The sequence below is a fragment of the Choloepus didactylus genome, chromosome 3, assembly GCF_015220235.1.
Source record: "Choloepus didactylus isolate mChoDid1 chromosome 3, mChoDid1.pri, whole genome shotgun sequence".
Lineage (NCBI taxonomy): Eukaryota > Metazoa > Chordata > Mammalia > Pilosa > Megalonychidae > Choloepus > Choloepus didactylus.
Window position 1 is genome coordinate 42,521,550 of NC_051309.1, and position 245,363 is coordinate 42,766,912.

At 38.0% G+C, this 245,363-nt stretch overlaps 2 protein-coding genes across 4 annotated transcripts; one reads left to right on the top strand and one right to left on the bottom strand.

The window, feature by feature from the left end:
- Positions 1-19,076: 19,076 nt before the first annotated feature.
- SMIM14 (small integral membrane protein 14) lies at positions 19,077-116,301 on the bottom strand. Of its 3 annotated transcripts, XM_037829621.1 has the most exons (6): positions 116,062-116,301; positions 110,003-110,090; positions 68,616-68,725; positions 46,060-46,108; positions 23,718-23,860; positions 19,077-22,196 (listed from the first exon to the last, which is right to left on the bottom strand). In XM_037829621.1, exons 3-6 carry the CDS (start codon positions 68,688-68,690, stop codon positions 22,164-22,166), a joined length of 300 nt encoding a protein of 99 aa, XP_037685549.1. In that variant the 5' UTR covers positions 68,691-68,725; positions 110,003-110,090; positions 116,062-116,301; the 3' UTR covers positions 19,077-22,163. The 3 variants fall into 3 exon arrangements, with proteins under 3 accessions (XP_037685549.1, XP_037685548.1, XP_037685550.1); XM_037829620.1 differs by lacking the exon at positions 110,003-110,090 and having other exon boundaries at positions 116,062-116,299; XM_037829622.1 differs by lacking the exons at positions 110,003-110,090; positions 116,062-116,301 and adding an exon at positions 115,783-116,049.
- A 14,332-nt stretch (positions 116,302-130,633) lies between these two features.
- Positions 130,634-137,583, top strand: LOC119528591 (kinesin-like protein KIF18A). Its single transcript, XM_037828919.1, has 2 exons — positions 130,634-131,196; positions 134,838-137,583. The coding sequence occupies exons 1-2, from the start codon at positions 130,711-130,713 to the stop codon at positions 137,046-137,048; spliced, it is 2,697 nt and encodes an 898-aa protein (XP_037684847.1). The 5' UTR covers positions 130,634-130,710; the 3' UTR covers positions 137,049-137,583.
- Positions 137,584-245,363: the final 107,780 nt, after the last annotated feature.

Below are 245,363 nucleotides of genomic sequence, written 5' to 3' on the forward strand. Positions count from 1 at the left end.
GGCAGTTCTATGTTAATAGGGGATTTCAATACACCACATTTAATAATGGCTAGAACAGCTAGGCAGAAGATAAGGAAATAACAACACTTGAATGATACTCTAAACCAACTAGACCAAATAAATAAATAAATAAATAAATAAATAAATAAATAAATAAATAATAAATAAAGAAATAAACCAACTAGACCTAACAGAAATACATACAACACTCAACAAAAACAGAATACACTTCTTCCTGAGTGATAAGAGTGCACTGGTCTCTAGGAGAGATCACACATTGTGTTGCAAAACAAATCTCAGTAAATTAAAAAATAATGACATCATGCAATGTATTTTCTCTGATCACAATGGAATGAAGGTAAAATCAATAACAGGGAGAAACGGAAAATTCACAATTATGTGGAAATTAAACAATGCACTCTTTTTTTTATTTTAAAAATTTTTATTTATTGAGATTGTTCACATACCATACAATTATCCAAAGATCCAAAGTGTACAATCAAACAATCAATTGCCCCCGGTACAATCATACAGCTGTGCATCCATCACCACAATTTTTTTTCAGCTTTTAGAACATTTTCATTGCTCCAGAAAAGAAATACAGACAACAACAACAAAAAAAGGAAACTCAAATCCTTCCACACCCCTAACTAGCCCCCACCCCCCTCCATTGTTGACTCATAGTATTGGTATAGTACATTTGTTACTGTTGATGAAAGAATGTTAAAATACTACTAACTGGGAAACTAAGATGGTGGCTAGGTGAGACAGGGCAAAGGGACACTTCCGTGAGAAACACTAGATAAGGACCAGAGAGTGACCCAGAATACCAGTTACAGTGATGTGCCAGCTGGACGAGATCTGCTAGTTCCCAGGGGTTGTATACTTGGTGAAACTGGGAGTCTGCATTCTGAAACGAGTGAGTAAGCTGGCTGGAAGTCCAGCAGCCACGTGGTGATCTAGGGAAGCCAGGGTTTGGCATCTGGAGACCGACGGGCTCTTTTAATAAAAAAAATAATAATAAAAGGGAAAAACCTAGGAGCAGCTGCAGCTGCGATTGTGGAAACCACGCAGTAAAACACAGCAAGAGGGGGCTGGGCCGGCCTCTTGGTGTCTGGCCTGGAAGATAGCACGCTGCAGATATCTCTGGGGCTGGGGGAACGGAGGGGAGAGCCAGAAGCCGAAAGAAACCCCGCAGCTAGCAGCTCACTCCTGGGAGGGCTGGATAACCAGCCCAGGGCTGTGCCCACATCCCAGAGCCCCGCCAGTTGTCCCGGAGCTGGGAAGGAGGAACTGTGCGAGGAGGGGGGTGTGGAGATGCCCCGTTCGGCCATTTTTGCATCAGGCTGAAGGTGAGCTGGCATGGCCTGGCGGCCCGGGGCTTCCCTTGAGGGACAGCATGCACTGGTGACGTAGCATGGCATTCCCTCGGCAGAGGTCCTGGAGGATCGCAGCTGGGCGAGGGGACCCACTTGGAGAACCCAGGGACACTATGCTAAGTCCGGTGGTTTGTGGGACAGCAACAGAGAGGGTCTGGGGCTGAAATGAAATGAAGGCTTGGACTCCCGTGGCGGCCTTGAATCTCTGGGAATCAGGGAGATTTGAATATTGAGGCTGTCCTTCCTCCCTGGCCACCCGTACAAGCACCCCGCATTCAGGGTTAGGGCTCCAGCAAAACACCCAGGCTGAGTTCTCTGGCTGGACCCCACAAGAATCATTTCCCCGCACACCGCAGGGACAAGGTGGAGAACTGACTTGAGAGGTATGGGTGACTCACAGATGCCATCTGCTGGTTAGTTAAACTGTACGTCACCACACTGTGTTTCTGAAAAATTAGATAGTTTTTTTTTTTTACAAATTGAAAGAACCCTGTTGAGCAGAGCAAATGCCAAGAAGCCAAAAACAACAGAAAATCTCAATGCATATGATAAAGCCAGACGATATGGAGAATCCAACTCCAAAAACACAAATCAAGTTATCAGAAGAAACAAAATTCCTTGCAGAATTAATCAAAGAAACACAATTGAGGAATGAAAACATGGCAAAGGATTTAAAGGACATCAAGAAGACCATGGCCCAAGATATAAGTGACAAAGAAGACCCTAGAAGAGCATAAAGCAGACATTGCAAGAGTAAATAAAAAAAAGAAGATCTTATGGAAATAAAAGAAACTGTTGGCCAAATTAAAAAGACTCTGGATATTCGCAATACAAGACTAGAGGAAGCTGAACAACATCTCAATATCCTAGAAGTCCACAGAACAGAAAATGAAAGAACAAAAGAAAGAATGGAGAAAAAAAATTGAAAAAATCAAAATGGATCTCAGGGAAACAGTAGATAAAATAAAATGTCCAAACTTAAGACTCGTTGGTGTCCCAGAAGGGGAAGAGAAGGGTAAAGGTCTAGAAAGAGTATTCAAAGAAATTGTTGGGGAAAACTTCCCCAACTGCGGTCGCAGTTGACTCGTCTGGGGGGGGGGAGGTGGCGGCCGGTTGCCAAATCCTAGGCTCTCAGGATTGCTTGGAGGGTACCGGCGGCGGGGGCTCTTTCCCGGAGGCGAGGGCGAGGCGGGGGACTGGGCCCGGTCCCCGGCGTAGGCGTGCAAAGTATGGAGGGCGGCGAGAAAGGAACAGGCGGGACACGGTTCTTTTAGGGTGAAGAAGCCAAGAGAGTTTATTAGGGGTGAGCACAGGTTATATAGGCTGGCATAGAGGGCGGGGGTTGTTACAAGTCAATGCTGAGGGGATAAAGGCTAGGATTGGTTCTGAGAGGGTGCGGAGGTTAGGATTGGTTCTCAGAGAGCACGGAGGTTGTTTGAAAAGGGGCGGGAGTTGCTCTGGCAACGGTGTCTGGCAACAATGTATGCGCACTGGTGGTGATGGGAGTTGCACTGGCAACGGGGAGTGTCCGGGCAAGATAAGGGGGTGGGGAAAAGGCGGTTCCCTCCGGCAAGCCTCCCCTAACGGTGGTATTTTGGGTGAGGAAATGGGGCCTGCCTCCGGCCTCACTTTCCCAGGCCTGGGGGGCTGTGGAGGGCGCTGTCGCCCGTGCCCACCACCCTCCCCAGGGGCGGATCCGGTCCCCCGGCCCAGGCCCGCCAAGTTGAAGCACGTAATCAGTGTCCCGCATTTCCCCCTTCTTTTCTAATTGAAGGAAGAAGCTTACCGGAGAGGTCCGCTAAGGGATGAGGGAAGGGGGAGGCCAGGGAGGGGAAAAGGGGTTGACGGTGGCTCAGCGAGGTTGGAGCTTGACGTTGGTGTAGCGCCCGGGCGCTCGACAGGGGTCTCGCTGCTTGTGGGATAGACGAGGGTGGTGACGCTGTGGAGGGTTGGTTGTCATCTTGGAGTAGGGAGCGTCAGAGGTGGCGAGTCGCTGGTACTGGACTTGCACGAACGAGGAGAAAATAGCATCCGTTTGTTTCCTTACAAGCTGGACAATTCTGCGGATAATGCAGGGTCCTAAGGTGAGAGCTAGAATAATCATTAGTAGGGGGCTGAGGAGAGGGAGGAGGTATGGGAGGAGGGGGGTAAAGATGTGGGACCAATAGCTGGTGGCTTCACGGTCTCTTTTGCGTTGTTCCAGTCCCTCTCGGACCTTTTTTAGGCTGTCCTCGGCGAGACCTGTGGAATTGGCATATACACAGCACTCTTCTCCTAGGGCGGCGCAAAGACCTCCTTCTTTGAGGAGGAGAAGGTCGAGACCTCGGCGGTTTTGGAGCACTACCTCAGAGAGGGAATTGACAGAATTTTTAAGATGGGAAATAGCGTCTTGTAGGTGACGAATGTCCTCGTCAACAGCCGCCCGGAGGTGAGTTAGGGCGGAGCCTTGACTGGCTAATGCAGCGATTCCGGTGCCAGCGCCTGCAAGACCTAGGAGGGAGGCAATCGTGAGGACGGTGATGGGCTCTCGCTTTTGCAGTGGGGCAGAAGCTGCAGTTGTTTCCAGGCGGAGGAAGAAGTCTTCCTCGCTATGGTATAGGACCCTAGGGATGAGGACAATTAGGAGGCAAGTTTCATTAGTTGTATTGAGGGTTTGCACGTTAAGGCAGGGGGTAAGCCCTGTAGAGGAGCAGAGCCATTGGGAGGAGTTATGAGGAATGAGAAATTTTGCAGAGCTGCTGGGAGATGAGTAGTTGGCACAAGCTGTGAGGTTGGGAGAGTTACTTGAGCGAGGGCGGATGCACTTTCCTGTAAAGGAGACTGAATGAAAGGTTAGAGGGACGGCAGAGGTATTCCAATTGCATTCCGAGGGGCTGTCCTCTGTGTTTTCTGAAAAGGAGAGGTTGGAGGCAACTGGCTCATACAGAGGGGAGGAGGTGGAGAGGCAAAGCCAACAAGAGGAGGTAAGATTGGGGTTGGAGGAATTTACTGAGGTGAAGGCCGCTTGGATAAGGCCGAGGAGGGGAGAAGAGTAGCGAGAGGAGTAGCGAGAGGGGGGTAGAGGAGGTTGGGGTGGTGGGGTTGGCGATGCGTTGTTTGTAGCTGAGGTGCGGTTTCCGGATGCGCTGCTTGTACTTGAAGTGCGGCTGGAGGGCTTTCGAGCGCAGGTTTCTTCGACTCTGGAGACAAAGGTGGCGAAAGGCTCACTCGGCTCCTGGAAGAGCTTGGTAAAGTTGTCAGGTCGACGGGCAGAGCAGTTGGCAAACGCGCGTAAGGCGATGCCTCTGAGGATAGTCCAGAAGGTGGCAGGGACATTAATATAAGCAGACGCATTTAGAAACGCTCCCGTGCCTAGATAGGCTTCGGGGTGATGATAGACTCCAGTGGCTGCGTCTTGCTCACTTTGCTTAGCTGCTTCCGCCTGGAAGTGAGCACGCCAATCAACAAACTGGCCGGGGTTAAGAATGGAACGGGCAAGCGAGGCCCAGTCTTGGGGGATGCAAAAGTCCATGCCGAGATCCTGCAGTATTTGGGAAGCGTATGGGCTACCTAACCCGTCCTCCTTGACGGCCCTGCGAAGCTGCTTAATAGTATCAGAGTCAATGGGATACCAGTCATACGGTTTCTGTGGTGTGGGGGTAAGGTTAAGAGGAAAGCAGTGAAAAGCACGAGAGAAAGGAGGACGCGCTTGCAGAGGGCTTGGCGCGGGAGTGGGGGTAGGGGGAGCGTTGCCCCAAGGGTTGCCTTGAGGTGTAGAAGGCAGCCAGGGGTTGTTAGTCGGCAGGGTGGGAGGAGCGGCGGCAGCTGCTGGTAGCGGCTCCGAGGGGGAGCTCGCCGGAGGGGGAGGTGGAAGTGGGAGGCCCCAAGCGTCGCAAGACGGCGGCGCGGTGGGAGTGGCTAAGGCATAAGATGGTGGACTAGCTCCGCCCTGTGAAAGGGCGGGGTAAAGCGCTTGCGGTTTCCGGCCCAGCTTAGGGCTGACGTCATCGCCGGAGCACTTCCTCCCCTCGATGGAAGAAGAAGGAGGAGGAGGAAGTTCGCCATCTTGGCGAGGCTCAGTGTTATTTTGTTTTTTGGGAGTCACTTCGAGCGCGTTGTTAATCTGCTCGACTAAGGACTCTGTGTCCGAATCGTGGTCTACATTAGTATCACTGTCTGAATCTGTTGACTGGGTTGATAGGGCCTCCTTGGATTTAATGGGGCCTCGATCAGGGGGGGAGGGAGCCTTGAAGGCAGGAGCGGACGGTTATTAAGGTGGGGAGCAAGCCAGGAGGGAAGCGCTTGCTCTCATGTTCCATGGCGTTGGTGACCCGATCAATAAGGCGATCATAAGTAACAGGGTCCCAAAGATGGCAAGTGGTGAGCCATGGGTTAAAGGGCAGCAGGAGGTCCCAGTATACTTGCAGCTGCCGGACAGACACCTTACAGCGATGTGTGTCTAGGAGACCAGCCAGAGCACGAACTTGGGGTGCTTGGCGTGCAGATAGACGATTACCTATAGCGGAGTGAGAAAAGAAAAAGGGGGGTTGATTATTGAGTAAAGAAAATGAGGTAAACCGTGGTCGCGAGGCTGAAGGAGACGGCGAGAATAGAAGGCAGGAGCCTCTAGTAGCGAGAGCAGTTTGGGGGGGGCAGTCGCAAAGAGGCACACCGCGCGAAACAAAGAAACAAAGACACAAAGGACCACAGCAAAGTAATGGAGGGGAAGAGGGAAAGCTACTGGAGGAAGAGTGTTAGGAGGAATGGGGGGACATAGGAAGAGAAGACGAAAGGTAGTCGGGGGTAAGAGTTAGGTTAACGCGGGAAAGGAAGAGCGGCCCGGGCGCGGAGCGGCGTGGGAGAGGCGGCTCTGGACGTGGAGCGGCAAGGGAGAGGCGGCTCCGCGGGGCGGCGAGGGAGAGGCGGCCCTTACTTTGCAGGCGAGGAGAAGGGGAGCTGGAGAGGCGTCCGGGCGAGCGGGTGGTTTTACTGCATCGCTGCGTGGAGAGGACTTTTAATTCCAGGGGCCCCACGTTGGGCGCCAGTTGCGGTCGCAGTTGACTCGTCTGGGGGGGGGGAGGTGGCGGCCGGTTGCCAAATCCTAGGCTCTCAGGATTGCTTGGAGGGTACCGGCGGCGGGGGCTCTTTCCCGGAGGCGAGGGCGAGGCGGGGGACTGGGCCCGGTCCCCGGCGTAGGCGTGCAAAGTATGGAGGGCGGCGAGAAAGGAACAGGCGGGACACGGTTCTTTTAGGGTGAAGAAGCCAAGAGAGTTTATTAGGGGTGAGCACAGGTTATATAGGCTGGCATAGAGGGCGGGGGTTGTTACAAGTCAGTGCTGAGGGGATAAAGGCTAGGATTGGTTCTGAGAGGGTGCGGAGGTTAGGATTGGTTCTAAGAGAGCACGGAGGTTGTTTGAAAAGGGGCGGGAGTTGCTCTGGCAACGGTGTCTGGCAACAATGTATGCGCACTGGTGGTGATGGGAGTTGCACTGGCAACGGGGAGTGTCCGGGCAAGATAAGGGGGTGGGGAAAAGGCGGTTCCCTCCGGCAAGCCTCCCCTAACGGTGGTATTTTGGGTGAGGAAATGGGGCCTGCCTCCGGCCTCACTTTCCCAGGCCTGGGGGGCTGTGGAGGGCGCTGTCGCCCGTGCCCACCACCCTCCCCAGGGGCGGATCCGGTCCCCTGGCCCAGGCCCGCCAAGTTGAAGCACGTAATCAGTGTCCCGCACCAACCTTCTACACAATATAAATACACAAAGCATAAATGCCCGGCAAACTCCAAATAGAATAAATCCAAATAAACCCACTCCAAGACATATTCTGATCACACTGTCAAACACAGAAGAGAAGGAGCAAGTTCTGAAAGCAGCAAGAGAAAAGCAATTCACCACATACAAAGGAAACAACATAAGACTAAGTTGTGACTACTCAGTGGCCACCATGGAGGCGAGAAGGCAGTGGCATGACATATTTAAAATTCTGAGAGAGAAAAATTTCCAACCAAGAATACTTTATCCAGCAAAACTCTCCTTCAAATTCGAGGGAGAGCTTAAATTTTTCACAGACAAACAAATGCTGAGAGACTTTGCCAATAAAAGACCTACCCTACTTCAGATTCTAAAAGGAACCCGACCAGCAGAGAAACAACAGAAAGGAGAAAGAGATATAGAGAACTTTAACAGAAATATATAGTACCTTACATCCCAAATCACCAGGACACTCACTTTTCTCTAGTGATTACAGATCTTTCTTGAGAAGGGACCATAAGCTGGGACATAAAACAAGCCTCAAGAAATTAAAAAAAAAAAAAACAAAAAAACATTGAATATACTCAAAGCACATTCTCCAACCACAATGGAATACAAATAGAAGTTAATAATTTTTGAACTGTAATTCCACTAGTTACTTCCTACATGATATAAAATACACAAACTCTAATGACAAATCAGTGGTTTTGAACTCAATGTAAAATATGTAATTTTAGACAACTATATAAAGGTGGGGGAATGGAGGAGTACAGGAACATAGTTTATGTGTCCTATTGAAGTGAAGGTCGTATCAAAGAAAAACAAGATTGATAGGGATTTAAGAGGTTAATTTTAAGCCCCACAGTAAACACAAAGAAATTATCAGAGAATATAACCATAGAGATGAAAAGTAGAGTTTGGGTTAAGAGAAATGGGGGAAGGGGAAATGGGGAGTTAAGAAATGAGTGTAGGGTTGCTGTTTGAGGTGAAGGGAAATTTCTAGTAATGGATGGTGGGAAAAAGCATCACAACATTCTAAACATGATTAATCCCACTAATGAAAGGTTAGGGAGGGAGTGGAATGGGAAGATTTAGGCTGTATATATGTTTCCACAACTGAAAAAAAAAAATGTCAGTCTAACTAGATGACAATTGAATACTAAGGATGAACTTGGATGGGACAAGAGGATAGAGGACAGGTGGCTCAAAGGGACACAGTTGAGACATAAGGAAAAGGAAATATAGAATGTAAGCTTTGTATCATTGTTGAATCTCTTGTACTTCTTAGCTGCACTTAATGGGATTGCATGAAAGAATGTTCTTGTTCATGGGAAGTGTATATCTGAATTATAGTGAATGCTCAAGGATGTGTGCAGCTAACTCTCATATGTTCAGACGACAGAGCAATAGATGATGGATGATAGGGAGGGAGGGAAAAAAATAGCAATGTGACAGCAAGTTAAAGTTGGTGGATTGAGCTACCGGGGGAGGGGGGTCAGGGTATGATGGAATTCTGTGTATGGGGCTAGTATTGTTTTTGCAACTGTCCATATAACTTTGAATTTATTTCAAAATAAAAAAATAAATAAATAAAGGTGATTAATCCCACTAATGGAAGGCTAGGGAGGGAGTGAAATGGGAAGATTTAGGCTGTATATATGTTTCCACAACTGAAAAAAAAAATAAAAAAAGACAGTCTAAATAGATGATGATTGAATGCCAAGGATGAACTTGGATGGGATTGGAGGATAGAGGACAGGTGGTTCAAAGGGACACAGTTGAGACATAAGGTAAAGGAAATATAGAATGTAAGCTTTATATCATTGTTGAATCTCTTGTACTTCGTAGCTGTGCTTAATGGGATTGCATAAAAGAATGTTCTTGTTCATGGGAAGTGTGTACGTGAATTACAGTGTATGTTCAAGGATGTGTGCAGCTAGCTCTCATATGTTCAGAAGACAGAGCAACAGATGATGGATGACAGGGAGGGAGGGAAAGAAATAGCAATGTGACAGCATGTTAAGGTTGGTGGATTGAGCTATCAGGGGAGGGGGTCAGGGTATGATGGAATTCTTTGTATGGGGTTAGTATTGTTTTTGCAACTGTTCCTATAACTTTGAATTTATTTCGAAATAAAAAAATACTACTAAGTGTAATTAGATTGCAATAGGTATATTTTTTCCCTATATCCCCCTCTATTTTGTTTAAAGTTTCAGAATAGTATTTAATTTTCAGATATTTATAGTCATCTTATTTGATATCACAAAATAGTGGCCATGTTATAAATTTTACAGATGAGGATATTGTTACACTATTCTCACCATACATAGGTTGCAGAATAAATCTGAACAAAGATCAATACTTCCCCTTCTTCCTCTTTTGTATATTTACAAACATGCCTACACATAACTCTTGCTATTCAAATTCTTTTTATCTGAACAAAGGAACTAAATGCATTGAGATAATTTTGTTTTGTTTATAGGAATTCTCACTGTAAACTACACAAGCTTAGGGACCAGAGAGTAAATAGACTTTTTTTTTTTTTTTTTTTTTTTTTTTTTTTTTGCCAAACCCTCTATCTGAACTCAGAAGCTAAAATGGTTCAGTATTTTCCATTAGCTATGCAATAAATAGCAAATCTTGGGTCCACAATTAATGTTCTTTTGTTTCAGTGTATGAAATAGAAGTTAATAATTGCCACTTAAATTTAGTGGTTCAATGACTACAATAACAGATGTCTCTCCATATATAAATAGAGTGCTCCCTATATGCCTTTGCTCTATACATCCCATGCCTATCTCCAGACAATGGCATCTAATCTACACCAACCAATAAAACATAATTGAGAATACACATTTTTCAATCATCTCAAAAAGTGTAAGAGTATTCCATTGGATTTTCAAAAGAAGTCTATATTTTCAGACTTAAATTTAATAGTTTTTAATTATTCTTAGTCTAATCCCTGTTTTATCAATTATGAAACTAAGAGTCATCTTACAAGTTAAGTGAGATGACCACATTTACAATCAGCAAGTCAGAAAAGTGAGGCAAGTATCTTCATCTTCTGACTTCTAGTGTTTCAGAAAGAATGCCATACCATAAACCTGAGTTATCCATTTGAAAGAGTGAAAGAAATGGTAGCATGGTATAGGATGTGATACCAAGTATGTTTTCTCCTTCATAATGTCACTATTCTGCAATGTCTGTTTATTCCTCTCTGAAATATGAAATTAAAAATAATATAGTGTTGTGTCTTATGATGACTATGATGATAATAAAGCCAAACTTATATTCAGTGGTCACTATATGGCTTAAAAAAATGCATCTTCATCTAATATTACAGAACCTTTCTCCATCTCTCTCTCTCCTTTCTTTGTTTCTCTGTTGGTAGGGCTCCCTTTAGTATCTCAAGTAGGGCAGGTCTTTTATTAGCAAAATCTCTCAACATTTGTTTGTCTGTGAAAAATTTAAACTCTCCATCAAATTTGAAGGAGAACTTTGCTGGATAAAGAATTCTTGGTTGGCAATTTTTCTCTCTCAGAATTTTAAATATGTCATGCCACTGCCTTCTTGCCTCCATGGTGGCTGCTGAGTAGTCACTACTTAGTCTTATGTTTTTTGCTTTGTATGTGGTGAATTGCTTTTCTGTTGCTGCTTTCAGAACTTGCTCCTTCTCTTCTGTATTTGACAGTGTGATCAGAGTATGTCTTGGAGTGGGTTTATTTGAATTTATTCTATTTGGAGTTTCTGGGCATTTATGATTTGTGTATTTATGTTATGTAGAAGGTTTGGGAAATTTTCCCCAACAATTTCTTTGAAAACCCTTTCTAGACCTTTACCCTTCTCTTCCTCTTCTGGGACACCAAACAGTCTTATATTTGGACATTTTATTTTATCTATCATATCCCTGAGGTCCATTTCAATTTTTTCAATTTTTTTCTCCATTCTTTCTTTTGTTCTTTCATTTTCCATTCTGTGGTCCTTGAGGTTGCTGATTCGTTGTTCAGCTTCCTCTAGTCTTGTACTATGAGTATCCAGAATCTTTTTAATTTGGTCAACAGTTTCTTTTATTTCCATAAGATCATCTATTTTTTTATTTACTCTTGCAATTTCTTCTTTATGCTCTTCTAGGCTCACAAGTGTGTGCTGTCCCTCAAAGGAAGTTCTGGGCTGTCAGGCTGTGTAGGCATGTTCCCAGCTTGCTGAAAGGATGGCTGAATGGGGCATGCCAATATCCCCCCTTTCAACCGCTCTGCCCCCCGCCCCAGCTCCGGGATAACCAGCTGTGAGTGCATGAAAGGCCACTGTCCACGCCAGACAATGTAGCATGTGCATGCGTTGCTGGAAACACTTCCCGTCACACTGGGTTTCCTGGCACAGCTCTGGGCTGTGGTGCCAGCGCTGGGCAGGAGTGTTCCCAGCCAGCCAGGAAGATGGCTGCAAGGGGCATGGCTTCTTTCCCCTTTTGGCTAACCCCTGCCTGCCTCGCTCTGAGACAATTAGCAGCGGGTGCGCAACAGCCTATCATCCACACCAGATACTGAAGCGTACCCACAGGTTGTGGAGATGTCGTTCCTGCCACGCTTCCTGTGTGGTCCCCGCCGCTGCATCCACAGCCACTTTTGGGCTTTTAAAAAGAACTAGTCCGACTCCAAACGCCAACCCACGGCTTCCCCACACTGCAGCATGGCTGTCGGACATTCAGCAGGCCCACTCACTCACCCCAGAACGCAGACTCCCGGCTTCACCAAATGCATGGTCCCTGCAGATCCAGCAGACCCTGTCCAGCTGGTTCATCGCTGGAACTGGTGTTCTGTGTGACCCTCTGGCCTTTATCTAGTATTTTTCAGAGGTGTTTTTTTGCCCTGTTTCTCCTAACCTCCATCTTCCAGAAGTCCGAATCCACAGTTTTTACTTACCGATTTTATGCTGTGATCTAGGGCATTCCTCCCAATTCAGGTTGGTGTATGATGAGTGGACAGTCATGTTTGTCCCCCCACAGTTATTCCAACTTATTTACTAGTTGTTTCTGTTTTTTTTTAGTTGCTCCAGGGGGACTACTTGGCTTCCACTCCTCTCTAGGCTGCCATCTTAGATCTCCAACAATGCACTCTTAAACAACTAATGAGTTAGAGAGGAAATCACAAGCAAAATTAGGAAATATTTTAAGGTGAATGAAAATGAAAATGCAACATACCAAAACTTATGGGATGTAGTGAAGGCAGTGCTAAGAGGGAAAGATATAGTTCTATATACTTACATTAAATAGAAGAAAGACTTCAAATCAGGGAAATAACTTCAAAACTGGAAGAACTAGAAAATAAAAAAAGAGCAAATTTGCCCAAGTGAGAAAAGGGGGAAAGAAACACTAAAATAGAGATAAATGGCATAGAACCTAAAAAACAATATAATCAACAAATCCAAAAGTTGGTTATTTGAAAAGATCAATAAAATTGACAAATCTTTAGCTAGACTGACAAAGGAAAAAAGAAAGAAGGTACAAATAACTAAAATCAGAAATGAAAATGGGAATATTAGTACTGACCCCACTGAAATAAAAAGGACTATGTGCCGGTTTGAAACTGTTATGTACCCCAGGAAAGACTTTGTTCTTTAATGCAATCTTGTGGGGGCAGACTTATTATGAGTGCGATCTTTTGACTAGGTTTTTTCCATGGAGAGGTGACCCATCCAACTTGGGTGAGACCTTTTTATTATTTCCATAGAGATGTGACCCCACCCATTCAGGGTGGATCTTGATTAGTTTACTGGAGTCCTTTAAGAGAGCTCATGGAGGGAAGGAGCTCAGAGAAGCTGAGAGCGACATTTCGGAGAGAAGCTAAGATGTTTAATCCAAATTTTGTCCTGGGTGAAGCTAGAGCTGACACAATCCCAGATGCTCGGAGATGCTGGGGGATGCGGTCAAAAGGACGTTTGGAGATGCTAAGAGATGAAGGCCTGAGTTTGCCCTGGAGAAGCTAAAAGAGGACTCCCAGATGCTTAGAAATGTCCTGGTAAAATAAGCAAGGATGCATAGAGGCAAAGAGAGAGAAGAAAAGAGAGACAGAAGCCCAGAGGCATTTTGGAGAAAGCCATTCTGAAACCAGAATCCAGGAGCAAACAACCAGCAGATGCCAGCCATGTGCCTTCCCAGCTGACAGCAGTGTTCCAGATGCCACTGGCCTTCAGTTAAGGTATCTTCTTGTTGATGCCTTAGTTTGGATACTTTTATGGCCTTAAAATTATAAATTTGTAACCTAATAAATCCCCTTTATAAAAGCCAATCCATTTCTGGTATTTTGCATAATGGCATCTCTAGCAAACTGGAATAAGACTATAAGAGGATATTATGAACAACTGTATGCCAGTAAATTAGATAACCTAGATGAAATGGAAAAATTCATAGAAATACACAAACTACCTACATTGACTCAAGAAGAAATAGAAAACCTCAACAAACCAAATACCAGTAAAGAAATTGAATCAGTAATCAGAAACATCCCAACAAAGAAAAGCCCAGGACCAGATGGCTTCACAGGGGAAATCTATGAGACATTCCAAACAAACTTAAACTCCAATTCTCTTCAAACTCTTCCAAAAAATTGAAGAGGCAGTGTTCTAGCCTACTAATGCTGCCAGAATGCAAAACACCAGAAAGGGATCAGCTCTTATAAAGGGGGTTTATTTGGTTACAAAGTTACAGTCTTAAGGCCATAAAGTGTCCAAGGTGTCATCAATGATTGGGTACCTTCACTGGAGGATGGCCAATGGTGTCTGGAAAACCTCTGTTAGCTGGGAAGGCATGTGGCTGGTGTCTGCTCCAAAGTTCTGGTTTCAAAATGGCTTTCTCCCACGATGTTCTTCTCTAGGCTGCAGTTCCTCGAAAATGTCACTCTTAGTTTCTCTTGGGGTGTTTGTCCTCTCCTAGCTTCTCTGGAGCAAGAGTCTGCTTTCAACGGCCATCTTCAAACTGTCTCTCATCTTCAGCTACTCTCTCAGCTTCTGTGCATTCTTCAAAGTGTCCCTCTTGGATGTAGCTCCTCTTCAAAATGTCACTCTCAGCTGCACTGAGTTCCTTCTGTTTGTCAGCTCATTTATATGGCTCCGGTGATTTAATTTAGACCCACCCTGAATGGGTGGGGTAACACCTCCATGGAAATCATCCAGAGTCATCACCCATAGTTGGGTGGGGCACATCTCCACAGAAACAAAGAATTGCAATCTAATTAACACTGATACCTCTGCCCACACAAGATTACATAAAAAATAATGGCATTTTGGGGGACACAATACACTCACACTGGCACAGGCAGGAACACTGTCTATTACATTCTACAAGGCCAACATTACCCTCATACCAAAGCCAGATGAAGATACCACAAGAAAACTACAAACCCATTTCTCTTGTATAAATGCAAAAATCTTCAACAAAATACTAGCAAACCAAATCCAACAGCATATTAAAAGAATTATACACCATGATCAAGTGGGATTTATCCCTGATATGTAAGATTAGTTCAACTCGAGAAAATCAATTAATGTAATACACCATATTAACAAAATGAAGGAAAAAAAACACAAAACACCTGATCATCTAAATTGATGCGGGAAAGGCATTCCATTCACAATGGCAACTAAAGAGTCAAATATCTAGGAATAAATATGACCTAGGATATAAAGGACTTGTACACAGAAAGTTACAAAACATTGCTAAATTAATCAAACAAGACCTAAATAAATGGAAGGAAATTCCATGTTCTTGGATTGGAAGATGAAATATCATTAAGATATCAGTCCTAACCAAAGCGCTTAAAGATTCAATGCAAATCAAAATTCCAACAACCTTCTTTGTATTAATGGAAAAGCCAATCATCAAATTTTTATGAAGGGTAAGGGGCTGCAAATAGCTGAAGCCATCTTGAAATAGAAGAATGAAGTTGGAGGACTCATACTTCCTGATCTTAAAACTTACTACAGAGTCACAGTAATCAGAACAGCATGGTACTGCACAAGGACAGCCATGTAGACCAGTGGAATTGTATTGAGATCCCAGAAATCAACCCTCACATTTATGGCCAACTGATATTTGACAAGGTGGCAAAAGACCACTCAATGGGAAAGAATAGTCTCTTCAACAAATGGTGCTGGGAAAACTGGATCAACATTGCAAAAAAAAAAAAAAAAAGAGGCCCATTATCTCACACCTTACACAAGAAATAATTCAAAATGGATTAAAGACCTAAATATGAGAGCCGGAACTATCAAACTCCTAGAAGAAATGTAGGAAAGCATCTTCAGGACCTTGTGTTAGGCAATGTCTTTTTAGACTTTACACCCAAAGTGCAAGCAGCAAAAGAAAAACTAGATAAATGAGGCCTCATCAAAATAAAAAACTTTTGAGCCTCAAAGGACTTTATCATGAAAGTAAAATGATAACCTACACAATGGGAGAGGCACATTTCCAATAAAGGTTTAATATCCAGGATCCATAAAGAAATCCTTTAACTTAACAACAAAAAGACAAACAGCCCAATTTAAAAAATAGATTGTATATATGGTAACAGACTAAAATTTTTTTTTAATCCATGGAATTACACTACACAGTGAAACCTAAGCTAAACCATGGACTAAGTTAAAAGTACAATTCTAAAAATGTGCTATTGTCAATTGTAACAAACGCTCCACACCAATGCAAGGTGTTAATAATAGAATGGTATATGGGAATCCTGTATTTTATGCATGATTGTTCTGTAACCCACGACTTCTCTAATAAAGGAAAAAAAAAACTAAATATTTTTAAATGTTATGTTTTAATTTTTCATATAAAAATAAGGTGTTTGGGTGGAATATGACTCCCGGGAAGGAATATAGACCCGGCATTGTGGGATGGAGAACATCTACTTGACCAAAAGGGGGATGTGAAAGGAAATGAAATAAGCATCAGTGGCAGAGAGATTCCAGAAGGAGCTGAGAGGTCACTGTGGTGGGCACTCTTACACACAATATAGACAACCCTTTTTAGGTTCTAATGAATTGGAATAGCTAGCAGTAAATACCTGAAACTATCAAACTGCAACCCAGAACCCATGCATCTTGAAGATGATTGTATAAAAATATAGCTTATGGGGGTGACAATATGATTGGGAAAGCCATATGGACCACACTCCCCTTTGTCCAGTGTATGGATGGATGAGGAGAAAAATGGGGGAAGAAAAAAAAAAGGTACCCAGTGTTCCTTTTTTACTTTAATTGTTCTTTTTCACTTTTTTATTCTTATTGTGTATAGTACTGAAAATGTCAAAAATTAATTTTGGTGAGGAATGCATAACTATATAACAGTACTGTAAACAATTGAATGTACACTTTGTTTTGTATGACTGCATGGTATGTGAATATATCTCAACAAAAATGAATTTTTAAAAAAAATAAGCTGTTTGAGGGCCTCAATAAGTTTTAAGAATATAAGTGGTCCTTAAACCAAAAAAATTGGGAACCACTGTCATATAGCCACTAGCATATTTTTCAGCTTTGTTCATACAAAGCTCGCTAACCCTAACCCTAACCCTAGAATTTTTAAATTTTTCACCCCCAAAGCTTAACACTCTTGACAATACTCAATATTTTTATTGCACGTGACAAGATTGCTCTAACGAAAACAGATGCTTGAGAATTGGATGAAGTTGTTGGCCAAGGAGATTATGACTTATTGGTGTCAGTTCATTCATGCTATGAAAATTACAGCCTAAGTGATAAAGAACATCAATCATCAGCCATCTTTCTTCAACAACAACAAAAAACCTCTTTGAATATCTTTAACGCTTTTCAAGATTAGCACCAGAAACTATTGATACAACAAGGAAAAAGGAATTCTATCTTAATGTTGCTGGGTGACACCTGTAGATACCTATCTATGTGAGTCTAAGTTTTTGAAATATTGTGACATAACAAAAACAATTCCTTGGATGTTGTGGAGGGAGAAAACTATAAGCCTTACCCAATCTTTAATTAAGCAACTAGAATGTTTTGTATTGTTTTGTTTAGCTCAAGATTTGCTTAAGTCCCATCCTTTCTGATTTAGCTCGGGCTAACAGAATCATGCTTGAAGCTTGAGACTGACATTTCAAGAGGCAGTTGCTAGTGAAGCATTTCTGAGAAGACAAAAGGATGTTGATACAGGTGCTATTTGAGATAAAACAGAGTAAAATATAGCCTTTAGGAAAAGCTTGTTAGATAAATATGAAGGCTAAGAACATTTGTAAGGATATAAATCTTTAATGATTTGTTAGGGGTGTAGACTCCTGTCAGATTTACACCTGTTCTATATCTTGTAAACATAAAACTGTACTTGCTGGATTTTAATTGTAAGGAATCCCCTTTTAAGACATCCAGACTTCCAAGTTTAATGTTTACATACTAATTAGCTGTCATGGAAAGCTGCATTCAGCTGAGGATCTGTGAAGCCTTTTGTAGAAAGCATTTCTTTCTTTGGCTGATTGAATTGAGTGACTTTAGAACAGATTCAATTCTTTAAAAACAATATGAGCATTTTTCAATAATGATGAACCTGCTCTGTGGTTTTAGTGCTGTTTAGTTCTGTTCAATTTTTCAAAATTAATAGGAACAATGAAATTAAAACCCATTCATAATCAAGGCATAGCCAGAGTGTGGGACACTATAAGTAGTATAGTATAGACCAGATATTTAGGAGGTAAAGCCTCTGAGATCACCAGGACTTGACTACAATTTTTTTTCTAATTCCTAAATTTCCTAGAAAGAAGCAGTTTTATTTAAGAAAATAATATCCCTCCCTTTTAAATGTATTGATATGAAATTATTCTTAAAATGACACAAACTGTTCTTCTCCCCTACATATTTCCTGCCTCCCATCATTGCCCTTTCCCCACCTGCCTTTTTATTTTGACCTCGTGATGGTTTAAAGTGGTTTCTGTAATCTAATCCTTAATGACATCCATTTTAAAGCATACGTAAGCAGTTAATAAGTAAATATAAACACTTGTTGAAATGTTTACTGAACAAACATAGTTCATTTGTTTGGAAAAACATAGACAAACTAAAATTCCCTCTAATAAAAAAATGGGAAAAGATTGCACTGATATATCTAGTTAAAAAGAATCCGAGCATGAGAGATAATCATGGTTAATGTTTTGGGAACCATCTTGAGGAAAAAATAAGCTACAAGTTGAGACCCTGAACTGAGAAAACCATCAGGTGAAATGGCAAGAAGCAAGGAAACTTCTTTTATTAGAATTCCTTTTTCTGGGAGGAAACTAGAACTGCAGATCTATTTAATGAAAATGTATGGTTTTACTGGGGATTGAACTATCCACACATGTATACAACATATGACAAATTTTAGTTTGAAATCATTAATTTAGTATCTTCAGGGAATTACATTTTTCACAAATCCTGCTATTTTAAATAACTCCTAAGTATCACACAGACTCTGATACCATGATCATGCCAGAGCAACTTTACCAGCTTTACACATATATGGGTATAATTAACTTCAGTGTCTGGATGGATATATTCCAGGCCATAGAGCAAAAGCACATCTTCACTTTCGTGTTTTCAGTACAGTTTGCATGTGTATCTCCTTTTGGGTAATATATGTCTGTTCAAATAAACTAAAGTTAATGAATATCATTCCCTTGAAACAAATGTCTATTTGCCCCCATATTCAGGGGGTGGGGAGGAGAACTAAAGAAGTATAATTGCAATCTAATTTCCTAAGGTCTTACAATCCCTATTTCTGAATACCTGGCCCCATAGTGTTATTACATAAATATAAACATTATATAAATATTTTTCTTACAACTTAAAGTTCTCTCTTAGCAATGTCTTTAGTAAAGGGTAAGGAAGTCTATAAGAAACATTTTAATAAAGGATTGTAACATTTTACTAAGCAAAAGATGCCCACTTCTCTTCCCACAAAAGCCAAACAGAAAACAGAGTGTTACTAATGTTTTCTATTTATTTCATTAATAAAAAGTGCATAGTACAAGCCCTTTATCCCAATCCAAGTACTCAGTAAAAGATCAACAATAAACCCTGGATGGCACAGACATGATTTGTTTGGCATGATTAACATTTAAAAAGAACAACTGACATTTGGTACATCACATGACCACTTCTGCTTTTAACAAAGTAATCATCAGACATGGTAACAAATACTTTATGATTTTTCATTTAGAAATATTATAATGTTAAGACTAAAACTACTGTTGCAACAAAAATTTAATCCATTAACTGTAAACTCTTCAATTTTCCTTCTTCAAGTTGCTGTGTTGTGTCTTAAGCTGAGCTAGTCAAATTTTAGCACAATATTCATTTAGAGTGACAGGCTTTCATTTAGAGTGATAGACTTCCACAATTCCTTTGAAAATATTAAGATATCTATAATTCCATAAACACTATCATATCACATACTACAAAGACACAAAAAGTAACATGGAATAGTGTACTCAAAATTATGACTTACTGACCATGGGATTGTGTTTGGATAGATACATGATAAAATCTCTTACTAAAAACATTTCCAATGTTAACTTCTTCCATATGAAAAGCAAAAGAAAAGAAATTACTTTGCATAAAGAACACCAAATGACTCAAAAGCAAAATAAAGTCTTAATGGCATTTGTGGAATGTTTAGGAGCCAAAGGTGATTTTAAAATGTGGAGCTTTATTTTTCTTTTTCCAGGTTATTTTTAAAGGATTTTAGCCACAGTTTAGGTGAATGTTTACAAAGCCAAGTAATGATTTAATAGTGTTCTCAATAAAAAAGCCACATGTAGAAACTTTAGGAATTAAATAGAGTAATATAAATTACTAGTTTTGCTAACAAGAATACTTTATGTGCAGCACACTGTCTTTTCAGGAATGCAGAGAAATTTTTTATAAGCAAAAAAACAAGACAGCTATGATAAGAAGTTTTATTACTAATTAAGTAGATGGTCCATATAAGAAAAGGCTAATATCCTAGAAGTAATATCAATTAAGTGTATGTGACAGAAATGAAGGACTAGAAATAAGAATCCAGATTTCCAGGTATCTAGCTAACACTAGACATTCTGTTTTCAAGTTACAGCTATTTCTTAAGCCAAAACAACTCTCAGTTATCTGTGAGCCATAAAGCCAGTGTATACATCAGTGTCTCTGCCAGGGATTGGCTCTCAGGCAGCTTACAGAACAGACTGTTAGGCTGTAAGGGCAAACCTTCAGAGTTCACTGGGCAAGGGCAGAAAAAGGAAATGCTATTGGATTTTTCTCCATCTTAAGTTGTTCCTGCCATTTCTGCCTTGAACACTTTACCAGTGTGGAGCTGGGAAGGCTTCCAGTAGGACACAGCAAGAGGAAAAACCTTCCATCTGTGGTGTTCTGTTCATTTACCTGGATCTGACTTACCTGTGTTACTCTTCTATTAGCACAATTAAGAGTTGGTGATATTATTTCAAGAAGTTGAACACAAAGCCAAGATGCACAAGGAGGAATGCAAGCAGTTAAAATTGGATTATATACTGAAATGATGCCCTTAATGTTTGTGGCCTAGAATGTAATCATAGTTTAGGAAAAAAACCTCCATGAGTGTTAACAACTGTGTCAAAGACTCTATTAAACACTACAATGATATAGAGAAGTTTATTCAATTCATACAAGTAATGTTTCAGACTTATACAATGAAAAGCTAGACTGAGCTAAGGGAAAAAAATCCTTATATTGATAGCAAAATATCTTCTAGCCCACATAAGTAACCTGCAATCACTTGCTAGGAAAAAATTCCATAGCCACACAGGTCATACAGGCATTTTTTTATGGTAATTATATTAACTTTTTTTCAAACTGAGCAAAACAATGCAACTTTCACTTTTCCTTATATTTCAAAACTACTTACATTAATTCTTCTTCCCATCCCAATCCATCTCATTACCAAGTCAGAAATGAGGTAAGAGGTGAGAAAAAGACCCTTGATTGTTTCTCATTTTCCTCCTTTTCTCTTGGAGAAACTAATAATTGATTTTTTTTAAATGTTAAAGTCAGAAGGATAAAAGAGACTCAAAAAATTTTCTTGAAAATAAAAAGAGTAAATAAGTAAATGGGCATTCAGATGTCAATAATTAAACAGGCCCCCAATACAGCTTTAAGGTAATTTCATTTTAACAGGGAAGTATTAGAATAGAAAAAAAAAACTTCCTGAGAGGCACTCATTTTAACAATAAATTATAGCTTAAATTATTATTGTATCAATTATACCTGGCAATGGCAGAGTTAATTTTTTTCATGAACGCTTTTAAGGCTAAAGTACAGTGGCTTATAAATGTCATATAATGGACTGGTAAACATCCACCATATCGATCAATCATGTTTATTTAAAGTTTTCTTAACATTAGACACTTTTTAGTGGGTGTAAAAAACTTAGTAAACAACCTTTTCATTTTTTCTCCTATCCTAGTCACATAAGCCAGTTATAATAAATGATACAGATTTCAGCTGTAATTTATAAAATATTCAAGGGCTGCCACAGTCCCAAGAACAAGAGAAAACTGCACTCACAAATAAGCCATCAAGATAAATGTAAATACAGTGTAGTTTTAATTTTCATTCACACAATCTCAGACAAGTCCAAGTAACTTTATAAATACCTTATGCAAAAAAGTAATTTTTAAATCTATCAAAATTATTTGAAATATTTAAATTCAGAGATCTCAAATTTCCTTCAATTGGGCCAGAAATCATCCCAAAAATTATGATCACAGTTACAAATAAAATGAATGGAATATTTACATTTAGGACAACCAAAAAAAGCCCTATGTAACTTTTTTTAATATCATTTACTCAAATATACTGTAAATAGGAATGGTGATAACACAGGAAGCAAAAATAAGCTTGCAAGTGAAATTTCTAGAAGCTCATGAAAACAATACCATCCCATACTGTAGATGCAAAAGGAAAAACAGTTATAATGGGGTTAAGAGAACTCTGGTCATCTTCGTTCATTTGGTCGTGCAAGGTGTTTAACTATTTTCACTTCCCATATAACAAAGTTAGTCCACAGGAGGGGCTGGTGGATCTTGTCCCTGGCATTAGAAAGAAAGAAATTAGTGGAGCTGAATTCTTAAATCCCAGTGCAACCAATCTAACATATACATGGGCAGCAATAGATATGAGCAGCAATGCTCCCATCTCATCCCAAAGCATATACTTATTTGGCCTTTTCATATGTCCTTACACAACGGAACACTGGATTAACTACGATTCTCTAACTTTTGTCCCATTCTTAATCTGTGGTATGGAAGAAACGGAAGCTGTGCAACAGCAATACGACCTGGGTGAGACTGCTCGCTCTGACAGTCTTAAACCAATAAAGGTAGCTCATTACTCTTGCTAAAGCATATCCTTGAGCACAGTCCAATCTAAGTAAAGCTAGGGACTTTTGTTTGTTTCTTACATAAAAAGTAAGAAAAAAGGCTAAGGAAGCAATACTTTTATAAAGACAAAGTGCAAACTGTTTTATGAATACGCCCTAAGATAAACAAAAATAAATTTAAGGCTTTTTACATAATGCTAATGATACCTTATTTCTTAAAGTCAGCATGCAACTTACCTAGATGTTCTACTCCCGAAAAAAGAACAAAGCACTAACCAATTAACACTGACCATTTGCCTTCTCCTATATAAGAAATTAGTCTAACTGAGCTTCTTTCTATACCAACAACACAAGATTGGGGAAAAGAAGTGATTATTTTAAAAATTCCACATGGTGAAGGCTGTCAAGAGAATTAGTATTTAACAAGTAAATCCAACATGGCAATATTTTTAAAGAGATAACATAAAATTCAAATGGAAAAGAAAAAATATATATTCTGGTTATGAAAGGATTAAAAGGAGTCATTTAATGGTGGCTCCTTTAAAAATGGAACCCAAAACCCTGTGTGGTTGCTTTATAATATTTTTTATTTAGGAGGTTCTAAAAATGGCTAAAATCAGCCTCACAACATTTACCAACAAGAATGATTCCTACCTCTCCTTTTGCCAGCTCAGTTGATCTATAGAGATGCAGAACTGGAAGAAAGGGTGTGAGAGAAACAGAATGGGAAAAAAACAAGAGGAAAACAGGATTTAGCCAGACAGGCTCTGTGGCTCTATTGTATTTAAAATGGATAGGACAAGAAGGGAAAGAAAAGAGGGGGAAAAGATTTGAGATAGGACTTAATTAAGAGAGTTCAGTGGACTGGAAGCATGAGAGGCAAAGGAACAACTATGAGGTGGATAGCACTGGGGAGCAGAGAACTGGGATTTGAGATATATTGCTGTTGGGTTATGAACTGGATCTTTTTTTTTATATATTTCTCGTGTGAGTAAAGATTGGAATTCATTTCAAAATTATTTTTGAACTACCAGTCTGTGCTTCTATGTGTAACTCCATGAAGACTAAGACATTTGAGGCTATTAGATTTCCTAGGGACTACATAGGAAAAATTCCTTCATGAGTTAAATCTTTTGCTAATTTCGAGATTTCAGTCAAAAAAACCTCCTTCCTCTGCCCAGGCCACACCCCTCCTCCCATCCAAAAAGGATGTATAATCCACAACACTTACACTATGAGGACTCGTCGGCTTTCCAGGTAGGTTGGATCCTCTTAGATTAGGAGGTCTCAGTAAGAACAAGATCACTGCAATAACCATCCAGGCCATCAAGATCATAGTAATACTGATGCCATTGTCACCAGAAGGTCCTGGTACTACAAACAAAAATATATTTATAATAAAAACTGTAGCATGACTCTAATATTTCTCAGTAAACATAAAAACAAATTGTAAAGTTGAAACGTCCACTTCAAAAACTGTCATAATAATTTGAAGTAGTACATTTGTGAAGTATTACATCTTCAATTTCCCTTTCCTCCAGTGAGAAAACCTAAATGGTAAATGAAGTAGTCATAAACTAGAATAAGCCAAAATCCATTAAAAGAAAATTTTAATAGTGCAATAGTTTTTAAAATTTTGGGGTAACAGAATCTTTTGAGAGTCTAATAAAAATTATGGACTCTTTCCATCATAAGAGGTTCATGGATCCATAAAGCCATTGAGTGATTCATGTATTTACCGAGATTTACAAAATCTAAGTTAAGACCCCTTGAAATACAGTAAGACACTTTCCTTTAGAATAAAAATTCTGCACCTTAATTACAGAAGCAGCAGGAAAAAAATATAAGGACTTAAGGAAAAAAGAACATCTGGGTTACACAATATATAAATTAAAAGATGTCTTTAGTGATATTCTCAAAGTGATATTAATTTGGTCTTGTTTTTCAACAAGAAGTTAGAGCCAGATCTAGGGATTTTAAAAGTCTATGCATTTATCAAGAGAAAAAAATCAAGTGTGTGTGTGTGTACACGGTCTGCACACATGTGCATGTCAGGAGTTATCAGTTTTTCCCAAGCTTCTTGAAGCAGCCATGTCTTATTTAATTCTGAATAAGTGCCTGGCCCGTGATATAAGCTTACAGATGTCTAATAAATAAAATGCACACTTGGTATTAATTTTATCAGAAAACTCAACTGTCAGAAATGAAAATCACAGAACATAAGATTTCTAGAAAAGATAGTATTTCAAGACTGCAACTGTTTGAAAATGGGAAGTCTTATGCCCTCTATATATTTCCACAATAAAAATTAAAAAAAAAAAATGTAGAGGTCAAAAGGATAAAATATTTTTATCATGTATAAACCTCCAAATACTTCACAAAGATTATATGCCTAGCAGAAATGACAGAAATAGTTAATGCCTTACAAATGACAAACTTACAAGTATATGATGAAACAATGAATATACATGACTAAATTTCAATTACGATGAATTTTTTAAAGTATTTATTGTTTCAAAATTTAAATAAACTAAACTTTCATTCTTTTTACAAATTATAAATTTTGTAATTATCAGTATCTTTACAACCATCAATGGAAGAAAGTTTACCTAAAATATTTTTAAGTCACTTTAGGTAGCTATTCTTAAAATATATTTCTACTAAATGCATATCATTTACGCTATCTACTCTGAGAACACTGATATAATTTTTCAATTGGCTTTCCTTTAAAGAAAATATTCTACATGATATTTTATATTAGTAGAAACTCTTAAGTGTGTGGCTTGTGTTAATTACTGCCATAATTATAAAATTGACGATTATTCATACAAAAAGCAAAAATGTGAAATGTAATCAGAAACTTGAGATTAATAGACAAAAAAGAATTCCTAATGTTAATGAATAAACATTTCACTTTTAAAGAAGAAACATAGCATAGTAAAACTAAGTTTTCATTAAATACTAATGTTCATATATTCTTGAAACTTCTGAATAGGAAACATTTGGACAATTATGGACAAAACAAAGAAAAAATACAGGGAAAATTTGCTGTATCTGCCTTAAAAATAATAGTGTGACTATAGTTCAACAGAAAAAAGCAAACAAAAGACTACAACTATTTTGTTTTTGGTCTCCAAGCTTCAGGAAAAAATAGCAGAAAATCCAGATAAGATGTTGAAAATAGGTTGATGACTTACACTGAGGTCTATGGACCTGTGGCTCCCTCCCAAAAAAGGGAAGGGATGGGTGGCATTGCTAGGGCCAAAGGGCTAGTGACCAAAAGGAGACAAAGTCAAGAGCTGAGCCGGCCCAAGGGTAGGCTAGATAGGAATGAAGTCTCTGTTTCAACCCCTGTCATTTCCCCATTAATTGCTAAAGTAGTATTCCGGATCACCGAAATCGTATTACTTGTATCATCAATCAACAACATTCTATTTTTTCATATCCAATATCTATCCTTTCCCTCCTGTAATACTAAATGCTCCCACTTTGTAATTAAGAACAGTTTCTCCACTTGAACTTTGGATCCCATCACTCCTGCAGTCATACTACTCTATTCATTATCCTCTCTCCTGTTGTTCAATTTCCCCTTCTCCATTGGTGTCAATCCGTAAGCATTTCAACATCATCAAATTTCTCCCCTATTTGAAAAAACAAAAATCCCTTCCTTAATCCCATTCCCTCTCCAGCTATCACCCTATCTCTATTCTCATCATCAAAGCTAACATCTTGAGAGTTGTCCACATTTTCTATCTACATTTCACTACCTCCACTCACTCCTCAAACTGGTTTCTACTTCCACGATAATTCAAACAGCTCTTGAAAACGTCACCCGTGAAACTGACACTCCTCGGTAAAATGGGTAATTTTTAGTTCTTGTTTTCCATGACCATTCTCTCTTTTCTGAACTACTTTCTTCCTTTGTCATCTGTGACATTACCATTGCCTTGCTTTCTTTGAAAATTTTGGCCACTCCTTGCATGCTCATTTTCCTATTCCTGGCCTTTAAATTCTGGAATTCTTCATGGTCAATTTTAGGTTCCCTTCCTGGTCTATGTACTCTCATCCTCACCTGAGGCTTCAATACCATTCTGTATGTAGACCTCACCTAAATTCACATCTAGCCCAGACTCCTCTGTTTGACTACATCAATAGTTCTTTTCCCCTTTACATTAATAGTTCTTAAAATACGGTGCATATCAGAGTCATCTGGCAGCTCCTGAAAAGTGCAGATGCCTAAACCCCACCTCAGACTTAAAGAAATAATTGTAGGCCCTGAGGAAGATAGTGGAGTGAGATGCTCCAAGGCTGTCCTCCCACAGAAGATTTGAACAACCAGCAAGAAGTAGCAGAAACAAATCTCTCAAAGCTCTGGAAAATGAAAAGATTTCAGTAACAGGGTGAGCACATAATCAAGGGCAACTTAAAAATAGTAGCATTGAGTTGACAACAGCCCCAGTCAAGATGGTGGAGTGAGAGGCTTCAGGCCTCTGTCCCTCCATAGCAGCTTTGAACACCTGAGGACTTGGCAGAAATATCTTTCTCAAAGCTCTAGAAAACAGTTAAAGGGCTGCAGTAACAGTGTACACCCCAAATCAAGAGAAAAACTACTTAAAAGTGGTAGGATTCTGTGGAATCCTGGATGACCCCTCACCAGCTATGCCAGGACAGGCCCACACTCCCAGTGCAGATTCCCCATCCCAGTTCCAAAGGGAGCAGAATAATCCTCGTGCACATACTCATACTGGAAGCACATATGCCAGGCCTGATCTGTGTGATGGTGGCCTGAGGGACTCACCATCCCAGAACTTGTTCTGTGTGTAGAAGGTGGCATACAGAGGTCACCTACATAATACTGTGGGACAGCAGTCAAGTTCATGCTTCCTGGGACAAGGGATTGCTGGCTGTTCTACACATAGTGCAATGCCCGGCATCCGAGGAAACTGTTTCCTAGGGAAGACGGGACATTCTTATCTGTGTGGTGAACCTGGGAACCTGGGGAGGTGGGGTATGTTGGAGTTTTCCGTACGGGGTTAGTATTATTTTTAAAACTGCCCTGGAAGTATCAAACTTTTTTTCAAAAGAGAAAGGGTAAAGGGGAGTATCAAACTTTTTTTCAAAAGAGAAAGGGTAAAGGGGAGGGAAAGGGAGATGGGAAGGGGATGGGGAAGGGGAGAGAAGATAAAATTAGAAAATACAGATTTAAATAGGATTTTGATAAACAAACTTCTAACTAGTTTACCCAAAGTTAGTCAAGGAAGGATAACTGTGCCTTCTATACGCTATCACTTCCTATAGTACCCTTCTCTCTCAGAAATAAAATGTTGTATTAGCTGTAGAGGCCAGAAGTGTAAACCCAACATCAAATCTTATGTTCCTCAATTTGGAGAGTGAGTCCCTTATTTATTTATTTATGTATTTATTGGAGGGAGGGGGCACAAAATGTTTTATATTTTAGTATTTATGTGTACTTTTTAGTTACCATTAATTTATGGCAAATCCCTTAATTTTTTAAAGATTCTGGAGCTTCAGAGAGTCAAACTTCATTTTCCAAATGCACCAACTTATATTTGTGGACAAAGCAACCCTGACAAAATGTCCATCCCTTTTTAAAAGTTTCATTGTATAGTATGACTGTTCCCTGTAGCTGTCTCCTAGCTTGGTTTGCAGCCATTCCTTCCCGCATTTTGCAGCCAGAAGAGTCTGCCTAAAACATAGTCTATAAACACATCTTTCTGTTGGTCAACTTAATGACTCACTTTCTACTGCCTACTGCTTCAACTTTGAACTCCTTAGCCCGGCTTTTCCGTGTATGAGTTAGCCCCACTAATCTAATCTTAGCTCTTACCACTTATCAGAAAATGTATCTTCTGTTCTAGTCACACCCAACACACTCCTCCTTCTTTATCCAATGGTTCCCTGACCTGGCTTAGCATCACAGTAGCCTGTGACAAGATCCACAACACAGATTCTAAGGCCCTGCTTCAGACCACCTAAAACAGAAACTTAAGAGTGAGGTCAAAACCCAACAATATTTGTTAAAAGCTTTCCAAATAAATCTGATGCAACAGTTCAGTGCTATTTGAGTTGGCAGCATTTGCCAACTACTCAAACTCAGTCCTTTTTCTGGGATGTTCATTCTATTCCCCTATCTGAAATGCTCTGATACCACCACTTATTCACTATATCCTACTTCTCTCTCTCTTACATAAAAATCTTCTCCATCCTCCAGCCAACTCTTCGCTTCTCTGGGCTAGCGTAGCATTTCTAGCTTAAAGGAATGGTTTCCTGTCTCTAAGTAGGTCATTAACTTGTTAAGAACAGGGACCATTTGCATAGCTGTTCTACTCTACCACCTCTTAGCTGTTTCATCTCTATGCCTTATAGAGTAGTTTTGAGGATTAAAATGGTCATTACATGAAAAGCAGTCCCACAGTGTGAGGTACACAGTAAAGTATTCATACTAATTACATTAGCCATTGCCAGTATTAGGATCAATCAGAGGGCAGACAGATTTCTATTGTGAATAACTAAGTTGGATAAGATAGCGAAGAGGGAATGGAAAAGGGAAAAATACAAATGTCAACAAGAGGGAAAAAGCACAACACTTGGTGACTAAATTGAATTGGTGGTGGGAGGAGGAAGAAAAAGAAGTTAACGATCCCTCTAATAATGAAAATGTTCTAAAACTGATCATGGTGAATGCACAGCTATGTGACAATATTGGAAGCCACTGATTGTATACTACAGATGGCTTTACAGTGTGCGAATATATCTCAATAGAATTGCATTTAAAAAAAAGATGCCTCTAAAATTTCTGAAGGGTAATAGTATGCTGTAGAATTTCTCTACTTAAAAGGCTAAATGGATATAGTTTTCCTGACCTCCAAGGTTTGATAAGATCATTTCTCTATTATTCTCCAATAATTCAAGGCCCATCTTAGAATAAAGGATAATGGAGGAACTGATTTAAAGTTGAACAACTTGGTAGAGCCCATGAAATTAAAATCAGCTCTTGAATGTACATCACATATGCAAATTTATTTAAACAAAGAAATACTGAAAACAAACTTAAATGTCTACCAACAATGCCTGATTAATAAATTATAGTATGTCAGTACAATGCAATACTAGGAAGCTATACAAAATTTTGAGCAAAACTATATGAGGTATGCTTTTTTTTTGATTGAAAAAAAAGCAAGGTGAAGAACAGTACATAAAAAGAAAGGGGGGCAGATAATATATATTTATATTTGCTTCTACATGCATATCTGGAAAGATACATAGAAAGCTACTAATACTTAGGGATGGGAATTGGATAGGCAGGGGCACCTAAGTAGAAAACTTTTCACTGCATACTGTGATGGTTAAGTTCATGTGTCAACTTGGCCAAGTTACGGTGTCCAGTTGTTTGGTCAAGCAAGCACTAGCTTTATGGTTACTGTGAGGTGTTCTGTGGACTTAAATCATCAGTAAGTTGATTGCATCTATGGCTGATTGCATCTACAATTAACAGAGGAGACTGCCTCCAACAATGAGTCTCATCCAATCAGTGGAAGACTTTAAAAGAAGTGATGATTTCAGCAGTCAGAAGAGAGTTTCCATCTCTACTTCAACCAGTCAACTTTTCCTGGGGAATTCACCGGAAATCTTCATCAGAGTTCCTGGCTTGTGTCCTGCCCTATGGTATCTGGACTTGCCCATCCCCACAGTCATGTGAGACAATTCTTATAAAAATCTAGTAATATTTACATATATCTCCTGTCAGTTCTGTTTCCTGAGAGTATCCTAATACATATACTAACTTTATTTTTTAACCATATGTAAAAAATTAAATAAATATATTGAATTAAACAAACAATCACAAAAGTAGCCCTAAGAAATCTTGGGCCTGAAGACACTGGGGTATCCAAATTGATGCAGAGAACTTGAAATCTCTAGGAACAGGGATAAGAGGGGTCACTGTAGGCTTTCTCTTTACTCACAGTCCCTATGACAAGACTCTCTCATACATGAAGACAAAGAAAAGCAGAGTTGGCCTGGCCTTGGAAAGTATGCTACTCAAATTCTCTGTCACTGAAAAAAACTAATAAATACAAATATTACAAACAGCCATTTTAGAGTCAGTTTAGATAAATGAATGGACCTTTTAAAAGACCTCACCACTGTAGTTTTTATTGTGATAACTTTTTGACGCTTACAAACATTAAAGAATACCATCACATGGGAATACAAAATATGTTCCCTCACTAGGAGCTATCTAGGAATTATTTGCTTTACGAAGTTAAGCACTTTTCACTCTATGGTCTGGAAAGATGTCAAATCATAAAAATGTAAAAAAGACTCTGTGTACCAAAATATAATGTCCCTGTTTTACTTAAATCTTTGGTCATAAGCAAATGTGAGTACAGACAATGGTCAGGACATTCCAAATAAAGATTCCAAATTGATTATTCACAATGAAGCTACATATACTGGAAGAGTAGGGGGCTCTAAGAGCTGGCAGATTCTGAGAGATTATGTCTATAAACTTTTATAGGTGTCCATGGGAAAAATAAATACAGAACAGTAGTGAAAGTGGACACTGGACCAGTAGGCTTTAAAACTGTAATTTTTATCATATACAGTAATTATATTATCCTCAGTAGAGCTATACATTTTCAAACCAATTTATTCCAAAATTCACTTAGCCATAGAGCTGGTATCTGTACAACTCATTATCTACCAGGTAGTCTTTTCAGAAGAATGAGCAGACCTGTTCTATACTGCTTCAGAGTAAATATACCTATTGTGCCAGTTTGAAGCTGTCATGGGCCTCAGAAGAGCCATGATCTTTTAATCCAACCTTGTTAGGTGGGACCTTTTGATTAGGCTGTTTCCATGGAGATGTGACCAACCCAACTGTGGGTGGGAACTCTGATTATATTATTTCCATGGAGGTGTGAATCCACCCATTCAGGGTGGGTCTTGCTTAGCTTACTGGAGTCCTTTTAGAGTGCTCAGAGAAGCTGAGAGAGACATTTTTGGAGAGAGGCTAAGATATGTAATTCAAAGTTTGCCCCTGGGAGAAACTAAGAGCTGACACGGACCCAGATGCTTGGAGATGCAGACAGAAAGACGTTTGGAGACGCTGTGCTGGTTTGTATATATTTTGTCCCCTAGATTCTTTAATGCAATCTTGTGGGGGCAGACATATTAGTGTTGATTAGATTGGAACCTCTTGATTGAGTGTTTCCATGGAGATGTGACTCAATCAACTGTGGGCAAGAACTCTGATTGGATAATTTCCATGGAGGTGTTACTCCCCCCATTCAGGGTGAGTCTGAATTAAATCACTGGAGCCATGTAAAGAGTTTGCAGACAGAAGGAGCAGAGAGCAACTGAGAGTGATGTTTTGGAATAGCTGCAGCTAAGAGAGGACAAAACACCCCAAGAGCACATTTGGAGAATGCCATTTTGAAACGCAACCTGGGAGCAAGCGCATGCCAGCCACGTGTCCTCCCAGCTAACAGAGGTTTTCCGGACGCCAGTGGCCTTTCTCCAGTGAAGGTACCTATTGTTGATGCCTCACCTTGGACACTACTTTATGGCCTTAAGACTGTAAGTTTGTAACCACATAAACCCCCTTTATAAAAGCCAATCCATTTCTGGTATTTTGCATAACGGCAGCATAAGCAAACTGGAACAGAAGCTAAGCTAAGAGATGAAGCCCAGAGTTTGCCTCAGAGAAGTGAAGAGAGGACCCCCAGATGTTTAGAGAGAAATACCCGGGGAGAACAAGCAAAAATGCACAAGAGCTGAGAGGGAAATGCTAAAAGAGACAAAAGGCCAGAGACAGTTTGGAAAAAGCCATTTTGAAACCAGAACCCAGGAACAAAGGATCAGCTGACGCCAGCCACATGCCTTTCCAGCAGACAGAGGTGTTCCAAACGCCACTGGCCTTTCTTCAGTGAAGATATCCTCTTGTTGATGCCTTAGTTTGGACACTTTTATGGTCTTAGGACAGTAAATTTGTAACCTAATAAATCCCCTTTATAAAAGTGAATCCATTTCTGGTATTTTACATAAAGGCAGCTTTAGCAAACCAGAAAACCTATTACAAGTGATGGAGAAAGAGGATGACACTAAACCTTTTAATTGGGGAAATGTCATCATTTGGTCTGAATTTTAGGGAGATAACCATGGTGCCACTGTTAGAGAAATGAATTTGGAAGCTGGGGGACCAAGTAAGAGTTTAAAGTCATAGAGAAAACAACTGATAATGAGGACATAACTAAAGTATCACTGGTAGAAGCAGAGATGGAGGGAACAGTACAAAAGAGATATTAAAAATATGAAATCAAAAGAATTTGACGAATGAGGAGTCACAGGTGATCCCATGCTATTTTACTACTTTCAAATTGTGTTTTTTGAGGTGTCCTAGAGTTCATGCCAGTTTAGTGGGGGTTTGTTTGTTGATTTGTTTTTTAGGAAAAGACAGCCTAAATAAACAGCATCCTTTCTTTTGTTTTCAGTTCTACTGCACACACATACACACAAAAAAGTCTAAGTACCAACAAAGTCTCTTCCAACTTTACGATTCTATGGAACCCTAAGGGTATGTTTCATATTTACAACACTACAGAGACTTGTGTGGTTAAAGTTTACATATTGCTTATCATAAAAGATACTCCAAATTAATACCAATTCCCCTATTTGTTTCAATATTTACATTTTTAAAAAGCGGAAATTACTGATAGAATTTCTAAGCTTGTAATTAAGAATTTTAATTATAGGCTTCTGGTCATTACAAACAATGCTGCAATAAACTTTAATGTGAGAGTCTATTAGATAGGAGAAAAATGAACTATGTCTTTAAAGGAGGTTCTATGAAAGGCACAGAAGTGCTCTTCAAATGGCTGATTCCTACAATAATATAACAACAGAACTTAGTGACTACTAGATATAGGGAATGAAACAAGGAGATGTCAAACAGTAAAAGACAAGGTTTGAACCGAGAAATAAGGATTTAGGGAAACTACTGGTTTGGTGCTAAAGATATAGAAGATAACTGAAAAGACAACTCCCACCCCCACCCCCCAAAAAGGAAATCGCTGACCTCAATGAGTTTACAATGGGGACTAACATAAACAAGATAAGTAAATATATAGTTGATAGAGTTAGGTGCTAAAGGGAAAAAATAAAGCAAGGAAGTAGAATGGGGTGTGGGAAACAACTGAAATTTTGGACAGGGGTTCCAGGGAGGCCTCACTGAGAAGGTAACTTCAGAGTAAAAACGTGAAGGGAGTGAGGGAGTGAGCTGGGAGGCTATATCTGAAAGAGCATTTGGGTGGAAGGGGCAGCAAATGCTCCTGATTCAGCAGTAGGGTGGGGTATAAGGAGGAGAGTAGGTCAGAAAAGTAACAGGAGCCAGATCATATAGTCAGAGGTCATAAGAAGAACCTTAGCTTTTATTTTGCATGAAACAGGAAAATTGGAAAGTTTGGAACAACAGCAACAAAAGACAAGATGTAACTCTCATTTTGACAAGACCACTCTGGTTGTTGTGTTTTCGAGAAAGGGGGCAAACAGGAGAAACAGGAGACTGTTAGGAAGCTATTGTAATAATCAATATGAGATGATGATGGCTTAGAACAGGGATGAGATAGTGGGGGTGGTGAAAAGTGGCAGAATTTTGGATATATATTGGAAGTAGTGTTTGCTAATAGATTGATGCAGAGTGTGAGAGAAAGAGAAGCCATGGATGATTTCCAGAAGAGTGGAACTGCCATTGACTGGTATGGGAAAGGACAAGCAAATCTAGCAGAGAGAATCAGAAACTCAATTCTGAAGATGTTGAGTTTGAGGTGCCTGTGAGATATCCCAGTAGAGATGCCCAGAAGACAGTGATGAGAATACACACAAAAAGCCATGAGACCAGATGAGATCACCACAGGAATATCAAAATGGAAAAGGGCTAAGGACTGAGTCCTGGGATACTCTAGGTTCAGAGGTCAGGGGATTGTGAGGCATTAAACTAGGTGAATGAACCTTGAGGACAATATGTTGAGTGAAATAAGCCAGAAATGAAAAGACAAATACTGCAACACCTCACTAATATAGACTAAACATAATGTGCAAAATGAGAACTGAATTCGAGAGCACAGGTTGTCAGGGGAAGACTTACTGTAAAAGTATCTAGATTATAACCTTTTACAGCGGTCACATCTATTCCTGAGTTGTTATGGTTATTTCTAAATTCTGAGATGCTGAGCTCCTTGTGTATAACCTGGTCATTCACTGGAAATTTGGGTATCTGTGTGACCCAAATTAAAGTTCAGCAGCTCTGTAAGTCAGTATTATTCTATACAGCAACTGTTAACAAAGCTGAAAAAGAGATGAGACTTCAATTACAGATGATACGAATGAAACAGACTTGGTTAGGACTAAGGTAAATTAAAAGACAGGGTAAAGGATGATTTTTATTGTATTTTGAAACTCCAACTTCTGTGTGAAATTTGTGTATTTGTGTGACACCTGTGACTCAGAGCTAGAGTTACGCAGATAAGAAAGTCAGCATTACCCCATATACCAAACTGTTAAAAAAGCTGAAAAAGAGAGCAGACTTCAATTAGAGATATGAATGAAGCTGATCTGGTTAAGACTAAGGCAAATCAGACTAAAGGGTAAAGGATGACATTGACTGTGTTTTAAAACTTCAACTTCTATGTGAGATCAAAGGAAGAGATATTTATTTGGTGCGAAATTTATGTCTTCTGTAGCACACTATCTATTTAACCTGTATGGTCAGTTTATTTGAACACCATAATTACATGGAACCTTGAATAGGGAATGAAATCCTGTTGGTTTGCACAGGTTAGTGTGATGCCCCAATACATCCCAGAATAATCTGGGCAGAGAATAAAAAAGTATTTGCAAACCTCCTTGAGGGAATGGGGAAAAATATGGAAATACTCAACTTCCCCAGCTGGGGAACTCCGGATACTCTCTTAAGCACTGGGGACTACTGAATTTAATAGGCCAAGCCCTCAATCTTGGGGCTTGCTCTTATGCAACTTACTTCTGCAACAGAGCAGCTAAGCCTACTTATAATTATGCCTAAGAGTCACCCCCAGAGACCCTCTTTTGTTGTTGAGATGTGGCCTCTCTCTCTAAGTCCCCTCTGCCCTCCCTCCTACGTGGACATGACTCCTGGGGATGAGCCTGGCTTGGCATCATGGGATTGAGAAAGCCTTCTTGGACCAAAATGGGGAAGAGAAATGAACAAAATAAAGCGTCAGTGGCTGAGAGATTTCAAATAGAGTCGAGAAGTCATTCTGGAGGCTATTCTTATGCATTATATAGATACCCCTTTTTAGTTTTTAATATATTAGAGTAGCTAGAAAGAAATACCTGGAAATGAGGAACTGTAATCCAGTAGCCTTGATTCTTGAAGATGACTGTATAACTATATAGCTTTTACGGTGTGAATGTAATTGTGAAAACCTTGTGACTGACACTCCATTTATCCAGTGTATGGACAGATGAGTAAGAAAATAAAGACAAAAATAAATAAACAATGGGAGGGGGAATAAGGGGCATGGGATGTTTGGGGTGTTGTTTTTTATTTTTATTCTAATTTTTTTTTTTTGGAGTAATAAAAATGGTGATGAATGCACAACTATATGATGATACCGTGAACCACTGATTGTACACTTTGGAATATTATCTGGTATGTGAACATATCTCAATAAAATTGTATTAAAAAAAAGAAGAAGTCAAGGAGACAGACAGGCAGCATCAGAAAGATCAAATGCAGTTGGAAAGCTGGGACTGGGGCAGAAAGAGGAAAAAGGGATAGACAGAGATTTGAAAAATACTGAATTAGGATTAAGTTATTAGTTAAAGGTTAAGAATAGAAAAATTCTCAAGATTGTGATTTATCAGGAAGAAACAGGTTGCAAGTTGCATGCTAAGCATTAGAAATGTCAAGGGAAGAGTTTCAGCTAGAGAAATAATCAACATAAAAATGTCAGAGAACTACCAAGAAGAATAAGAAAAATCACCTTAACAATCACCTAAACAAAACAACATTAACAATTTTAAATATATCTGGCAGCTTGTTTTATGACTAAAGGAATAAATGACATTTCACATCACTTCACATATAATAATTAAGTATGGTTCTAAAACAATGAAATGTACAAAATAGAGCTGTAATCATCATATAAGAAAGATAGAGTGGGGTGGGGCAAGATGGCGGATTGGTGAGGTGTATGTTTTAGTTACTCCTCCAGGAAAGTAGGCAGAAAGCCAGAATTGCGTGGACTGGACACCGCAGAGTAATTTGACTTTGGGCATACTTCATATAACACTCATGAACACATTGAACTAATGAGATCAGCGAAATCTGTAAGTTTTTGCGGCCAGGGGACCCGCGCCCCTCCCTGCCAGGCACAGTCCCATGGGAGGAGGGGCCGTCAGTGCTGGGAATGAGGAGGGAGAACTGCAGTGGCGGCTCTTATCGGACACTCATTCTACTGATCCAAACTCCAATCATACACAGACTGAGACCGGACACCAGAGAATCTGAGAGTAGCCAGCCCAGCAGAGAGGAGATAGGGATAGCAAGAAACAGCAAGAAAAGCCCAAAAAGAAAAGCGGAGGCTTTTGGAGTTCTGGTGAACATACAAAGGGGAAGGGCAGAGCTCAGGCCCTGAGGCTAATATGCAAATTCCGAAGAAAAAAAGATCTCTCTGCCCCCTGGACTTTTCCTTAATGGCCCTAATCACTTTGTCTCTTAGCATTTCAATAATCCATTAGATCTGCAAGGAGGGCCCCTTTTTTTTTTTAAATCTTTTTTGTTTTTATTCCTTTTTCTAAAACAATTACTCTAAGAAGCCCAATACAGAAAGCCTCAAAGACTTGCAATTTGGGCAGGTCAAGACAAAAGCAGAACTAAGAGAACTCTGAGACAAAAGGCAATAATCCAGTGGCTGAGAAAATTCACTAAACACCGCAACTTCCCAAGAAAAGGGGGGCATCCGCTCAGCAGACCGGGAGCCTCCTTACACAACCCTGCAGCCCAGAACCGCCCTGGGGGGACGGCACTCACCTGTGACATAGCACAGTCATCCCTCAACAGAGGACCAGGGGGTGCACGGCCTGGAAGAGGGACCCACTCTCAAGTCTCAGGGGCCATACCAAGGACTTGTGGGTCAGTGGCAGAGACGAATTGGCAGGACTGAACTGAAAGATTAGACTATTGCAGCAGCTTTAAAACCCCAGGAACACCAGGGAGATTTGATTGTTAGAGCTGCCCCCCCTCCCTGACTGCCCAGACACATGCCCCATGTACAGGGCAGGCAATACCAACTACACATGCAAGCTTGGTACATCAATTGGACCCCACAAGACTCACACCCCCACTCACCACAAATGCAAAGCAGGGCAGAACTGGCTTGAGGGGAACAGGTGGCTCATGGATGCCACCTGCTGGTTAGTTAGAGAAAGTGTACACCACGAAGCTGTAGATCAGACAAATTAGAGATAAGGATTTCAATTGGTCTACAAATCCTAAAAAAACCCTATCAAGTTAAGCAAATGCCAAGAGGCCGAAAACAACAGAAAATTTTAAAGCATATGAAAAAACCAGACGATATGGATAACCCAAGCCCAAGCACCCAAATCAAAAGATCAGAGGAGACACAGTACCTAGAGCAACTAATCAAAAAACTAAAGATGAACGACAAGACCATGGCACGGGATATAAAGGACATGAAGAAGAGCATGGCACAGGATATAAAGGACATGAAGAAGACCCTAGAAGAGCATAAAGAAGAAATTGCAAGACTAAATAAAAAAATAGATGATCTTATGGAAATTAAAGAAACTGTTGACTAAATTAAAAAGGTTCTGGACACTCATAGTACAAGACTAGAGGAAGCTGAACAACGAATCAGTGACCTGGAAGATGACAGAATGGAAAATGAAAGCACAAAAGAAAAAATGGGGAAAAAAATTTGAAAAAATCGAAATGGACCTCAGGGATATGATAGATTATATAAAACGCCCAAATATACGACTCATTGGTGTTCCAGAAGGGGAAGAATAGGGTAAAGGTCTAGGAAGAGTATTCAAAGAAATTGTTGGGGAAAACTTCCCAAATCTTCTAAACGCCATAAATACACAAATCATAAATGCCCAGCAAACTCCAAATAGAATAAATCCAAATAAACCCACTCCGAGACATATTCTGATCACACTGTCAAATATGGAAGAGAAGGAGCAAGTTCTGAAAGCAGCAAGAGAAAAGCAATTCACCACATACAAAGGAAACAGCATAAAACTAAGTAGTAAGTACTCAGCAGCCACCATGGAGGCGAGAAGGCAGTGGCATGATATATTTAAAATTCTGAGTGAGAAAAGTTTCCAACCAAGAATACTTTATTCAGCAAAGCTCTCCTTCAAATTTGAGGGAGAGCTTAAATTTTTCACAGACAAACAAATGCTGAGAGAATTTGCTAACGAGACCTGCCCTACTTCAGATACTAAAGGGAGCCCTACAGACAGAGAAACAAAGAAAGGAGAGAGACACATGGAGAAAGGTTCAGTACTAAAGAGATTCAGTATGGGTACATTAAAGGATATTAATAGAGAGAGGGAAAAATATATATGACAAACATAAACCAAAGGATAAGATGGCTGATTCAAGAAATGCCTTCACGGTTATAACGTTGACTGTAAATGTATTAAATTCACCAATTAAAAGATATAGATTCGCAGAATGGATCAAAAAAAATGAACCATCAATATGTTGCATACAAGAGACTCATCTTAGACACAGGGACGCAAAGAAATTGAAAGCGAAAGGATGGAAAAAAATATTTCATGCAAGCTACAGCCAAAAGAAAGCAGGTGTAGCAATATTAATCTCAGATAAAATAGACTTTAAATGTAGGGAGGTTTTGAGAGACAAAAAAGGACACTACATACTAATAAAAGGGGCAATTCAACAAGAAGAAATAACAATCATAAATGTCTATGCACCCAATCAAGGTGCCACAAAATACATGAGAGAAACACTGGCAAAACTAAAGGAAGCAATGGATGTTTCCACAATAATTGTGAGAGACTTCAACAAATCACTCTCTCCTATAGATAGATCAACCAGACAGAAGACCAATAAGGAAACTGAAAACCTAAACAATCTGATAAATGAGTTGGATTTAACAGACATATATAGAACATTACATCCCAAATCACCAGGATACACATTCTTCTCTAGTGTTCACGGAACTTTCTCCAGACTAGATCATATGCTGGGACATAAAACAAGGCTCAATAAATTCAAAAAGATTGAAATTATTCAAAGCACATTCTCTGACCACAATGGAATACAATTAGAAGTCAATAACCATCAGAGACTTAGAAAATTCACAAACACCTGGAGGTTAAACAACACACTCCTAAACAATCAGTGGGTTCAAGAAGAAATAGCAAGAGAAATTGCTAAATATATAGAGATGAACGAAAATGAGAACACAACACACCAAAACCCATGGGATGCAGCAAAAGTGGTGCTGAGGGGGGAATTTATAGCACTAAACACATATATTAAAAAGGAAGAAAAAGCCTAAATCAAAGAACTAATGGATCAACTGAAGAAGCTAGAAAATGAACAGCAAACCAATCCTAAACCAAGTAGAAGAAAAGAAATAACAAGGATTAAAGCAGAAATAAATGACATAGAGAACAAAAAAACAATAGAGGATAAATAACACCAAAAGTTGGTTCTTTGAGAAGATCAACAAGATTGACAAGCCCCTAGCTAGACTGACAAAATCAAAAAGAGAGAAAACCCATATAAACAAAATAATGAATGAGAAAGGTAACATTACTGCAGATCCTGAAGAAATTAAAGAAATTACAAGAGGATACTATGAACAACTGTATGGCAACAAACTGGATAATGCAGAGGAAATGGACAATTTCCTGGAAACATATGAACAACCTAGACTGACCAGAGAAGAAATAGAAGACCTCAACCAACCAATCACAAGCAAAGAGATCCAATCACTCATTAAAAAACTTCCCACAAATAAATGCTTCACAGGGGAATTCTACCAAACTTTCCAAAAAGAACTGACACCAATCTTACTTAAACTCTTTCAAAACATCGAAGAAAATGGAACACTACCTAACTCATTTTATGAACCTAACATCAATCTAATACCAATAGCAGGCAAAGATGCTACAAAAGAGGAAAACTATTGGCCAATCTCCCTAATGAATATAGATGCAAAAATCCTCAACAAAATACTTGCAAATAGAATCCAAAGACACATTTAAAAAATCATACACCATGACCAGGTGGGGTTCATTCAAGGCATGCAAGGATGGTTCAACATAAGAAAATCAATCAATGTATTACAACACATTAACAAAACAAAAGGGAAAAATCAAATGATCATCTCAATAGATGCTGAAAAAGCATTAGACAAAATCCAACATCCCTTTTTGATAGAAACACTTCAAAAGGTAGGAATTGAAGGAAACTTCCTCAATATGATAAAGAGCATATATGAAAAACCCACAGCCAGCATAGTACTCAATGGTGAGAGACTGAAAGCCTTCCCTCTAAGATCAGGAACAAGACAAGGATGCCCGTTATCAGCACTGTTATTCAACATTGTGCTGGAAGTGCTAGCCAGGGCAATCTGGCAAGACAAAGAAATAAAAGGCATCCAAATTGGAAAGGAAGAAGTAAAACTGTCATTGTTTGCAGATGATATGATCTTATATCTGGAAAACCCTGAGAAATAGATGATACAGCTACTAGAGCTAATAAACAAATTTAGCAAAGTAACGGGATACAAGATTAATGCACATAAGTCAGTAATGTTTCTATATGCTAGAAATGAACAAACTGAAGAGGCACTCAAGAAAAAGATACCATTTTCAATAGCAACTAAAAAAATCAACTACCTAGGAATAAACTTAACCAAAGATGTAAAAGACCTATACAAAGAAAACTACATAACTCTACTAAAAGAAATAGAAGGGGACCTTAAAAGATGGAAAAATATTCCATGTTCATGGATAGGAAGGCTAAATGTCATTAAGATGTCAATTCTACCCAAACTCATCTACAGATTCAATGCAATCCCAATCAAAACTCCAACAACCTACTTTGCAGACTTGGAAAAGCTAGTTATCAAATTTATTTGGAAAGGGAAGATGCCTCAAATTGCTAAAGACACTCTAAAAAAGAAAAACAAAGTGGGAGGACTTACACTCCTTGACTTTGAAGCTTATTATAAAGCCACAGTTGTCAAAACAGCATGGTACCGGCACAAAGACAGACATATAGATCAATGGAATCTGACTGAGAATTCGGAGACAGACCCCCAGATCTATAGCTGACTAATCTTTGATAAGCTCCCAAAGTCACTGAACTGGTTCATAATGGTCTTTTCAACAAATGGGGCTGGGAGAGTTGGATATCCATATCCAAAAGAATGAAAGAGGACCCCTACCTCACACCCTACACAAAAATTAACTCAAAATGGACCAAAGATCTCAGTATAAAAGAAAGTACCATAAAATTCCTAGCAGATAATGTAGGAAAACATCTTCAAAGACCTTGTATTAGGTGGCCATTTCCTAGACTTTCCACCCAAAGCACAAGCAACGAAAGAAAAAATAGATAAATGGGAACTCCTCAAGCTTAGAAGTTTCTGTACCTCAAAGGAATTTCTCAAAAAGGTAAAGAGGCAGCCAACTCAATGGGAAAAAAATTTTGGAAACCATGTATCTGACAAAAGACTGATATCTTGCATATATAAAGAAATCCTACAACTCAATGATGATAGTTCAGACAGCCCAATTATAAAATGGGCAAAAGATATGAAAAGATAGTTCTCTGAAGAGGAAATACAAATGGCCAAGAAACACATGAAAAAATGTTCAGCTCCACTAGCTATTAGAGAGATGCAAATTAAGACCACAATGAGATACCATCTCACACCAATCAGAATGGCTGCCATTAAACAAATAGGAAACTACAAATGCTGGAGGGGATGTGGAGAAACTGGAACTCTTATTCATTGTTGGTGGGACTGTATAATGGTTCAGCTACTCTGGAAGTCAGTCTGGCAGTTCCTTAGAAAACTAGATATAGAGTTACCATTCGATCCAGCGATTGCACTTCTTGGTATATACCCGGAAGATAGGAAAGCAGTGACACAAACAGATATCTGCAAGCCAATGTTCATAGCAGCATTATTCACAATTGCCAAGAGATGGAAACAACCCAAATGTCCTTCAACAGATGAGTGGATAAATAAAATGTGGTATATACACACGATGGAATACTACATGGCAGTAAGAAGGAATGATGTCGTGAAACATATGACAACATGATGAACCTTGAAGACATAATGCTGAGTGAAATAAGCCAGGCACCAAAAGACAAATATTATATGCTACCACTAATGTGAACTTTGAAAAATGTAAAACAAATGGTTTATAATGTAGAATGTAGGGGAACTAGCGATAGAGAGTAATTAAGGAAGGGGGAACAATACTCCAATAAGAACAGATAAGCTATCGTGGGTAAATTTAACGTTCTGGGAATGCCCAGGAATGACTATGGTCTGTTAATTTCTAATGGGTATAGTAGGAACAAGTTCACAGAAATGTTGCTGTATTAGGTAACTTTCTTGGGGTAGAGTAGGAACATGTTGGAAGTAAAGTAGTTAGCTTAGGTTAGTTGTCTTTTTCTTACTCCCTTTTTATGGTCTGTTTGAAATGTTCTTTTATTGCATGTTTTTTTAAATTTTTTTAATTTTTTTATTTTTCATACGGTTGATTTAAAAAAAAAAAGTTTAAAAAAAAAAAAAAAAAAAAAAAAAAAAAAACAAGGAAAAAAATAGGCAGAGCCCCCTTGAGGAGCTGGTGGAGAATGCAGGGGTACTGGCCTGCCCCACCACGATGGTTGCTAAAGTGCTCACAGACATAGGGGGCTGGTGGTTTGATGGGTTGAGCCCTCTACCAGAGGATTTGCCCTGGGAAGACTGCTGCTGCAAAGGAGAGGCTAGGCCTCCCTATAATTGTGCCTAAGAGCCTCCTCCCGAATGCCTCTTTGTTGCTCAGATGTGGCCCTCTCTCTCTAGCTAAGCCAACTTGAAAGGTGAAATCACTGCCCTCCCCGCTATTTGGAATCAGGTACCCAGGGGAGTGAATCTCCCTGGAAGCGTGGAGTGTGACTCCCGGGGAGGAATGTAGATCCGGCATCGTGGGATGGAGAACATCTTCTTGACCAAAAGGGGGATGTGAATGGAAATGATACTTCAGTGGCAGAGAGATTCCAAAAGGAGCTGAGAGGTCACTGTGGTGGGCACTCTTACGCACAATATAGACAACCCTTTTTAGGTTCTAATGAATGGGGGTAGCTGGTGGTGGATACCTGAAACTATCAAATACAACCCAGAACCCATGTATCTTAAAGACAATTGTATAAAAATGTAGCTTATGAGGGGTGACAATGGGATTGGGAAAGCCATAAGGACCACACTTCCCGTCGTCTAGTTTATGGATGGATGAGTAGAAAAATAGGGGAAGGAAACAAACAGGCAAAGGTACCCAGTGTTCTTTTTTACTTCAATTGCTCTTTTTCACTTTAATTATTATTCTTGTTATTTTTGTGTTTGTGCTAATGAAGGTGTCAGGGATTGATTTAGGTGATGAATGTACAACTATGTAATGGTACTGTGAACAATCGAATGTACGATTTGTTTTGTATGACTGCGTGGTATGTGAATATATCTCAATAAAATGAAGATTAAAAAAATAAAAAAAATAAAAGAGCGGGGCGGGGGGGGGGCACACTGCCAATATGCCTAATTTAATATTCAAGCCTTAGGCTTTACACTTAGATTAAGGAAGTGACATTTCATTCACAAAAATAAGAATATTTTCGGTTTACAGGGAGGGCTGGCTCAAGTGTCATAAATACTACAAATGTAATAACTATGTGTTTTCTCAAAAGACATTCAACAAGATTATATTCCAACTAGAAGAGCAAGTTTTTAGTTTACCTGCTGAGGCAAAAATCTGGGCTACATATTAGAGGGTCACACTATAAATTAATGAATGCTACTGGAAAAGCAACATAAAGAAATCTGGAGTGGAAGGCCTGCCACTAATCATCCCAGGACTCTAATACAATTTCTGCTCATTAATTCTGTCTTGAAGGCATATATATTATTACACAGTTCCACCAATGTACTATGTTCTGACAAAATTTCTACTTTGGGCTAGGCATTAAACTAGCTCCTATTTTTCTAAATTACATTTACAGAATTTGACTGGATACCCAGTTCACCCAGGAATTCATATAATAACAAGCCTCTTCACAATGGTACCTTAGTGTGTTCTGTTTTAGTTTCAAATACATAATACAGTGAAGCAAAGCTTCAGAGACATTAAGTATAGGCCACTAGCCTACTAATAAATATAATTTGCTAAATATGTCAAAAACCTTAAAATGTACATAGAAAGGATGCTTGTTCAAGCACTGTTTATAATAGTAAAAATATACTAGCAACCCAAGATTCCAACAAAGGGAATCATTTAAACAAGGTACATCTCCACAATGAATATTATTCAGTTAGTAAATATTCTAGAGATGAATATATGTTGTTACATTCATAATATAGTATTGAAAATTAATACATATGAAGTATCCCGTTTGTAAGTGAATATAAAATCTAATTGTGCCAGGCTCCACCATAGTGTGAATGTCATAACTTCCTTTTTACAATTCAATTACTATGGCACAAAACTGGACCAGCTTAAATGCTAGCTATTGGTTTCCCTCAAAGTCTCCCTTGAATTATTTCTGGGTGTCGTGAAAAAGGATTTCTCACTTAATGGCCACCAAGCCTGTCAGCTACGTTCACCATGTAGGTTCCCTCTTCTTGCTCTAGCTCTCACTTTACCATCACCACTAGTAACAAATCCATGTGGAGAAACCTCCCCATTGCCCTGCCCTCATGGGAATGCTAACGTCCAGAATCACAAGAATGAACACCAAATGCTTCTAAAGCTTCCAAACTTTGGGGAAAAAACGACCTCCTCTTCTTGAAATTCCCAAGCCTGCCAATGGATGCAAACAGATGCTAGGAAAAGAGTGAGAGGTTTGTGCTAGATGCCTTGGTGCTCCAGTGCAGCCAGTCAGAAATGCCCTAATACACACATATTCGCCAAGAAAAAGGTCTAAACATATACACTCAAGTTGTCAACACTGGTTATCTTTACAGAAAAGTATTCTTGATATTTTTCCTTTTCTTTTTTCCTATCTGTGATTTTATAATTTTCTTCAATAAACGGTTGTTTAAGAAGCAAGGGGGAAAAACAATTTTTTAAATTAAAAAACAAAATATTTAAAGGTGGCAAATACATTACATACATTACTAAGAAATATTTCCAAAAAGAGCAAGGTATAAGAATAATTTCTGACAAATGTTCAGTTATCTGGCCTATAATTCTGCCCCCGATGCCAAGCCTCCTCCTGTTCCATCATTACTTACATTCCTGAAGACATTCTGTGTCTGTGCAGTAGGACTGGGACTGCCTCAACTACAATGAATAAGAACAAAGGAAAGTCAGCCATTGGAATTATCTGAAGATAGACAATATTTATAAGAAAGATTCAAGTTCTGTTTTCTAATAAATGCTACACAGTATATACCATACCTTCAAAATCAGATACAAACACAGAATATATCAGGGGATTGTTCAGTTTGGGGGTACTTTTCTCTACTAAGAATAATTTTCAAATATACTGTAATGTGGTGTAATTCATCCTTCTCGATTAATTAGAACCAGAAAGTCCTGTTGTCAAACATAATTAGGCTTCCCAAAAGAAAAGCGTTGAAACTATACAGGAAAGCTCCCGGAAAAATAGTAAACTTTGTTAATAAGATTTTCCTTCTTGTTGAAAATTAGAAGCAGATAGAGAAGAACTGAAGCACCTTTGAAAGAGAGAAACTTGTCTTTTATTTCTTTTTTTTTTTTGGCTTATGTCCACATAAAGAAATACTGGTTAGATAAACAACTAACAAAAGTGATCACCATAGAAGGAGGTGGGGGCAGAATAGGGAAGTAAAGTGGACTTCAGCAGGGGTAAGAGCTAAATTTCTCAATGTATATCTTTTTATATAATGTGATTATCGATTTTTAAAATAAAAAGAGAAAACAAAGCTTCAATCAATGAAAATGTTATTGTTTATGAATGTGTACCTAAATTCCTTTTAGGAATTTTAGAAATGATAATCTCATAAATCTTAAAATAGAGGTGACTACATAGGAGAGAATGTCTGAGGATCAAGCAACCTGTCAAGTCAGTCTCATTTCTTCATAACACCCCCTCTCTATTAAAGCAATAACCCATAATTTGCAATTGTTTGGGGAAGCAACTACAGAACCCTAGTGCTTAGCTGGTTAAGCATGGGTTCTGCAGTAAGACAGAGCTAGATTTAAAATCTGGCTCTTCAACTTTCCAGAGTTTCAAGACCTTGGACAAGTTATTTAACAACTCTAAGCTTTAGTTTTCTCATCAAGTAAAATGGAGGTAATACTATTACCTATACCTCAGAGTACTGGTGAGGATTAAAATACATAGCATGTAAAACATAGTAACAACAATAATACCTGTGATTTAAATGACCAACAAATTATCAGTTCTTTACATAGTTCTTTATGTGATTCAAATACAAGCAATAGCTTTTGGCTATACTCTAAAAAAGGTTGACTTTTTTTATTACCATGCCACACAAATTATGACCTCATCTAAATTATTGGAATGAGCAACCAAACCAACCATTTTGTAAATTATATTTTAAGAAGATCTGGTTTGCTTTGGTGTATACCATTAAAAGTAGTCCTATTTGACCAGAAAGAAAAAGAGATCTTAATTAAGGTAAAAGTATACTATATAATGTACAATACCTAAATATGAAAGGAAATAATCCAAAAACTCTTACTAAAATTATACAGTTTAAAGGAATTGAAAAGCGAGCTATTTACCTTTGGGTCACAAAACAGACCCATATACCTCTTAATTTGCACATATTTTATTTTCAATTTTATTTTATTTTTCTATTAAATAGACATAGTATAAAATTCAAAATACAAAGGGATATTCTGTGCAAGGTAAATCCCCCATTTTCTCCTATTCTTCAGCCTCCTCGGCACTTTTTTGTGACTCTCTTCTAAAGATGTCCTTACATTTTCATAAACATATATCCCCCTCCCCCATTACCTTCTCACCTTCAAATAGCAATGTGTATAATACAAAATAAAAAGAGATCCATTAGGTAAAAAGGTCCTAGGATTAAATAAGAACTATCTAATCATTTAGATATCAAATAAGGAAAAAATAGAATTTCCCTACTCAATTGATTATCCTGGGTTTAATCATTAGCAATGATATAGCAAACCTCCAAATCTATAGCAGTGATCCAAATGACCAAAACATATGTCCTTTTGTACATTATGTGACTCAGATATGATTCTTGGTTTTTGGCTATAGTTCTATTTGAAATGTATCCCTTTTGTTGATCTCTAACTTGCTGAGAGTCAGTAGCTCAATGGTATCTGTAAATAACGAGATTTCCATGTGAAAAGGCCAAGAACCTTTTATACATCCATCTCATAAATGTACTTCCATGTGCAGTGGTATCACCAGCTGGCTACAGAGTCTTTCTTCAGGCCTCCTTTAGTAATATCATCCTTTCCTTGTCTGTAGGGCCCCCTGGGTCTACCAGATGCTCACTGTGCTCTTTTTTTTCTCCCTACTGCACCAAATCTGGGTTTGACCCCACACTCTTAGTTAGTGGGTTTATGGCCTGCAGCTAGGGGTCAGAAAAACACAGCCCAAAGGCTTGAGACTTATTTTAGTAAATAAAATTTTACTGAAACACAGCCATACCTATTTATTTACATACTGTTTATGGCCACTTTTACTATAATAGCAGAGTTGGGTAGTTGTGAGACAGACTGACTGAATGGTCCCAAGCCTAAAATACTTACTATCTAGCCCTTAAATCACCGAATGCTGAAAATAAGGAAACTGGCTAAAAATAATGAGGATCCTTATCCCTGTAGGATAAGGGAAAAACCATAAATATTTTTATGTAACTATACAAAATTGTTCATTTAGAAATGTGAGATGTTTGTTAATTATGCCTAATTGTAATGCAACAATCATTTATTCACTTATTCACTGAAAATATTTGAATGCCAAGTATAGTTCTAGGTGCTGGCAATATGGTGTGAACAAGACAAAGTTTCTGCTCTTATGAAGCATATAGTCATGTGGGAGAAATCAGACAATTAGCAAATACATTATACAAATTTAAGAACTGTGTGGAGTATGAAAACAGTATGGCATGAAAGAGGGCAGCCAATAGCCACTTCAAATTAAAGCAGACAGAGGCAGTGACATTTAAAAGGGGCAATCTACATGATAGTAAAGATGACGGGGATGAACAGGATTTAAAAAAAAAAAATCCCACAGCCCTTTAGATTCTGGTCTTTCTGCCTCAGATTCTGTAGCAGCAAGCTTGGTTCCCCCATCCCTGCTCCAACCTGGTGACTTTGGATGGTGCACAACCTCTCAAAAATGAAGACAGGATTGTGAGGCATGCAACTAGGTGAATGAACCTTGAGGACATTATGTTAAATGAAATATGCCAGAAACAAAAGGAAAAATATTGTAAGGCCTTACTAACATTAACTACAATGTGCAAATGCCAAGAATTAAATTTGAGAGCGTAGGTTATCAGTAGATAAAACGTGGGCAAAGATTGGGCAATCGACGATGCAGGAGTACAGAATGTTCAATAAAGCTTCCTGTAAAATTTCCTAGATTGTAAGCTCTTACAGCAGTCACATCTATTCTTGAGTTTTAACTGTTATTTAAGAGATGTTTATTTGGTACAAAATTTATATTCTCTGTAGCACACTATCTAATTTAACCTGTATGGTCAGTTTGCTTAAACAACATAATTACATGGAAGTTAGAATAAGGAATGAGATCTTGTTATTCTGTACAGGTTAATGTACTACCCCAATACATCCCACAGTATTTTGGGCAGTTAATAAAAAAGTATTTGAAAGTCTCCTTGAGGGACTGGGGGAAAATGTGGAAATATTAAACTTCCCACCTGGAGATGTTCTCTCAAGCATTAGGGACTCCCAACCATTAGGGACTTCCAATTACTTAAGTCAAGCCCTCGATCCAGGGGCTTGCCGTTATGAAACTTATTCCTGCAAAGGAGTAGCTAAGCCTATTTATAATTATGCCTTAGAGTCACCCCCAGAGAACCTCTTGTTGCTCATATGTGGCCTCTCTCTCAACCAACCTGCAAATAAACTCACTATCCTCTACTACCCTCTCCCCTACATGGCACATAACTCCCAGGGGTTTAAGTCTCTCTGGCAACATGAAACATGATTCCCAGGGATGAGCCTGGACCTGGCATCATGGGATTAAGAAAACCTTCTTGACCAGAAGGGGGAAAAGAAATGAAACAAAATAAAGTTTCAGTGGCTGAGAGATTTCAAATAGAATCGAGAGGTCATTCTGGAGGTTATTCTTATGCATTAAATAGATACTCTTTTTAGTTTCTAGAGTATTAGGACAGCTAGAAGGAAACACCTGAAACTGTTGAACTGTAATGCACAGTAGGCCTTGATTCTTGTTGGTGACTGTATACCTATAGAGCTTTTATCGTGTGACCGTGTGATAGTGAAAACCTAGTGACTGACAGTCCCTTTAACTAGTGTATGGGCAGAAGAGTAATAAAGACAAAAAATATATAAATACTGGGGGGGATTATGGGTCTGGGATGTTTTAGGTGTTCTTTTTTACTTTTTATTTTTTTTTTTATTTTAGAGTAGGGTAACTAATGCACAACTATATGATGATACTGTGAGCCACTAATTGTATACTTTGGATGGATTATATGGTGTGTGAGTATATCTCAATAAAATCGCATTTAAAAAAAATGAAGGGGGGAACTTCCAGGGAAGATGGTGGAGTAGGGAGCTCCAGGACTCAGTCCTTCCACAAAAAAAGCTACTAACAGGCAGGAACTGTCTGAAACAAATATTCTGGGGCTCCAGAGGTAGAAGAACACTGTACACCATCCAGGGAAGAGCAGGAGGAAGAGGCTGATAAAGCACAGTAAAGAATAGCACAATTGAGTTGTTCTCTCCGCGCAACAGCTGCTGGCACCCATCCCCCACTCTCACGGCGGGGCGCCTTGGGGTCCACTATCTGGCTAGCTCACTGGGGACAGAAACACACATGAAAATCCTCTTCCCCCAGAACAGGGGTGGGCATGGTGAATCACTGAAAACAGTTTTGATTACTGAATTTGGATCACTGGGCCCCAGCTCTGAGCCAGTGTTTCAACCTACCCAGAACAAAGATGGTAGCAATCATTGGTTTAACCTGGCTCCAGACATGTGAAAAATCTCCCAAGAAAGAAAGACTAGGACCATAAGGCATCACAGGTGAATTCTACCGATCATTCTAAAAAGAATTAATATCAGTCCTGTTCAAACTCTTCCAAAAAACTGAAGAGGAGGGAACACTACCTAGCTTGTTCTATGAAGCCAACATTACCCTAATACCAAGGTCAGATAAAGATACTACAAGAAAAGAAAATTACACACCAATTCCTCTAATGAATATAAAATGCAAAAATCCTCAACAAAATACTCGAAAAACAGATCCAACAACCCATCAAAAGAATTATATACCATAATCAAGTGGGGTTTTCCCAGGCATGCAAGGATGGTTTAACAGAAGAAAATCAATTAATGTAACATACCACATATTAATGAAATGAAGGGGAAAAATGACACGATCATCTCGATTGATGCAGAGAAGGCATTTGACAAAATTCAGCATCCTTTCTCAATAAAAATAGTTTGAAAAACAAGAATAGAAGGAAATTTCCTCAAAATGTTAACGGACACATATGAAAAACCCACAGCTAACATTGTACACAATGGTGAAAGACTGAAAGCTTTTCCTCCATGTTCTGGAACAGGACAAGGATACCCACTGTCACCACTGTTATTCAACATTGTCCTGGAAGTTCTGGCCAGAGCAGTTAGGCAAAGAAAAGAAATAAAAGGCATCCAAATTGGAAGGTCATTCTAGAGGTTATTCTTATGCATTCTATAGATATTCGTTTTTAGTTTCTAGTGTATTAGAATAGCTAGAATGAAATACCTGAATATGTTGAGTGGTAATACATTAGACTTGATTCCCGATGAAAATCGTACAACTATACAGCTTTTATTGGGTGACAGTGAAAACCTGGTGATTGACATTCCCTTTAAACAGTGTATGGGCAGATGAGTAATAAAATATATCAAAAAAATATATAAATAATAGGGGAAATAAGAGGTGTGGGGTGGTTTGGGTATTCTTTTTAATTAATTTATTTATTTTAATTTTTAAAAATATTTTCTTTATTTTGGAGTAATGAAAATGCTCAAAAATAGAATTGCATTAAAAAAAGGTGGTGTTGGGAGAACTGAGTATCCATATGAAAAAGAATGAAAGAGGATCCCTATTTCACACCATATACAAGAATTAACTCAAAATGGATCACTTACCTAAATGTAAGAACCAGGACTATAAAACTCCTAGAAGAAAATGTAGGAAATCATCTTCAGATCTTGTGGTAGGCAATGGTTTCTGAGACTTTATACTCAAAGCACCAAAGCACAAGCAACAAAAGAAAAAATAGATAAATGGGACCTCCTCAATATTAAAACCTTTGTGCATCAAAGGAATTTGTCATGAAATTAAAAAGACAACCTACTCAATGGGAGAAAATATTTGGTAACCACATATCTGTTAAGGGTTTAATATACAGAATATAACAGAATCCTAAAACTCAACAATAAAAAGACAAACAATCCAATTTACAAATGGGTAAAAGACATGAAGAGACATTGTCCAAAGAGGATATACAAATGGCAAAAAGCACATGAAAGGATGCTCAACATCATTAGTGATTAAGGAAAGTAAATCCAAACCACAATAAGGTATCATTTCACATCTACCAGAATGGCCACTATTAAAAAAACGGGAAACTAAAAGTGTTGGAGAGGATGTGGAGAAACAGAAACACTCAAATTCATTGCTGGTGGGAATATAAAATTGGTGCAGCCACTGTGAAAGTCAGTTTCATGGTTCCTTAGAAAGCTAAGTATAGAACTACCATATGACCTGGCAATCCTGCTGCTAGGTATATATACCCAATAGAATTGAAAGGAGGCACTCGAACAGATATTTGCACACTGATGTACATAGTGCATCATTCAGAATTGCCAAAAGTTGGAAGCAACCGAAGTGTCCATCAACTGCTGAATGGATAAATAAAATGTGGTATATACATACAATGGAATATTATTCAACTGTATAAAGGAATGAAGTCTTGATATATGTAACAACATGGACAAACCCTGAAGACATCATGTTGAGTAAAATAAGCCAGACACAAAAGGACAAATACTGCATGATCTCATTGTTATGAACTAATTATAATAAGCAAACTCAAAGAGTTAGAATCTAGAATATAGGTTACCAGGAGATAAACTGGGGTTGAAGAATGGGGAGTTGATGCTTAACTTGTACAGAATTTCTATTTAGGTCGATGGTAAACAGGTGAAATGTGGTTAAAAGGGTAAACTGTAGGCTGTATTATTTTACTAGAATAAAAATTTAAAGCATAGAGCTCTACAACACAGGAATCCTATTGTAGACAATAGACTATAGGTAATAGTACAAGTATAAGAATGTTCTTTCATTAATTATAACTAATGTATGATACTAATACAAGCTGTTAACAGTAAGGTAGTATATGGGAAAAAAATACTCAGCATAAATTATAGATGACAGATAACAGTACAATTTTAATAATCTTTCAAAGGTAACTACTGTTAAAAAATAAAAGTACAATTATAAAAAAATTACTATCATCAATTGTAACAAATGTTCCACACCAATACAAGGTATTGGGGTGGGGTGGTGTACGGGAATTTTATATTTTAAACCTATAGCTTCTCCATTAAAAATTAAAAAAAGATCAAGGGGATGAGCATTCCTAGCCAGCAGTCCAAGCACATAAAACAATCAGCAAAGGTCCCTGAGTGAGAAGATGCCTGTGAGTTTGGTGTCGAGGAAGCAAAAAAAAAGGCCAGTGTGGTGGGGGCATATGAGTCATGTTACTTAACTGTTGCATTTAGTTAAGCTCAAAACCAAATGCTCTCTATATATGTTCAAATTATCACAGTTTGCTGTCATTAGTTTGAGTGCCCCCAACTCGAAGACATACCAAAATATAACATGTTTTTAACTCAAAGACATACCAATGTATAACATGTTTTATCACTGTGTAATAGGACTCTTCAGTCATATGTAAAGTATAGTTACTCTATAGTCTCTCACTACCATCAAACACAGCCAGTGTGTTCTTTCAGCACTAAAAGACTTTAGATGTCACAAGTAGGAGGATTAGGCTTCCCTTTGGGACTATGCTGGGGGAAAAAAAAAGTATTGTATCATTTGTCCTGCTATACAAGTTTCTATAAAGAAATTCTGCAAAGTAAAGAAATTATGTCAGTATTATCTTAATACTTTACTTCCTGCTCCCCGCCACTCTTTTCCAGCTAAGAACCCAGACATCATGGAACAGACAAGCTATCCCCATTGTTCCTTGTACGAATTCCTGACATACAGAGTTCGCAAGCTTAATAAATCATTGTTTTAAGCCACTAAGTTTTGGGGTAATTTGTTATGTCATAATAATTGAAACAATATAAAAGAAACTGTTAATAGTGCATAATTCAGTCAAATGGCAAAAAGTGGCTGGGGAATATGGAGGGGGTACTTTTGCCCTCTATACCTGGTACTGCTTGAATTTTGTGCCAGGAAGACATGCAATATTTATTTCATCTTTTAAATGAAACATAACCTCACTTCATAAACACACATTTCAAAATTGGAAAAATCAATTTTATCACTAACGATGGAAGGGTTTATCTACTCTTTTGGTTTCTGAATAATATTGATAAAAAGTACTAAGATCTGAAAGAAAGCAGTCTACTAAAATTTATTTATTGACTAAATAAAGCCCAAAAGTTAAAAGTTATAATCACATGATTATAAAGGCTTTATAGAAACATCAGAAAATGTTAAGTATTATTATTAAATTGGGGAATATATACATATACCATAGTATTTAAAAATATTATGATGTTTAATTTATGCAGAATATGTAATAAAGTAGATTGTAAATGTTTGGAAATGGATGGAGGTGATGGGAGCATATTATGGTGACTGTAATTAACAGTGATGATATGTGGATGCAATTGTAGTTGAAAGGAAAAGTTTAGCGTTGTGTATGTCACTTGAAGAGAAGCCACAGGATGAATCATGGGACTGTATATAGTGAACCCTCTTTGGGGTGAAAATGTTCTAGAATTGATTGTGGGGATATATGCTTCTTTGTGAATATACTAGAAGACAGTGATTGTACACTTTAGATGGACTGTATGGTATGTGAATTTATCTCAAAAAAACTGCTTTAAATATAAATAAATTTGTTCGAAAAATCTGGGAAGATACAGAGCTAATTCATCTAGTAAAGTATGGAATAAGCCAGGTGTGGAGAAGTGAGTGGGGAATTTAATCTCTTTTTTTAATGAATTGATTTTTTAAAAGAAAATATTCATGTACTACTTATATAAATAATCAAATATTTTATGAAAATAAAAAAATACAGAGGAAGATATGTAGCAGAAGATATATTTGCTGGTTAGACACTTTTCAGGCATACAAGGTTTTTTTTCCAGGAAAGGGCCAACAGGTCTTAATGAAACTTATTTAAGTACAAGAGACAATAGTCACAACTTATGGGATCTCCAAGCCTATAAAGAGGAATCTGACAAGGGTTTCCCAGATCACAAGCTTATAGTACTTTAGTATGAAAACAAATTTAAGTAAATTAAAGATGTAAAAGTCTCAGTTATACTGCTCCAGATTAAGAAATGAAATATAAACCTTAACAAAACAATAAAAAAAGTAGTATTACCTTCATTCCAAATCTTAGGTTACAAAAGAAACAGGAAACAGATCATAATTCAAGCTCACATTTCTAAGTCCATCTGTTCTTTCTTTTGGAACTCTTATTATCATAGAAAAACTATATACTAAGAGACAGCTATTTGAAGAGGAACAGTAAGAGAAAGTAGGTGGGAAAGAGGGAAGGGGACACGGAGGTGAAGCCAGAAAAATTCCACAAATGACTTAAATGGAAATGGAAAAAAATCCTTCTCTAGACTATTTTTATGGCTGTAAAGAAATAAGTGATTAAAGAAAACAAAATAATAATAACAGTTATAAAGGAATATCTATGGATTGTTGCCTATTTGAAGAATATCAGATAACATAAAAGAATGATTTGTAATTAGACCAGTTTTGTGCTTGCATCTTTTTACACATATAGTAGTGCTCTGCTACTGTATCACTAAAAATTCACATTTATCACTGGGTATATTCCCATATTAAAGCAAATAATAAAACACAGAGCTACATGTAACATGATAAGAGATATCCAATTTTAACTGAAAGGGACTCATTGTATATCTAATCTTCTCTACTCTGAGTCTTGTTAGCCAATATTTAACAAGTGAAACATTAAAACTGAATATTAGACTGCCAGAGAAAAATGTCTGCAATGTCAGATAATACCTCCATTTTTTAATGTTTCTGAAAGCTCCTGAGACATATAGAAACATACATGCATCTGGCAAAACACAACTGAATTAAGAAGTCTAACACTGTGGTAGATTGAATTAATATCCCAACAAAGATATGTTCTTAATCTTAATCCAAGAATCTTAATCCATGTTCTTGTGAGTGTAAATCCATTCGTGAACAGGATCCTTTGAGGATGTATTACCAGTTCAGGTATAGACTCATTTGTGAATAGGAACTTCTAATATCCTATTTAGGTCTGGCCCAACTGAATCAGGGTAGACCTTATGGTATTACTGGGGACTTATTAAAAGAAAGTCACAAGGAAAAGCCAGAAGCAGGAAGTCACTGGAAACCAGAAGAGCAACCCCAGGAGGAAACCAAGGACATCGCCATGAGATGGAAGCCAAGCCAAGGAACCCCAAAGATTGTGGCAAGCCAGCACCAGAATGTCACAGACTTTGGGAAGACTTGGCATGGATTTGCCAACACCATTATTTTGGACTTCTAGGCTCTGAAACCATGAGTTAATGCTTGTTGTTTAAGCAACCTACTGTGTGGTATCTGTCATAGCAGCATGGCAAACTACGACACCCGTGTAACTTGATGTAACTAAATCATAGGAAGATGTGCCAATAGAGTAGGTAAAGCTTTGTCAAGAGCACCCCGAAATGGGCATTCCTTGTACTGCAGCCATATCAGCCTTGAAAGTAAACATTCTTAGTTTATAATACTATGGTCAGAGAGACAGCCATTTGCTTCACATTCCACATGGCAGAGAGACAATAAAATGAACAAAAATCAGATTTATATTCTTTGTACTAGCATGGCTGAGCAATTACAAAACCAGAGTTTACATAACCACTGATTACGCAGTAGTTTGAATTGCTGTTTGTGTCCATATGCCTTTGGAGATGTACAAGTTTTTCCCTTTCTCATATAATTTTAAAAATCCTGATGAGAACAAATACCATCAATTTAGAAATTAAAGAGATAAGAAAAGAAGAAAGTCTTGGTAGAATAAGTAAAAAGCTAAAAATTATAAAAAGTATTTCTTTTCAAATCATACAACTACAGTACATGGAAAAATTTTCTTCTTCAGTGGAAAAGGTAATTTTCTGTAATTACTAAATTTGTATTTAATTGTACTACTTATAATGCCTTTGAAAATGCTTACAAAGTTTTATTTTTAGTTAATTATTTAAATATATAATGCATTCACATGGTTTAAAATACAACAAAGTCTCCCACCCTTCCACTTGATCATGCGCTGTGGTGTGTGTGTGGTGCATTTTAAGTTTCTTGAAGGAGACTTCAGCAGGTAGAGCACAGGGCCTGGAGCTGGACTGCCAGGGCTGAATGTGCCTCTGCCACTCGCTAGTCAGCCCTAACACCTGGGAATAGTGACTTAACTTCTTTGTACCTGGTTCCCTCATCTGTAAAATGGAAATCCTAGTAAAATGGAAATCCATCATAGTCTTTCTATTCTCTTGAAATAATGCTTAGAACCCCTTCAATATCTCTACCATGTAACCACTATTTTAAGTCTGAGGTATATCCCTTCTAACCTCTTCTATATATTTACAAACATCACACTGACCTACCCACAAACACTACCTGCAAAGACATTTCTATGGTTTTCACTAGCACTTCTCTGACTACTGTTAAAATATCAATTTCTCCTGGTATTTCAAATAGGTTTTACATTCTGTTGTTCAAGGCATAAAAGTTCATATCTTCTTGATGGAGTCTATTTTTTGTCAATATTTTCCTATGTTCCATATAATTGTTTTGGCTTTGAATGATATTTTGTCTGCGATGACAGGTATCATGTTCTTTTGGACAGTTTTTTCCACCCTTTGTTTATCGCTTTCCTATGTTATTTTGATTTTAGTGTCTGTCTCCCTTGAAGACAGCATTTTAAAACTCCAAACTGTCTCTTTCACTAGGGGAGTATAATTCACTCACATATGCTATCTTACTTTATGTTTTCTTTTAACCATGTTTCTGTTTCTTCTTCCTTGCCTGCCTTCCTTGGCTTATTTTGGTTTCCTTTTTTTAACCCTAATTCTCCCTCCACAAAAGGTTCTCAGATGGGGTGGTAACACCCCCTAGGGCATTCTGGATATCTGAGAAGGACATTTTGGTTGTTGGGATTGGCTTGCATCCCACAAGACTTTCAAATGTCCTGCCATAAATTCCTGTAACTGAAAAACCTGAGCCTGTAATCTAACTTCGTTTCACAGACGAACTCAAAGTATTTTTAGATGGTTTTACTCTACATTGAATTTTCCAAAATTTAACTGAACTTCAGCAAGAGATAGCCCAAAATTATTAGAACTTTACCAAAAATTATTTCTTTTCAGAAAATCATGTCACTTATGGTATCTGAGACCTACACAAGATACTTTCATGAGTCTGCATTTGTAGCCTTATACTCATAAAGCTTTTTCATATTAACTATTTCATTTTGTCTTCTAGTGTAATTGTGCCTGACCACATCTTGGTCCTCTCCCTTATTTCCAACTGCCTTGCCTGCTTTTCTGTTTATATTTATTAACGAAGGACTAGATCGGTGGCTAGTTAGGGTATACACACAAACAGCTAGCTTCCCTTGTCAAGGATACACAGGCAGGAAGCAAGCAAGCAAGCTTGAGAACCTCTTAACTCTCAAAGTAAGGGAGGCTTCAACTTAGGGCTTTACAGTGTCTCTCATTCCTGAAGCATTCTTTCTTTTCCTTCGTACTTGACATTCACTGTAGAGGTTTAGGGTTACCTTGGCATCCCTTTTGATCCTTAACATCCAACTAGAAGCCTTCATTAGGCATATCTACCACTTTTCTTAGAAAACAGATCTCCTGCTTTTAGCACGGTAACAAAGGCAGACACTTTATGTGCCTTTGAGGGAAAGAGATGCACAACAGACTCACACATCTTCTTTGTACTCACTGAACTTGGAGGGTTTTTGCTTGGTTTGTTTTTTCAATTTCATTTTTCACTAGTTATTCATGTAGACAGTTAAGAGTCTGATAGTTCTACAAGATTTGTTCCAAAAAAATAGCAGTTCATCATCTTTCCTACCCACCTTCCCTGCCCAACCCTTCCTGGGGCAGCCATCTTCACCTCTTAGCTGATTATTTTAGTATTTATCTCTGTATGTTTATAAATGTACATTATTGTTACTTCTTGACTTTTTAATTTTAAGCAATAACCACTGACTCACCAGGATGGAATATGAGGATCTAGTATTTTTCCTTCACTGATTCCTCACGAGTACTCTTCCCATTTCCTAATTTTATATCATAAATTTGTTTAGCTCAGAACTAAGTTTTCACAGTATTATGACCATATACATGTTCTTCATAGTTAATCCATGTAAGTAAACTATAATTATTTTCTCTTTTTGATCATATTTTCTGTGTTTCCTTAAAGTTAGTGATATTCTATTATCTTGGTTTTCTATGACTTTTCACTTTTCAGTTGTCTAGATCACAAGATACCTAGATTTGCCAGGTAGTGTATCAATTCTTCCTGAAAAGGCCTTTCCCAGTACTGTGACACCCTCCCAATTAAACCAACTGCCCTGTAGTTCAGGTACACAACTACCAACCTGGGATCTTCCTTCACCATTATCCTGGGGGTTACTTTTGCTTCTCTCTTGCTTTCTACACTCCAAATCTTGAACATCTTTCTTGGTTTATGACTGTGTTTTGGTGAGGAATACTTCATTCTCTAATAACTTCCTAAGAAAGCTACATGAGGTAAAAGTTTTGAAGACCCTCCTACAAGATTGATAGTTTGGTTAGAGATACAATATGCTGGATTGGTAATAATTTTCCTTTAGAATTCTGAAGTCATTGTGCCAGTGCCTTCTAGTTTCCAGTTTTGCTGTTGAAGAGTAAAATCATTTGGACTCCTGATTGTTTGTATGAGACATGTATTTTCTAGCAACATCAAGGGCTAGAGTTGCTAGAATAAAGTAAGCAATGGGGAAGAGTGGAGTGGAAGAAGATAAGATCATGTAAGAGCCATGTAAGTTTTGTTTTTTCACTTTGCGTATCATGAGGAGTTACTGTAGGATTTTGAGCAAAGGAGTAATGTTATCTAAGTGGATCATGTCAGATGCTGTAGTGAAACCAGACTTGAAGAGGGTGAGGTATGGCACGAGGGTAGAAGTAGACCTATAAGAAGGCTAACTGTAGTAATCCAGGCAAGAGATGATAACAGATTAGAGCAGGATGTTATTGCACATGGAGGTATGAGAAATGGCTGGATTCTGGATATATTACTAAGGCTGAGTCAAAAGGATTTGTTTCTGCATTAGATGTGGGGTTGAAAGAACAGAGATAAAGATGACCCAAAAGATTTTGCCTGAGCAACCAGAATAATAGAATGAATAGAGAAGACTGAGAGAAGCCTAAGCTTGAGTTGGAAGAACAGAAATTTAATTACACATACGACAAGTTTGAGATGCTAAGTTATCCAAATGGAAATATTACATCAACAATTGGATATATAGAAGTCTGGAGCTCAGGAGAAGCAGCATCTTGGCTGGACTAGCTTTGGGGCATGACTTTAGTTCTTGTTTTGGCCACATAGCCTTCCTCTGATCCTACCCATTCTCCATGCCAAGTTCTCCAGTGTAAGCTACCTAAGTTCTTTTCTTATTAAATCAGCCAGAACTTCTATTTCTTATAATGAATAAACTTAACTGAGATCATTACTAACTCAAGAAAATAAGTTACTTTTTAAATGTAAATGAATACAGCTTTATTAAAGTGAAGAAGAACTAAGGGTCAAAATTTTAACTGCACCTAAGTTGTATCCATTAGCGAAACCTATCCATTTCTACAGAGTAGACGAAGCTAAACTGCAGCCCAGCATATAAGTATGAGCTAACCATAAATAATCATCAAAGCCCTCAATATTCTAACCTCCAAGAAAACCGAATTTTATTGCATGAAGTCAAAAATAACAAAAATTCCAAATTAATACATGAAATTAATGAAATGTTACTCTATTACAAGGATGAATCAAATGACTATTTTCAGAAAAATGAGAATAGATCTCTGTTCTGTCATCATACCCACTGTAACACATCATTTGTACATTTTTTAGTTTCCTTAGCACTTAGGTATCCAAATTCTGGTAGGTATAACTAATATAGAAAAATCATACCCTCAGATAAATTGCTTTGAAAATATAGGTTGGGCAGTTAGATTAAGAGTTACACAGAACAGTAACAGGTACTGAGAAAAAAGGTCCTCTGAAATGAAAGAGTAGAAGATAATGGATGCATAAGAGGTAGATAATCCAGTTTATTTGTAAAAGAATATTGTTAAAGTTAAATGAAAAAATTGACAGTCTTTGTTAAATAACATTTTTCTGATTATAAGATATATGATCAGAGAAAACAGGAAACTATAGAAGAGAACTCTCCCCCAAATTCTACCATCCAGAGATAAGCATTATTAATATTTTGGTATGTTTCCTTCTAGTCTTTCTTCCTACACACACATATATGATCTGGTATGTGTGTATGTGTGTGTGTACAAAAAGCAAAACCATACTAAAATACCATTTTTATATCTCGCTTTTGCATTTCACATAATAGATATTTTACCAAAATCATTAAATATTCCTCAAAGACATGATTTTTTAAAAACATTGGTATAAAATGCCATCATATGAATGTGTTGCCCTAGTGGTAGACATTTAGGATCTTTATATTTGGAGATCCTTTTGGAAACAGACTGTTTCTATTACAAAAGATATAATCTCAGAAAAAATGTTTAGAAAGCCTTGAAATATCAGCAGAGAGAGCCCAATCATTCTGTTTGATTCTGAATTTAAATAAAATAAGAAGAAATATGCATGAAATGAAAATTACAAAGCACAGTTCAAACAAATGTTTATCAAACCTAATCAGCAATTTTCCTTAATGAATCAAATGAGTTCCTCCTCCCTTCTGGAAATACTGCTATAAGTAGGTTATACAAGGAGGGAAACACTCATCAGTAATCTATATTGCATGTAGAGTGAAATGTGAAAATATCCAACACAGACTGAAAAGTGTGGATTTTTAAAGAATTTATAAAGACTATACCTATTTTCACATCATTACAAATTATTCCAAACCAGGATTGCCATAAACAATGCCCCATCAAACATGAAGTAATGTAAACTGTTGTGCCCTTTAAAAAAAAATGATAAAGCTAAACATGGCTTTCTACTAAAGAGAACAGAAATGTACATGAGATCATTAAAAAAAAAAAGCTTAGTTTCAACTATTTCTAAAAAAGCAGCAAAGCAAAGAGAAAAATGCCTGATCTCTACTAAACATTAAAAGAATACTAAGAAATAAAGAGTCAGTTATTAAAAAATTGATCCCCTGGGGAAGACTTTTTGTAAAGGTTCCTAGATTGTAAGCTCTTATAGCAGTCACATCCACTCATGAGCTGTAATGGTTATTTCTAAATTCTGAGATGCTGAGCTATTTGTGTATAACTTAGTCGGTCCCTGTAACTTTGGGTATCTGTGTGACACCTGACACTCAGAGCCAGAGTTTGGCAGCATTACCCCATACAGCAAATGTTTAAAAAGTTGAAAAAGACAGCAAACTTCAATTAGAGACACAAACAAAATGGACTTGGTTGGGACAAAGATAAATCAGACTAAAGGGTAAAGGATGATATTGACTGCTTTAAAACTTCAACTTCTAAGTGAGACCGAAGAAGAGATGTTTATTTGGTACAAATCTGTATTTTCTGTAGCACACTATATAATTTCACTTGCATGGTCAGTTTATTCAAACACCATAATTACATGGAACCTTGAATGAGGGGCAAGATCTGGTTGGTTTGTACAGGCTAGCAAGAAGCCCTGATATATCCCAGAGTAATTTGGGCAGAGAATAAAAAGTATTTGCAAACCCCATTGAGGGACTGGGGGGAAAATGTGGTAATGTTAAGCTTCCCCACCTAGGGAATTCCTGATATTCTTGCAAGTTTTGCGGACTACCAGTTTAGTAGGCTGAGCCCTTGATCTTGCCCTTATGAAGCTTACTACTGCAAAGGAAAGGCTAAGCCTAATTATAACCGTGCCTAAGAGTCACCCCCAGAGAACTACTTTTGTTGCTCAGATGTGGCATCTCTCTCTAAGCCAACTCTGCAGGTAAACTCATTGCCCTCCCCACTACATGGGACATGACTCCCAGGGGTGTAAATCTCCCTGGCAACATGGGATATGACTCCCAGGGATAAGCCTGGACCTGGCATCATAGGATTCAGAAAGCCTTCTGGACCAAAAGGGGGAAGAGAAATGAAACAAAATAAAGTTTCAGTGGCCGAGAGATTTCAAATGGAGTCAAGAGGTCATTCTGGAGGTTATTCTTATGCATTATATAGATTTCCCTTTTTAGTTTTTAGTGTACTTGAATAGCTAGAAGGAAATACCTAAAACTGTTGGACTGCAACCCAGAATCCTTGATTCCTGAAGATGATTGTATAACCACATAGCTTACAAGGTGTGACCACATGATTGTGAAAACCTTGTGGCTCACATTCCCTGTATCCAGTATATAGACAGATGAGTAGAAAATGGGGACAAAAAGTAAATGAATAATAGAGGGGAGGGGAGGGGTACGAGATGTTTTGGGTTTCTTTTTTACTTTTATTTTTATTCTTATTTTTATTTCTATTTTTTGGAGTAATGAAAATGTTCAAATACGGATTGTGGTGATGAATGCACAACTATATGAGATACTGTGAACAACTGATTGTATACTTTGGATGACTGTATGGTATATGAATATATCTCAATAAAATTGCATTTAAAAAAAATTGATCCCCTGGGAAAATTTATAACAGTTGTATTTTAAGTTTATTTTTGTTCCTTATCTCCAAAGTAATATGAAAAAAATTTTGCCTTATGCATCATTAAATTTAGACATAAAAACTACCAGTTCTTGAGGATCTAAGATGGTGGCATAGAGAGAAGTGGAAGCTAGTTAGTCCCCCTGGAACAACTAATAAACCACCAGGAACAACTAGTAAATAATTCAGAATAACTGCTGGGGGACAAACGTGACCATCTACTCATCATATCACCAACCTGAACTGGGAGGAATGCCTGAGATTGCAGCATAAAATCTGTAAGTAACAACTGCAGATACAAGCCAGGAACCCCCTCCCCCCACAGCCCGAGCTGCAAAGCCTTGTGGTGCTAAAGAGCAGCTCTCTCTCATCAAGCGAATATAGCTCAGCTGAGCTCCAACTGGGGTTTTAATTAACAAGCATGGACTGCTCGCTATAAGCTACGAATCCCCAACAAGCAGACAGAGGCTTTGGGTGACGACTGACCTTGGAGAGCCAGAGGGTGGCCGCGGACTGTCCCTGAAGGGGGCTTTCTGTCCCTGTTTTGGCTCAGCGGAGAAAACAAGCCATTTTCAGTTCCCAGCGCTCTGACCCAGACAAGAATGGAGACAGCACAGGCAGAGTCTATTCACATGCTTATGACCTCTCCCTAGGGGTTCTATCTTTCCTAAGAGGAAAGGGGTGGGGCCCAGCTGTACTACCTGCCTTCCATTCAGAACCAGACCCCAGAGCCTGGGGGAAAACAGTCATGGGCCACACCTCCTTACACCAGTCTGGAGTTACAGGCTGACAGGCACCACCTACTGGGCAGAAAAGCACAGTAACCTGAGGCATCACAGGGTATACCAATTTTCTAAGACACACCCTCAGGGAAACCGGATACTGGATATTTCTTCCTTCTGGGATCTGAGCCTGTTCTGGTCTGGGAAAACCTGATTGGGGCAACCAAGGAAACCATGCCTAGACAACAGAAAGCTACAACCTACACTAAGAAAAATGAAGTTAGGGCCCAGTCAAAGGAACAAACTTACACTTCAACTGAGACACAGGAATTGAAACAACTAATAATAAGGCAATTCAAAAAGTTTAGGGAAGATACGGCAAAAGAGATGAACCGTATAATGAAAACATTGGGCATACATAAGGTAGAAATTGAAAGTTCAAAAAACCAACTGGCAGAATCTATGGAAATGAAAGCCACAACATAAGAGATGAAAGACACAGTGGAAACATACAACAGAAGATCTCAAGAGGCAGAAGAAAACATTCAGGAACTGGAGAACAAGGCACCTGAAAGCCTACACACAAAAGAACAGATAGAGAAAAGAATGGAAAAATATGAGCAATGTCTCTGGGCACTTAAGGACAAAACGAAAAACAAGAATGTATGTGTCATTGGTGTCCCAGAAGGAGAAGAGAAGGGAAAAGGGGCAGAAGCAATCATAGAGGAAATAATCAATGAAAATTTCCCATCTCTTATGAAACACAAAATTACGGATCCAAGAAGCACAGTGTACCCCAGACAGAATAGATCTGAATAGGCCTACGCCAAGACACTTAATAATCAGATTATCAAACATCAAAGATGAAGAGAGAATCCTGAAAGCAGCAAGAGAAAAGCGATCCATCACATACAAAGGGAGCTAGATAAGACTATGTACGGATTTCTCAATAGAAACCATGGACGCAAGAAGGAAGTGGTGTGATATATTTAAGACACTGAACGAGAAAAACCACCAACCAAGAATCCTATATCCAGTAAAACTATCCTTCAAATATGAGGGAGAGCTTAAAATATTCTCTGACAAACAGACAATGACAAAGTTTGAGAACAAGATACCGGCTCTACAGGAACACTAAATGAAGCACTGCAGACAGAAAGTGAGAGGTTTGGAAAACAATTTTGGAAGATAGTAGCACAGCAATCTAAGTACACTGAACAAGATGACTGTGAGTATGGTTGAAAGAGGAAGGCTGGGACCATGTGGGACACCAGAACAAAAGATGAAGGATAAAGACTGGGACTGTGTAACTCAGGGAAACTTAGGATGCTCAAAGATTGTAATAAAAGGTACAAATATGTTTTTACATGAGGTAGAACAAATGAATGTCAACATTGAAAGGTGTTAAAAATAAGGTGGGAGTGGGGGGGGGAAATACAATCAATGCAAACTAGAGACTATAATTTATGGAAACATTGTATTATGCTTCCTTTAATATAACAAAGACAATATACCAAAGCTAAATGCATATGGGGGGGGGGGATAGGGGAAGGGTATAGGACTCCTAGCATTGGTGATGTTGTCTGACTCTTTATTCTACTTCAGGTTAATGCTATCTTTCCTTTTGTTGCTTTCTAGCTGTCAAGCTTTGTCTTTCGGTTTTTGTTTTTTTTTTTTTGGTTTTGGTTTTTTTCTCTCTCTCTCTTTTCTTTTTCTTTTGTCTCTCTGCCTTCTCTGACTCTTCCTCCTTCTTTGTGGAAGAAATGCAGGTGTCCTTATATAGATAGTGGTGATGATGCTGAATACATAAATTCGTGACTATACAGGGAACCAATGACTGTTTACTTAGGACGGAATGTATGGTGTGTGATCAAAACCATCTAAAAAAATGCGTTGATGAAGAAATCTTGAGGGCACTACATTGAGTGAAATAAGACAGACATATAAAGGCAAATATTGCAGGGTCTCACTGATATGAACTAATTATGATACGTAAACTCATAGACATGAAATGTAAGTTACCAGGATATAGAATGAGGCTAAAGAATGGGGAGCTGTTGCTTATTATGAGCAGAATGTTCAACCATGGTGAACTTAAATGTTTAGAAATGGACAGGGGTGATGGCAGCATGTTGTGAGAATAACTAACAGTGCTGAAAGGTGTGTGAAGGTGGTGGAAAGGGGAAGCTCAGAGTCACATATGTCACCAGAAGGAAAGTTGAAGGTTAAAAGATGGGAATGTATAAAACAGTGAATCTTGTGGTGGACAATGTCCATGATTAACTACATAAATATTAGAAATCTCTCTCACAAACTAGAACAAATGTATGATACTATAACTAGAAGTTAATCATAGAGAGGCATATAGGAAAAAATATATACCTATTGCAAACTATATACTACAGTTAGTAGTATGTTTACATTCTTTCATCAAGAGTAACAAATGTACTATATACCAAAACTATGAATCAACAATGGAGGGGGGGAGTGGTTAGGGGTATGGGAGGATATGAGTTTCCTTTTTTTGTCTTTATTTCTTTTCTGGAGTAATGAAAATGTTCTAAAAATTGAAAAAAAAATTGTGTTGATGGATGCACAGCTGTATGATGGTACCATGAGCAACTGATTGTATACTTTGGATCTTTGAATAATTGTATGGTATGTGAACAATCTCAATTAAAAAAAAAATTATACATATTATATATATATATATAAAATAACTACCAGTTCTTTACTTCATAAATAAACAGGAGAAAAACTAGCATTCTCTCCTTGGGCTCTAGCTTTACATCAAGTTATTAGAGATACAGCATTCCCATTATATTTCTATACCCATACGAACCTGATTTAATTAGTAAATTCTTATTTTGCTCCTTTTCCTCTAAGGTATCCTGAAGGATCATAAGTCCTAGCATATGCTGACCCTAACAGGTATGTCACTGACAAGAAATATACTTCTAATCACTATACAGAAACACCAAGTGAGCTTAAACCTGCTTATTAACTACTCTACCAATTCAAATATTTGAGCAAGTACTGTATCTGCCTTTATTAACTGACCCTTGGGAATATACCCCTGTACAAGATTTTTAAAAAGAACAAAATATTTATACTTTTATGATTGGATGGAGAAATTTGACCATTTTTGATGATAAAGTATAATATCAATATCGTAAGCTTACAGACTAGGAAAGTTTTTAAAACCCTCCAATTCAAAGCTCATAAAATCAATGCCATGAGACTACACAAATCTCATTACTTTGAAAACTGCCTCTATCAAATAACTGATTTAGATTTGGAAATGTATTATATAAAGATTTTTGTCATACTGAATGTTGAAAACAGGATCTGAACCATATCATAACAGGAACTGTGACTTCACAGCAGCTTAACAGGCAAAAAAGTTCCATGTAGCTAAAGAATTTATTTACAGTAATACAAAGCATGACCTACCCATGATAGTCAAGTTTCCCAGCATAAGTCTACCATAAGTGAAGAGAGTAATCTGTTTGTTTTTTTTCTCTTATAAAAGAATTGTGGCTAACATTTTAACCATTATGACTTAAGACACTGTGAATTTCAATTATGAAATACTTTTTAGTTACCATCAGGTGAAAATCCCCCAATAGCCAATATTCTCACAAAAACAGGAGAGAATGAGTACAATTCAGTACTGAATAGGACTGTCCTGTTCCTCTCACCAGATTGATCAGCCTTCTCATCGCATGTTCATGAGAGCAAACACATTCACAGGGATCGAATCCACCTTCTGCCATGATTACTCAGCTTGATTTAACTTGACTTTTTAAATCTAGAAGGAAGGAAAGAATATTTATAAGACTACTATCATACAAATTATAAATCTATACAAGTAATTGGTTGCTCTCCTGCTGTAAGACCAACTTCCTTCAAATGCGAAAGTATTTAGATGCTTCATGTTGGCACCACCTCTGGAGCTACTGATGCTAACTGCTTAATTAAGTTCATTAACTCTGATACTCAAACTTTTTAAGCAGCCTTTACTCCAGTGAGAAAGTCATCTGAAAAACAAATGAGTTATCTAAAATGATACTAAGGTTTATCTGAAAAATTCTGAAAAAACAGAGACCAATGTGAGAGTACAGTGACCAGATTTATCTTTCTGCCTGAAACAACCAAAAAAATTGCACAAAATATACGAGACAATTTTCCAGCCTTTGTACGTCAAGCAATGAAGAATGGCCATCTCTGACAGATGAAAAACAAATGAGGAACCCTATGATTGACCCACTTTATTGTCTAGAGGGAGTTTTCATGCCATACTGCAGAGAGGTGGAGGGAATACAGGCCAAGACTGTGAGGTATCCCTGAGCTGGAGAGAAGGAGCTGGAGGTTGATTTACTAAGTAGGGAAATGAAAGACATAAAAATACCCAAATTAAACTTCCAGAGATAAATGCTATAATGTCTGAGACAAAAAGTACATTAGGGTTTAACAGCAATTAGATATTTCAGAAGAAAAGATTACTGAATTTGAAGACATAATAGAAACTATTGTAAATTTTAAAAAGAAAAAACTTTTTAAATTTTAAAAAGAAAAAAGGCTGACTGTTAAAATGAATAGAGCATTAATGAGCTGTGGGACAACTTCAAGTGGTTTAATATACATGAATTGTGTACACATTTGTCAAAACATATCAGATTATACAATTTAAATATGTATAGTTTATTTTAAGAAAATTATACCTCAATAAAGTTGTTCTTTAAAACAAAAAAGAGTAAAGGGTGAAATTAATGCTTATTATATAAAACTATGGTAATGAAATACTCTTTGGTGTTTAAGATGGAACAGACAGATCAATGGAACAATTCATAAATTAACTGAAATGTTTTAAAGAACTTAGTTCATTCATTCAGTCAAAAAATATTTATTACCTGTCCTAGGCATTAGGGTTATAAAGGTGGCCAAAAACTGATATCCTTACCCTGACGGTATTCACATACTAATGGGGGAGACAAATACTAATATAAATATTTTAAAAATTATAATTACATAATTTATTATATAAATGATAAATAGTATTAAAGAAAAATGGTACCTGGAGAGGATATACAGGCTCTAAACTCATCTAGGGAGTCATGGAAGATTTTTTTTTTTTTTAAATATACAAATTTAACTTTATTTCATCATTGTCGTTTAAAGCTTGAACTTATAAAATTTTTGAGAAGTATTGTGTATCACAGGAAATTAAACAGTAGAAATACCCATGGCTTCACAGGTTCAAGTTCTATAAATTCAAATCAAATCACTGAAAATTTTTTCAACATGGGAACTATACAACTAAATAAATGGCAAAAGGACGTAACATAGCGATGTTTCATTACTTGTATTCTACTAATTACTTTCAGTATCTAAACAAAGATTCTGAATATTCAGACTTCTTTTGCTGTATTTTACATTTAAATACTCCTAAACTATATTCTAACTCAAGCTATCTGACAAAATATGATTTAGGAAGTCATTTAGCTTTAGAGCAAAAGTTTTCCCATCTATGGTTACCACCTTCAAAGGAATGCTAATGAAATCTGCTGGTTCCCTTTTGAGCAATGTGCAATATGCTTTTGCATATTTAGTCAAACATATTAACAAAGGAATAAATACCTCACTGTCCTCTTTGGAAAGTCAAATGGGTACTACAAAATGGAACAATTATGTACAGTTCAGAAAATACAATGTTGGTTTTCCCAATCTAAAAATTAACTAATAAAATAAAACCTATCATCTAGAGCTGATTTAGTTTCAGGAAAGCAGCATTTGAGAATTATGAACACATTATTTTTCTCATCTCGTCCCTCAGTCATTGACAGGAATTTTGTAGGCCACCATACTATTTACTTTGTGAATTGTAGTAGTAAATGAAGGTAGACAGACTTCCTCAGGAATTGGTAATGAACTATGGTCCTAACTCATCCCATTTTTCAGATACAACCAAATCTTTGTATAAATTATTGTAGCTCAAACAAACAAGAAACTGCAAACAGTAGCAGAAATGTTACTGTAGCTGTGATCTGATCACTGAACAAATTTCATCTTGGACAGCTTTCTGAGACCTTTCTCTGGGTGCACTCATCTTTTGCCCAGTCTCGACACACGCTCTATCAAAATGCCCTTTTTTCATGGACTTCACCACTTTCAATATCTGATATGACAACCGTAACTTTTTGAACTGAACACTTGTATAACCAATGTTTTAGTTGTTCTACCACATTATTTAGGTATTTTTATGAGCTCAGGATCAGTGGTTACAAGCAAGATGAGTCCATATTTCTGTACCCAAGGAAAGGTTTCATGCTGATATAAAATGTTATTGATGCCAAAAGAGAAGAACTCTGTCATGATTTTGGACCCATGTGCAGGTGATGCCCTGCTCCTGGGAGAGCTGCGGCGTCTTGGCCAGGCCCAAAGATGGACTCCCACCTGGTAAACAGCAACTGCAGCGGCTCCACAGCAGTTTCCCACCACTGGTTTCAAAAGTAACCACCAGGGAAGATTTTACTGAAGCAGTAACTCTGTTGTTGAGAATAAAGGATAAGCTGGAATACACTGGGATGTGGAGGATTGTGGGTTTGGTGGTTATAGGACATTTTAGAAACAAAGGGAAAAGCAGTGTAAAGGCCCTAGTAGTAAGAGCATGGCTTGATGGAGGAACTAAAAGAATGCAACAAGGACTCCAAACAGCAAGAAGACAGGCCTGAAGTAAGACCAGAGAGGTCAGAGGGAGCCAGGCCACACAGGGTCTTACAGACCATATTCAGAATTAGGTCTTTATCCAAAAAAACAATGTGAAGCTCATAAACGGTTTTATGCTGGTGTGTTTTGAAAAGATCACCTTGGCTGATCTGAAGAAAACCAATTAGAGGGAAGCCAGAGTAGATGTAGCAAGTCTAGTAAAAATGCTCTTTCAATAGGTCAGTGATAATGGTGTTAGTTATAGAAATAGATAGGTTTTGAATTAAACTTAAATTTAATTTACACTTAAATTTAAATTACTAGGGAATCTCTCTCTAGCTAAGCCACCTCAGCAGGTGAACTCACTGCCCTCCCCCTACGTGGGACCTGACTCCCAGGGGTGTAAATCTCCCTGGCAACACAGGATATGACTTCTGGGGATGAATCTGGACCCAGCATCGTGGGGTTGAGAAAACCTTCTTGACCAAAAGGGGGCTGTGAAACGAAACGAAATGAAGTTTCACTGGCTGACAGGTTTCAAATGGAGTCAAGAGGTCATTCTGGTGGACATTCTTACACATTATATACATAACTTTTTAGGTTTTAATGTATTGGAATAGCTAGAAGTAAATACCTAAAACTATCAAATTGCAACCCAGTAGCCTGGACTCTTGAAGATGACTGTATAACAGGTAGCTTACAAGGGGTCAAAGTGTGATTCTGAAAACCTTGTGCATTGCACTCCCTTTTATCCAGTGTATGGATGTATGACTAGAAAAATAGGGACAAAAACTAAATGAAAAATAGGGTGAGATGGGGGGGTGATTTGGGTGTTCTTTTTTACTTTTATTTTTAATTCTTATTCTTTCTGGTGTAAGGAAAATGTTCAAAAATAGACTGGGGTGATTAATGCATAACTATATGATGGTACTGTGAACTGCTGATTGTACACCATGGATGATTGTATGGTATGGGAATGTATCTCAATAAAACTGAATTTAATTTAAGAAGAGAGAGACAGAGAGAGAGAGAGAACAACTAAAGGGACAATGGCAATTAAATACAATACATGATCCTGGACCGGCTCTAACAAGGGAGGAGAAAAGGCTCAAAAGGACATTATTGGAGGGCAGGGCAAGATGGCGGAATGGTGAGGTGCAGAATTTCATCTCTCCCCTAGAGCAGCTGGCAATTACCCAAGAACTATATGAAACAGTGTTTTCGGGGTCTCCAGTAACCAGTCACACTTCAGACGCAAGTTTGGAATTGGAAGAAAAGCTGAGATGGCAGTGAACATTGTAAGTTCCCCGGACTAGGGGTCTGGCGCCCCTCCCCACCCAGACATCACAGACTGTCTTGCTGCCGGCTCCCTGAAAGGGGGAAAAAAAAAAACCAAAAAATAGCAATCTGCTGAGGGCAAGAAGGGGGGCTCAACCCAGCCTCAACTGCAGAATTAATTAACAAATTAATTAACTAATTTTGAGAGCTGGGTTGCTAAAGAAGGGCTGGGTTCCGAGAAGTGGGGGCATGTAAAAGCGGGCACCCATTCCCAGACTCCAAAAAAGCCATTTTTTTTTCCCTACATTTTGTCCCTTCTGGCTTCTCACTGATCCCTTATCCTTTTGCATTTCAATAGCCCCAGGCAGGGGTGGAACTGAAGCTGTTGGAGAGTAATTATCAGACACTAGCCCAAAGCATATCTTTAAATGCTCTATTCTGACACTGACAAAACTTCCAGGCTGGGGAAAGACTTTTATTTTTATTTATTTATTTATTTTTAATCATCATTTTATTGAGATATATTCACATACCACGCAGTCATACAAAACAAATCGTACTTTCGATTGTTTACAGTACCATTACATAGTTGTACATTCATCACCTAAATCAATCCCTGACACCTTCATTAGCACACACACAAAAATAACAAGAATAATAATTAGAGTGAAAAAGAGCAATTGAAGTAAAAAAGAACACTGGGTACCTTTGTCTGTTTGTTTCCTTCCCCTATTTTTCTACTCATCCATCCATAAACTAGACAAAGTGGAGTGTGGTCCTTATGGCTTTCCCAATCCCATTGTCACCCCTCATAAGCTACATTTTTATACAACTGTCTTCGAGATTCAAGGGTTCTGGGTTGTAGTTTGATAGTTTCAGGTATCCACCACCAGCTACCCCAATTCTTTAGAACCTAAAAAGGGGTGTCTAAAGTGTGCGTAAGAGTGCCCTCCAGAGTGACCTCTCGGCTCGTTTTGGAATCTCTCTGCCACTGAAGCTTATTTCATTTCCTGGGGAAAGACTTTTAAAAGAGACTCTTTTTTTTTTTTTTCTTGTTTTTCTTTTCTATTTTTTTTTAATCTAAAAGTAATATATGTGGTTATTTTCTACCAGAAAGCCCAGGTTGAGGGACTAGGCTGGGCTTGGGGGGAGACAGAGTACCCATAGCGTCTTCGAGTTCCGTATTCACTACTGAAGGTCTCCACCCCCGTCTTTAATTGGCAACTCAGGCTGAACAAGGAATCTACCTGGAGAGGCCCCAAAGAGGAGAGGGGAGAAGGGAATAGTGCCCCTGAGAGACAACTGGAGTTCTGAGTGGAGGGAGGTCCAGCTCAACTGGCAGTCCTTCTTTTGGGAACTCAGACCCCAGGGGCTGGAATTCAGATTCCGGCTGCAGTCAGCCACACCCCAGACAGGATCAGAGTCACCAGGAGAACTAAAGTCTACATACCTCTACACTGGTGGGGGAGCTGCAGGCTGGCAAGTGCCACCTGCTGGACAGGAGAGGAAAAGCACCAATTCTAAAGGCCTCATAGGAGGGTCTCATTCTCAGGAAAACTCCATACCCTTCCAATGAGACCTGGGCCTCACTAGACTGGGAAAATCTGACTAGGGTCAACCGTATCTGAGGAGACCCACTCACAGAAAGGTTACATAGAGGCAGAGCAAGAAACAGAAAAAACAAGAGGGGAAAAATTCTGATCAACTAAATAGAACCTAAGTTAGAGGTCTAGAATAAGTTGAACTGAATAACAGAGGCCAGAGAACAAAGCCAACCAACAAGAAAACCACTAGGTAAAAGATAGAAAACAAGCTCCAAAATAAACTAATCAAGAAAATCAGATGCCTAGACAACTTAAGATAACAAGTCATACCAGGAAACACGAAAACATGGACCAGCCAAAGGAACAAACTAATAGCTCAGCTGAGATACAGGAGTGGAGGCAACTAATGCTAAATAAATTCGATGAAATGAAGGAAGATATAGCAAAAGAGCTGAAGGATATAAAGACGACACTGGATGACCATAAAGAAGAATTCATAAACTTAAAAAAACAAACGGCAGAACTCATGGGAATGAAGGCCACAATGGAGGAGATGAAAAACACAATGGAGGGATACAACAGTAGATTTGAACAGGCAGAAGAAAGGATCAGTGAACTGGAAGACAGGTCATTCGAATTCATACACACAAAAGAACAGATGGTGAAAAAAATGGAAAAATATGAACAGGGTCTTAGGGAGCTGAGTGACAACATGAAATGCACAAATATACGTGTTATGGGTATCCCAGAAGGAGAAGAGAGGGGAAAAGGGGCAGAAAGAGTAATAGAAGACATATTCACTGAAAATTTCCCAATTCTTATAAAAGACAGAAAATTAGAGATTCAAGAAGTACAATGTACCCCAAATAGAATAGATCCCAATAGACCTACTCCAAGACACTTACTGGTCAGATTGTCCAATGTCAAAGACAAAGAGAGGATTCTGAAAGCAGCAAGAGAAAAGCGATTCATCACATACAAGGGAAGGTCAATAAGACTATGTACAGATTTCTCTGCAGAAACCACGGAGGCAAGAAGACAGTGGCATGATATATTTAAGATACTGAAAGAGAAAAACTGCCAACCAAGAATTCTACATCCAGCAAAACTTTCCTTCAAAAATGAGGGAGAGACTAAAACATTTTTAGACAAAAAGGACATTATTGGGATGCATGAAAAAAAAAGGAATATAGACTGTAAGCTTTATATCCATGACAAATTTCTTCAACTTGATAACTGCATTTAAGGTGAATAACCTTGTTCTTAGGAAATGTGCACGGCAGTATTAAGTGTTCAAGGTGCATGATTTATACAACCTGCATGCAAGTTTTCAGAAAATGGATTGATAGATGGATAGACAGATAAATAAAATACAGCAAATGTTAAAATGTTAAAATTAGTAGATCTGGGTATCTGGGGGGATAGAGGTTATGTTGGAATGCTCTGTGTGAGATTTGTATTATATTTGTAACTCTCCATTAAATTTGAAAAAAAAAATTACTGGGGAAGACAAATTATTCTGTAAATGGCATTAGGGACAGCTGGCTATCCCTATCCCTATCCTGATTCCTTATATCGAAATAAATTCCAGATACATGAATGATTTAACTTTTTAAAATGACACATAGGGAACAGTCAGATAGAGCAACAGATCAGAATACAGTATCCACAAACTGACCCATGATTTTACTGGAATTTAGAATATGATAAAGGTGTCCATTTAAAATCATGGACTATTTAATAAGTGGAAGGGAAGTTGTCTACTGCTTTTGAAAAAACTGAGGTATGATGCACACATCGAACTTAAGTGGTTAGTTAGCTCTGGGGAGGAGAATATAAATTTGGGAGATAGACTTTCATTTTGTGAATTTTAAACATTTCTTATAATGATATGTATTGATGTATCAATTTTTTAAATATAAGAAAAGAATTAATTAAAAAAGCACAAATGTACAACTACAAGAAGACCAATATACATGCAGAAGGACATAAATCATAGAAACCATAAGGCAAGGGTTGATAATTTTGACAACAAAAACAGTAAGTTTCTATGTACCATGTTATTTACAGAGAACTCTGAAAACTCAATATGAAAATGACAACCTAATAGAAAAATGAGCAAAGATTATGTGTAACAGTTCACAGGCAGAGAAATATAAAGAGACCAATAAACAAATACAAAATAGAAGAAGTACAAATCAAAACAGTATCACTTTAAACCTACTGGAAGATTAATAAAAATTAACTTATCCTAAAGAAATATCTAAACAACTATGCAAAAACATTTGAATAAGGGTATCTACCACAATGTTGCTTATAATAGCAAAAAAAACAGTAATAATAAAAGCTCATGTCTCAGAACGTGTCAGGTGCTTTCTTTAGTCCTTTGGCTACAAAAGCCCTCTTGGGCCGTGATAGCAAGTTTCTCAACTGTCTTCAAATTGTCCAAAAGGGAAAGACTGTTGGTGTGGACAAAGCAACTGCCCACTTATAAACTCTGGTCCTTCCTTCCTATCTGTAACTCCCCAGACCAAGGAAACAATAGTTAGAATTAAAAGATATTCTAAGATTTGTTTTTTAATAAACTCAAATACTAAAATGCCTCATACCTATCCAGATCTGTAGCCTCTGAATGTAGAAATCCTAGGAAAGCACTAGCACACTGGCTTTTATTTAAAAAAAAGGGGGGAGATTTGTTTTTATCACTGTTTTAACTGTCAAAATTATAAAATGGCTATTTTTTTCAGTCTCTTTTTAATTCATTTGATTAACAAAATTAGACTCCACTCCAACCCACTCCCCCAAAATGCAAAAATCAGCTTCTTGAGGGCAGAAACCATGTCTGTCATCATTCTGTCTCCAAAACCTTCCTCACTTAAGCCATAGCACTTCCTGAATAAAATCTACTGAATTCTTAATGTTTATTTTCTTCATATCTGTTAAGTGTAGAAGCATGTAAATCAATTACAGTTTAAAATTTTACTTCAGTCTTCATTAGCCACCAATAAAACAAGAAACTATATTTATTAATAGTACATTCCTAATAGTGCTATGCTTCTGTAGAACTCTGTTCATGTAAACTTGATCTTTTAAAGTACAATTCATTTAATTTCCACTTAAATTCTCTACTTTACCATCATTTGCAATTTTGAAAACAGAACAGATGCAGAATTCTTTCAGTTAGGATCTAAGAACAAGTGTTAATCAAAGCAGCAGCTAAGCACGAGCCCCGAAAACTTAACCAATTCCATCCGACACTCAAATACTTTTACCTGTAGAGACTTTAATGCTGTCTTAGACAAGACAAAGCAAAGTTACCAAATTGGAACTCTGGTATATCAGAACCCTGTACCAGTCAGGGTTTTCCAGGCAAACAGATCCAATAGGAGATATATATATATTTACGACTACCTTCTTCCACTACCCATTCCATATTCCCGTAAAGGTAAACTTCAGCAAGCATCTCAGCTGGTCATGCATTTCTTTGCCTGGTAAAGTGACCCAAACATTCGTTCCTGAAGGTTCTGTGCCATCAGTAGTTCTGCCCGGAATGGGTTGTTACAGCTTTCCACTGACTTTAACCACAGGACAAGTTATAACTAAGAGATGCCCTAGGGTATCTCCTGCATTCCAGGCATACTCTTCTTTATCTCCATTGTATAGTTGCAGTCCTATTTCCCGTTGATAGTCAGGATCATTCACCCAAGCCAGTAGAGTAATTCCCTTCTTTGCCTGTTGATTTAGAGGCAGGAGGAACATAAAGTGGCTGGGTGGTGGTCTTAAGTTCTAGTTCAATGGAATCATTGTTGTGTCTCCTGGCGGAAGTACTCCTCCTGTTGGAACTAAAACCACTACGCTAGCAGACCTTAAGGTTGTAAGGAAAGGAAGCAAAAATTTCTCTAGTGGATCACTAGGAATAATTGCCAGTAGTGCCACTCCCATTTCACTCCTTGATTCCTGGATCTGTGAATGCTGGCTATTTGGAGAAACAGCACCATAGAGAGGATACTGATTTAGAGCATATACAGATGGCTGGAAAACAATGCCCCAACCCTGCAAAGTATTGCCACCCAGTTGGTGCTGTAATAAAGTCTTCATATGGCCTTTCTACCATTCTATCAATCCAGCTGCTTCAAGACAATGGGGAACATGGTAAGACCAATGAATTCCATGAGCATGTGCCCATTCATGTATTTCACTTGAGAAGTGGGCTCCTTGATCAGAACCAATGATCTGTGGAATACCTTGACTTTGGATAAGGCACTCTGTAAGTCCACGGACTGTAGTGTTGGTAGAAACACTGTATGCAGGGAAGACAAATCAGGATCTGGAGTATGTATCGATTCCATCTAGAACAATACGCTGCCAAGTCCAGGATGTAAGTGGTCCAATGTGATCAACCTGCCACCAGGCAGCAAGCTGAACATCTCAGGGAATGATGCTGTATCTGGGATTGAGTGTTGGTCTCTGCTGCTGACAGGATGGACTGTCAGTAACAGCTGTGGCCAGGTAAGCCTTGGTGAGTGGAAGTCCATGTTACTGTGCCCATGAATAACCTCCATATCTATCACCATGGCCACTTTCTTCATAAGTCTATTGGACAATAAAGGAGTGGCTAGGGAAACAGGCTGAATGATAACCACAGAACAGGTCATCCTATCATGTGATTAAAATTCTCCTCTGCTGAAGTCAGGATCTGGTGGGCATTCAAATAGGACACAAATATCTTTATGCTTTTCACCCATTCAGAAAGTTCTACCCATATACCTCTCCTCCAGACCTCTTTGTCACCAATTGTCCAATCATATGCCTTTCAAGTCCCTGACCATCCAGCCAAACCACTGGCAACATCCAGACAAGCCACTCGTCTATACAAATAGACAGCTGGTCATTTCTCCTTCCAAGAATAAGGAACAATCAGGTACACTGCTTGAAGTTCTGTCCACTGGGAAGATTTCCCTTCACCATTGTCCTTCAGGGATGTCCCAGAAAGGGGCTATAATCCTGTAGCTGTCCACTTTCAGATGGTACCTGTAAATGAGTGCAGGACTATTTGAGGAATAGAACACTTGGGCCTAGTTTACAGTCACTTGACGGTAAGGAACTCCCCAACAGGCCATACATACAGGCTGAGAAAGAGAAGGTAATGGGGCATAAGGGGGAGCCATGGGCATTTGGCCCACTTCCTCATGGACCTTACTTTTGCCTTCAGGACCTGCATGACCCCAAATCCATATATACCACTTCCATTTGATGATGGAGTACTGCTGTGCAAGCCCAACTTTATGGTTTTGTGGGTGAGACATCAACCAATTCATGACAGGCAACTCAGGTCTCATGATATCTTGGTAGCCTATGGTTAAACATTTGGTCTCTGCTAAGGCTCAGTAGCAGTTCAAAAGCTGTCTCAAAAGGAGAGTAATTATCTGCAGAGGATGGCAGGGCTTCGCTCCAAAATTCTAAGGGTCTGCACTGTGTTTCTCCTATAGGGGCCTGCCAAAGTCTCCAAAAGCATTTCTATTTGCCACTGAAAATTTCAGCACCATTGGAACTGCTGCAAGTTTCAATGTGGCAGAACAGCTTGCAGAGCAGCCTGGACCTGTTAAGGAGCCTCCTCTTATTTTAGTGCCCACCAAAAACTAGAAGCTTTTTGGGTCATTAGGTAAATGGGCCAGAGTAGCACAGCCAAATGAGGAATATGTTATCTCCCAAGATCCAAAGAGGCCAATGAGGCACTGGGCCTCTCTTTTAGATACAGGAGAAGCCAAAGGCAAACAGCTTATCCTTCACCCTAGCAAGGATATCTTGACATATCCCACACCACTGGATGCCTAGACATTTCACTGAGGTGGAAGGCCCATGAATTTTTGCTGGATTTGTCTCCCACTCTCTGACCAATAAGTAGAGTAGCTGCTACTTCTTACTCAGTCCAATCAGCATGATGTGAGAGAGACAATCAAGGTCCCTACGGACTGTATTATGACATAAGGCTGGAAAGCTGATATACTCTAGAGGTAGGACAGTGAAGATGTTTACTGGTCTTGCCAGGTGAAAGCAAACTGCTTCTGACGGTCTTTAATAAGAGGAACTGAGGAAAAAAAACATTTGCCAGATCAATAACCACATACCAAATACTAAGGGATATGTTGATTTGCTTAAGCAATATCACATGTGGAACAGCAGCTGTAATTGGAGTCATCAACTGGTTAAGTTTATGACAATCCACTGTTATTCTCCAAGATCCATCTGTTTTCTATATAGGCCAAATAGTAGAGTTGAATGGGGATGTGGTGGGATTCCTTCAAATCCTTAATGGTGGCACTAATCTCTGCAATCCCTCCAAGAATGTGGCATTGCTTTTGATTTACTATTTTGCTAAGCAGAGGCAGTTATAATGACTTCCACTTCTAATATGGCCTTCCTACCATATTAGCCACACTCCTCAAGTGAGAGAACCTATGTCAGGATTCTGCCAATTGCCAAGCATGTCTATTCCAATTATACATTCCAGAATTGGAAAAATAACCACAGAATAGGTTGGGGACCCAGACTCACTGTGAGAAAGATCTAAGCTAAAACTCCATTGATCACATGACCGCCATAAGCCCTACTCTGGTGGACCACAGTGATATTTTGGGTTTCTTGGAACAAATGTCAGTTCCATACCAGTGTCTAATAATTCCTGGAATGTCTGATCATTTCCTTTTCCCTAACGCACAGTCACTCTGGTAGAAGGCTGTAGGTCCCTATGGGGAAGGCTGGGAGGAAGACTAACAGTATAAATTCTTGGCAGGGTAGCAGAGTCCTCCCACAAGGGGACCCAGCTGCCCTTTCATTCAAGGGATTTTGGGTCTATAAACTGTCTCCAGACTGGACACTGACTGAGGGTCTGATTCTGTCTTTGTGAATCAAGTTGGACTTTTGTTCACTTGACCTACATCTCTTCTGCTTATATACATCAAGAAAGAAATTAGTAGACTGCCCACCTATTTCACTTCCAGGTATCCCACAATCAACTAGCCAATGCCATAGGTTGCTGTGAGGCAGACTCTTTTGATGACCACTTTGACTTTGCTGTTCATTATGGTAGCCATGCCCACCTTGTCTTTGGTGATTGAGTCATTAATGCCACTCATTTACTGCCAACCTGGGACTCGATCATCTTCACTGTGTTTAAGGATTTCAGGTTAGTGTGCAGCAGTTCCCACAGTAATATCTGACCTACAGAGAAGAACAACTGCAGAGTCTTTCAGGGATGATGGAGCTGTTATTCCTAACAGTCCTGGTGAACAGTGTGTCATCTGGACATTCCTGGGGTGGGTGAGTAGATCTTACATGATAAAGTCACCCTAACTTTCCAAACTCTCTAAGCCTTTGGATCCCCTCATTTACATTATACCAAGGCAGTTCTGGTATAACTTCAGCCAATGTAGATCCCCTTTGGTCCATGCTTCTGTCTACCACCCAAAAAAGCTGTGAAAAGTCCTTTCTAATCCCTCAAACTACAACAGTGAGTCCCAAATCTCTACTTTGTGGGCAGGCACAATAAATTCAACCGTATATTCCTTCCACCATTATCCTTCTCCCTTAATATCCATTCCGACACATAGATTCCCCTGATTTCTGTCTACATAAATTGGAAAAATCATGCAGTTCTTTTGGAAGTACAGTGTACCTCCTCCTCAGATACACTTTGTACTTCACCTTTCAAGGTCTATTGGTAAGAAATTGGGGTGGTAGGAGTAGGTCATGAGAAAAATTAGCAGTATCTTACAAGCAACTACTTCAGGGTATTCCATTGGAGTTCCATCTGGTGGAACAGGATTAATCTCTTCAGACAGGTGTGAGGGAGGCAATTACAGCTTTATCACACACAGCAGGGTTAATCTCTTCAGGTGGAGGCTGGATGGCTGATTCCTCAAGTCAGACTGTTACAGGTTTATCTGACAAAGACTCAGCAGAATCTAAGGTTTCAATGTCCTCCCCATCATCATTATCATCCCATATGTTCCCATTCCAATTTTCAGGACTCCATTCCTTTCCAATCAATGCCCTCACTTTAACAGCAGACACCCTGCAAGGTTGGGAATTTAATTTATGTTGTAATTCAGTCACTCGCACAATGAGACTCCAGGTCTGGTTTTCAGAACCAGAGTTTCAGAGTTTCTTTCAAGGCACACATAGAAACTTTCATGTCTTTCATGCAGGGCTTCAGCTAGGAATTTGAAGTCTTGAACTCATCTCTTTAACAACTGTATCATTCAGCAACAACCAGCCAACACCATTACACTTTGTAACTCCTTAAAACTCTTTAAAAGTATCAAATACACTGTCACCCAGAGCCTCACTGCTTAAGCATTTGAGTAGCAGTATCCAACGATGATATTTTGTGTATCTCTATTGCCAATTCACACCATGGACTATCAGTGCCATCTTGGTCACTGGAAATAGAGTCATTAGTCCCTTGGAACCTAATCAGATTAGAGAAACAATTCTAAAAACCCCAGAACCAACTCAGAAATCTCATCCTTAAGATTCTGTTTCTCAAGAACCATTCTCAATACCAAATCTATATCAGTAAGGGTTCTCCAGGGAAACAGAACCAACAAGATAGACCTCTATGTATATGTAAATATTATGACATTTGTAATAGGAATTGGCTCACACAGTTGTGGAGACTGGCAAATCTGAAGTCCATTCGGTAGGCTGCAAGCTGGGAACTCCGATGAATACCAGGAGGAGCTGGCTGGCTGAAGCAGAGATAGAAATCATCACTTCTCCCTTTAAAACCTTCAACTGATTGGATAACACTTCTCTCACTGCTGAAGGTAATCTCCTTTGTTGATCGCAGATGTCATCAGACATACATCTAACAACTGACTGATGATTCAAATCCATGAAATATCCTCACAGTAATAATCAATCTAGTGCTTGTCTGACCAAACAACTACACACCATAACCCAGCCAGGTTGGACAGAAGAACTTAACCATCACAAGACCCTCAACAAGAAACTAATTTAAAACAATGCCTTGCCTTTTCATGTTTCACAGAGTTGTTCACCTCCTCAATATATCACTAATGTCTAAGATTTAGTTAAAATAATCCAGGGGAAGGAAGGGTGGTGGATATGGGCATAGATAAAGTAAAACTGGCCATGAAAGGAATATTTTTGAAATTGCCCATAATAAAATATTAAATTTATAAATAATTTTTCTATTATAATTAATATTTATGATGGCAATCTGACTCTAGATATGTATCAAGCAACAAACAGCTTACAAGTGACTTTTTATGTGGCATGAAAGGCAAAACAATTACACATACTGAAGACCTCACATCATCCACTCTGAAACAATTCTTAGCACAGAAAAGTAGTAAAATAATGCACTCTGTATGTTGAAAAGGCAAAAGCAATTCCCTCCATTTCACAGTTCCTCCCTCTACTACAACTAGCAAAGCCTTTCCTGGTAGAGTTTGGCAGTAAAGTCAGTTGAGTCATAGGGTTTCTATATGTGCTGAGGGAATTTTCCGATGCTTTTAACCATTTTATTATCTGCTGTTAGACCTTAAGCACTCCAGTAGGTTTAATTTACCTTACTTCACCTTTAGGGAGTCAAACTTAATTGCTCAATTACAAATATGGAAAAGGTAAAAAATAAAAAAGGTAAAAAAATAAAAAGTAGATATTGTAGTCACACTACAATATGTTTTCTATAATTATGCTCTGGAGCTACATGCTTAAAAATAGTATTGATTCCTTGGGAAACAGACTTCTTAACAGTGGTTCATAATTTGGCCAAACACTGTAAGTAGCAAATAGTAATAGCAAAGTTATCAGTGTTATCTATTTTTATCAAGTTACTTGTTATCAGTGGGTCCCCACCTGGCTCTGCATCAGGCCCTCTGTGGAACTTGTTGAAAAGTATAGTATTTACCATGGTTTCTGTTTTGTTTTTGTTTTTTTCAGCTGGGTTCTCAGCCTGGGACCAGAATTGGAAACCATGAACCATGGCATTAGGGAAAAATGCTAAATAATACCAAAGTCATGGGCTTGATCCTTGAAGACAACAAGCTTCACAACTGGTTTCTCAAATGTGCAATAGGTCACAAAAGTCCTAATTCATGAAAATGCAAATTGTGCACTGAAAAAATTCTATTATCACTACCTAAATATAAAACATCAGCACATGTTTTCTTGATGGTATTTCACATCACTGTGCTCATATTTCCTCCTATTATACATTCAGTAGTCCAACTACATCAGCTTTTACATTATTATTGTATTATTAAAAAACACTAAATGGGAAGACCTAAATTCTTGCAAAGCAAAAAAAAAAAAAATTCATGCTCAGACGTACATAGAATAAAATGTAAAATGTCAACCTACTCACTCATCTCTCCCCAATTCATCCCCCTTTCTCCAGAGGTACCATAGTTATTACTCTGCTGTGAATATTACCAGGTCTTTTTATATGCATTTATGTCTTTATGCATATACAGACATATATCATTTTATATAGACATACGTGGTTTTATGAAACCATATTATACATGTCCTGCAACTTGTTTTGTAAAATAAAATACAAAGCTTGGAGACCTTTTTATTTCAATTTTTAAAACTCTACTTCATTAGTTTTAATGACTACATAATATTCCCAAATACAAATGCACTATTTAAGCATTCCTTTACCAGAGAATACTTAGGTTCTGTCCAATTTTTTGCTAATATAATGGTGCAGTAAACATCTTTGTACTCATATTTCTGTAGGACAGAGACTTAAAAATGAAATCTCTAGGTCCGTGTGCATGCACAAAAAATCTTTACCAATTTTAAGTCTGTCAATAGGACATAGTACATATTAATTATAGAGAAACTATACAGAGTACCATTACTGTTACTCACAGCACAATAGTATATGGATATAATCAATTAAAATTTTTTTGCCATGATTTCAGGCCCCCAAAATATCTCTCGTCTTTATTTCCTAATTCTAATGAGGTGGAACTTTTCTTTTTTTAAATGTTTACTGGTATTGACATTTCTTCTTTTTCAAACTCTTTTTTCTTACTGATTTCAGGTGCTCTTTATTTCTGGCTATTAATCCCTCATACCATATTAAGTCTTTAGTAACCTAATGATAATAGTACTCAATGACTCTTCCTAGTTCTAATATTGAGAACTTTTTTTATGGGTTATTTGCTTTCCTTCCTTCTAGGTGATTTCAAAGCCAGATTAGTAAGGACCTATTTTTACATATTTCTATTTAAATATTTATCTTTTAAGACTGTCAGCTAATGAGTTAACAAAATTGCAAACCACAGAAAAATATAAGCAATCTAAAATCCCAAGATAGCACCTGAAAATAACATCCAGTGATAATATGAACTACTTGGGGATAATTGCTAGCTATTTTTATAAGACAACTTTGTAAAATATTTTGAAGTGATTTTAACATAAAATTCTTGAGAGAATCAGTCATGAATTTGTAAAGCAAATATCCAATTATATCTTAGACTAACACACAATAATTCTCACATTAATTTGGAATGTAACTATCATCACATGATTTTTACACAAAATGGCCAGAGCTGGTTTCCTTCTTGCATTAACAATAGCTAGCAATTTCTTCCAGTAGGTAAATGTGATAGAGACTAAGAAATGTGGTCATGAGATGTGAATAAAAGACAAAACCCTAAAGATCTGTAAAAATTAAGGACAAGTAAGTAAAATGGCAAATAAATCTCTTCAGTCTCTAAGAGACAGAAGAGTTAAAATAACCAACAGTCTCAAAAACCTTTTTGAAATAGGTAAAGCCCTAGGGAAAAGACAATTCTTAAAAGAGGCAACATAGCAAATTAACAAACATGAAAAAAAGGTCACTTTAAGTAATCAAATAAATGTAAATTAAAATGTGAACGTTCACCTAAAAACAAAAAGCAAAAAAGCACAATGAAAATTTGGTCATATATTGCTAGCCCTGCAAGTAAACTGTCACAACCCTTCTGGAATGCAATTTGGCAACAAGTATCAATAACTATAAAAAAGTTCATATCAATGATATGTTACCTGAGATTTGCTTTAAATTAATCCAACAGAGGAGGGAAAAGTGGAAGGAGTGGTAGAAAAAAGGGACAACTTTTCCTTACAGAAGAATTCCAAATACCGTAAGTAGATATTCCCTCCCTCCAGGAGGTGAAGCCTAATCTGCCCACTCCCTTGGGTATAAACTGGATTTAGTGGCTCACTTCCAAAGAAGGGGAAGGTAATGTTAGGGTGGAGAACTTAGCAAACACAACCTTAACCAAATGATTAAGGTAAATATTATTAGTCAATATAAATCATGTTCATTTCATGTAACCCCTGACATTATGTGATGAGAAGGGCACTTCACCTCTGCGGAAGTCTTCCCCCAAACCCATAACCCCAAGCTAATCATGAGAAAACCATGAGATAAACCAACTCCAAACTGAGGGGCTTTCTATAACGTATCTGACAGTATTCCACAAAACTGAAAGGAAACTGAAAATGTCACAGACCAGAGGAGACTCAGCAGATGTGATGACTAAATGCAGTATGTTATTTTGGATGAAATCCTGCAGCAGAAAAAGGACATGAATGGAAAATGGTGAAATAAAGTCTGGATTTGGAGTTTAGTCAGTAGTAATATACCAGTGCTGGCTTCTGAGTTTTGGCAAATGGAACATGGTAATGAATATAAGATATTAACATTAGGGGAAGCTGGAGTAAGGATATACAGGAACTCGATGTTACCTCTGCAACTTTTTTGTACATCTAAAATTATTCCAAAATAAAAATGTTTATTTAAAAAAAAAAAAAAAGTGGAGGGGGATATAAATGAAACAAGACTGGACAGGTGTTAAAAACTATTAAAATTTGATCATGGATATCTGGGGATTGATTATATATGAGCCTGTTACTTTTGTGTATTTAAAAATTCTATGATAAAAAAATGTTTTTAAAATGCTGTATCGATACCTTAAGAATTATATTTCTATTAATCTGTCCTAAGGAAATACCTGAATTGTGGATTACTGAAAATCCAGAAATTATGAAGAATCAAAATGTGCAATAATAGACAGCAAATAAGCAGTTACAGCACATTCAACCAATGTTAACATTATATCACATAGTACATGGTGTAGCTAACAAAACCACTCTCTTGCTAACAGTATCTCTGCAATAGTTTTGGCCTGTTCTGATATGCTATCCCATTGAAGACACAGAGAATGGACACCCCAAAAAGGGCTCGATGTTCCCAGTTCTAATCCCACAGGAATACTGACCTTGGAAGGTAAAGTGAGGGACGACCTTGAAAGATAAGAGGCATAGTCTTTGGGCTCAGAGTCTGTGTGATAAAACAGGAAGGATCTCTGCACACCCCTAGAGGGCTCCAACCATGTATCTTTGAATTAGTCATTTATGAGCCCAAAACAAACAGGCAAAGGAAATTAACAAATCACCAAAAAGCAGAAACTAGCAAAGAAGACCCAACATATCCTGTTTCTGCTAGATCTCAGACTGAAAAAATATATATAATTGAGGTATAAAATACTAATTTTCTCATAATCAATATCTTCCCTAAACTATGAATAAATATTTACAATTACAATTGAATTTGAAAATGAATTGTTTTTGTAACCATGAAAACTTAACCATTAGCTTTATAATACATTCTGTCTCTACTTACAAAACGGCATGTATATTAAATTCATTTTGAAAACACAGCATTAAAAACAAAATGCTAGAAAGAATCACATATTAACCAACGGTTTCTTTATGTTCATGAAAAATAGCATGATAGAAAACTCTGGGTTGAGGGATTAGAAAAATTATGGGAAAGTAGGGTTACAGGTGATTTTAGAGAAAAAGTCTTTAAAAAATTATAAAAATGTTTATTATTGACATTTAACTTATCCTAATTGAGTAATAATAGATGATATATCATTAATTCCACAATTATCTACTGTTCTCCAGAAACTTTTCGGTATCTCTCTTCCTATAATTCTACCAAAGGCTTATAAATTAATAAATATTAATATAAATTAGATATTTTTGTTCTTACAGCAAAGCATTTGATTCCTTTACATTTTATAACTTGGAGTCTACAATCCCTGCTGCCCAGGCTCCGTTGTGGTCCCAGACATAAACAAAAAGCATGACTTGCAAAGTCCTCTTTCTTTCCTTTTCTTTTTTAACAAATTTTCCTTGCTACCACATCAAAATATAACAGAATAGTCAGAATAGTGTAACCTGACTGTCGGCTAACCCCATACACATCTCAGTTCCATTCACACTAAAATAAAAAGGAAGGAAGGAAGGAAGGAAGGGAAAGGAAGGAAGGGAAGGAAGGAAAGCAAAGCAGTTAGTTCTAGGACCCAGAATTAGTGCACCTTGATTTTTCTGTTATTTTTCTCAAGGCCACATTATAAAAATATGTACCCTTATTTAACCTCCTAACTCTTCTGCCAATTCCTAGTTTCCTCTCTTTTTCAATAAAGGTTAGTTCCCTGCCCCTTCTCCCAAGAGTAACATTACTAAGAGATTCATTTCCCTCCTAAGAAATGAGTCAGAAACTCAATATGCTCAATATGAAATTCTTGTGGTTAAGGAAAAAAATAAAGTATGTAGAATTACTACTTACCCAGAATTTAAAACTGGGCAAGGATTATTCTACATTAAAATTACATTGCTGGAGGCGGGGCAAGATGGCAGACTGGTGAGCTGTATGTTTTAGTTACTCCTCCAGGAAAGTAGGTAAAAAGCCAGGAACTGCGTGGACTGGACACCACAGAGCAATCTGTCTTTGGGCATACTTCATACAACACTCATGAAAACGTGGAACTGCTGAGATCAGCGAAATCTGTAAGTTTTTGCGGCCAGGGGACCCGCGCCCCTCCCTGCCAGGCTCAGTCCCGGGGGAGGAGGGACTGTCAGCTCCGGGAAGGAGAAGGGAGAATTGCAGTGGCTGCTCTTATCGGAAACTCATTCTACTGATTCAAACTCCAACCATAGATAGACTGAGACCAGACACCAGAGACTCTGAGAGCAGCCAGCCCAGCAGAGAGGAGACAGGCATAGAAAAAAAACAACACGAAAAACTCCAAAATAAAAGCAGAGGACTTTTGGAGTTCTGGTGAACACAGAAAGGGGAAGGGCGGAGATCAGGCCTTGAGGCGCATATGCAAATCCCGAAGCAAAGCTGATCTCTCTGCCCTGTGCACCTTTCCTTAATGGCCCTGGTTGCTTTGTCTATTAGCATTTCAATAACCCATTAGATTTCTGAGGAGGGCCGTTTTTTTTTTTTTTTTTAAATCCTTTTTGCTTTTTCTAAAACAATTACTCTAAGAAGCTCAATACAGAAAGCTTCAAAGAATTGAAATTTGGGCACGTCAAGTCAAGAGCAGAACTAAGAGAGCTCTGAGACAAAAGGCAATAATCCAGTGGCTGAGAAAATTCACTAAACAACACAACTTCCCAAGAAAAGGGGGGTGTCCGCTCACAGCCACCATCCTGGTGGACAGGAAACACTCCTGCCCATCGCCAGCCCCATAGCCCAGAGCTGCCCCAGACAACCCAGTGTGACGGAAGTGCTTCAAATAACAGGCACACACCACAAAACTGGGCGTGGACATTAGCCTTCCCTGCAACCTCAGCTGAATGTCCCAGAGCTGGGAAGGGGGACCAGTGTGAATTAACAGAGCCCCATTCAGCCATCATTTGAGCAGACTGGGAGCCTCCTAACACAGCCCAGCAGCCCAGAACTGCCCTGGGGGGACGGCACTCACCTGTGACATACCACAGTCATCCCTCAACAGAGGACCCGGGGTGCACAGCCTGGAAGAGGGGCCCACTTGCAAGTCTCAGGAGCCATACACCAATACCAAAGACTTGTGGGTCAGTAAAAGAGACAAACTGTGGCAGGACTGAACTGAAGGATTAGACTATTGCAGCAGCTTTAAAACTCTAGGATCATCAGGGAGATTTGATTGTTAGGGCCACCCCCCCTCCCCGACTGCCCAGAAACACGCCCCACATACAGGGCAGGCAACACCAACTACACACGCAAGCTTGGTAAACCAATTGGGCCCCACAAGACTCACTCCCCCACTCACCAAAAAGGCTAAGCAGGGGAGATCTGGCTTGTGGAGAACAGGTGGCTCGTGGACGCCACCTGCTGGTTAGTTAGAGAAAGTGTACTCCACGAAGCTCTAGATCTGATAAATTAGAGATAAGGACTTCAACTGGTCTACAAACCCTAAAAGAACCCTATCAAGTTCAGCAAATGCCACGAGGCCAAAAACAACAGAAAATTATAAAGCATATGAAAAAACCAGACGATATGGATAACCCAAGCCCAAGCACCCAAATCAAAAGACCAGAAGAGACACAGCACCTAGAGCAGCTACTCAAAGAACTAAAGATGAACAATGAGACCATAGTACGGGATATGAAGGAAATCAAGAAGACCCTAGAAGAGCATAAAGAAGACATTGCAAGACTAAATAAAAAAATGGATGATCTTATGGAAATTAAAGAAACTGTTGACCAAATTAAAAAGATTCTGGACACTCATAGTACAAGACTAGAGGAAGTTGAACAACGAATCAGTGACCTGGAAGATGACAGAATGGAAAATGAAAGCATAAAAGAAAGAATGGGGAAAAAAATTGAAAAACTCGAAATGGACCTCAGGAATATGATAGATAATATGAAACGTCCGAATATAAGACTCATTGGTGTCCCAGAAGGGGAAGAAAAGGGTAAAGGTCTAGGAAGAGTATTCAAAGAAATTGTTGGGGAAAACTTCCCAAATCTTCTAAACAACATAAATACACAAATCATAAATGCTCAGCGAACTCCAAATAGAATAAATCCAAAAAAACCCACTCCGAGACATATACTGATCACACTGTCAAACATAGAAGAGAAGGAGCAAGTTCTGAAAGCAGCAAGAGAAAAGCAATTCACCACATACAAAGGAAACAGCATAAGACTAAGTAGTGACTACTCAGCAGCCACCATGGAGGCAAGAAGGCAGTGGCACGATATATTTAAAATTCTGAGTGAGAGGAATTTCCAGCCAAGAATACTTTATCCAGCAAAGCTCTCCTTCAAATCTGAGGGAGAGCTTAAATTTTTCACAGACAAACAAATGCTGAGAGAATTTGCTAACAAGAGACCTGCCCTACTGGAGATACTAAAGGGAGCCCTACAGACAGAGAAACAAAGACAGGACAGAGAGACTTGGAGAAAGGTTCAGTACTAAAGAGATTCGGTATGGGTACAATAAAGGATATTAATAGAGAGAGGGAAAAATATGGCAAACATAATCCAAAGGATAAGATGGCCGATTCAAGAAATGCCTTCACGGTTTTAACGTTGAATGTAAATGGATTAAACTCCCCAATTAAAAGATATAGATTCGCAGAATGGATCAAAAAAATGAACCATCAATATGTTGCATACAAGAGACTCATCTTAGACACAGGGACACAAAGAAACTGAAAGTGAAAGGATGGAAAAAAATATTTCATGCAAGCTACAGCCAAAAGAAAGCAGGTGTAGCAATATTAATCTCAGATAAAATAGACTTCAAATGCAGGGATGTTTTGAGAGACAAAGAAGGCCACTACATACTAATAAAAGGGGCAATTCAGCAAGAAGAAATAACAATCGTAAATGTCTATGCACCCAATCAAGGTGCCACAAAATACATGAGAGAAACATTGGCAAAACTAAAGGAAGCAATTGATGTTTCCACAATAATTGTGGGAGACTTCAACACATCACTCTCTCCTATAGATAGATCAACCAGACAGAAGACCAATAAGGAAATTGAAAACCTAAACAATCTGATAAATGAATTAGATTTAACAGACATCTACAGGACATTACATCCCAAATCACCAGGATACACATACTTTTCTAGTGCTCACGGAACTTTCTCCAGAATAGATCATATGCTGGGGCATAAAACAAGCCTCAATAAATTTAAAAAGATTGAAATTATTCAAAGCACATTCTCTGACCACAATGGAATACAATTACAAGTCAATAACCATCAGAGACTTAGAAAATTCACAAATACCTGGAGGTTAAACAACACACTCCTAAACAATCAGTGGGTTAAAGAAGAAATAGCAAGAGAAATTGTGAAATATATAGAGACGAATGAAAATGAGAACACAACATACCAAAACCTATGGGATGCAGCAAAAGCAGTGCTAAGGGGGAAATTTATAGCACTAAACGCATATATTAAAAATGAAGAAAGAGCCAAAATCAAAGAACTAATGGATCAACTGAAGAAGCTAGAAAATGAACAGCAAACCAATCCTAAACCAAGTAGAAGAAAAGAAATAACAAGGATTAAAGCAGAAATAAATGACATAGAGAACAAAAAAACAATAGAAAGGATAAATATCACCAAAAGTTGGTTCTTTGAGAAGATCAACAAGATTGACAAGCCCCTAGCTAGACTGACAAAATCAAAAAGAGAGAAAACCCATATAAACAAAATAATGAATGAAAAAGGTGACATAACTGCAGATCTTGAAGAAATTAAAAAAATTATAAGAGGATATTATGAACAACTGTATGGCAACAAACTGGATAATGTAGAAGAAATGGACAATTTCCTGGAAACATATGAACAACCTAGACTGACCAGAGAAGAAACAGAAGACCTCAACCAACCCATCACAAGCAAAGAGATCCAATCAGTCATCAAAAATCTTCCCACAAATAAATGCCCAGGGCCAGATGGCTTCACAGGGGAATTCTACCAAACTTTCCAGAAAGAACTGACACCAATCTTACTCAAACTCTTTCAAAACATTGAAAAAAATGGAACACTACCTAACTCATTTTATGAAGCTAACATCAATCTAATACCAAAACCAGGCAAAGATGCTACAAAAAAGGAAAACTACCGGCCAATCTCCCTAATGAATATAGATGCAAAAATCCTCAACAAAATACTTGCAAATCGAATCCAAAGACACATTAAAAAAATCATACACCATGACCAAGTGGGGTTCATTCCAGGCATGCAAGGATGGTTCAACATAAGAAAAACAATCAATGTATTACAACACATTAAAAACTCGAAAGGGAAAAATCAATTGATCATCTCAATAGATGCTGAAAAAGCATTTGACAAAATCCAACATCCCTTTTTGATAAAAACACTTCAAAAGGTAGGAATTGAAGGAAACTTCCTCAACATGATAAAGAGCATATATGAAAAACCCACAGCCAGCATAGTACTCAATGGTGAGAGACTGAAAGCCTTCCCTCTAAGATCAGGAACAAGACAAGGATGCCCGCTGTCACCACTGTTATTCAACATTGTGCTGGAAGTGCTAGCCAGGGCAATCCGGCAAGACAAAGAAATAAAAGGCATCCAAATTGGAAAAGAAGAAGTAAAACTGTCATTGTTTGCAGATGATATGATCTTATATCTAGAAAACCCTGAGAAATCAACGATACACCTACTAGAGCTAATAAACAAATTTAGCAAAGTAGCGGGATACAAGATTAATGCACATAAGTCAGTAATGTTTCTATATGCTAGAAATGAACAAACTGAAGAGACACTCAAGAAAAAGATACCATTTTCAATAGCAACTAAAAAAATCAAGTACCTAGGAATAAACTTAACCAAAGATGTAAAAGACCTATACAAAGAAAACTACATAACTCTACTAAAAGAAATAGAAGGGGACCTTAAAAGATGGAAAAATATTCCATGTTCATGGATAGGAAGGCTAAATGTCATTAAGATGTCAATTCTACCCAAACTCATCTACAGATTCAATGCAATCCCAATCAAAATTCCAACAACCTACTTTGCAGACTTGGAAAAGCTAGTTATCAAATTTATTTGGAAAGGGAAGATGCCTCGAATTGCTAAAGACACTCTAAAAAAGAAAAACGAAGTGGGAGGACTTACACTCCCTGACTTTGAAGCTTATTATAAAGCCACAGTTGCCAAAACAGCATGGTACTGGCACAAAGATAGACATATAGATCAATGGAATCGAATTGAGAATTCAGAGATAGACCCTCAGATCTATGGCCGACTGATCTTTGATAAGGCCCCCAAAGTCACCGAACTGAGCCATAATGGTCTTTTCAACAAATGGGGCTGGGAGAGTTGGATATCCATATCCAAAAGAATGAAAGAGGACCCCTACCTCACCCCCTACACAAAAATTAACTCAAAATGGACCAAAGATCTCAATATAAAAGAAAGTACCATAAAACTCCTAGAAGATAATGTAGGAAAACATCTTCAAGACTTGTATTAGGAGGCCACTTCCTAGACTTTACACCCAAAGCACAAGCAACAAAAGAGAAAATAGATAAATGGGAACTCCTCAAGCTTAGAAGTTTCTGCACCTCAAAGGAATTTCTCAAAAAGGTAAAGAGGCAGCCAACTCAATGGGAAAAAATTTTTGGAAACCATGTATCTGACAAAAGACTGATATCTTGCATATACAAAGAAATCCTACAACTCAATGACAATAGTACAGACAGCCCAATTATAAAATGGGCAAAAGATATGAAAAGACAGTTCTCTGAAGAGGAAATACAAATGGCCAAGAAACACATGAAAAAATGTTCAGCTTCACTAGCTATTAGAGAGATGCAAATTAAGACCACAATGAGATACCATCTAACACCGGTTAGAATGGCTGCCATTAAACAAACAGGAAACTACAAATGCTGGAGGGGATGTGGAGAAATTGGAACTCTTATTCACTGTTGGTGGGACTGTATAATGGTTCAGCCACTCTGGAAGTCAGTCTGGCAGTTCCTTAGAAAACTAGATATAGAGCTACCATTCGATCCAGCGATTGCACTTCTCGGTATATACCCGGAAGATAGGAAAGCAGTGACACGAACAGATATCTGCTCGCCAATGTTCATAGCAGCATTATTCACAATTGCCAAGAGATGGAAACAACCCAAATGTCCTTCAACAGATGAGTGGATAAATAAAATGTGGTATATACACACGATGGAATACTACGCGGCAGTAAGAAGGAACGATCTGGTGAAACATATGACAACATGGATGAACCTTGAAGACATAATGCTGAGCGAAATAAGCCAGGCACAAAAAGAGAAATATTATATGCTACCACTAATGTGAACTTTGAAAAATGTAAAACAAATGGTTTATAATGTAGAATGTAGGGGAACTAGCAGTAGAGAGCAATTAAGGAAGGGGGAACAATAATCCAAGAAGAACAGATAAGCTATTCAACGTTCTGGGGATGCCCAGAAATGACTATGGTCTGTTAATTTCTGATGGATGTAGTAGGAACAAGTTCACTGAAATGTTGCTATATTATGTAACTTTCTTGGGGTAAAGTAGGAACATGTTGGAAGTTAAGCAGTTATCTTAGGTTAGTTGTCTTTTTCTTACTCCCTTGTTATGGTCTCTTTGAAATGTTCTTTTATTGTATGTTTGTTTTCTTTTTAACTTTTTTTTTCATACAGTTGTTTTAAAAAAGAAGGGAAAGTTAAAAAAAAGAGAAAAAAGACAAACAAGGAAAAAAAAAAAAAAAAGATGTAGTGCCCCCTTGAGGAGCCTGTGGAGAATGCAGCGGTATTCGCCTACCCCACCTCCATGGTTGCTAACATGACCACAGACATAGGGGACTGGTGGTTTGATGGGTTGAGCCCTCTACCATAAGTTTTACCCTTGGGAAGACGGTTGCTGCAAAGGAGAGGCTAGGCCTCCCTGTATTTGTGCCTAAGAGTCTCCTCCTGAATGCCTCTTTGTTGCTCAGATGTGGCCCTCTCTCTCTGGCTAAGCCAACTTGAAAGGTGAAATCACTGCCCTCCCCCCTACGTGGGATCAGACACCCAGGGAAGTGAATCTCCCTGGCAACGTGGAATATGACTCCCGGGGAGGAATGTAGACCCGGCATCGTGGGACGGAGAACATCTTCTTGACCAAAAGGGGGATGTGAAAGGAAATGAAATAAGCTTCAGTGGCAGAGAGATTCCAAAACGAGCCGAGAGATCACTCTGGTGGGCACTCTTACGCACACTTTAGACAACCTTTTTTAGGTTCTAAAGAATTGGGGTAGCTGGTGGTGGATACCTGAAACTATTAAACTACAACCCAGAACCCATGAATCTCGAAGACAGTTGTATAAAAATGTAGCTTATGAGGGGTGACAGTGGGATTGGGAATGCCATAAGGACCAAACTCCACTTTGTCTAGTTTATGGATGGATGTGTAGAAAAGTAGGGGAAGCAAAGAAACAGACAAAGGTACCCAGTGTTCTTTTTTACTTCAATTGCTCTTTTTCACTCTAATTATTATTCTTGTTATTTTTGTGTGTGTGCTAATGAAGGTGTCAGGGATTGATTTAGGTGATGAATGTACAACTATGTAATGGTACTGTAAACAATCGAAAGTACAATTTGTTTTGTATGACTGCGTGGTATGTGAATATATCTCAATAAAATGATGATTAAAAAAAAAAAGAATGTAAAAAAAAAAATAGATTGGGGTGATGAATGCACAATTATGTGATAGTACTGTGAACAATTGAATGTACACTTTGGATGATTGTATGGTATGTGAATATATCTCAATAAAATTGAATAAAAAAAAAAAAAAAAAAAAAGATCCCTAATCGTATTACCCAGAAAAAAAAAAAAAATTACATTGCTTCTGTTAAGGTGATAAGACCATTTTTCCCAACTGTTTTCCTAATTCTTTATACCACAAACATTTTACTTTTTGAACCAAAATTATGTATTTACAAATACATAAGTAAATTTAGACATGTATGCAAACATTTCTATATACACATAAACAAAAGATAACTGCTCAAATAAAAATTAAAGGCTGATTCCAAAACTCCAAAACATTCATAACTTGAGAATAAGTCTATATCTTTGGAGAGATGTTTGCGAATCGTCCCAAACTTCAAGAATTTAGTATTTAAAAATAGTTAATATAATTGATTGCCTCTGGAAAAGGGTCCTAAGTGACTAGGGGACAGGAGTGGTAAGGAGGCTTTTCACTGTATATCACTTTATGTCTTCTGAATTTATACTATGAGAATTAACTATTCAAAAATATTAACTTGAAAAGAATAACATTACAGTAAGCTTCTTGTTCTCCCCCCGTACAAAAACTATTAGTCTAGGAAAAAATAATTAAATCCCAATTTTCCCTTCAACTGTATATGCCAAATTGTCTAAAGCCTTTTGTCTGAACCTCTATTATCACTTAATTTATAGTTTAAAATTAATGATATAAAACATAAAGGATTCTAAACTCCGTAAGTAAATATTTTACAAAATGAACCAAATCCTAACATCAATGAAGAAACAATAAAATATCTAAGTAGACCTACAAAGGATAATTCTGAAGTCAAATGTTGCAGCCTGTGACCCAAATTTGAGGCAATCATGCTTTGCAAAATCAGTTTTCAAAGTTTTACTCTCTGACAGAAGTTTTAGCAATAATTAAATGACTCAAAATACTGAAACCATAGAGTGTACTCTCTACAAACTGATGTTGGTATAAATGTTTTGTTGCATTTAAAATAAAGACAAATGAAAATTTATTAATCATAAAAATCATTAAGAAACACATAATTCAGAAGGAAAAAAAAAAAAAAAAGAAAACGACAAGGCTCCAGACTAGTCTTCAGATATTTCCCCAAGGCACATCCAGAAAAAAAGGCCTTTGGATGCTTACCATAGCTGGGACGGCAAAGAGAAAAAAGACAGTGGATGGAAGAGAGGTATGAGAGAGAGTATTACAACACCCTAAATAAGAAATCAATTTTTTTTTTCTAGAATTTCCTAAACATACCAACCAGGAAGTATATTTCTACTTATATATCAAAACCTAAATCACAAATAAATGGAAAACGGGTCAGTATTTCAACAGATGGTCCTAGAAAAACAAGCTAGCAATTGAGGGGGGGAGGACAACTTTTTTTTTTAAGCTCATCTCATACCTACTGTAGATAGGTTTAAAAAAGAAACAAAAAAATTAAGAACATAAGAAACCAATAATTCTAAGAGACAATCTAGGTAAATAATTATTTGACCTTTGGGGAAGAACTTCCTAAAAATACAATGAAAATATCAACAAATTTACTACATAAAATAAGACATATGCGTTAAAAAGTAAAATGAAAAAAGCAAAATAATAAGGGGGAAAACCACATTCCATAAATATGTCTGTAATAGAGCTTATACAAATAGATTCTTATTCTTAAATAAGAAAGAATCATCCATATATCGTATTTGAGATTATAAAGGGTAGTAATTTTTCTGGCAATATAACTCCTTAAGTTTAATTCCAGTTCTAAGACTTTCTCTAAGGAAAATAATCTGAAATATAAAGATTTATGTACAAAGATGGCTAGCATGGTCTTTATAAAAGTGAAAAATTGAAGCAATCTAAATGCCTGGGTAAAAGGAAATGCTTAAATTAAGATTCTGTGGAGCATATGCAGTCAAGTGTCCTATTTTCTTTCATAATGATGAGGGAAATGATCACAACATAATGTTAAAAGTTTTTGGAAAAGGATATGAAAATAAGCAAAGCAACATGCACATATTTTAAAAGTATTGGGTTCCTCAAAAAATTGAACACAGAATTATCATATGACCCAGCAATGCCACTTCTAGGTATATATCCAAAAGTAGAGACTCAGACACTTACATAACAATGTTCATAGCAGCATTACTCACAATAGCTAAATGGTGGAAACAACTCGTGTCCATCAAGAAACAAATGGATAAATGAAATGTGGTATATACCTATAATGGAATATTATTCAGCCATAAAAAGGAATGAAGTTCTGATACATGCTACAACAAGGATGAACCTTGAAAACATTATGGTAAGTGAAATAAGCCACATATAAAAGGACAATTACAGTTTGATTTCACTTATATGAAAAACCTAGAATAGGTAAAATCACAGAGACAGATAACAGATTAGTTGATAGCAGGAGTTGAGGGGACACGAAATGGGGAGTTAGTGATTTAAAGGGTACAGAGTTTCTAGATGGGTTTGATGAAAAAAATTTAATAATGGATGGTGATGATGGTAGCAAATTTTAACTGTAATAAATGCCAGTGAATTATACACTTAAAAATAGTTAAAACAGCAAATTTTATGTTAGATATGTCTCAATAAAAAATAAAATTAAAAATTAAAAAAAACTTTTAAGCATAGGAATACACATGTACACACATGTGCATGAAAAAGCTGAAAGTATACTAAAATTTTAACATTGGTTATCTCTGGGATTTTACCTGTTACTTTATACATTTCTTTATTTTCCAAATATCATACAACAATTATATATTAACTCTTATAAACAGGAAAAAAATTTGGATGCAGTAGCTAAATCCAGGAAAGCTGTCTCAGCTTCTTCAATAAATAAACACCAAATCAAATACAAAACTTTAAAAGATAGCAAGGGAATGTAAATTTTAAAAATAAAGAGGGACTTATGGGAAAGATGGCAGAGTAGGGAGCTCAAAGACTCAGTACTTCCACCAAAAAAGCTACTAAACAGACAGAAACTGTCTGAAACAACTAATTTGAAACTCCAGAGGCCAGAAAAACATTATCTAGTACACAGAGAAGAGTGAAAGGAAGAGGCTTATAAATGACAGTAAAGAAGAGTAAACTGCTCTCTCCATGCAGTAGCCACTGGTACCCATCCCCACTCTCACAGCAGGCTGCTGCGGGGTCTAGTCCTTGACTATATCATTGGTAACAGAAAGGGACATAAAAATCCTCTTCCCCAAGGCCAAGGGTGGGCACAGCCAATCACTGACCATGGTTTTTAATTAGTGACTTCGGATTGTTGGGGGCCCAGTTCTGATGGCAGCTATTATTCCAGCCTGCCCCAGATAGGGGCACAGACAGTGGAGATTTAAAGCAACAACACATCCTCAAGGCTGTGGGAAGCAGATAATTGAACAGTTGCATTTGCTGGGCAAGCCAGGAAAGCACAGCTCTAAGGAGCTATCAGAGAAACTCTTGTGCCCTTCCTGATCCCCTCCCCAGAACAATTTGGAGCCAGTCTGTGCCAACTTCATGGGCCCCTCACCCTGTTTTAGCTGGAAAGACTGAATTAGGAAAGTCCTCTCCAACATGTCACTCCTCCCAGAATTTGTCCTTCAGGCAAAAGCAGCTTCAGAAAATGAAAGGAATAAAAGAAACTATAGATGTGGACAAGGTAGGGCAAAGCTTCACTGGCTTCAAACACCCAAGAGAGGGGGACTCTGTCTCCTGGGAAACAGACAGGATAACCAAACTTCTTTGTAAACAGGGGGAACTCCAAAACAACTAAAAGCAAAAGTCCAGGACAAGACAGAGGCCCAGAAAGACAGGGAAAACTCAGTACACGGCATTCGCCTTGAGCAGACCAACCTGGTAGAAGGACTGAAACTCAAGAAAATCTCTGCCTTATCTCTGGTTACAAAATCAAGTTAACATTTTAAAATATTAAAATATACACTGTACAACAAGAGTAAAAAACAATAAAAAAACAGGTTCATCCAGAGAAAGAGGATTAAAATGTAAAAAATACCAATGAAGAAGATGAGAATGTGGACATACCAGACAAAGCCTTTTAAAAAAATTATCTTTAAAATGCTCAAGGAGATGAAGGAAAATACAAAGAAAGAACTAAAGGATATCAGGAAAACAATGAATGAGGAATATGAGAATCTTAGTAAAGAGACAGAAAAGAAACGTGTTACGTACAAGGGAGTCCCAATTAAACTGAGTGATGATTTCTCTCAAGAAGGAGGCTAGAAGGCAGTGGGTTGAAATACTTAAAAGTGCTGAAAGAAAACAACTGCCAAACAAAAATTTTATATCCGGCAAGATCCTCTTTCAAAAATGAGGGAGAGATTGAGACATTCTCAGATAAATAAAAACTGAGGGAGTTCATCATCACTAGACGTGCCCTATAAATAATGCTAAGGAGATTCTTCAACCTGAAATGAAAGGACAATAAACAGTGGTTCAAAGCAGCATAAAGAAATAAAGACCTGTAGTAAAGGTAACCATTTGGGTAATTATAAATGCCAGTACTATTGTACTATATTGTTTGATATGTAACTCCAGTTCATACATCCTACAGGTGCAAAAATGCAAATGCATCAAGAGTAAGGATAAATCTGTGCTGTTTGACATACAATACAAAAAGATATAAATGGTAATGAGTATCCAAAAAGTGGTGGGGGGAAGAGGGATACAGGAAAAGTACATGTGCATACTACTGAAGTTACGTTGGTATCAAACCAACCATGATTGTCATATATTTAGGATGTTAAATTTTAACCCCATGATAACCACAAGGAAAAGAGATGAAAAATATATCCAGATAGGAATGAGAAGGCATCCAATACTGTACAGCACAAAAAAGCAAATAAATACAAAAGTTGGCATTAATGGGAGAGACAATAAAGGTATAAGACTTAAAAGGCTAAATAGCAAAATAGCAGAAGAAAGTCCTATAGTATCAGTAGTGACATTAATGTAAATGGATTAAACTCTCCAGTCGAAGGGCAGAGATTGGCAGAAAAAGGTTAAAAAAAAAAAAAAAAAAAAAGACCCCACTATATGCTGTCTGCAAAAGACTCAACTTTAATTCAAAAATACAAATAAATAGGGGGTGAAAGGATAGAAAATATAGACCATGAAAGTAATAACCAAAGAAGAGCTGGGAAAGCTAAACTAATATCAGATAAAATGGACTTCAAGTCAAAAACAGTTACAAGGGACAAAGATAGCCATTATATATGATAAAGAAGACAATTCAATAGGAAGATGTAACAATTATAAATATATATGTACCTAACAGCAGAGCACTAAAATTTATGAAGCAAATAATGACAGATTTGAAGGGAAAAACTGACAGTTCTACATTAATAGGAGACTTTAACATACCACTCTTGATTATGGATTGAACATATAGTAAGAAGATCAGTAAGGATGTACAGGAATTGAATGACACATTAAACCAATTAAATCTAACAGACATATACAGAATACACATACTTCTCAGGTGCACATGGATTGTTCCTCAGGATAAACCATAAGTTGGTTCACAAAATAAATCTCAATAAATTCAAAAATACTGAAATCATACAATATATTTTCTCCAACCACAGTGGAATGCCGCTAGAAGTTAATAACAGAGGGAGAAAGGGAAAATTCACAAAAAAGTGGATATTAAACAATATACTCTCAAACAACCAACTCTTAAGAGGAATGCACAAGTGAAATTAGGTAATATCTTGAAGCAAATAAAAATGCAAATACAATATACCAAACCTTATGGGATGCAAGGAAGGCAGAGCTGAGAGGGAAATCTGTAGCTCTAAATGCTTACATTAAATAGAAGACTTCAAATCAGTAATCAAAAACCTCCCAACAAAGAAAAACCCAGGACCAGATGACTTCACAGGGGAACTCTACCAAACATTCCAAGAATACTCAACTCCAATTCTACTCTAACTCTTCCAAAAAATTGAAGAGGAGGAAACACTCCTTAATTCATTCTATGAGGCCAACATGACCAACATACCAAAGCCAGTGAAGATACCACAAGCAAAGAAAACTACAGACTAATCTCTTACGACTATAGATGCAAAAACCTTCATCAAAGTATTAGCAAACTGAATCCAAAAGCATATTTAAAGAATTATACACCAGGATTAAGTGGAATTTATCCCTGTTAAGGTTGGTTGATAAGAAATTCAATTAATTTAATACATCATATTAATACAATGAATGAAAACAAATCATCTCAACTCATGCAGAAAAGGCATTTGACAAAATACAATACTCCTTCTTGATAAAAATACTTACAACAGTAGGAATAGAAGGAAACTTCCCAACATGACAAAGTGCATATACAAAAAACCCATAGCTAACATCCTACTTAACGGTGAAAGACTGAAAGCTTTTCCCTAAGATCAGGAACAAGAAAAGGATGCCCCCTGTCACCACTGTTACTCAAAACTGTACTGGAAGTTCTTTCCAGAGCAATTAGGCAAGAAAAAGAAATAAAAGGCATCCAAATTGGAAAGGAAGAAGTAAAACTTTCCCAATTTGTAGATGACATGATCCTATATACAGAAAATCCTGAAAAATCCACAACAAAGCTCTAAGAGCTAATAAATAATTCAGAAAAGTGCCAAAGTACAAGATCAACACCCAAAAATCAGTAGTGTTTCTATACACAAGCAATGAACAATCAGAAAAAAAAAATCAAGAAAAAAAACTCCATTCACAATAGCTACTAAAATAATCAAATACCTAAGAATAAATCTAACCAAGGATATAAAGGATTTGTACCCAGAATACTACAAAACATTGCTAAAAGAAATCAAAGATGACCTAAATAAATGGAAGGACATTACACATTCATGGATTAGAAGACTAAATATCATTAAGATGTCAATACTACCTAAAACAATTTATAGATTCAATGCAATCTTAATCAAAATTCCAACCTTCTTTGCAGTAATGGAAAATCCAATCATCAAATTTATTTGGAAGGGTAAGGAGCCCCTAATAGCTAAAGTCATCTTGAAAAAGAATAATGAAATTGGAGGATACATACTTCCCAATCTTAAAACTTATTACAAAGCTACAGTAATCAAAACAGTATGGTGCTGGCACAAGAACAGACATACAGGCCAATGGAATCAAACTGAGAACTCAGAAATCAACCATCACATTTATGGCCAACTGATTTTTGACCAGGGGGAAAGAACACTCAATTGAGAAAGAAGAGTCTCTTCAACAAATGGCGCTGGGAAAACTGGTTCTCCATTCGCGAAAAAAAAGGAGGACCCCTACACCTCACACCATATACAAAAATCAACTCAAAATGGATCAAAAAACCTTAATATAAGAGGTAGAACTATCAAACTCCTATAAAAAAACATAGGGAATCATCTTGAGGACCTTGTATTAAGCAATGGATTCTTAGATTTTACACCCAAAGCACAAGCAATTAAAGAAAAAAAAAATAAATGGAACCTCATCAAAATTAAAAATTTTTGTACATCAAAGGAAAGTAAAATGACAACCAACACAATGGGAGAAAATATTTGGAAACCACATAACCAATACAGGTTTAATATCCAGAATACATAAAGAAATCTTCAATTTAACAAGACAAACAAACCAATTTTTAAAATGTGCCAAAGACTCGGACATCTCTCCAAAGAAGATACATGAACAGCCACAAAGCACATGAAAAGATGCGCAACATCATTAGCAAATCAAAACACCAAGATACCATTTCACACTCATTAGGATGGCTGCTATTAAAAAAAAAAAAAGGACAATAACAAGTGTTGGAGAAGATACAGAGAAACAGGAACACTCATTCATTGCTGATGGCGATGTAAAATGGTGCAGCCGCTGTTCAAAATAGTTTGGTGGTTCCTCAGAAAGCTAAGGATACAACCATCATATGACCTCACAATCCCACTACTATCCAATAGAATTGAAAACAGGCACTTGAATAGCTATTTGCACACCAATGTTCATAGCAGCATTCTTCACAATTGCCAAAAGATGGAAGAAACCCAAGTGTCCATAAACTGATGAATGGATAAATAAAATGTGGTGTATACATTCACTGGAATATTTTTCAGCCAAAAAAATGAAGTCTTGATGTATGTGACAACATGGGTGAACCTTGAAGACATCATGTTGAGTGATATAAGCCAGACACAAAAGAACAAATATTTTACGATCTCAATGATTTGAAACAATTAGAATACACACACTCAGAGAGTCAGAATCTAGAATATGGGTCAACACGGAACAGGGTGGGGATAGAGAATGGGAAGTTAAGGCTTAAAATATACAGGGTTCCTATTTGCAATGATGGAAATGTTTTGGTAATGGATAGTGGTGATTATAGCATAACCTTTCAAATGCAGTAACAGCACTGAAATATATATATCTGAATGTGATTAAAAGGGGAAATGTTAGATTTTATCTATGGTTCAGAATAATTTTTTTCTTAATCTATAGATACACTACACAATGAACCCTAAGTTAAATCAAGGACTTTACTTAATAGTACAATTATAAAAATGGGCTGTCATCAGTTGTAACAAATGTTCCACACCAATGCAAGTTGTTGTTGGTGGGGTGGTATATGGGAATCCTGTATTTTATAATGATTGTTCTGTAAGCCCACATCTTCTCTAATAAAGAAAAAAAAGATTTAAGAGATATCAATCGAATGCCATGTATGGCCTGTGTTTGATTCCTGATTCAAACAAACCTAGTAAAAGACATTTATGGGACAATTAGGGAGCTTTGAACACTGATTAAATGACATTTAGGAATTACTAATTTTTAAAACATAACAATGCTAACTATCACACCTGAAAAGAGTCCTTATCTCTTAGAAATCCTAAGTATTTTCAGTTAAAGTGATATAATGCCTGAGATCTAGTTGAAAATAATCTTGCAAACAGAGAGGTGTATCTGAAATAAGACAGCCATGAGTAGAATAATTGTTAGAGCTGGGTGATGGGTACATATGGATTAATTATACTATTCTATCTTTTAGTACTAAACATTTCAAACATACTTAAATCATTTTTTAAAAATACGTTTTTATAGGAAAAAAAACAAAAATCTGAATCCCCTTCCCCCGATACCACCAAACTTAAGGCTCTTCCTGAGAAAGCAAGGTTGCATTAAATCTGGAGATTCTAAACTTTAGCTTCCTAAACTATGCCCAAGGATTAAAAAGCAAAACACACACACACACAACTAATTCAAAGTCAGAGAGTGAAAACTCTGTCTTTCCCTTGTGATTTTAGGAAGGTAATTTAAAACAAAAATCACCTTTTCAAATAGCCAGCTGAAACTTCATAGTAATCAAGGATACAAAAATTGTTTCAATTTTAAGAATAAAAATTAAAACCCACAGGAAAAAGTAAAATACAAAGTAACCATTTAGAAGGCATGAAATTTGTTTGTATAAGACAGAAAATATAGATACTGGTCAATAAATTGGGGAACTCAAAAGAAGCATTCTATGCATTTTTATCTCTAAGAAGCATCAAGTCTCTTCAATAAAGTTCCTTAAACTAAGAAAGTATAACATATCAAAAATTGCTGGACTGTCCCTGAGCCTAACTTGAGATTGTTCCTCTCTATTCTTAAACTTATTCCCAATTATTTCACAAAGGAAATCACTCGCCTCAAAGTATTTTTTTACCTAGAAATATCTTTCTGACCCCAAACCTCATGCCCCAGAGGTTTTAACCCCGTAGCCAAATGGAAAACTGATCAACCAAAACAGCAGAGACATCCCAAAACTCTAGCTACCTCTTTCATATTAACAGGGAGAACAAAATATCTATCAATTGCAATAAGACTATTATTATTATACTACATACTAAGATACTATTATAATAAGTAGTTGGATGAATTACCCAACATCTCAACATAATGAGATGTTCAAACCACTCGTATACAATACTTTCTGCAGTATATTCAAAATCAATTGCTTGATTCTTTTATTAGAAATGGGTTTCATACATAGTCATACCTAATAATAGTTTACATTTGCCTATAGCTTTACTAACTGCTTTCCCATACTAACAACAGCTCTTCTAACATAGTCAAAGCAGGAAAATTACTGCTGTTTTTAAAGCAAAGGAAATAAGTTCAGAGAAGCTAGCACATCTAACTACGTGACAGACTTTGGACAGGAAGTTCACATTGCAAATTCTTGATGGGATTCATTCAACATCTGCCAGACATGACCAGTCAAGCTAAGGACATTTTTTTCAACTGTATGAAGACAACTTTAGAACAGTACAGAATTAAAAAACCATCAACTAACTTCTTCTTACTAATAATATACTTTTCATTTTCTTAAACTATATTTGCATCTCTGATGAAAAGTGGGCAAGAAAAGGATGCAAACAAATTCAAACCTGTCAAATATTTGTTAAAAATTGTGCTTATAACACCTATGTCAGGGAGAAAAGTTGAAAGAACCCCAAATAATGCCATTTTCTGTGCTTAGAAGTTAAAACTCCCTGAATTCTATCATGACCAATTTTTAAAATTCAAATGAATGACCAAGCAATTATAGTTAAAAATTCCTTATAATTCTCCCTAAGCTAATCTTTTATAGGGTGATGACCTTATACTTTTCTCCATCTAGAAGTAGCTATTTACAAAAGTAAAGTACAATAAAACTATCTCTAAAATCCTTATAAAACACGTTTTACAAGATAACAAAAAGCCTAAAGCCACATTTTCAAAATGCATACTACACAAAAGGAAGAGCAAAGAGCAGGCTGGGAAGAAAGGGTGATGACAAAAGTTGTTTCCATAGAGTGGAATGGGATAGTACAGAAATGAAAAAGTCAGTGTGACCAGGGTGCCTGTGTAAGATATCACTATAAATCAGGTACAGATTAGAAGATGCCAAGTCTTCATTTATTCATATTTGCAACTTCATAAGTGGTACTATTACAACTTTGGAAATGCAACAGTCCTTGCCCACTCATTTAAAATAGGAAGGAACTGAGGTCCAGAGAACTTCCCTGACTTGGTCACACACCAGTTCACAGGAAAAGGTCAAACCCATGTCTTCTGACTCTTACTTCTTGTTTCCTTAAAATGATACTACCTAAAAAGTCCTCAGACGACTAAATAACAGACAGAAGAGTTCAGAGGGGGATATAGAAGGAAAAAAAGGCAGCCCCTACCTCCAAGAGCTTGCAATCAAGTTACTAATTATAATATAATATTAATACAGTTACCTACATGACCTCTCTGATCACCCTCTCTACAGTAAGTTCGAAAATCAAAGTAAAGCAGAACCCCTTTTCTCCATAACCTTCTATCCCATTGCTACTAAAAGCTTAACTCTGAAATGTAATCAAGAATTTCCTCATCTCCTTTATTCCTCCATTTCTCTGAAGCACAACTGTGTTGAAACCCATCCCCATTCCCAAGCTGCCACCACTTTTCTGGAAATTCTCCATTACTATTACCCTAATTACCTATCTCTTCTTAGACATTACCTGCTCTTTCCTCGGTGACCTTTTTTTTTCCTTGCTTATATTGATCACACTATAGGAATCGCCTCAGGCAACATTTTAAAAAATTATATGTTGAGACACCATGTGCTAATAGAAAGAATATATCTTGGATAAATGATTCAAGTTATGGCATGACTTAGAAGCAGATAAATTACCTAGCCGCTCTGTGACTTCAGTTTCTATATCTATAAAATAGGAGTGATAACTGAAAATATTCATTTTAAAGGGCTGTTGGGAAGATCAAGTGAGAGTACTTTATAAAATGTAAAATGCAGTGGGCCAATTCAAGTGTCAACCCAAAGTTCATCTTTGTGTACTGCCTTGGAACATAGTTTGTTTTATGCCCCTGGGGCCACAGCTATCACTCAAAAGAGAAAGAGAAGAAAATCTTCTATTCTGAATAATCTTGGTTCCTCCCCTACTAATTTCCTGTCCTTCCCTGGCAGTACCTTACTATCCTTCAATTCAAAACACTGCACCTAGTCAAGGTCCAGGGTTAAAACTTGTAACAAAGGAAAATTTTTCAATTAAATCATTGTTTATATTTAGGATCATAAAGAAAGGTTCCATACTCTGGAAATGTTTTCTAAAATTTCTACTCAAGAATACTTTTAAGTCATACTCTGAACTAAAAATAAAAATTTTTAAACTCAGAAAAAAAGGTCACATTTTTCATGTTAGAAACAGAAAAATTCAACAGATATAAAAATTCCATATGAAGCAATCACAAATCAAAGTGGATATGTTACTTATAAATGATAAGGAAGCAGTTTTTAATAGCCATTTTACAAAATATTGGTGTGTTCTGAAATCATGAGGTATATCACAAGAAATGTCACTAGTTTGTGAATTATATACAGCATTAAAAATTTAGAGTGGAATCAAGGCTTTTTCTTGATGTCATCACTCTCAGTTACTTGCTTGCCTATATGAATATGATTTTTTAGGAGCAAAGAAGCAGTTATACTGCTTTCTGAACCACTCATGTAGCTCACATCCTCTCTCATCTATGCTATAGCCTAGACAATATAGCTGTACACAAAAGCACATAACTGCCATTCATCATGACAGGGAAAATGCTTAAACCACTGTGACAAAGAAAGCAATATTATTAATAAATGAAACTTGAGTAAACACCACAGTTTTTTTTTTAAACTCTGTTCAAAATTTCAAGCAAATCAGTTTCTTCTACAGTACCTTGCTAATAGTAGCAAAGCAACAAAATACACACTACGTAAAAAATAAACTTGTTTATATTCCATATCATAAAAAGAGTATGTTGTAAGTTAAAACATGATGGCAGCCAGAACACTGACCACTAAGTCTGGTGTATATACCATGAAGATGCTTCCCTCAACCTTATTTGAAGCTTCTTTATTAGCTGTTAAATGTTGATAGCTCTGCACCTGTAATACTTGTCAATGAGTGCAGTCATGCATAAACCAACTTCATTCTGTATTTTACACAGCTGAGACTCATATCTGTGTTTTGGACCTAAAGACAAAAAAAAAAAAAAATAGGAAATGAAAACTTAATATGCAAATAAGCAAAGAGAAGGTAACTTTCTCCAAAACAACAGAACCAAAGCTTAAAATGCAACAAACAAAATAGAAGCCCTACTGTAAACCTAAAAGAAATGGTTGTAGTTTAGAAAACCAGAGTTGAATTTCCAAAGAGTTAAATTCTTTTATTTTAAAAGCAATATACATTTATGAATAAAAATTCAAATTTAAAGTTAAAAGGTACTCTCTTCTCATAAGAGGTAATCTGTTAACTTTCTAGGCATATGCAAGTATATATGTTGTAATACTTGTTGAATTACTAAAATTGCTCCACTTATCATTAAAATATCTTTAATATTACTTCTTTTAAAAATTAGATCCTCACATTATTCAGTGCCTGAGTTAACTATTTAAAGTCATCATTCATCACAATATTATTTATAATGGTGAATAATTGGAAACCACATTCATGCCCCAAATTAAATGAATGCTTCAAGTATATCACAATTTATTTAAAATATCTCATAATATGCAGCCAGTTAAAATCATGTTTAGAAAGTGTCTAAGGCCACGTTAAAAATACTTGTCATATTAAATCAAAATAATCAGGTTACAAGCTTATGTACATATTATATCTCATTTACACCAAAGATGAATTTAAAAATATGCACATAAGACTAGAAGGAAATATGCTTACAGCGATGGCTTTTGAGTGAGAGGATTAGAGATCTGTTGTTGTTGGCTTTATATCACTATCCTTTGCAACTTTTCAATAATAAGCATATCTTACTTCAAAAAAAGACAGGAATAACTGATTAAGGTTTATAGACCAAAACAATTCATGAATGTGTTTCTACTACATATTCTGATAGATAAAATATGATTCTATAGGGCAAAACTATTAGCGAAGCTGTCGTAACATAAACATGAACTTTGGGGTCAAGGGCAAACTGGATTTGAATCCCAATAATACCATTTATTACTTGGGCATATTAACTAACTTGAGCCTGTGTAAATTAGAGACAACCAACAATACCCAACTTGCAGGCTTGATATGTCAGAATAACATACATAAGGAAGATAAAAAGTAACTGTTAATATTGCTATCTAGGCAGGTTATTATTTTTAATCTCAGACTTGAATTCTTTTCACCAGTCTTTCAAAATGACTTTGAATAGATCCAAACTGTTCTTTCCCCTGAGGCAGCATCTACTGATATGTGCCCAACTAATGTAAGAAACAACCTTTCATATGGTTAGTAGTTGTGATGTGGGCCAAAACATGAATATGCACATGAAAACACACAAAAAATGTGCATTAAAATAAGACAGTGCCAGACCACGCTAGTAACTGCAGAAGTTTTACATTTTACAATTTTAAAAAATCCTAATGTTAGTCACAATGTTAACAAAAAACAGTTGGAATTACTTAACATTTCTCCAAGTTCTTTACAACACACACACTAATTATCACTGTCATCAATTTTAGACAATTTAATTTTATTTCCTGTATTGCTTTTTGTTCTAAGTCTTATTTATATGGAAAAATAATTATAAATAGTTCATTTTAGCAATGTACTGTTCTTTATAGCTACAGATTAAAGTAGAGACTTTCCTTCATTTTTTTATTCTATCAACAAACCTACTGATTGCCTAAGTGGTCCTCCCTGTCCTCAGAAGCCTCCCAATCTAATGGGCCAAACAGTCACAGATAATTAAATATGGAAGGGGATGTGACAGGAGACACTATTTACAAAAGCCCTGGGGTGGATAAGGAAAGAGCTCTGGAAAATGTCATGTGTCATGTGTGAACTCAGCCTCCACAGATAAACAGGGAGTCAGCCAGGCTTAAAGACTGGGAAAAAAGAAAGATAACCGCTTTCTGAAGTCCCCCCAAAATCAATGGAAGTCAAAATTAACATTTTTTAAATTCATCCAGAAAGGGGTCCTGAAGTGAGAAATATCTGCAGTTTATGATGATCCAAAAGTAGTCCAACAGTAAAACATTCAAGTCAATGAAAAAACGCAGGAAGAACTCTAAGAGCAATAAGAAAGCGATAGATGGGTTTGGGGTATAGGAAACGAAGGTAATGCACAAGGAGAAAATATTTCCAATTTATTTTAAGCCCAGTATGCTCTGAGCAAGTAATACAACAAAGCAAGACCCAGGAATCCTTGTAGAATGTTTCTTAAGGTCATTGCACTGTCATGCACCTCCGGGCAAAAAGGCCAACACCGGACTTCATTATTTCAGGGTTGGAAATGGGACAAACACAACACTACCTTAGCCTTAATAAGAACATGGCCTACCATAACTAAAGCACTGTGTACAGTTATGAACAGTGTAGTCCAGAGGCAGAAGGGTATAGTAATTAAGAAAACAGTCAGTCTAGGATGCAAATCCAAGTTCTGCCATTTACTATGTGTAAGTTCCAACATCTGTAAAATTAGAGTAGGAATACATACACCTCAGAGTTGCTCTGTTATTAAATGAGAATGAGTAAGAGTTCTTAGCACAGTATCTGATACATAGTGTTTAAAAAAATGTCAGCTTTCATTATTATTAAAAGCAAGAAACAATATCCCAGAGAAACCATTAAAATATTAATAGACATTCTCAATCTTTAATGTGCATTAAAATCACATGAGGGGCTTGTTGAAAACGCAGATTCCTGGGAACCATTCCAGGGATTAATTCTACAGGTGAGGTAGAATGTAGGTGATATGGGACAAACATCAAAAATCATTAAAATAAGAGAATCAAGGCACTGCCCTATTAAAAAAAAAAGACTGAAAATGAGAGTTCTTCCTTAGGAAGAACAGGTCTAAAATAGACAATATATGTTTAAAAGGAATACAGACATGTTCACCAAGTTGATGCATTCAACCAACATTCATTGAGCACATACTATGTAGTGAAAAATATAGACTATGTCCTCATATTCACAGAACTTGCTTCCTAGTGTAGGAAACAGAAATTAAAAATAAGGGAATTTCAATAGTGATCAATGTTGTGAAAAAAATAAAGTAGGATGGAGACATAATTGGGGGCAATCTCCTTGATGAGGCAATACCTAAAGTGGCCTGAACGACATGATGCAATCTGCCACAGAAAGGTCTGGGAGATGAGTATTGAAGCCAGAGGGTATAGCAGGTGCAAAGGCCCTCAGGCAGGAGACAGTTTGGAAAGTTTCAGGAACAACATGCCAGTGGGGCTGGAACACAGGAAGAAACTCGATGTGGCCAGGCTTCAGGGTAGTGGACTAGGCATAGACACAAGGTGAAATAGGAGGAAAGCAGTGCCCTGTACATAGTAAGCCTGGCAAACCTTGGAAAGCAGTTTGTGTTTTATTCTGAGTGCGATGGGAGGTTTTCAACAAGGGAGTGTCCGTCTGATTTACATTTCAAAGGATCTCTTAGGCTGTGGTAACAGAAATGCACTGTATTATTCCAAGTGGAAGCAGGGAGACCAGGAGGTCGTTACTGCAATAGACGAGGTGGGAGATGGTGTAGTCTGGCAAGGTAGTTGCCAGTATGGATGGTAAAAAGCGGACAAAATCTAGAATATACACTGAAACACTGCAGCTTACAGCAAATCAGAGAAAAAAAACTAAGCCACACAGTAATAGTATCTAGGACTCATTTCCAAAGATACAGAATGAAAATAGAGATTTAAAGGTTTTAGGTAAGTTTATGAGTAATGGACTCAAAATGGATTATTAGCAGATTTACGATACTTTGATATGTACCTGTCTTTTGAAGTTGAAGTTTAAGAAGACATTTTCTACCATAGTAAGTTTTTTGGGTGCCGCTGGTAAAGCACTGGACTAAATAGGCACACACTCAAAACCCAATGTTAATAAGCATATTAAGTGTTCTATAACTCTTTCAGGACCTTCGTGGGGGGGTGGGGGGGAGCTGAATGCAGCCATGGACAACTGGTCTGCATTCAGAAGCAGGATACCTAAGAAACAGAACTAAATTAATTAGCCTGTATCTGAATCAAACTACTAAATTCACAAAAAACTCTTTCCTTATTGGCAACTCAGGCTATTCTGTGCCTGCTTTCCAAAGAGTTAAGCAAGCAAAGCCCTACTTTACCACACAATACATAGTAATTTCTTAACTCTTACAATATCATCGTAGAGATTTGGAAAGAAATCTTTTGAAACAAGTTTAACAATCATAATTTACCATAAATACTATGAATATTTTCTTAAAGTTAAGGTCAAAAAGTACCTATCTGCAAAACTTTAAATTTTGTTATTCAAGAAAGTACTACTATGTGAAAAAGCAGGTTACAGAAAAGCATATGCGGTATAACATGTTTGTATAAAATAAATAACTGCCAAAAAAAAAAAAAGTCTGTAAGTATATAAACTAATGAAAACATTGTGGTGGTCTCTGGGAGGCAGGATTATTGACTTATTTTCTTCTTTTTTGCTTATCTGTTTTCATCTACATTTTCTCCATTTATCACAAATTACTTCATGTAAGCAAAAATATTCAAAGTTATAGGTCAGCATAAAAGGTGACAGCCTAAAAAGACAAACCTCAAGAAAACAAATACTTTCCTTTGACTACATCAGCAGTATTCCAACTATGGTTTTATGAGGGAAAAAAAATAGCAATAGCATGCACAAGAAGAAATTTGTTAACAAAGAGGTCCACGTTATACCAGAAGGGCATATTCTTCAAGAACTAGTCTCAATCATAATAAACACTTGTTTTTCTTCCGTGCTGTTTACCACAGAAACCCTTCAATTAATGAGTTCTCTGGGAAAAGTGTTCTTTAAACCAAGTTAGGACAAAAAGGAGGTTTGGCCTTCCGGTGTCTTTTTAGTGCTACCGAGAGGCGAGGACAGTGGCAGGGCACCGGGGCAGTTTACACTACAATAATCTGCACGGCCAGTCACCTTAAGTGGAAAGGAACCTAAGCTTTCTGCAACCTCCACAGCACCGGGCAGCGAGAACCTAAGTGTCCTTTAAGACCAGAATGCCTGGTAGGCCGTTCGCCTTTGAAATTGTTTTTATAGCTGCCAAAGGCTTCTGACAATACAACACAAAAACTGGAAAGTCACTTCTACAAATAGATATTACGTGCGTAAAGCTCTTCCGACCCTCTTAGAGCAAAGCCAAGACGTTCCATTTGAAGGGTCACATTCTCACATTTGCAAACTGAGGCAACTGAAAACATCCTACTAACTCTTCAACTAACACACACCATCTTGGTTTAACATTGTGATACACGTATAAACAGTTACTTTGGAAAACTTCGGCTTTAAAGAGCAATATGGGACTTCAGGCACAGCGAGTTAACCATTTTATCGCACATTTATCTGCTCCAGGAAGAAAAGCCTGCTACCTCTTTACTGTCAGCCCTGGTTCCACTTACTGAACAAACAGAAAAAGGGAATCCTTTATATTCGCAGCACAACAGGGGCTAAAAAGCTCCAGCGTTCAGAATGACAGGTTTCCTGTTATCATCAATCACAACAAAAGACGCATCCTAGTGACTTCATCATATCCAGAAACAGCTCAGTATCAAGAAGTAAATGTTACAGTGTGGATTTCAGGGTTTATGGATTTTTTTCCAGCTTTGAGTCTCCCTCTTCTTTTTACTCCATTATAAGCCTCCCCTAAACTGACGATCTTGCCCTGAAAATAAAAACCATCCGTAGCTACCATCGACTTTTCTGCCAAGCCCCGACTCTGGATTCCTTGCAGAGAAAGCCAAAATTGCAGGCTCTCTGCCCCATTCTTCGCCGGAAGACGCAGACTCGGCAACCGTGGGCTTCTCCGGGTGCAAAATCGCCCGACAGAGGAACCACCGAGCCAGACAAGCAGTCCCCCTCTGCCGCAGCCGCCGCAGTCCCCGGAAGCCTAAGGAGCCAGACCCAAGAAAAAACCGGGGTGAGGGGAGGTGGGCCGGCAAACGGCAGTGGGAGAGGGGGAGACACTCACCCGCCCAGACAACAACCGATGGGGCGGGGAGATTAGGGACCGGGGCCAAGGCTCGGCAGAAAGACCGCTTGGAGCCTCCAGAACGCTGCGGCCGTTCCGGATGCCGCTGCCGCTGCCGCTGCTTCTTGGCGCCGCCGGCTTCCTCCCCCTCCTCTGTTTTGATTCGATTGACCACGTCACTCTCAGCCACGAGACCCGGATCTGCCAGCTCCCGCGAGCGGCGGCGCAACAGACAGCAGCCGCTCCAAACCCAGGTGGCCCTTCTGTCGAGCATGCGCGCTCCCCACGCCTGCCCACTGCGTCCGGGAGGCGGGGCCGTTGGGAGCTGCTACGGCACTCGCTGCACGCTGTGCGTGAGGGCGCGGAGCACCCGGACTTCAGTTCCGGGTGTGAGGGGTGGGGCCGAGGAGCATTATTAGGGGTAGAGGGTGCGGCGCGCGTCAGTTGAAACGGTCTGCGTAAGGAACCTGTGTTTCGTCTGAGGTGGACAGTGTCCTCTAACGTGCGTCTCGCTTTGCCTTAGTTGATGGCTTTCCTTGACTACAGCCTTTAAAATGCCGAGGTGGATGTGAGGATGGGCACAAACTGATGTCTGCTGAGAAAAGGTGGCCCTGTAGAGATTGTGCATTTCATCAGTCAGGCACAGTTGAAACTTGGCGATCGGGCATTTGCTTATGTCCAATACTGTAGCTATTCATCCCACTTACCCTCTCTAATATTTTTGCACTAGGAAAGCTGGCCAAAATTAAACTCAAGTGTTAAAGTGACGATGTACTAAAGATGACTCGCTGGCAGGGATATTGGTGAAGGGGGAGGGGAACGCTGTTGTCAGGCAGCCAGCCCAAGTCTTCGTTGCTGTGGTCTTAGAGAGGAGTAAAGATGCTGTTGGTGGGATAAGAATCTCACTTACTTTTAGATCAAGATGATGCTTCCCACTCCCCCATTCTGGCCTCTGTCTCCCCGCTAAAACTTTGGGGCCCAGGAAAATGTCCCAATTTGGCAAGGCTTAGGACTACTCTAGTTTTTTTAGTTCCATGAATTGACAAACTGGAATTAAAATGGTAACAGTGGTTAACTGAAACTGTAAGTCCCGACGATTTCACAAAGGTGCCTCTTTGGCTATCCTGCAGGAGAGGTGAAAGTTAACTGTAAGAAACTTGTCTTCCTTCCTCTGACTTGATGAGCTTTTCACTACCCAGACTTCTGCCTCAGCTATTTGGTTAATCACCCCTCAACAATCTGAGTCACCTTCAGCAAATTTGAATAATCTGCAAGGGCTTTTTAATTAAAGTGAATATTGAACACAGGGAAAGGTTGCTAGAATCTTAAAGGTTTCCGGTAAAACTTGAAGTGCTTCCTAGTTAGTTAACAGAGATTACAAGTAGGGAGAAGAAAGTCCATCTTCCTTGCCCTTAATCTGCAATCCTGGACTCTATACTTATTCAAAGTCAGCTAGGTTGAGATGTAATCTAGTGCCCTAATGAAGTTCATGGGCAACAGCCCTGTAGCAGGTGGTAGGCTTTAATCTGTGGAACTTTAAACAGAAAATATTGTATGCTTGAGTGCACCAGTGTGAACATAAGTATTACATTGGCTGTTTGAGAGCACAGCTGCTGTTTAAGAGAACAGTATGATACGAAACTAGAACTGTATGGGTTCTTGAAGAATTATCAGTACTTCATGAGTTCAGGAAAATCAAGATATTAAGATACTTGCTAAAGACACATTAAAAAAATCATACACCATGACCAAGTGGGGTTCTTTCCAGGCATGCAAGGATGGTTCAACATAAGAAAAACAATCAATGTATTACAACACATTCACAAGTCAAAAGGGAAAAATCAATTGATCATCTCAATAGATGCTGAAAAAGCATTTGACAAAATCCAACATCCCTTTTTGATAAAAACACTTCAAAAGGTAGGAATTGAAGGAAACTTCCTCAACATGATAAAGAGCATATATGAAAAACCCACAGCCAGCATAGTACTCAATGGTGAGAGACTGAAAGCCTTCCCTCTAAGATCAGGAACAAGACAAGGATGCCCGCTGTCACCACTGTTATTCAACATTGTGCTGGAAGTGCTAGCCAGGGCAATCTGGCAAGACAAAGAAATAAAAGGCATCCAAATTGGAAAAGAAGAAGTAAAACTGTCATTGTTTGCAGATGATATGATCTTATATCTAGAAAACCCTGAGAAATCGACGATACAGCTACTAGAGCTAATAAACAAATTTAGCAAAGTAGCGGGATACAAGATTAATGCACATAAGTCAGTAATGTTTCTATATGCTAGAAATGAACAAACTGAAGAGAAACTCAAGAAAAAGATACCATTTTCAATAGCAACTAAAAAAATCAAGTACCTAGGAATAAACTTAACCAAAGATGTAAAAGACCTATACAAAGAAAACTACATAACTCTACTAAAAGAAATAGAAGGGGACCTTAAAAGATGGAAAAATATTCCATGTTCATGGATAGGAAGACTAAATGTCATTAAGATGTCAATTCTACCCAAACTCATCTACAGATTCAATGCAATCCCAATCAAAATTCCAACAACCTACTTTGCAGACTTGGAAAAGCTAGTTATCAAATTTATTTGGAAAGGGAAGATGCCTCGAATTGCTAAAGACACTCTAAAAAAGAAAAACGAAGTGGGAGGACTTACACTCCCTGACTTTGAAGCTTATTATAAAGCCACAGTTGCCAAAACAGCATGGTACTGGCACAAAGATAGACATATAGATCAATGGAATCGAATTGAGAATTCGGAGATAGACCCTCAGATCTATGGCCGACTGATCTTTGATAAGGCCCCCAAAGTCACTGAACTGAGTCATAATGGTCTTTTCAACAAATGGGGCTGGGAGAGTTGGATATCCATATCCAAAAGAATGAAAGAGGACCCCTACCTCACCCCCTACACAAAAATTAACTCAAAATGGACCAAAGATCTCAATATAAAAGAAAGTACCATAAAACTCCTAGAAGATAATGTAGGAAAACATCTTCAAGACCTTGTATTAGGCGGCCACTTCCTAGACTTTACACCCAAAGCACAAGCAACAAAAGAGAAAATAGATAAATGGGAACTCCTCAAGCTTAGAAGTTTCTGCACCTCAAAGGAATTTCTCAAAAAGGTAAAGAGGCAGCCAACTCAATGGGAAAAAATTTTTGGAAACCATGTATCTGACAAAAGACTGATATCTTGCATATACAAAGAAATCCTACAACTCAATGACAATAGTACAGACAGCCCAATTATAAAATGGGCAAAAGATATGAAAAGACAGTTCTCTGAAGAGGAAATACAAATGGCCAAGAAACACATGAAAAAATGTTCAGCTTCACTAGCTATTAGAGAGATGCAAATTAAGACCACAATGAGATACCATCTAACACCGGTTAGAATGGCTGCCATTAAACAAACAGGAAACTACAAATGCTGGAGGGGATGTGGAGAAATTGGAACTGTTGGTGGGACTGTATAATGGTTCAGCCACTCTGGAAGTCAGTCTGGCAGTTCCTTAGAAAACTAGATATAGAGTTACCATTCGATCCAGCGATTGCACTTCTCGGTATATACCCGGAAGATCGGAAAGCAGTGACACGAACAGATATCTGCACGCCAATGTTCATAGCAGCATTATTCACAATTGCCAAAAGATGGAAACAACCCAAATGTCCTTCAACAGATGAGTGGATAAATAAAATGTGGTATATACACACGATGGAATACTACGCGGCAGTAAGAAGGAACGATCTGGTGAAACATATGACAACATGGATGAACCTTGAAGACATAATGCTGAGCGAAATAAGCCAGGCACAAAAAGAGAAATATTATATGCTACCACTAATGTGAACTTTGAAAAATGTAAAACAAATGGCTTATAATGTAGAATGTAGGGGAACTAGCAATAGAGAGCAATTAAGGAAGGGGGAACAATAATCCAAGAAGAACAGATAAGCTATTTAACGTTCTGGGGATGCCCAGAAATGACTATGGTCTGTTAATTTCTGATGGATATAGTAGGAGCAAGTTCACAGAAATGTTGCTATATTAGGTAACTTTCTTGGGGTAAAGTAGGAACAGGTTGGAAGTTAAGCAGTTATCTTAGGTTAGTTGTCTTTTTCTTACTCCCTTGTTATGGTCTCTTTGAAATGTTCTTTTATTGTATGTTTGTTTTCTTTTTAACTTTTTTTTCATACAGTTGATTTAAAAAAGAAGGGAAAGTTAAAAAAAAAAAGAAAACAAACAAAAAACAAGGAAAAAAAAAAAAGATGCAGTGCCCCCTTGAGGAGCCTGTGGAGAATGCAGGGGTATTCGCCTACCCCACCTCCATGGTTGCTAACATGACCACAGACATAGGGGACTGGTGGTTTGATGGGTTGAGCCCTCTACCACAGGTTTTACCCTTGGGAAGACGGTTGCTGCAAAGGAGAGGCTAGGCCTCCCTATGGTTGTGCCTAAGAGCCTCCTCCCGAATGCCTCTTTGTTGCTCAGATGTGGCCCTGTCTTTCTAGCTAAGCCAACTTGAAAGGTGAAATCACTGCCCTCCCCCCTATGTGGGATCAGACACCCAGGGGAGTGAATCTCCCTGGCAACGTGGAATATGACTCCCGGGGAGGAATGTAGACCTGACGTCGTGGGACGGAGAACATCTTCTTGACCAAAAGGGGGATGTGAAAGGAAATGAAATAAGCTTCAGTGGCAGAGAGAATCCAAAAGGAGCCAAGAGGTCACTCTGGTGGGCACTCTTACGCACACTTTAGACAACCCTTTTTAGGTTCTAAAGAATTGGGGTAGCTGGTGGTGGATACCTGAAACTATCAAACTACAACCCAGAACCCTTGAATCTCGAAGACAGTTGTATAAAAATGTAGCTTATGAGGGGTGACAAGGGGATTGGGAAAGCCATAAGGACCACACCCCACTTTGTCTAGTTTATGGATGGATGAGTAGAAAAATAGGGGAAGGAAACAAACAGACAAAGGTCCCCAGTGTTCTTTTTTACCTCAATTGCTCTTTTTCACTCTAATTATTATTCTTGTTATTCTTGTGTGTGTGCTAATGATGGTGTCAGGGATTGATTTGGGTGATGAATGTACAACTATGTAATGGTACTGTGAACAATCGAAAGTACGGTTTGTTTTGTATGACTGCGTGGTATATGAATATATCTCAATAAAATGAAGATAAAAAAAAAAAAAAGACATAATGCTGAGCAAAATAAGCCAGGCACAAAAAGAGAGAGATTGTATGTTACCACTAATGTGAATTCTGTGAAAAATGTACAATGTTTTATACTGTAGAATGTAGGGGACCTAGAGATACCAATTAGTGGAGGGGGAATGATAATCTAATAAGAACAGATAAACTATGGAGGGTAATCTCAATGTTATGGGAATGCTCAGGAATGATTATGGTTTGTAAACTTTCTTGGATACAGTAAGATCATGTTGGAAGCAATAGAGTTATTTTAGGTTTTTTTTTTCTCTTATGCCTTTGTTTTCTTAGGGGTTGTTAATTTTCTTGGGGTATGGTAGGAACATGTTGGAAGCAATGTAGTTATTTTAGATTATTTGTTTTTCTTACTCCTCTGTTTGGACATGGTTTATTAATTTTCTTGGGGTATGGTAGGAACATATTGGAAACAAAGTAGTTATTTTAGGTTATTTGTTTTCCTTAATCCATTGCTTTGTTTGAAATGTTGTGGGGTTTTTTTGGTTGCTGTTTGCCTATTTGTTTTTAATTTTTTGATAAACAAAGTTAAAAAATTGAAAAAAAAAATCAGTAGAAAAATGGGAGTAAAAACTAAATGACAAATAGGGTGGGATGGGGGGATGGTTTGGGTATTCTCTTTTCACTTTTATTTTTTATTCTTATTCTGATTCTTTCTGATGTAAGGAAAATGTTCAGAAATAGATTGTGGTGATGAACGCATAACTATATGATCATACTGTGAACAGTTGATTGTATACCATGGATGACTATATGGTTTGTGAATATATTTCAATAAAACTGAATTTAAAAAAAAAAAAAAAAAAAAGATACTTGCTAGCTAACCTCTGTGATGACCCAAAATTATCCTAGCCTCTTGGTCTTTGTGTAGTCTCCTCCCACTTTAAATCAGAGCTAGTCTGGGTGACCATTAGAATATGGAATACAGTGGAATTGAAGGCATGTGGTTTCCGAAGCTAGGCCATAAAGGCACTGGCAGCAGAATTCCACCTCAGTCTCTTGGATAGCTTGCTCTGAGGAAAGGAGTCTCCAATTTACTCCACTAAAATACCCCTATGAAGAGGCCCAAGTGGAGAGGCAGGAAGGCCTTCACCAACAGTCAGCCAACTTGCCAGCCATGTGAGTGAACTACCTTGATCAGGACCGATCCTGCAGCCCTAATCAACTATTCAGATGGCTGCACCCCAGCCCAACATCTGAGTGCAATCCAATGAGAGCTAGATATACTTAGCCAAGCCATTTCTGATTCCTAACCCTCAGACATTGTGATACAGGATCTGATATATATGTGTGTGTGTGTGTGTGTGTGTGTGTATAAATATATGTATATTTGTGCCAGTCGTTACATTCAACATTTCTAAACAGTGGAAAAAGTAAAAAAAAGTAAAACCAAAACAAAAAAACACAACTGTGTGTGTGTGTGATTCTGTACGTAAAGTAGTCAAAAAAACAAAAACAAAAACAAAAACAGTTCCTACCACATTACCTGGACCATAGTAGACAATGAATAAATATTTGTTGAATAGAAAAATTTGTCTTGGTTTCCAGGCTGCTATGACAAATACCACACAATGGGTTGGCTTAACAACAGGAATTTATTGTCTCACAGTTTGAGAGGTAGAAAAGCTTTCTAACTGGCCTGCAGACAGTCTTTGGGTTCCTTGGCTTTCCCATCACATGGTGATGTCCTCTCATTTTTCTCCCAGGTTCAGTTGACTTATGGCTTCCTGTTCCTCCCTGTGACTTTTTCCTTATGGCCTCCATAAGGCTTCTAGTAATATGATTAAGATCCATCCTGGTTCAGTTGGCCACATCTTAACTAAAAAGAACATCAAAGGAGCCTATTTACAATGTGTTCACACCACAGGAAAGGATTAAGATTAAGAACATGTTTTTTTTCTGGGGTTCATAATTCGATCTTCCAAAAAGATGAAGACCAATTGGAAAATATTTGGAAAAAATATTATTAAAGACATAACACTATAATATATGAAGGGCTCATACAAATCAAAAAGGAAGTTTTTAATGCCTTCAATAGATATAGAGTATGAACAGATGGTTCACACTGTAAAAGGAGATACAAATGACCAAAAGATAATTGAAAATCTTCAATCTCATTAATAATCTAAGAAATACAGATTAAAACAAGATATCCTTTTTTGTCTACTACATTAGGAACATATTTTTAAATAGAAGTATCTAATGTTGGTACTCAGCACTGATGGTAGAAATGTACATTGGCATGTAACTTTTGGGAAAGCAATTTGGCAACATATATCAAGTTCCATAAAAATATTCACATCTATTGAACCAATTTCGCTATTAGGAACTTGTCTTAATGAAATAATTTAAAATAGAGTATAAGATTGTAAAGCTATTAATCACATTTTACAGGATAGGGGAAAACATGGGAATAATCTAACTGTACAACAGTAATGGAAAGGATAAATATGTTACATTAGGTTCATATTCTGATGACACTCTACTTTGATTCTTGCTTTATGTAAAGAAGAGTGTTTGTTTGTAAATACAAACATATATGCTTCATATATTCATAAAAGTGTTCTGGAAGATATTCCCCAAACTTTTGACATTGGTTACTCCTGAGGGTTGAGAGACTTCCTTATGACTTTACCCTTTTGAATGGTTTGAATTTTTTCATATCCATACAGCATATGGAAAAATGTGGACATATTGTTAGGAGGAAAAATGATATGCATACTATGATAACATCTGAGTAAAAAATAATACAGATAGGGATTAAAATTAGAAACAGGGAAGATGGTGGAATGGTGAGGTCTAGGTTGTAGTTACTCCTCTGGGGCAGTTGGTAGAAAGCCAGGAACTGCATGGACCATACACCGCAGAGGAATCTGAGATTGGACAAACTACATAAAACACTCACAAACCTGTGGAACAGCTGAGATCAGCAAAATCTGTAAGTTTTTGCAGCCAGGGAGCCCACGCCCCTCCCTGCCAGGCACAATCCCAAGGGAGGAAGGGCTGTCTGTGCTGGGAACCAGGAGGGAGAACGAAAGCTGCAACCATAGATAAACTGAGAGCAGACACTGGAAAATCTGGGAGCTGTCAGTACAGCGGAGAGGACATAGGGTTAGCAAAACAGCAAAAAAAAAAATAGAAAACAAAATAAAAACAGAGACTTTTTGGAGTCAGGTGAACATAATATAGAGAAGGGCAGGGCTCAAACAGAATAAGACACATATGCAAAGGGCAGGGCTCAAACAGAATCAGACACACAGAACCCTTGTCTGAAAAGCCAGCTTCTCTGCTTTCTTGATTGCTCCTTAATCACCCTCAACTCCCAGGCTTTTAGCATTTCAATAGCCCATTAGATCTGCAAAGACTGTAAATAGTCTATACTGGGCCCTTCCTTTTTTTTCTTTTTTTAATTTTTTTCTCTTTTTCTAAAACAATTACTCTAAGAAGCCCACTACAGAAAGCCTCAAAGACTTGCAATTTGGGCCCAGGCAAGAGCAGAGCTAAAATAGCTCTGAGAGACAAAGCAATAAGTCTGGTGGTGGAGAAAGTTTGCTAAACACCATAACTTCCCAGCCCTTTTGGGAGCTCAGATCCCAGGCTTTGGAATTTGTTAGCTAGCTTCAATCAGCCACATCCCTGACTGGGTTAGGGTCACCTGGAGAACTAAAGGCTCCCTGCCTCCTTACACTGGCAGGGTAATTGCAGGTTGGCAAGAACCACCTGCTAGACAGCATAGGAGAAGCACAGAGTCTAAAGGCCTCACAGGAGGGTCTCATTTTCAAGGAAACTCCACATGCTCCTCCTGAGAACTGGGCCTCTCTGGACTAGGAAAACCTGACTGATGCTGACAATATCTGAGGAGATCACCACACCACATAGAGGCAGGGCAAGAAACAGAAAAACAAGAGGTGAAAAACTCTGATCAACTAAACATAATATAAGTTAAAGTTCTAGAATAAGCTGAACTAAACACCAAAGGTTAGAGAACAAAGCCAACCAACAAGAAAATCCTAGGTAAAAGAGTGAAAACAAGCTCCAGAATAAACTAATCAAGAAAGTCAGATGCCTAGACAGCTTAAGATAATGAGCCATACTAGGAAACATGAAAATATGGATCAGCCAAAGGAACAAACTAATAGTTCAACTGAGATACAGGCATTGAAGCAATTATTGCTAAATCAATTTAATGAGCTGAAGGAAGAACTAATTGGAGATGTTCAAACAAATCTAAATCAATTAAAAAATCAAGTCAATTAAATGAGGGAAGACATAGCAAAAGAGATGAAGGATATAAGGAGGACACTGGATGAACATAGGGAAGAATTCATAAACTTGAAAAAGCAAATGGTAGAACTTATGGGATGAACATAGGGAAGAATTCATAAACTTGAAAAAGCAAATGGTAGAACTTATGGGAAGGAAGGACATAATGGAGGAGATGAAAAAGACAATGGAGGGATACAACAGTAGATTTGAATAGGCAGAAGAAAGGATTGTGAATTGGAAGACCAGACAACTGAATTCACACGCACGAAAGAATAGATAGTGAAAAGAGTGGAAAAATATGAGCAGGGTCTTAAGGAGATCAGGGACAACATGAAATGCACAAATATGTGTGTTATGTGTGTCCCAGAGGGAGAAGAGAGGGGAAAAGGGGCAGAAAGAATAATAGAAGATATAATCACTGAAAATTTCCCAACTCTTATGAAAGACTGAAAATTAGAGATTCAAGAAGTACAGCACACCCCAAACAGAATAGCTCCCAATAGACCTACTCTAAGACACTTACTGATCAGATTGTCCAATGTCAAAGACAAAGAGAATTCTGAAAGCAGCAAGAGGAAAACAATCCATCACATACAAGGGAAGCTCAATAAGACTATGCACAGATTTCTCCGCAGAAACCATGGAGGCGAGAAGACAGTGGTATGATATATTTAAGATACTGAAAGAGAAGGAATGCCAACCAAGAATTCTATATCCAGCAAAACTGTCCTTCAAAAATGAGGGAGAAATTAAAATATTTTCGGACAAACAGATACTGAGAGAGTTCATGAATACGAGACCAGCACTACAGGAAATAATAAAGGGAGTGCTACAGGCTGATAGGAAAAGACAGGACAAAGAGGTTTGGAGAAGAGTGTAGAAATGAAGATTATCATGAAGGGTAAAAAGAGAGAGAGGAAAAAATAAGACGTGACATATAAAATCCAAAAGACAAAATGATAGAAGAAAGTACTGCCCTTACAGTAATAACACTAAATGTTAATGGATTAAACTCCCCAATAAAAAGACACAGACTGGCAGAATGGATTAAAAAACAGGATCCATCTATATGCTGTCTACAAGAAACTCACCTTAGGCACAAGGACAAAAATAGGCTGAAAATGAAAGGCTGGAAAAAGATATTTCACGCAAACGGCAACCAGAAAAAAGTGGACTTTAATTAATATTAATATCAGACAAAGTAGACTTCAAAAGTAAAACAATTAAAAGAGAAAAAGGGCACTATATATTAATAAAAGGGTCAATTCATCAAAAAAACATAACAATCATAAACATTTATGCACCAAGCCAGAGTGCCCCAAAATTCATGAGGCAGACACTGAGAACACTGAGAGAAGTAGATAACTCCACAGTAATAGCTGGAGACTTCAATACACCGCTCTCATCAATGGGTAGAACATCTAGACAGAGGATCAACAAGGAAATGGAGATGTTGAATTGTATGATAGATGAACTAGACTTGACAGACATTCATAGAACACTATACCCCACAACAGAAGGATACACATTCTTCTCAAGTGCTCATGGAACATTTTCTAAGATAGACCACATGCTGGGTCACAAAGCAAGCCTCAACAAATTTAAAAATATTGATATTATAAAAAACACTATCTTAGATCATAGTGGAATAAAGTTGGAAATAAATAACAGGCAGAAGGTTGAAAAATTCACAAATATATGGAGACTAAACAACACACTCTTAGAAAATCAGTGGGTAAGGGAAGAAATTACAAGAGAAATCAGTAAATACCTCAAGGCAAATGACAATGAAAAGACAACATATTAAAACTTATGGGATACAGCAAAGGCAGTGCTGAGAGGGAAATTCATTGCCTTAAATGCCTATATTAAAAGAGAAGAGAGAGCAAAAATTGAGGAATTAACTGTCCAGCTGGAAGAACTAGGGAAAGAACAGCAAATAAACCCCAAAGCAAACAGAAGGAAAGAAATAACAAAGATAAGAGCAGAAATAAATGAAACTGAGAACAGGAAAACAATAGAAAGAATCAACAAAACCATAAGCTGGTTCTTCAAGAAAATCAACAAAATTGATGATGGACCACTAGGTAGGCTAACAAAAAAAAAAAAAAAAAAAAAAAAAAAGAGAGAGAGAACAGATACAAATAAATGCAATCAGAAATGGGAAAGGAAACATAACTTCTGACCCTGCAGAAATAAAGGAGACAATGAAAAGATACTATGAGCAACTAGACACTAATAAACTGGACAACGAAATGGACAACTTCCTAGAAAAGCATAAACAACCAACATTGACCTGAAAAGAAATAGAGGACCTCAACAAACCAATCACAAGCAAAGAGATTGAGTCAGTCATCAAAAAGCTCCCAGAAAAAGAAAAGCCCAGAGCCAGATGGCTTCATATGTGAATTCTACCAAGCAGTCAAGAAAGAATTAATACCAATCCTACTCAACCTCTTCAAAAAAATTGAAGAGGAGGGAAAACTACCCAACTCATTCTAAGAAGCCAACATCACCTTAATACCAAAATCAGACAAAGATACTGCAAAAAAAGAAAATTATAGACCAATCTCTTTAATGGTTATAGATTCAAAAATCCTCAAAAAAAAACAAAACAAACAAACAAAAAACCTTGTAAATAGAATCCAGCTGCACATTAAAAGAATTATACACCACGACCAAGTGGGGTTTATTCCAGATATGAAAGGCTGGTTCAACATAAGAAAATCAATTAATGTAATACACCACATCAATTAGTCAAAGCAAAAGAACCAGGTGATCATCTTGATCGATGCAGAAAAGGCATCTGACAAAATTCAACATCCTTTCTTGATGAAAACACTTCAAAGGATAGGAAGAGAAGGGAATTTTCTCAACATGATAAAGGCAATATATGAAAAAACCCACAGCTAACATTGTACTCAATGGGGAGAGACTGAAAGCTTTCCCTCTAAGATCTGGAACAAGACAGAGATGCCCACTGTCACCATTGTTATTCAACATTTTGCTAGAAGTTCTAGCTAGAGAAAACAGGAAAGAAAAAGGAATAAAAGGCATCCAAATTGGAGAGGAAGAGGTAAAACTTTCACTGTTTGCAGATGACATGATTCTATATGTAGAAAATCCAGAAAAATCTACAGCAAATCTATTAGAGCTAATCAATGAATACAGCAAAATGGTAGGCTACAAGATCAACACGCAAAAATCTGTAGTGTTCTTATATACAACTAATGTGCAACAAGAGGAAGAAATTTTTTTAAAAATTCCATTTACAATAGCAACCAAAAGAATCAAGTATTTAAGAATAAACTTAATGAAGGCCACAAAAGACCTATACAAAGCAAATTACAAGAAACTGCTAAAAGAAATCAAACAGGACCTAAAAAAATTGATGAACATACTGTGTTCATGGATTGGAACACTAAAGAGTTAAGATGTCAACTCTACCTAAACTGATTTATAGACTCAATGCAATACCAATTAAAATCCCAACAACTTACTTTGCAGAAATAGAAAAACCAATAACCAAATTTCTTTGGAAGGGCAAGGTGCCCTGAATGGCCACTACCTGACTTTGAAGCATATTGCAAAGCTACAGTGCTCAAAACAGCATGGTACTGGCATAAGGACAGAGATACTGACTAATGGAATCAAATTGAGTGTTCAGAAATAGTCTCTCACATCTATGGACAATTGATATTTGATAAGGCAGTCAAGCCAAATCAACTGGGACAGAGCAGCAGCCTCTTCAATAAATGGTGTTTGGAGAACTGGATATCCATTTCCAAAAGAATGAAAGAGGACTCCTACCTCACACTTTATACAAAAATTAACTCTAATTGGGTCAAAGACCTAAACATAAGCACTAAGACCATAAGACTCTTAGAAGAAAATGTAGGGCACAATCTTAAATATCTTCTGATAGGAGGTGGGGTCCTAGACCTTACACCCAAAGCACGAGCAGCCAAAGAAGAAATAGACACATGGTATCTCCTTAAAATCAAACACTTTTGTACATCAAAGGACTTTGTTAGAAAAGTAAAAAGGCAGCCTACACAATGGGGGACAATATTTGGAAACCACATATAAGATAAGGGTTTAATATCCCAAATATATAAAGCAATCCTACAACTCAACAACAGAAAGACAAATGACCCAATTTAAAAATGGGCAAAAGACATGGACAGACACTTTTCTGAAGAGGAAATACAAATGGCTCAAAAACACATGAAAAAAATGCTCAACTTCACTAGCTATTAGGGAAATGCAAATCAAAACCACAATGAGATACCATCTCACACCTACCAGATTAGCCATTGTCCAAAAAACAGAAAATGACAAGTGCTGGAGAGTATGTGGAGAAAGAGGCACACTTATTCATTGCTGTTGGGAATGTAGAATGGTGCAACCACTCTGGAAGACAGTGTGGAGGTTTCTCAGGAAGCTAAGTATAGATCTGCCATACGACCCAGCTATTCCATTGCTAGGTATATACCCAAAGGAACTGAAAGCTAAGACACAAATGGACATTTATAAACTGATGTTTATTGCAGCATTATTCCTGATTGCCAAGAGATGGAAGCAGCCCAAATGTCCATCAATGGACAAGTGGATAAACAAACTGTGGTATATACAAATGATGGAATATTATGCAGCTGTAAGACAGAACAAAGACATGGAACATATAATGATGTGGATGAACCTGGAAGACATTATGTTGAGTGAAGTTAGCCAGAAACAAAAGGACAAATACTGTATGGTCTCACTAATATGAAACAACACTAATGAGCAAACTTTGAAAGTTAAAAGCTGATGATACAGACTACCAGGAGATAGAAAGAGGGTAGAGATCAGGCATTTGATGCTGAAGGACTACGGAAATGATCAGCAGGATTGATTGTATAGATCCAGAAATAGATAGCATAATACTGTATAATGGTAGCACAATATTGTAAGTACATGGAACAAAGATGTCTGTGAGTAAAGCTGAAAGAGGTGGGATAGGGGAATGTATGACACCAGAGGTAAAGATAGATGATGAAGGTGCGGCAGACATCCGAGTGGTCGCGGGGTCCTCTCTTAGTCTTGAGAGAAATATTTCATGTAAACAAAAGAATCAAGATAATCAACAATGTCTGTCACTGAGGAAGACGACTTTTGTTACCATATGAAAGTAGTTGTTCGAGTTCGTCCTGAAAACACAAAAGAAAAGGCAACTGGGTTCCATAAAGTGGTCCATATTGTGGATAAACATATCCTAGTTTTTGATCCCAAACAAGAAGAAGTCAGTTTTTTCCATGGCAAGAAAACTACAAATAAAGATTTTACAAAGAGACAAAATAAGGATCTTAAGTTTGTATTTGATGCTGTTTTTGATGAAAATTCAACTCAGTTGGAAGTTTTTGAACACACTACTAAGCCAATTCTTCATAGTTTTTTGAATGGATACAATTGTACAGTACTTGCATATGGTGCCACTGGAGCTGGGAAGACCCACACAATGCTAGGATCAGCTGCTGAACCTGGAGTAATGTATCTAACAATGTTAGACCTTTACAAATCCATGGATGAGATTAAAGAAGAAAAAGTATGTAGTATTGCCGTTTCTTATTTGGAGGTAAGTGGGCAGTATTCATTACTTAATCAATAGTATTGCTATATCTTTAAGAAGCACGTAAGCCATTCCAGTGAGTTTATTATACAGGAATTTTCTCATGAGTACATAAAATCATTAAAAGTCCTGGTTTAGATTATGCATCTTACTCTTCTGTAAAGGTTTTTATTTTGGCATAATTTCAGACTTACAGAAAACTTGTAAGAATAGTACAAAGAACTTCCAGATACACTTCACATAGATTCCCCATATGTTAACATTTTACTACATTTGCTCTCTTTCTCCCTGTATGTGTGTGTATTGTATATGTGTGTGTGTGTGTGTATATATATATATATATTTGTTTTTTTTTTTCCTCTTTTTCCCTCTGGACTGTTTAAGAATTAGTTGGGAACTTGTAAAAACAAGAAATTCTCTTAACTGCTGTATAATTATTAAAATCCAGAAATTAACAATACGATACTATACTATCTATAGACCTTAATGAGATTTTGCTAATTATTCTAATACCACCCTTAATTGAAAAAGAATATCCAAGAACATGAATTGCATTCCCTTGTCATGTCTCTTTAGTCTCCTTTAATCTGAAATGTTTTTGTGTCTCTATATTCTATGACACTGTCATTTTGTAGAATGCTCCTCAGTTTGAGTTTGTCATGATTCAGTTCAGATTATGCATTGGAGGAATACAGCAAAAGTGTTGCTGAATTTTTTTTTTTTTTCAATTTTATTGAGATATATTCATATAACATACAATCCTTCAAAGTGTACAATCAGTTGTTCATAGTTATGCATTGATCACCACAATCAATCTTTGAACATTTTCATTACTCCAAAAAATAAAATAAAAATTAGAATAAAAAAGAATATCCAAAATATTCCATTCCCCTCCTCCCCATTGTTCATTTACTTCTTTTCCACACTCAGTTTTTTTTTTAATTTATCAAAAAATTAAAAAAACAAACAATAAAAAAAACATTTCAAACAAAGCCAAAACAAAAGAACAAGAAAAAACAAATAACCTAAAATAACTACATTGCTTCCAACATTTTCCTACCCTACCCCAAGAAAATAGACTATAACCCAACAAAGGAATAAAAAAAACAAATAACCTAAAATAACTACATTTCTGTGAACTTGTTCCTACCATTTCCCCCAGAGATTGGCAAACCATGGTCATTCCTGAGCATTCCCAGAACGTTAAGTTTACCCTCCATAACTTATCTGTTCTTATTAGATTATCATTCCCCCTTCACGGTTTGCTCTCTATCGCTAGGTCCCCTACATTCTACAATATAAACCATTTATTTTACATTTTTCATAGTGTTCACATTAGTGGTAACATACAGTATTTCTCTTTTTGTGCCTGGCTTATTTCACTCAGCATTATGTCTTCAAGGTTCATCCATGTTGAATTATTCTTATTGCATGATTTTAGGAGGCCCATGCTATTGATTAGTCCCATTACTGGTGATGTTAACTCTGTTCAATTTGATTGCACTGGTGTCTGAAAAGTTTCTCCACTGTAAAGATACTTTTTTAATCCATTGTAATAAAGTGCCTTGTGAGGAGAAAATGCAAGTATCCTGTTACTCCTCAAACTTTCATCTGCTAGATTTAGTATCCATTGATGATTCTTACCTGAATCAATTATTATTATGATGTTAGGTGATAGTGATTTTTAAATTCCATAATTTCTTCTACATTTACTCGTTGGCTTTGTACTGTACAAAAGAGCTTTTCTCTTTCCTTTATAATATCAGTGTGGACTCATGGATTCTTGTTTTATTCAAAATGTTAAAATCCCTTGCTGTAATTATTTATTTGTATGCTCAACTTGTGCCACATATGGCCAGTTGATTCTCTTACAGGCTGCCTTCAGTGTGCTTTTGACATACTGCCGTCATTCTTTGAGACTTTCTACCTTGCTAAAATAACTGATATTTCACAAATCATAACTAAGTGGCAGGCCCTCTAACTTTGTGTTTAGGTAATCACAGTTTCAGAAACCATTGCGGAGATGTAAAACAATAATTTCACTGCCTTTTCCTTTCTAGTAATAGAAAATAAATATCTAGTAGTCACAGCTATCTTAATTACATCTTGTAGTTTGTCCTTTCTGAAAGGGTTTCTTCATATTCCAAAGATGGATTAAGAGCCTATACATTGCTAGGAATTTTTTTTCGGTCTGTAGAATTTGAAGATAAAAGAGAATTTAAGTAGTTAAAAAGAATTGTTCTTAACTCAGGTGGGAAAAGAGTATAGCAACATCCATCATTTCCTCCTTATGCCATTTTATAATGGGAGGAATTTTGAATATATCTGCTTTCATTTCATTAGTGGTAAGACAATTTCTAATCTGATAGTTTTTGCACTAAGGCAGTGCACCCGAATTGCCTATAAAGGTTTTTTTAAAATAGACATGCCTATATATCACCCCCTAGATATTTAAATTTAATAAGTCTGGAGTGTGGCCTAGGCGTCTGTGTTTTTTAAAGGCTCCCAGGTGATTCTGATGTAAAGACTGGCTTGAGAATAACTGTTCTAATTGTATGTTTGGCATGGTTGAAGCAGTGAGAGGAAGCAATAGAAAAGTGTGGCTGCTTATCAGAAAAATAACTAAGAAGTTTTCTCTCCTTGTTACCGTTTTACTGCTTTCAAGAATTTATTACATTTAAAAATGTTTATTAATTGTAGAGAATTGTAGCTGCAATCAGTTATCACTGTGGGCTCATTATTAGGACATGGAGTTAATTTACACAAAATAGTTTTTTAAAGATAATTTTTATGTTTTTTAAATTTTGTTGGTATAAATGTCATTTGATTGTCAAGTAATAAACATTGTACCTTTAATAGCTTCATAAAATCAAGTTGATAGTACTGTTCCTGTGAATTATTTACAGAAGTTACAAAAAAAATGCCCAAGTTATAAAATGCAGATGTGCATTGTATGTCATGCAATAGAGTTAGGGGGCCAAGAAGATCCTGGCTCCAATTCCTATTGTACTATTACCTTTGTGACAAGGGATGAGTCACTTAACTTCTTAGGGCCTTGTTCCCTTCTTGTTCAAATGAGAGATCCCTATATGGAATTTATCACTAAAAGTTCTATGTTAATGTAATAAATAAAATAAATGCTATCCATTCTTGAGTATGGGTTTTATTTAGCTTTTAAGCTCTAAAATTTAAAAAGTTTGGACTGCTTGGGCATCATAAAATAATAAATGTCTTCTCCAGTAAGAACCATTCCACCTCCTTAAAACCTGCATTTCAGTCTACTAGAATTTCCCAAGACCATGTGTCCTCTGTATTTCCAGGAAATAAGAAAAGCAATTCCAGCTATCTTATTTATTTGTTTTATCATAATCAGTGTCAGGAACTAGGGGATAGGGGTATAATGATTCCAGCTTTAAGTTTCAGTTTCAAACCTAGGTAATCAGATGCTTCTTTTTCCTGGGATGGTAGAAAATTAATGACAACATAATTTGTCATTGTGAGATGTATAAAAATGAGCTGCTGCTTGTCTTTAACATACAAATTCTAATGTAACTTTAAATCAGCAGTGTGCATGCATGTGTGGGTGTGTGTGTGTATTTTCACAATTGTTTTGACATCAGTGCTAAAGCAGTTCTTTTTATTTTGAGGTATATAATGAACAGATCCGTGACCTCTTGGTAAATTCAAGGCCACTTGCTGTCCGGGAAGATGCCCAAAGAGGAGTTATCGTTCAGGGGTTGACTTTACACCAGCCCAAATCCTCAGAGGAAATTTTACAATTATTGGATAATGGAAATAAAAATAGGACTCAGCATCCCACTGATGTGAATGCTACATCTTCTCGTTCTCATGCTGTTTTCCAGATTTATTTACGACAACAAGACAAAACAGCAAGCATCAATCAAAATGTCCGTATTGCCAAGATGTCACTCATTGACCTTGCAGGGTCTGAGCGTGCCAGTGCTACCAGTGCTAAAGGGGCCCGGTTTTTAGAAGGCACAAATATTAATCGATCACTTTTAGCACTTGGGAATGTCATCAATGCTTTAGCAGATACAAAGAGGAAGAATCTACATATTCCTTACAGAAATAGTAAGCTTACTCGCTTGTTAAAGGATTCTCTTGGAGGAAACTGTCAAACCATAATGATAGCTGCTGTTAGTCCTTCCTCTGTTTTCTATGATGACACATACAACACTCTTAAGTATGCTAATCGTGCAAAGGACATTAAATCTTCTTTGAAGAGCAATGTTCTTAGCCTGGACAACCATATAACTCAATATGTGAAAATCTGTAATGAGCAGAAGAAAGAGATTTTAATGTTAAAAGAAAAACTAAAAGCCTATGAAGAAAAGAAAGCCCTTAATGATGATGAAAATAACAAAGCAAAGTTGATGATTTCAAATCCTCAGGAAAAGGAAATTGAAAGATATCAAGAAATTCTGAACTGCTTGTTCCAGAATCGAGAAGAAATCAGGCAAGAACACCTGAAGTTGGAAATGTTACTTAAAGAAAATGAACTTAAAACATTCTATCAACAGCAGTGCCTTAAGCAAATAGAAATGATGTGTTCTGAAGACAAAGTAGAAAAGGCCACTTGCAAACGAGATCATAGACTTGCAATTTTGAAAACACGTCGCTGCTACCTGGAGAAGAAAAAGGAGGAAGAATTGAAGCAGTTTGATAAGAATACTAACTGGCTCCATCGTGTCGAAAATGAAATTGGACTCCTAGGACAAAGTGGTCGTATTCCAAAGGAACTCAATAAAGATCTACAGTGTCACCATTTATGCCTTCAGAACAAAGATTTGAAAACACAAATAAAGCATATGTTGGATCTAGCTTGTCTTCAAGAACAGCAACACAGGCAGACTGAGGCAGTGTTGAATGCTTTACTTCCAGTCCTAAGAAAACAGTATTGTGCATTAAAAGAAGCTGACCTATCAAATGCTGCTTTTGAGTCTGACTTCAGAGAGATCGAACATTTAGTTGAAAGGAAAAAAGTGGTTGTTTGGGCTGACCAAACTAGTGAACATCCAAAGCAAAATGATCTACCAGGGGTTTCTGTTCTTATGACCTTTCCACAACTTGGACCAGTTCAGTCTACTTATTGCACATCTTCAAGTGAATCTAATCTGCTTAAAATTCCTACACCAAAAAGGACTCGGAGAAAACTAATGCCTTCTCCCTTGATAGCAAAACATACCCTAAAGTCTACACTTTCTGAAAGTATGCAGCTCAATGATTCTCTCAGCAAAGAACTTCAACCTAGTGTATATTCTCCAGAAGACTATAGAAAAACTTTTCAAAATCCATCTACTGTGACCTTAATGAGACCATCATCACATGCTACAAGTTTTCAGGCCATCAGCTCCAAAACAAACAGTGATAATGCTCTAAAAATGTTATATGAAGTAGATAATCCTCTTAGCAAGAGAACAGAATGTGGAGAAGAAGATTTGGACTCTACATTTACTATATGTGAAGACACCGGAAGCTTGAAGAGTGAATTGCCTGAACAAGAATCACTGCCAAACAATAATAATATTTTACAAAGGGTTGACCCTTCTTCATTCTCAACTAAACATTCTATGCCCGTACCAAGCATAGTGCCATCCTACATGGCAATGACTACGGCTGCCAAAAGGAAACGGAAATTAACGAGTTCTACATCAAATGCTTCGTTAACTGCTGCAGCAAATTCTGGATTTGCCAAACGTGTTCGACAAGATAGTTCAAGTGATAAACATTTGCAAGAAAACAGACCAACAATGGAATATAAAAGAAACATCCATAATATAAATGCAAGCATGGTTAGAAAATTTGGAAGAAGCACTTCAAAAGAAAATCTAAGATAAGTCACTTCAAAATCAAAGAAAATGAACTTGATCAAGTCTGTTTTTAAAAGTGTTTATTGTCAGTCCCCTTTTAGAAACTTATTTTAAAAATCTGACAGAAGACTGCCTTAATGCTAGGTTTACACAAGTACCTTAAACAACAGAAAGAAAATTCCTTTTTTCTCCTTTTTTGTATTTTAAGCAAATATTAACTTTCAACAGAAAAGAGTATTTTAAGTTCCTAAAATATTTGCTATCCTTTGAAATCTTTTAATCAACATTGTGAAAGTTTGGTTTACTGTGTTGCAACAAATTGGTTAGAACGTATTAGAAAACAATAGTGAGTTATAGTATCCTTACTATTTATAGAAAATGAGGAGAATTTAGAAGTAATATAATTATGGCCCAGGATGTATTTGGTCTTCTATTATGTTCTGTACGTATTTTTGGCTTCCCTTTCCAAAAATATTTTAATGTACAAATGTAGATAAATATGCCCATAAAGTTATTGTAAATATTATTTAAATAGTCATGATGAATAAAATACTAATACTGTTCCTTGATACTTGATATATTAAAGATATGGATTTTAAAAAAAAAAAAAAAAAAAAAAAAAAAAAAAAAAAAAAAAGATAGATGATGAAGACTGGGACTGTATAACGTGGCAAAAACTGGAGTGGCCACTGACTGTTGCTAAATGTACAAATATAAAAATGTTCTTACATGTGGGAGAACAAATGAATGTCAACCATGCAGAGTATTGAAAAAGGGATGGTATTTGGAAAAAAACATAAAGCAAACTGGAGTCTATGGTCAACAGTAACATTCCAGTATGCTTCCATTAAATGTAACAAAGGCAATATACCAAAGTTAAATGTGTATGAGCAGGGGATATAAGGGAGGGATATGGGATTCTTGGTAGTGGTATTGTTTTTTGTCCTTACTATTTTATTGTATGACATTTTCATTTTTCTTTTTATTATCTTTTTTATTATTCATTAAAAAAACACACACAACACTTTCATAATCAACATGTTCAAGTGCTGACTGTGGTGATATATGTACAACTGTGTGATGATGCCATGAACAACTGATTGTACACTGTAGATGGCTGTATGTTATGTGAATATATCACCATAAGATTGTAGGAAAAAATATAAATAGAGGTAAAAGTGCTGGAGAAAACATGGAGAGAGAGATGTATCTATTTACTGTTGAAGAGGCAGAACGGTGTAACCTTTCTGGAGGTCACTGTGGTGGCTCCACAAGAAGCTAAGTATGTGGGGCCATAAGGTCCTACAACCTTATTATGGGGTATTGTGCCAGTTTGAATGTATTCTCTCCCCTAGAAGAAGCCATATTCCTTGATGCAATCCCGTGGGGCAGACATTTTAGTGCTGATTAGATTGGAATTCTTTGAGTGTTTCCATGGAGATGTGCCCCACCCAACTGTAGGTGATAATTCTGATGAAATAATTTCCATGGAGGTGTGGCCCCACCCATTAGAATGGGCCTTGATTACTGGAGCAGTATATAAGCTCAGACAGAAGGAGCCAGCTTGCTAGAACCAAGAGGGACACTATGAAGAACTCCCAGAAGCTGAAAGAGGAACTACAGTTTGAAGACAGCATTGAAAGCAGACTCTTGCTCTGGAGAAGCTGAGAGAGGACAAATACCCCAAGTGCAACTAAGAGTGACATTTTTGAGGAACTGCAGCCTAGAGAGGAAGATCCTGGGAGAAAGCCATTTTGAAACCAGAACTTTGGAGCAGACGCCATCCACGTGCCTTCTCAGCTAACAGAGGTTTTCCAGACACCATTGGCCATCCTCCAGTGAAGGTACCCGATTGCTCATGTGTTACCTTGGACACTTTATGGCCTTAAGACTGTAACTGTATAGCCAAATAAATCCCCTTTTACCAAAGCCAATCCATTTCTGGTGTTTGGCATTCTGGCAGCATTAGCAAACTAGAACATACACACATATTCAGGGCCCCCCTGAAGAGCTGGGGGAGGATGCAGAAGTGTTGGACTTCCTCACCTGGATTGTTGCTGATGTTCTCAGAAACATTGGGGACTAATGGCTTGATGTGCTGAGCCCTCTGTCTTGGGTCTGGCCCCTATGAAGCTTGTTGCTGCAAGGAGAGGTTAAACCTGCTTATAATTGTGCCTAAGAATCTCCCCCTAAGTGCCTCTTTGTTGCTCAGATGTGGCCCTCTCTCTCTCTAACTAAGCCACCTTGGCAGGTGATCTCACTGCCCTACCTCCTACGTGGGACCTGAGTCGCAGGGGTGTAAATCTCCCTGGCAACGCAGTCTACGACTCCCAGGGATGAATCTGGACCTGGCATCGTGGGATTGAGAAAATCTTCTTGACCAAAAGGGGGATGCGAAAGGAAATGAAATAAAGCTTCAGTAGCTGAGAGATTTCAAATGGAGTCGCGAGGTCACTCTGCTGGATATTCTTACATACTATATAGATAGCACTTTTTAGGTTTTAATATATTGGAATAGCTAGAAGTAAATACCTGAAAGTACTAAACTCCAACCCAGTAGCCTTGACTCTTGAAGATGATGGTATAACAATGTAGCTTACAAGGGGTGACAGTGTGATTGTGAAAACCCTGTGGATCACACTCCCTTTATCCAGTGTATGGATGGATGAGTAGAAAAATGGGGACAAAAACTAATGGGGTGATTTGGGTGTTCTTTTTTTCTTTTTCTTTTTTATTCTTATTCTGATTCTTCCTGGTGTAAGGAAAATGTTCAAAAATAGATTGGGGTGATGAATGCACAAGTATAAGATGGTACTGTGAACAGTTGACTGTACACCATAGATGACTGTATGGTATGTGAATATATCTCAATAAAACTGAATTTAAAAAAAAAATAAATAAATAAAAAATAAAAAATAATGCCGATAAATAAACACCAAAAAAGGGGGATAATAAGTGAATATAGTTGTCTCTTGTCTTGAAATTTAAAAAATATATAAGCAGCTAACCTGTAGTCTGAACTTAGTATATTAAGGATTAGTGTGTTTTTTAAGTATCGTAAGTATTCTAAGGGCATTGACTTTTATTCTTTAAATTAATCCCATCAGCTCCAAACAGTATCTGAGACCGATATTTTATCTCAGACCTAAACATTTTACATCAATTAAAATATCTTTTCAAACCATTAAAATGCCTCAGGTCTTGAAGTTCAAAGATGTTCATGTTTTCATGTTTCAACAATTTGTATAAAATATTTATCTAATAAACCTCTCCACCCTTCATCTCTCACATTTGCTTTAGACACTTTTCTAGTCCATTGCCTTCCCTTTCATTTTATTAAAAATAATATTTAAGTACCAAAATTAATTATTTTAGTCAAGTGTTTCCGGTTTTCCTTTGGGATTCTATTTTTTACTCCTAAATTTAAAGATTATCTTCAGTTCAGCAGTTATTTAAGAATACTTACTGTGTGCTGAGCACTAGGAGCACACTTATGAATATGAAAATCATCTGCCCTGCAAAGAACATACACATCCAAAGATTTAATAAATATTTAGTTCTAATTTCTGATAACTTCTCAATTGTTTACTTTTCATACTTAAGCTCTTAATTTGCCTGGTATTAATTTTGATCAACAACACTTCTGTGGGTTTTTAAAAGTTGAAGCATTTAAAATTTGCATTAGAACTGTTTTATTATTTGGTGTCGGTTGGGATATATTATGTCCCCCAAATAGAGCCACTATCTTTTAACCTAACTTGTCAGGTGGAAACTTTTGATTGAGTGTTTCCATGGAGATGTGATTCACCCAACTGTAGATAATACCTTTGATTAGATTATTTCCATGGAGTTGTTACCCTGCCCATTCAATGTGGGTCTTAATTAAATCACTGGAGTCCTATAAGAGCTCACAGACAGAAGGAGCTCAGTGCTACAGCTGAGACAGATTTTTGGAGAGGCTCTTGGGAGCTGACTGCTTTAGAGATGCCAGCCCAGAGTTTGCTCTGGAGAAGCTAAGAGAGACGAGCCCAGAGACATTTTGGAAAAAGCCATTTTGAAACCAGAACCCTGGAACAGATGCCAGCCACATGCCTTCTCAGCTAACAGAGGTTTTTCAGATGCCATTGGCCATTCTTCAGTGAAGGTATCTTCTGGTTGATGTCTTAGTTGGACACTTTTATGGCCTAAGGCCTTTACTGTTAGCCATTGAGGGTAGCTATACAACTTAAATTCAGGGGAAATAGATATCAAGAAGATGTATTCACTTTTTTTATTAGAGAAGTTGTAGGTTATCAGAAAAATCATGAAAAAGCACAGTGTTCCTGAAGAGTGGCCATTTTCTCTTCTTACTTTGTTAGGGGACATAGGGTGTTTTCCCCTTCTCCTAGACCAAGGGAGAGAGTCACCAAGAGAATAACTCATAAACTAGGGGTTCTTGAACCCTCCAAACCATTACCCACTGGGATAGATTGAGAATTGATGATTGACTTGATACCTCTAGGGTGTAGAAAAAGGGCATGAGAAGGGGAAGTGTCAGCTGGGTAGTGGGTAGCTTGCCTTTCTATTGTTTGGAATGGTAAGAAGTTTCCCAAGAGTCAAGTGGTACCATGTGATATAGCAGGACCCTAGCCAGTTGCCCCCTGCTATGATATACACATGCATACACACAAACATACATGCCTGTGCACATACAATACATGCCCACACCAGTTATATATCATCTCCATTTCAAGCAGTCAAAAGAGAAGGAAGAAAAGGAGGGAGAGAGGGAAGGAGGAAGGGAGGGATGGAGGGAGGGAGGGAGGAAGGAAGGAAGCAAGGAAGGAAAGAAATATAACCTTAATGCACTGTACTCAAAAAACAATTCCAGATTAATTACAGACCTGTATGGGAAAGGCAAAACAATAAAACTTTTGGATGATAAAACAGAATACCTTAATGGCATTGGGAAAGGATATGTTTCTTAAATAGGACACAAAAAATAACTAACCAAAAAGGAAAAAGCTGACAAATTTTACTATGTTAAAATTAATTCTTTCTGTTCATCTGAAGATACCATAGAGAATCAAAGCCATAGGCCTCAAAGTGGGAGAATATAAATCAAGCCAAAAGCCAATATCACATTTAATTGCAAACATTAGACATAGCCTATTAAACAGGAGATAAGGTTGTCTTTTATCACCACTATTGTTCTAGAGCAGGGTTTCTCAGCCTTGGTATTTTGACTTTAGGGCCAGATAATTCTTTGCTGTGGAGCACTGCCTGTTTGTTTTAGCAGCCTGGAAACAAAGACACACCAATACATATTGGGGATGGGGTGGGGAATGGACTAAGATTTATTCTAAAGTTCATGTGGAAAGATAAGCAAGAATATCCAGGGAAATTCTGAAAAGGGGAAAGATTAGCTATTCCAGTTATTATAATATCATGTCATAAAGTTACAAGTGTGTGATTTTGGTACATGAATAAATAGATCATTGGAATAAAATAAAAATTCATAAACAGACCCAAATGTTTATAGGAATTTAGTAAATAATAAAGGTAGCATTTCAAAGCAGGGGGGAAAAATTGTTCAATAAATGGAACTGGGACAATTTGAAAGTCAACTGCAAAAATATTAAATAAATTCCAGATGTATCAATTATTTAAATGTGAAAACCGAAATATAAAACTACCAGAAGAAAACATGAGAAAATTGTTTATACCTCTTCAAGTGGGGAAGACCTTTGAAAATATTATGCAAAAACTCAAGATTCATAAAAGAAAAGATTGATAAATATAGCTACATGAAAACTGAATACATTAATGGGGAAAACACTAAAAAAAGAAAATGGATAAATTCAGGAAAGATATTTGCAACCTATTTACAAAAGAAGACATAATATGCTTAGTTATAACAAACTCCTAAAATAAGAAAAGGACAAACAATTTTATAGAAAAAAATGGACAAAGAATATAAACAGATAATTCACTAAAAAGAAAACACAGATGGTCCCTAAATATGAAAATATGCTATTACTCACTTATAATAGAAATATACAAATTAAAACAAAAATAAATTTTTCTCCTATCAATTGACAAAGATATAATATTTAATATGCTGAAATACTTAAAGTTGAAATATATGAAATACCTGGGATTTGCTTCAAAATAATCTAGGGGGAAGGAGAAAGTGGTAGGGATATGGATAGAACAAATTGGCCAAGAAGAGATCATTGTTTATGCTGGGGAAGTGATGATTTACTATACTTTTCTCTATACTTTTGAATATGTATGAAATAATGCATTAAAAATTAGATATCACCTTGCCCTGATCAAGTTGGCAGAGTAAGAGGCATCAGGGCTCCATCCTTGCACATAAGCTTTTAACAACAAACAAATACAGGCAGAAACATTTTTCTGAAAACTTGAAAAACAAAACAAAAGGAAAAAATACAGTTAAAGAATTGCAATAACAGAGCAGACACCAAATCAAGAAAAGGGGTACTTGAAAGTAGTAGGATCTCATGACACCCTGGCTGGACTCTCCACCATCCATGATCTGCTCAGGCAACAGCCAGCCCATACTCCTAGCGTTGGTCCCTGGCCCAGGTTCCAGAGAGATCAGAGTAACGTTTCTGTACATACTGTGAACATGTAGGTCTGGCCCAGTCTTCCAGTGGTGGCCTAAGGAACTGGACCAGGACATTCACTGCAGGTTTCCCATCCCAAAACTTGTCCTGTGAGTGGAAGGCAGTTTATAGAGCTCTCCTACAAAATGCTGTATGAGAAGAGTCAAGTCATGCTGCCTAGGGCAAGAGATTCCCCCAACCATCCCCAGCACAGTGTGGAGCCAGCCTGTGCTACCATTGTGGATCCTGGCCCTGTTCAGGAGGGTGCACAGTAAACCCTTGCACATATTGGGGTGCCTATACCTTAGTGGAAGTCTATCAGGTGGCAGCCTAAAAGACTAAACCAGGAAAATAATCTCAGGCTTGCCCTCCCAGAACTTGCCCTGCAGGCAGAAGCAGCTTATGGACCAATAAAGCAGTGTAAGGTACAATTAAGTCAAAGTGGCCTGGGGCAAAGAATTGCCTGTTTTAAGTCATACATTACAGCACCTGGCAGGGGGAGAAAATCTATTTTATAGGGAGTAAAAGGGGCACTCAAATTCCTGAAATTGGGGGAATTTGTAAGGTCAATAGCAAGCATAAATAAAGGACAAGATGCAGGCATATAAAAGACAGAGAGGCCTGGCACTTCATATTTGCCTTGCTCTGATTTTCCTGATAGGAGGGCTAAACTCTGAAAGAGAGCCCCAGTCAGTTCAGAGCCAATTTGCAAAGACTACAAAAGGTGTCTTTGTGCATTGGTTTGTTTATTTTTGTTAACTCTTAGCACTCAAGGAAATGTCTGTCGTATCACTAGCTCAGACAAAAACTTAAGGAAAACATAGCCCAGAGTCTAAATCCCAGAATTAAAACATAAAAATATTGAGGAAAGAAGATGGTGGCATAGAGAGGACTGGAAGTTAGTCCCCCTGAAACAACTAATAATGAGGAACAGATTAGTGAATAATCTGGAATAACTGCTGGGGGACGAATGGGACTGTCCACACATCATACACCAACCTGGATTGGATTTTACGCCTGAGATTGCAGCATAAAATCTGCAAGTAAAGACTGCAGGTCCACACAGGGAGCCCCTCTCCCACAGCAGCCTAATTGCAAAACCTCACTGTGATAGAGAGCAGCTGTCTCTGAACAAGTGAATAAACCTCAGTCCAGTTCCAACTGGGGTTTTGATTAATAAACGTGGACTGCTCAATACAAGCTACAAATCCCCAACAAGCAGACAGAAGCTTTTAGTGATGAATAAATTAAAGAGCCAGCGGACCTCTCTGTGCCAGGAGGGGGAGCACAGGGGATTGGGTGCTATCTCTGACTGCTGGGTGAAGCTGGGGGAACCATAGTCTGGCCCTGAAGGAGGGCTTTCTGTCCCTTTTTCTCTCTCTCAACCTGGGCAGCTCAGCTCTGTGAAAGCCACAGCCATTTTCAGTTTGCAGCTCTCTGACCCAGACAAGGGTGGAGATAACACAGTCAGAGAGACAAAGAGCCTATTTAAATGCAGATGAAAACTCCCTGGGGGTGTATCATCCCTCAGAGGAAGGAGGTGGTGCCCAGCCCTACTACCGATCTCCCATTCAGAACCAGACCCCAGAGCCTGGGGGAAAACAGCCAAAACAGAAACTAAGGACTAAGGGGGCCACACCTCCTTACACCAGTCAGGAGCTACAGGCTGACAGGCATCACCTGCTGGGTAGATTAGGGAAAGCACAGCAGCTTGAAGTCACAGGGTTTGTCAATCTTCTAATACAAACCATCAGGGAGACCTAATACTGAATATTGCCCCCTTCTGAGACCTGAGCCCATTCTAGTCTGGGAAAACCTGATTGGGGTAACCAAGGAAAACCGATGTCTAAACAACAGAAAACTACAACCTACACTAAAAAAAAACAAAGTTCTGGCCCAGTCAAAGGAACAAACTTACACTTCAACTGAGATACAGGAATTGAAACATCTAATGCCAAATCAATTCAAAAAGTTTAGGGAAGATATGGCAAAAGAGATGAAGTGTATTATGAAAACATGGGGTGAATGTAAGGTAGAAATTGAAAGTTTGAAAAAACAACTGGCAGAATCTGTGGAAATGAAAGGCACAACACAAGAGATGAAAGACACAATGGAGACATACAACAGCAGATCTCAAGAGACAGAAGAAAACACTCAGGAACTGGAGAGCAACACACCTGAAATCCTACACACAAAAGAACAGATAGGGAAAATAATGGAAAAAATATGAGCAAGGTCTTAGGGAATTGAACAACAACAAGAAATTCATGAAAGTACATGTCATGGGTGTTCCAGTTTGCTAATGCTGCCAGAAGGCAAAACACCAGAAATGGATTGGCTTTTATAAAAGGGGGATTATTTGGTTACACAATTACAGGCTTAAGGCCATAAAGTGTCCATCAACAGTTGGGTACCTTCACTGGAGGATGGCCAATGGCGTCCAGAAAACCTCTGCTAGCTGGGAAGGCACGTGGCTGGCGTCTGCTCTGGAGCTCTTTTCAAAATGGCTTTCTCCTGGGATGTTCCTCTCTAGGCTTTAGCTTCTCTCCAAAATGTCACTCTTAGTTGCTCTTGGGTCATTTGTCCTCTCTTAGCTTCTCCAGAGCAAAAGCCAGGTTTCAAAGGCGATCTCCAAAATGTCTCTGTAAGCTTCAGCTCCTCTCTCAGCTTCTTTGCATTCTTCAAAGTGTCCCTCTTGGCTGTAGCAAGCTCACTCCTGTCTGAGCTTATATAGTGCTCCAGTAAACTAATCAAAACCCATACTGAGTGGGCGGGGCCACACCTCCATGGAAATTATCCAATGAAAGATCTTGCCCACAGTTGAGTGATCACATCTCCATGGAAACATCCAATCAAAAGTCTCCAACCCAATCAACACCAATATGTTTCTTGCTCACACAAGATTTTATCAAAGATAAGGGCATTTTGGCGGACATAATACATCCAAAGCAGCACAGGTATCCTAGAAGCAGAAGAGAAAGGAAAAGGGGCAGAAACAATAATAGAGGAAATAATCAATGAAAATTTCCCATCTCTTATTAAAGACATAAAATTACAGATCCAAGAAGCACAGTGTACCCCAAACAGAATAGATCTGAATAGGCCTACACCAAGACACTTAATAATCAGATTATCAAATGTCAAAGACAAAGAGAGAATCCTGAAAGTAGCAAGAGTAAAGCGATCCATCACATACAAAGGAAGCTTGATAAGACTATGTGCAGATTTCTCAGTAGAAACCATGGAGGCAAGAAGGAAGTGGTGTGATATATTTAGATACTGAAAGAGAAAAACCGCCAACCAAGAATCCTATATCTGGCAAAACTGTCCTTCAAATATGAGGGAGAGTTTAGAGTATTCTCTGACAAACAGACAATGACAGAGTTTGTGAACAAGATACCTGCTCTACAGGAAACACTAAAGGGAGCACCACAGACAGAAAGGAAAAGACAGGAGTGAGAGGTTTGGAACACAATCTTGGGTGATGGTGGCACAGCAATGTAAGTACACTGAACAGAGGTGACTGTGAGTGTGGTTGAAAGAGAAAGGTTAGGAGCACATGGGACACCAGAAGGAAAGAGGACAGATAAAGAGTGGGACTGTATAACTCAGTGGAACCTAGTGTTCTAGTTTGCTAATGCTGCTGGAATGCAAAACACCAGAAATGGATTGGCTTTTATAAAGGGGGTTTATTTGGTTACAAAGTTACAGTCTTAAGACCATAAAGCATCCAAGGTAAGTCATCAACTATCAGGTACCTTCACTGGATGATGGCCAATGGTGTCTGGAAAACCTCTGTTAGCTGGGAAGACACGTGGCCAGCAACTGCTCCAGAGTTCTGGTTTCAAAATGGCTTTCTCCTAGGACATACTTCTCTAGGCTGCAGCTTTTCTCCAAAATATCACTCTCAGTTGCTCTTGGGGTGTTTGTCCTCCTTAGCTTCTCCAGAGCAAAAGTCTGCTTTCAAAGGCTGTCTCCAAAATGTCTCTACAAACTGCAGTTCCTCTCTCAGCTCCTGTGCATTCTTCAAAGTGTCCCTCTTGGCTGTAGAAAGCTTGTTCCTTCTGTCTGAGCTTATATAAGGCTCTAGTAAACTAATCAAGGCCCATGCAGAATGGGTGGGGCCACACCTCCATGAAAATTATCTAATCAGAGTTATCACTTACAGTTGGGTGGGTCACATCTTCATGGAAAGACTCAATCAAAGAATTGCAATCTAATCAACACTAATACATCTGCCCACACAAGATTGCGTCAAAGATAATGGCTTTTTCTGAGAGACACAATATATACAAACCGGCACACCTAAAGTGCTCAACAATTGTGATAAAATGTACAAATATATTTGTACATAAGGGAGAACAAATGAATGTCAGCTTTGCAAGGTGTTAAAAACAGAGTGGTATTGGGGGAAAATACAATCAATGCAAACTAGCAACTATGATTAACAGAACATTGTATTCTGCTTCCTTTAATGTAACAAAGGCAATACATCAAAGCTAAATGCATATAAGAGGGGGACATAAGGGAGGGGTATGGGACTCTTGGCATTGGTGATGTTGTCTGACTCTTTATTCTACTTTAGTTTAATGCCATCTTTCCTTTTGTTGCTTCCTAGCTGTCATGTTTTGTTTTCTCTTTCTTTTTTCTTTTTCTTTTGTCTCTCTACCTTCTTTGACTCTTCCTCCTTCTTTGTGGAAGAAATGGAGATGTCCTTGTATAAATAGAGGTGAGGGTGGTAAATACATAAATATGTGAATATACAGGGAATCATCAATTGTTTACTTAGGATGGAATGTATGGGGTGTGAACAAAACTGTCTTTAAAAAAAATAGGTTGATGAAGAAACCTTGAGGACACTATATGAGTGAAATAAGTCAGACACATAAGGACAAATATTTCAGGGTCTCACTGATAGGAACTAATTATAATAGAAATATAAGTTACCAAGGTATAGAATGAGGCTAAAGAATGGGGAGCAGTTGCTTATTATGAGCAGCAGGTTCAACTAGGTTGAACTTAAGTGTTTGAAAATGGACAGTGGTGATGGTAGTACTTTGTGAGAATAACTAACAGTACTGAATAGTGTGTGAATGTGGTGGAAAAGGGAAGCTCAGAGTCATGGATGTCACCAGAAGGAAAGTTAAGGTTAAAAGATGAAAATGTGTAAAAGAGTGAATCCTGTGGTGGGCAATGTCTGTGATTAACTGTACAAATATTAGAAATCTCTTTCATGAACTAGAACAAATGTATGACACTATAACTAGAAGTTAATAATAGAGGGGCATATAGGGAGAAAAGTATACCTATTACAAGCTATATACTACAGTTAGTAGCACTTTAGCATTCTTTCAGCAACAGTAACAAATGTACTATACCAATACTATGAGTCAATAATGGATGGGGGTGGTTAGGGGTATGGGAGGATTTAAGTTTCCTTTTTTTTTTTTTTTTTTGTCTTTATTTCTTTTCTGGAGTAATGAAAATGTTCTAAAAATTCAAAAAAAATATTAAATTGTGGTGATGGATACACAGCTGTATGATGGTACCATGGAGGGTCTTTGGATAATTGTATGGAATGTGAACAATCTCGATTAAAAAAAAAAACAACATAAAATATTAAAATGTACAGTGTGCAAAAAAGATTACAAGACAAAAAAAGAAACAAGAAATGATTCATCCGAAACAACAAGATAAAAACTCAAAAGCCATCAGCAAAGAACACCAGACTTTGGACATAATGGACAAAGACTTTTAAAAAATGCTCCTTAATATGCTCAAGGACATAAAGAAAAACACAGAGAAAAAAGTAAAGTATATCAGAAAAATGATGTATGAACAAATGAGAATCTCAATGAAGAGAAATTTTTAAAAGGAACTAAAACAAAAAAATACTGGAGTTGAAGACCACCACAATAACTGAAACAAAAAGTTCCCTTAAGGGTTTCAGCACCAGATTGGAGCTGACAGAAGAAAAAGTCAGTGAATTCAAAGGGAAGACAATTAAAATGATTCAAGGTGAGGGGCAGAAAAAAATTTTTTGAAAAGTGAACAGAGCCTAAGAGGTCTGTAGGAAACCATAATGTATACCAATATACACATTATAGGAGTCCCAGAAGAAGCAGAGAGAATGGGACAGAAGAAATATTCAAAGAAATAATGACAGAAAACTTCCCAAATTTAATGAAAGACATAAACATGCATATTCAAGAAGCCCAATGAAACCCAAACAAGATAAACACTAAGGGAAACATGCCAAAAGCATAATAGTCAAACTGTTGAATTCCAAGGGCATGGAGAGTGTTCTGAAAGCTGCAAGAGAGAAGCAATGTGTTATGTACAAGGGAGTCCTAAAAAGATAAAGTACTGATTTCTCTTCAGAAACCACAGAGGCAAGAAAGCAGTGGAGATGAAATATTTAAAGTGCTGAGAGAAAACAAATACCAAAACAGAATTTTATATCTTGTGAGTCTTTCAAAGTGAAGGAGAGATTAAGATATTCCCAGATAAACAAAAATCTGAGGGAGTGCCTGACCACTAGACCTGCCCTATAAGCAATACTAAAGGGACTTCTTCAAACTGAAAGGAAAGGACACTAGACAACGGATCAAAGTAGTATAAAGAAAGGAAGATCTCCAGTAAATGTAACCCTATGTGTAATTAGAAATGCCAGTATTATTGTATTGTAATTTTTTGGTATGTAACTCTACTTTTTACTTCTTACAGTTTCTAAAATGCAAATATAAAAAATATAACATATATTATTTTGAATATTAAATATTTATATATTTATATATATAAAACATAGATTTATGTTTTTTGACATTCAATGTATAAAGATATAATTTGCAGAACATACAACAAGGTAGGGGAACAGATGGTAGTAGGCATAGTGTATGTTTATGCTTAAAGTTAAGTTGGTATAAAATCAATCACGATTATTATAGATTTAGGGTGTTAAATTTTGGCCTCATGGTAACTGTGTTGGTTAGTATATGTTGTGTCCCCCAGAAAAAGCCATATTCTTTAATGCAATCTTGTAGGGACTATTGTATTAGTGTTGATTAAGTTGGAACCTTTGGATTAGGTTGTTTCCATGGAGATGTGACCCACCCAACCGTATGTGATAACTCTGATTAGATAATTTCCATGGAGGTATGGCCCCACCCATTCAGCATGGGCCTCGATTAGTTCACTGGAGCCCTATAAAAGCTCAGACAGAAGGAGCTCACTGCTAGAGCAACTGAGAGTGACATTTTGAAGAGGAGCTGTAGCTAAGAGAGGACAAAATGCCCCAAGAACAACATTTCAGAGAACGCCAACTTGAAATGCAACCTGGGAGCAGGCAGACGCCAGCCACATGCCTTCTCAGCTAACAGAGGTTTTCCAGACACCAGTGGCCTTTCTCCAGTGAAGGTACCTGTTGTTGATGCCTTACCTTGGACACTTCATGGCCTTAAGACTGTAACTTTGTAACCAAATAAACCCCCTTTATAAAAGCCAATCCATTTCTGGTGTTTTGCAAAAAGGGCAGCATTAGCAAACTGGAACAGCAATCATGAGGAAAATACTTGATAAATATATTCTGAAAGAAAGCAGAAGTGACTAAAAATGGCAAAATACAAAAAGCCTAATAAATATGGAAGCAGGCACTAATGAAAGAATTGAGGGTCAAAAAAAGTATAAGAATTACAAACCAAAATAGCAAAATGGCAAAAGAGAATCCTGTAAATTAATGTAAATATAAATGTATTGAACAACCCAGTCAAAGGACAGAGGTTGGCAGAATGGATAAAAAAGCATGACCCAGGAGGCGGGGCAACATGGCAGACTGGTGAGCTGTAAGTTTTAGTTACTCCTCCAGGAAAGTAGGTAAAAAGCCAGGAACTGCATGGACTGGACACCACAGAGCAATCTGTCTTTGGGCATACTTCATACAACACTCATGAAAATGTCGAACTGCTGAGATCAGCGAAATCTGTAAGTTTTTGCGGCGAGGGGACCCGCGCTCCTCCCTGCCAGGCTCAGTCCCGTGGGAGGAGGGGCTGCCAGCTCCGGGAAGCAGAAGGGAGAACTGCAGTGGTAGCCCTTCTCGGAAACTCATTCTACTGATTCAAACTCCAACCACAGATAGACTGAGACCAGACACCAGAGAATCTGAGAGCTGCCAGCCCAGCAGAGAGGAGACAGGCATAGAAAAAAAAAAATAACACGAAAAACTCCAAAATAAAAGCAGAGGATTTTTGGAGTTCTGGTGAACACAGAAAGGGGAAGGGCGGAGCTCAGGCCTTGAGGCGCATATGCAAATCCTGAAGAAAAGCTAATCTCTCTGCCCTGTGGACCTTTCCTTAATGGCCCTGGTTGCTTTGTCTATTAGCATTTCAATAACCCATTAGATCTCTGAGGAGGGCCCTTTTTTTTTTTTTTTTAATCCTTTTTTCTTTTTCTAAAACAATTACTCTAAGAAGCCCAATACAGAAAGCTTCAAAGAATTGCAATTTGGGCACGTCAAGTCAAGAGCAGAACTAAGAGAGCTCTGAGACAAAAGGCAATAATCCAGTGGCTGAGAAAATTCACTAAACACCACAACTTCCCAAGAAAAGGGGGGTGTCCGCTCACAGCCACCATCCTGGTGGACAGGAAACACTCCTGCCCATCACCAGCCCCATAGCCCAGAGCTGCCCCAGACAACCCAGTGTGATGGAAGTGCTTCAAATAACAGGCACACACCACAAAACTGGGCGTGGACATTAGCCTTCCCTGCAACCTCAGCTGATTGTCCCAGAGCTGGGAAGGTGGAGCAGTGTGAATTAACAAAGCCCCATTCAGCCATCATTTGAGCAGACTGGGAGCCTCCCTACACAGCCCAGCAGCCCAGAACTGCCCTGGGGCGACGGCACTCACCTGTGACATAGCACAGTCATCCCTCAACAGAGGACCCGGGGTGCACGGCCTGGAAGAGGGGCCCACTTGCAAGTCTCAGGAGCCATACGCCAATACCAAAGACTTGTGGGTCAGTGGCAGAGACAAACTGTGGCAGGACTGAACTGAAGGATTAGACTATTGCAGCAGCTTTAAAACTCTAGGATCATCAGGGAGATTTGATTGTTAGGGCCACCCCCCCCTCCCTGACTGCCCAGAAACACACCCCACATACAGGGCAGGCAACACCAACTACACACGCAAGCTTGGTACACCAATTGGGCCCCACAAGACTCACTCCCACACTCACCAAAAAAAAGGCTAAGCAGGGGAGAACTGGCTTGTGGAGAACAGGTGGCTCGTGGACGCCACCTGCTGGTTAGTTAGAGAAAGTGTACTCCACGAAGCTGTAGATCTGATAAATTAGAAATAAGGACTTCAATAGGTCTACAAACCCTAAAAGAACCCTATCAAGTTCAGCAAATGCCACGAGGCCAAAGACAACAGAAAATTATAAAGCATATGAAAAAACCAGACGATATGGATAACCCAAGCCCAAGCACCCAAATCAAAAGACCAGAAGAGACACAGCACCTAGAGCAGCTACTCAAAGAACTAAAGATGAACAATGAGACCATAGTACAGGATATGAAGGAAATCAAGAAGACTCTAGAAGAGCATAAAGAAGACATTGCAAGACTAAATAAAAAAATGGATGATCTTATGGAAATTAAAGAAACTGTTGACCAAATTAAAAAGATTCTGGACACTCATAGTACAAGACTAGAGGAAGTTGAACAACGAATCAGTGACCTGGAAGATGACAGAATGGAAAATGAAAGCATAAAAGAAAGAATGGGGAAAAAAATTGAAAAAATCGAAATGCACCTCAGGGATATGATAGATAATATGAAACGTCCAAATATAAGACTCTTTGGTGTCCCAGAAGGGGAAGAAAAGGGTAAAGGTCTAGGAAGAGTATTCAAAGAAATTGTTGGGGAAAACTTCCCAAATCTTCAAAACAACATAAATACACAAATCATAAATGCTCAGCGAACTCCAAATAGAATAAATCCAAATAAACCCACTCCGAGACATATACTGATCACACTGTCAAACACAGAAGAGAAGGAGCAAGTTCTGAAAGCAGCAAGAGAAAAGCAATTCACCACATACAAAGGAAACAGCATAAGACTAACTAGTGACTACTCAGCAGCCACCATGGAGGCGAGAAGGCAGTGGCACGATATATTTAAAATTCTGAGTGAGAAAAATTTCCAGCCAAGAATACTTTATCCAGCAAAGCTCTCCTTCAAATTTGAGGGAGAGCTTAAATTTTTCACAGACAAACAAATGCTGAGAGAATTTGCTAACAAGAGACCTGCCCTACTGGAGATACTAAAGGGAGCCCTACAGACAGAGAAACAAAGACAGGACAGAGAGACTTGGAGAAAGGTTCAGTACTAAAGAGATTCGGTATGGGTACAATAAAGGATATTAATAGAGAGAGGGAAAAATATGGCAAACATAAACCAAAGGATAAGATGGCCGATTCAAGAAATGCCTTCACGGTTTTAACGTTGAATGTAAATGGACTAAACTCCCCAATTAAAAGATATAGATTCGCAGAATGGATCAGAAAAAATGAACCATCAATATGTTGCATACAAGAGACTCATCTTAGACACAGGGACACAAAGAAACTGAAAGTGAAAGGATGGAAAAAAATATTTCATGCAAGCTACAGCCAAAAGAAAGCAGGTGTAGCAATATTAATCTCAGATAAAATAGACTTCAAATGCAGGGATGTTTTGAGAGACAAAGAAGGCCACTACATACTAATAAAAGGGGCAATTCAGCAAGAAGAAATAACAATCGTAAATGTCTATGCACCCAATCAAGGTGCCACAAAATACATGAGAGAAACACTGGAAAAACTAAAGGAAGCAATTGATGTTTCCACAATAATTGTGGGAGACTTCAACACATCACTCTCTCCTATAGATAGATCAACCAGACAGAAGACCAATAAGGAAATTGAAAACCTAAACAATCTGATAAATGAATTAGATTTAACAGACATCTACAGGACATTACATCCCAAATCACCAGGATACACATACTTTTCTAGTGCTCACGGAACTTTCTCCAGAATAGATCATATGCTGGGACATAAAACAAGCCTCAATAAATTTAAACAGATTGAAATTATTCAAAGCACATTCTCTGACCACAATGGAATACAATTAGAAGTCAATAACCATCAGAGACTTAGAAAATTCACAAATACCTGGAGGTTAAACAACACACTCCTAAACAATCAGTGGGTTAAAGAAGAGATAGCAAGAGAAATTGCTAAATATATAGAGACGAATGAAAATGAGAACACAACATACCAAAACCTATGGGATGCAGCAAAAGCAGTGCTAAGGGGGAAATTTATAGCACTAAACGCATATATTAAAAAGGAAGAAAGAGCCAAAATCAAAGAACTAATGGATCAACTGAAGAAGCTAGAAAATGAACAGCAAACCAATCCTAAACCAAGTAGAAGAAAAGAAATAACAAGGATTAAAGCAGAAATAAATGACATAGAGAACAAAAAAACAATGGAGAGGATAAATAACACCAAAAGTTGGTTCTTTGAGAAGATCAACAAGATTGACAAGCCCCTAGCTAGACTGACAAAATCAAAAAGAGAGAAGACCCATATGAACAAAATAATGAATGAAAAAGGTGACGTAACTGCAGATCCTGAAGAAATTAAAAAAATTATAAGAGGATATTATGAACAACTGTATGGCAACAAACTGGATAATGTAGAAGAAATGGACAATTTCCTGGAAACATATGAACAACCTAGACTGACCAGAGAAGAAATAGAAGACCTCAACCAACCCATCACAAGCAAAGAGATCCAATCAGTCATCAAAAATCTTCCCACAAATAAATGCCCAGGGCCAGATGGCTTCACAGGGGAATTCTAGAAAACTTTCCAGAAAGAACTGACACCAATCTTACTCAAACTCTTTCAAAACATTGAAAAAAATGGAACACTACCTAACTCATTTTATGAAGCTAACATCAATCTAATACCAAAACCAGGCAAAGATGCTACAAAAAAGGAAAACTACCTGCCAATCTCCCTAATGAATATAGATGCAAAAATCCTCAACAAAATGCTTGCAAATCGAATCCAAAGACACATTAAAAAAATCATACACCATGACCAAGTGGGGTTCTTTCCAGGCATGCAAGGATGGTTCAACATAAGAAAAACAATCAATGTATTACAACACATTCACAAGTCAAAAGGGAAAAATCAATTGATCATCTCAATAGATGCTGAAAAAGCATTTGACAAAATCCAACATCCCTTTTTGATAAAAACACTTCAAAAGGTAGGAATTGAAGGAAACTTCCTCAACATGATAAAGAGCATATATGAAAAACCCACAGCCAGCATAGTACTCAATGGTGAGAGACTGAAAGCCTTCCCTCTAAGATCAGGAACAAGACAAGGATGCCCGCTGTCACCACTGTTATTCAACATTGTGCTGGAAGTAGTAGCCAGGGCAATCCGGCAAGATAAAGAAATAAAAGGCATCCAAATTGGAAAGGAAGAAGTAAAACTGTCATTGTTTGCAGATGATATGATCTTATATCTAGAAAACCCTGAGAAATCAACGATACACCTACTAGAGCTAATAAACAAATTTAGCAAAGTAGCGGGATACAAGATTAATGCACATAAGTCAGTAATGTTTCTATATGCTAGAAATGAACAAACTGAAGAGACACTCAAGAAAAAGATACCATTTTCAATAGCAACTAAAAAAATCAAGTACCTAGGAATAAACTTAACCAAAGATGTAAAAGACCTATACAGAGAAAACTACATAACTCTACTAAAAGAAATAGAAGGGGACCTTAAAAGATGGAAAAATATTCTATGTTCATGGATAGGAAGGCTAAATGTCATTAAGATGTCAATTCTACCCAAACTCATCTACAGATTCAATGCAATCCCAATCAAAACTCCAACAACCTACTTTGCAGACTTGGAAAAGCTAGTTATCAAATTTATTTGGAAAGGGAAGATGCCTCAAATTGCTAAAGACACTCTAAAAAAGAAAAATAAAGTGGGAGGACTTACACTCCCTGACTTTGAAGCTTATTATAAAGCCACAGTTGCCAAAACAGCATGGTACTGGCACAAAGATAGACATATAGATCAATGGAATCGAATTGAGAATTCGGAGATAGACCCTCAGATCTATGGCCGACTGATTTTTGATAAGGCCCCCAAAGTCACTGAACTGAGCCATAATGGTCTTTTCAACAAATGGGGCTGGGAGAGTTGGATATCCATATCCAAAAGAATGAAAGAGGACCCCTACCTCACCCCCTACACAAAAATTAACTCAAAATGGACCAAAGATCTCAATATAAAAGAAAGTACCATAAAACTCCTAGAAGATAATGTAGGAAAACATCTTCAAGACCTTGTATTAGGCGGCCACTTCCTAGACTTTACACCCAAAGCACAAGCAACAAAAGAGAAAATAGATAAATGGGAACTCCTCAAGCTTAGAAGTTTCTGCACCTCAAAGGAATTTCTCAAAAAGGTAAAGAGGCAGCCAACTCAATGGGAAAAAATTTTTGGAAACCATGTATCTGATAAAAGACTGATATCTTGCATATATAAAGAAATCCTACAACTCAATGACAATAGTACAGACAGCCCAATTATAAAATGGGCAAAAGATATGAAAAGACAGTTCTCTGAAGAGGAAATACAAATGGCCAAGAAACACATGAAAAAATGTTCAGCTTCACTAGCTATTAGAGAGATGCAAATTAAGACCACAATGAGATACCATCTAACACCGGTTAGAATGGCTGCCATTAAACAAACAGGAAACTACAAATGCTGGAGGGGATGTGGAGAAATTGGAACTCTTATTTATTGTTGGTGGGACTGTATAATGGTTCAGCCACTCTGGAAGTCAGTCTGGCAGTTCCTTAGAAAACTAGATATAGAGCTACCATTCGATCCAGCGATTGCACTTCTCGGTACATACCCGGAAGATCGGAAAGCAGTGACACGAACAGATATCTGCACGCCAATGTTCATAGCAGCATTATTCACAATTGCCAAGAGATGGAAACAACCCAAATGTCCTTCAACAGATGAGTGGATAAATAAAATGTGGTATATACACACGATGGAATACTACGCGGCAGTAAGAAGGAACGATCTGGTGAAACATATGACAACATGGATGAACCTTGAAGACATAATGCTGAGCAAAATAAGCCAGGCACAAAAAGAGAAATATTATATGCTACCACTAATGTGAACTTTGAAAAATGTAAAACAAATGGTTTATAATGTAGAATGTAGGGGAACTAGCAGTAGAGAACAATTAAGGAAGGGGGAACAATAATCCAAGAAGAACAGATAAGCTAACGTTCTGGGGATGCCCAGAAATGACTATGGTCTGTTAATTTCTGATGGATATAGTAGGAACAAGTTCACAGAAATGTTGCTATATTATGTAACTTTCTTGGGGTAAAGTAGGAACATGTTGGAAGTTAAGCAGTTATCTTAGGTTAGTTGTCTTTTTCTTATCCCTTTGTTATGGTCTCTTTGAAATGTTGTTTTATTGTATGTTTGTTTTCTTTTTAACTTTTTTTTTCATACAGTTGATTTAAAAAAGAAGGGAAAGTTAAAAAAAAAAAAAAGAAAAGAAAAACAAGGAAAAAAAAAAAAGATGTAGTGCCCCCTTGAGGAGCCTGTGGAGAATGCAGGGGTATTCGCCTACCCCACCTCCATGGTTGCTAACATGACCACAGACATAGGGGACTGGTGGTTTGATGGGTTGAGGCCTCTACCATAAGTTTTACCCTTGGGAAGACGGTTGCTGCAAAGGAGAGGCTAGGCCTCCCTATATTTGTGCCTAAGAGTCTCCTCCTGAATGCCTCTTTGTTGCTCAGATGTGGCCCTCTCTCTCTGGCTAAGCCAACTTGAAAGGTGAAATCACTGCCCTCCCCCCTACGTGGGATCAGACACCCAGGGGAGTGAATCTCCCTGGCAACGTGGAATATGACTCCCGGGGAGGAATGTAGACCCGGCATCATGGGACGGAGAACATCTTCTTGACCAAAAGGGGGATGTGAAAGGAAATGAAATAAGCTTCAGTGGCAGAGAGATTCCTAAACGAGCCGAGAGATCACTCTGGTGGGCACTCTTACGCACACTTTAGACAACCCTTTTTAGGTTCTAAAGAATTGGGGTAGCTGGTGGTGGATACCTGAAACTATCAAACTACAACCCAGAACCCATGAATCTCGAAGACAGTTGTATAAAAATGTAGCTTATGAGGGGTGACAATGGGATTGGGAAAGCCATAAGGACCAAACTCCACTTTGTCTAGTTTATGGATGGATGTGTAGAAAAGTAGGGGAAGGAAACAAACAGACAAAGGTACCCAGTGTTCTTTTTTACTTCAATTGTTCTTTTTCACTCTAATTATTATTCTTGTTATTTTTGTGTGTGTGCTAATGAAGGTGTCAGGGATTGATTTAGGTGATGAATGTACAACTATGTAATGGTACTGTAAACAATCGAAAGTACAATTTGTTTTGTATGACTGCGTGGTATGTGAATATATCTCAATAAAATGATGATTAAAAAACAAAAACAAAAACAAAAACAAAAAAAGCATGACCCAACTATATGCTGTTTACAAGAGACTCACCTTAAATTCAAAGACATGAGTAGTTTGCAACTGAAAGGATGGTGTTCTGGTTTGCTAATGCTGCTTTTTCGCAAAACACCAGAAATGGATTGGCTTTTATAAAGAGGGCTTATTTTGGAACAGCCAAGAGGGAAACTTTGAAGAATGCACAGGAGCTGAGAGAGGAGCTGCAGCTTACAGAGACATTTTGGAGACAGCCTTTGAAAGCAGACTTTTGCTCTGGAGAAGCTGAGAGAGCACAATACCCCAAGAGCAACTAAGAGCAACATTTTTGAGGAGCTGCAGCTCCTCCCAGATGACTCCAAGGTAAGTCATCAACAATCGGGTACCTTCGCTGGAGGATGGCTAATAGCATCCGGAAAACCTCTGTTAGCTGGGAAGGCACGTGGCTGGCATCTGCTCTGGAGTTCTGTTTTCAAAATGGCTTTCTCCAAGGATGTTCCTCTGGGAGGAGCTGCAGCTCCTCAAAAATGTTGCTCTTAGTTGCTCTTGGGGTATTGTGCTCTCTCAGCTTCTCCGGAGCAAAAGTCTGCTTTCAAAGGCTGTCTCCAAAATGTCTCTGTAAGCTGCAGCTCCTCTCTCAGCTCCTGTGCATTCTTCAAAGTTTCCCTCTTGGCTGTAGCAAGCTTGCTCCTTCTGTCTGAGCTTATACAGTGCTCTAGTAAACTAATCAAGGCCCATGCTGAATGGGCGGGGCTACATCTCCATAGAAATTATCTAATCAGAGTTATCACCTACAGTTGGGTGGGTCGCATCTCCATGGAAACACTCAAAGAATTACAATCTAATCAACACTAATACATCTGCCCACACAAGACTGCATAAAAAATAAAGGCATTTTGGGAGATATAACACATTCAAACTGCCACAGATGGGAAAAAATATGTAATGCAACGGTAACCAAAATAGAGCATAGCTATACTAATATCAGATAAAATAGATTGTAAGTCAAAAACTGTTATGAGGGACAAAAAAGGGTAATTATACTGATAAATGGGTCAATTCACCAAGATATAACAATTATAAATATATATGAACCTAACAGCAGAGCCTCAAAATATATGAAGCAATATTGACAGATTTAAAGGGAGAAATAGACGGTTCTATAATAATAGTAGAAGATTTCTATACACCTCTTTCAATAATGGATGGAACATATAGATAGAAGATCATAAGGAAAAAGAAGACTTGAATAACACTCTAAAATAGCTAGACCTAACAGACATATATAGAACACTTCGCCCAAAAGCAGCAGAATACACATTCCTCTCTAGTGCATATGAATTATTCTCCAGAATAGAACATGTGTTAGGACACAAAAATTCAAAAATATTTAAATCATGCAATTTGTATTCACTAGCCACAATATAATGAAGCTAGAAAGCAGTAACAGAGGGAAAACTGAAAAATTCACAAATATATGGAAATTAGCACACTTTTAAACAACTAATGGGTCAAAGGAGAAATCATAAGAGAAATTAGGAAATATCTTGAGATGAATGAAAATGAAAACACATGATACCAAAAAGTTATGGGATATAGCAAAGGCAGTGCTGAGAGGGAAATTTATAACTCTAAATGCTTACATTAAAAAAGAAGAAAGATTTCAAATCAGACCTTACCTCACAACTGAAGATCTACTTAACAAGAACAGCAAACAAAACCCAAAGCAAACAGTAGGAAGGATATATCAAAGATTGGAGTAGGGATAAATACAATAGAGAACAACAACAACAACAACAACAATAGAATCAACAAAACCAAAAGTTGGTTTTTTGAAAAGATCAATAAAATCAACAAACCATTAATAGACTGGCAAAGAAAAAAAGAGAAAGGACACAAGCAACTAGTGTGAGAGGTGAAAGGGGGACATTGCAATTGACCCCACAGAAATAAAAAGGATTATAAGAGGATACTATGAACAACTATATGCCAAAAAATGAGATAAGCTAGATGAAATGGAAAAATTCCTAGAAATCGTAAACTGCAAACACTGACTCAGGAAGAAATAGAAGGTCTCAACAGACCAATAACAGGAGATTGAATCAGTAATCAAAAACCACATAATAACCATAGTTAACAGTACAATTATAAAACTGTTCTTTCATGAATTGTAACAAATGTACCACACTAGTGCAAGGTGTTAATAATAGGGTGGTCTATGGAACCTTTGTATTTTATGCGTGATTTTTCTGTAAACCTACAGCTTCTCTAATTAAACACACACACACACACACACACACACACACACACACACACACACAGCTAATAAAGAAAAGCCAGAGCCAGAAGGCTTCACTAGTGAATTTTACCAAAAATTCCAAGAATTAACACCAGTTCTGCTCATTCTCTTCCGAAAAATTAATGAGGGGGAACACCCCCTAACTAATTCTGAGGCCAATATCACCCTAATATTAAAGTTAGATAAAGATACAATGAGAAAAGAAAATTACAGACCAATATACTTTATGAATATAGATGCAAATTTGCTCAAAAAAATAGTAGGAAACTGAATCTAACAGCACATTAAAAGAATTCTGCACCATGATGAATTGGGATTTATCCCAGGTATGCAAGGATGGTTCCACATAAGAAAATCAATTAATGTAATATACCACATTAACACAGTGAAGTAAAAAAACCACATTGTCATCTCAGTTGATACAGAAAAGGCATTTGACAAAATCCAGCACCCCTTCTTGATAAGAACACATAGAAAACTAGGAATAGAAGGAAACTTCCCAACATGAATAAGGGCATATGAGAAAAACCCATAGCTAACATTATACTCAACAGTGAAAGACAGAAAGCTTTCTCTCTAAAATGAGGAACAAGACAAGGATGCCCACTGTCACTATTGGTATCAATATTGTATTGGAAATTCAATCCAGAGAAATTAGGCAAGAAAAAGAAATAAAAGTCATCTGAATTGGAAAGGAAGAAGTAAAACTTCTGTGTACAGAAAATCCTGAAAAAATCCACAACAAAGCCCCTAGAATTATTAAAATGAATTCAACAAAGTGGTGGGGTACAAGATCAACATGCAAAAATCAGTAGTGTTTCTATACACTAGTAATAAAAAATTTGAAGAGGAAATTAAGAAAATTCCATTTACAATAGCAACTAGAAGAATCAAATATCTAGGAATAGATTTAACCAAGAATGTAAAGGACTTATATATGGAAAACTACAAAACATTGCTAAAAGAAATTTTTTTAAAAAGCCCTAAGTAAATGGAAGGACATTCATTGTTCATGGATTGGAAAACTAAATATTGTGAAGATGTAATTCTACCCAGAGCTATTCATAGATTCAGTGCAATCCCATTCAAAATTCCAACAGTCTTCTTTGCAGAAATGGAAAGCCAATTGATATTAAATTTATATCAAAAGTTAAGGGGCCCCAAATAGCCAAAACCATCTTGAAAAAGAAGGACCAAATTGCAGGGCTCACACCTCCCGATTTTAAAACTTATTACAAAACTACAGTAATCAAAACGGCATGATGCTGGCACAAGGGCAGATATCTTGACCAATGGAATTAAATTGATACTTTAGAAATAAACCCTTACATCCATGGCCAACTGACTTTTGACAGGGGTGTCAATTCCATTATATGGGGAAAGAATAGTCTCTTCAATAAATGGTGGTAGGAAAACTCGATCTCCACATGCAAAAGAATGAAAGTGGACCCCTACCTCACATTCACTCACATACCCAAATTTGCTCAAAATATATCAAAGACCTAAATATAAGAATGAAAGCTTTAAAACTCCCAGAAGCAATCATAGGGAGACATCATCAGAACCTTGTGTCAGGCAATGATTTCTTAAAATTTACACCAAAAGCACAAGCAACAAAAGAAAAAATTGGTAAATGGGACTTCGTTAAAATTTAAAACTTTTGTGCTTCAAAGGACTTCATCATGAAAATAAAAGGTCAACCCACAGAATGAGAAAAAATAGTTGGAAACCACATATCTGATAAAGGTTTAATAGCCTGAATTTATATTTTTAAAAACCCTACATTAGGGAAATGCTAATTGAAATCACAATGAGCTACTGTATTAGGGTTCTCTAGGGAAACAGAAAATCAACAAGAGATATCTATCAATATAAGATTCTATAAAAGTGTCTTCATGCAACTGTGTCTATGCACAAGTCCATATTCCATAGGGGAGGCAGCAAACTGGCAACTCCAATGAAGGTGTTCGATGAACTCCTTGGGCTGCGAACTGGCAAGTTCGATGAACTCCTCAGGAAATGCTTCACTGGCTAGCAGAAGAAAAAGTGAAGGTCCTTTACTTGTCTTGCTTAAAAGTCTTCAATTGATTGGATTAAATCCAGCTGATTAAATTCTCTCATTGTGGAAGACACGCCCTTTGTTGATGTAATTAGTCCAGCTGCAGCCAATTGACTGATGATTTAATAAACCAGCCGTTTATTAACCAGTCACAAATGTCCTTGCAGTAACAGTTGGGCCAGTGCTTGCTTGACCAAACACCTGGGCACCATCATCTGGCCAAGTTGACACAGGAACCTAACCATCACAGTTATCATTTCATTCCCTTAGAATGGCTACTATTTTAAAAAAATGGAAAATAACAAGTGTTGGAAAGGGTGTGGAGATATAAGAACACTCGTTCATTGTTGGTGGGAATGTAAAATGGCGTAGCCACTGTGGACAAGTTTGATAGTTCCTCAGAAAGTTAAGTATAGGATTATCATATGACCTGGCAATCCCACACCTCAGTATATACCAAAAAAATAAAAAATAAAAAAATAAAAAAATTGAAAACAGGGACTCGAACAGACATCTGAGCAGTAATGTTCATAGCAGCATTACTCACAATTGTCAAAAGATGGAAGCAACCCAAGTGTCTACATACAGATGAATGGATAAACAAAATGGGGTATATACATGCAATGGAAAATTATTCAGCCATAAAAAGGAATGAAGTTCTGGTACATGCAACAACATGGAAGAACCTTGAAGACATCATGTTGAGTGAAATAAGGCAGACACAAAAGGACAAATATTTTATGATCTCACTGATTTGAAACAATTAGAATAAGCTCACTAAGAGAGAATCTAGAATATGGGTTACTAGGGGACGGAGTGGGGATAGGAAATGGGAAGTTAAGGTTTAAAATGTACAGGGTTCCTATTTGGAATTTTTGATAGTGGATGGTGGTAATGGTAGCACATCATTGTGTGTGGTTAACATCACTGAATTATATATTTGAAAGTGGTTACAAGGGGAAATTTTAGGTTGTATATATGTTAATATAAAAATTTTAGACAAAAAACCATAAGACTATACAATACAAACAATGAACCCTAATGTAAACTATGGACTATAGTTAATAGTATAATTATAATAATATTCTTTCATGAATTGTAACATAGGAACCACATTAATGTGAAGTGTTAATAATAGGGGGTATTTGGGAACTCTGTATTTTCTGCATGATTTTTTGTAAATGTACTACCTCTCTAAATAAATTAATTTTTTAAAAAGGAATCTAAAACAGACCATCAGGATTTCAAAAGTAGTTTTTGTTACTCTCTAAGCAAATAATTCTCAATGACAATAGACTCTTAATTTTTGAGGGATACTTTTTACTGGCAACCTTCAAGAAGTCCAAATTTTGAGAGTACCCCTAACAGGAATGTGGATTCTGGTCTACCAGCACTTCACTCAGTTCTTGCAGGCTGGAAGACTAAGAGTCATGCCAAGGTAGGTATTTGTTTCTTAATTACAAATTACTGTATTGGGCCTCTGATGTTCTGTTATCAAAGCCAAATTGCTAAATCTGTGACTCTGGAAGTCTGCTTTTTGATAAGGGGGCAAATTTTTAAAGATAGAAAAATTTTTTGAACCTTTCTAATATCTCTGTATTTGCTATTTTGCATACCACCTGTCTGTCTTTTCATAGTGACTGTTTTGGTTTGCTACACTGCCAGAATGCAATATACTGGAAATGGATTGGCTTTTTCAATGGGGATTTATTAGGGTGCAAATTTGCAGTTCTAAGTCCGTGAAATGTCCAAATTAGGGCATCAAGAGGCAGATACCTTTTCCTGGGTTCTGGTTTCAAAATGGCTTTCTCCAAAATGTCTCTGGGCTTCTGTCTCTCAGCTTCTCTGAGCTCTCTCCAAAATATCTCTGCCTTGTATCCTCTCATAGGGGACTCCAGCAAGGGGATTAAAACCCACCTTGAATTGGGTGGGTCACATCCCATGGAAACAATTAATCAAAAGGTCCCACACACAATAGGTCTGCCCCCACAAGACTGGATTAAAAGAATGTAGGCTATTCTGGGGTACATAACAGATTCAGACCGGCACAGTGACTAATAGTAAATCCCATTAGAATATGGCAACAAGTTTAGGAGCCTTTTCTATTCCATAGCAGATCTACATTAAATTGTACCTCCCTTGGGAAGACGGTTGCTGCAAAGGAGAGGCTAGGCCTCCCTATGGTTGTGCCTAAGAGCCTCTTTGTTGCTCAGATGTGGCCCTGTCTCTCTAGCTAAGCCAACTTGAAAGGTGAAATCATTGCCCTCCCCCCTACGTGGGATCAGACACCCAGGGGAGTGAATCTCCCTGGCAACGTGGAATATGACTCCCGGGGAGGAATGTAGACCCGGCATCCTGGGACGGAGAACATCTTCTTGACCAAAAGGGGGATGTGAAAGGAAATGAAATAAGCTTCAGTGGCAGAGAAATTCCAAAAGGAGCCGAGAGGTCACTCTGGTGGGCACTCTTATGCACACTTTAGACAACCCTTTTTAGGTTCTAAAGAATTGGGGTAGCTGGTGGTGGATACCTGAAACTATCAAACTACAACCCAGAACCCATGAATCTCGAAGACAGTTGTATAAAAATGTAGCTTATCAGGGGTGACAATGGGATTGGGAAACCCATAAGGACCACACTCCACTTTGTCTAGTTTATGGATGGATGAGTAGAAAAATAGGGGAAGGAAACAAACAGACAAAGGTACCCAGTGTTCTTTTTTACTTCAATTGCTCTTTTTCACTCTAATTATTATTCTTGTTATTTTTGTGTGTGTGCTAATGAAGGTGTCAGGGATTGATTTAGGTGATGAATGTACCACTATGTAATGGTACTGTAAACAATCGAAAGTACGATTTGTTTTGTATGACTGCGTGGTATGTGAATATATTTCAATAAAATGAAGATTAAAAAAAAAAAATTGTACCTCAAGGGTTAGTGAGGTGGTAGGTATCTTTTATTTTAGGTTTTACTTTATATTGAAGTAAAACAGACAAAATGCACTCTTCTTAAGTATACAACTCAGTTGTACATATTTGTACACCATGTAAACACCACCCAGATCAAATATAAAACATCTCTCAAAACTCCCTCATGCCCCTTCCCATTCAATACCTTGGGGAATGTTTTTAAGGAGGAAATTAAAGCCAAATAAATCTCTGGAGAACATAAAAAGAAAGAAAAGGAGAATTAGGGTGAGACTAAGAAGTGGGTTGGGGCTTAACAATAGAAATACTTGTTTCCATAATAACTTAAAAATGATTAAATAGAGAAATTTCTAGGGATGAAGTTTATTGTGAGTGGCTTAAAATATTAAAATGGTCAGCTAAGTAATTTCATAGTTTCTAATTCATTTTAAAAATCTAGATAAATCTGAGGAATTAAGTGTGATTTTCTTTAGATCTCATGCATCCTTTAAAGGAACAGAATGCTCATACACAGTTGAAAGACAACAATTTTTTATTTTTGCCACTTGTAGCCAAGTCTTTAATTTCTACCCCTTCTATTCAGACTAAATCTCATTGCTCAGATTTTCCCTCCAAAGCACATTTAAAATCTGTGGATGATTTTTAAAAGGCTTAGAAACAATAACCAACTCAGTGACATGAGCACCGCAAAGAGATTTTTAAAAGGCTTAGAAACAATAACCAACTCAGTGACATGAGCATCGCAAAGACTCAGATTATAGCTTCTGAATACCATTTCCCTCGAAAAGGAACCCAGGCTCCTTGCAAGTCTGGAGTGGGAAATGTGCAAGTCGAGCCTGACACATCATATTATGCCATGGAATTATCAAAACCATCAAAATCATCTCAAAAGAACTTAGGATCCAACTCAGGCTCTCATGAAACAAAGCTCTGTCAATTTGAGTGTCAAATTCAAAACAGGAACAGAGAGTGAAGGCTTAAAATGTACAGAATATCTATTTAAGATGACGGAAAGGTTTTGGTTATGGATGGTGGTGATGGTAGCACAACACCGTGAATGTAATTAACAGCACTGAATTACATATTTGAATGTGGTTAAAAGGGAAAATTTTAGGTGGTATATATGTTACTAGAGTAAAAAATTTTTTAAAATCCATGGAACTGTGCAACACAGTGAACCCTAAATTAAACCATGGACTATAGTTAATAGCATGATTATAAAAATGTGCTTTCATCAATTATAGCAAATATACCACACCGATGCAAGGTGTTAATACGGTGGCATATGGGAATCCTGAAAACTACAACTTTTTTAAACAAAGGAGGTGGGGGCATGGTCTGACTTTAAGTAGACAATTTGGTGTGGTTCCCATTGTGTTGGTTTAACCAACTTGTTACAATGCCGGGTAGAATTACCAGGATGATGTGGATGGAGCCTTAATGCATGTTACCTGATGCTGATGCAGCTATAACTTGAGTTCAGCTGTGCTCCCAAGTGCTTTCTCACTTACAGAAACTGAATTGAGTTCCTTTCTGAACTCCACTGTTGTCCTAAGCTAAATTCACTTTTTAACATGGTCTTCTCATATTTAACATGAGCCATAAAGTTTTTTGAACAATGGCCACCACAAGCAAAAAGGAAGATTATTTTTTAAGTTGTAGAAATTTTTTAAAAAAGCAAAATAACTTTTGGATTGCATGTGTTCCTTGTAACACTAAAAATAAATTTTAAAAACCTTTTGGTTACCTGTGGAAGATGCTAGGGAAGAAACTCACTATTCTGAATATATGAAATAAATGAAAAGAATAAAGCATTTATCCTGCCTTTCCTGTATTTACTATACCTCAGCATAAAGAGTTGGTGAAGGGAAGGTGGGTTTTTTTGTTTGTTTTTTTTGGTTTTTTTGTTTGTTTTTTGTTTGTTTGTTTGTTTAATATAGAGGAGAATACCAGGTAAATAATAAGAAGAAATGATAAATGTAGAAAATCACCATTTTGCAACTTCTGATGAAATAATGGCCCCAGGCAATGATTATCAATGGCTGCTAACATTCTTCGGTGAAAAGCTGATGGGGAACTTTATAATATGTGGATCAAGCTTGATAGTATCTTAACCCATTAACTGATCTTAATATCACAAAAAGAGAGACAACCAGACATTAAGGTCTCCCTGTTGAGACCTTAGGAAGACACATTCCCATTTATGAAGTATTTTTGCCAAAGACACTAACCCAATCAGATTGAATAAACAAACAATAGCACAGGGATACAAACAGCAAGATTTAATATGTGGAAAAGCACAGGACAAACTACCGTGTTTCTTCAACAAATAAATTGCAGAAGACAAAAGAAGAACGGAATGACCTAGAGTCTGAAAGAGATTTAAGAGACAACAACCTAATAAAATATGTAGATCTTGTTAGGATCTTAATTTGAATAAACCAACTGCTAAAAAATATGAACACTGACTGGATATTTAATGATATTAAAGAGCTATTGATAATTTTTTAAAATGTGATAATGGTTTTGTAGTTTTGTTAAATTTAAGTGTTGCTAGATTTGGGTTCCTAGGTTCTTGGCCATGCCATGAGAAAGAATTCAAGAGCATAGCACAGCATAGAGTAAGAAGGTAGGAAGTTTATTAAGAACACATGTGCCTCCCCCCTACGTGGGATCAGACACCCAGGGTAGTGAATCTCCCTGGCAACGTGGAATATGACTCCCGGGGAGGAATGTAGACCCGGCATCGTGGGATGGAGAACATCTTCTTGACCAAAAGGGGGATGTGAAAGGAAATGAAATAAGCTTCAGTGGCAGAGAGATTCCAAAACAAGCCGAGAGATCACTCTGGTGGGCACTCTTACGCACACTTTAGACAACGCTTTTTAGGTTCTAATGAATTGGGGTAGCTGGTGGTAGATACCTGAAACTATCAAACTACAAGCCAGAACCAATGAATCTTGAAGACGATTGTATAAAAATGTGGCTTATGAGGGGGGACAGTGGGAAAGGGGGGGCCTGGGGATCACACTTCCCTTTGTCTAGTTTGTGGATGGATGAATGGAAAGGTGGGGGAAGGAAACAAACAAACAAACAAGGTGCCCAGTGTTCTTTTTTACTTTAGTTGCTCTTTTTCACTTTAATTATTATCTCTGGTTATTTTGTGTATGTGGTAATGAGGGTGTCGGGGATTGATTTTGGTGATGAATGTACAACTATGTAATGGTACTGTGAACAATTGAATGTACGGTTTGTTTTGTATGACTGTGTGATGTGTGAATATATCTCAATAAAATGAATATTAAAAAAAAAAAAAGAACACATGTGAGAGGACATGGGGACACGCTCACAAGGAAAGAGGTGGGAGGCAAGAGGCCCTGATACTGTGGGGCCATCTGCTTTGATAGATTTTTGTTTCTTTTGTAATTTTTATTAACTATTTTACTACTGTCTCTTTTCCCTTCTTTGTGGATGCTTGACTATGGAAGAATTCTCAGGTGGGGTTGGCTGGCTCCACCCTTCTCCCTCCTTTTTAATGCTTGATCTTAGATGACTCACTCAGGTGGGCTCCATTAGCCCCCAGGTAATGTTATTGCTGTTCTTCTCAGAGATCTCTTTCTCCCTGAGGCCTGACTGCTCTCTGGAATTTGCCCTTTGCTCAACAGCCAGCTACCACCCTAATTCTGTCTCAATTGTCCTTATCTTTTAGAGCTACATCCTGATGTTTGCACAGATGAAATGATATGATGCTTAGGATTTGCTTCAAAATCTTCTAGTTGTGTGATGTACACTGTGGATAATTGTATGTTATGTGAATGTATCTCTATAAAATTGTAGGAAAAAATATAAATGGGGGTAAAAGTGCTGGAGAAAACATGGAGAGAGGGATGTTCCTACTTAGTGTTGATGAGGAGGCAGAATGGTGTAGCCTTTCTGGAGGTCAGTGTGGTGGTTCCACAAGAAGCTAAGTATGTGGGGCCATAAAGTCCTACAACTTCACTATGGGGTATGTACTTGGAAGATCTGAGAACAGAGAAATGAATGGACATTTGCACACTGGTGTTTATGGAGGCAGTATTCATGATTTGCAATGGGTAAAGGTGGCCTAAGGGTACACTGACTGAGCAACAGAATGGTGAAGGGTGGTGCATGCATACAATGGAATACTGAGCAACTACGAGAAGGAGCAAAGTTGTGAGACATACAGTGAGGTGAATGGATCCTGTAAACAGCATGTTGAGTGAAGTACACCAGAAACCAAGGCAAACACTGTAACGCCTCACCAATATGGACTAACTACAATGTGTAAACTCAGAATTGAATCTTAGTGCACAGCTTAACAGGGAAACAATTATTGTAATGGTCCCTAGACTGTAAGCTCTTATAGCAGTCAAATCTATTCCTGAATTGTAATAGCTATCTCCAGACTCTGAGATGTTGATCCTTTTGTGTATAACTTGATTGGTCTCTGCAACATTGGGTATCTGTGTGACACCTGAAACTCAGAGCTAGAGCTCAGCAGATATGAATGTCAGTATTAGCACATATAGCAACTGTTAAAAAACAAAAACAAAAACAAAAAGCTGAAAAAGATCCCAGACTTCAGTTAGAGATATGAATGAAGCAAATCTGGTTAAGACTAGGGCAATTGAGCCAAAGGGTAAAGGTTGAAACTGACTGTGTGTTAAAACTTCAACTTCCATGTGAGACCAAGGGAAGGGATGTTTATTTGGTGTAGGATCTATATTTTCCAAACAACATAACTTCTACAGTTTGCTCAAACACCACAATTACATGGAACTTTGAATAGGAAGTGAGATATTGTAGGTCTGTATAGGTTAGAGTGAAATAGCAACACATCCCAAAGTAATTTGGGTGAAGAATAAAATATATACTCGGGGCCCACCTGAGGAGCTGGGGGAGGAACTGGAGGTGTTGGACTTCCTCACCTGGATTGGTGCTGATGTTCTCACAAACATTGGGGACTGACAGCTTCATATACCAAGCCCTCTGTCTTGGGTCTGGCCCCTATGAAGTTTGTTACTGCAAAGGAGAGGCTACACCTGTTTATAATTGTGCCTGAGAGTCTTCCCCTGAGTGCCTCTTTGTTGCTCAGATGTGGCCCTCTCTCTCTAACTAAGCCACCTTGGCAGGTGATCTTGCTGCCCTCCCCACTACATGGGACTTGACTCCCAGGGGTGTAAGTCTCCCTGGCAACGCAGGATATGACTCCCAGGGATGAATCTGGACCCGGCATTGTGGGATTGAGAACATCTTCTTGACCAAAAGGGGGATGCGAAATGAAACGAAATAAAGCTTCAATGGCTGAGAGATTTCAAATGGAGTCAAGAGGTCACTCTGGTGGACATTCTTACGCACTATATAGATAACAGTTTTTAGGTTTTAATGTATTGGAATAGCTAGAAGTAAATACCTGAAACTATCAAACTCCAACCCAGTAGCCTTGACTCTTGAAGATGATTGTATGGCAATGTAGCTTACAAGGGGTGACAGTGTGACTGTGAAAACCTTGTGGATCGCACTCCCTTTATCCAGTGTATGGATGGATGAGTAGAAAAATGGGGACAAACCTAAATGAAAAATAGGGTGGGATGGTGGGATGATTTGGGTGTTCTTGTTTACTTTTTTTTTTAATTCTTATTCTGATTCTTTCTGTTATAAGGAAAATGTTCAAAAATAGATTGGGGTGATAAAGGCATAACTATATGATGGTACTGTGAACAGTTGATTGTACATCATGGATGATTGTATGGTATGTGACTATATCTCAATAAAACAGAATTAAAAAAAAAAATCTTCTAGTTGTAGAAGTAGCAGATGTGGCCATGTGTTACATTGTCCAAGATAGGTTATATGTAGTACATAGGGGTTCATTACATTATTCTCTCTACTTTTGTGTATTATTTGAAATTTTTCATGCTAAGAGAAGTAGTTTTTTTTTTTTTAATCTATGGACACAAAAAACTTAAAACAAACAAGCAATTGAACCAATGACAATTTATGGACTTTCTTTGGATCCCTAATTAAAAAAAAAAAACTGTCAAAAATTGTGACAATCAGGAAAATGTAAATACTAAATCGATATTTGATGATATTGAAGTATTTCTCTTAATTTTTTCTGTATGATAATATTATTTTGGATGGTAAAAAGAGTTCTTTTAGAGAAATATTATCAAAAAAATTAAAGGATGTCTGGCGTTTGCTTGAAAATAATCAGGGGGAGGAGAATAATTGGGAATATTGACAATTTTTAAAACCAGGTCATTGTTATTATTTTTTATTCTTTTCTCTCTGCTTTTAAATATGTTCATACATATGATTCTTCCATAATAAAAATAGATGCATAACCTGCATTTCCTAAAAAGTATGTTTATCGTTAGATGTTGTTCATAGCAATGCATGGCATTTTAAAATTTATTTTAAATCTTGCTTTTCTCTCCTCTGTGAAGAGTTAATTTTTGATTACCTGAGAGTTAAGAATTAACAAATAATTATGATTACTGAATCATTATATGGATTTTTTTTCCTTCTAGACTATTGTAGAATAGCCGAAAGTTAAAACCTGAAGTTACTGGAACTTTCTGAAATAGTCTCAGCCTTGTTAATACTTACTATTGTGATGGTTATTGTAGCCTAGTCTCAGCCCTTGTTTATACTTGCTGTTGCAATGGTAATCATTTCACTTTCCCTTGTTTGAATCCATAAAGAACTCAAAACTCCTTAGACTGGGGAGACATATTTTTAGCCAGGAGGCCATTTGATCTCCTGCTTTACCCTTAGCAATAAACTCTTTCTGTCTTTGAATGCTAGGTGTCATAGACTGGCTGTTATACACATTGGGCAGAGAACCTTACGTTTTGTTAGGTATCAATTATCCTAATAAGCAATGTTCAATTGTATCTCACTGTGACTAAGAATAGTAACTAAAATCACATGTTCAAGAAGTTCCCAACAGTCTTTCAGAAGGTACATGTTGCAACACATTATTTCTGATTCTAATCCATTGTTCTTCCCATGTACCTATTAAAATTACGTTAGAAATAATCAGTGCTGTGCTAGGACCGGATCATACTAGCTTATGAGAGCCAATCACACGCATCTCTTCCCAAGTTCAGCAATGTGACATTGGTAGTCTGAAATTGGCCTTTGTGGGAGCATATACACCCCAGAAATTGACAAATGCTGTAATCAGCACCACCACCACAACCACCCTCCCCCCACCCAAGCAATTGTTAAACATTCACCTTCAGAACACTGGCAATTATGTCCTTGACATATGAAGTAGATATTTATTAGGCATTCATTATGCCATTCACACAAAGGTGCCCACTTGAATAAAGATTGATATGCTAAAGACTAAACTTTTACAAAGGAAAGCATGATTTTTATACCTTATAAAGAGTTGAATTTGCAAAAGAATTCTCTGCATAAGCATTGGTATGCACAATCACCCCAAACTGCATACAATGCAAATGTCCTTTAATTGGTGATTGAATAAACGAACTGTGGTTCATCCATGCAGTGGAATTCTACTCAGCAACAAAGAGGATTGAACTACTGATACACAAACCAACATGGATGGATCTCAAATGTATTATTCTAAGTGAAAGAACCCAATCTCAAAAGGTTACATTATTTATGATTCCATTTATATAATATTCTGGAAAAGGCAAAATATAGGAACAGAGAACAGATCAGTGATTGATTAGGTGTAGGGAAAGTATTATCTAAAAGAAAAATATTTCTCTGCATAAAGAGCTTCTTTGATGCTTTAAAGATGTTATTTTGATTACACATTTATCATACTACCAGTTTTCAGAAAATAAACCTGTTGTATGAAGTGGGGCTCACTAAAACTACTAATTTTTCACCAAGAAGTTTCCATAACTCTTGCAAAAGACCAAAGATTAAAAGAAATAGTTTTAGTGAGGTAAAACTGATTTATAATAAGCTACACATGCTTAAAGAACACAACTTGGTGTTTCAACATATGTATTTATGCATGAAACCATTATCACAACCAAAATAGCAAGCATATCCAGCACATATCCAAGTATTTCCTTTTTCCTCTTTCTTCCCAGCCATACCTCCCAGGCAACCACTGATCTGCTTTCTGTAACTATGGATTGTTTTATACTTTCTAGACTTTAATATAAATGGATTCATACAATATATACTCTTTTTAGTCTGGCTTCTTTCACTAAGCATAATTATTTTGAAATTCATTCAAGTTGTTTCATGTATCAATAGTTTGATTCCTTTTTATTGTTGCGTAGTATTCCATTGTGTGGATATGACACAATTTGTTTATTGATTATTGATGGATATTTTGGTAGTTTCCAGTTTGGCTAGTACAAATAAAGCTGCTAAGAACATTTGTGTATAAGTCTTTGTATATGCTTTGGATATATGCTTTCATGTCTCTCGGGTAAATGCCTAAGAGTGAAAAGCCTGGGTCATGCGGAAGTTGTATGTTTCAATTTTTTAGAAATCGACAAACTGTTTTCTTAAGTGATTGTGCCGTTTTACTTTCCCACTAACGGTGTATGAGAGATAATTCCTCCACATGCTTGCAAACAGTTGGTATGGTGAATCTTTTAAATTTTAGGCATTTTAATAGGTATCTTGTGCTATTAATTTGCATTTCCCTAATAGCGAATTATTCATGTGTTTACTTGCCATCTATATATCTTCTTTGGTAGTGTAAATGTAAGGATTTTAGTGAAGCAGCCTCAAGAGATCTAAACATGAAATGTAACCTTTCAAGTAAGTATTTGCTGAAACCTCAGAACTCCTTTTAAAATATTTCTTTTCAAACTGCTTAATTGAAATATAATTCACATACCACAAAATTCAACCAGTGGGTTTCAGTATCTTTACAGATTCGTGTAACTATAACCACTATTTTCAGAGCATTTTCATCACCCAAAAAGAAATGATATAACACTTAAGAGTCACTCCCCATTCTTCTCTCTTCCCCCAGCCCCTGATAACCACTAAAATAATTTGTTTCTCTATATTTGCCTATTGTGAATATTTCACATAAATGGAGTCATACAATAGGTGGCCTTCTGCAAATGGCTTCTTCCACTTAGCATAATGTTTATAAGGTTCATCCATGTTGTAGAATGCATCAGTGCTTCTTTCCTTTTTACGGCTAAATAATATTCCATTTCCTTTATATGGCTAAATAGTATCCACTGTAAAATGGATATTTTATTTATCCATTCATCACTTGGTGGGCATTTGAGTTTTTGAATTATTTCTACCTTTTAGAAATTATGATTAATGCTGCTATGAACATTTGTATTCAAGTTTTTATGGGAATATCCATTTTCAGTTGTCTTGGATATATGCATAGAAGTGAAATTGCTGGGTCATATGGTAACTTTAAGGTTTTGAGTAAATGCCAAACTGTTTTCCAAAGTGGCTGCATCATTTTACAATCCAACCACCAATGTATGAGGGTTCTAATTGCTCCACATTCTCATCAACATTTGTTATTGTTTGCTTTCTTGAAAAAATTTTTTAGTCATCTTAGTGGGTATGAAGTGCTATCTCAATATGGTTTTGATTTGCGTTTCCCTAATGACTAATGATGTTGATGTTGAACATCTTTTCGTGTGCTTATTGACCATTTGTACATCTTTGGAGAAATGTCTTTTCATATCTTTTGGCCATTTTTAAATTAGCTTGTCTTTTTATTATTGAGTTGTAAGAGTTCTTTACACATTCTGGATACAAGTCCCATATCAGATATATGATTTGCAAATATTTTCTCCCATTCAGTGTTTTTTTTTGTTTTTTGTTTTCATGTTTTTTGTTTTTTGTTTTTTTTTTTTTTACTTTCTTGGTGGTATTCTTTGAAGCACAAAAGTTTTTAATTTTGTTGAAATCCAATTTATATATTTTTTTTCTTTTATCACTTGTGATTTTGATGTTGTGTCTAAGAAACTATTGCCTAATCCAAGGTCATGGAGCTTTACCACTATGTTATCTTGTAAGTATTTTATGGTTTTAGTTTTTATATTTAGGTCTATGATCCATTTTGAGTTAATTTTTATATATGGTATGAGGCAGGAATCCAAGCTCATTATTTTGCATGTGAACATCCAGTTATTCCAGTGTCATTTTTTGAAAATACTATTCTTTTCCCATATTTTTAATAAAATTTAACCTCTAATTTAGAAATATATGTCTATGAAAAACTTAAGTTTTAAACTCGTAATCACCATTCTTACCACTAATATCTACCAGATTATTTGCCATCTTATAGCCTGAATTTGAATAGTCATAGTTTTTGTTTGCTTTGACTTCTGAAACATTTCCAGGAAGTAACCTATCTTTGCTTTTAAAAAAAATCATAATTCCTGTTAGAGTAATAGACAGTTTGTATTATTCATGATGGCAAAAAAGTGTAATCATTTACAAATTATACTGTTTACACTCGTAAACTATGGTATTATTTAGTCCTACAGGTTCTTCTATGAACATACAATTTTTTTAAGCACAGGAATATTGGTAGAACCTTTGATTTATATTAATGATGCCTTCATTAGAGCTAAATCATGGATTCTCCACCTAGCTTTAAAGTTTACATTTTAAAACAAAATTTGCATAAATTGACAAAAAATACTTGTGGCAGATTTGTACTGTGTTAACTTAGTTAAGCAGTGTCTTAGTTTGCTGGGGCTGCCATAACAGAGTACCACAAACTGGGTGTGACTTAAACCAAGTGAAATTTATTGTCTCAGTTCTGGAAGCTAAAAGTCTAAAATCAAGGTTTCAGCAGGGCCATACTTCCGAAATCTGCAGGGTTCTGGTGGTGGCTCTTGGGCAATCCATGGGGTCCTTTGGCTTATGGCATAATGCAATCTCTGCCACATCACTACACTGTCCTCTCTCTCTCTCTCTCCAATGTCCTCTTCTTATAAGGACACTAATCATATTGGATTAGCGCCTACTCTAATTCATTTTGGCCTCATCCTTAACTAATAACATCTTCAAAGATCTTATTTCCAAAAAGGACCCCTTCAAGGTACTAGGGGTTAGCACTTGATCATATCTTTTGGGGGTGACACAATTCAATCCCTAACAAGCAGGAACTATGATTCCCAGAAATTCTCTTCCCTACATAACTGCAGTTAGCCTGAGCTACAGGAGACATTTTGTGTGAGATTTGGAAGGCGGCAATGAAGCAGAAACCTCGTTATTTTCTTTAACAGCTTTATTGAGACATAATTCACATACCGTAAAACTCACCAATTTCCATCTTTTTATGCACCAAGCGTCTTGCAGCTCACACACATCATCAGTGATTTGCTGGCTCACTGTGTAAATATGAGGCAGCAAGCAGGTCCATAACAACTCTGGCTCCTTCTGGATCTCCTCCTTCAGCTTCTCCAACTCTGACTCCTAGTCCAGATATATGTTTAGTTCTGTAATGAAGGATGCTAGCTTCCTGCACGTCACTTACATCACTGAAGTTAGAGACTTAGAATCCAGCTTGTCCTTGGTCTCCCCCACTTCATGTCCGTCTTTCCTTCCTGACTGTCTGCCACGCTGACATCAGGCCCAGCACCAAGCACAGAAGCAAAAGTCACACATAAACTATCTAACCAACTACCACAAGTGTGTAAAGTTGAATCCCTGTAATACATCCTATACCATTCCCAGCAGTTCTGTTTCTCTGATCAAATCTTGACTGTTACGCCATTTGGTTATCTCTTCCACATCGTGGGGGTTAGGGGCACAGCACCCCCGTGATCTTGAAAATCCACATAAAGTTTTTTGGCCCTCCCTTCATACCAGAGAAGAAGTCTTCAATCAGTATCTTCAGGGTTTAAGGAAACTCCCTAGCTGCCTCTCAATTGGCAGTCACTGCCTCTCTCCTCACTTTTATATTGCTCAAGTTAACCTTTTTTTTTTTTTTTAATTTTCAAACCAGCTGGCCTGAAAATCCATAGCTGTAGACCCTTTGTCTTCATTTTCCTTTAGGAAATCATATAAAAACTTAGCCTTTTCTCATATGTTGCCAGAGTCTCCCAGGCTACCTTTTTAAATAACAATCCTGTACCCAATAAAAGAATGCTGCACTTTCTACAGGAGAGAGAAGCAGAATTCATGGTTTATGCAAACACATTGCAGTCGTAGCTGCAGCAACAGCTTTGTGAATTTCCTTTTCTTTTTACCTGACATGCAGACCAGCAATATATGAAAGTTGCAATGGGGAAAGTTGCAATGTGGAAGGGATAACTGTACATAGTTTGCCAGTTTAAAACACTTCCTTTCAAGAAGACATCCAAGGCCACTGTTAATGGAGAGGCAACTGACCTATGTCAACTTCATTCCCTCATTCAAAAATGTTTGTCTAGAGGATATTTCATCCAATTGTCTCTTTGTGAACTCTTGTTTCTTGCAGCATTCAGCTCAAGAATATTACTTGCCTCTTTCCCCATGCTTAGCTTTGAAAGATCAGATGAGCACCATGACTGGGTGAAATGGCCTGGGGGTAAAGAAGAAACTTCTCAAGCTATTGAATACAGGAACACAATGTACAATACTGGCTAAGCTTTCTAATGAGCCTCTAGAGTGACAGGATTAATTTAAGGAATATAGAATGATACTGTAAAAGGAATAAAAATTAAAATATGGTTAAAATTTGGAATGTATGATTTAAAAATGTATTCTGTGTTGGAGTCTTCCTTACCTGAGGTATAATTGGTATTGAATAATATCTGAATGGAAATTTCTCTCCCTACCTGGGAAATCTGAAAACAGGAATATGTACATCTACACTTTGACCAGTATTAACTGGAAATGTTAAATGGGAACCTTCTGAGTTACCTAAGCCAGGCTTTGCCTGCTGCTTTTACTGAATTTGGTACCTCATTTAACCAGTTGTTCAAGGATCTCAAACAATCAGCCTGGTTCACAGGTAGCAGTTCCAGAACTGAGGGTCATGGTTCAATATGAAAAGCAGCTGTTTTTGTCCAGCAAATGGTAAAATTCTTATAGGAGAAGGTAAGAACAAGTTGACCCAGTGACCTGAACTATAGGTTGTGTTCCTCGCAATGATAGAAGAATTGGATATAAATAAGAGCCCTATTCTTTTGGACTTTGGACTGCTACCAATGAATTTGCAATTTGGTCTGGTGAGTGGGTCATAGATAATTGGGTTAAAAGGGACCCCTATATGGGGTACTGCCCTTTGGAAATCTTTTTGGGAATTCCAAGGACACACGAAGGTGGGGCAAAGTTGATGCTCACCAAAGAGAGCCTATGTCAGCATCTGGAGGTGACTGGAATCAAGTTGATACCTCAGTTTGATATCTTGGAGTGAGATCCATGAGTCCATGAAAGGAGTGGACATAGGGATTCTCAACCATGCAGTGATGGGCCAAACAATAACATATACTGGTGGCCCTAACTGAAGCTCAAACTGTTAATAGTAATAAAACACTGGTTGCCAACAGCAAAGGCAGTGTTTGCAGTTAGCCCTGGGAAGATTCTCAGGGGAGATAGTACAGTGAGTCACAGGGGAACTCAAAGAAGATAGTGACAGAACTTGATACATTTTCTGGGTTTGGCTTTGCATACCCACTGACTGAAGCCAATGCTGCTAATCCTATTTAAAAACAAAACAAAACAAAACAAAAAAACTTGAACAAAGATATTGTACCACTTTGGCCCTCCTAGTTACATTTCTTCATATCAAAGCATTTACTTTTCTGCCTATATGCTGCAACAATGGACAAAGAAACATCATACTCTATGGATTTAGCACATTCCTATCACTCTCAAAGTAGTAGATTAATAGACATTTGGAATAAACAAACACAATAGCTGTTTTAAAAGATGAAGGAGTGACAAAGGATGGAAGGACTGGTCTATCAACCTCCAGCTTGTGTTTTGCAACCAAACATGAGAAGGGACTACAGGTGAGGGTCTCCATCACATAAATTGTTATGCTTCTGTAGTGTAAGTAGGGAAGAGAGAGTGGGGGTTGATACAGAAACTTAATTACAAGGCTTCCCTGACTCAGTAGTCCCTAGAACAACTGGGTCTATAATTAAGGATCCCAGAGGCTAGTAATATTCTGAAACCAGATGTTATATCTATTAATTTGAAACTGACTGCAAGAATTCCAAAGAGATTGATGGGATAGATTATCCTTTCACCCACCTCGTCAAGTTGGGGCTAGTTATGTAAATGTTTTGTTGCCTGGTGGACAGGAGAGCCCCATTTTTTCTCTACTTACCCAGTCCAACCACCTGTAATTGGGAATGGACTGAAGGTGAAGTCCAGGCATGTCTCATTTTGCTACCAGCCACATGGACCAGCCCAGTGGTTGAACTAGAATGACTTACTTTGGGGGGAAAGATTTGGATTAAATTTAATGATAAATGAGAGAAAGGTGCAACTGATGCTGAAGGGAAAAGAGCCAATAAATAGGTGTTATAAAAGGGAAAAATCTAACATAATTTTAGTGAGGTTTAGAAAAGCTTAGAACAAGAGAATCATATTCTGTTTCAGCTTGAGCTCAGATGCCCACTGGGGAGAAGAACCCTGACAAAATCTCCTCTTTTGAAAAGCCAGGACTTTGAGCTGGGAGAAAATGCTTTCGGGAGTGGACCATGCCCTCAAAATGGATGGAAAAGGGAGTTCTAACTATGACTATATAGAAAAACACTAATATGCTGTGTCTTTTGGTTCTTGTTTCACAGATACCCCTATGGAGGAGAATTGGCTTCAAGATTTAGGTTTGATTAATGATTAATTACAGTTCTTAAACATTCAGCAAATATATACCTTAAAGTTCAGATAGCTGTATATCAGGGGGCAAAAGAATTATAAAGTCTATAGAAAAATATGAGAAAATTTGAGATGGTATTATTGAATGGTACAATTGTCTATTAAAATCCATATAACCCCTCACTGGTTATTGCAAATGTTTAGAGATTGTATGTGCATTATCATTTTAAGGCAAGTAATCTCTGTCAAAATAAGGATAATCATTGTGTCCTAAAAAGGTTGTGATCACTGATCAGAGTGGTGGCCTGTGCTGTGAGACTTAATTCCAGCAGGTCTGGAATTAGCCTGAGCTATTTTGCTAAAGTTCCTGAATCACTGTGATCCCTGGTGAAGGCATAAAACATACTGATTAATAGTATAGTTTTACAACACTGTGTCTGTGGAGCTTTGGGTGGTTGCCATTTGTATCATCTTGTCAGCATTGATTATTAATATTAGTGAAATTGATGTTTTGACCTGGTCTCAGCTCTGCTGGTGAAGCTGGTCACCTAGTAGGACTATGCCTACGTGACTAGCAAAATATTAAAACCCCCAGCCAAAGCTCCATTTTGGGCTCCCTGGTTTCAAAGTGTTCAATCAATGAGAAAGAAACTGCGTATGACCTCAGCCCTTACAAAAATGGACAAAGGAGCCGCCTGCCCCTGGCGTCTCTGAACCCCTTGCTGCCAGGCAGCCTTTGGCTCTGTTGCAACATTGTATCCTTTTCCTATAATAAGCAGCAGATTTGTAAACATTGTCATTTTGAGTCCTGTGAGTCTTCTTTATCACTCAAACCACGTTAACTGGTACAGTTACTGCATGCACAGATCTTACACATTTAAAATATTCCAAGTAATCAGGGCATGTAGGTTAGATTATCATCAGAGCCTCTATTTAATACATAGGGAAGGAAATAAAGGGTGACAAAAGGATTTAATATTACCTAGTTTAGGAGAATAATGAACAAAAATAATAAGCAGAATATTTTGAATCTAGAACAGTTACTTTAATAGAGAGTCAAAAATGGCTACTCTGATTCCAGTTGGAACTATCCTCAATACAAAACAGTTTATTTAAATCAAAATACTTGTCTAAACTTTTAAGTGCTATGATTCCAGGGTGTAGCTGGCCAAGAGTATGGTCAGATCTTGTTACTTAAACATATGATCCTAGCATTTCCCCTCACCCTTAGTTCATGTCTAATGTGAGACTGTGGGGAGATTTAAGGAGCAGTGCAAATTAATAAATTAATACATTTTTGTATGTATGTATTAATTTATGTATTAATTTGTATACATATAAATTAATAAATTGGTGTACTTTTTGAAATATTTGGTAGCATCCAACATGAATTGAAATGGGAAGAAGTTGGAAACAGAAATCACTCACTGTTTCAGTTTGCTAAAGCTGCCAGAATTCAATATACCAGAAATGGGATTGCTGTTAAAATGGGGATTTATTAACTTGCAAATTTACCATTCTAAGGCCATGAAAATGTCCAAATTAAGTAAGTCATCAATGGGATCAATACGTTTTCTGAAGAAAGGCTGCTGGATCCCCTCGTCCTCTTGTCAGATAGCAAGGCACTTGGCTACGACTGCTGGTCCATGGCTCCCGGGTTTCGTTGCTCTCAGCTTCTGGTTTCAGTGGCCTCCTCTCTGATCTTCTGTGGCTGTTTCTCTCTCAATTCTCTCAGCTTTATTCTATCTTTTATCCTCATAAAGGACTCCAGTAAAGGATTAAGACCCATTTTGTATTGGGTGGGCCACATCCCAATTGAAACAACCTAATCAAAAGGTCCCACCTACAATAGGTCTATACCTCAGGGCTGGATTAAAAGAACACAGCCTTTTCTGGGTACATAACAGCTTCTAACCAGCACACCCATGGAAGAATTTTCAGTTTTCAAGTATAAGTTAACTAAGGCCAGGGCAAAAGTTTTGAGAGAGCATAAGAAGATCAGCTGGATTTAACAGATAAGACTATTAATATTTAAATACATCAATCAATTAGTTGATATGTTAATTAAGAAGCTAATATAAAATTAATATACTATATTATATTAATACAGTGAAAAGCAAAAAAGTTTAAACCCTAAATTATAGAAACTAAGGTATTTGTATTTGAACTGTGGGCAAAATCCTGGACAAAGTCATAAACCTAGAGGAGGTTTCTGGATGGAATGATGCCTTTGGGTGGAGGCCTGCTTTTCCTACTAAAAGTCAGACCCTACTTACAAATATAATTTAGGACAGATATCATTTTAAGCAATTACATCATAGTACTGAGTAATGCAAGGCCAAAGACAGACACTGTGGTTATCTAATGATTAAATAAACATGACACAGTAACAGAACATACAGTTGTTGGCTTTGACAAATAGTTCTCCACCCAAATACTGGAAATCACATAAGCAGCAATTGCCATGAAATTATGAATGGCTCTACCCACCAATTACTTGCAAACACAGTAGATCGATCACTGGGGACAGGCTAAAGTGAAACTTCATAGTCAATAGCCTGCATTGGTTGAGCAATTTTTCATGTGCCAGGCCTTGTGTTGTATTTCAGATATAGCATGTAGTTATCACATGCAGCATTATTCCTTCTTACAGATGAGGAACTGAGGAAATAGAGGATAAGTGACCCATTAAGATCACCCCAGCATTCTCCCTTCAAAGCCAGAGCTTTTAACGACTGTCCTCTAGAACTAGTCTCCATTGGCCAATTTCTGAAAGTGAAAAAGCAGCTCATCAGACTTTAATCATCAAACGTGGTTACTTGAAATGAAAAATTCATAACAAATAAAGACTTATGTCTTTTTTCCTTTAAGTTACGCATAATGCATATGAATCACAGCACCAATTTATTTAACACTTCTATAAAGTATTTTCTTCATCATCATCAAATGTTTATTTTTTTACTTAATCACCAACGTGATGCTACAATCCTAATCAAAGAATCAACCGATCAAGAAGTCTTTATACTTCCTAGTGTGCTAGGGATTTTAATAGATGCCCATCCTATCTTTCAATAAAGCAAAACAATTCCTGCCTACATAAATTTTGAGAAGATGTTTCACGACATAATGAAAATAATGCAAATTAAAAGTGTTTAAAATAGAGGCTAAACTGTTAAAGAGGTGATTCTTTTTCTTCATCTTCCTTATATCCTAAATGTACACACTTAAAACTCTTTCTGAGAGGAGAAAAATAAAAACAGACCCACAAAATTGACTTTAGGTAATGTAAACCTTTTGACAAATGCAACACAGTCATTGTCTAACACTTCTAATAGAAAGTTTACATTTTAACCATTTTTATTGTACTATTGGCAAATAGGCTTCAAACAACATTTCCAAAGTCATCAGTATATTCACAACACTTCCAGTGGTTTTACTAGCACACAAATAGCTTTTAGTTTTAAAAAATTATTAAATATGCCATCAGTTTGTGAATTTAATTAAGATCCAGAGCTCTTCAAGTGTTCTTCTTTTTGGTTATACTTTCTCCTGTATATTGATATAATGTGCTTTCTTAGGTCAAATTTTCCACCGTAATAAGAAAAATCAATTGACAGATATTTAACAAGCATTTGCCATATACAAGAGATTTTGATAGACATTTGTGAGAGAGAAAAGGAAATAAAAGACAGGGCATTTGCATTTGAAGAACTACACTGAGTTAGGGAGGTAAGATAAAAACAAATGAGAAACTCCTCTGAAACGCACTCATCCCATAACTTCAGGGAAGTTGTTACTACCTTATTCTACAGCTCTCTGACTCTGGTTGCCCCTCTGTATCTTTTGCTGGCTCTCATCACTTTGGATTGACCCTTTAATGTAGTTCCTCGATGTTCTCTTGTTCTTCTCACCGTACACTGTAACCCTAAATGATCTCAAACTCTTCCAAGTTTTCAGATTAACTCGGTGCAAATGATTCCCAAATCTGCATCTTTTTGTGCTCTCTCTAAGCACTTTTCCAACTCATTCTAGTGGACTGTGTGGTTACCTCCTTTACAGCCATTACACCCAAGTTCCAGTGGTAGGCTTCATTCCTGAGTCCCGTTCATCCACCTTGCTGGTGTTTGGTTTAAATGAGCACAAAGCATTTCTTTGGCCTCAGGAATTGATTTAGAAATCCAAGTCACTTTGGATGCCTCTCTCTTTCACAATCACATTTTCTGTTGTTCCTGCCTTGTTCAACATATCTCACTTTAGTTCCTTCTTTTTGTCCCCATTGCCATGCCCAGTTGCCATTACCTCTCACCTACAACATTCCAAAAGTTCCTAAGTGGAATTGCTCCAACTGTAATTGCTTCCTCTTCTTTCAATTCATTCAATATGTTTTTTCCAACTATCTTTGGAAAGTTAAGTTTGAGACCCAATCCAAGCCACTGACAAGAGAAGGGGAGAGAGCCACAGTTAGAGATGGCCTTTTCCCCCAACCTCTACCCACCCACCTACCCAATATAATCAAATGAAGTATGAGGCTAGAATAGCTGCAGCATGCTTAAGACCAGCCTAAGGATGAAGTTGGCATGGGGAAGAAACCAGAGCTAAGAGAATCACTGAGAAATGGATACCAGATTCGGTGAACTGAAGCCCACCCTACCTCTGGATTTCCAGTTTGTGAACCAAATATTATCCTTATTATTTCAGCCAATTTGAGTAGTTTTTGTTACTTGTAGGTGAAAGCCTACCAATTGATACTCTCATCTAGAGTCCTTGTTGGCATCCAAAATTCAAGATATTTAAAACTGATTTCATCAAATTTTTCCTCATACCTGCTCATTTTCTTTCCAATGCTTCATGGACCCTATCACTTAAGCTAGAAATCCAAGTCACTTTGGATGCCTCTCTCTTTCACAATCACATTTTCTGTTGTTCCTGCCTTGTACAACGTATCTCACTTTAGTTCCTTCCTTTTGTCCCCATTGCCATGCCCAGTTGCCATTACCTCTCACCTACAACATTGTGAAAGTTCCTAAGTGGAATTGCTCCAACTGTAATTGCTTCCTCTTCTTTCAATTCATTCAATATGTTTTTTCCAACTATCTTCCAAAACACAAATGGATTTATGCCATAACCTTCCAGAAAAGTCCAGAGAATTTCCATGACCTATAACAGTATTTCCTAAAATGTGTTCAATAGAAAAACATTTCTGGGAAGTGATATTTACAATAGCAGGGTCTGTTTGCGTGACCAATAGAACATGGCAGAAGTAATGGTATGTCACAAGACTAGTTCATAAAAGATACCGTAGGTTCTGTGTTTCTCTGTCTTGGATCACTAATTCTAGGAAAGCCAGCTGCCATGTTGTGAGAAATGGTCCATGTGGCAAGGAACTAAGGCCTCCATCCAATAGCCATTGTCCACCTGATGGGCTTATACCCTTTCTCTACTGCAAGTACCTAGAAGATACATGACCGATGAGCCCTTTCCTGCTTACTATCCTGTCTGTTCAGTTCCCACAAGATTAACACAACAGATTCTGTTGGAATAGAAAATATTTACAAAAGGGAATTATAATGTACAGGAGGCAAGGGTTAACATACCAGCTAACTTAAAATTTCCAAAGACATAAGTAGGATAAGTAGAAGGGAATCATCTCTGTACCCTGTTGTCCATTCCTAACCAGAAACTCCAGGTGGCTGCACCTGACCCTGTCCCACACACCTCTTCAAGACACTCAGTGCTACATCGCACCATCCATGGAAGAAAAGCTCCTCCTTTTTATGAAGAGATTCTTTCCCTGGGCCGATCTCCCTCTGTCTGTTCCAGTGTATGTCCTGTGGTCTCAAGCAGTGACTACAAGAGGAGAAGGAAGCCAGCACAAATTACTATAAAAAAGCCAACTATGTTGCTTATCAATATTAATCCCCTCTTGTTGGAGGGTCGCTCTCGAATTTCTTACCACTCTCAAAGGCTCGGGTCTCAAGTAACTTTCTGAACTTCAGCCAGGTGGGCAGTGACAGTGCCAGTTCCTTAGTCTTATTTAAGGTAAGTGTATCTCCCAAGGACTTAAATCAATTTTCTTGAAGACATCAACATTTAAACTCATACTGAAGAAAGAATGTATCCTCTGTCACCAATAAGTTCCCAATGGTTTTGTTCCTACTCTTCCAAGGGGCTTGAGTTTCCCTTCTCTCTAACTCAGGGATGGGCACAGCCTCAGTTGCACTGTCCTAGACACCCTTCCTGCTCAGAGGTGAGGAAGTGATTGCCAATAATTTCCATTATAAGAGTATGGTTCAATGAAAGCAAGGAGGGGGGAAAAGTTGATAGCCTGAATGCGTAATTCCAGGAGAATGTTTTCATGTTCATATGTTCATTCATTCAACTACCAGTTATTGCCTATCTGCTATGTGCCAGGCATTGAGGATACAAAGAAGAGTGAGATGAAAACATAGTTCTTTGAGAGTTCATAGTTTGAAGAATACAAGACTGGTTATCAAGAAATTGTTTTGGGCAGGTGTTTTGACCTGCAATCTCATGCTCAGCTTGCTAGATAAGCCATTTTGACTTCCTCCTCTCAAAGCACAATTTGTAAAATTTCCTCCAGGATTTTGAACCGTGATGCCTGGGCTCCTAGAGTTTTCAGTATTCTGAGGTACAGCTATATTGGGGAGCATATGTGATGTTTAATTCCTGCTTCCTTTCCTAAATTGACAACGAAGCTGGACTAAAATAGTCAACCTCAAGATGCCTCCTTAAATGTCGATCAAATATTAAGTAGCCAGCTCCGGGCTGCCTCCCCCTGGTTTCCTTTAAATTGAAAGGTGCAGAGTCACTCTTTCAGACAGAGAGAAACACAAAGTTAACTTCAAGCTACTGAGTTAAGGTTAAAAAATAGAAAGACTTTAACCAAATAGCCTGGGCCAGTCTTTTTCTCATTATTAAGAATCTTTTCAACCCCTTTATTAAGTCTCACCTAAGTTTTGAGACACAATCAATTGGGGAAGGAAAAGTAGAGCATTTATCTACTTCTTTCCTTCTTACCAGACAGTACTATCAAAGGAGCTTTGTGTTTTCATAGTGATTACAAATTCTTCATCCGGATTAATTATAAATTAGCATTTTTCAATATGACATGCCAAACAGCTATGACATGGAAAACAGTTCCCACTTTATTATATTTTACAAAAGAAACTTGCTTTAACCTCATTTTGTTCTCATTGTTACTTCTTTCCTTTATCGCTTTTTTGTGGCTTTGCTTCTGTCTTCTTTTTTTGCATTTACATTTTTTCAAAATGTAATATATGTCGCTGGCTCACTTTTTTCTTCTTTTTTGCTCTGCTTAGTTCATTATAGAAATGTATATTTTAAACTTTGTCATACTGCACTTTTTGTTCTGTCTTGAACAGGAATTGAGGAAAAGAAGTTTAAGATTCAAGCAATTTGTTTTATTCCTTTCTGCCTTAGTAGAGAAATAGTGCCTTCTAGTGTTTGCAATAACATTTTGTATTTGCATCATTTTCATTCATCTGAAAAATAAAATAATCTTTTAAAGAACATGTGTTTTACACTTTTTGTATCCTCTACCATATTTGTTAAATATATGCATAGCTTCATTACCCCTGTTTTAGAGTTTAAAAACTGGAATCATAAAACATATATTTAACGGTGAGTTGATACCACTGCACCAAGCATATGAAAGGGTTAGAAAAACATATTCCACCTAACACATTCCCCCCTCAGCTGTCGTCAGTCACCAACCAGTGAGAAGACAGATCTCAAGAATATGACTTACGATAATGCCAAGCTCACTAATGTGCTGTAGATAGAGAACTGCAAAAGCTGGTTGCTGGAGGGCAACATGAACAGAAAATGATACTGAAGAATTGCTCAAACTTTCTGCCTCTCAAAGTAACCCTTTTACGAATGATTTGGAGACATGTCTTCTTTGGTTCTGCTGGTTCTGGTTAACTCTATTTCTCCTGGAACTTGCTACATTCCTCTGGAGAAGAGCAGTGCTATCAGAGAGGCAAATTCTTTCCTTGAGAGATTTACCAGATGTGAGCAGCTAGCTGTTCCCTGGTATTTCCCAACTTCCTTCCAGTTTGGATAAAGTATTCCCTGAAATGTATTCTCCCTTGTTGACTACTATGAAAATGTGAGAAATAGGTATATATGTGTATACCTATGGTATTATCAATAAAAATAAATTGAAACATCTTTTCCTTGTTCTGTATATTCCTTAATTTTTTTAATTTTCCAATTTTTATTATGGTAACATACATACAACATAAAATTTCCCATTTTACCCACTTTCAAGTACACAATTCAGTGGTATTAATTACTTTCACAGTGTTGAGTTACCATGATCACCATTCATTACGAGAACTTTCCATCACTCCAAACAAAAATCCTGCACACGTTATGAACTAACTCCCCATTCCCCCTTCTCCTCTGTGCTTAGTAAACTGTGATCTACTTTTTTCTCTATGAATTTGCATATTCTACTATTGCAAATAAATGAAATTATACAATATCTGTCCTTTTGTGTCTGACTTACTTCACTCAACATGAGGTCTTCAATCCACGTTGTATCATATATCAGAATGTCATTCCTTTTTATGGCTGAGTAATATTCCATTGTACGTATATACCACATTTCATATCTCCATTCATCTGTTGATGTATATTTGGGTTGCTTCCATCTTTACCTATTGTGAACAATACTGCTATGAACATTAGTGTACAAAAATCTGTCTGAGACCTTGCTTTCAATTCTTTTGGGTATATAACTAAAAGTGTTATTGCTGGGTCATATGGCAAAATTCTATACTTAACTTTCTAAGAAACTGCCAAACTTTTCCATAGCAAGTATACCATTTTACATTCCCACAAACAACATTCACGTGTTCCTATTTCTCCGCATCTTCACCAACACTTTTTATATTCCATTTTGAAATAATAGTCATTCTAGTGGGTGTGAAGCAGTATCTCATTGATTTGATTTGCATTTCCCAGTGACTAATAATGTTAAGCATCCTTTCATTTTTCATGTGATTATTGGCCATTTGTATATCTTCTTTGGAGAAATGTTTATTCAAGTCCATTGTCCATTTTTAAATTGGGTTATTTGTCTTGTCATTGAGTTGGAGGAGTTCTTTATACATTCCAGAGAGTAAATCCTTATCAGATATATGGATCCCAAATATCTTCTGCCATTCTGTAGATTGTCTTTCCACTTCCTTGATAATATATCTTGATGCACAAAAGTTTTAAATTTTGATGAAATCTTATTTATCTATTTTTTTCTTTTGGTCCTCATGCTTCAGGTGTAAAGTCTAAGAATCCATTGCCTAATACAAGTTTCTGAAGATATTTCTCTACGTTTTCTTGTAAGAGTATTATAGTTTAGCTCTTATGTTTAGGTTGTTAATCCATTCTTAGTTAATTTTGTATATGGTGTGAGATATACATCCACTTTCATTCTTTTGCATGTGGATATCCAGTTACCCCAGCACCATTTGCTGAAGAGACTATTCTTTCCCCATCAAGTGGACTTGGCACCCTTGTCAAAAATCAAATGGCCATAGGTATATGAGTTAATTTATAAACTCTCAATTCTATCTATTGGTCTATATTTCTGTCCCTGTGCCAGCACCATGCTCTTTTTTTTAATGCAATTTGATTGAGATTTATTGAGATATATTCACACATGATATAATCCATCCAAAGTATACAATCAATGGCTCACAGTATCATCATATAATTGTGCATTCATTGCCACAATCAATTTTAGAACATATTCATTACTGCAAAATAAAGAAAAACAAAACAAAATAAAAAAGAACACCAAAAAGATCCCATCCCCTTATCCCCCCTATTATTTATATATAATTTATGTCTTTATTTTATTATTCATGGATAAAGGGAGTGTCAGTCAAAAGGTTTTCACAATCACATGGTCACATGATAAAAGCTATATAGTTATACAATCATCATCAAGAATCAAGTCTACTGGATTACAGTTCAACAGATTCAGGTGTTTCCTTCTAGATATTCTAATATGTTAGAAACTAAAAAGGAATATCTACATAATGCATAAGAATAACTTTCAGAATGACCTCTCAACTCTATTTGAAATCTCTCAGCCACTGAAACTTTATTTTGTTTCATTTATTTTCCCCCTTTTGGTCAAGAAGGTATTCCCATTCCCACAATGCCAGGGCCAGGCTTATCCCGCAAGTCATGTCCCACGTAGGGAGGAGGGTAGTGAGTTTATGGCTGAGAGAGAGAGGCCATATCTGAGCAACAAAAGAGGTTCTCTGGGGATGACTCTTAGGCATAATTAAAGGTAGGCTTAGTTTCTCCTTTGCGGGAATAAATTTCATAAAGGCAAGCCCCAAGTTCGAGGGCTTGACTTATTAAATTGGGAGTCCCTAATGCTGTGAGTATATCAGGAATTCCCCAGGTGAAAGGTTTAGTATTTCCACATTTTCCCCAAGTCCTGCAAGTGGACTTTGCATATATTTTTAAATTTTCTGCCCCAAATACTCTGGGATATGTCAGGGTATTGCAGCAACCTGTACAGAATAATATCTCATTCCCTATTCTAGGTTCCATGTAATTATGCTGTTTAAATAAACTGAACTTACAGGATAAATTTAGATAGTGTGTTACAGAGAATATAAATTTTGTACCAAATAAGCATCTCTTAAATAACAGTTAGAACTCAGGAATAGATGTGACTGCTGTACAATCTAGGAACCTTTACAATAAGCCTTGCTGAACATTCTGTACTCCTGCATCATTGATTGCTCAATATCTGCCCACATTCTATCCCCTGATAACCTATGCCCTCAAATTCAACTCTCAGCATTTCACCCTGCTCTTTTGATTATTGTTGCTTTGTAGTAAGTTTTTAAATCAGGAAGTGTGAGTACATCAACTTTGCTCTTTTTCAAGATGGTTTTGGCTATATGGGACCCCTTGTCTTTCCATATAAATTTTTAATGCAATTTTTTTGAGATATAATCACATAACATACAATCATTCAAAGTGTACAATCAGTTGTTTACAGTATTGTCATATAGTTGTGCATTCATCACCACAATCGTTGAACATTTTCATTACTCCAAAAATAAGACAAAAATTAAAATAAAAAAGGACATCCAAAACATCCCATTCCCCTTCTCCCCCATTGTTTATTTACTTCTTCTTAAAAAAAATACATTTTTATTGAAATATCATTCACAGTGTACAATCAATTGTTCACAGCATTGTTACACTTCGTGTGTTCATCACCAGAATCAATTTTTGAAACTTTTCCTGTCTCCAAAATAATAATAAAAGAAAAAGGACACCTAAATCTTTCCATCCCCTCTATCCCCTCCATCCCACCCTATTCTTCATCTAATTTTTCCCCACTTTTTCACTCATCTGTCCATACACTGGATAAAGGGAGTGCAAGCCACAAGGTTTTCACAATCACATAGTCACACTGTGTAAGCTACATAGTTACACAATCATCTTCAAGAATCAAGGTCACTGGGTTGCAGTTTGACAGCTTCAGGTATTTCCCTCTAGCCATTCCAGCACACTAAAAACTAAAAAGTGTTATCTATATAGCGCATAACAATACCCTCCAGAGTGACCTCTTGACTCCATTTGAAATCTCGCAGCCACTGGAATCTTACTTTGTTTCATCTCTTTTCCCCCTTTTGGTCAAGAAGATCCTCTCAAAGCTGGGTCCAGGCTCATCCCCAAGAGTCATTTCTCACATTAACAGAGGGATTTACACCCCTGAGTGTCATGTCCCACATAGTGGAGAGGGTAGTGACTTCACCTGCTGAGTGGGCTTAGAGAGAGAGGGGGTCACATCTGAGCAACAAAGAGGCTCTCTGGGGGGGACTCCTAGGCACAATTATAAGCAGGCTTAGCCTCTCCCTTGTAGCAACAAGCCTCACGAGGGAAAACCCTCGTGAGTTAGTGCTCAGCCCACTAAATTGGCACTCCTCAATGTTGGCAGGAAAATCAGCATCACCCAGGTGGGGAAGTCCAACATTTCTGCATTTCTCCCCAGTTCCTCGGAAGGCCCACAAATACACTTTTACTCTCTGCCCATATCACTCTGGGATGTATAGGGATTTCACCCCAGCCTGTACAAACTCACCAAATCCCACTTCCCGTTCACAATTCCATGCACCTATGGTGACCAAACAAACTGATCGTACAAGTTAAATTATCTAGTGTGCTAAAGAAAATATAGATCCTGCACCAAATAAACATCTCCTCCCTTGGTCTCACACACAAGTTGTAGTTTTAAAACCCAGTCCGTCGGTTTGGTATGCCAAGTTGTCCATCTTGGGACTTGCCCTCATGAGGCTCATTGTTGCAAAGGAGAGGCTAAACTTGCTTGTAATTGCACCTAAGAGTCTCCCCTGAGAGCCTCTTTGTTGCTCAGATGTGGCCCTCTCTCTAGCTAAGCCAACTCGGCAGATGAACTCACTGCCCTCCCCTCTACATGGGACCTGACTCCCAGGGGTGTAAATCTCCCTGGCAATGCAGGATATGACTCCCAGGAATGAATCTGGACCTGGCATCATAGGATTGAGAACATCTTCTTGACCTAAAGAGGGAAGTGGAATGAAACAAAATAAAGTTTCAGTGGCTGACAGATTTCAAATGGAGTCGAGAGGTCATTTTGGTGGGCGTTCTTAGGCACTATATAGATATCCCTTTTTAGGTTTTAGTGAATTTGAATAGCTAGAAGTAAATACCTGAAACTATCAAACTCCAACCCAGTTGCCTTGACTCTTGAAGATGACTGCATAACTATGTAGCTTATAAGGGATGACAGTGTGATGGTGGAAATCTTGTGGATCACACTCCCTTTACCCAGTGCATGGATGGATGAGTAGAAAAATGGGGACAAGGACTAAATTAAGATTGGGGTGGAATGGGGGGATGCTAAGCTGACCCTTTCCTGAGCCTTAAGCTGGAGAGAGAACAGGCTTTTGTTTGGGCTTTTTTGATCTGCAACTTTGGGCATTTCCATGTTGCTAGCTTCCTCAGCTCCAAGTCTCAGCTATATGAGGCAAAAATAAAACAAAACAAACAAACAGAAAATGATAAGAAACTGTCACCATGTTGTTCCTTGGGTTGCGAAGTTCCTGGCCAGTCTGCATTTTTCTATGTTTCAGTTTTATGTTTGTTTTATACATAAGGGCCAGAGTTTTAGTTGTATTTAGTGGGAAGAGTAGGGAAAAGTACATTTATTTCCTCATCCCAAAAGCAGAAGTCCATTATACATTTTTTTTTGTATTCATTTTATTGAGATATATTCACATACCACGCAGTCATACAAAACAAATCGTACATTCGATTGTTCACAGTTCCATTACATAGTTGTACATTCATCACCAAAAGCAATCCCTGACACCTTCATTACCACACACACAAAAATAACAAGAATAATAATTAAAGGGAAAAAGAGCAATTAAAGTAAAAAAGAACACTGTGTGCCTTTGTCTGTTTGTTTGTTTGTTTCCTTCCCCCATTTTTCTACTCATCCATCCATAAACTAGACAAAGGGGAATGTGGTCCTTATGGCTTTCCCAATCCCATTGTCACCCCTCATAAGCTACATTTGTATACAATCGTCTTCAAGACGATTCTGGGTTGTAGTTTGATAGTTTCAGTTATCTACTGCCAGCTACCCCAATTCATTAGACCTAAAAAGGGTTGTCTAAATTGTGTATAAGAGTGCCCACCAGAGTGAACTCTTGGCTCATTTTGGAATCTCTCTGCCACTGAAGCTTATTTCATTTCCTTTCATTTCCCCCTTTTGGTCAAGAAGATGTTCTCCATCCCACGATGCTGGGTCTACATTCCTCCGTGGGAGTCATATTCCACATTGCCAGGGAAATTCACTCCCCTGGGTGTCTGATCCCACGTAGGGGGGAGGGCAGTGATTTCACCTGGCCTAGCTAGAGAGAGAGGGCCACATCTGAACAACAAAGAGGCATTCAGGAGGAGGCTCTTAGGCACAAATATAGGGAGGTCTAGCCTCTCCTTTGCAGCAAGAGTCTTTGCAAGGGCAAGTCCTGTGGTAGAGGGCTCAACCCATCAAACCACCAGTCCCCTATGTCTGTGAGCACTTTAGCAACCATCGAGGTGGGGCAGGCCAATACCCCTGCATTCTCCACCAGCTCCTCAAGGGGGCTTTGCATATTTTTTTGCTTGTGTTTTTTTTTTTTAACTTTTTTTTTTAAATCAACTGCATAAAAAAATTTAAAAAATTTTAAAAATACAATAAAAGAACATTTCAAAGACACCAAAACAAGGGAGTAAGAAAAAGACTGCTAACTTAAGATAACTACTTCCAATATGTTCCTACTCCACCCCAAGAAAGTAAACTAATATAGCAACATTTCTGTGAACTTGTTCATACTATACCCATCAGAAATTAACAGACCATAGTCATTCCTGGGCATTCCCAGAACATTAAATTTACCCACGATAGCTTATCTGTTCTTATTGGATTATTGTTCCCCCTTCCTTAATTGTTCTCTATCACTAGTTCCCCTACATTCTACATTATAAACCATTTGTTTTACATTTTTCAAAGTTCACATTAGTGGTAGCATATAATATTTCTCTTTTTGTGCCTGGCTTATTTCACTCAGCATTATGTCTTCAAGGTTCATCCATGTTGTCATATGTTTCACGACTTCATTCCTTCTTACTGCCGTGTAGTGTTCCATCACGTGTGTATACCACATTTTATTTATCCACTCATCTGTTGAAGGACATTTGGGTTGTATCCATCTCTTGGCAGTTGTGAATAATGCTGCTATGAACATTGGACATTGGAGTGCAGATATCTGTTCATGACACTGCTTTCCGACCTTCCGGGTATATACCGAGAAGTGCAATTGCTGGATCGAATGGTAACTCTATATCTAGTTTTCTAAAGAACTGCCAGACTGACTTCCAGAGTGGCTGAACCATTATACAGTCCCACCAACAATGAATAAGAGTTCCAATTTCTCCACATCCCCTCCAGCATTTGTAGTTTCCTGTTTGTTTAATGGCAGCCATTCTAATTCGTGTGAGATGGTATCTCACTGTGGTCTTAATTTGCAACTCTCTAATAGCTAGTGAAGCTGAACATTTTTTCATGTGTTTCTTGGCCATTTGTATTTCCTCTTCAGAGAGCTGTCTTTTCATATCTTTTGCCCATTTTATAATTGGGCTGTCTGTACTATCGTCATTGAGTTCTAGGATTTCTTTATATATGCAAGATATCAGTCTTTTGTCAGATACATGGTTTCCAAAAATTTTTTCCCATTGAGTTGGCTGCCTCTTTACCTTTTTGAGAAATTCCTTTGACGTACAGAAATTTCTAAGCTTGAGGAGTTCCCATTTATCTATTTTTCTTTTGTTGTTTGTGCTTTGGGTGGAAAGTCTAGGAAGTGGCTGCCTAATACAAGGTATTATCTTCTAGGAGTTTTATGGTACTTTCTCTTATATTGAGATCTTTGATCCATTTTGAGTTAATTTTTGTGTAGGGTGTGAGGTAGGGGTCCTCTTTCATTCTTTTGGATATGGATATCCAACTCTCCCAGCTCCATTTGTTGAAAAGACCATTATGACCCAGTTCAGTGACTTTGGGACCTTATCTAAGATCAGTCAGCCATAGATCTGGGGGTCTATCTCTGAATTATCAATTCGATTCCATTGATCAATATGTCTATCTTTGTGCCAGTACCATGCTGTTTTGACAACTGTGGCTTTATAATAAGCTTCAAAGTCAGGGAGTGTAAGTCCTCCCACTTTGTTTTTCTTTTTTTTAGAGTGTCTTTAGCAATTTGAGGCATCTTCCCTTTCTAAATAAATTTGATTACTAGCTTTTCCAAGTCTGCAAAGTAGGTTGTTGGAATTTTGATTGGGATTGCATTGAATCTGTAGATGAGTTTGGGTAGAATTGACATCTTAATGAAATTTAGCCTTCCTATCCATGAACATGGAATATTTTTCCATCTTTTAAGGTCCCCTTCTATTTCTTTTAGTAGAGTTATGTAGTTTTCCTTGTATAGGTCTTTTACATCTTTGGTTAAGTTTATTCCTAGGTACTTGATTTTTTTAGTTGCTATTGAAAATGGTATCTTTTTCTTGAATGTCTCTTCAGTTTGTTCATTTCTAGCATATAGAAACATTACTGTTTTATGTGCATTAATCTTGTATCCTGCTACTTTGCTAAATTTCTTTATTAGCTCTAGTAACTGTATCGTCGATTTCTCAGGGTTTTCCAGATATAAGATCATATCATCTGCAAACAATGACAGTTTTACCTCTTCGTTTCCAATTTGGATGCCTTTTATTTCTTTGTCTTGCCAGGTTGCCCTGGCTAGCACTTCCAGCACAATGTTGAATAACAGTGGTGACAGCGGGCATCGTTGTCTTGTTCCTGATCTTAGAGGGAAGGCTTTCAGTCTCTCACCAGTGAATGCTATGCTGGCTGTGGGCTTTTCATATATGCTCTTTATCATATTGAGGAAGTTTCCTTCAATTCCTACCTTTTGAAGTGTTTCTATCAAAAGGGAAGTTGGATTTTGTCGAATGCTTTTTCAGCATCTATTGAGATGATCATTTGATTTTTCCCTTTTGATTTGTTAATGTGTTGTAGTACAGTGATTGATTTTCTTATGTTGAACCATCCTTGCATGCCTTGAATGAACCCCACTTGGTCATGGTGTATGATTTTTTTAATGAGTCTGTGGATTCGATTTGAAAGTATTTTGTTAAGGATTTTTGCATCTATATTCATTAGGGAGATTGGCAGGTAGTTTTCCTTTTTTGTCGCATCTTTGCCTGGTTTTGGTATTAGCTTGATGTTAGCTTCATAAAATGAGTTAGGCAGTGTTCCATTTTCTTTGATGTTTTGAAAGTTTAAGTAAGATCGGTGTCAGTTCTTTTTGGAAAGTTTGGTAGAATTCCCCTGTGAAGCCATCTGGCCCTGAGCATTTATTTGTGGGAAGCTTTCTGATGACTGATTGGATCTCTTTGCTTGTGATTGGTTGGTTGAGGTCTTCTGTTTCTTCTCTGGTCAGTCTAGGTTGTTAATATGTTTCTAGGAAATTGTCCATTTCCTCTACATTATCCAGTTTGTTGGCATAAAGTTGTTCAGAGTATCCTCTTATAATTTTTTAAATTTCTTTGGGATCCACAGTAATGTCACCTTTCTCATTTATTATTTTGTTTATATGGGTCTTCTCTCTTTTTGATTTTGTCAGTCTAGCTAGGGGCTTGTCAATCTTGTTGATCTTCTCAAAGAACCAACTTTTGGTGTTATTTATCCTCTCTATTGTTTTTTTGTTCTCTATGTCATTTATTTCTGCTTTAATCCTTGTTATTTCTTTTCTTCTACTTGGTTTAGGATTGGTTTGCTGTTCATTTTCTAGCTTCTTCAGTTGATCCATTAGTTCTTTGATTTTGGCTCTTTCTTCCTTTTTAATATATGCATTTAGTGCTATAAATTTCCCCCTCAGCACTGCTTTTGCTGCATCCCATAGGTTTTGGTATGTTGTGTTCTCATTTTCATTCGTCTCTATATATTTATCAGTTTCTCTTGGTATTTCTTATTTAACCCACTGATTGTTTAGGAGTGTGTTGTTTAACCTCCAGGTATTTGTGAATTTTCTAAGTCTCTGATGGTTATTGGCTTCTAATTGTATTCCATTGTGGTCAGAGAATGTGCTTTGAATAATTTCAATCTTTTTAAATTTATTGAGGCTTGTTTTATGTCCCAGGATATGATCTATTCCGGAGAAAGTTCCATGAGCACTAGAGAAGAATGTGTATCCTGGTGATTTGGGATGTAATGTTCTATGTATGTCTGTTAAATCTAATTCATTTATCAGATTGTTTAGGTTCTCAGTTTCCTTATTGGTCTTCTGTCTGGTTGATCTATCTATAGAAGAGAGTGATGTATTGAAATCTCCCACAATTATTGTGAAAACATCAATTGCTTCCTTTAGTTTTGCCAGTGTTTCTCTCATGTATTTTGTGGCACCTTGATTGGGTGCATAGACATTTACGATTGTTATTTCTTCTTGTTGAATTGTCCCTTTTATTAGTTTGTAGTGGCCTTCTTTGTCTCTCATAACATCCTTGCATTTAAAGTCTATTTTATCTGAGATTAATATTGCTACTCCTGCTTTCTTTTGGCTGTAGCTGGCATGAAATATTTTTTTTCCATCCTTTCACTTTCAATTTCTTTGTGTCCCTGTGTCTAAGATGAGTCTTGTGTATGCAACATATTGATGGTTCATTTTTTTTGATCCATTCTGTGAATCTATATCTTTTAATTGAGATGTTTAATCCATTTATGTTCAACATTATAACCGTGAAGGCATTTCTTGAATCAGCCATCTTATCCTTTGGTTTATGTTTGTCATATATATTTTTTCCCTGTCTCTATTAATGTACCCATAGTGAATCTCTTTAGTACTGAAACTTTCTCCATGTCTCTCTCTCCTTTCTTTGTTTCTCTGTCTGTAGGGCTCCCTTTAGTATCTGAAGTAGGGCAGGTCTCTTGTTAGCAAATTCTCTCAGCATTTGTTTTTCTGTGAAAAATTTAAGCTCTCTCTCAAATTTGAAGGAGAGCTTTGCTGGATATAGTATTCTTGGTTGGAAATTGTTCTCACTCAGAATTTTAAATATGTCATGCCACTGCCTTCTCACCTCCGTGGTGGCTGCAGAGTAGTCACTACTTAGTCTTATGCTGTTACCTTTGTATGTGGTGAATTGCTTTTCTCTTGCTGCTTTCAGAACTTGCTCCTTCTCTTCTGTATTTGAAAGTGTGATCAGAATATGTCTCAGAGTGGGTTTATTTGGATTTATTCTATTTGGAGTTCACAGGGCATTTATGATTTGTGTGTTTATGGTGTTTAGAAGATTTAGGAAGTTTTCCCCAACACTTTCTTTGAAGACTCTTCCTCGACCTTTACCCTTTTCTTCCCCTTCTGGAACACCAATGAGTCTTATATTTGGGCGTTTTATATTATCTATCATAACCCTGAGGTCCATTTTGATTTTTTTGATTTTTTTCCCCATTCTTTCTTTTGTGCTTTCATTTTCCATTCTGTCATCTTCCAGGTCACTGATTCATTGTTCAACTTCCTCTAGTCTTGTACTATGAGTATCCAGAATCTCTTTAATTTGGTCAACAGTTTCTTTAATTTCCATAAGATCATCTATTTTTTAATTTACTCTTACAATGTCTTCTTTATGCTCTTCTAGGATCTTCTTGATGTCCTTTATATCCTGTGCCATGCTCTTCTTCATGTCCTTTATATCCTGTGCCATGGTCTCATCATTCATCTTTAGTTCTTTGATTAATTGCTCCAGGTACTGTCTCCTCTGATCTTTTGATTTGGGTGCTTGGGCTTGGGTTACCGTATCATCTGGTTTTTTCATATGCTTAAAAATTTTCTGTTGTTTTTGGCCTCTTGGCATTTGCTTAACTTAATAGAGTTCTTTTAGGATTTGTACACCAGTTGAAATCCTTATCTCTAATTTGTCAGATCTACAGCTTTGTGGAGTACACTTTCTCTAACTAACCAGTAGGTGGTGTCCACCTGTTCCCCTCAAGCCATTTCTCCCCCACTTTGTCTTTGTGGTGAGTGGGGAAGTGAGTCTTGTGGGGTCCAATTGGTGTACCAAGCGTGCATGTGTAGTTGGTGTTGCCCACCCTGTATATGGGGCGTGCGTCTGGGCGGTCAGGGAGGGGGGTGGCTCTAACAATCAAATCTCGCTGGTGTTCCTGGAGTTTTAAAGCTGTTGCAATAGTCTAATCCTTCAGCTCAGTCCTGCCACAGTTTGTCTCTGCCACTGACCCACAAGTCCTTGATATTGGCGTATGGCCCCTGAGAGTTGCTAGTGGGTCCCTCTCCCAGGTCATGCAGCCCCAGGTCCTCTGTTGAGGGATGACTGCACTATGTCACAGGTGAGTGCCGTCCCTCCAGGGTGGTTCTGGGCTGCACAGCTGTGTAGGGAGGCTCCCAGTCTGCTGAAAGGATGGCTGAATGGGACATGTTAATTCACACTACTCTGCCTTCCCATCTCTGGGACAACCAGCTGAGGGTGCAGGGAAGGCTAATGTCCACAACTGATTTTGTGGTGTGTGCATGTTATTGGAAGCACTTCTGTCACACTGGGTTGTCTGGGGCAGCTCTGGGCTATGGGGCTGGCAACGGACAGAAGTGTTCCCTGTCCACCAGGATGATGGCTGTGAGAGGACGCCCCCCTTTTCTTGGGAAGTTGTGGTGTTTAGTGAATTTTCTCAGCCACTGGATTATTGCCTTTTGTCTCAGAGCTCTCTTAGTTCTGCTCTTGTCTTGACCTGCCCAATTGCAAGTCTTTGAGGCTTTCTGTATTGGGCTTCTTAGAGTAATTGTTTTAGAAAAAGAAAAAAAGATCAAAAAAAAAAAAAAGGCCCATCCTTGAAGATCTAATGGGTTATTGAAATGCTATGAGACAAAGCAATTAGAGCCATTAAGGAAAGGTCCAGGAGGCAGAGAGATAGTTTTTCTTCTGGATTTGCATATGAGCCTCAGGGCCTAAGCTCTGCCCTTCCCCTTTGTAAGTTCACCAGAACTTCAAGAAGCTTCCGCTTTTATTTTTGTTTTTTTCTTGCTGTTTTTGCTATCCCTATGTCTTCTGCACTGGGCTGGCTGCTCCCGGATTCTCTGGTGTCTGGTCTCAGTCTATCTATGATTGGAGTTTGGATCAGCAGAATGAGTTTCTGATAAGAGCCGTCACTGCAGTTCTCCCTCCTCATTCCCAGCACTGACGGCCCCTCCTCCCATGGGACTGAGACTGGCAGGGAGGGGTGTGGGTCCCCTGGCCGCAAAACTTACAGATTTTGCTGATCTCAGCAATTCCATGTGTTCTTGAGTGTTGTATGAAGTATGCCTGTTCTAGTTTGCTAATGCTGCTGGAATGCAAAACACCAGAGATGGATTGGCTTTTATAAAAAGGGGGTTTATTTGGTTACACAGTTACAGTCTTAAGGCCATAAAGTATCCAAGGTAACACATCAGCAATGGAGTACCTTCACTGGAGGATGGCCAGTGGTGTCCTGGAAAACCTCTGTTAGCTGGGAATGCACGTGGCTGGTGTCTGCTCCAAAGTTCTGGTTTCAAAATGGCTTCCTCCCAGGACATTCCTCTCTAGGCTGCAGTTCCTCAAAAATGTCACTCTTAGTTGCACTTGGGATATTTGTCCTCTCTCAGCTTCTCCGGAGCAAGAGTCTGCTTTCAACGGCTGTCTTCAAACTGTCCCATCATCTGCAGCTTCTCTCTCAGTTCCTGTGCATTCTTCAAAGTGTCCTTCTTGGCTGTAGCTCCTCTTCAAAATGTCACTCACAGCTGCACTGAGTTCCCTTTGCCCACCAGCTCATCCATATGGCTTCACTGATCAACCCAGACCCACCCCAAATGGGCAGAGCAACACCTCCATGGAAATTATCCAATCAGAGTCATCACCCACAGGTGGGTGGGGTGCATTCCAAAGAAACACTCAAAGAATTACAATCTAATCAGCACTGACAACATCAGCCCACACAAGATTACACCGAAGATAATGGCATTTGGGGGACCTAATACATTGAAACCAGCACAATGCCCAAAGGCAAATTGCTCTGCTGTGTCCAGTCCACACAGTCCCTGGCTTTCTACCTACTTCCCTGGAGGAGTAACTAAAACATATACCTCACCACTCTGCCATCTTGCCTGTTGGATTTTGTTTGCTTGTATTTTGCTCAGGATTTTTGCATCTATATTCTTAAGAGATTTTCTTTTGGAATTTTCTTTTCTTGTGATATCTTTCACTGGCTTTAATATTGGAATGGATAATGCTGGTCTCATTGAATTAGGAAGTCTTTCCCCCATTCAATTTTTTGGAGGAGTTTGAGAAACTTTGGTGTTAATTCTTCTTTGAATGTTTTGTAAAATTCACCAGTGGAGCCTCTGGAACTGGACTTCTCTCTGTTGGGAGACTTTGATTGCTGATTCAATCTCTTTATTTGTTATTGGTCTGTTGTGGTCTTCTATATCTTCTTGATTCAGTTTAGGTAATTTGTGTGTCTCTAGGAATTTGTCCATTTCATCTAGGTTATTTTATTTGTTGGTGTATAACTGCTCATGATACTGTCTTCTACTACTTTTTATTTCTGTGGGATTGGTAATAATATTCCCCCTTTCACTTCTGATTTAGTTATTTTATCCTCCCTCTTTTTATCCTTGTCAGTCTAGATAAAGGTTTGTCAATATTACTGATCTTTTCAAAGGACCACGTTTTGGTTTTGATGATTCTCTCTATTTTTTTAAAATACTCTATTTAATTTATATTCACTCTAATCTTGTATTTAATCTATGTGCATCTTAAAAGCAGGATTAACTAATAGTCATAATGTAATGCAAATGACAGGGACTGACATGTGGCAGGCATTCTGGAACAGCATATTGAAAGGAACTGAAAATTCTGCCACATTAAGAAAGGAAAAGAAGAGATGAAATGCTGAAAATGTCATTCATAAACTTTGCAGTGACTGAATTCTAAGAGGCCCACCCAAAGAGTCAATTTTGAGTCACCTCTTTTGAGGTTCAAAATCATATAAATGAAAGAACTGAATACAGAATTTAACCACATTTCATTTCTTGCTAGCATTCAGGGAAATATAAAGTGATGCCAACTTTTTAAAAATAGAAAATATTTGGAATTTCAAATCAAATATTGAAATGCAAGCTAGTTTACCTCCCCAAGCAGAGAGATTAGATAACTTTGAAAGGGGAAAATGTTGTATGTAAAATTTATGTTATTTATATACTATTTCCTGCTTTTACTGCATTATCAATTTGTAATTTCTGAGATGTGGAACCAAGTTTCTTTTCCTACCTTTTAAAAATGTCTCCATTCTAACAATGAAGTTGTTGAATTGCTGTCTGAACCTACACATTTTAGATGAAATACTGTAAATAAGATATTTTGTGAATTATAGTTAAATTTGTTATATAAGAGAATAGCTACAGAAATACTTTGGAATAGGTAAGGTATTTTTAAAAGCAAGGTTTTGGATTAAACTGTCTATGATGTATATTAATAAATTAATTCAAACATCCTAGCTGGTAATAATAGTGTTTTATTACAGTAATATATAAAGGCAATATCAGGAAGATTGATGTTCCAAGCAGGTAGAACAGGAACAGAAGGTTAAATGATAATAGATGACAGAAGAAAAAGCAGAATCTATCAACTCCTACTTTGCTTTCCTTTTCCATTAGAAAGAATTATTTTCAAAGAAGAAAGGGTGGAACCTGCACAGTAAAAAAGGAATGTAAGTCCAAGGAATGTGAAGAAGTTAGAAAGCTTTCAGTCCCGGAACACAACTTTAGCTCTCTTGTCTACCAAAAGAACTTCAAACGTGCTGGTAACCTTGTTAAAAACAAGAGGCGCCAGGAGACCAGAGATGGACAAATATAATTTTCTAAAAAAAAAAGAACAACAAACTATAAGCCTATGAGCACATTTTTCCTTGGCAAATTCTTGAATGGGTAACTAGACAAATGGTTTGTGAATGTTTAGAAAAGAAAGTGGTGGAACAAGGCACAGTATGAATTCACTAAAAAATAAGGGTATAAATGAAGTGTTCCACTTTTCAGATAGGGTTCCTACTCTCTCTGGTCCAACCACTACAGTATAGTAGAGGGGAAGGAATTCAGCCTGGGAGCTGGATGAGGCTGGATTCCAATTTCCACTCCACCACTTACCAAAAGTTTGTCTTGGACAATCAACTTCTCTGAGCTGCTCCTGTAATTCATTTGGAACAGAGCTTCTTAGACCTAGTTGTGCCCTCACACAGGGCATTCCTTGAGGCCAATCTCACACATTGTTTCATTACAAAACAATGGTAACCAAAATTCCAACTTTGAAGGCATTGATACATAGTGGTGATTATATTATACATAACACAAAAAAACTTCACAAAATCTCCTTCTATAATCTAACTCCCTAAAATTCTTTCTATAGGAAGGACAAGCAGAATCTCACCTCTAATTCCCTCAAAAAGTTTCCTTGCTCCACAGTTTCTCCAGGTAGACTTCTCCTTCTGCTTTACCACCAGTCAGTAAAACAAAAGGCAGCCAATAACATTTAGGAAAAAAAAGGATGTAGTTTCCAAAAAGGCATCACCCTATGTATGCACTAGGGGAACCTGAATTCTTCCACTGGGAAGAATTAGATTAATAATACCTACCTCAAAGAGTCTCTGAGAGGACTAAATTAAAAGTAATATATGAGATCAAGATGGTGGAATGACATGCTTCAGGGCTCCAATTCTCCCACAGATGTTTTGAACAACCAGCAAACACTGGCAGAAACATCTTTCCCAAAGCTCCAGAAAACAGTTAAAGGACTGTGGTAACAGGGAAAGTGCTGAACCAAGAATAGGGCTACTTAAAACCAGTAGGATCTCAAGTTTCCCTGGTTGGTCTCTTCCCCATGACTTACTGACCAGTGCAGAGCTGGCCCACACTCCCAGTGTGGAACCCTGGTTCCAGTTCTAGGGGGAGCAGAGTAACCCTCACGCACATACTAGGAATATCTATGTCTGGCCCAATCTGTCTGGTGGAGGCCTAAGAAATGAACCAGGATACTCTTTGCAGGCTCACAATCCCCAAACTTGTCCTGCATGTAGAAGGCAGCTCACAGTGCTCTCTTATATAATGCTGGGAGAAAGCAGTCAAGTCATGGTTGCCTGAGGCAAAGGATTGTTGGCAATAGGACACGCAGTACAGTGCCGGGGACCATGAGGAAACTGTTTTCAAGGGAAGAAGAGACATTTGTATCTGTATAAATGGGAGAATTCCTAGAGCTACATGCACATGCCCAATATAAAACACATACACAGAAAGTATCCAGGTAGACACTAATGCTTTGGCCTCGAGTTAGTCTCTAAACTCATTTTATGAATAAGCTCTGAGGGAAAGCATTCACAAAGACTTGGAAAGATATTTTCTTTTTTATTTTCTTTCTTTCTTTCTTTCTTTCTTTCTTTCTTTCTTTCTTTCTTTCTTTCCTTCTTTCTTTTTTTTTTTTAGCTCCTTGCATTCAAGGCAAGCTCTGTCATAACACAAGCTGGATACAAGCTTAAAGAATAGACACCTCAGAGTCTAAATTCCAGTGTTAGCACATTAAAATATAAAATGTTCAAGTTTCAAACAGGATTACAAAACATACAAAGAAACAGGAAGTGATGGTTCAGGCAAAGGAGAAAACTAAAGCATTAGAAACTGTCAATGAACAGGACCAGAACTGGGCTATAGCAGAAAAATACCTTTTAAAAATGATGCTAAATATGCTCAAAGAGCTAAAGGAATACATGAACAAAGAACTAAAGGAAATCAGGGAAACAATAGATGAGCACAAAAAGAATATCAATAGAGAGATGGAAATTATTAAAAGGAAACAAAAAGAGCTGAAGACCACAGTAACAGAAATTAAAAATTCCCTAGAGAGATTCAGAGCAGACTGAAGCTAGCAGAAGAAATAATCAATGAACTTGAAGAGAAGACAATTGAAATCATCCATCTGAATTGCAGAAGGAAGAAAGAATGAAGAAAAATGAACAGAACCTCAGGAATCTGTAGGACATGCATGCCAATATATGCATTGTGGGAGTCCCAAAAGGAAAAGAAAGAGCGAAAGGGGCAGAGAGAATTTTCAAAGAAATAATGGCTAAAAACTTCCCAAACTTAATGAAAGATGAATATACACATTCAAGATGCTCAACAAACTCCAAACAGGATAAACCCAAATAGACCCACACTGTAACACATTATAATCAAACTGTCAAATACCAAAGATAGAGAATTCTATAAGCAGTAAGAGAAAACTACATGTCACCTACAAGGGAGCCTCATTAAGATTAAAACTTGATATCTCATTGAATACCATGGAAACAAGACAGCAAGAGATGACATATTTAAGTGCTAAAAGCAGAAACTGGCAACCAAGAATTCTATGTTTGACAAAACTGTTTTTCAAATATGAGGGAGGGATTAAGACATTCCCAGACAAACTAAAGCTGAAGGAATTCATCATCACTAGACCAGACTTGTAAGAGATGCTAAAGAGAGTTTTCCAGGTTGAAAGGAAAAGGCAACAGATGATAGATTGAAGACACATGAAGAAATAGTAAGGTAATGACTGGGGTACATATAAATGCCAATAATATTTTATTTTGGTCTGTAACCCCGCCTTTTACTTCCTATATAATCTAAAAGGCAAATGCATAAAATGTAATGATAAATCACTGGTTTTGGACTCATAATATATACACATGTACTTTGTGACATGACCTACATGAAGGTGGGTTGGAGAGGTATAGGAATGTAGATTTGTGTATACTATTGAAGTTAATTTGATATCTGAGAAAATGAGTGTTGTAGATACAGGATGTTAAATTTAAGCCCCATGGTAACTATAAATAAAATATCAGAGAATATGCAAAGTCATAGAGACAAAAATTAAGTCCAGGTTGCCAGGGGCAAGGGCAGTGGGAATGGGGAGTTAATGCATAATGGGTGTAGAGTTTCTATTTGGGAAGAAGGGGAAGTTTTAGTATGGAAGGTGGTAAGGGTAATGCAGCATTGTAAATATGAGTAATCCCATTCAATGGTATGCTTGGGAGTGTTTGAGAAGGGAAATGTTATGTCATATATATGTTACCACCATTAAAAAAAAAAAAAGAGAATGAACAACAATTAAAGGAGCAAGGACAATTAAATGCCATATGTGAACTTGAATGGGATAGCAAGGGAGGAGAAAAACCTCAAAAGGCATTATTGAGATATAAGAGAAAACTGGAATATAGACTGTAAGCTTTATATCAATGTTAAATTTCTTGAACTTTGATAACAGCATTTAAGGTGAGTTGATAAATAGATGGACAGGCAGATAGACAGATGGATAGATATATTTATGAATTGATAGATTGATATATAGGTAGACTATACATTAAATGTGGCAAAATGTTAAAATTGGTGGATCTGGTCTGGATATCTGGGGGCACAGGGTATGTTGGAGTTCTCCGTATGGGGTTTGTGTTATTTTTGTAACAGTCCTATAATTTTAAAAGTATTTGAAAATTAAACTTTTAATATATATACTTTTATTTATTATATATATATATGAAAATGGCTGGGTCTGGCAATTTCATAAATGGTGGTCATTATTGCCATCAATAGTCATTATTATTCATACTACTATGGTAGGTCAAGAAAATGGCATGGAGCTGGTACATCCTTAGTTTTTCAAGATGTTTGACAAACTTTTGTGGACTAGGAGGGCAATTCCTTGGGAGCTGTGCCCATTTGGATGTATTGTGTCCCCCCAAATGCCATGTTTTTTGATGCAATCTTGTGGGTGCAGACAATGTTGATTAGGTTGGAATCCTTTGATTGAGTGTTTCCATGGAGATGTGACTCAATTGACTGTGGGCGAGACCTTTGATTGGATAATTTCCATGGAGGTGTTACCCCACCCATTCAGGGTGGGTCTGAATTAAATCACTGGGGCCATATAAAAACGCTGACACGTGGAAGGAACAAAGAGAGCTTGCTAAGAGTGACATTTGGAGCTACAGCCAAGAGGGACACTTTGAAGAATGCACAGGAGCTGAGAGTGGACCTGAAACACAACCTGGGATTAGCAGACGCCAGCCACGTGCCTTCCCAGCTAACAGAGGTTTTCTGGATGCCACCGGCCTTCCTTCACTGACGTACACTATTGTTGATGCCTTCATTTGGACATTTTCATGGCCTTCAGACTGTAACTTTGTAACCAAATAAACCTCCTTTATAAAAGCCAATCCATTTCTGGTATTTTGCATAATGGCAGCATTAGCAAACTGGAACAGGAGCTAAAACCATTTATGCAAAGGTTGAGAAATAGAAGTTTCTAGTAGTCAAAGGCCTCTATGGCCCTATCCTGTCGAATGTTTTCATAAATGACTTAGCATGAAAGAGCATGAGGAAGCATGCTTATCAAATTTGCAGATAATACAAGATTAGGAGTGATTAGTAGGTAACAAGCTGAATGACAGAATGAAGATTCCAAAAGGTCTAAAAAGGTTAATCCAAGAAGTAGCTTCATGTGGATTAATATAAAGCCAAGTATATGTGCTTGAAAAAAATAACTGCCACATAAGAACAGAATGTTGAGACTTGGCTTTACTTGTATTTGAAGTGAAAAGAAAATTGGAACATCTTGTTGACTACAAGCTCAAAATGAGCGTTCAGTGTTAATGTGAAAGCTAAACAGCATTTGCAGCAATAATGCTCCCTACACATACAGAGCAGAGACAATGGCATGGATTTGATTTTATATTCCCATTTCCCTGCAACCTAGAGAGCTCAGGTTTTAATTTTGTCTCTAGCACTAACTGCCTGCCTGACCTTAGACAAGTTGGTGAAACTTTCTGGGAATTTTCTAACCTTGACATTCAAGAGGTAGTGAGGGAAGTTCAGACTAAATTATCTCTAAAAGAACTTCTGGCCATGAAATTCTATTTCAATTATTTAATTCAAGTCCACCACATACTTTTTTTAATTCATTTTATTGAGATATATTCACATACCATGCAGTCATACAAAACAAATTGTACATTCAATTGTTCACAGTACCATTACGTAGTTGTTCATTCATCACCAAAATCAATCCCTAACACCTTCATTACCACACACATAAAAATAACAAGAATAATAATTAAAGGGAAAAAGAGCAATTGAAGTAAAAAAGAACACTGGGTGCCTTTGTTTGTTTGTTTTTTTCCTTCCCCCATTTTTCTACTCATCCATCCATAAACCAGACAAAGGGGAGTGTAGTCCATATGGCTTTCCAAATCATATTGTCACCCCTCATAAGCTACATTTTTATACAATTGTCTTCAAGATTCATGGGTTCTGGGTTGTACTTTGATAGTTTCAGGTATCTACCACCAGCTACCCCAATTCATTAGAACCTAAAAAGGGTTGTCTGTATTGTGCGTAAGACTGCCCACCAGAGTAACCTCTCGGCTCATTTTGGAATCTCTCTGCCACTGAAGCTTATTTCATTTCCTTTCACTTCCCCCTTTTGGTAAAGAAGATGTTCTCCACCCCATGATGCCGGGTCTACATTCCTCCCTGGGAGTCATATTCCACATTGCCAGGGAGATTCACTCCCCTGGGTGGCTGATCCCATGTAGTGGGGAGGGCAGTGATTTCACCTGCCAAGTTGGCTTAGCTAGAGAGAGAGGGCTACATCTGAGCAACAAAGAGGCATTCAGGAGGAGGCTCTTAGGCACAGTTAGCTACCACATATTTTAAGTAACTTAGTTTAGAGGATTAACTAACTGCCATTTTACATATAGGAGATGTATTAGTCGTTGCAAATGATACAAATACAATTCAAATTATTTTAGGCAAAAAAGAATTATACTGGTTCTCAGAATTTGAGAATGGGTTAAACAAGCAATCTATTGGAAGAGCAGGGATACAGCTGAGCCTCAACAACAGTGATTTCACCCTAAGAAAGACAGTGGTTCTAAAGGAGGTAAGATTTGGCACTGATTATCTAATTTGCCTAGGAAATCCAGCCTGGGGTGATGATTTAGGGAGAGAGGATGGGAAAGGGGACAGGAACTAAGCTTTGTTGAATGTCTACAATGTGTTAGGTTCTGTGCTAAGCTGTTGATAAGAAAGGGGACAGGAACTGTTCTGGTTTGCTAACACTGTCGTTATGCAAAATACCAATGTTCTAGTTTGCTAATGCTGCCAGAATGCAAAACAGCAGAGATGGATTGGCTTTTATAAAAGAGGGTTTATTTGGTTATTTGGTTACACAGTTACTGTCTTAAGCCATAAAGCGTCCAAGGTAACACATCAGCAATCAGGTACCTTCACTGAAGGATGGCCAATGGTGTCTGGAAAACTTCTGTTAGCTGGGAAGGCACGTGGCTGGCATCAGCTCCAAAGTTCTCGTTTCAAAATGGCTTTCTCCCAGGACATTCCTCTCTAGGCTGCAATTCCTCAAAAATGTCACTCTTAGTTGCACTTGGGTATTTGTCCTCTCTTAGCTTCTCTGGAGCAAGAGTCTGCTTTCAACGGCTGTCTTCAAAATGTCTCTCATCTGCAGCTCCTGTGCTTTCTTCAAAGTGCCCCTCTTGGCTGTAGCTCCTTTTCAAAACGTCACTCACAGCTGCACTGAGTTCCCTCTGCCTGTCAGCTCATTTATATGGCTCCACTGATCAAGGCCCACCCAGTGGGTGGGCCAACACTCCATGGAAATTATCCAGTTAGAGTCATCACCCACAGTTGGGTGGGGCACATCTCCACAGAAACACTCAAAGAATTACAATCTAATCAACACTGATAATGTCTGCCCACACAAGATTACATCAAAGATAATGGCATTTGGGGGACACAATATATTCAAACTGGCACAACCAGTAATGGATTGGCTTTTATAAAGAGGGTTTATTTGGTTACAAAATTACAGTTCTACAGCCATAAAAGTGTCCAAACCAAGGCATAAACATGAGTATACCGTCACTGGAGAAAGGCCATTGGTGTCTGGGAAACCTTTATTAGCTTGGAAGACATGTGGCTGGTGTCTGCTTGCTCCCAGCTTGAGTTTCAAAATGGCATCCTCCAAAATGTCTCTAGGCTTAGCTTCTCATGGCAAACTCTGGGCTATTGTCAGCAAAAGTCTACTTTCAATGGCTTTCTCCAAAATGTCTCTCTCAGCTGCAGCAACAAGCACCTTCTATCTGTGCGCTGTTACAGGACTCCAGTGATTTAGTTAAGACCCACACTGAATGGACGGGGCCACACCTCCATGGAAATAATCTAATCAAAAGTATCACCTACAGTTCAGTGAGTCACATGTCCATGGAAACAACCTAATCCAAAAATCCCACAAGATTGGATTAAAAGATCATGGCTTTTTCTTGGGGACATAATATATCCAAACTGGCACACGAACTAAGCTTTGTTGAATGTCTACAATGTGTTAGGTTCTGCGCTAAGCTATTTCAAGTATCCTGTCTCCTAATTCTTATCAAAAAGTATATGTTTTGGTTTGCTAAAGCTGACAAAATGCAATACACCAGAAATAGGTTGGCTTTTAACAATGGGGATTTATTAACTTATAAATATATAATGCTTAAGCCATGAAAATGTCCAAATTAAGGCATCAACAGGATGATACTTTCTCCCTGAAGACTGGCTACCAGTGAGCTTGCACTACTCTGTCAGATAGAAAGACACATGGCAATGTCTGCTGGTCCTTCTCATCGCTGTTAGCTTCTGGCTTCTGTGGCTTCCTCTCCCAGCCTTTCTGAGTTTCTCTCTTTTAACTTTTGTCTCTCTTAGCTTCTGGGGAGGGGAAGGCTTTTCTGTGTTCTATTATTTTATGAAGGACTCCAGTGAGAGGATTAACACCCACCTTGAATGATGTGGATCATATCTCAACTGAAATGACCTAATCAAAAGGTCCCACCTACAATAGGTTCAAACCCACAGGAATGGATTAAAACAACATGATCTTTTCTGGGGTACATACAGCTTCAAACTGTCACAGTATATACACTAAGGCTCTGAGTGGTTTAAGAGACTTACCTAGAGTCAAGTGATAAAACCAAAGAAGTAGCAATGGCAAAAAATAATTTTCACTGGCTTTGCCTAAAGATGCTTGACTAATAATATGCTTGCAAATGTTGCTTAATAATTATAACTAACACTTTTATACTGCTTACTGTGAGACAGAAACTATTCTAAGTGCTTTATAAATGTTAACTTTTAAAACCTTCTTACTTTACTTTGAAATAATTATAGTTTAATGGGAAGTTGCAAAGATAGTACAGAGAGGTTCTGTGTAGCCTGCACCCAGTTTCCCACAATGTTTACTTCTTATGTAATTACAGTACACTATCAAAACCAGGAATTTGTCACTGGTACAATGTGTGTGTATAATTCTATGTCATTTTCTCACATATGTAGATTTGTGTAACTACCACTGCCATCAAATCTACTGGTGTTGGCACATTATCTTACCTCTTTTTGCATCCAATTACCCTCTCCCATTTATAATACTATTGTCTTAAATATTTCCTCCATATGCATTGAGAACCATTTTAGACCATGTTAAAATTTTTGCTTCTGTATCTCCCTGGCAACGTGGAATATGACTCCTGGGGAGGAATGTAGACCCGGCATCGTGGGACGGAGAACATCTTCTTGACCAAAAGGGGGATGTGAAAGGAAATGAAATAAGCTTCAGTAGCAGAGAGATTCCAAAAGGAGCCGAGAGGTCACTCTGGTGGGCACTCTTACGCACACTTTAGACAACCCTTTTTAGGTTCCAAAGAATTGGGGTAGCTGGTGGTGGATACCTGAAACTATCAAACTACAACCCAGAACCCATGAATCTCGAAGACAGTTGTATAAAAATGTAGCTTATGAGGGGTGACAATGGGATTGGGAAAGCCATAAGGACCACACTCCACTTTGTCTAGTTTATGGATGGATGAGTAGAAAAATAGGGGAAGGAAACAAACAGACAAAGGTACCCAGTGTTCTTTTTTACTTCAATTGCTCTTTTTCACTCTAATTATTATTCTTGTTATTTTTGTGTGTGTGCTAATGAAGGTGTCAGGGATTGATTTAGGTGATGAATGTACAACTATGTAATGGTACTGTGAACAATCGAAAGTACGAGTTGTTTTGTATGACTGCGTGGTATGTGAATATATCTCAATAAAATGAAGATTAAAAAAAAAAAAAGATTGTGGCAACGTTCCTGTGAATACAGAAGAGAACACCTCTGTTGTGAAGGGAAATGCAACAAGAATAATTAAAGAAATTGACTTTTTTTTTACTGGAAAAAAAAATTTTTTTGCTTCAATCACAAACATAACTTAAAACACCCAAGAGAAGGAAAGTCTATTGAATTTATTTTTGCCCTTTCCTTGTTCTTTCTTCCTTCCTAATGATCCAAGATTCCTTCTTTTATTTTGTGCTTTCTGTTTGGAGAACTTCCTTTGACCATTCTTTTTGGGTATGTCTCCTGGTGACAAATTCTCTTAGTTTTCCTTAATCTAAGAATGCATTGATTTCACTTTAATTTCTGAAGGATCTTGTCTCTGAATATAGAATTCTGGGTTGACAGTTCTTATCTTTCAACACTTCAAACTTGTTGTGCCACTTCCTTCTGGCTTCCCTGGTTTCTGGTAATAAATCTACTGTCATAGAAATTGTTTTTCCTTATAGGTAATATGTCATGTTTCTCTGGCCATGTCCAAGATTTTCCTGTTTTTAGTTTTCAGAAGTTTCACTATGATGAGTCTTGGCATGTATTTCTTTGAGTTTATCCTGTTTGGGGTTCATTCTATTTTTTATATCTATAGTTTTGTTTGTTTGTTCGTCAAATTTGGGAAATTTTCAGCCATGATTTCTTTGAATATTTTTCCAGCCCTGCCCTCTTCTTCCTCTCCTTTTAGGACTCTGATGATACAAACATTAGTATTATAGTCAAAAGTAACAGGTCCTCCAGCTTCTGTTCTTTATTTGGTTTTTGTTTTCTTTCTCATTTGATTAGATTGGGTAATTTCTCATTGCTCTGTCTTCAAGTTCTTTGATTCTATCTTATGTCCTCTCCATTCTACTGTTGAGCCCATGCTTTAAGTTTTATTTTTGTTATTGCATTTTTTTAGTTCTAAAATTTCCATTTACCTCTTCTTTATATATTATATTTATTTGCTAACACTTTCTATTTCTTTGATAAGGCTTTATTTTTTTCATTTGTTTCAAGAATATTTGCATTTGCTTACTGATGCATTTTTATGATGGCAGCTTTAAAATTCTTTTCATATAGTTCTAGTATCCATGCCATGTTGGTGTTGGCATCTGTTAATTGTCTTTTTCTTATTCAGTTTGAGATCTTACTGGCTTTTGGTATGATGAGTGAATTTTTTATTGGAATGGACATTTTAGGTATTATAAGACTCCAGCTCTTATTTAAATCTTGTGTTTTAGCAGGTCTCTCCTGATGTTGCTCTGGTAAGCAAAGGGGAGTGCTGTCTCATTACTGCCAGGTGGGGTTGGAAGACCAGGTTCACCTATGTTTGACATCCTAGGAAGTAGTAGGGGCATTTTATTGCTACCAAGTGAGGGTGGGAGTTTTGCCTCCCTACATGGCCTTCACTGACACTGTGGGTGTGCATGTGATGGAAGTTCTGACTCTCTAAGCCTCTTCTGATACCTCTCAGCAAAGAGAAGGAGGGGTACCTCACTACCACCGGGTGGGAGTGGAGGTCCAGGCTCCCCATTTAGTCTCCACTGACACTGACCAAGCAAGGGGTTGGGGTGCCTCATTACATCCTGGAAAGAGTGAAAGCCTAGTTTCCCCAACAGGCCTTTGCTGGTGATAGTGAAGGTGGAGCCATTGGTTTTTCTGTGATGTTTGATTAGAGTAACATAGTTACTGTCTAAAGATTTTCTGTATTGCTAGGCTGCCCCTTTCCTGATGCTTTGGATGTAGAGAGAAAGCATTTCCTGGGCCTTTTTTTTTTTTTTTTTTTTTTTTTTTTGTCTGTGTCCACTGACATTTCCAGATTGTCAGCTTCTCCAATATTCAATCTGTAATACACGTGGCAAAAAGAAAACCCAGGGAACTCACCACCATGAGTGACAGGAACCATGTGGCAGCACTTAATCACCAAAGGCGGAGGGGTCATGAATACTATAAAGGACAGTAGAGTCAAAGCATAAGCAGAATAGTCAAACTTGAAGAGACTGGTGGCATTTGCTAGTTCATGGGGGTACCTAGAAGTGAAATAGATGGGCAGTCCACTAAATTCTTACTTGATCTGTATAAGCAGAAGAGTTATAGGTCAAATGAGAAAAAGTCTAACTTGTTTCAAAAACAGAGTCAGGGCCCCTCAATCAACTCCCTGCAACAGTTTATAGATCCAGAATCCCTTGAATGAAGGGAAGGCTGGGTCCCCTTGGTGAAGGACCCTGCTACACTGTCAAAAATTTATACTGTTAATCGTCTTCCTAGCCTTCCCCAAAGGGACCTGTGGTCTTTCACCAGGTTGACTGTGCTTTGGGGAAAAGGAAATGATCAGACATTTTAGGGATTATTAGACACTGGCTTCGAACTGATATTAATTCTAGGAGATCCAAAATATCACTGTGCTCACCAGTTAGAGTAGGGGCTTATGGAAGTCAGGCAATGAATGAAGTTTAAGATTAGATCCATCTCACAGTGGGCCCAGTGGGTCCCAGAATCCATTCTGTGGTTAGTTCCCCAGTTTCAGAATGCATAATTAGAATGGACATACTCAGCAACTGACAGAATCCCCACATTGGTTCCATGACTTGTGGAGTGAAGGCTATTATAGTAGGAAAGACAAGGGGAAGCCATTAAAACTGCATCCATCTAGCAAAATAGCAAACCCAAAGCAATACCACATTCTGGAGGGACTGCGGAGACTAGTACCACCATCAAGGATTTTAAGGGTGCAGGGGTGGTGAGCCCCACCACATCCTTATTCAACTCTCCTTTTTGGCCTGGGGAGTAAACAGAGGATCTTGGAGGAAGACAGTGGATTATCATAAACTTAACCAGGTGGTGACTCCACTTGCAGCTGCTGTTACAGATTGGTATCATTTCTTGAGTAAATCATCACATCCTATGGTATCTGGTAAGCAGCTATTGATTTGGAAAATGCTTTTTTCTCAATACCTCTTAGTAAGTACCACCAAAAACAGTTTGCTTTCAGTTGGCAAGGCCAGCAAACACCTTCACTGCCTACCTCTGTGTTATATCAACTTTCAAGTCCTATGTCATAGTCTAGTCCACAGGGAATTGATTACCTTTCCCTTCCACAGGACATCACACTTCTCCATTATATTGATGATATCATGCTGATTGGACCTAATGAGCAAAATGTAGCAACTACTCTAGACCTATTGGTAAGGCATCTGTGTGTCGGACGGTGAGAGATAAATCCAACTGTTTCAGTTTGCTAGTGCTTGCTTGTTCTCCAGGGCATTTCTCTCTAAGCATCTGGGAGTTGTCTCTTAGCTTCTCTGGAGTAAATTTTGGCCTAGCATCTCAAAGCATCTCCTAGCATCTCTAAGCATCAGCAAGCAACTGTGTTGGCTCTTGAGTTCTTTTAAGTAATCCAGTGAACCAATAAAGTCCCACTGTGAGTGGGTGGGGTCCACACCTCCATGGAAATAATTTAGTCAGAAGTGTCACCCACAGTTGGGTGCATAACATCTCCATGGAAACAATCAATTAAGAGGTTCATTTCACCCAAAAAGATTGGGTTAAAAGATCATGACTTTTGTGGGGAACATAATAGATTCAAACTGGCACATTCCACCCCCTGGACCCCAAAAAGACATGATCTTTCTAAATGCAAAAAATACACTTATTCCATCACAATATAGAAGAATACAGTCTTAACATTCTCCTCTGGCTGTGGATACATGAAACCCAAAACAAGTTATCTCCTTCTCATGTACAAAGAAGGAACAGTCATGGGATAAATGTTCCATTTCCATAGGGAGAAAGTGGAAGAAAAACAGGGTTCACAAGACCAAAACAATTCCTAAATCCCACAGGGCAAACTTCAGTGGATCTCAAAGTCTGAGAGTCATTTATAGAATGATGTTTTATCCTCAGGGTTTGAGAGCATGGACGTGCCACCCTATCCAAGGCTTACACAGAGGACTTTTTCTCTCCAAGTGCTGGGGGAGTGCCCCAATGTATTCACACACTAGGGGGACCACATTCTTCTTGGATCCACCCTCCTCAAGCTTCAGGGTGCCACCTGGACTCTGTGTCTCTGGGACAAAGACTCTCCCCTCTCCAAACAGTGGGGTGGTGGCCAGACTCTCCCCAGTCCCCAGGGAATGTGCTCCACCTCTCTGAGGCCTGGGGTGGCAGCAGTCTACCTGAGCATCACAGCAGAAGGCCTGCCCTCTGCCTCCGGGGCAAACTCACCCTTTCCACATGCATGGGTTGCTCTGCTCTCCTTGCCCTAGATTTCTTGGCATCAGACCTTGGTTTCCATGGTTCTTCCTTCTCTGAAGCAATTTTTCCTTCAATCTGTCCCTTTTCTGTCCCTTTTAGTCCAGACTGGCAGTGGTCCCATTTATACAGATCGCACAAAAAATTTGTTGGCTTGGCATACAGCATACCAAACCATTAGACAATAGGACTTTCCACAAATTCCTTCTGGATAACTTTACCTCCAATCCTGGCTTGTACTGAAATGGCTGGCTGGTTCTAGTTTTTGTTAAATCCTCACATGGGGCTTTAACCTCTAGGGTTTCATTTTCTGGAAGTCCAGAGTTTTCCAGAGCATCAGTTTTTGGTTTCTTTGTACCCAAGTGTTCAGTTCTCAGCTTATCTCTTTCTTTTCACATTTTACTATAAGCTGCAAGGAGAAGCCAGGCTGCATTTTCCACATTTAGTTTAGAGATCTCTTCAGCAAAGTACCCCACCTCATTGCTTTCAAATTCTGCCCTCATCTGACACCAGGACTCAATTTTGCCAAAGTCTCTGCCACTTCAAAACAAGGATTACCTTTCTTCCAGTTGGCAATGACACATTCATCATTTCTGTTTAAGGCCTCATCAGAAGTATGTTTAGAGTTCCACCAGTCTCTTCAAAGCAGTCTAGGCCTTTTCCATCAAGTTCCTCACAGTCCTTCCAGAATCTTCTCCTTATCCATTTAAAAACCTGTTCCAACATGTTTGATATTTGCAAACTCAGCAGCACCCCACTTCTCTGGTACCAAAATCTGTTCCAGTTTGCTAATGCTGCAAAATACCAGAAATGGATTGGCTTTTATAAAGGGGATTTATTAGGTTACAAAGTTATAGTTCTAACACCATAAAAGTGTCCAGATAAAGCATCAACAAAATAATACCTTCACTGAAGAACAGCTGATAGCATCCAGAAAACCTCTGTTAGCTGGGAAGGCATGTGAGTGGTGTCTATTGATTCTTTACTCCTGGGTTCTGGTTTCAAAATGGCTTTCTCCAAAATGTCTCTGGGCTTGTCTCTCTTAGCTTCTTGAGCTCCTGTGCATCTAAGCATCTGGGGGTCCTCTCTTACCTTCTCTGGAACAAGCTCTGGGCTACCATCTCCAAACATCTCCAAGCATCTCTAAGCATCAGCAGGCACCTGTGTTGGCCCTTGAGTTGTCTTAAGTAATCAAGTGAACCAACCAAAACCCACCCTGAATGGGCAGGGTCCACACCTCCACGGAAATAATTTAATCAAATGTATTACCTACAGTTGGGTGAGTCACATCTCCATGGAAATGATCAATTGAGAGTTTCCACCCAATAAGATTGGGTTAAAAGATCATGACTTTTGTGGGGGACATAATATATCCAAACCATCACACCAACAAAAATTGATGGGCTTAAAAAATATGTCTTTTACAGGTGAACTCGCTGCCCTCCCCCCTATGTGGGACCCGACTCCCAGGGTTGTAAATCTCCCTGGCAATGCAGAATATGACTCCCGGGGATGAATGTGGACCCGACATCATGGGACTGAGAGTATCTTCTTGACCAAAAGGGGGATGCAAAATTAGAAGAAATAGTTTCAGTGGCTGAGAGATTTCAAATGGAGTCGAGAGGTCACTCTGGTGGACATTCTTATGTACTATATAGATAACACCTCTTAGGTTTTAATGTATTGGAATAGCTAGAAGTAAATACCTGAAACTGCCAAACTCCAACCCAGCAGTCTGGACTCCTGAAGACAATTATATAATAATGTAGATTACAAGGGGCGACAGTGTGATTGTGAAGACCTTGTGGATCACACCCCCTTTATCTAGTGTATGGAAGAGTAGAAAAATGGGGTAAAAACTAAAGGACAAATGGGGTGGGATGGGGGGATGATTTGGGTGTTCTTTTTTCACTTTTATTTTTTATTCTTGTTCTGGTTCTTTCTGATGTAAGAAAAATGTTCAGAGATAGATTGTGGTGATGAACGCATAACTATGTTATCATACTGTGGACAGTGGATTGTATACCATGGATAATTGTATGGTGTGTGTGAATGTATTTCAATAAAATTGAATTTAATTAAAAAAAAATATATGTCTTTTAGGTGGGAAGATGGTAGAGTAAGGGGCTCTAATATCCAGTCCTTCCACCAGAATAGCTGTTAAACAGGCAAGAGCTGTCTGAAACAACTATTTTGAAACTCCAGAGGCCAGAAGGACACTGTATATCATCCAAGGAAGAGCAGGAAGAAGAGATGATAAATAATGGTAAAGAACAGTAAATTACTCTCTCCATGCTGTGGCTACTAGAATGCATTCACCTCTCTTGTGGCAAGCCATCATGGGGTTCAGCTCCACTAGTGACAAGTGGGATGTAAAAACCTTCTTCCTCAGCACCAGGGATGGACACAGCTGATCACTGATTACAGCTTCAGATTAGTGACATTAGATTGCTGGAGGCCTGGTTCTGATGGTGGCCATTGTTTGAACCCACCTTTGACAAAGGCTATGGCAGAGGAGACTTAGAGATGTAATCTTCCTCATGGCTCTGGGAGACATTTAGATGAAGGACTGCATTTGCTGGACAGGTCAAGAGAGCTTAGCTTTGGGGAGCCATGGAAGAAGCTTTTGGCACCTTTCCTGATCCTCTCCCCAGGGCACTTTGGAGCTGGTCTCTGCCCCTTTCTTGGGTGGTCCCTGGCCCTGTTTCAGCTGGGAAAGAATGACTTGGGAAAGTCCTCGTCAGTCTGTTCCTCCTCCCATAATCTGCCCAGGCAAAAGCAGCTTCAGAAAATGAAAAGAATGAAAGAAAATACAGAAGTGGACAAACTGGGGCAAAGTCTCACTGGCTTCATACACCTGGGTGAGGGAGGTCTGTCTCCTAGGAAACCAAAGGACAACCAAACTTCTGTAAACAGGGAACTCCAAAACAACTAATAAGCAAAAGCCCAGGACGAGACATGGGCCCAGAAGGACAGGGAAAATCTTGAACAATGCATTCACCTTGGGCGGACCTTCCTGATAGGAGGGCTGAAGCTCAAGAAAATCTCTGTCTTATCACCAGTTGCTTACAAAAGCAGGAAACAGACACCTCAGGAAATAAATACCAGAGTTAACATTTTAAAATATTAAAACATGTAGTATGGAACACAAAATTACAAAAGAAACAAAGAAACAGGAAGTGATGCCCCATCCAAATGAGGAGGATAAAAATCCCGAAAACACCAACAAAGAAGAGCAGAATGTGAATATGCTGAACAAAGCCTTTTAAAAAATGATCAAGGAGATGAAGGAAAATACAGAGAAAGAACTAAAGAGTATTAGGAAAACAATGAATGAGGAATATGAGAATCTTAGTAAAGAGATAGAAAATATAAAAAGAAATCAAACAGAACTATTGGAGTTGAAGGCCACAATAAGTGAAATGAAAAATTCCCAGGAGGGTTTCAAGAGCAGTTTTAAACTGGTAGAAGAAAGAATCAGTGATTTCAAACACAAGACACTTGAAATGAGTCAGGCTGAGGAGCAGAAAGAAAACAGAATTCTAAAAGGCAAAAATAGCTTAATACTACCTGTGGGACACCATAAAGTGTAATAATATATGCATTATAGGAGTCCCAGAAGGAGAAGAAAGAAACAAAGAGGCAGAAGGAACATTCAATGAAATAATGACAGACAACTTCCCAAACTTAGCAAAAGATATGAGTATGCACATCCAAGAAGCCCAGAGGACAGCAAACAGGATAAACATGCAGAAAAGTACACCCCAATACATACTGATCACACTACAGAATGCAAAGAACAATGAGAGCGCTCTGAAAACTGCAAGAGAAAAGCAATGCGTTATGTACAAAGGTGTCCCAAATTAGATTGAGTGCTGATTTCTCATCCGAAACCATGGAAGTAAGAAGGCAGTGGGCTGAAATACTTAAAGAGCTGGAAGAAAACAACTGACAACCAAGAATTTTATATCCAGCAAGACTTTCTTTCAAAAATGAGGAGGAGATTAAGGCATTCCCAGATAAACAAAAGCTGAAGGAGATCATCACCACTAGACTTGCCCTACAGGAAAAAAAAAAAAACAAAAAAACCTACAGACCAATACCTCTTAAGAATATAAATGCAAAAATCTTCAACAAAATACTAGAAAACCAAATCCAACAGCATATTAAAAGAATCATACACCATGATCAAGTGGGATTTATTTCTGGTACACAAGATCGGTTCAACATAAGAAAATTAATTAATGTAATATACCAAATTAACAGAACAAGGGAAAAGACCACCTCATCATTCTCAATTAATGCAGAAAAGGCATTGGACAAAATCCAGCACTTAAACACACATGGAACAACAGAAATAGAAGGAAACTTCTCAACATGATTAAAGGCATATATGAAAAGCCCACAGCTAACATCCTACTTAATGGTGCAAGATGGAAAGCTTTCCTTCTATGATCAGAAACAAGACAAGGATCCTCATTGTCACCACTGTTATTTAACATTGTACTTGAAGTTCTTGCCAGAGGAATTAGGCAAGAAAAAGAAATAAAATCATCCAAATTGGAAAGGAAGAAGTAAAATTTTCCCTATTTGGAGATGTCGTGATCTACATACAGCAAACCCTGAAAAATCCATATTAATGAATTGGAAGACTAAATATCATTAAGATGTTAATACTACCTAAAGCACTTTATTGATTCAATGCAATCCCAATCAATATTCCGCAACCTTATTTGCAGAAATGGAAAAGCCAATCATTAAATTTATATGAAGGGGTAAGGGCCCATGAATAGCTAAAGCCATCTTGAAAAAGAATGAATTTGGAGGAGACTCGGGCAAGATGGCAGCATAGAGAGGAGTGGAAGCTAAGCAGTCTCCCTGGAACAACTACAAAAAACCAGAAACAACTAGTAAATAATCCAGAATAACTGCAGGGGGACAAACGAGACCATCCACTCATCATACACCAACCTGAATTGGGAGGAATGCCCGAGAACACAGCATAAAATCTGTAAGTAAAACCTGCGGATCCAAGTCGTGAGACCCCTCCCCCATAGCCCGAGCTGCAAAGCCTGGTGGTGCCAGAGAGAAGCTCTCTCCCAGCAAGCGAATACAGCTCAGCTGAGCTCCAACTGGGGTTTTAAGTAGCGAGTGTGAAGTGCTCACTACAGGTACGCATCCCCAAAAAACAGACAAAGGCTTTGGGTGATGACTGACCTGGGAGAGCCGGTGGGTTGCCTAGGACTGGGTCTGAAGGGGACTATCTGTTTCTTTTTTGGCTCAATGGAGAAAGCCCCAGTCATTTTCAGTTTCCAGGGCTGTGACTCTGGGAAGGGTGGAGACAGCACAAGCAGAGAGAGAGACCATTGAAATGCTAATGACCTCCACCTGGGAGAGTCTGTCTTCTCTAGGAGGAAAGGGGTGGGGCCCTTTCCATTCAGAACCAGACCCCAGAGCCTGGGGGAACACGGCCATACCTCCTCACACCAGTCAAGAATTATAGGCTAACAGGCATCACCTGCTGGGCAGAAAAGCACAGTGACCAGAGGCATCAAAGGGTGGAGCAATTTTCTAAGACACACCCGCAGGGAAACCAGATACTGAATATTTCTTCCCTCTGGGACCTGAGCCTGTTCTGGTCTGGGAAAACCTGATTTGGATAACCAAGGAAACCATGCCTAGACAACAGAAAATTACAACCTACACTAAGAAAAACAAAGTTATGGCCCAGTCAAAGGAACAAACGTACACTTCAACTGAGATACAGGAATTTAAACAACTAATGCTAAATCAATTCAAAAAGTTTAGAGAAGATATTGCAAAAGACATAGAGGCTGTAAAGCAAGCACTGGGCATGTATACAGCAGAAATCAAAAGTTCAAAAAAACAACTAGTAGAATCTATGGAAATAAAAGGCACAACACAAGAGATGAAAGACACAATGGAAACATACAACAGCAGATCTCAAGAGGCAGAAGAAAACACTCAGGAACTGGAGAACAAAACACCTGAAAGCCTACACGCAAAGGAGCAGATGGAGAAAAGAATGAAAAAATATGAGCAACGTCTCTGGGAACTCAAGGATGAAACAAAGTACAATAATGTATGTATCATTGGTGTCCCAGAAGGAGAAGAGAAGGGAAAGGGGGCAGAAGCAATAATAGAGGAAATAATTAATGAAAATTTCCCATCTCTTATGAAAGACATAAAATTACAGATCCAAGAAGCGCAGCGTACTCCAAACAGAAGAGATATGAATAGGCCTACGCCAAGACACTTAATAATCAGATTATCAAATGTCAAAGACAAAGAGAGAATCCTGAAAGCAGCAAGAGAAAAGCAATCCATTACATACAAAGGAAGCTTAATAAGACTATGTGCAGATCTCTCAGCAGAAACCATGGAGGCAAGAAGGAAGTGGTGTGATATATTTAAGATACTGAAAGAGAAAAACTGCCAACCAAGAATCCTGTATCCAGCAAAGCTGTCCTTCAAATATGAGGGAGAGCTCAAAATATTTTCTGACAAACAGACAATGAGGGACTTTGTGAACAAGACACCTGCCCTACAGGAAATACTAAAGGGAGCACTACAGGGTGATAGAAGACAGGAGTGTGTGGTTTGGAACACAATTTTGGGAGATGGTAGCACAACAATGTAAGTACATTGAACAAAGGTAACTATGAGTATGGTTGAGAGAGGAAGGTGGGGAGCATGTGAGACACCACAAGAAAGGAGGAAAGATAACAACTGGGACTGTGTAACTTGGTGAAATCTAGAGTATTCAACAATTGCGATAAAATGTACAAATATGCTCTTTTATGAGGGAGAATAAGCAAATGTCAACCTTGCAAGGTGTTAAAAATGGGGAGGCATTGGGGGAGGGATGCAATCAGCATAAACTAGAGACTGTAACTAATAGAATCATTGTATTATGCTTCCTTTAATGTAACAAAGGTGATATACCAAGGTGAATGCAGATAAGAGGGTGGGGATAGGGGAGGCATGTTAGACACTTGACATTGGTGGTATTGTCTGATTCTTTATTCTACTTTGATTTAAGGTTATTTTCCTTTTGCTGCTTCCTAGCTGTCATTTTTTTTTCCTCTTTCTTTGACTCTCCCTCCTGCTTTGACTCTCCCTCCTGTCTTGTGGAAGAAATGTAGATGCTCTTATATAGATGGTGGTGAAGGTGGTGAACACATAAATGTATGACCATGCAGAAAACCATCGATTATTTACTTGGGATGGAATGTATGGTGAGTGAACAAAACCATATTAAAAAAAAATGGGTTGATGACAAAACCTTGAGGGCAATATACTGAGTGAAATAAGCCAGACACATTAGGACAATTATTGCAGGGTCTCACTGATAGGAACTAATTATAAACTCATAGACATGAAACATAAGGTACCAAGATACAGGACGAGGCTTAAGAATGGGGAGTGGTTGTTTAGTATGAGCAGAATGTTCAATTAGGATGAACTTAAATGTTTGGAAATGAACAGGGGTGTTGGTAGCAAGATGTGAGAATAACTAACAGCGCCGAATGGTGTGTGAATGAGGTGGAAAGGGGAAGCTCAGAGTCATATATGTCACCAGAAGGAAAGTTGGAGGTCAAAAGATGGGAATGTATAAAACTGAATCCTATGGTGGGCAATGTCCATGATCAACTGTACAAATACTGGAAATCACTCCCATGAACCAGAACAAATGTATGACAATACAATTAGAAGTTAATAATAGAGGGACATATAGGGAAGAACTGTATACCTATTACAAACTATATACTACAGTTAATAGTATTTCAACATTTTTTCATAAACAGTAACAAATGTACTATATCAATACTATGAGTCAACAATTGAGGGGGGTTGGTTAGGGATAGGGGAGGATTAGAGTTTCCTTTTCTTTTTTTTTCTTTTTTCATCTTTCACTTTATTTCTTGTCTGGAGTAATGAAAAGTTTCTAAAAATTTAACAAAAATTAAATGTGATGGATGCACAGCTGTATGAGGGTACCCAGGGGCAAGTGATTGTACACTTTGGATCTTTGGATAATTGTATGGTATCTGAACAATCTCAATAAAAATGAAAAAAAAAAGCATATAAGGAGGGATGGGAAGGAAAGGAGAATAAGGTTGTTTGGCCACTGTTGATTGTATGTGTAATTTTGTATTTTTTAATAAGTTGCAATACTGAGGAAATGTTCCTATAAGTTGGAAAACTTTCCGGAAGTTTTAAGGAACAGAATAAGGTGGAGATTGAAAATGTTCTGCAGTTTGTAAACAATTCTGATATTTTTTCATGTTATTTGCATGTCCCTGCAAATGCTGTGTTATGCTTAAATAAAAAAATAAGAACTAAAAAAAAAAAAAAAGAATGAATTTGGAGGACTCACATTTCCTACCTTAAAATTTATTACAAAGCCACAGTGATCAAAACAGCATGGTACTGGCACAAGGACAGATATATAGACCAAAGGAATTGACTTGAGAACTCAAAAATTAACCTTCACATTTATGGCCAACTGATTTTTGACTTAGGGTGCAAGGACCACTCAACTGATAATGAATAGTCTTTTCAACAAATGGTGCTAGGAAAACTGAATTTCTATTTGCCAAAAAGAAGAAGAAGGAGGAGGACAAGGAGGAGGAGAAGGAAGAAGAGGAGGAGGAGAAGAAAGAGGAACCCCATCTCACACTTTATACAAAAATAAACTCAAAATGGAGTAAAAACCTAAATATAAGAGCCAGAATTATCAAACTCCTAGAAGGAAACATGGAGAAGCATCTTTAGGACCTTGTGTTAGGGAATGGTTTCTTAGACTTTACACCAAAAGTATAAGCAACAGAAGAAAAGATAAATGGGACCTCATCAAAATTAAAACCTTTGTTCCTCAAAGAACTTTATCATGAAAATAAAATGACAATCTACACAATGGGAGAAAATAATTGGAAATCTCATATCCATTAAAGTTTTAATATCCAAAATAAATAAAGAAATCCTTCAACTTAATAACAAAAAAACAACTCAATTAAAAAATGGGCAAAGATTTCTTGACTCCCCATGAGACCATAACTGCAGGCTGGGGAAGAGAAGGAATGTGGCAGGAGGGGGGCCATGGGAATTTGAGCCCCTTCCTTGTGTAACTTATTTGTGCCTTCAGGACCTGCTGAAGCTCAATCTCATCTATTCCACCTCCACTGATGATGGAGTACTACTGTGTAAACCCAACTTCATGACTTGGTGGGTCAGACAACACCCAGTTCATTATGGGCAACTTAGATAACATAACACCTGGTGGCCCATGGTTAAGTGTTTTGGTCTCTATTAAGGCCTTATGGTCTCATGGGGAGCCCCTATGGTCAGTTTCCTGAAGAAGAGAAAAGCCAGGCCTGGTTCTGCATGATATACTTTAGGTAACACCTGAAAGTGGACAGCTGCAGCACTACAGCCCATTTTTGGGACATCCCTGAAGGACAGTGGTGAAGGGAAATCCTCCCAGTGGGCAGAACTTTGAGCAGTGCTCCTGGTTGTTCATTTTGCTTGAAAGGAGAAATGACTGGACGTGTATTTGAATACTGTGGCAAGTGTTTTGGCTGGATGGTCAGGGACTTGGAAGGAACATGGTTAAAATATTCATGACAAAGAGGTCTGGAGGAGAGGCATGTGGATAGACCTTTCTTAATGGGCAAAAAACATGAAGATATTTGTTTTTTTGTGTGAGTACATGCCAGAGGGTGACTTCAGCTGAAGAGAATTTTAATAATCAAGTGGATAGGATGACCCATTTTATGGATAACAGTTGGCCTCTTTCCCCAGCCACTCCTGTCATTGCTCAATGGGCTCAAGAAGAAAGTGGCCATGGTGGTAGGAAATGGAGGTTAAGCCTGGGCTCAGCAACATTGACTTCTACTCACTAAGGCAGACCTCACTGTAGCCATTGCTGAGTGCCTAATCTGTTAGCAGCAGAGACCTACACTCAGTCCCCAATATGGCACCATTCCAAGAGGTGATCAGCCTATCTGGTGGAAGGGTGATTACACTGGACCACTTCCAAAATGGAAGGGGCAGTGTTTTCCTCTTACTGGAATAGACACACACTCTGGATACAGATTTTCTGTTCTGCATGCAATGCTTCTGCCCAAACTACCATTCATGAACTTACAAAACACCTTATCCACCACGATGGTATTCCACATAGCATTGCTTCTGATCAAGGAATCTCCTTCACAACAAATCACTCATGCAATTCCCTGGTCTTACTATGTTTCCTGTCATCCTTAAGCACTTGGCTTGATAGAACAGTGGAATTGCCCTTTCAAGACTCAATTACAGCACCAATTGGGAGGCAATACCTTGCAGGACTGGGACAATGTTCTCCAGCAGGTTGAACATGTTCTAAATCAGTGTCCAATCTATGGTGCTTTTTCTCTCATAGCCAGGATTCATGGGTCCAAAAATCAAGGGGTGGAAATGGCCGTTATACCACTATTGCCCGTAGTGATTCACAAGAGAATTTTTTTCCTGTCCCCACAACCTTAAGCTCTACTGGTCAACAGATCTTAGTTCCAAAAGGAGGAGGGCTTCCACTAGGAAACATAACAATGAGTCCATTGAAATGGAAGTTGACATTGCCATCTGTCCACTTAGTTATGCTCATGTCTCTGAGTCAATTGGCAAAGAAGGGACTTATTACTAGCTGATCCTGATTATCAAGGGGAAAATAGGACTGCTACTACACAAGGGGATAAAAAAAGAGTATGCCTATGTGCTTATTTGAATGTATTATGTCCCCCAAAATGCCATTATCTTTGATGCAATCTTGTGGGGGCACACATATCAGTGTTAAGTTGGAACATTTGGATTAGGTTGTTTCCATGGAGATGCACCCCACCCAACTGTGGGTGATAATTTTGCTTGGATAATTTCCATGGAGGTGTGGCCCCACCCATTCATTAGTTTACTAGAGCACTATTTAAGCTCAGACAGAAGGAGCAAGCTTGCTATAGCCAAGAGGGACACTTTGAAAAATGCACAGAAGCTGAGAGAGTAGCTGCAGATGAGAGACAGTTTGAAGATGGCCGTTGAAAGCAGACTCTTGCTGCAGAGAAGCTAAGAGAGGACAAATGCCCCAAGAGCAATTGAGAGTGACATTTTGAAGAGGAGCTGTGGCCTAGAGAGGAATGTCCTGGAGAAAGCCATTTTGAAACCAGAACTTGGAGCAGACACCAGCCACATGCCTTCCCAGCTAACAGAGATTTTCTGGACATCATTGGCCATCCTCCAGTGAAGGTACCCGCTGTTGATGTGTTACCTTGGATACTTTATGGCCTTAAGACTGTAACTGTGCAACCAAATAAACCCCCTTTTATAAAATCCAATCCATTTCTGGTGTTTTGCATACCAGCAGCATTAGCAAACTGGAACAGCCTAGAATACAGGAGATCCCTTAGGGTGTCTGCACAACAAATGAAGTGCAGGAATGGGCACATGTTGATGCAATTAACTGGAAATACTCTCATGCCCTGTGAATAAAGTCAATGAAAAATGGCAACAAACCAATCCAGGCAGGGTCACTAATGACCTGAACCTTCAGGAATGAAGGTTTGGGTCATCCCACCAGGCAAAGAAACATGGCCAGCTGAGTGCTTGTTGAAAGTAAAGGGAATATGGAATGGGTAGTAGAAGAAGGTAGTTATAAATGTCAACTCTGACCACATGACCAGTTATAGACTCAAAGACTGTAATGATTATGAGTATCTCTTCCTTGTTTTGTTAGGAATATGTTTGTACATATACATAAAGCAAATATCTTTGTTTTCTTCCCTCTCTATCCCATTATCATATGTCTTAGTTTTTAAGTTATGGGATATCACTTTTAAGAGTGATATTACCTAAAAATTGACATCCTTTTCTAGGGAAAATGTCTGGTTGTATGCAGGATAGTTGAATTATGTCAGGCAAAAGTATGACTGTTATTGTTTTTAAAGAGATTAAATATAGTTTAAGTCAATGTGTATGGGTACCAAGTTGACAAGGGGTGGATTGTGATGGTTAAGTTCATGTGCCAACTTGGCTAAGTTATAGTGTCTGGTTGTTTGGTCAAGCAAGCACTGGCCTGATCATTACTGTGAGGGTATTTCATGGATTTAAATCATTAGTCAGTTGCTTGCATCTGTGGGTGATTACATCTACAATCAACAAAGGACACTGCCTTCAGCAATGACAGAAATCTCATGCAATCAATTGAAGGTCTTAAGGGGAGAATTGATCTTTTCAGCAGCCAGAAAGAATTTCTCTCTCTACTATGACCATGAAGCTGCTCCTTGGGAATTCATTAAAAACTTCATCAGAGTTTGCAACATGCAGCCCCTCCTATGGAATTTAGACCTGCCAATCCTCATGGTGACTTGGGCCAATTCCTATAATAAAGCTCCTAATAGTTTTTGTTGGTTCTGTTTCTCTAGAGAACCCTGACTACACATAGGGTATTGGCAAAACAGGTGGTAAATGAGAAGAATTTGATGAAGACACTATTCACAAAGATTAATGGTGTGAGGCATGCAGTGGGTGAATGAACCTTGAGGACAATATGTTGAGTGAAATATGCCATAAATGAAAAGACAAACATTATAATGTCTCACTAATAAGGACTAACTATAATGTGAAAACTGAGAATTGAATCTGAGAGCTTATAGGTTATCAGGGGAAGGCTTATTGTAAATGTTCCTAGATTGTAATCTCTTACAGCAGTCACATCTATTCCTGAGTTGTATTGGCTATTTCTAAATTCTGAGATTCTGAGCTCTGTATAACCCAGTTGGTCTTTGGAACTTTGGGTATCTATGTGACACCCGAGACCTACAGCCAAAGTTTGGCAGCTATGAATGTCAGCATTACCCCATACAGCAAATGTTAAAGAAGCTGAAAAACAGATCAGACTTCAATTAGAGATATGAATGAAGCAGATCTGGTTAGGACTAAGACAAATCAGACTAAAGGGTAAAGGATGATATTGACTATGTTTTAAAACCTCAACTTCTGTGTGAGGCCAAAGGAAGAGATGTTTATTTGGTGCAAAATCTTTATTTTCTGTAGCACACCATGTAATTCAACTTCTATGGTCAGTTTATTCAAACACCATAATTACCTGGAAACTTGAAAAGGGAGTGAGATCTGGTTGGTTTGTACAGGTTAGTGTGGAGCCCCGATACATTCCAGAGTAAAAGAGTATTTGCAAAGCCCCAAATGGGACTGGGAAAAAAATGTGGAAATATTAAACTTCCCCACCTGGGGAATTCCTGATATTCTTACAAGCATTGGGGGCTATCAATTTAGAAGGCCAAGCCCTGGATCTTGGGGCGTGCCCTTACAAAGCTTGTTACTGCAAAGGAGAAGCTAAGCCTACTTATAATTATACCTAAGAGTCACCCCCAGAGAAACTCTTTCGTTGCTCAGATGTGGCCTCTCTCTCTAAGCCAACACTGGAGGTAAACTCACTGCCCTCCCCTTACATGGGACATGACTCCCAGGGGTATAAATCTCCCTGGCAACATGTGGCATATACCTTTTTAGTTTTTAGTGTATTAGAATAGCTAGAAGAAAATATCTGAAACTGTTGAACTACTTGATTTTTGAAGACAAAACTGATTCTACTTGATTCTTGAAGACGATTGTATATAGCTTATACGGTGTGACTGCGTGATTGTGAAAATCTTGTGGCTCACACTCCCTTTATCCAATGTATGGACAGATGAGTAGAAAAATGGGGACAAAATGTAAATAAATAATAGGGGGATGGGCATAGGAAATGTTTTGGGTGTTCTTTCTTACTTTTATTTTTATTGTTATTTTTATTTTTTTGGAGTAATGAAAATGTTCAAAAATTGATTGTGGTGATGAATGCACAACTATATGATGGTACTGTGAACAACTGATTGTACACTTTGGATGATTGTATAGTATGTGAATATGTCTCAATAAAATTGCATAAAAAAAGATTAATGGTAAAAGGATTAACAATAGCTGGGTACACTTAGAGCATCTAGCTTTGAAAATGAAGGGGAGCAAGATTACTAGAATCCTCAAAGAGCTACTACTGTAGCTGTAGCTGCAGTTGAAGGGGGAAAACCACTGGATAGGATCTATGGTTTTTGGAAGATAAATGGAGTCACTGTTAACCCTTGGCCTCATCCTCCTCACACCCTCACATCTCCTGCCAGAGCTTCCCAATGGCCATAGTCAACTGGTATCCAGATGGTAAGGAAATCATGGGAATTATGTAGATAGGATATAATATCTACATTGTAGACCACACTTCCAGCATCCAGGGCACAAAGACTTGAGAAGGTTGGAGAGTGGATGTGGAGGAGCAAACAAAGAATACCCAGCTGACTTAGTAAGATTTATATAATTTATGAAAATCAGTATTTTGAATAATCTATAATTGACATAGCTGAGGGGCCAAGTAGGTGGAAAGTGGTTGGGGACTTCAGTTATCAGGAAGTTCCTATGTGGGCCAAAGGAAGGGATTTTGAAGAGTGGCTTCTGAGGGGTTGGAATCTTTGCATTAGATTCCCAGCAGTTCTAGGCTCTAAACTAGAGGACTCTGGTTTAGAGGAGTGAAAGAAATTAATCAACTCACCAATAACAATTGACAATAGTGAGCAAAGGACAGTCTCCTGGATTGGGTTTTTTTTTTTAAATCATCATTTTATTGAGATATATTCACATACCACGCAGTCATACAAAACAAATTGTACTTTCGATTGTTTACAGTACCATTACATAGTTGTACATTCATCACCTAAATCAAACCCTGACACCTTCATTAGCCCACACACAAAAATAACAAGAATAATAATTAGAGTGAAAAAGAGCAATTGAAGTAAAAAAGAACACTGGGTACCTTTCTCTGTTTGTTTCCTTCCCCTACTTTTCTACACATCCATCCATAAAATAGACAAAGTGGAGTTTGGTCCTTATGGCATTCCCAATCCCATTGTCACCCCTCATAAGCTACATTTTTATGCAACTGTCTTCGAGATTCATGGGTTCTGGGTTGTAGTTTAATAGTTTCAGGTATCCACCACCAGCTACCCCAATTCTTTAGAACCTAAAAAGGGTTGTCTAAAGTGTGCGTAAGAGTGCCCACCAGAGTGATCTCTCGGCTCGTTTTGGAATCTCTCTGCCACTGAAGCTTATTTCATTTCCTTTCATATCCCCCTTTTGGTCAAGAAGATGTTCTCCATCCCACGATGCCGGGTCTACATTCCTCTCCGGGAGTCATATTCCACGTTGCCAGGGAGATTCACTCCCCTGGGTGTCTGGTCCCACGTAGGGGGGAGGGCAGTGATTTCACCTTTCAAGTTGGCTTAGCCAGAGAGAGAGGGCCACATCTGAGCAACAAAGAGGCATTCAGGAGGAGACTCTTAGGCACAAATATAGGGAGGCCTAGCCTCTCCTTTGCAGCAACCGTCTTCCCAAGGGTAAAACTTATGGTAGAGGGCTCAACCCATCAAACCACCAGTCCCCTATGTCTGTGGTCTTGTTAGCAACCATGGAGGTGGGGTAGGCGAATACCCCTGCATTCTCCACAGGCTCCTCAAAGGGGCACTACATCTTTTTTTTTTTTACTTTTTTGTCTTTTTTTTTTTTTTTTTTTAACTTTCCCTTCTTTTTTAAATCAACTGTATGAAAAAAAAAGTTAAAAAGAAAACAAACATACAATAAAAGAACATTTCAAAGAGACCATAACAAGGGAGTAAGAAAAAGACAACTAACCTAAGATAACTGCTTAACTTCCAACATGTTCCTACTTTACCCCAAGAAAGTTACATAATATAGCAACATTTCAGTGAACTTGTTCCTACTACATCCATCAGAAATTAATAGACCATAGTCATTTCTGGGCATCCCCAGAACGTTAAATAGCTTATCTGTTCTTCTTGGATTATTGTTCCCCCTTCCTTAATTGCTCTCTACTGCTAGTTCCCCTACATTCTACATTATAAACCATTTGTTTTACATTTTTCAAAGTTCACATTAGTGGTAGCATATAATATTTCTCTTTTTGTGCCTGGCTTATTTCGCTCAGCATTATGTCTTCAAGGTTCATCCATGTTGTCATATGTTTCACGAGATCGTTCCTTCTTACTGCCGCGTAGTATTCCATCGTGTGTATATACCACATTTTATTTATCCACTCATCTGTTGAAGGGCATTTGGGTTGTTTCCATCTCTTGGCAATTGTGAATAATGCTGCTATGAACATTGGCGTGCAGATATCTGTTCGTGTCACTGCTTTCCGATCTTCCGGGTATATACCGAGAAGTGCAATCGCTGGATCGAATGGTAGCTCTATATCTAGTTTTCTAAGGAACTGCCAGACTGACTTCCAGAGTGGCTGAACCATTATACAGTCCCACCAACAATGAATAAGTGTTCCAATTTCTCCACATCCCCTCCAGCATTTGTAGTTTCCTGTTTGTTTAATGGCAGCCATTCTAACCGGTGTTAGATGGTATCTCATTGTGGTCTTAATTTGCATCTCTCTAATAGCTAGTGAAGCTGAACATTTTTTTCATGTGTTTCTTGGCCATTTGTATTTCCTCTTCAGAGAACTGTCTTTTCATATCTTTTGCCCATTTTATAATTGGGCTGTCTGTACTATTGTCATTGAGTTGTAGGATTTCTTTGTATATGCAAGATATCAGTCTTTTGTCAGATACATGGTTTCCAAAAATTTTTTCCCATTGAGTTGGCTGCCTCTTTACCTTTCTGAGAAATTCCTTTGAGGTGCAGAAACTTCTAAGCTTGAGGAGTTCCCATTTATCTATTTTCTCTTTTGTTGCTTGTGCTTTGGGTGTAAAGTCTAGGAAGTGGCCTCCTAATACAAGGTCTTGAAGATGTTTTCCTACATTATCTTCTAGGAGTTTTATGGTACTTTCTTTTATATTGAGATCTTTGGTCCATTTTGAGTTAATTTTTGTGTAGGGGGTGAGGTAGGGGTCCTCTTTCATTCTTTTGGATATGGATATCCAACTCTCCCAGCCCCATTTATTGAAAAGACCATTATGGCTCAGTTCGGTGGCTTTGGGGGCCTTATCAAAGATCAGTCGGCCATAGATCTGAGGGTCTATCTCTGAATTCTCAATTCGATTCCATTGATCTATATGTCTATCTTTGTGCCAGTACCATGCTGTTTTGGCAACTGTGGCTTTATAATAAGCTTCAAAGTCAGGGAGTGTAAGTCCTCCCACTTCGTTTTTCTTTTTTAGAGTGTCTTTAGCAATTCGAGGCATCTTCCCTTTCCAAATAAATTTGATAACTAGCTTTTCCAAGTCTGCAAAGTAGGTTGTTGGAATTTTGATTGGGATTGCATTGAATCTGTAGATGAGTTTGGGTAGAATTGACATCTTAATGACATTTAGCCTTCCTATCCATGAACATGGAATATTTTTCCATCTTTTAAGGTCCCCTTCTATTTCTTTTAGTAGAGTTATGTAGTTTTCTTTGTATAGGTCTTTTACATCTTTGGTTAAGTTGATTCCTAGGTACTTGATTTTTTTAGTTGCTATTGAAAATGGTATCTTTTTCTTGAGTGTCACTTCCGTTTGTTCATTTCTAGCATATAGAAACATTACTGACTTATGTGCATTAATCTTGTATCCCGCTACTTTGCTAAATTTGTTTATTAGCTCTAGTAGGTGTATTGTCGATTTCTCAGGGTTTTCTAGATATAAGATCATATCATCTGCAAACAATGACAGTTTTACTTCTTCTTTTCCAATTTGGATGCCTTTTATTTCTTTGTCTTGCCGGATTGCCCTGGCTAGCACTTCCAGCACAATGTTGAATAACAGTGGTGACAGCGGGCATCCTTGTCTTGTTCCTGATCTTAGAGGGAAGGCTTTCAGTCTCTCACCATTGAGTACTATGCTGGCTGTGGGTTTTTCATATATGCTCTTTATCATGTTGAGGAAGTTTCCTTCAATTCCTACCTTTTGAAGTGTTTTTATCAAAAAGGGATGTTGGATTTTGTCAAATGCTTTTTCAGCATCTATTGCGATGATCAATTGATTTTTCCCTTTTGACTTGTGAATGTGTTGTAATACATTGATTGTTTTTCTTATGTTGAACCATCCTTGCATGCCTGGAATGAACCCCACTTGGTCATGGTGTATGATTTTTTTAATGTGTCTTTGGATTCGATTTGCAAGTATTTTGTTGAGGATTTTTGCATCTATATTCATTAGGGAGATTGGCCGGTAGTTTTCCTTTTTTGTAGCATCTTTGCCTGGTTTTGGTATTAGATTGATGTTAGCTTCATAAAATGAGTTAGGTAGTGTTCCATTTTTTTCAATGTTTTGAAAGAGTTTGAGTAAGATTGGTGTCAGTTCTTTCTGGAAAGTTTGGTAGAATTCCCCTGTGAAGCCATCTGGCCCTGGGCATTTATTTGTGGGAAGATTTTTGATGACTGATTGGATCTCTTTGCTTGTGATGGGTTGGTTGAGGTCTTCTATTTCTTCTCTGGTCAGTCTAGGTTGTTCATATGTTTCCAGGAAATTGTCCATTTCTTCTATGTTATCCAGTTTGTTGCCATACAGTTGTTCATAATATCCTCTTATAATTTTTTTAATTTCTTCAGGATCTGCAGTTATGTCACCTTTTTCATTCATTATTTTGTTTATATGGGTCTTCTCTCTTTTTGTTTTCGTCAGTCTAGCTAGGGGCTTGTCAATCTTGTTGATCTTCTCAAAGAACCAACTTTTGGTGATATTTATCCTCTCTATTGTTTTTTTGTTCTCTCTGTCATTTATTTCTGCTTTAATCCTTGTTATTTCTTTTCTTCTACTTGGTTTGGGATTGGTTTGCTGTTCATTTTCTAGCTTCTTCAGTTGATCCATTAGTTCTTTGATTTTGGCTCTTTCTTCCTTTTTAATATATGCGTTTAGTGCTATAAATTTCCCCCTTAGCACTGCTTTTGCTGCATCCCATAGGTTTTGGTATGTTGTGTTCTCATTTTCATTCATCTCTATATATTTAGCAATTTCTCTTGCTATTTCTTCTTTAACCCACTGATTGTTTAGGAGTGTGTTGTTTAACCTCCAGGTATTTGTGAATTTTCTAAGTCTCTGATGGTTATTGACTTCTAATTGTATTCCATTGTGGTCAGAGAATGTGCTTTGAATAATTTCAATCTTTTTAAATTTATTGAGGCTTGTTTTATGTCCCAGCATATGATCTATTCTGGAGAAAGTTCCGTGAGCACTAGAAAAGTATGTGTATCCTGGTGATTTGGGATGTAATGTCCTGTAGATGTCTGTTAAATCTAATTCATTTATCAGATTGTTTAGGTTTTCAATTTCCTTATTGGTCTTCTGTCTGGTTGATCTATCTATAGGAGAGAGTGATGTGTTGAAGTCTCCCACAATTATTGTGGAAACATCAATTGCTTCCTTTAGTTTTGCCAGTGTTTCTCTCATGTATTTTGTGGCACCTTGATTGGGTGCATAGACATTTACGATTGTTATTTCTTCTTGCTGAATTGCCCCTTTTATTAGTATGTAGTGGCCTTCTTTGTCTCTCAAAACATCCCTGCATTTGAAGTCCATTTTATCTGAGATTAATATTGCTACACTTGCTTTCTTTTGGCTGTAGCTTGCATGAAATATTTTTTTCCATCCTTTCACTTTCAGTTTCTTTGTGTCCCTGTGTCTAAGATGAGTCTCTTGTATGCAACATATTGATGGTTCATTTTTTTTGATCCATTCTGCGAATCTATATCTTTTAATTGGGGAGTTTAATCCATTTACATTCAACGTTAAAACCGTGAAGGCATTTCTTGAATCGGCCATCTTATCCTTTGGTTTATGTTTGCCATATTTTTACCTCTCTCTATTAATATCCTTTATTGTACCCATACCGAATCTCTTTAGTACTGAACCTTTCTCCAAGTCTCTCTGTCCTGTCTTTGTTTCTCTGTCTGTAGGGCTCCCTTTAGTATCTCCAGTAGGGCAGGTCTCTTGTTAGCAAATTCTCTCAGCATTTCTTTGTCTGTGAAAAATTTAAGCTCTCCCTCAAATTTGAAGGAGAGCTTTGCTGGATAGAGTATTCTTGGCTGGAAATTCCTCTCACTCAGAATTTTAAATATATCGTGCCACTGCCTTCTCGCCTCCATGGTGGCTGCTGAGTAGTCACTACTTAGTCTAATGCTGTTTCCTTTGTATGTGGTGAATTGCTTTTCTCTTGCTGCTTTCAGAACTTGCTCCTTCTCTTCTATGTTTGACAGTGTGATCAGTATATGTCTCGGAGTGGGTTTTTTTGGATTTATTCTATTTGGAGTTCGCTGAGCATTTATGATTTGTGTATTTATGTTGTTTAGAAGATTTGGGAAGTTTTCCCCAACAATTTCTTTGAATACTCTTCCTAGACCTTTACCCTTTTCTTCCCCTTCTGGGACACCAATGAGTCTTATATTTGGACGTTTCATGTTATCTATCATATCCCTGAGGTCCATTTCGATTTTTTCAATTTTTTTCCCCATTCTTTCTTTTATGCTTTCATTTTCCATTCTGTCATCTTCCAGGTCACTGATTCGTTGTTCAACTTCCTCTAGTCTTGTACTATGAGTGTCCAGAATCTTTTTAATTTGGTCAACAGTTTCTTTAATTTCCATAAGATCATCCATTTTTTTATTTAGTCTTGCAATGTCTTCTTTATGCTCTTCTAGGGTCTTCTTGATTTCCTTCATATCCCGTACTATGGTCTCATTGTTCATCTTTAGTTCTTTGAGTAGCTGCTCTAGGTGCTGTGTGTCTTCTGGTCTTTTGATTTGGGTGCTTGGGCTTGGGTTATCCATATCGTCTGGTTTTTTCATATGCTTTATAATTTTCTGTTGTTTTTGGCCTCGTGGCATTTGCTGAACTTGATAGGGTTCTTTTAGGGTTTGTAGACCTACTGAAGTCCTTATCTTTAATTTATCAGATCTACAGCTTCGTGGAGTACACTTTCTCTAACTAACCAGCAGGTGGCATCCACGAGCCACCTGTTCTCCACAAGCCAGTTCTCCCCTGCTTAGCCTTTTTGGTGAGTGGGGGAGTGAGTCTTGTGGGGCCCAATTGGTGTACCAAGCTTGCGTGTGTAGTTGGTGTTGCCTGCCCTGTATGTGGGGCGTGTTTCTGGGCAGTCGGGGAGGGGGGGTGGCCCTAACAATCAAATCTCCCTGATGATCCTAGAGTTTTAAAGCTGCTGCAATAGTCTAATCCTTCAGTTCAGTCCTGCCACAGTTTGTCTCTGCCACTGACCCACAAGTCTTTGGTATTGGCGTATGGCTCCTGAGACTTGCAAGTGGGCCCCTCTTCCAGGCTGTGCACCCCGGGTCCTCTGTTGAGGGATGACTGTGCTATGTCACAGGTGAGTGCCGTCCCCCCAGGGCAGTTCTGGGCTGCTGGGCTGTGTAGGGAGGCTCCCAGTCTGCTCAAATGATGGCTGAATGGGGCTTTGTTAATTCACACTGCTCCACCTTCCCAGTTCTGGGACATTCAGCTGAGGTTGCAGGGAAGGCTAATGTCCACGCCCAGTTTTGTGGTGTGTGCCTGTTATTTGAAGCACTTCCGTCACACTGGGTTGTCTGGGGCAGCTCTGGGCTATGGGGCTGGCGATGGGCAGGAGTGTTTCCTGTCCACCAGGATGGTGGCTGTGAGCGGACAACCCCCTTTTCTTGGGAAGTTGTGTTGTTTATTGAATTTTCTCAGCCACTGGATTATTGCCTTTTGTCTCAGAGCTCTCTTAGTTCTGCTCTTGACTTGACGTGCCCAAATTGCAATTCTTTGAAGCTTTCTGTATTGGGCTTCTTAGAGTAATTGTTTTAGAAAAAGAAAAAAGGATTTAAAAAAAAAAAAAAAAAAAAAAAACGGCCCTCCTCAGAGATCTAATGGGTTATTGAAATGCTAATAGACGAAGCAACCAGGGTCATTAAGGAAAGGTCCACAGGGCAGAGAGATCAGCTTTTCTTCGGGATTTGCATATGCGCCTCAGGGCCTGAGCTCGGGCTTGAGCTCTGCCCTTCCCCCTTCTATGTTCACCAGAACTCCAAAAATCTTCCGCTTTTATTTTGGAGTTTTTCGTGTTGTTTTTTTTCTATGCCTGTCTCCTCTCTGCTGGGCTGGCTGCTCTCAGAGTCTCTGGTGTCTGGTCTCAGTCTATCTATGGTTGGAGTTTGAATCAGTAGAATGAGTTTCCGATAAGAGCAGCCACTGCACTTCTCCCTTCTCCTTCCCGGAGCTGACAGCCCCTCCTCCCACGGGACTGAGCCTGGCAGGGAGGGGCGCGGGTCCCCTGGCCGCAAAAACTTACAGATTTCGCTGATCTCAGCAGTTCCACGTTTTCATGAGTGTTGTATGAAGTATGCCCAAAGTCAGATTGCTCTGTGGTGTCCAGTCCACGCAGTTCCTGGCTTTTTACCTACTTTCCTGGAGGAGTAACTAAAACTTACAGCTCACCAGTCTGCCATCTTGCCCCGCCTCCTCCTGGATTGGGTTTTGAGTGTGAAGCATGAGGCCTTAATAAACCACGTCCCACTTGTAACTGCATATCCCTGCTCAGAAAGAAGTCCCTTTCTAAGAAAGTTCTCCCCTAGAGAACCCGTGTGCCAAAGGACTGACAGGAACTTCAACAGTTGCTTTAGACAAGGAAGTATATTCAGTGCTATTGAAACCAGCTGTCCACTCCATGATGCAGATATTCTGAAAGCCACAATGGAGTGGGTTCTGCTCTATTCTCTATATTTGGAATAATATAGTGTGCATTACAATCAATACTGTGGTGCCCACTGGCGAGCTAAGTTTGGAAGTTCAACTATGTATCTAAATGATGCTTTCCACTCCTGCTGCTAGAGCTCCTCACTCCAGATGTGGTGGGTAGGGTGGGGGTGGGGGAGTGAGTGGGTGGGGAAGTGAGGGAGTGGGAGGGTGGAGGGATGAGTGGGCATGGGGGCAGCTGGATGGGAAGGGCAGAGCTCAACAAAAGCAGAAAAAAGGGACTGGGTGTGAGAAGACTGGATGTTTCAATAAGAGAGTTAAATGAGAAGCTTGGGCAGAATAGGCAGTGGTGAGAGAAATAGGGAGGAAAAAATTATCGAGGAGCTGGCAAAACACAAGGTCAGGAAAGGGCTACAGGGAAAAAGAATTCCTCTGCATTTGGAAGAACAGGAAATTTGAATCTGAAGAGCAGTAATAGTATTAGCAGCATCTACAAAAAGGAAGACTTGCATGCTTCAAATGTTGGTGATTATTATTTTTTTACGTGAATCAATATATCAGAACTTTTAGGGGCAACAGAAGAATTGCAAGATTAACTTTCTCCCATTCAATATTAAACTAATTTCACAACCTTCATATATATAATGTTTATGTAAATTACATACTGTATTCTGAAAGCATGTAACATTTCAGATCCAAGCCTCACGTTTAAGCAGTATAGTACATTCAAATTTACTCAGGACCCCTTTACCCTCTTAAAAATTGAGGATTTCAAGGAGCTTTTGTTTATGTGGGTTATGTCTATCAATACTTATTGTATTAAAAATTAAAACTGAGAAAATTTAAAAATATTAATACATAAATAATATACAAAACCATTATATAATAACACAAATACTATGTTATGAAAAGTAAGTATATTTTGCAAAACAAAATCTCTTTAATGTATGACTTAATAGAACACAGCTGGATTGTCATCTATGCTTCTGCATTCAATATGTTGCAGTATGTTGTTTTGGTTGAAATATCTGAAGAAAGTCTAGCCTCATACAGATACATAATTAGAAAAGGGAGGAGTATTTTATTAGCTTTTTCAGATAATTACAGATATTCTTTCTTGATACTACACCAAAACTAGACTAGTGGTAGTTTCTTAAAGGTTAGCTGCCATGTGAAATCTGAAATGTTTTCAGGGAACTTTTTTGAACTCTGTTACATAAAACTCTATTGGTATGTCTTGAACCTTGAATGGGATCTTTTTCTCATGCATAATTTTATAACATCATGCATTAATCATTTGGAAACTATCGGTCCACTGATTTATGCAGAATGATTACACATCTCATTGTACAATATCAGGTTTGTTAATATCAACCAATTTCATTAGAAATGTCTTTAAGAATTGGGAAGTTGTCAAGCTCATGGTGTTAGGTATAAGTTTCTAAAATTCTAATTTTCATTTGAAAGCTTGACTTTTTATCATTGGCACAAATGCTGCTAGTTGTTTTCCTTGAGGTGACAGACTCACCTCGTACATTTTCAAGAAAATGTTTGCCAAATACTCTCATCTGAATAAACATAACTTGTCTCAGTCATTATTTCAAGTAAAAATGGTTTTCCTTGAAAAAAGTGGCTAGTTCAGCTTGTAACTCAACCAATTGCTACAGTATCTTAGTAAGTAATTTGGTATGCAGCAGCAGTTGTTATGCATACTTTCCATTTTGTCACACAGAAGATTAAGAAGACATATTCAAAAGTTGAGATTTAATAAAATTCATAACTTTTGCTGCTTTATCAAGGACATTCTAATGTGAAACTGGCTTTTCTTTTTTACAGCATGTGTGTGGCATTGAAGAATTACTGCTAATACAGTAATTTTATAATTTTACCCACCATTGCTATTGCACCAGCAGTGCAAATGCCAACACAATGATAATGCGAATTATGTCTTTTGATGATAAGAGTTTTGGCAGGACAGAGTTTTGTCAGGGACCACCAGGGGTCTGCAGACTATACTTGGAGATTAATTCTATTCTCCCATGCCCATTAGAATGTAAATTTCACAAGGGCAGGGGCCTTTGTTTCTTGTTCACTGATATATTCTCAGGGCCTAGGTCATGCCTTGCATATAGTAGGCATGCAATAAATATTCATTTAATTAATAAATAAATTAATTAGCTAATGAAGTAATCCATGAAAACTAGATCATAATAATAAAGAGCTTATGACCTGCCTTACTGGAAACTGATTTTTAAAAATTTATTTTATTTAATAGCTAAAATATACAACAGGGTACATGATTAAAAGTCTTCTACCTTGACTTCTCCAAGGTCCTTAAATTCCTCCCTCAGAGATAACCACTGCTGTCAGTGTCTTATGTACTTTTCTATCAATATTTTATGGTTTCACAAGCATTATACACACAAGCATATTCTTTCCTCTTCACACATAATGCCACATATGATGGCATTCAATGCACAATATGGACTGCAGAGTGATTTTTTAAAAAACAAACTCTTTACTTTGGAATAATTTTACCTTTACAGAAAAGTTGCAAAGATATTACAGAGATTCTTGTATATCCTTTAACCAGCTTCCCCTAATGTTAACATCATACATAATCATGGTACTATGTCAAAACTAAGAAATTAACATCAGCACAATACTTTTAACTAAATCACAGACTTTTTTCAGATTTCACTAGTTTTTCCATTAAAGTCCTTCCGATTCTAGAATCCAGTCCAGGACACCACATTGCCCTTAGTGTGGCGCTTTTATCACTTTAAACGTGTCTTAGAAGGTGAGCCTCTCACATCAGTTAAGATGCAGCTGCCTCATTCTTTGGAAGCACTGTATAATGAATCCCTACAAGTGGAATTTCAGGGTCAATGATTATGTGTATTTAAAAATCACTAGGTCCTCCTTCCCCAAAGAAATCACTAGACCCCTCTAACTAGTCCTGTGCTTTGAGTATTGCAAGTTTCTTTGAAGTTCCAACATTAGAATTAAGAACTGAATGAAGGTGATAAATGAACTTTTTTTTTTTTTTTTTTGCGTACTTCTAAAGGATTTTTTTTTGTTCTGGCACACATAGACATAGTACTGCATGATTTACCTTATACTAATTAGTCATTGTACCAAGACCAACATATATATATATACAGTATTTGGTTCCTCTCAGGACCACTAGGGGGCTCTGCTAGAAGGTTTTTATAATTTATGTTAGTCCGCCCAGGGAAACGATGTTTTGGAATTATGTTTTAGAATTCTGAACTCTTAGAATTTGAAAGATCATCTAATCCAGCTTTGCTTCTTTGTTTTGCACATGAGGAAACTGAGGTTGGCATGGGAGAGCTGGAATAAAAAACCGCTTCCTGTTGGGGCAGGAGTTCAAGAATTGCAGGTGCCTCCACTAAATGACTCACCTCTAGAGGATTTTCCCTGGCACATTTTAGTAACTTTTGCAAACCATGTATTTGTGATATTTCTAAAATAGGATACTTTACTAGTTAGTTAGGTGAAGGTAGTGTGTGAAATATAAACTTCTATATAACACCTTTATTACTTATTCTGGAATGTTCTATGCAACTACCTGTCAGCATCAAAACTTCCTTTCCATTTAAAAACATTTTACTCTTATCTTTATTTATTCATGTTTATTGAACGCCTACTAATGCCAGACATCGTTGCAGGCACTAGGCTTCCAGAATTAAACTCCCACTCCTCCTCTCTCAGGAGCTACTCTTTCTTCAATTTCCACTTCAATATATACCTATTTTCACAATCCTTAGCTCAGTAGTTTTCATAGTTTGGTCCCTGAACCACCGACATTAACATCATCTGGGAGCTTTTTAGAAATGTAAATTTCTCAGGCCTACGCCACACTCTAGGGATGGCTCCCATTGTTTCAGGTCCATAGCTCGGTATTAATTACCAAAATAGTTCATAGATCAACATTGACGTCTAAACTCACGACAAACCTCTCCATGGAGCACCTGTCTCAAATGTACCTGATGGGATCCACCAATGACCAATACTTAACTCAGTGATTTGTAGTACCTGGAGTGATGGTAACATTATAATGGTTTCAGAACAAAAACAGACCGCAGTGGGCCGTACCAACTGAGAATGGG

What these genes read in the sequence shown, in the direction of transcription:
- SMIM14 (XM_037829621.1), bottom strand. Translation starts at nt 68,690, where the DNA reads ATGGCAGAAGGTGGATTCGATCCCTGTGAATGTGTTTGCTCTCATGAA. An exon ending in TGAGAAGGCTGATCAATCTG is followed by an intron (nt 46,109 to 68,615) that starts GTGAGAGGAACA and finishes TATTCATTGTAG; the next exon opens with TTGAGGCAGTCCCAGTCCTA. An exon ending in CACAGAATGTCTTCAGGAAT is followed by an intron (nt 23,861 to 46,059) that starts GTAAGTAATGAT and finishes TTTTGTTTGTAG; the next exon opens with TACCAGGACCTTCTGGTGAC.
- LOC119528591 (XM_037828919.1), top strand. Translation starts at nt 130,711, where the DNA reads ATGTCTGTCACTGAGGAAGACGACTTTTGTTACCATATGAAAGTAGTT. An exon ending in TTGCCGTTTCTTATTTGGAG is followed by an intron (nt 131,197 to 134,837) that starts GTAAGTGGGCAG and finishes TTTTATTTTGAG; the next exon opens with GTATATAATGAACAGATCCG.